The 288358-nt window shown below is 45.2% G+C and overlaps 2 protein-coding genes across 3 annotated transcripts; one reads left to right on the top strand and one right to left on the bottom strand.

The window, feature by feature from the left end:
* Positions 1 to 71523: 71523 nt before the first annotated feature.
* Positions 71524 to 180284, bottom strand: MYBBP1A (MYB binding protein 1a). The gene is made up of 27 exons (XM_069757458.1): positions 180047 to 180284; positions 177075 to 177170; positions 175481 to 175564; positions 165125 to 165199; positions 164755 to 164862; positions 163892 to 164082; positions 160507 to 160674; positions 159811 to 159928; positions 147255 to 147544; positions 146600 to 146710; positions 146393 to 146518; positions 145577 to 145783; positions 143078 to 143186; positions 140237 to 140318; positions 133456 to 133607; positions 132613 to 132699; positions 132244 to 132393; positions 131967 to 132131; positions 114290 to 114447; positions 101460 to 101594; positions 101179 to 101275; positions 99028 to 99159; positions 98628 to 98696; positions 96767 to 96880; positions 87913 to 88014; positions 74937 to 75061; positions 71524 to 72531 (listed from the first exon to the last, which is right to left on the bottom strand). The coding sequence occupies exons 1-27, from the start codon at positions 180242 to 180244 to the stop codon at positions 71886 to 71888; spliced, it is 4095 nt and encodes a 1364-aa protein (XP_069613559.1). The 5' UTR covers positions 180245 to 180284; the 3' UTR covers positions 71524 to 71885.
* A 9340-nt stretch (positions 180285 to 189624) lies between these two features.
* On the top strand, positions 189625 to 270134 carry EIF4H (eukaryotic translation initiation factor 4H). Of its 2 annotated transcripts, XM_069757455.1 has the most exons (8): positions 189625 to 189777; positions 200914 to 201101; positions 201346 to 201410; positions 207676 to 207775; positions 210416 to 210466; positions 260337 to 260387; positions 267038 to 267187; positions 268329 to 270134. In XM_069757455.1, exons 1-8 carry the CDS (start codon positions 189719 to 189721, stop codon positions 268469 to 268471), a joined length of 807 nt encoding a protein of 268 aa, XP_069613556.1. In that variant the 5' UTR covers positions 189625 to 189718; the 3' UTR covers positions 268472 to 270134. The 2 variants fall into 2 exon arrangements, with proteins under 2 accessions (XP_069613556.1, XP_069613557.1); XM_069757456.1 differs by lacking the exon at positions 260337 to 260387 and having other exon boundaries at positions 189627 to 189777.
* The last annotated feature ends 18224 nt before the right edge of the window (positions 270135 to 288358 follow it).

Genomic DNA, 288358 nt, shown 5'->3' with positions numbered 1-288358 from the left:
TGATGTATTTAAAAACCTGATCATCTGTATATAACCTGTGTGAACAGGGTTCAGAGAGGAAAAATCCATGTGTGCATACAGGGTAGAACAGCTTTTGTGCAGATAGCCCAAGAGGAGTGGTGGAACTCCCCAGTCTTGTAGACACAAGAGAACAATTATGGAAACAGGAACACATGGGCTACTTGCACAGTGAACAAGTCTGTATGATCATGTTCACACACCACCAAGAAACCTGAAGACACAAAAGAGAATAGTAAAACCAAAAACACTCAGTTTGAAAAAATGTTGCAGTAATCCGCAAGTGCTAGTAAAAGATGTAAAAAACAGGTCTTCAGGTTTCTTGGTGGTGTGTGAACATGATCATACAGACTTGTTCACTGTGCAAGTAGCCCATGTGTTCCTGTTTCCATAATTGTTCTCTTGTGTCTACAAGACTGGGGAGTTCCACCACTCCTCTTGGGCTATCTGCACAAAAGCTGTTCTACCCTGTATGCACACATGGATTTTTCCTCTCTGAACCCTGTTCACACAGGTTATATACAGATGATCAGGTTTTTAAATACATCAGATAGGGATTGCATACATTAGTTAGGACTGCTCTGATAAGGGTATACCGTGAAGATTGGTAGAGCAGCTTAGTATACATTTTTTGCAAAAAACGTATCAACCAAATACCCTGTTTTTTACATCTTTTACTAGCACTTGCGGATTACTGCAACATTTTTTCAAACTGAGTGTTTTTGGTTTTACTATTCTCTTTTGTGTCTTCAGGTTTCTTGGTGGTGTGTGAACATGATCATACAGACTTGTTCACTGTGCAAGTAGCCCATGTGTTCCTGTTTCCATAATTGTTCTCTTGTGTCTACAAGACTGGGGAGTCCCACCACTCCTCTTGGGCTATCTGCACAAAAGCTGTTCTACCCTGTATGCACACATGGATTTTTCCTCTCTGAACCCTGTTCACACAGGTTATATACAGATGATCAGGTTTTTAAATACATCAGATAGGGATTGCATACATTAGTTAGGACTGCTCTGATAAGGGTATACCGTGAAGATTGGTAGAGCAGCTTAGTATACATTTTTTGCAAAAAACGTATCAACCAAATACCCTGTTTTTTACATCTTTTACTAGCACTTGCGGATTACTGCAACATTTTTTCAAACTGAGTGTTTTTGGTTTTACTATTCTCTTTTGTGTCTCTTTAACTTCTGGTAGTTTTCCATTCATTCCTTTCTTCCTGTAGAAGGGGTATCATGTCCTGCTGTCTGCCACCAGTGTAACGGGGTCTACCAAGCTGGGGTACCTCTTTCAGTACCACCCCGTGTTTCAGGAGGTCCGCTCTGCTTTGGCTGGAGTCTGAATGAAGGACGCTGGCTGGAATTGCTTGGTTACATGGGCACATATAAAAGATCACTACTTCTCCACGTATTTCCAGTCTGACAACATTTTACTCACAGGACACAGAATATATCACGCAGATAGAGGGCAGGCCAATAGAAAAGCGGCAGGCCAGACATATATTACAATAGCCGCAGGTGGCCGGAGCCTGCCGATATTTACTGTGGGAATTAAAAAGGTGGATGGGGGTGGACAAAAGGGGAATATCGTGTCCCCTCTGCCCAGGGGCGCAGCCTGTGAGCTGATGTATTAGGGACATGCATCTCACATGGAACCTATTATACATACATATAACTGCACAACATATTCTGGGTGCCGAGTGGTTCCGTAACACGTAACAGACATATCCAAGACATGAGCTACAACTGTCGCATTCCTTCTGTCAAGCCACTCATGACCAATAGACAACGCCAGACTGTTGCTCAGTGGTCCAAGGTGTTGTTTTCAGATGAAAGTACATATTGCATTTCATTTGGAAATCAAGGTCCCAGAGTCTGGAGGAAGAGTGGAGAGGCACACAAACCAAGCTGCTTGATGTCTTCTGTGAAGTTTCCACAATCAGTGATGGTTTAGAGAGCGATGTTATCTGCTGGAGTAGATCCACTATGTTTTATCAAGATCAAAGTCAGCGCATCTGTCTACAGGGAAATTATAGAGCACTACAAGCTTTTAGGAGATGGAAATTTAATTCTCCAGCAGGACTTGGCACCTGTACACACTGCCAAAAGTACCAATACCTGGTTTAAATACAACAGTATCACAGTACTAGATTGGCCAGCAAACTCGCCTGACCTTAACCCCATAGAGAATCTATAGAGTGTTGTCAAGAGGAAGATGAGAGACACCAGAGCCAACAATGCAGACGAGCTGAAGGCTGCTATCAAAGCTTCAAAGCTATCTGGGCTTCCAGAACACCTCAACAGTGTCACAAGCTGATCACCTCCATGCCACGCCACATTGATTCAGTAATTGATGCAAAAGGAGCCCTGACCAAGTATTGAGTGTATTTACTGAACATACATTTCAGTAGGCCAACATTTCAGATTTTAAAATCATTTTTCAAGCTGGTGTTATAAAGTATTCTAATTTACTGAGATAATGACTTTTGGGTTTTAATTGGCTGTAAGCAATAATCATCAACATTAACAGAAATAAAAACTTGAAATAGATCACTCTGTTTGTAATGACTGTATAATATACGAGTTTCACTTTTTGTATTGAAGAACTGAAATATATTAACTCCGATTCAAAAAAGAAATGCACAAAATGCAGGTATGCCCGGCACTGAACAAGCTGCTATTCCTCAGAACAATTGTAAGTGTGATCTCCAAATGGCTAGGCGGGTTCCGTTCCCAATGAAGCTGAGGCGGTGCTATGCATACATAGATAGTGATCCAAACGCATAAAAAGAGAAAAAAATGCAGCACTCACCCAAATCTTCCAAAAATCAGAAGTCCTTTATTTAGGCATTACAAGCCATGTCGGACGTGGCGTGGCATAGACAACACTGCGGAGGGGAGCGGGAGTGAATGGAGACAAGACAGACGACGATCGTTTCGCGCTCCTGCGCTTCTACAGGTCAGGTGAATACTACTGGTGATGTCACTTCCTTATATAGGACAGGACTTACCATATACAACACATATAAACATATATAAACAATTATTTAAAACCAACCTGTCTCCTTCCATGGACTGCATTTTACCGGCGAACTAAATGAAAATAGCCATGTCCAATTTATCATTGAGCCCCCATGGTCCCTGAGCGTTAGTTTTAAGGATCCATTGAGCTTCCCTTTGCAGCAATACTTTATTGTGATTGCCCACCTCTCGTGTCTCCCCTTTTCCTCATAGTTTGTAAGCTTGTGAGCAGGGCCCCCATTCCTCCTGGTATCTGTTTTGAACTGTATTTTTGTTATGCTGTAATGTCTATTGTCTGTACAAGTCCCCTCTATAATTTGTAAAGCGCTGCGGAATATGTTGGCGCTATATAAATAAAAATTATTATTATTATTATTGCCCCCTTGCTGCGGAAACTTAACTATTTCCAAACCAGCAAAGCTTAGCAGGTTGGATCCCCGCCATGCATATCTTGCATATGTCTCACTAGGCGTACACGTCCCTTCCCTGTTAATACAGAGTTAAAATGTTCACGGAACCGGACCATAAGAGGCCTGATTGTTTTCCCGATATAAAATCGGTTACACGGACAAAAAATTGCGTAAACTACAAATTTAGTTTTACATGTTACAAAATCCATTACCTTATGGTGTACGGTGCCGACTTTTAAAGGGTTATCAGTCTTGTGCAGATGACACATGCTGCAACTACAAAATTTAAAGTTTCCCTGGGGCATTGATTTCTTAATTATTATTATTATTCATTTTTATAGCGCCATTTATTCCATGGCGCTTTACATGTGAATGGGGCAAATATAGACAAGTACAATAAACATGAGTAAAACAAGGCACACACAAGTACAGGAGGAGAGCGCACCCTGCCCGCGAGGGCTCACAGTCTACAGGGGATGGGTGAGGATACACTAGGTGAGGGTAGAGCTGGTCATGTGGCGCTTCAGTAGACTGGGGATCACTGCAGGTTCTAGGCTTGTCGGAAGAGGTGGGTCTTCAGGTTCCTTTTGAAGGTTTCCGTGGTAGGTGAGAGCCTGATGTGTTGGGGTAGAGAGTTCCAGAGTATGGGGGAAGCACGGGAAAAGTCTTGGATGCGGTTGTGGGAGGAAGAGATGAGAGAGGAGTAGAGTAGGAGATCATGAGATGATCGAAGGTTGCGTGTAGGTAGGTAGCGGGAGACCATGTAACAGATGTATGGAGGAGTCAGATTGTGAATGGCTTTGTATGTCATTGTTAGTGTTTTGAACTGTAGCCTCTGGGCAATAGGAAGCCAGTGAAGGGCCTGGCAGAGAGGGGAGGCTGGGGAATAACGGGGAGACAGGTGGATTAGTCGGGCAGCAGAGTTTAAGATGGATTGGAGTGGTGCCAGAGTGCTAGAAGGGAGGCCAGTGAGTAGGAGGTTGCAGTAGTCAAGGCGGGAGATGATAAGGGCATGCACTAGTGTTTTTGTGGTTTCATGGTCATGGTCAATCCACATGTTATCCACATTAGCGATCCGATTTTTAACCACTAGGTCTCCTATATTAACAGACCGTTTATATGCAAAAAGAGGGGAAAAAACTGATACATTTCTGAAATCCGTATCATTTTGCAGTACGTGCCAATTTTTACGCACTGCAGCACGAATATTGTTATCCAACGGACTATGTTTAAACGTAAACGTGAACTTGCGATTTTCGCCCCCATTAGTGATTAAGCTTTTTCCTTTATTTACTCTTTTGCTGCCCTTTTTTAATCAATTTGGGATAACTTGGCTGCCCTCAATTCTGCCTGATGTAAAATCGGCTCTGGGTAACCTCTATTTTTAAAACGCATTTTTAGTTCCTGAATTTGGCTCTTATATGTTTCGTCACAATTATTAATTTTTCTCAGCCTAACCATTTGGCTGTATGGAATGCTGTGTCTAGTATGGTTAGGATGGGCACTTTGGAAATGCAGAACATTGTTAGTGGCCGTAATTTTTCTATGGACACTTGTTTTAATTAACCCCTCTCTGATCTCAACTTTTACATCCAGAAACTCCAATTCTCTGTTGTTAAACACAGATGTGAACATCATGTTGTCCTCATTATTTTCGTTCAAGAATGCAACAAAGTCATTGAAAATTTGCTCCCCTCCGTCCCACACAATAAAAATATCATCAGCGAACCTCAAGTATAGATGAATATGCTTCAGATAAGGATTCAGGGGCCCGGTGACATGCTTCTCCTCAAACGCCGCCAAGAAGAGGTTTGCGAAGACGCATGCCACCGGAGTCCCCATCGCAGTGCCAACTCTTTGGCTATACCACTTGTCCAAAAATTTAAACGTGTTATTTGACAGGACAAACTCTAAACCATCCAAAACAAACGAAATAAAGTCCTGGTCTTTTTCCGTATTCGTGAGGATGCGGTGGATTGCCTCCAGCCCCTTATGCTGGGGTATTCTAGTGTACAGATTGACAATGTCAATGGACGCCAAAGCAAAAGTTGGCTGCCAACAAAAATCTCTCAACGCCAACAAAAAGTCGCCGGAGTCTTTAACAAACGAGGGGATTTTTAGGAGCAAAGGTTTCAATAACCAGTCTAAAAACTGGGAAAGCGGCTCAGTCACTGAATTTTTTCCTGAAATTATTGGGCGCCCTGGGGGTTTTTTCGCATTTTTATGGATCTTTGGGATGCTATACCAGTGCGGGAAGCATGGAAATTCCGGCAACAGCTTTTCAGCTCTCCCTTTAGTAATTGTCCCTTTCGCTGATTTTACATCAGGCAGAATTGAGGGCAGCCAAGTTATCCCAAATTGATTAAAAAGGGCAGCAAAAGAGTAAATAAAGGGAAAAGCTTAATCACTAATGGGGTCGAAAATCGCAAGTTCACGTTTACGATTAAACATAGTATGTTGGATAACGATATTCGTGCTGCAGTGCGTAAAAATTGGCACGTACTGCAAAATGATACGGATTTCAGAAATGTATCCGTTTTTTTCCCTCTTTTTGCATATAAACGGTCTGTTAATATAGGAGACCTAGTGGTTAAAAATCGGATCGCTAACGTGGATAACATGTGGATTAAGAAATCAATGCCCCAGGGAAACTTTAAATCTGGAAGTTGCAGCATGTGTCATCTGCACAAGACTGATAACCCTTTAAAAGTCGGCACCGTACAACAGAAGGTAATGGATTTTGTAACATGTAAAACTAAATTCGTAGTTTACGCAATTTTTTGTCCGTGTAACCGATTTTATATCGGGAAAACAATCAGGCCTCTTATGGTCCGGTTCCGTGAGCATTTTAACTCTGTATAAACAGGGAAGGGACGTGTACGCCTAGTGAGACATATGCAAGATATGCATGGCGGGGATCCCAACCTGCTAAGCTTTGCTGGTTTGGAAATAGTTAAGTTTCCACAGCAAGGGGGCAATCACAATAAAGTATTGCTGCAAAGGGAAGCTCGATGGATCCTTAAAACTAACGCTCAGGGGCCATGGGGGCTCAATGATAAATTGGACATGGCTATTTTCATTTAGTTCGCCGGTAAAATGCAGTCCATGGAAGGAGACAGGTTGGTTTTAAATAATTGTCTATATATGTTCATATGTGTTTTATATGGTAAGTCCTGTCCTATATAAGGAAGTGACATCACCAGTAGTATTCACCTGACCCGTAGAAGCGCAGGAGCGTGAAACAATCGTCGTCTGTCTTGTCTCTATTCACTCCCGCGCCCCTCCGCAGTGTTGTCTATGCCACGCCACGCCACGTCACGTCCGACATGGCTTGTAATGCCTAAATAAAGGACTTCTGATTTTTGGAAGATTTGGGTGAGTGCTGCATTTTTTTCTCTTTTCATGCGTTTGAAATATATTAACTTTTTGATGACATTCTAATTTTGTGATAAGCAGCTATAGGTCGTATCTTATGCAAATGAAGTTTTCCCACTGAATACATTTATCACCTTAGGAAAGAAGATAAATATCTGGGACCTTAGTGATTATACAATAACAAAAGGAAGGCCTAAAGTTCCCTGAGTGCATAGATCTGTAGTGCGCATGTGTGATCAGCGCTAAATTTACTTCCATTGAACTATAAGTCCCATAGAAATGAAAAAGGCAGTGATCACATATCCCCAATAACGCTTTGTTAACGCAGGAGTCTCTTGAACCATTCCTGTTGTGGTGAATTAGTTTGCCAGCAGTAAGACGCTCCTTGATTGTACATTTATCTTTCTTGTATTTAGTGGAAAAAAATAAAAAATTAAAGGTCACATTGACCAACTAAGCATATTTAGAACTTGGCATGTCAGTGCTTTAGGAAGCCGAATACTTGTTACTTAATAGGCAGGCCCCTTTAGTATGCTACATCTACACTCACTTTAAATGTAGAGTTGCAGCTGGCATCCGCTAGTCACAATTTCTGGACAGCAGATGGCTGGCACACAGTGAACAGCATGCATTTTCTCAATGAAGCTAAAAGTATGCAAAACTGCTCCCACCATGCGAGTGGGGGCACCAGGGACATCCAGCGCTAAACATGTGCTTTCTAGAAGTCAAAGTCCTCCCCGGTGGCATTTCCTAGCTGTCAATTGTGTATCTACATTAAAAGACAAGTCATGTAAGCAAACCTTATAGCACACACTATGGAAAAATCACAGTAATTTACATATTCATTAGTTATTTTATGAACATTTCCTAGAACCGCTTCATTTTGCTATGTTCATGCATAACGGGCAGCACGGTGGCGCAAAGTTAGCACTGAAGCCTTGCAGCGCTGGAGTCCGGGGTTCAAACCCCACCCAGGACAACATCTGCAAAGAGTTTGTATGTTCTCTCCGTGTTTGCGTGGGTTTCCTCCGGGTACTCTGGTTTCCTCCCACATTCCAAAGACATACTGATAGGGAATTTAGATTGTGAGCCCCAACGGGGACAGCGATGATAATGTGTGCAACCTGTAAAGCGCTGCGGAATATGTTAGTGCTATATAAAAAAATAAAGATTATTATTATTATAACGAATGCACCTTTAGGGCTCATGTCTGCGTTAACTCCATTTGCAGAGAGCCATTCAGTTTACAGGTCCACAGTAGTCCATTTAGTCCACATGCAAAACGTATGCATTGGCACATGCCACATATGTGAAGTTTGGGGACATGGGAACATCGAAAAAACATGGATGCATAGTAACCACTGACAAAAATTTCACATAGTCATGTTATTGCCACTTACTATACAACAACAAAAATGTACGGCCCAAAACTACACAAAAAGGAAACATGCGTTTTTGTTACCTTCATGTCAATTTTTTTTTTCTTTTTTTATAGACGGCTTCAATTTAAAATCTACCTATAAATATCACAACATAATTGCACATTGTCCAGACTGGTAATTATAGACAAATTGGTCAAACCTTTAATTATCGCTAGCTGATCAGCCTTATTTTTATGGTACACACTGTTTTATACCATGACTGCAGTGTAGACCTGAAGTGAACCAGAAAAGCATTGCTTGCAGATGGAAGAATGGAATAAAAGAAATACCTCCAACAAACCAACATGAACACAAGAATTAGGATGAGAAAAAGTCACTGCAGGATTCTAACAATTGGCAACCTTCCATTATATAGTTAGAGAAGTTTCTGTAGCACTATATGGACCTGAATATATTCAGAGATTCAAAAACTGATACATTAGAGAAGAATGTAGTTATTAAAAATTGCAGATAAATCTCCTTAAAGGGGTTGTCCCATGAACAAAAGTTCATTTAAAATCAATACATCTTGGAATAATAATAACTTCCACAATTGGATATGTTTAAATAAAATGTTCCTGTGCTGAGATAATCTATAACTGTGCCCCTGCTGTGTACTGTGTAATGGCTGTGTCTGCAGGGACATGGTCTGATCATACCACAGCTCCTGGGCAGGGGAGGATGCAAAAGAGTATACAGACATCACGGGATCACAGCGGATTCTGTTTGTGAGGTAAAACATTTCCCTGCCTGATTGTAAACAAAAAATCAGCTGTGACCCCCTGCTGTCCTGCCTGGATCCTCTCTTACGTCCCCCCCTGCCAAGGAGCTGTGGTATGATCAGACCATGTTCCTGCATGGTCAGACTCGGCCATTACACAGTACACAGCAGGGGCACATTTACAAGATTCTCTCAGCACAGGAACATTTTATTTACACACATCCAATTGTAGATATTATTCCAAGATCTATTGATTAAAATTAACTTTTGTTCATGGGAAAACCCCTTTAATCCTTCAATTTAAGCATCAATTGTTTGACACAATCCACAGTGCAATTTTTTTTTCTGTGGGCTTCCTGCAGTGAAATCCATAGGTAGATGCACTTTTTTTTTGCTGTGCACGTCATATTAGCATGCTTTCAAGGGTGATAACATTGATACCATCAACAGCATAAATTGACCAGTGCTGCAGATTTAAAGTCCGAAGAATGTAAACTTAGGCCTCAAACACATATGTGAATTATGGACGACTGAATATCTGTGATTTTCATGGATAAAACATCCCCATTAAAGTCTGTGATACTATTCGCATGTCCATGTATTTTTGGCTACCATGTCCTTAAAAAAAAAAACATCACGGAGACCTGTCCGTTTTGAGCAGAGTCATGGATCCAGATTACTGATACAAGTCTATGGTTATATGAAAATCATGGACAATATCAATGTGCAATCCATATGCTAACCATTTTTAACGCTGTGATGGTTGAGACTTTTTTTTAAAATCATCAATGGTAAAAACTAACACTAATAAAACTCAAATAAAATAAAAAAATCACAGATGATCAATAGTCCATGTTTTTACGTACAAGAAAAGTCATCTGAATGGAGCCTAATGGTTCTCTGCAGTACGCCCAAGAGCTTTATTAAAATGTCATTGTTTGGCCACGTTCACACGTTCAGTATTTGAGCAGTATTTTACATGAGTATTTGTAAGCCAAAATCAGGAAAGGAACAGTCAGAGAAAAAGTATAATAAAAACACGTCACCACTTCTCTATCACCCACTCCTGGTTTTGGCTTCTAAAGACCGATGTAAAATATTGACCAAATATGGAGTGTGGAATTACTGTAAAACACAGTAAATTACTGTAAAATCCAGCGAGTTTACACCCAATGGGAATGTACCCTAATAGATTATGGCATTTTTTATTTTTTTTTGGAAGCTACACTGGAGTTTAAATATGATTGCCAAAGAATGAGTTGCCGCATGTTTATATAGTACTAGATGGTGGCCCAATTCTAATGTATCGGGTATTCTAGAATATGTACGTAGTATACAGCACAGGCTACGTACTATATTGCACAGTGACGTAGTATATAACACAACCGACGTAGTATCTAACATAGCTACGTAGTATATAACAGAGCTACGTAGTATGTAACACAGCATACGTAGTATATAGCAGAGCTACGTAGTATTTAACACAGCCACGTAGTATATAACATAGCCACGTAGTGTATTGCACAGGTATGTAGTATATTGGTCAGCCACATAGTATATAGCAGAGCCACGTAGTACATAACATAGCTGTGTAGTATATAACAGAGCTACGTAGTATGTAACAGCATACGTAGTATATAGCAGAGCTACGTAGTATATAACACAGCCACGTAGTATATAACATAGCCACGTAGTGTATTGCACAGGTATGTAGTATATTGGTCAGCCACGTAGTATATAGCAGAGCCATGTAGTATATAACATAGCCACGTAGTATATTGTAGAGCCAAGTAGTATATTGCACAGGTACGTAGTATATTGCACAGCCACGTAGTATGTAACACAGTCACGTAGTGTATTGCACAGCTACGTAGTGTATTGCACAGCTATGTAGTATATTGGTCAGCGACTTCTTATATAGCAGAGCCACGTAGTATATAACATAGCCACGTAGTATATTGTAGAGGCACAAAGTATATAACAGAGCCACGTAGTATATTGCACAGTCGACGTAGTATATAACAGAACCGACACAGCCACATAGTATATTGCACAGCTACGTAGTATATAACACAGAGCACGTAGTATATTGCACAGCCACATATTGTAGAGCCACGTAGTATATTGCACAGCCACGTAGTATATAACACAGTCACGTAGTATATTGCACAGCTATGTGGTATATAGCAGAGCCACGTAGTATATAACATAGCCACATAGTATATTGTAGAGCCAAGTAGTATATTGCACAGGCACGTAGTATATTGCACAGCCACGTAGTATGTAACACAGTCACGTAGTGTATTGCACAGCTACGTAGTGTATTGCACAGCTATGTAGTATATTGGTCAGCGACTTCTTATATAGCAGAGCCACGTAGTATATAACATAGCCACGTAGTATATTGTAGAGGCACAAAGTATATAACAGAGCCACGTAGTATATTGCACAGTCGACGTAGTATATAACAGAACCGACACAGCCACATAGTATATTGCACAGCTACGTAGTATATAACACAGAGCACGTAGTATATTGCACAGCCACATTGTATATTGCACAGTCATGTTGTTTATTGCCCAGCTACATAGTATATAGCAGAGATGTAGTATATAACAGAGCCCACGCAGTATTTAACACAGCTCACGTAGTATATAGCAATGTGGGCACTATATGCGTGGTTAAAAAAAGACTTAAAATAAAAAATAATCATATACTCACCCTCCGAAGGCCCCTTGAAGTCCTGGCGCCTGTGTGCGGTGCACGTGGCAGCTTCCGGTCCCAGGGTTGGCATGAGCGCAGAACCTGTGATGACGTCACAGTCCCATGACGTCACGGCAGGTCCTTCTCGCATAGCATCCTTGGCACAGGACAGCACGCAACGTCGGAAGGTGAGAATAACCTTTTTTTTTTTTTTTTAAATTATTTGTAACATTAGATCGTTTTACTATTGATGCTGCATACGCAGCATCAATAGCAAAAAGTTGGTCACACAGGGTTAATAGCTGTGTTAACGGAGTGCATTACACCGCGGTCCGTTAACACTGGCATTAACCCTGTGTGAGCGCTCAGCGCTGACAGCAGGGCAGTAAAGCAGCGGCCATTTCGCTGCCAGACTATGGCCGTCGCTGGTTGGTCGTGGCAATGGTCGTGGGCGTTTTGCCACGACCAATCAGCCCCTGGGGAACCTGTAGCACAGCTCAATGGTTAGAGGCACAGAGCCGAGAAGGTAACCGCCCCAGGACTCTTCTTGTGCTTCACCTCCTTACACTATATGGGGCAAATATCTCTATTGAGCATCTTTTGGGGCCATAATCAACATTTGTGCAGTATTATATGGGGGAAAATCTCTCTGGAGCATCTTATGGGGCCATAATCAACATTTGTGCAGCATTATATGGGGCAAATATCTCTATGGAGCATCTTATGGGGCTCTTATTAACATTTATGCCGTACTGTATGGAGCAAATGTGTCTATGGAGCATCTTATGGGGCCATTATTAAACTTTGTGCAGCATTATATGGGACACACTTTAATATGGAGCATCTTATGGGGCCCATCATGAACTGTATGGAGCATCTTATGGGCCCATCATGAACTGTATGGAGAATTATATGGGGCTCCTGATTTAACCCCTTAATGACTGCCAATACGTCTTTTAACTGACCTGAGATATAAGAGAATAGCCTCCCCATACAGGAGACAATCCAGCAGCTGTCAGCTGTACACTATAGCTGACAACTTGCTGTATCAGCCAGGATCAGTGTTTGCACCGTCCAAATCTGTTTAACCCCTTAGATGCTGCTGTCAATAGTGACTACATCAGTATAAATGGATAACAGAGTATGGGGGCTTCCTCTTTATCCAAACTGGTGCCCTCAGATCATAATTTTGTGGTCCTGATGTTTGCCATGGCAATTCATGACCAAATAGCGGCCTTACAGTCTGACAGCTCTAGTAATCTGTTCAGAAGTTAGAGGCATTTAGGTGGTAAAAAGACACATTTTCATTTCTGTCATACCACTTTGCATTAATTCCTGTAAAGCACCAGAAGGGTTAATAAACTACCTGACAGCAGTTTTCAATATGTCTAGGGGTGTTGTTTTTAAAATGGTATCACGTTTGGGGGTTTCCCAATATATGGGATCCCTAAAGTCACTTCAAACATGGATAAGTCACTAAAAAAATAAATTTTGTAAATTTCCTTGAAAAAAAAATAAAAATTGCTGCTACATTTTTAAACCTCCTAAAATGCTAGGAAAATAACATTATAGAAATGGTGCTGATGTAAAGCCAACACGTGGGAAATGTTATTTATTAATGGTTTGCTGTGGTATGACCATCTGGATTAAAGGGATAATCATTCAAATTTTCAAAATTGCTAATTTTTTAACATATTTCTCAAATTTTTGATATTTTTTTATAAATAAACACAAAGCATATTGACCTAAATTTACCATTATCATAAAGTATAATGTGTCACGAAAAAAACTATTTAAAAATCACTGGGATTTGTTGAAGCATTGCCGAGTTATTACCACATAAAGTGACACTGGTCAGATTTCAAAAATTTGGCTCCGTCACTAAGGGGTTAATATGGATATTCAAAAACACTTTAACCTACTGATATCTCAATTAATTTTACTTTTATTGGTACCTATTTTTATTTTTGAAATTTACCGGTAGCTGCTGCATTTTCCACCCTAGGCTTATACTTGAGTCAATAAGTTTTCCCAGTTTTTTGTGGCAAAATTAGGGGGGTCGGCTTATACTCGGGTCGGCTTATACTAGAGTATATACCGCAATTGGAAATGGATGGATGTGGTTCTGAAGAAATTTGGTATCACAGGTATATTTAGGAACAATCTAATAGCTCTATATAAAAATCTTCAAGCCAGAATGTATACTCCAGGATTTATACCTCAACCATTCTCTTTAGAGAAGGGTACCAGACAAGGTTGCCCCCTCTCACCCTTATTATTTGACCCACCGGTAGAACCTTTGTCTCGACATCTTATTGCCTCTAACATGTTCAAAGGTATCAAAATTGGAGATGAAGAGGTTAAGTTAACATCCTTTGCGGATAACATGCTGCTCTTTCTTTCTGAATCAGAAAAGCAACTGGATACTGCAATACTTTGGTTCCTTTTCAGGATACAGGGTAAATATAGACAAATGTCAGCTATTGTTCTTGAGGCAGTCGGCTGTTAAAGTCAACTTGAGTATCAGAGTCAATGTGGCTGCCAAGATGGTGACCTATTTGGGTACCAAAATTGGCAAAGACCCAGAATCGCAGAATCCCAGTAGGTTAGGCTACTTTCACACATCAGATTTTTTCCTTCTGGCCCTTTTTGAAAAACCAGAATCGGCGAAATAAAAAACTGGATCCGTTTTTTTCCCGTTGACTTGTATTAGCGTCGGATTGCGCCACATGGCCCACCATTCCTTTCGTTTTTTTCCGGATCCGGCGAAAATTTCCATTCCAGCGTCTGGAAAAAACGTCTATAGTAACGTTTTTCTCTCTGGCGAAAAAGCCGGAAGTGCCGGATCCGACACTTCCGGCTTTTTGCTGCAATGCAAGTCTATGGGCGGAAAAAGACGGATCTGGAGCCGCATTCCGTTTTTTTAATCTTAGCATGCTCAGAACCAATTGGCCGGCCCCTAGGACACATATATAAACAATGCCAGTGAAGCCCTCCCTCATCCTTTTACCAGACAGCAAGACAGCCAGCAACAAAGCCTGGCAGCTGTTGTGAATTCTGTGGCTGAGTTCACTTCTGTGGTCACAAGTGGTATTGCAGTCTCTGGGCTTCCTCCCTCAGGTGTTTTGGTGAGCTCGTTGGCTGCCTTGCTATTTAGCTCCACCTGAGTCTGTCTTCCTTGCTCCTTGTCAATGTTCCAGTGTTGGATCTGAGCTACTGCATCTTTCCTTGGGCCTGCTGCTCTGCTAGATAAGTGCTTCTAGTTTGTTTTCTGTTTTTTTCTGTCCAGCTTGCTATTGTCTTTTGCTGGAAGCTCTGAGAAGCAGAGGGGTGCACCGCCGTGCTGTTAGTTCGGCACGGTGGGTCTTTTTGCCCCTTTGCGTGGTTTTCGTTTTAGGGTTTTTTGTAGACTGCATAGTTCTCTTTGCTATCCTCGCTCTGTCTAGAATATCGGGCCTCACTTTGCTGAATCTATTTCATTCCTACGTTTGTCTTTTCATCTTGCTAACAGTCATTATATGTGGGGGGCTGCCTATTCCTTTGGGGTATTTCTCTGAGGTAAGTCAGGCTTGTATTTCTATCTTCAGGCTAGTCAGCTCCTCAGGCAGTGCCGAGTTGCATAGGTAGTTGTTAGGCGCAATCCACTGCTGCTTATAGTTGTGTGAGGATAGATCAGGTACTGCAGTCTACAGAGATTCCACGTCTCAGAGCTCGTCCTATTGTTTTTGGTTATTGCCAGATCTCTGTATGTGCGCTGATTACTGCACGCTGTGTTGCCTGATTGCCAGCCATAACAGGCAGCCACTGAAATTGTTTCTGTCCGTTTCCTTAACGTACAACGTACTGGTCAAGAAAAATAAAAACCTTGAAGACATACTGATTAATTCAGATGTGGGCCCTATGAAAAAAACAAGACAAACAACATTAATGGGTAACAAAAGGAAGGGATGCTATCCCTGTTTGACATGCAGAAACTGTCCTTTAATGATTAAAGGTAGTTCCTTTGAACATCCCAACACAAATAAAAATACTCTATTGGACACTTCTTAACATGTAATTCAGATTTCGTGATCTATTTATTACAATGTCCATGTAATTTATGGTACATCGGGGAAACGACATGCGATTTTAAAACGCGCATAAATCACCATCAGTATACAATTACAAAAGGATGGACCTCCCAGTTCCAAAACACTTTGCTGAACTTGGACATACAGAAAAGGACTTAAGATTCAGACTGATTGACACAGTACCCATACAGAGGAGGGGAGGAAATAGGGAAAAGCTCCTGAAACAAAAAGAATTAAAATGAATCTCGGAACTAAACACTTTAAAACCAACGGGGTTAAATGTGGACTTTAAATTACATACTGTGTTTTAATTTCCTTCAATGTATTGTGGGTAGTAATAATTCTTTGGCTCCGCAATATAGCAAGATATAAGTGCCTTAAAATGGTAATTTAATTATTATTTGTTTTTAAATAATATCTATATAATGACACTAAATATTCTTTAGATTTTTCTCTTTCAGAAAAATAATTCACTCTGCACATGAAGTCACCAATATAAACCAACCCAGGGGGACACACCAGGATGTGGAGGATAAGTTTTTTGGATTCATGCCTTTAATATAAACTGTAATTTTTTTTTTTTGCTTAGGGGTCAATTCCCATTATTACGAAAGGGGGATAAAAAAAGGAAGGAAATACATGAAAAATAAGGGTAATAAACAGGAAAACACCTGAAGCTATGGGGCAACATATTAATACAATGTATCTAGAGTATATAGAAATAGCCCATAGTATATTATCGGACATGTACGGACACACTGAAGTCCATAGAACAAACACCACAAGAAAAAATCAGTGTAAAAACGTCCAGAAGCTAGTATTAACCCCTTCGCGACATGCGCCGTACTAGTACTGCGCTGCCGGCACTGCATTAGTGCCAGCAGCAGTACTAGTACGGCGCACCGATCACCGCGGTCTCGCGCTGAGCGCCGCGGTGATCGGGTGCGTGTGTCAGCTGTATACGACAGCTGACACCCCGCAGCAATGCCCACGATCGGCGCTATCGCCGATCACGGGCATTTAACCCTTCTGATGCCGCTGTCAGTAGTGACAGCGGCATAGAGGGGGATCGCGCAGGGACGGGGGCTCCCTGCGCTCTCCCACCGGAGCAACGCAATAAGATCGCGTTGCTCCGGTGACCCGGAAGGAGTCCCCGGATCCAAGATGGCCGCCGGACTCCTTCCGGGTCATGAAGTGACCTGGCTAGCCGGCGCCTGCTGAGAGCAGGCGCTGGAAGCCAGCTAAGCTGCCTGTCAGATCGTTGATCTGACAGTGTGCTATGCACACTGTCAGATCAACGATCTGATCTAATACAGAGATGTCCCACCCTAGGACAATGTTAGAAAGTAAAAAAAAAAAAAAATAGAATGTGTAAAAAAAAATTAAAAAAAATCCCCAAATAAAAAAAAAAAACATTTCCCAATAAAACCATTTATTTATGTAAAAAAAAAAAAAACAATAAATGTACACATATTTGGTATCGCCGCGTCCGTAACGACCCGCTCTATAAAACTATCCCACTAGTTAACCCCTTCAGTGAACACCGCAAAAAAAAAAAAAAAAAAACAAGGCAAAAAACAACGCTTTATTATCATACAGGCGAACAAAAAGTGGAATAACGCGCGATCAAAACGACAGATATAAATAACCATGGCACCGCTGAAAACGTCATCTTGTCCCGCAAAAAAAAAGCCGCCATACAGCATCATCAGCAGAAAAATAAAAAAGTTATAGCTCTCAGAATAATGTGATGCAAAAACAATTATTTTTTTATATAAAATAGTTTTTATTGTGTAAAAGCGCCAAAACATAAAAAAAATTACATAAATGAGGTATCGCTGTAATCGTACTGACCTGAAGAATAAAACTGCTTTATCCATTTTACCACACGTGGAACGGTATAAACGCCCCCCCTAAAAGAAATTCAGGAATTGCTGGTTTTTGTTCATTCCGCCTCCCAAAAATCAGAATAAAAAGCGATCAAAAAATGTCATCTGCCCGAAAATGTTACCAATAAAAACGTCAACTCGTCCCGCAAAAAACAAGACCTCATATGACTCTGTGGGCCAAAATATGGATAAATTATAGCTCTCAAAATGTGGTGATGCAAAAACTATTTTTTGCAATAAAAAGCGTCTTTTAGTGTGTGACAGCTGCCAATCATAAAAATCCGCCAAAAAAACGCTATAAAAGTAAATCAAACCCCCCTTCATCACCCCCTTAGTTAGGGAAAAATAATAAAATGTAAAAAAATGTATTTATTTCCATTTTCCCATTAGTGCTAGGGTTAGGGCTAGGGTTAGGGCTAGGGTTAGGGCTAGGGCTAGGGTTAGGGCTAGGGTTAGGGCTAGGGTTAGGGCTAGGGTTAGGGCTAGGGTTAGGGTTGGGGTTAGGGTTTCAGTTATAATTGGGGGTTTCCACTGTTTAGGCACATCAGGGGCTCTCCAAACGCGACATGGCGTCCGATCTCAATTCCAGCCAATTCTGCTTTGAAAAAGTAAAACAGGGCTCCTTCCCTTCCGAGTTCTCCTGTGTGCCCAAACAGTGGTTCCCCCCAACATATGGGGTATCAGCGTTCTCAGGACAAGTTGGACAACAACTTTTGGGGTCCAATTTGTCCTGTTACCCTTGGGAAAATAAAAACATAGGGGATAAAATATCATTTTTGTGGAAACAAAAATATTTTTTATTTTCACGGCTCTGCGTTATAAACTGCAGTGAAACACTTGTTGGTTCAAAGCTCTCACAACACATCTAGATAAGTTCCTTTGGGGGTCTAGTTTCCAATATGGGGTCACTTGTGGGGGGTTTCTACTGTTTAGGTACATCAGGGGCTCTGCAAATGCAACATGACGCCTGCAGACCAATCCATCTAAGTCTGCATTTCAAATGGCGCTCCTTCCCTTTCGAGCTCTGCCGTGCACCCAAACAGTGGTTCCCCCCAACATATGGGGTATCAGCGTTCTCAGGACAAGTTGGACAACAACTTTTGGGGTCCAATTTGTCCTGTTACCCTTGGGAAAATAAAAACATAGGGGATAAAATATCATTTTTGTGGAAACAAAAATATTTTTTATTTTCACGGCTCTGCGTTATAAACTGCAGTGAAACACTTGTTGGTTCAAAGCTCTCACAACACATCTAGATAAGTTCCTTGGGGGGTCTAGTTTCCAATATGGGGTCACTTGTGGTGGGTTTCTACTGTTTAGGTACATCAGGGGCTCTGCAAATGCAACATGACACCTGCAGTCCATTCCATCTAAGTCTGCATTTCAAACGGTGCTCCTTCCCTTCCGAGCTCTGCCATGCACTCAAACGGTGGTTCCCCCCCACATGTGGGGTATCAGCGTACTCAGGACAAATTGGACAATAACATTTGTGGTCCAAATTCTCCTGTTACCCTTGGGAAAAAAAAATTGCGGGCTAAAACATCATTTTGTGGAAAGAAAAAATGATTTTTTAATTTTCACAATGCTACATTCTAAACTTTAGTGAAACAATTGGGGGTTAAAAGTGCTCACCACACATCTAGATAAGTTCCTTAGGGGGTCTTCTTTCCAAAATGGGGTCACTTGTGGGGGGTTTCCACTGTTAAGGCACGTCAGGGGCTCTCCAAATGCGACATGGCGTCCGATCTCAATTCCAGCCAATTTTGCATTGAAAAGTCAAATGGCACTCCTTCCCTTCCGAGCTCTGCCATGCGCTCAAACAGTGGTTTATCCCCATATATGAAGTATCGACGTACTCAGGACAAATTGCACAACAACTTTTGGGGTCCAATTTATCCTTTTACCCTTGGGAATATAAAAAATTTGGGGCAAAAAGATCATTTTTCGTGAAAATTAATAAAAAATTTTTTTTTACGGCTCTACATTATAAACTTCTGTGAAGCACTTGGAGGTTCAAAGTGCTCACCACACATCTAGATTAGTTCCTTAGGGGGTCTACTTTCCAAAATGGTGTCACTTGTGGGGGTTTCCACTGTTTAGGCACATCAGGGGCTCTCCAATCGTGACATGGGCTCCGATCTCAATTCCAGCAAATCTTGCATTGAAAAGTCAAATGGCGCTCTTTCCCTTCCGAGCTCTGCCATGTGCCCAAACAGTGGTTTACCCCCACATATGGGTATCGGCGTACTCAGGACAAATTGTACAACGACTTTTGTGGTCCAATTTCTCCTGTTACCCTTGGTAAAATGAAACAAATTGGACCTGAAGTAAAAATTTTGTGAAAAAAAAGTTAAATGTTCAATTTTTTTAAACATTCAAAAAATTCCTGTGAAGCACCTGAAGGGTTAATAAACTTTTTGAATGTGGTTTTGAGTACCTTGAGGGGTGCAGTTTTTAGAATGGTGTCACTTTTGGGCATTTTCTGTCATATAGACCCCTCAAAGTCACTTCAAGTGTGAGGTGGTCCGTAAAAAAATGGTTTTGCAAATTTTGTTGCAAAAATGAGAAATCGCTGGTCAACTTTTAACCCTTATAACGTCCTAACAATAAAAAAATTATGTTTCCAAAATTGTGCTGATGTAAAGCAGACATGTGGGAAATGTTGTTTATTAACTATATTATGTGATATAACTCTCTAATTTAAGGGCATAAAAACTAAGTTTGAAAATTGCTAAATTCTCATAATTTCCGACAAATTTTTTTTTTTTTTCACAAATAAATGCAAGTCATATCGAAGAAGTTTTGCCACTATCATTAAGTACAATATGTCACGAGAAAACAGTGTCAGAATCACCAGGATCCGTTGAAGCGTTTCAGAGTTATGACCTCATAAAGTGACAGTGGTCAGAATTGTAAAAATTGGCCCTGTCACTTAGGTGAAAACAGGCTTTGGGGTGAAGGGGTTAAGGTCAAATACAAAAGTTTATTAAATAGACACAAACAGACCTACAGACAGGACAGATGATAAAAGGGTTACAGATCTTCCCACATAAAAGATAGGCGGAAGGGCCGTATGTGGAACAACCTGGGAGACAGAACATAATCATGCATGTAAATACAAGCAGGACATCCTGCACCGTGACCATGTCTCACATAACATACCTGTAAATACAGCAGGGTCACACACAGGCACTCCCGCCCTCCCCCCGCCAAAACATAAAAAAAAAAGATATAAATGAGGTATCGCTGTAATTGTACTGACCCGAAGAATAAAACTGCTTTATAAATTTTACCAAACGCGGAACGGTATAAACGCCTCCCCCCAAAATTTCATGAATAGCTAGTATTTGACCTTAATACTAGCTTCTGGACGTTTTTACACTGATTTTTTCTTGTGGTGTTTGTTTTATGAAAAATAAGGGTCAGTGGTAAACAGAGCTGAACATAACAATAACACCTACAGTTAGGTCCATATATATTTGGACAGAGACAACATTTTTCTAATTTTTGTTATAGACATTACCACAATGAATTTTAAACAAAACAATTCAGATGCAGTTGAAGTTCAGACTTTCAGCTTCCATTTGAGGATATCCACATTAAAATTGGATGAAGGGTTTAGGAGTTTCAGCTCCTTAACATGTGCCACCCTGTTTTTAAAGGGACCAAAAGTAATTGGACAATTGACTCCAAGGCTATTTCATGGACAGGTGTGGGCAATCCCTTCGTTATGTCATTCTCAATTAAGCAGATAAAAGGCCTGGAGTTGATTTGAGGTGTAGTGCTTGCATCTGGAAGGTTTTGCTGTGAAGTAAACATGGGGTCAAAGGAGCTCTCCATCCAGGTGAAACAAGCCATCCTTAAGCTGCAAAAACAGAAAAAAACCATCCGAGAAATTGCTACAATATTAGGAGTGGCAAAATCTACAGTTTGGTACATCCTGAGAAAGAAAGAAAGCACTGGTGAATTCATCAATGCAAAAAGACCTGGGCGCCCACGGAAGACAACAGTGGTGGATGATCGCAGAATAATCTCCATGGTGAAGAGAAACCCCTTCACAGCAGCCAACCAAGTGAACAACACTCTCCAGGAGGTAGGCATATCAATATCCAAATCTACCATAAAGAGAAAACTGCATGAAAGTAAATACAGAGGGATCACTGCAAGGTGTAAGCCACTCATAAGAATCAAGAATAAAAAGGCTAGACTGGACTTTGCTAAAAAAAACATCTAAAAAAGCCAGCACAGTTCTGGAAGAACATTCTTTGGACAGATGAAACCAAGATCAACCTCTGCCAGAATGATGGAAAGAGAAAAGTATGGCGAAGGCGTGGTACAGCTCATGGTCCAAAGCACACCACATCATCTGTAAAACACGGCGGAGGCAGTGTGATGGCTTGGGCATGCATGGCTGCCAGTGGCACTGGGTCACTAGTGTTTATTAATGATGTGACATAGGACAGAAGCAGCCGAATGAATTCTGAGGTATTCAGAGCCATACTGTGTGCTCAGATCCAGCCAAGTGCAGCCAAACTGATTGGTTGTCATTTCATACTACAGATGGACAATGACCCAAAACATAAAGCCAAAGCAACCCAGGAGTTTATTAAAGCAAAGAAGTGGAATATTCTTGAATGGCCAAGTCAGTCACCTGATCTCAACCCAATTGAGCATGCATTTCACTTGTTAAAGACTAAACTTCAGACAGAAAGGCCCACAAACAAACAGCAACTGAAAACCACTCCCATGAAGGTCTGTCAGAGGATCAAAAAGGAGGAAACACAGCGTCTGGTGATGTCCATGAGTTCAAGACTTCAGGCAGTCATTGCCAACAAAGGGTTTTCAACCAACTACTAAAAATGAACATTTTATTTAAAATTATTGAATCTGTCCAATTAATTTTGGTCCCTTTAAAAAACGGGTGGCACATGTGAAGGAGCTGAAACTCCTAAACCCTTCATCCAATTTTAATCTGGATACCCTCAAATGAAAGCTGAACGTCTGAACTTCAAGTGCATCTGAATTGTTTTGTTTAAAATTCATTGTGGTAATATCTATAACCAAAATTAGAAAAATGTTGTCTCTGTCCAATATATATATGGACCTAACTGTATATGGACTTTGGTCGAGACACTTTGACCTTAACAGGTTAAATGTCTCCCGAGGATACCATTGGTTGCAGGAGGTGGCCTGTATAAGGCACCATCAGATATACCAGGGTGCTTTACATAGTCCGTATGCTCATATGTTTAAACCCTATACCCATATAATATTTCCACATTATAAGTGGCGCTAACATGCTTTAAGTGATAGAATATATGTTACTGTAAAAGTCAGAAGGACGGTAAAACCTAGGATTTACCGGTCAATCTGGACATTCACCGAGGCAGTCGGTAAAAGCTCAAAATGAAAAGTAAAATTGGACTTTTACCGGTGAAGTCTTGGTAAATGTTAACATTTCTCAACAGCGTTGGTAAAAGTCAACAGCACCTCTCCACCCATGCGTCCAATCGTATCCAGTATTGGCTCTAACGAACTTATGGGACAATGGTTGGATTCTCTATTACAGCCTTTGGTTCTCAGAGTACCAGGCTATATTAAAGACACAAGAGACATTTTGAACATTTTGTCACAGAAAAAATGGTCATCTAATTTTTCCTGGCTCAGTTGTGACGTGGTTTCCCTTTATACTTGCATACCCCACAACATAGCATTAAAAGCCCTACGATTTCATTTGGAGAAATACAGCAGTTATTCCCAAGATTTAATTGAATATATTTTACAGGTTACATTTTTTTTGTTGACCCATCATTTTTTTTCTTTGAATCGGGATTTTTACTTACAGCACACGGGTGTGGCGATGGGTGCCAAGTTCTTGCCATCTTTAGCCAATTTAGTTATGGCTTTTTGGGAATTTCATTTTCTGTACAGTACATCTAACAAATTTGTTCCTTTCATTGCCTGGTACGGGAGATATATTGATGATACGCTTATAATTTGGAAGGGGGATGTATCAGTCATACAGGATTTTGTTGATTACATTAATCATAATGTATTTAACATCAGATTCACATATGTTCATGAAAATTCCAAAATTACTTTTCTAGATCTGGAACTCACGGAAGTAGACAAACATATAATTACCACCCGCACTTTCTCCAAACCACTGGCAGGGAACACCATTCTTCACGCACACAGCAGCCACCCAAAGCACACCGTTCAGCCAATTCCGGTAGGTAAATTTACCAGACTAAAACGCAACTGTAATGATGAGGTTGCTCTGCAACAGGATCTGGTCAAATCTTGCACCAGACTTTAAAAAACGCAGCTATCCGAATTGGATGTTGAACCTCGCTCTTGGTATTGTGTCAAAGAAAAATCTTAACGATCTAATAAAATCTCCTGCTGGCAATAATGCTCCAGTGAATATTAAAAAACAATATGCGGAAAAACCTTTTGTATGCCTGCAGTATAGCCCCCAATTCAATGCAATTAAAAAAATAATTCACAAGTCTCTACCAATTTTATTTGAGGACCCAATCCTTGCTAAAATCTTACACAATGGCTGTAATATCATTGCCAGAAAAGCACTTTGGGGAGCATTTTATCACCAAGTGTTTTTGTCTCAGATAGACCGCAATCTACATGGCTAAAATGCAAAGGCTGTTTCAAGTGCAACACAACTAATTGTTCGACATGCAAACACATGGTCACTATGAAGTTTTTTCAAAATTATAACCATACTAACTCATTCCAAATACAAGATTTTATAAATTGCAACACTCGGAATGTTGTTTATAAAATTGACTGTACCGCATGCGAGAAGTCCTATATAGGGTGTACTGGACGAAAATTAAAAAATTGCATTACAGAACATCTATATGACATTACAAAAAATACAAATCGCAACATTTCATCTGCGGCTAAACACTTTATTGATCATCACACACGGAATACTTCATTTTTTCGTGTATTGGGTCTGGAGAAAATAAAAAAACTTTACCGGGGTGGAGATATCCATAGAATGCTATTAACCCGGGAAGCTTATTGGATTTTTGTTTTGGGCACACGTTTTCCGGGTGGCTTGAATCGTAGAAATTAGATAATGTTTCATTACTGAAATCTGTCTAAAATCCAGTAATCAATATAATATTGTTTTAACCTCTTAGCGACCGCCGATACGCCTTTTAACGGCGGCCGCTAAGGGTACTTAAACCACAGCGCCGTTAATTAACGGCGCTGTGGAAGAAGTCCATAGCGCCCCCCAGAGGCCGATTTTCCCCGGGGTCTCAGCTGCCGAGGGTAGCCGAGACCCCAGAGAACATGATTCGGGGGGTTTTTAACCCACCCCGCATTTGCGATCGCCGGTAATTAACCGTTTACCGGCGATCGCAAAAAAAAAAAAAAGAAAAAAAAAGCGATCTCTTTTTAATTTCTCTGTCCTCCGATGTGATCGCACATCGGAGGACAGAGAAAAGGGGTCCCAGGTGGCCCCCCAATACTCACCTAGCTCCCCCGATGCTCCTCGTGTCTCCCGGTGGGCGCCGCCATCTTCAAAATGGCGGGCGCATGCGCAGTGCGCCCGCCGGCCGGCACCGGGAGAATCTTTGGGGTCTCGGCTGCTGGGGGTAGCCGAGACCCCAAAGAGCATGATCAGGGTCGGTATTACCGACCCCTGTTTTGCGATCGCCGGTAATTAACTGTTTAGGGTTAGGGCTAAATTTAGGGTTAGGGTTGGGGCTAAATTTAGGGTTAGGGTTGGGGCTAAACTTAGGGTTAGGCTTCTTTCACACTTACGTCGGTACGGGGCCGTCGCAATGCGTCGGCCCGACATACCGACGCACGTTGTGAAAATTGTGCACAACGTGGGCAGCAGCTGTAGTTTTTCAACACATCCGCTGCCCAATCTATGTCCTGGGGAGGAGGGGGCGGAGTTACGGCCACGCATGCGCGGTCAGAAATGGCGGATGCGACGTACAAAAAAACGTTTCATTGAACTTTTTTTGTGCAGACGCTCCGCCAAAACACAACTGATCCAGTGCACGACGGACGCGACGTGTGGCCATCCGTCACGATCCGTCGGCAATACAAGTCTATGGGCAAAAAACGCATCCTGCGGGCACATTTGCAGGATCCGTTTCTTGTCCAAAACGACGGATTGCGACAGAATGCCAAATGACGCAAGTGTGAAAGTAGCCCTAGGGCTAGGGTTAGGGTTGGGGCTAAAGTTAGGGCTAGGGTTGGGGCTAAAGTTAGGGTTAGAGCTGGGATTAGGGTTAGGGTTTGGATTAGGGTTGGTATTAGGGTTAGGGTTGGCATTAGGGTTACGCTTGGGATTAGGGTTAGGTTTGGGATTAGGATTAAGGTTAGGGTTGTGATTAGGGGTGTATTGGGATTAGGGTTAGGTTTGAGGTTAGGGTTGAGATTAGGATTAGGGGTGTGTTGGATTTAGGGTTTTGATTAGGGTTATGGTTAGGGTTGACATTAGGGTTGTTTTGGGGTAAGGGTTGTGATTATGGTTAGGGTTAGTGATTAGGATTATGGATGAGGTTGGGATTAGGGTTGTGTTGGGGTTAGGGTTGGAGCTAGAATTGGGGGGTTTCCACTGTTTAGGTACATCAGGGGGTCTCCAAACACGACAGCCAATTTTGCGTTCAAAAAGTCAAATGGTGCTCCCTCCCTTCTGAGCTCTGCCGTGCGCCCAAACAGTGGGTTACCCCCACATATGGGGCATCAGCGTACTCGGGATAAATTGGACAACAACTTCTGGGGTCCAATTTCTCTTGTTACCCTTGTGAAAATAAAAACTTGGGGGCTACAAAATCTTTTTTGTGAAAAAAAAAATATTTTCACGACTCTGCATTCTAAACTTCTGTGAAGCACTTGGGCATTCAAAGTTCTCACCACATATCTAGATAAGTTCCTTGGGGGGTCTAGTTTCCAAAATGGGGTCACTTGTGGGGGGTTACTACAGTTTAGGTACATCAGGGGCTCTGCAATCGCAACATAATGCCCACAGACCATTCTATCAAAGTCTGCATTCCAAAAAGGCGCTCCTTCCCTTCCGAGCTCTGCCGTGCGCCAAAACAGTGGTTTACCCCCACATATGGGGTACCATCATACTCAGGACAAATTGGACAACAACATTTGGGGTTAAGTTCCATGGGGGGTCTAGTTTCCAAAATGGGGTCACTTGTGGGGGATTTCTACTGTTTAGGCACATCAGGCGCTCCTTCCCTTCCGAGCTCTGCCGTGCGCCCAAACAGTGGTTTACCCCCACATATGGCGCATCAGCGTACTCGGGATAAATTGGACAACAACTATTGCAGTCCAATTTCTCCTGTTACCCTTGTGAAAATAAAAACTTGGGGGCTACAATATCTTTTTTGTGGAAAAAAAAATATTTTTTATTTTCACGACTCTGCATTCTAAACTTCTGTGAAGCACTTGGGCATTCAAAGTTCTCACCACACATCTAGATAAGTTCCTTGGGGGGTCTAGTTTCCAAAATGGGGTCACTTGTGGAGGGTTTCTACTGGTTAGGTACATCAGGGGCTCTGCAATCGCAACATAATGCCCACAGACCATTCTATCAAAGTCTGCATTCCAAAAAGGCGCTCCTTCCCTTCCGAGCTCTGCCGTGCGCCCAAACAGTGGTTTACCCCCACATATGGCGCATCAGCGTACTCGGGATAAATTGGACAACAACTATTGCAGTCCAATTTCTCCTGTTACCCTTGTGAAAATAAAAACTTGGGGGCTACAATATCTTTTTTGTGGAAAAAAAAATATTTTTTATTTTCACGACTCTGCATTCTAAACTTCTGTGAAGCACTTGGGCATTCAAAGTTCTCATCACACATCTAGATAAGTTCCTTGGGGGTCTAGTTTCCAAAATGGGGTCACTTGTGGGGGGTTACTACAGTTTAGGTACATCAGGGGCTCTGCAATCGCAACATAATGCCCTCAGACCATTCTATCAAAGTCTGCATTCCAAAAAGGCGCTCCTTCCTTTCCGAGCTCTGCCGTGCGCCAAAACAGTGGTTTACCCCCACATATGGGGTACCAGCATACTCAGGACAAATTGGACAACAACATTTGGGGTTAAGTTCCATGGGGGGTCTAGTTTCCAAAATGGGGTCACTTGTGGGGGATTTCTACTGTTTAGGCACATCAGGGGCTCTCCAAACGCGACATGGCGTCCGATCTCAATTCCAGCCAATTCTACATTGAAAAAGTATAACGGCACTCCTTCTCTTCCAAGCTCTGCGGTGCGCCCTAACAGTTGTTTACCCCCACATATTGGGTATCAGCGTACTCAGGAGAAATTGCACAACAACTATTGGGGTCTAATTTCTCCTGTTACCCTTGTGAAAATAAAAATGTGTGGGCAAAAAGATCATTTTTGTAGAAAAAATGCGATTTTTTTTTTTCACGGCTCTACGTTATAAACTTCTGTGAAGCACATGGGGGTTCAAAGTGCTCGCCACACATCTAGATAAATTCCTTAAGGGGTCTAGTTTCCAAAATGGTGTCACTTGTGGGGGGTTTCCACTGTTTAGGCACATCAGGGGCTCTCCAAACGCGACATGGCGTCTGATCTCAATTCCAGCCAATTCAACATTGAAAAAGTAAAACGGCGCTCCTTCACTTCCAAGCTCTGCGGTGCGCCCAAACAGTGGTTTACCCTCACATATGGGGTATCGACTTATTCAGGAGAAATCGCACAACAACTTTTGTGGTCTAATTTCTCCTGTTACCCTTGTGAAAATAAGAATTTGTGGGCGAAAAGATCATTTTTGTGTAAACAAAAGCGATTTTTTATTTTCACGGCTCTACGTTATAAACTTCTGTGAAGCACTTGGGGGTTCAAAGTGCTCACCACACATCTAGATAAGTTCCTTAAGGGGTCTAGTTTCCAAAATGGTGTCACTTGTGGGGAGTTTCCACTGTTTAGGCACATCAGGGGCTCTCTAAATGTGACATGGTGTCCGATCTCAATTCCAGCCAATTCTGCATTGAAAAAGTCAAACGGCGCTCCTTCACTTCTAAGTTCTGCGGTGCGCCCTAACAGTGGTTTACCCCCACATATGGGGTATTGGCGTATTCAGGAGAAATTGCATAACAAAATTTATGGTTACATTTCTGTTTTTACACTTGTGAAAATAAAAAAATGGTTCTGAATTAAGATGTTTGCAAAAAAAAGTTAAATGTTCATTTTTTTCCTTCCACATTGTTTCAGTTCCTGTGAAGCACGTAAAGGGTTAATAAACTTCTTGAATGTGGTTTTGAGAACCTTGAGGGGTGTAGTTTTTAGAATGGTGTCACACTTCATTATTTTCTATCATATAGACCCCTCAAAATGACTTCAAATGTGATGTGGTCCCTAAAAAAAAATGGTGTTGTAAAAATGAGAAATTGCTGGTCAACTTTTAACCCTTATAACTCCCTAACAAAAAAAAATTTTGTTTCCAAAATTGTGCTGATGTAAAGTAGACATGTGGGAAATGTTATTTATTAACTATTTTTCATGAGATATCTCTCTGATTTAAGGGCATAAAAATACAAAGTTTGAAAATTGCAAAATTTTAATAATTTTCGCCATATTTCCGTTTTTTTCATAAATAATCGCAAGTAATATCGAAGAAATGTTACCACTAACATGAAGTACAATATGTCACGAAAAAACAATCTCAGAATCAGCGGGATCCGTTGAAGCGTTCCAGAGTTATAACCTCATAAAGTGACAGTGGTCAAAATTGCAAAAATTGGCCTGGTCATTAAGTACCAAATTGGCTCTGTCACTAAGGGGTTAAAAGAATTTCTTTTTGTTGTTGTTTTTGTTTATGTGTTCATTTGTATGTAATTGCTACAGCCTTTCAGGACCTTTTAATCATGTGATGTGTTATTTCCTGTTGATTGGTGCATAGTACTATATATGTCCGCATGGGCTTTGGGATAGATCAGCTTGGATAAAGACTGCGGTTGCAGTCGAAACGCGTCGCTTTCCTCCCGGGGCTATTGTGAGATCCGTGGAGCATGCACTTTTTAAGAATTTTTCAATAAATCTGCTATTTTATTTCTAAGAAGCTGGAACATGTGTTTTTTTCTGCTGTGAAAAGTCAGATGTATTCCATATAAACGAACGATTTTGTACTTTTACCTGGGCGAATTGGTAAATCTTTACATTTACCAGCATGTGTTGGTAAAAGTAACTTTGAGTCACAGAATTCTAACTCTGACCAGCAGATGATGGTGGTAAAAGTTAACTAAACGCAATTATCCCTTTAAAGACCTTTCCCCCACCATTCATCAACGGACCTCCCGAGGGCCACGGACCGGGTCAGCCACCGTGACATCCCCATTGACTACAGAAAGGCCCGGTACCGAGTTCCCCATAGCCCTTGGGGATGCTCCTACTTTGGCATCATGAACAGGATCTACTTAAGCCTGAAAATTGGCTCATGTGCGCCTAAGAACTGTGCCAAAACTGTATTTGAACTGTGCTTTACTAAAGGACTGTGTGTTACCATTTCCCACCAAAATCCGCCATTGCCGCACAGCGTGGAGCGCAAGGAGGGGGAGCGATACCTTCGTGGGCGGAGCCAGCTGAAAAGAGCGCGAAGCAGGAAGACCGGTGCCGTGCTGCTGCCTGGAAAGCCGGAAGTGGGGACACCGTGCAGCAGAGCCACAAGAAGAGACGCTGTAAAGTTCCGATTCCGGAGAGGAGCCCCGACTTCCATCAGGTTAGCAGAGGGGAGGAACGGCCATGTCCGACCCGGGAGGGGAAGTAGCGGCGGTCGCAGCTGCAGACCTAGAAATACCCCCAGGCCCCGCAATAGGCATAGCCGCAGGCCTCATTCTGCCGCCAGGTTCCTCAGAGCTTGCCGCTTCTATCAGCCAGCCGCACTACGCCACGGCTACTACGACCATCATGCCCTTCTCCATGCCGTACATACCTGGAGCAGCCTGGCTCCCGTGATACTCTGGAAAATGACATACATTAACCCCTTTCTGACATCAGACGTACTATCCCGTCGAGGTGGGGTGGGCCCCTATGACCACCAACGGGATAGAACATCATACGCGATCATACTCTCCCCGTGAGCGCGGCCGATCGCGGCCGGGTGTCAGCTGCCTATCGCAGCTGACATCCGGCACTATGTGCCAGGAGCGGTCACGGACTGCTCCCGGCACATTAACCCCCGGCACACCGCGATCAAACATGATCGCGATGTGTCGGCGGTACAGTGAAGCATCGCGCAGGGAAGGGGCTCCCTCCGGGCTTCCCTGAGCCCCCCCGCAGCAACGCGATGTGATCGCGTTGCTGCGAGGGTCTCCATACCTCCCTCCCTGCTCCAGGCCCGGATCCAAGATGGCCGCGGCATCCAGGTCCTGCAGGGAGGGAGGTGGCTTCACAGAGCCTGCTCAGAGCAGGCACTGTGAAGCCTGCAGTGCTGTAAATCAGATCGGTGATCTGACAGAGTGCTGTGCAAACTGTCAGATCACCGATCTGTTATGTCCCCACCTGGGACAGAGTAAAAAAGTTTAAAAAAAAAAATTCCAAATGTGTAAATAAAAATAAAAAAAAATATTCCTAAATAATGAAAAAAAAAATATTATTCCCATAAATACATTTCTTTATCTAAATAAAAAAAAAAACAATAAAAGTACACATATTTAGTATCGCTGCGTCCCACTAGTTAACCCCTTCAGTAAACACCGTAAGAAAAAAAAAAAAATCGGGCAAAAAACAACGCTTTATTATCATACCGCCGAACAAAAAGTGGAATAACACGCGATCAAAAAGACAGATATAAATAACCATAGTACCGCTGAAAACGTCATCTTGTCCCACAAAAAACGAGCCACCATACAGCATCATCAGCAAAAAAATAAAAAAGTTATAGTCCTGAGAATAAAGCGATGCAAAAATAATTATTTTTTCTATAAAATCGTTTTTATCGTATAAAAGCGCCAAAACATAAAAAAAGATATAAATGAGGTATCGCTGTAATCGTACTGACCCGAAGAATAAAACTGCTTTATAAATTTTACCAAACGCGGAACGGTATAAACGCCTCCCCCAAAAAAAATTCATGAATAGCTGGTTTTTGGTCATTCTGCCTCACAAAAATCGGAATAAAAAGCGATCAAAAAATGTCACGAGCCCGAAAATGTTACCAATAAAAACGTCAACTCGACCCGCAAAAAACAAGACCTCACATAACTCTGTGGACCAAAACGTGGAAAAATTATAGCTCTCAAAATGTGGTAACGCAAAAAATATTTTTTGCAATAAAAAGCGTCTCTCAGTGTGTGACGGCTGCAAATCATAAAAATCCGCTAAAAAACCCACTATAAAAGTAAATCAAACCCCCCTTCATCACCCCCTTAGTTAGGGAAAAATTAAAAAATTTAAAAAATGTATTTATTTCCATTCTCCCATTAGGGTTAGGGTTAGGGCTAGGGTTAGGGCTAGAGTTAGGGTTAGGGCTAGGGTTAGGGCTAGGGTTAGGGCTAGGGTTAGGGCTAGGGTTAGGGCTAGGGCTAGGGTTAGGGCTAGGGTTAGGGCTAGGGTTAGGGCTAGGGCTACAGTTAGGGTTGGGGCTACAGTTAGGGTTGGGGCTACAGTTAGGGTTAGGGTTGGGGCTAAAGTTACGGTTAGGGTTTAGATTACATTTACAGTTGGGAATATGTTATGAACTGGTGGTTTAGGAGCAACATGGGACGAGCTCTGAAGGAGGTGGTACCTGTACTGACCGCAGTCCCTAAGCTCAACACAACACTAGAAGTAGCCGTGGGATGCTCCTGTCACTCTCTAGGCACCTCGTCACAGCCTGAGAACTAACTACCCCTAAAGATAGATAGAAACAGGAAAACTATCTTGCCTCAGAGAAAATCCTCAAAGGATAGATAGCCCCCCACAAGTAATGACTGTGAGTGGAGAGGGAAAAGACATACACAGAATGAAACCAGGATGTAGCACAGGAGGCCAGTCTAGCTAGATAGATAGGACAGGATAGAATACTGTGCGGTCAGTATTAAAAACTACAAAAATCCACACAGAGTTTACAAAAATCTCCACACCTGACTAAAGGTGTGGAGGGTAAATCTGCTTCCCAGAGCTTCCAGCTTAACTGAATATATCCATACTGACAAGCTGGACAAAACATAGAAAGCACAGAACGGATAAGTCCACAACCTGTGGACAGAAAAGAGCAAGCAAGGACTTAACTTTACTGAACTGGTCGGGATATCAGGGAAATCCAAGAGAGATGTGAATCCAACCAGGAACCATTGACAAGTGGCACTGGCTGAAGGGAAGAGCCAGGCATAAATAGCCGAGCAGAAAGACAATCAGTGGAAGCAGCTGCAGACTGCTAAATCCAAGGAGCAGCCATACCACTTAAAACCACCGGAGGGAGCCCAAGAGCAGAACTCACAAAAGTGCCACTTACAACCACCGGAGGGAGCCCAAGAGTGGAATTCACAACAGGAATAGGGTTGGGATTAGGGTTAGGGGTGTGGTTAGGGTTACTGTTGGGATTAGGGTTAGGGGTGTGTTTGGATTAGGGTTTCAGTTATAATTGGGGGGTTTCCACTGTTTAGGCACATCAGGGGCTCTCCAAACGCGACATGGCGTCCGATCTCAATTCCAACCAATTCTGCGTTGAAAAAGTAAAACAGTGCTTCTTCCCTTCCGAGCTCTCCCGTGCGCCCAAACAGGGGTTTACTCCAACATATGCAGTATCAGCGTACTCAGGACAAACAGGACAACAACTTTTGGGGTCGAATTTCTCCTCTTACCCCCGGGAAAATACAAAACTGGGGGCTAAAAAATAATTTTTGGGGGAAAGTTTTTTATTTTTTTTTATTTTCACAGCTCTGCGTTACAAACTGTAGTGAAACACTTGAGGGTTCAAAGCTCTCACAAAACATCTAGATAAGTTCCTTAGGTGGTCTAGTTTCCAAAATGGTGTCAATTGTTGGGGGTTTCTACTGTTTAGGTACATTAGGGGCTCTGCAAACGCAATGTGACACCTGCAGACCATTCCATCTAAGTCTGCATTCCAAATGGCACTCCTTCACTTCCGAGCCCTCCCATGCGCCCAAACAGTGGTTCCCCCCCACATATGGTGTATCATCGCACTCAGGACAAATTGGGCAACAAATTTTGGGGTCCAATTTCTCCTGTTCCCCTCGGGAAAATGCAAAACTGGGGGCTAAAAAAATAATTATTGTGGGAAAAAAATTTTGTTTTATTTTTACGGCTCTGCATTATTATAAACTTCTGTGAAGCCCTTGGTGGGTCAAAGTGCTCAAAACACATCTAGGTAAGTTCCTTAGGGGGTCTACTTTCCAAAATGGTGTCACTTGTGGGAGGGTTTCAATGTTTAGGCACATCAGTGGCTCTCCAAACGCAACATGGTGTCCCATCTCAATTCCAGTCAATTTTGCATTGAAAAGTCAAATGGCGCTCCTTCGCTTCCGAGCTCTGTCATGTGCCCAAACCGTTGTTTTCCCCCCACATATGGGGTATCGGTGTACTCAGGACAAATTGTACAACAACTTGTCGGGTCCATTTTCTCCTGTTACCCTTGGTAAAATAAAACAAATTGGAGCTGAAGTAAATTTTTTGTGAAAAAAAGTTAAATGTTCATTTTTATTTAAACATTCCAAAAATTCCTGTGAAGCACCAGAAGGGTTAATAAACTTCTTGAATATGGTTTTGAGCACCTTGAAGGGTGCAGTTTTTAGAATGGTGTCACACTTGGGTATTTTCTATCATATAGACCCCTCAAAATGACTTCAAATGAGATGTGGTCCCTAAAAAAAAATGGTGTTGTAAAAACGAGAAATTGCTGGTCAACTTTTAACCCTTATAACTCCCTAACAAAAAAAAATTTTGGTTCCAAAATTGTGCTGATGTAAAGTAGACATGTGGGAAATGTTACTTATTAAGTATTTTGTGTGACATATCTCTGTGATTTAAGGGCATAGAAATTCAAAGTTGGAAAATTGCGAAATTTTCGCCAAATTTCCGTTTTTTTCACAAATAAACGCAGGTACTATCAAAGAATTTTTACCACTATCATGAAGTATAGTATGTCATGAGAAAACAATGTCAGAATCACTGGAATCCGTTGAAGCGTTCCAGAGTTATAACCTCATAAAGGGACAGTGGTCAGAATTGTAAAAATTGGCCCGGCCATTAACGTGCAAACCACCCTTGGGGGTAAAGGGGTTGAAGAAGGAATCTGCAGCCTGCTGGAGTTTTATCCCCAGACAGAGCCTCAGAAGGTTCACATGGTAATGGGCCAACTGTTTGGAGCGGCTCAGAGAGGTGAAGTCATGGCCCGCTGCGGATAAAGGGACCGTGCAGCAGGTCTTTGCAAAGCTTAAAACCACCTTTGACACCCGCACCCCTACAGAAATCAAATTGAAGTTTTATGGGTGCAAGCAGAGGCCGCAGGATAGCCTACGGGACTATGCCCTTAATCTCCAGGAGGCACTGCGGGCAATCAAGCAGGTTGATCCTAACAGTGTGCAAGATGAAGATAAACTCTTATGCTACTTTCACACATCAGGCTTTTTGTTTCAGGCACAATCCGGCATTTTTTGGAAAAAAGGGATCCGTTTTTTTTTTACGCCGGAGGGCACCTGAGCAAGGTTTTTTTTTTTTTTTTACAGCTTGGTCACCTCCCGAACGACTCCGCCCCCCCGCCCCAACTGGCCGCCTACCCTCCCCTCCCGCCTCCGACCCGCCCTCCTTGAAGACAATACTCACCCTGCTGCTCCAGCGATGCCTGGTCTCGGCGTCTGGAGCTCGTCCTTAGTGAGCGGTCACGTGGTACCGCTAATTAAGGTCATGAATATGCGCATATTCATGACCTTAATGGGCAGAGCGGTATTACCTGACCGCTCACGCAGGAAGAAGGTGCAGCGCGCCGGGAGTCGGGACAGCCAGAGGGACGTCGCGGCCGCGCGGTGAGGAGCAGGTGAGTATGAGGGATGGGGGGACAGGGGAGGGGGGGAAGAAGGAGGACGGTAAGCCGCGCCATTCAAGATGGGGGGTGGAGGAATATGAGCCATGCATACAGGTGTGGGGGGTGGAGGAATATGAGCCATGCATACGGGGGGGGGTGGAATGTGAGCCATGCATACGGGGGGGGGGGGTGGAATGTGAGCCAATGCATAGGGGGGAGTGGAATATGAGCCATGCATACGGGGGGGGGGTGGAATATGAGCCATGCATAGAGGGGGGGGGTGGAATATGAGCCATGCATACAGGGGGGGGTGGAATATGAGCCATGCATACAGGGGGGGGTGGAATATGAGCCATTCATACAGGGGGGTGGGGAATATGAGCCATGCATACAAGAGGGGGGGTCATTATACAGTATGGAGAACTGTGTGTGGCCATAATACAGTATTGAGCATCATGTGTGGCCATTATACAGTATGGAGCATCATGTGGCCGTTATACAGTATGGAGCATCATGTGTGGCCATTATACAGTATGAAGCATCATGTGTGGCCGTTATACAGTATGGAGCATTGTGTGGCCATTATACAGTATTGAGCATCATGTGGAGCCATTATACAGTATGGAGCATTGTGTGGCCATTATACAGGATGGAGCATCATGTGTGGCCATTATACAGGATGGAGCATCATGTGTGGCCATTATACAGTATTGAGCATCATGTGGAGCCATTATACAGTATGGAGCATTGTGTGGCCATTATACAGGATGGAGCATCATGTGTGGCCATTATACAGTATGGAGCATCTTGTGCGGCCATTATAAAGTATGGAGCAGTGTGTGGCCATTATACAGTATGTAGCATCATGTGTGGCCATTATACAGTATGGAGCATCATGTGTGGCCGTTATACAGGATGGAGCATCATGTGTGGCCGTTATACAGTATGGAGCATCATGTGCTGCCAATATACAGTATGGAGCATCATGTGCGGTCATTATACAGTATTGAGCATCATGTGTGGTCATTATACAGTATGGAGCATTGTGTGGCCATTATACAGGATGGAGCATCATGTGTGGCCGTTATACAGGATGGAGCATCATGTGTGGCCGTTATACAGGATGGAGCATCATGTGTGGCCGTTATACAGGATGGAGCATCATGTGTGGCCGTTATACAGGATGGAGCATCATGTGTGGCCGTTATACAGGATGGAGCATCATGTGTGGCCGTTATACAGGATGGAGCATCATGTGTGGCCTTTATACAGGATGGAGCATCATGTGTGGCCGTTATACAGGATGGAGCATCATGTGTGGCCGTTATACAGGATGGAGCATCATGTGTGGCCGTTATACAGGATGGAGCATCATGTGTGGCCAATGGCCATTATACAGTATTGAGCATCATGTGTGGCCATTATACAGTATGGAGCACTGTGTGGCCATATTTTTTTTGTTTATAATTATTGGATATAAAACAGTGTGATCAGCAGTGCTAAATGGCTGTGGTTGGGACGTGGATATGGGTGTGACTAGTTGTGAAATGGGTGTGGTCAGAGGTGTGGCCTAAAATTTGCCGCGGCGCACTACGTGCGCCGCAAACTTCATGACTCCTTCCCTTTTTCAAAAGTTGGGAGGTATGGTACCGCATTTGCCAGATCATGGCAAATCCCATAGGGAATGAATGAGGTTGAACGCAGTGTTACCGTAAGTGATCCGGTACGCGGCAGATGCAGAAAAACTGCCGATCTGCTGCAAAAGGCGACTGCCGATAGTGTCTTACTCACCAAAGTGGGAGGCAGCACTAAAAGTGCCTAGGGCAGCAGAAACTCTCCATCAGGTAACTAAGCGCAGGGCCGCGCTTAGTAACCCGATGTTTACCCTGGTTACCATCCTAAAAGTAAAAAAAACCAAACACTACATACTTACCTACCGCTGTCTGTCCTCCAGCGCTGTGCTCTGCACTCCTCCTATACTGGCTGTGAGCGTCGGTCAGCCGGAAAGCAGAGCGGTGACGTCACCGCTCTGCTTTCCGGCTGCTGTGCTCACACAGCCAGTACAGGAGGAGTGCAGAGCACAGCGCTGGAGGACAGACAGCGGTAGGTAAGTATGTAGTGTTTGGTTTTTTTTTACTTTTAGGATGGTAACCAGGGTAAACATCGGGTTACTAAGCGCGGCGCTGCGCTTAGTTACCCGATGTTTACCCTGGTTACCGGCATCGTTGGTCGCTGGAGAGCTGTCTGTGTGACAGCTCTCCAGCGACCAAACAGCGACGCTGCAGCGATCCGGATCGTTGTCGGTATCGCTGCAGCGTCGCTAAGTGTGACGGTACCTTTAGACCCATGGTGAATCTGAGACCACGCAGATGCTTACCTAGTATACCTACACATAGTACATGCACTAGTGGGTATGCTACAACAGACACAGTAGCTCAGGAACTACGCAGGTCTACACGTAGCACCAAGAGTCAAATCCCAGCTCGTTACAAAGATTAAAAGTGTTAATAATTGCTGTTATATGTTTGAATTGTTTGCTTGGCTTTGTTACAGGTTTAACCCCTTAGCGACCGCCGATACGCCTTTTAACGGCGGCCGCTAAGGGTACTTAAACCACAGCGCCGTTAATTAACGGCGCTGTGGAAAAAGTGAATAGCGCCCCCCAGAGTTGGATTTTCTCCGGGGTCTCGGCTGCCGAGGGTAGCCGAGACCCCAGAGAACATGATTCGGGGGGTTTTTAACCCACCCCGCATTTGCGATCGCCGGTAATTAACCGTTTACCAGCGATCGCAAAAAAAAAAAAAACGCGATCTCTTTAATTTCTCTGTCCTCCGATGTGATCGCACATCGGAGGACAGAGAAAAGGGGTCCCAGGTGGCCCCCCAATACTTACCTATCTCCCCCGATGCTCCTCGTGTCTCCCGGTGGGCGCCGCCATCTTCAAAATGGTGGGCGCATGCGCAGTGCGCCCGCCGGCCAGCCCCGCGAGAATCTTTGGGGTCTCGGCTGCCGGGGGTAGCCGAGACCCCAAAGAGCATGATCGGGGTCGGTTTTAGCGACCCCTGTTTTGCGATCGCCGGTAATTAACTGTTTACCGGCGACCGCAAAAAAAAAAAAAAAGTAAAGTGTAATTCTCTGTCCTCTGATGTGATCGCACATCAGAGGACAGAGAAATAGGGGGATTCGGGGACCCTACAATACTCACCTGTGTCCCTGGATCCTCTTGCTGCTCCTCCTGGCCGCCGGCAGAAGAGAATGGCGGGCGCATGCGCAGTGCGCCCGCCATCTGTCTCCATCTGCCGGCCGGCAGGAGAACAGCAGTTGGGGCTAAAATTAGGGGTAGGGTTAGGGCTAGGGTTAGGGGTAGGGTGAGGGCTAGGGGTAGGGTTAGGGGTAGGGTTAGGGGTAGGGTTAGGATTAGGGTTAGGGGTAGGGATAGGGGTAGGGTTAGGGCTAAATTTAGGGTTAGGGCTAAATTTAGGGTTAGGCTTTTTTTCACACTTACGTCGGTACGGGGCCGTCGCAATGCGTCAGCCCGACATACCGACGCACGTTGTGAAAATTGTGCACAACGTGGGCAGCAGCTGTAGTTTTTCAACGCATCCGCTGCCCAATCTATGTCCTGGGGAGGAGGGGGCGGAGTTACGGCCACGCATGCGCGGTCAGAAATGGCGGATGCGACGTACAAAAAAACGTTTCATTGAACGTTTTTTGGTGCTGACGGTCCACCAAAACACAACTGATCCAGTGCACGACGGACGCGACGTGTGGCCATCCGTCACGATCCGTCGGCAATGCAAGTCTATGGGCAAAAAACGCATCCTGCGGGCACATTTGCAGGATCCGTTTCTTGTCCAAAACGACGGATTGCGACGGAATGCCAAACGACGCAAGTGTGAAAGTAGCCTTAGGGCTAGGGTTAGGGTTGGGGCTAAAGTTAGGGCTAGGGTTGGGGCTAAAGTTAGGGTTAGAGTTGGGATTAGGGTTAGGGTTTGGATTAGGGTTGGCATTAGGGTTACGCTTGGGATTAGGGTTAGGTTTGGGATTAGGATTAAGGTTAGGGTTGTGATTAGGGGTGTATTGGGATTAGGGTTAGGGTTGAGGTTAGGGTTGAGATTAGGATTAGGGGTGTGTTGGATTTAGGGTTATGGTTAGGGTTGACATTAGGGTTGTTTTGGGGTAAGGGTTGTGATTATGGTTAGGGTTAGTGATTAGGATTATGGATCAGGTTGGGATTAGGGTTAGGGGTGTGTTGGGGTTAGGGTTGGAGCTAGAATTGGGGGGTTTCCACTGTTTAGGTACATCAGGGGGTCTCCAAACACGACAGCCAATTTTGCGCTCAAAAAGTCAAATGGTGCTCCCTCCCTTCTGAGCTCTGCCGTGCGCCCAAACAGTGGGTTACCCCCACATATGGGGCATCAGCGTACTCGGGATAAATTGGACAACAACTTCTGGGGTCCAATTTCTCTTGTTACCCTTGTGAAAATAAAAACTTGGGGGCTACAAAATCTTTTTTGTGAAAAAAAAAATATTTTCACGACTCTGCATTCTAAACTTCTGTGAAGCACTTGGGCATTCAAAGTTCTCACCACATATCTAGATAAGTTCCTTGGGGGGTCTAGTTTCCAAAATGGGGTCACTTGTGGGGGGTTACTACAGTTTAGGTACATCAGGGGCTCTGCAATCGCAACATAATGCCCACAGACCATTCTATCAAAGTCTGCATTCCAAAAAGGCGCTCCTTCCCTTCCGAGCTCTGCCGTGCGCCCAAACAGTGGTTTACCCCCACATATGGCGCATCAGCGTACTCGGGATAAATTGGACAACAACTATTGCAGTCCAATTTCTCCTGTTACCCTTGTGAAAATAAAAACTTGGGGGCTACAATATCTTTTTTGTGGAAAAAAAAATATTTTTTATTTTCACGACTCTGCATTCTAAACGTCTGTGAAGCACTTAGGCATTCAAAGTTCTCACCACACATCTACATAAGTTCCTTGGGGGGGGGTCTAGTTTCCAAAATGGGGTCACTTGTGGAGGGTTTCTACTGGTTAGGTACATCAGGGGCTCTACAAACGCAACATAATACCCGCAGACCATTCTATCAAAGTCTGCATTCCAAAACGGCGCTCCTTCCTTCCGAGCTCTGCCGTGCGCCCAAACAGTGGTTGACCCCCACATATGGGGTACCAGCATACTCAGGACAAATTGGACAACAACTTTTGGGGTCCAATTTCTCTTGTTACCCTTGTGAAAATAAAAAGTTGGTGGCTAAAAAAAATCTTTTTTGTGGAAAAAAAAAATATTTTTTATTTTCACGACTCTGCATTATAAACTTCTGTGAAGCACTTGGGCATTCAAGGTTCTCACCACACATCTAGATAAGTTCCATGGGGGGTCTAGTTTCCAAAATGGGGTCACTTGTGGGGGATTTCTACTGTTTAGGCACATCAGGGGCTCTCCAAACGCGACATGGCATCTGATCTCAATTCCAGCCAATTCTACATTGAAAAAGTAAAACGGCACTCTTTCTCTTCCAAGCTCTGCGGTGCGCCCAAACAGTGGTTTACCCCCACATATTGGGTATCGACGTACTCAGGAGAAATTGCACAACAACTTTAGTGGTCTAATTTCTCCTGTTACCCTTGTGAAAATAAGAATTTGTGGGCGAAAAGATCATTTTTGTGTAAACAAAAGCGATTTTTTATTTTCACGGCTCTACGTTATAAACTTCTGTGAAGCACATGGGGGTTCAAAGTGCTCGCCACACATCTAGATAAGTTCCTTAAGGGGTCTACTTTCCAAAATGGTGTCACTTGTGGGGGGTTTCCACTGTTTAGGCACATCAGGGGCTCTCCAAACGCGACATGGCGTCCAATCTCAATTCCAGCCAATTCTACATTCAAAAAGTAAAACGGCACTCCTTCTCTTCCAAGCTCTGCGGTGCGCCCTAACAGTGATTTACCCCCACATATTGGGTATCAGCGTACTCAGGAGAAATTGCACAACATCTTTTGTGGTCTAATTTCTCCTGTTACCCTTGTGAAAATAAAAATTTGTGGGCAAAAAGATCATTTTTGTAGAAAAAATGCGATTTTTTTTTTCACAGCTCTACATTATAAACTTCTGTGAAGCACTTGGGGGTTCAAAGTGCTCACCACACATCTAGATAAGTTCCTTAAGGGGTCTAGTTTCCAAAATGGTGTAACTTGTGGGGAGTTTCCACTGTTTAGGCACATCAGGGGCTCTCTAAACGTGACATGGCGTCCGATCTCAATTCCAGCCAATTCTGCATTGAAAAAGTCAAACGGCGCTCCTTCACTTCTAAGTTCTGCGGTGCGCCCAAAAAGTGGTTTACCCCCACATATGGGGTATTGGCGTATTCAGGAGAAATTGCATAACAAAATTTATGGTTACATTTCTGTTTTTACACTTGTGAAAATAAAAAAAATGGTTCTGAATTAAGATGTTTGCAAAAAAAAGTTAAATGTTAATTTTTTCCTTCCACATTGTTTCAGTTCCTGTGAAGCACGTAAAGGGTTAATAACCTTCTTGAATGTGGTTTTGAGCACCTTGAGGGGTGCAGTTTTTAGAATGGTGTCACACTTCATTATTTTCTATCATATAGACCCCTCAAAATGACTTCAAATGTGATGTGGTCCCTAAAAAAAAATGGTGTTGTAAAAATGAGAAATTGCTGGTCAACTTTTAACCCTTATAACTCCCTAACAAAAAAAAATTTTGTTTCCAAAAATTGTCCTGATGTAAAGTAGACATGTGGGAAATGTTATTTATTAACTTTTTTTCGTGACATATCTCTCTGATTTAAGGACATAAAAATACAAAGTTTGAAAATTGCAAAATGTAAAAAAATTTCGCCATATTTCCATTTTTTTCATAAATAATCGCAAGTAATATCGAAGAAACGTTACCACTAACATGAAGTACAATATGTCACGAAAAAACAATCTCAGAATCAGCGGGATCCGTTGAAGCGTTCCAGAGTTCTAACCTCAAAGTGACAGTGGTCAGAATTGCAAAAATTGGCCTGGTCATTAAGTACCAAATTGGCTCTGTCACTAAGGGGTTAAAATTGGACATTGTGGTAATGGAAAATGCTTACCCAAAGACTTTATTTGTAAATAGTTTGGCACCTCCAAGGTGCACCCTGGTTCTGCCCACATGACTGATGTGGGTGGAGCCTTTCTTCACTTCATCTGACTAAAGACAGTAGCAGATGTACTTTTGTATAAATATGTTATTGTTTGCAACGTTCAAGTGTTGTCACCTCCCATAAAGGGAAGCATAGTTAAATTAACTTGTTTTATAGCATTTCAAAATTTTGCATGTCTTCTGCTGATGTATTGTTGTTTTCTTTTCCAAGTCCGGGAGTACTGGATGTAACGGGGGGGAGAGGGGGTGGGTTGGTTGCGCCCCCAGAGTCCTGGTTCGTTGCAGTAATGTTATTCTTTCACCAGAGGGAGTGATATTACGTCTGAAGGCAGTGAAGGAGATCTCATCAGGTAACACAATGCTTGCAACATGTTCACACTCTAGACCAGAAGGGGGAGCTCTAAGCCCGTTTAATGTGAACTCCCCGATATAACATCCTGATCTGGAGGGAAAGGGAGTTCAGAGTTCAGTTCCGGTCAGGAAGACAGAGGGACGGGACGGAGTCCTGGAGCCTGAAGTGCTGCAGCTCTTGAGGGAAGACATTAAGCGAACATATTGCAGAGAGTGTGCAGGAAAGCAGAGCACAGGAGAGGAATATCAGAGGGAGATCAGCTAGAAGAAGGCTGCCTCCTTCCGAAGCACAGCACCGGTAGCCAGAGCACCGAGGGAGTAAGGATCTCTATGCCGTTACTTCAGAGACTGGCAGGACAGTTAATTCCACGTCAGCTGCCCGACCATTTACCCAGGAGGCAGGGTGGCAACTTGTGGGGCCCGGGGAGTCTCTAGGGTCCCTATAAAAAGCCTCAGGCCACCAGTCATATGGGTTTGTCCTATCCGTAAGGGGGACAGAGAGGAAGAGACATTGCATACAATAGTTGTGAGGACCTCACCGAGAAGCTCAGCAGGGAGGAACTACAACGTCCAGGTGCAAGAGGAAGGCTACTGATTTCCACCTGGATAAGGGGGCTCTGGATTTGCCTTCAGACCGGCCAGACTCTGCCTACCCCATGGTCCCTACCCTGGACTGTGGATGCTGAAGCCTTCAGTAAAGGTAAAGAGACTGCAACCTTGTGTCCTCCTTATTCACTGCGCCTTACATCATCCACCCTCCACCATCTACACTCTGGGAAACCCTGGGGACATACTTCACCTGTGGGAAGGTACACCATCTAGCTGCCATAACATCACCCCAGCGGACCCCTAAGCAGCGTCGGTCACCCTGACCGAATACCACATGTGGCGTCACGAACATTATCCCTTTAAAGACCTTTCCCCCACCATTCATCAACGGACCTCCCGAGGGCCACGGACCGGGTCAGCCACCGTGACATCCCCATTGACTACAGAAGGGCCCGGTACCGAGTTCCCCGTAGCCCTTGGGGGTGCTCCATATACAGGGGGAGAGGTACTGTGCAGTGTATATATACAGGGGGAAAGGTACTGTGCAGTGTATATATACAGGGGGAGAGGTACTGTGCAGTGTATATACTTCAGCAGCTCAGCTGCAACCTGCAGCCGCCCAGCTCACCCAGAACCCCAGAATACACCGATATAATGGCACGCACTCAGGCGCGGGTTGGAGCTCCTCCGGAATCTGCCTGATACTTTCAACTTCAGCAATGCATCCAGGGGCGGGAGAGCAGAGCAGGAGAACGTGCTCTCTCCGCCCACAAACAATGTCAATGTCATGCTGGCTGTGTTCTTAACCCCTATGTGCCTGCCTGCCTGCACTGATTGAGTGAGAAGATGCTTGTGCCAGCTCCCGCTGTCTGCACCTGTAAAACCACTGTGCCCGCAGATTTAAAGGGTCGGTGGCAGGAAAATCAGCGGGCAAGCGGCCAGATGTATCTATGACAGCGTGAGTGGGCCCCCCACCTCGCCAGGGCCCTGGCACTTGCCCGGGTGCTGACGCCGGCCCTGCTGATAGACATATCGTATCCCCCTGGCCTGCCATTCTGGTAAACATCCCATTGCCATAAACTCCGGTAATTTGTTATTAAACCACAGCGGGGAGAACCTGGTAAGACAGGTGACTCCACGAATTTGTCTAACTCTTCCCCATAATTTATATATCAGGAATAGCGTTGGATAGATTTTCCCAAGTGCCCCAGAGACCCATCTTCCATGCACTCTACCGCAGGAGATCTTTTCGTCATCCTCTTTATCAGCTGTTGTACCACGCTGGAAGACGCCGCATGCTCCCAGCCCTTTAAGTGCTGGCACTGAGCCGCCAGGAAGTATATTTCAGTGTTAGGCAAAGCCAAACCTCCTTCATCCTTAGGTCTCTGAAGCGTCTCCAACCTAATACGGGGATTCTGCTTCCCCCACACCAAACTCCTAAATAAGAAGTTAATCAGCTTAAATTTCCCACGTGGTATCCAAATAGGTGAGTTATGGAGAACATACATTATCTTAGGCATGAGAATCATTTTAATAAAACAGGTGATTTATTCCAATTTATCCTCAACCCCGACAATGTTCCAAATCTTTCAATAAGCCGAATAGCATTTCCCAATGAGACATGTGGATCGCTCAAGAACAGCCGTATATCATCTGCGTATAACGCTATCTTTTCTTCAATTGACCCATACTTAAACCCAGATACTTCAGCAGACTGCCTAATCTTGGCGACCAACAGCTCAACAGCCAAAGCAAACAGAAGAGGGGAGAGTGGACACCCCTGTCTTATCCCTCTATGCAACTTAATAGTACGAGAAAACTCTCCATTCACCCTGACTCTAGCCAATGGTTATGCATACAGCAGTTTGACCCAAGACACAAATTGTGGACCAAAACCCAAATAGTGTAACAGCTGCCACAAATACCCCCATTCTACATTGTCGAAAGCCTTATGGGCGTCTAAGGATGCAATAACAATCTGGCCCCAGTTATCAGCATCCAGCTGTACATTTATAAAAAGCCTTCTCAAGTTAATTGCCGTAGACTTGTCGGGCATAAAGCCGGATTGATCCGGATGTATCAACTTAGAGATAACACCTGACAGTCTGGTTGCCAACACCCCGGCCAGAAGCTTGACATCCGTTGTAAACAAAGAAATTGGGCAGTATGACTCAGGGTATCGTAAGTCTTTATCCTCCTTCGGGATTACCTCTATTATGGCTTCTTTCATGGCTGTCAGGATTCCCAGAGAACCCTATAACGGACTACCATGAATCCTGCCTATCAGTGGAGGTTGGCACCCTAATTTACCGCGGTAGGCGCCCCCACTCCTCGACGGCTCACCCTATTCAATCCCTAGCTGAACCTGCAATGCAGGAAAACTGGTGAGCCCTAAAGCACAATCCTATACTGATAACTGCCTGACAGTGGAGGTAGACACCCTAATTTACTGCGGTAGGCGCCCCCACTCCTCGGCGGCTGACCCTAGGGTCCCTTACAATCCCTACAGTAAGGATAGACAAAAGATAATGTCCCAAATACACCTCCGATACCTGTGAGAAAAAAACAAAAAAAATGAAAAAATATAAAAAATTAATAAAAAGAAAAAAAATTGATTATGAGTGCAGTTCTATATGGCAATGTAGAGTGCAGCGTAATAATGTATAATACCATAGATATCCCCTCAAAAATAACCGGGTAAAACGGAGTGCAAAGATACGTTTTGTCCAAATCGGATTTTCCTGATACAGGAGCTGTATCTTTTGTGTGGCTGCCTAACCCCTGATGAACCCCTGTTATCCCCAATGGGGGGGAAAACGCGTCAGGCATTACCTGGGGATTTACTGATAGACTATGGTCAAGATGACATCCATTCTACTACATGGACTTCTGGGTTCACTTGGAAATGTCATGAAACACCTCAGCAAATAGATGAGTATAGCGGTGGCATTTTTTTGATTGTCTATATGGTCAAGACGATTGTGTCCTTGTACCCTGGAAACTGCTAAAGAGGTGTATTCATATTAAAATCATCTTTCTATCTTGGATATTTCTGCATTACCTGGTAGATCCATGTTTTTACATCTTCAATTCTTTGCCTTGTAACTACGGGATGTTCGAGTGCCATGTTGCTGTTTACTGGAGTATTAGTAATGCACATTAGTGTTTGTCTTTCCAGTGACATTTGAGAGGCTATTTGTTGACAGAGCACTCGCATGCTATTAGATATTCTGCTATAAAACAAGACGGGACGTCTTTCTGGGAGAGGGAGGAGTGTGTTTAAAAAAAATACATTTGTCATCATACAATATCTGTTCATTAGTGCACTCCGGTGCTGTTCAGGAAAATCCGATTTGGACAAAACGTATCTTTGCACTCCGTTTTACCCGGTTATTTTTGAGGGTATATCTATGGCATTATACATTATTACGCTGCACGCTACATTGCCATATAGAGCTGCACTCATAATCAATTTCTTTTTTTCTTTTTATTAATTTTTTATATTTATTTTTTCATTTTTTTGTGTTTTTTTCACGGGTATCGGAGGTGTATTTGGGACATTATCTTTTGTCTATCCTTAATGTAGGGATTGTAAGGGATCCTAGGGTCAGCCGCCGAGGAGTGGGGGCGCCTACCGCAGTAAATTAGGGTGTCTACCTCCACTGTCAGGCAGTTATTAGTATAGGATTGTGCTTTAGGGCTCACCAGTTTTCTTGTATTGCAGGTTCAGCTAGGGATTGAATAGGGTGAGCCGTCGAGGAGTGGGGGCGCCTACCGCGGTAAATTAGGGTGCCAACCTTCACTGATAGGCAGGATTCATGGTAGTCCATTATAGGGTTCTCTAGGTACATTATATACTTTTTTATTGTATTTGAAAAATAGAGTCTTTTTAATTGTTGTGATTAAAAGTTATTTTTTAGGGATCCTTGTTTTTTTTCTGGTTTGGTCTTCTATTGCTCTAGGGTTCCAACCTATTTATGTTTTTGGTTTCACCTGGCAGGATTCCCCCACTCTTAGCCTCCTCCAAGACCACTCTTAATCTGGGCATCAACACTTCCTCCATATCTTTGTAAATTTCGGCTGGTAGTCCATCTGCTCCTGGCGCCTTTCCCATTGACCTTAATGCCCGACTCAATTTCTCATCCGTAATAGGTGCCTCCAAACTTTCCCTGTCATCCTCACTCAGCTTAGGCAACTCAAGTCCCCCTAAAAATGCCCCAGTGTCTTCCATCAATGCATCCACACGCGAGGAGTACAAATCTGCATAGAAGTCCGTAAAGACCTCCAAGATCTCAGAAGTCTCCAGCACCTTCACGCCATTTGCTGAAACCAATGAATGCACAAATGATATACTCCTCTGAGCAGAGGCCACCAGCAACAGCATATGACCCACCGCCTCCCCTTCCTGATAAAAAGCTAGTCTCTGAAACTCTTTCTCTGCCCTCTCCAAAAGAATTTGATCCATTTTATTTTGAGCTTCTTTTAACCGTTTCCCAGCCTCAGGGGTACCCAGAGGAATTATTTCATCCTCCGCTACTCTCAGCCTCTCACTTGCCATTCTCTCCACCTGTTCTACCAGCCACTTACTTCTACTAATATCTCTAAACAGGAATCCCCTCAGATACACTTTCATAGTCTCCCAAATAGTGGGAATATCAGCACTCCCATCATTAAACTTAAAAAAAAACCCTCTATCTCCCGATGTATGTTGCCTATATCCAGGGGTGGATTAAGTGTAGCCAGGGCCCCGGGCTGTTCAGACACTGTGGGCCCCCGGTCATGTGACGGGGTCATGATATACCTGAACCAGATTATTCCAGAAAAATAGTTGCTGTGTGAAACTATAACCTGTCAAACATCCATTGATCTAGTCAATTTATCCTTCAGTTCAGTATATAGTATACAGTGTATCATACCGCTGCTGCCGCCTCCCCTACCCTGTCATACTTACCCATCTTCGACGTCCCAGCGCGCCTCTCCTTCTGCAGCGTCCTTCCCTCCGCGCTCGCTCCCGGCCTCTGCTTCCCGTGCGCATACCAGGTTCAGTGCTGCGCGCGCACTTCTGATCTTCTGTCGGCGCTCTTCTTCGTCTCCTCTTTGGTCCTGGAGGACTAGTACCTGGAAGTCGGTGCTCCTTATTATCCTCTCTATGGTTCTGGAGGACTGGTACCCGTAAGTGCTCCACTGCTTAGGTATTTAAACTGCTTCCTGCCATCCCTCTGTGCCTGGTTTGTTCCTTCATGTGCTCCTGGCCGCTCCTGGTCTCTGTGAGTTTGTCTCCCTCTGACTAAGGGTTAATCCTGTCTTTCCAGTACCTTGCCAGCCTCTGTGTTCCATCAGTGCCTCCGTCAGTCCCTGCACTGCTGCAGTTCTTCTCTCAGTCCCTGTGTCCCTGCAATTCCTCCGTCAGTCCCTGTTCTGCTGCAGTACACCCGTCAGTCCCTGTGTCTCTGCTTTACCTCCGTCAGTCCCTGTGTCTCTGCTTTACCTCCGTCAGTCCCTGTGTCTCTGCATTGCTTCGGCACAGTCTGTGTTTCTGCAGTGTTCCCGTTATACCCGCCAGTTCTGTCTCTCTGCAGTACTCTCCTGTGGTCCTACTATCGCCACCTCTTCTTGGTCTTCTCCCGTCCTGGTCCTCCAGCTGCCGTGGCGATAGTCCCTCACGGGCCTATCCCTAACTCTCCCTGTATAGGGGGAGGTCTACCTGGTCAGCTCGTCCGTAGGGGGTTCGTCATCGTGGACTAGAGGGTCCACTTCCTGTTTTCCCTCTTTGAATCGTCACAGTATAACCAGGCCATGGAACCCGCTGGTGTCTCCGCCACTCAAAAGGAGTTACTTTTTTTGCGGGAGAACCAGACTAGAATCATGCCTTTTCTCAAGAACATGGAGTCTCGTCTCGCGGCGTTACAGTCTACTGACCCAGGTAACGCTACTCAGTTGGCGTCTCTTCAGCAAGAGTTAAAGGGCCTCTGTCACCCCCCGCGCCCCTGAAGATTTGAGTGACAGCAGTGTGGCGTTTCCAGCAGGGGGGTTAAGACCGGCCTCCCTGCCTAAAGAAAGGTATTTTGGCGAAATGATAAAACGCTTTATTTTGGCAATAACTGCACCAAAAACTAAAAGAGCCACCTTGTTAGAATGCAGCATTACTGCTGCACAAGGTGGCTCTTTTAGCTTATAACGGCTGGAGGGAGTGACAGAGGCCCTTTAAGTCAACAACGAGACACTCAGTCCCATATTTTGAATTTTATGGCCTCTGTCAATAATCGGCTTCTCTCCCTTCAGACTGCCGCTTCTGCTCAGGCATCCGCTCCACAGCCCTCGCCTTGTCTTGCCAGGCCACCTCGGTATGCTGGGGATCCTAAATTATGTCGCGGGTTTCTCAACCAATGTCAATTACACTTTGAATTATCCCCGCTTCTGTACCCAACTGACCGAGCCAAGGAGGCTTTTGTGGTGTCCCATTTGGAGGGTGAGGCTTTGGCTTGGGTGAACCCTCTTTGGGAGCGAAAGGATCCCGTGGTTTCTCAACTTGCTCTCTTTTTAGTCACCTTTCGCAAGGTGTTTGATGAACCTGGTCGTCTGGTGTCGACTACTGAGTCCCTTTTCAACCTTAGTCAGGGGATCCTTTCTGTAGCTCAATATGCCATCCGTTTCCGGACGCTGTCCTCTGATTTAGGTTGGAATACTGAGACTTTGGTGGGAGCATTTTGGTGAGGTTTGTCTTCTCATATTAAGGATCAGCTGGCAGGGCGGGATACTCCTGTTTTAGATGACCTTATCTCTTTGGCGACTCCCATTGATTTGCGGTTCCAAGAGCGTTCTCGTGAGGTTGTCAGAGAGAGGAGATCTCCTCGTTTATCCTCCGTCACACATGGTACTTCTTTATCCCAAACCACTGCAGCTTCTTCCTCTTCTTCCCCTGAGCCTATGCAGGTTGATCGCCTCAAGCCCGCTGAACAACGCTGAAAGGAGAGACTTGCACAGGGCTTATGCTTTTATTGTGGCAGCGCTTCTCATCTTCTGCGTTCCTGTCCCCAGAAGCCGGGAAATGCCTCCGCCTAGGTCAGGTAAGAGAGGCCTCCCTAGGTAGCCATAATTCCTCTCCACCTTTGATTTTTTCTGTCATTTTACACATGGGTTCCAGTCGCTTCTCTCTTGAGGCTTATGTAGATTCTGGTGCGGCTGGGAATTTTGTTCAACTTGAGCTGGTCGAGAAGCTTGGGATTCCTGTCAAATCCTTGGAGGTTCCTAGACAAATAGTCAATGGTCAGCCTTTGCAGGAGGTCGTTTCTTCTGTCACCGAGGAGGTTGAGATCCAAATTGGAGCTCTACATCGAGAAAAGTTGGTATTTTATGTTTTACCGTCTTTATCCCATGCTTTTCTTTTAGGACTCCCCTGGCTAAGAAATCATGAACCTACTCTGTCCCCAGGATAGGACGTCCCCAGTACGCCAATTCAGTTTTGTCAAAACAGATGCCTGCTTCCCGTCAAGCCTGCTAGTCTTTCTCCTTCGGCTCCAGGACTAGGGAATCTACCTGCGGCTTATCACTCTTTTTCAGACGTTTTCAACAAAAAGGAAGCAGAAGTCTACCCTCCGCATCGCTCATACGACTGTCCGATAGATCTTGTATCTGGCTCTACTCCTCCTATAGGTTGTATTTATCCTCTGTCACCCTCCGAGACTCAATCCATGTCTGAATACGTTCAAGAGAATCTGGCCAGAGGCTTTATACGGAAGTCCTCCTCTCCTGCAGGCGCTGGTTTTTTCTTCGTCAAGAAGAAGGACGGTTCCCTTCGTCCCTGCATTGATTACCGTGGCCTCAATAACATCACCATTACGAACAAGTATCCACTTCCTCTCATCCCAGAACTTTTTGATCGTCTGCGTGGAACACGAGTCTTCACTAAACTGGATCTTAGAGGAGCTTACAACTTGATCGGAATTTGTTCAGGAGACGAATGGAAGACTGCGTTTAACACCAGAGATGGTCATTATAAGTATTTGGTGATGCCTTTCGGCTTATGTAATGCTCCTGCAGTTTTTCAAGAGTTAGTGAATGATGTTTTTTGGGACCTACTTTACACCTGTGTAGTTGTGTACTTGGACGACATCCTTGTGTTTTCACCGGATCTGCTTTCTCATAGGAGACATGTGTGGCAAGTTCTTCTCCGTCTGAGGGAGAATCGTCTGTATGCTAAACTTGAGAAGTGTGCCTTTGAACAGTCGTCCCTGCCATTCCTGGGTTTCATCACCTCCGATTCTGGTCTGTGTATGGATCCGGCTAATGTTTTTGCCGTACTCAACTGGCCACGTCCCCTTGGGGTTAAGGCGATTCAGCATTTTCTAGGATTCGCGAATTACTATCGACAATTTATTCCTCATTTCTCCTCTTTGTCTGCTTCCATCTCCTCTTTGAAGGAGGGCACCAATCCTCATCTTTGGCCAGCAGAGGCTGAAAAGGCTTTCCACTCTCTCAAAGATGCATTCGCCTCCGCTCCTTTACTCCATCGCCCTGAAGCTAATAAACCCTTCTTCCTAGAGGTTGACACCTCTGCAGTCGGTGCCGGAGCTGTGCTTTCTCAGAAGTCTTCTACTGGTCATCTTGTGCCCTGTGGTTTCTTCTCCAAGAGTTTCTCTTCTTCTGAAAGAAATTATTCCATTGGCAACAGAGAACTTTTGGCCATTAAATTGGCTTTAGAGGAATGGAGATATCTGTTGGAAGGAGCCTTACATCCCTTTGTCATCTTTACGGATCATAAGAATTTGGCATACATCCGTTCAGCGCACCAACTGAATCCACAACAAGCCAGGTGGGCCTTGTTCTTTGCCAGATTTGACTTTGAACTTCGCTTCCTGCCTGGAGAAAAGAACTATAAAGCTGACACTATCCAGGTCCTTCTTGTATGAGGATTCCTCCTCAGAGTCCGACATCTTTGATACCGCTAGAATCATCACACTTGCTCCAGTCTCTGACCACTTTAAGACTTTTGTTTCTGAGAGGAATAGAAGACGTGTGTTACTCTGGGGACATGCCTCCAAGCTAGCGGGACATGTCGGTTTCAAGGAAACTCTTGATCTCGCTACTACTGGTGGCCAACTCTTTTGAGGGATGTCCGAGCTTTTGTTGTGTCTTGTCCTTCCTGTGCCAAGAACAAAGTACCCAGGAAAAGCTATACGGCTTATTGAAAGATTTGGAGCATTGTCGGGGTTGAGGATAAATTGGAATAAATCACCTGTTATATTAAAATGATTCTCATGCCCAAGATAATGTATGTTCTCCATAACTCACCTATTTGAATACCACGTGGGAAATTTAAGCTGATTAACTCCTTATTTAGGAGTTAGGTGTGGGGAAGCAGAATCCCCGTATTAGGTTGGAGACGCTTCAGAGACCTAAGGATGAAGGAGGTTTGGCTTTGCCTAACACTGAAATATACTTCCTGACGGCTCAGTGCCAGCACTTAAAGGGCTGGGAGCATGCGGCGTCTTCCAGCGTGGTCCAACAGCTGATAAAGAGGATGACGAAAAGATCTCCTGCGGTACAGTGCTTGGAAGATGGGTCTCTGGGGGCACTTGGGAAAATCTATCCAACGCTATTCCTGATATATAAATTATGGGGAAGAGTTAGACAAATTCGTGGAGTCACCTGCCTTACCAGGTTCTCCCCGCTGTGGTTTAATAACAAATTACCGGAGTTTATGGCAATGGGATGTTTACCAGAATGGCAGGCCAGGGGGATACGATATGTCTATCAGCAGGGCCGGCGTCAGCACCCGGGCAAGTGACGGGGCCCTGGCGAGACGGGGGGTGGGGGCCACTCACGCTGTCATAGATACATCTGGCCGCTTGCCCGCTGATTTTCCTGCCGCCGACCCTTTAAATCTGCGGGCACAGTGGTTTTACAGGTGCGGACAGCGGGAGCTGGCACAAGCATCTTCTCAGTCAGTCAGTGCTTTCTGAGAGGAATAGAATACGTGTGTTACTCTGGGGACATGAAAACTCTTGATCTAATATCTCGCTACTACTGGTGGCTGACTCTTGAGGAATGTCCGAGCTTTTGTTGTCTCTTGTCCTTCCTGTGCCAAGAACAAAGTACCCAGGCGGCTTCCTTCTGGACTTCTTCCTCTTCCAGTGCCTACTGCTTTGTGGCAACATATTGCAATGGATTTCTTAACGGATCTGCCTCGTTCCTGTGGTTGTACCGTCATCCTCGTAGTTGTGGACCGTTTTTCTAAAATGGCACATTTCATTGCTCTTCCTGGTCTGCCTTCGGCTCCTGAATTGGTGAAGATTTTTGTTCAACATATTTTTCGCATTCATGGTCTTCCACAGCACATTGTTTCTGACCGTGGAGTTCAGTTCACCGCTCGATTCTGGAGGTCTCTCTGCAAGTCATTGAACATTTTGCTTGATTTTTCTTCGGCCTATCATCCACAGTCCAACGGCCAAGTAGAGTGTACCAATCAGATCCTGGTTTCTTATCTCCGGCATTTCTCAGAATGATTGGTCTGACTTACTACCATGGGCCGAGTTTTCTTATAATAACCACACCAGCGAAGCCTCTACCAAATCTCCATTTTTTGTCGTCTACGGACAACATCCTGGTCTCCCCCTACCGGTTCCTCCTGTCTCTTCTGTGCCGGTGGCAGATTTTCTGTCTAGAAAATTCTCCAGGGTCTGGCAGGAGACCAAGTCTGCTCTCGAACTAGCTCAGCAAAGGATGAAGAGGCATGCAGATAAAAGGCATCTCGATTCCCCTGTATTCCATCCTGGGGATAGAGTCTGGCTTTCTTCTAGATTTGTTCGCCTTAAAATCCCTTCACAAACTGGGTCCCCGTTATATTCGTCCTTTCGAGGTTTTGGCACCTATTAACAACGTTTCTTACAAACTTAAGTTACCTGCCTCTCTTCGTATCCCTAATTCCTTTCATGTTTCTCTCCTTAAGCCTGTAGTTTTTAAATCAGTTTCATTCCTCGACTCTTTCTTCACCTTCGCTAGTTTCCGCAGACAATGTTTTTGAGGTTAAGGACATTTTGGCCATGAAAAAAATTAGAGGTAGAACTTTGTTTTTGGTCGACTGGTAGGGTTTTGGTCCTAAGGAGAGATCCTGGTTGCCTCGAGAGAATATTCAGGCTCCTCGAATTTTAGCTAAGTTTCTTTCTGGCCTAAAGAGGAAGGAGGGGTGTAAAGATGGGGGTACTATCATACCGCTGCTGCCGCCTCCCCTGCCCTGTCAAACTTACCCATTTTCGGCGTCCCGGCGCGACTCTCCTTCTGCAGCGTCCTTCCCTCCGCGCTCGCTCCTGGCTCCCGTGCGCATACCAGGTTCAGTGCTGCACGCGCGCACTTCTGATCTTCTGTCGGCGCTCCTCTTCATCTCCTCTTTGGTCCTGGGGGACTAGTACCCGGAAGTCGGTGCTCCTTATTGTCCTCTCTATGGTTCTGGAGGACTGGCACCCGGAAGTGCTCTGCTGCTTTACCTCCGTCAGTCCCTGTCTCTCTGCATTGCTTCAGCGCGGTCTGTGTTTCTGCAGTGTTCCGGCTATACCCGCCAGTTCTGTCTCTCTGCAGTACTCTCCTGTGGTCCTACTATCTCCGCCTCTCCTTGGTCTTCTCCCGTCCTGCTCCTCCAGCTGCCGTGGCGATAGTCCCTCACGGGCCTGCCCCTAACTCTCCCTGTATAGGGGGAGGTCTATCTGGTCAGCTCATCCGTGGGGGGTTCGTCGACGCGGTCTAGAGGGTCCACTTCCCGTTTTCCCTCTTTGAATCGTTACATAGTGTATAGTGTCAGTGTATAGGTAACACTGACTCACCAGTGACGTCTCTAGGTGAAGTCCTTCATCTTTCATCGAGCACAGACTGCCATCACTTCATTCAGCCAGGACTCGTCTCTGCAGGAAATAACTCAGTTATCTCGAACTCCGCTTGCAGAGCACATTACTTAATTTTTCCCAACTTCTACATTACCACATGAAGAAAAAGAGGCGACATAGCGTCACTCTAAACAGTAACAGGACCGCGCCCCCATTTAAAACAGTCCTCAAAAAATAAAATAAATACATCACTGCAGTAATATCATCCCTTAATTAGCCCCTATGGTAATAATATCCCCCATCCTGGCCCCATGTATCTCATTCCTGGCTCCAGCCATATGTTCTCCCATCCTGCCCTCATGAGTATACAACCTGCCCCATATGATCTCCCCATCCTGCCCCATCAGTCTCCATCCTGCCCCATGATCCTGCACGATCTGTCTCCAATCCTGCCCCATGTCTTTCATTCTGCCCCGTGTCTCCAATCATGCCCCGTATCTACATTCTGCCCATGTCTCCAGCATCTCTGCTCCAGTGTCCAGCATATTGCACCCAGTGTGTCCAGCAATCTGCCCCAGTGCCTCCAGCATCCTGCCCCCAGTGTGTCCAGCATATTGCCCCCAGTGTCTCCAGCATATTGCCCCCAGTGTCTCCAGCATATTCTGCCCCCAGTGTCTCCAGCATTCTGCCCCCAGTGTGTCCAGCAATCTGCCCCATTGTCTCCAGTATATTGCCCCCAGTGTGTCCAGCAATCTGCCCGTGTCTCCAGCATCCTGCCCCCAGTGTCTCCAGCATATTGCCTCAGTGTGTCCAGCATCCTGCCCCCAGTGTGTCCAGCATTTTGCCCCCAGTGTCTCCAGCATTCTGCCCGTGTGTCCCCAGCATATTGCCCCAGTGTGTCCAGCTTTCTGCCCCAGTGTCCAGCATATTGCCCCCAGCTTGTCCAGCATTTCTGCCCCCAGTGTGTCCAGCATTCTGCCCTGGGATCGCTGCTCTAAAAAACAAAAAAACAAAAACAAAAAACGAGTTCTTACTTACCTAGCCGCACACGTGCAGCGGCTGGCGGGCGAAGCTTCCTCCCTCCACTCAGGTGAAGCGTGCACTCACCGGCGGCTAACAATGATGTCAGACGCCGCTACGTGCGCCCTGCGGCACACGTCAGCTGCCAGCCTCCGATTGGCTGGCGGCTGTTAACTATTGACGTGCGGGCCCGCACCCGCACGTCAATAGCCTTACTGCCGCAGCGCCTGTAAGGGGGGCCAGGTGAGCAGATGAGACGGGGCCTGATGTGGGCCCCCTCTGCCCACCAGGCCCGTACGCCCAGGGCCCCCCAGTGGGGCCTTGGGCTACCGCCCAGATTGACCTCATTATAATCCGCCACTGCCTATATCAATACTGCGCAACCAGTTAGGGTGAATTTTCCACTCTCTCATGCACCCGGCCGGTGTCCCCATCGGCCGCAGCTCCACGTCAATCGGATTATGATCCGAAAATGCCCGTGACAGGTATCTCACGTCTCCCACCATGGTAGCTAACATTTCATTTCCAAGAGCCATATCTATTCTAGATAAGGTATCATTGGCCGGGGAGTAGTAAGGATATCCCCTCACCCCATCTTGTCGCACCCTCCACAGATCCATCATGCCAATTTCCTTAACATATGTACCAAGTGCAGTAGCATGACCTTCAGACCTATTCTGCACATTTTTGTTCCTATCCCAGAAGTCATCACATATTATTGAGGTCTCCAATAATTAGAAGTGGCATCGAGTCTCCTCGCTCCACCAGCTCCAACACTTCTCTAATTTTCATACTGGAATAGGGAGGTGGAATATACATAGCCATTACACATAGCAATACCCCAAGCAGTTTACATTTCACCACCACATATTGACTATCCATATCAACATACACCTTCATCTCCTCAAATCGCACCCCTGCAGGAATCAGTACTGACACTCCCCTTGAGTACGTAGAGAAAGTAGAGTGAAACACTTTCTGCATCCAGCACCTAGACAAGACATCAACACTCTCACGCACTAAATGTGTTTCAAACAGACATATCAATGAGGCCCTTTGATCACGAGCATACTGTAAAACCGCTGCCCGCCTGGTTTTATCCGCTAGGCCTCTTATTTTACATCTCAATGTTTTAATACGGTCCCCCATCATACCTCTCATCAACCTTCAGAGTAACCTTATTTCTTGGCCTGAGCTGTCTAACCCCGTCTATGGGGTGCATATGAATTAGTAGCAGGGCAGGCCTTGAATTCAATGCAACACTTTTTCAGGAGTCCCCCCTGGACATCTTATGTAAGGGGTATTGTGGTGCATTGTAATTCTTGGCAGACCATCCACTCACAGCATAGGCTACAACAGTTTAGGAGACCCATAGTTTAATAATGGCCCTTTAAGAAGATTAATGCCGCCTGATGCACCAGTAAAAATAGGCTCTGTGACTTTAAGAGTCCCTCCTTCATAAATGAAACAAGATGGGTCTGCTTATGTGTCACACCAAATACTCGAGTATTCCAATCTGCTCGACCCGAGCAACGAGCACCAGAGCATTTTAGTGCTGGCTCATTACTAATAAATAATCTAAAAACTCTAGTGGTATATGGCAAGCTAGTCTTAGAGACAAAAGGAAAAGTAAACAATTACATTATTCCACAAATGGAGATCCTTTATGAACATAGCTGTTTCTTAATTTGGTTTCAATTTGGCACTTAATGACCAAGCCACTTTTTACAATCCTGTCCACTGTCATTTTATTAAGTTATAGCTCTGGAACACTTCCATGTATCCCACTGATTCCGAGATTGTTTTTTTTCATAACATATTGTACTTTATGTTACTGGTAAAATCTCTTGCTTTTATTTATGAAAAAAATGGAAATTTTGCAATTTTCAAACTTTTAATTTTTGTACACTTCAATCAGAGTTATGTCAAAATAGTGAATAAATAATATTTCACACATATCTACTTTACATCAGCACAAATTAAGAAACATTTTTTGTTAGGACGTTATAAGGGTTAAAATCCTGCTGATACCACAATGCTGAGCCACTGCTTCCCTATGTGTCCATATTTTTGCACATACTGTTTGATACTGTGTGCCCTCTAGTATTCCTCCTATCATTGCACTCAAAGTATGATATCAACAAAAGCGCCCCACAGACACTAAGATACCATCACATTGAACTGTGACCCTCACACAAGCATACATACAGTATAATGCACTGCATGGTCCTCAACATAGTATAATACACTCCATAGTCCTGTGTATAGTATAATGCACCCCAAGCTCTATATAGGATAATGCATCCCATAGTCCTCTGTGGAGTATAATACACCCTATACTTCATACATTATAATGCACCCAATAGTCCTCTGTATAATATAACGTATCCCATAGTCTATACAGTATAATGCACTACATACAACAATGTAATACATGGTCCATACAGCATAATGCTCCCCATAGTTTAAACAGTATAATGCATCCATAGTCCTCTGTATAGTATAATGCACCCCATTGTCCTCTGTATAGTATAATGCACCCCATAGTCTATACACATCTAGTAAACATGTTACACATCACACTTCTCTTATCACGACTTTAGTGTCATCATTATTACATGCGGCTTTCACTGCTGCCATTTCCCAACCATCAGTTAATGAATGGAATAACATGATAACTTCCTCAAATAACACTAATTGGAATAAACAGGAAAACTACAAATATAGATATACAAGTAATACACTATCTCATTCATTATTAGAATGCGCTTTCCCTTTAAATATAGCACCGCATGCCTCAACCATCAACCAATAGCATCGCGGGATTTGAACTCAAAGAAAAAAAACGTCAGTTAGTGCCAGTCTGTGATAGCTCTATTAGAGATAATAGTATAGACTAACACGGCACTCTATAGTAAAAGTGTTGTTGGTGCTCAAGTCCGGTATCCAACCCGTCAAAATATAATAATAAACTTGGCACTCAGTATTTGAACAAAAAAGAGCTTCCTTTTATTTGTGCATCCAGACGAAAATGGTTGTGAACGTTTTCGGTCCGTCACAGGACCTTCATCAGAACATTCTTTAACATGAACTGGATGCGACGTGGTGCTCTGTAAGTGGTCATAAGCGTCCAAATTATAGGGACCTGCTGCAGCGGGTATGTACTGTAGACCAGCTGGGCATCATAAGCCAAGGACAGCGCAAGAGGTAAAGGCAAAACTATTGCAAAAAGAACCACGCTGTATCCCAGTGTGCAAGTGCGCCGTGCAGCAGGGAGGAACGCTTATTATATCTATTACAGATAAGACAGGCTCCTTATTGATTCCCAGAAGCGACACTTTTTGGATTTGTACCCGCATCGTTACCTGCTGATTGGGAGACAACCGCCACCGGCCGCTCTACAGAGGTGAGAATCATTGTGTGATGAATAAACTGCCGATTTATGTCATTCCTGATACTGACAGTTGGGATCTATACTGAAAGCAATCACATATAAAAAAGCAAATGATTTCACCATAAATCCCAAATCTAGATAACGGGGTGATTATGGATAAACGGGATAAAATTTGGTGACCTTGAATAAATATTTAAAATGTGGATAATGTGTAAATATTAATCTGAAAAGCACGGGGCCACATATTTCTCCTAGAAATTTCCAGATCCAATATTTAGAAGTGCATGGCCATTATTAGCCTGTATATAATAGTTATATCATACATGTAGTGGAGATATGAAGAATATTGTACTGGATCATCAGTCACTATACAGGGAGGTAGCGGATATATGCAGAGGTTTATATGGCGGGTCACAGTGCAGTCAGTATAATGTAGATAGGTGTTGTCTTTCCTTATCATAGGACATGAAATCAATCAGGGTAGGCATCAATGACAGATTATATATTTTTTGTTTTTTTAAAGCACCACTGCAGCGGGTTTTTATACTGCACCGCGGGAGTGGTGCTTTTTATGTAATTCTCCTGGCCCCTGTCTCACACTCACCTGCCGCTTCTTCATCCTTTTCCAGTGTTGGGCCTATCAGTCTCCACTCTCCAGTGATTTGTGACCGGCCATCAGCTCCAGTGATTCATGGAGCGGCACAGACGTTACTTTTCAATACCTCTCTATGAGAGCCTCGTTCTGGCTCTCTCAGATTTGCATTAAACTCTTGTTACGTAACTTCTCACTTGCGGCTAGTCAGAAGCTAAAGGCACAAGATGGCACCAAGTATAAGAATGTGGGCAGGGGGCTTACATTAAAAGTGCCACTCCAGCAGTACAAACAAAACAAAATGCTGGAGTGGTGCTTTAAGCAGAAAATAGGGTTTGTTTTGTGGTAGTTTGGTTTTGGGTTACACATTAGGTTGGTAGTATTGCTCTTCTAGAGATCCTATAGACAGAGCCATGCTCTGCATATTCAGGTTTTTCCTTTTTCTGTATATTAGTTTCCAGGAAGAAGAGTAAAGATGGCCATGAGGAAGCGGAAGAGAGAACTGATCGCCCAGTATGAAGAGGAGTGGTAGATAGATGAGGTTACATCACTGCAGTCATCACAATCCATACACTTACACCGGCAAATCCATAGTGACCATTACACATCACCACTACACATATTTACACCATTTACAGCACAAAACTAATGTCAGATCCCCATGAGGAGAACACCCAGCAGGATGTAAGTGAATTATGTGTAGCCACAGTACGATCATGTGCATGAGGCCTAATACTATATTATCTACCTCTTCTACCACAGTTCACAGTCTGCCACCCAGGAAGTGGCCAAGAGGAGGAAGACAGAAGATGACATCCCCCAGCCAGAAGAGCAGGCAGCTTTCGCCGCACTCCTTGGTAAGACTCATTGCACCTTCCAACGTTTCCAGATATAAAGCATTAGATTCAGTGTCGGACTGGGGAGCCAAGGGCCCACCAGTAACATTGACTTTGGGGGGCCCACTTTTCACCTGCATACAAATATTACACTACCCGTGTCACAAATTTACTTCCATCTCTATTTATTAATAAACTGGATAGTTTGGTTAATAAATGATGAAATGCTGTTTTTTTGTACAGAGTAAATCAAGTGAATTATGCTAAGTACTGTCCATACAGTGAGGTTGGGGCCCAGGTCTGCACAGGGGCCCACCGGGGGATTCCCCTGTGGGCCAGTCCGAGCCAGGGTGGAATCCATGGAGTGGATTTTGCTAAATTTGACAGACACAGCAGCCTTGCAGAATGGAGCAGCAGAGGCCTGATGCCTGAACCACTCAGGAAGCCCCAACTACCTGATGGAATGAGCAGTAACCCAAGGGGGTGAAGATTTGCCATTGTACATGTAGGCTTCCACAATAGCCAACCAGATTTATTGAGCAATAATCGTTTTGGAGGCTGATATGATCCCTGATGGACCACGGAAGGGCCTAAAAAGAAAATTGAATTGTTGAAAAGTTTCAGTAACTGAAAGATAGGACCTGATGGCTCAAACCAAATCCAGACAATGAAGAGAACGCTCCAAGGGATGAGTACAGATGGACAAAATAAGGAAAGGACAATGTCCACAATAATATGGAAGGAAAGCTGGCACTCCGTGAAGGACCGCCTTGTCCCAATGAAGAAGCCCTGCAGGATAGTGCAGACAAATCAAGATGCCCTGCAAATGGAGGTTAGAACGGAGGTTATGAGGAGATGCTGCAAAGAGGCTCAAAGAGAGACTTATGAAGCACAGACAAAACCAGACTAAGGTCCCAAAACATCATTGGATTCCTGGAACAAGAAAAGCAATGAGCCACTCACTGGAGTAAGATCTTAACCTGTGTATTAGAGACCTGTGTGCGCTCACAGGGAATGGACAAGCAGAACCCGGTCCCTTCAAGGAGAGTGAGGTCTTCGTCCAGACCAGAATGAGGAAAAAGAATCCTGGTTAAGGTAAAAAAACAAAACCATGAAATGCAAGTCTCACTATTCACAATAAAGAAAGTAATATCTTCAGGTACGATGGTAAACCTTGATGGATTGCGAGCCTTCAGCAAAGTCTGAACAATATAGTCTGACCATTGGATCTCAGACCCTTGGCTTCAACAGCCACATTATCAAAAAAGCTGAGGTAAAATGAGGAGGAATAGGGGGCCTTGTGAAAGGTCTGGATGAAAGGCAAGGAGTCTGTGACAAGCTACATAAGGTTGGATACGATGCCTGGCAAGGGCAATGCAGAGTTATGAGCATTGCCAAAAATACCTTCAGCTTTGACACGATTGAGAACATGGAGCATATATGAGAGAAAGATATCTCTGCTCATGGCGTGATTAGAGCATCTAGAACAAAGGTGGTTGGGGGCTGGGACCTGATGAAATAGGTTAGAACCTTGTGATTGAGATCACATACCATGGGAGAGAGGCAGGACGAAGGCACAGCTGTATGACCTCAGGTTAATGAAGCTGCACACATACCAGGGATTACGGGTGACGCTTCCAAAGAAAGAGAATCTGTATGTCCATAACGAAGAAAGCGAATTGGCACATACCGTTCCGTGTAACAAAATCTTTTATTGTGGCATCATCATACCAACAGCAGGCAGATAAAACAGTGGAGCAAATACAGACGACGATCGTTTCACACTAACATTGCTCTTCAACAAGTCATGACCTGAAAAATTCTGGTGGCTTAATAGGCTGAGGGGCGCCTTGCTGTCCAAATGACTCAGGTTGGCAACTAGTTTCGGAGTTGTTTGTCTGTACTTGAAGCAGATGGTCTTTCAAAAGGCAGAACCAGCGGGAGAGAGACAGAAAGATGGCCCTCAGTTCTAGCAAGGTTGACCTGGAAAAGGGATTCCTCCAGAACCTGGGGAGAGAGGTTTAAAAAACAAACAAAAAAAAAAATAACGCTCCCCAGTCCAAAAGACTGGCATCGGTCATCAGCACCTACCATTGAAAATCATGGTAGTTAATCGGGAAGACTGATGCGTCAATCCAGGATGCTAACTTGTTACAAAAGTACAAAATGTAACACTAAACTGGCCCGATGTGAAACAAGCATGCCCCAAATACTCATGCAGAAACAGATGGAACAGACTCCAACCGCAAATAAGGCACTTCAGATTGAAGACAAGAGCTTGTTCTGTGGGAAAAGCACACAACCATTATGCCCAGAAATTCGAAGTGCTCCAATAGCGTCAGCCAACACTTGAGTGTTCCTAATTCAACCAACAGACTACCAAGGGACCCAAGGAAATCTGGAGGCTGGACAAGAATTCATTGTTGGATAGGGTATTCATTAAGACACTGTCAGGATATGGGATGACATCCACCCATGTGGCATGAAAGATCACCTCTGTGAAGACTTTGGATGCTGTCCCTAGTCCAAAGGATAGAGCAAAACACTGAAAATGAAGAGAATGTACAGCAAAGAAAATGTTAGTGGGACTCTGCAAAGGGGATGTGAAGATACATATCTCATAAGTCCAAAGAAGAAAAATATCCCAGCTCCAGTGATGCAACAATGGATCAGAGGAATTCCATGCACAATCTTCACATCTGCGCAAACTGGTTGAGACTCTTGAGATCCAGGGTTGATCTGACCAGACCATTTTTTTTGGTACTATGACCAGGTTAGAATAATACCCCTGGAACCATTCCGTGTCATCAACCAGTACCTTGACTCCTTAAAGCTGAAGGCCGTTGATGGCTTGGAAGAAAGCACACGTACGGTTAAAGTGAAGGAGATAAAAGAGAACTTGTGTGGGAGCAGAGAGGTGAATTCAATTTTGCAACCTGGGGGATCAGGCAGGCTTCTTGTCGCTGAAAGAAAATTTGCAGAAGAAACAAAACCTTTGGGTGCCTAAAAGAATTAGTATGATTCTGGGGAGGCAGAGCACTCGTCCTCAGTAGCATCCTTGATTAGGTCATCTAGACACTTACCAGAGAGGCCATCTCCAGACAAAAGAAGCCTTATAAAGGTATTTTTGAACACCAGGTCAGTTGACCAGGATCTGAGCCAAATGGATAAACAGCTACCAAGTTGGCTGTGGCATGGCAGCCAATTGTGCAGAGAGGGAAGCCTCGCAAAGGCATTTTGATGTGCATAGTAATACAGGAGAGATTGAGAAGGTTCCCGAGGGCCCCCTTGCTGACCCAAGGCACTGCACAAGTTGGATGAAAGGAGGAGCATGTGGCCAAAAAAAAAACCACCCGAGAGGGATTAAATCTTATCCAGCGAAGATATTGGAAGGATGTAATTTTTATACTAGAGAGGATACTTGGGATACCTGTTGAATGTAGTCCAGAGCTGTGGGTGTTGTGGATGACAAAATATGGACTCATTATGACAGAATATTTCTCAGAGAGGCTCTATTCATGGCTAGGAAAGTGATAGCGCTGAGGTGGATGGGGGGAAAGTCTCCTTCAGTCAGTGGAAAAAATTAGTGAACAATATAATTCCATATGAGAACATATTATGCATGAACAGAGGCTGTCCCCAGAAATTTCATAGAATTTGGTTAAAGTGGTGTGACTCACCCTTAACACACCTAGCCCCTGATGCTGTGATTTCCTCAACCGCGAGATATAATCCCTAAGGCTTTTTTTTCAGTGCATGAACGTGATGCTCTACGTGGACTCAGGAATATTTGCTTATTATAACCTGAAATATTACATAATCAGAACCTTAATATAGAACTTCTTGGTTAATGGTGTAATGCTGCTGAGAATACGTTATGTTTAATGTTTTATTTTACTTATTTTGTTAGTTTTGTCATTGAAAGTATGATTTTATTATTGATATTGTGGATGATGATTTGATGAATTACTCTGATTTTACACTCCAATGTCACATGCCTGTTATATTATTTTGTGGAATCTTTCAATAAAGAGTTAAAAAAAAATCTTATCCAGCGGATCAATGAAGAATGCCATGTCAGACTCAGGCAACGTACTGGTCTTGGAAAGGTGGGCTACGCTGTGGGTCCACAGAAGTGGGTGTAGACCATTTGGCAACTAATTCCTCTGCAAAGTGGAAGAGGGTCTTAAACCTCAGAATAAGTTAAAGGGAACCGGTCATGTAAAATAAATGCTACTAACCTGCAGATATGGGTTTAATCTGATAGTTGCATTCTGAAGCTGCACAGTGCCTGCACTGAAAGCCCCGCTGCTAGGAGGAAATAAACTTTATTCCTCCTGGCAGCCTCGGGCTTTCAGTTATAGGGATCGCCTTCACTGCTTCAGGCACCTCCAAGTACAAAGTGAGCGATGGAAGTAACAATGCCACTGGTACGGACTCACAACCTGCTCTAATGCGGAGCCGGCTCTCGGAGTGCCTGGAGCGCAATTCAAGCAACTGCTCACTATGCAATGAGCGGTGACTGAATCCACGCCTGCCCACCCCTATGACTGCAAGTCCAAGGCTGCTAGGAGGGATAAAGTTTATTTTCTCCTGGCAGAGGGGCTCTCAATGTGGGCACTAGGCAACTTCAGCATGCTATTAACCTGCAAATTATCCCCATATATGCAGGTTAATAGTATATTTTTTTAAAGACAGGTTTATTTAGTTTTTTTTAAGTGCCTATCCAATAGCATCCATTCTTTAGTTAAAAGCTTGTCAAAGTCTTCATGGTTCCGAAGACTGAGTTGACGGTGCCAGCAGAAACCGCTCCCGCCGAAGTTGTGATGGACTCTTCCTCAACCTGGAGGGTGTTCATCTATGCCCCAAATAATGTATTGCATGGCTGAAACAGGTTTTGAAAAAAAGGCAAACAGCTCACCCTTGGTGGAAACACATCCCTGCAAGTTTCAGGGTTGAAAGCACAGGATCACGTCTCTGCCAAATGTCAATGCATACTTCCAAGGAAGGTAACGAAGCATTGCATGGCTGAAACCAGCTCAGAATCATGCTTGGACTCCGTTTCCCAGGAGATTCAGACTGGGCATGAGGATAGGCAGTGCCATCCACTGTGGCTCTATCCCAGAGTGATTCGATGAGGTGCTCAGTTTCTTAAAGGGACACCAGGGGCCCACAAAAGACAGGGTAATAAGGTTCTGGGTGCAGAGACAATCCAGCTGACCACATGGTAAGCGTTTACCGCAGTGCAAACAAACAAAATAGGGGACCAATGCCACAGGGTGTTGCCATGGCATCCACGAAATCTCGGTGAAGAGGACATGATGCCTAGGGAAATCGCAAAAAAAAGGGCCCCGGGACCCACAGCACACCCAGGAGTCATACGTCACAGGGGAGTGAACTTTTTTTTTTTTCACCTATTGTCATAGTGGCAGAGCGCGTACCCGTGGTTCTGTGCCCCCTAATGCTATTAATGAGAAAAGTGAATGCGAATAAAGCAATCGTTAAGCTACTATGAACAACAAGATGCAAAACATTCACACCTGCTGGATTTCTTTAGTTTTCCATAAACACATTAACTTAAGGCTTAAGAGGCTACACTTTCCTTATGTAGCAGCACCATTCGGCTGTTGTCGGTAAAGTAATGTAGCCCTAGCCTTACGGCAATGGTTTGGTGGACATGGTTATACCCTAAACACAAGCTTTCATGGATCTATAATGTCAGCTATGCTATCCCATTTGTACCTGCTGTCAAGGCTTAGAAAGAGAGCCAATGAACCTTTAAAGGAAATCTGTCACCGCGAGACGTATATGACCTATTGATATGGGCATACAGGTAATAGAAATGTTACACTAGTCCTACCTGTATGCCTTATTTTAATGGCATACAGGTAATAGAAATGTTACACTAGTCCTACCTGTATGCCTTATTTTAACGGCGGTCTTGTTGTTGAGAAATTTTATATTCTTTCTGTATGCTAATGTCCCCCCCGTCCTCATTACAATACTACACCCCTCACACGCCAATCAGTTAAGGCCCCAGAATCCTCCGCCCTGCAGTACCTCAAAAGTACATACCTCTCTTCTGCGCAGACGAGTAACTAACCTCCAAAGTGCACCCCGATAATATGCTCTCCCCACTTCCTCTCTGCACAGTCACCACTAGGAACCATGTGTACATAGCAATGACTATGGAGGGAGGAAGTGGGGAGAGCATCTTATCGTCAAGCACACCGTAGGTCACTGGAGTGGAAGTCACTCGCGCCTGCACAAAAGATCCCTGAATGCAGTGCCCAGAGAAGGGACGAAGAGGTATGGATATTTGAGAGAGTGCAGCAGTTTCCAGGGTCGCAACTGATGTGCATGGGAGATGGGGTGGGTAGTATTACAATGAAGATGCCCATATTAATAGGTCACATACGTCAGTGGAAGAGGGGCAACAGATTCCCTTTAATGCTCATGTAAATGTATAAAGTTATTTTCTGAATGTTAGGTCCAGTAAATTGGTAAATGGGAACAGAAGCTGTTGAAGCAGATTGGATCATGCTTTGTGGTTGAGCATGTGCGCCTTCCTTATATCATTTCCCATCTTACCACTAGCTTTGTATAATTGTACACAAAGGCTCAGTCTCCTTAGTTTGTGGATCAAGCAGTTTAAAAACATCACAAAATTTGCAGTTGTGCAAAAATGTTTTCACACCAGGTCTGACAGCCTTTTTAAAAGTGGGCAGAAATTATTGGGAGAGGACACATCCAGACTGCCTACAGTTGCCAGTAGAAAGGAAATGTATTCAGGTGCCATTAAATATACCGTATATACTCAAGTATAAGCCGAGATTTTTTTGGGGGGGCTGAAAGTCCCCCTCTCGGCTTATACTCGAGTCATACTGGGAGGTCAGCAGGGGAGGTGGAGCGGGGGCTGTGTAATTATACTTACATGCTCCCGGTGCAGTCCCTGGCGCTGCAGATTCTCCCTGTACTGAGTGGTCACATGGCTCCGCTCATTACAGAAATGAATATGTGGCTCCACCTCCCATAGGGGTGGAGCCGCATATTCATTGCTGTAAATGAGCGGTAACTGTGACCGCTCAATACAGGAAGATGCAGCGCCAGGGACCGCGCCGGGAGCAGGTAAGTAAACGGGGAGGGGAGCGCTGCGCGATATTTACCTGCTCCTCGCTCCGGTGCGGCTCCGTCTGCAGCGTCTCCTGGCTGTGACGCTCAGGTTAGAGGGCGCGGTGCGTAGTCAGTGCGCGCCCTCTGCTGAGCGTCAGTGCTGGAGATGGAGCCGCACGAGGAGCAGGTAAATATTGAAAGCGCCGACACCCTGAGCGAAGAGAGGTGAGTGTGATTTTTTTATTTATTGCAGCAGCAGCATTCTATGGCACAGCTTTATATGGAGCATCTATGGGGCCATAATCAACAGTGCAGAGCATTATATATGGGGCGCAGCTTTATAAGGAGCATCTATGGGGCCATAATGAATGGTGCAGAGCATTATATGTTGCACAGCTTTATATGGAGCATCTATGGGGCCATAATAAACGGTGCAGAGCATTATATGTGGCACAGCTTTATATGGAGCATCTATGGGGCAACAATGAACGAAATGGAGAATTATATGGGGCACAGCGTTATATGGAGCATCTTATGGGGCAATAATGAACGGTATGGAGCATCTATTTTTATAATTCACCAGTAGATGCTGCATTTCCTACCCTAGGCTTATACTCGAGTCAATAAGTTTTCCCAGTTTTTGTGGCAAAATTAGGGGGGTCGGCTTATACTCGGGTCGGCTTATACTCGAGTATATACGGTAATCATAGATCTCCAATTAGTGCCCCTACACATGATACAGAAGCAGGTTTCTTTATAAAAAAAAAAAAAAAACATTACGCAGAAACACTTGACAAAAAAATCTTTTGTACCATAATCAGCTTTGGAAGCATAGACTTGAGTCTATATCTGCTCCCCCAGGTTGAGGGCTGTAACTGAGCATGATTTTAAAACGATTTCCCCTTATGGAACAGTACAGAGCATGTACATTCTGTACAGCTCTCCCATGACCGGCTTGGAGCTCCTGCACATGCATAGTGGGTTTAATTGCTATACAAAACTGACAGCTGTGGTTCAAGTGTTTGTAATAGGAAGAAGTAGAACTTGTTTCTGAGCATGTGCAGAACTGCACATTCCTGTTGATAGCATATTTTGTATTAGACAAAGTGAAAGCCTACTGACAGTTCACAATGGGACCGACATCTCGGACCAGGATCATAAGTGTACAAGAGTCAAGACATCAATGCCATTGGCTCCTGCACCTTATGGCCATGGTCTTTTATTATATATAAAAACAAACAAAACTAGAAATGGAACAATTATAAAGCTACTTGAACATCTAGTAGAAAATCTAGTTCAGACAAAAAAATGGAGCCATAAATAACCATTTCCTTATTTTTGCTACACAAAGACTAGATTACATCACAAAATATGTTTTAGTGTTTCTACATATGAGAAAAATACAGTCCTAATTCCTAAGCCCTATGACCATGTGTCCAGGTATTTATAACCGATGAAAAGACAGAAAAAAAAAAAATCACATGATCTGAAGCTGAAGAACGGCGAAAGACCAAATTGTGAATGAGATTAACGACAACTCCCAAGGCTTTCAGGCATGCCCAAGGAGCCACAGTTAATACTTATTTTCCCCGGATAACCCCTTTAACCACTCCATGACCGGAGGTATTTTTGGTTTTGAGTTTTCGTTTTTTGCTCCCCTTCTTCCCAGAGCCATAACTTTTTTTATTTTTCCGTCAATATGGCCAATTGAGAGCTTGTTTTTAGTGGGAAGAGTTGTACTTTTGAACGACAGCATTGGTTTTAGCATATCATGTCCTGGAAAATGGGAAAAAAATTCTAAGTGTGGTGAAATTGCAAAAAAGTGTGCAATTCCACAGTTTTTTGCTTTGCTTTTTTACTAGGTGCATTAAATACTAAAACTGCCATTATGATTCACCACGTCACTACTAGGGTTGAGCGACCTTGACTTTTTTAGGGTCGAGCCGGGTTTCGCGAAACCCGACTATCTCAAAAATCGAGTCGAGTGAAATCGGCCGATTATGGCGAAAAGTCGAGGATCGACCGAAACACGAAACCCAATGCAAAGCCAATGGGAATTATTTTTTTTTTTTTCTCTCTCTCTTCCGTCCATCCCTGAACTGAAAAGCTGGTGTTACACAGTGCAAATCGCTACAGCGCACAAGCGACAACATGGCGATAGGCGTCCACGCCCCTAAGACCTATGTCATCACTCTGCCCACGCCCCTTCATTGGCTGAAAAAAATGGCGCCAAGCGCGTCATACGAAACGCGACTTTGGCGCGAAAGTCGCGTACCGCATGGCCGACCCCACACAGGGATCGGGTCGGGTTTCATGAAACCCGACTTTGCCAAAAGTCGGCGACTTTTGAAAATGAACGATCCGTTTCGCTCAACCCTAGTCACTACGAGTTCATACACCAAACACGTCTTTTTTATCCAAGTGGTGAAAAAAATTTCACAACTGTTTAAAAATCAAATTGCTGATATTTTATTATTGTTTTATTTTGAATGGGACAAAAGGGGGGTGATTTTAACTTTTATATTTTTAATGTTTTTAAAAACTTTTTTTTTCACTTTTGGCGTGCTTCAATAGTCTCCATGGGAGACTAGAAGCTGCCATAACCCGAATGGCTCTGCTACATGCAGGCGATGATCAGATTGTCTGTGTGTAGCAGAATACCTCACTTGCTATGATCGCCGACCACCGGGTGGCAATCATAGCAATCAATCAGGACAACCATAGAAGTCTCCAGATCATCTCTGGTTGCCATGATGACCCATCGGTGCCCTGCAATCACGTGACGGAGGTCACCGATGGGTGAATTTCCGGCGCGATTGTTGGATATGCATGTTAAATGCCGCTGTCAGGGTTAACAGCTGTGGGTGGAATCAAAACAGCTGACATGTGCCGGGAAAGATGTGGAGCCCACATCAAAGGGAGGGAGTCCGACGTGGGCGTACTGTTGCACCCAACGTCGGAAAGGGGTTAACTAGTGTATATATTGTACTGTAGAAAATTGGAGGTAAAATTTCTACTTAACACTGACACTAAATAAAAGACCAAAATTGGACACATCTATAGTTAAGAAATCTTTATGGTGAAATGTCTGAATTTAAACATAACATATAAAAGTAATAACATTCATTCAATGTAAAAATACAGTTTGAATCTTGTATGGCATGTTATTTCTGATGAGGCTCAGATTATTAACATACTGGAAGCCGGCTCACTGACTTCAGCTTCACCCATTCCCAGAATTTTGGGTGACTATGGGCATCTTTTGGATGCACAGCTGCCAAATACTGGACAAACTCTCTCCTTGTTCAATCTTTTGTTTGTTTTTTTATAAGTTAGAGTTTTAAAAACAAACACATAATATTGTACAAGATCTGCATGAACGTCTGCTCATCGAGTGCACGTAATGCAGGGGGATGGACCTTAGCTTTGTACTATGCCCTTTCCCTTTTTCTTCTTGATTTTCTCTGGTGGTGTAGGTTTATGAGCCTCATTCTTGCCTTCTGCATTAGGTTTGTTTTTCTTATTTATTGGTGCCCCTGCTAAGGTCTCCTGAGTTTTACCCTGTAGTCCGAGCTTCTTTTTTTTCTTAGCTTTTGCCAGTGTTGCAGGTTCCTCATTCTTGCCTTTGCCTTCTGAATTAAGTTTGGCTTTTTTGCCTGTTGGAGCCTCTTTAGAGTTCTCCTGGACTACACCTTTCTTTTGTTTTAACTTTTTCTTCTTGGTCTTCTCTAGTGCTGCAGGTTCCCCGCTTTTGCCCTTGCATTCAGAGCCAAGTTTGGCTTTCTTACTTGTTGGAGCCTCTGCAGAGTTCTCTCGAGCTCCACCTTCCTGTTCTAATTTCCGTTTCTTCTTGTTCTTCTTTTTCTTAGATTTACTACTTCCTTGCTGTGCTGAGACCTCCATTTTGTCTTCACCACCACTCACTTTCTGCTCTTCAGCAGGTGTGGCCTTCTTTCTATTCTTCCGTTTTTTGGTTTCTGGTAAGAATCCTTTTTTCTTCGAAGTATTATTTTGCATTTCTGGAGCAACTTCAGGGACAACTTTTGTTTTTTCTTTTTTTGGACGTCTAGAATCAAATAAAAAAAACAAAAAAAATATTTTAATTTCTAACTAACAAACCAGATTCAACTGTCTTCATATTATCTTTTTCTTTTCATTTACTAATATCTTTAGAAAAAGTAATTTTTTTTACCCTGTGGTGGGCAGTCCACTACCAGTAAAAAAAAAAAAAAAAAAAAAAAAAGAAAGAGTGCAGTAGAAGTAATAACTAACTGTAAGGTCACACTATACTGGGCTTATTTGTAATTATAGGACTTTAGGGGAGCGGTCTACAAAAAAACCCACTACGATATTTTATTTACTAAGACAAGTTTGCTTCATTTTTTTGAATATTAGATGAAGAACAATTAAAAATGTAGAAGGTGTTTAACCGAGCTCCTTACAACACAAGCCATACTTGGAAACACAAACATTTTTTTTTTTAAAGAGAATCAGTCAGCAGCTTTATTTGCTATATAAATTGAAAACAGCATAGCATAATATGGAACAATAAAGCCTGAATCCAGCGGTGTAAATACAGCATTTTTCGGACTATAAAAGATGCCGTTTTTCCTCAAAAAATGTGGAAGAAAATGGGGGGTGCGTGTTATAATCCGGATGTACCTGCTGTGGATGGGGAGGTGGGGGAGCGGCTGCGGTGGAGCAGCGGATCACAGGAGGCAGGAGCTCTCTGTGGCTAACTCCTGTGCCCGCTGCTAAAGAGAAATTAATATTCACTGCTCTCCATGCCCATGGGCGTGGAGAGCAGCGAATATTCATTTCTCTTTAATAGCAGACACGCTGTTAGCCGCAGCTGACTGCTTTCTTCAGCTGCCGGGCATTCAAGTGTGCCCATTACTTAAGGGAATGAATATTCACTGCTCTCCACTCTCATAGGCGTGGAGAGCAGTGAATATTCATTGATCTTTAATTGGCGTGCACAGTAGCAGCAGCCTCTGACTTCCAGCAGCTGCTGGGCGATCACGAGTGCCTGCTACTAAAGGGAATGAAAATTCACTGCTCTCCACTCCCATGCGCATGGAGAGCAGGGAATATTCATTCCCTTTAGTAGCGGGCACACATGAACGCCCGACAGCTGCTGGAAGCTGGTGGCTGCGGCTAACACTGTGCCAGCTATTAACCCCTTCACAACATGTGCCGTACTAGTACTGCGCATGTCATGTCCCTACCACTTCGATGTGGGCTCTGGCGCTGAGCCCACATCTTTCACGGCACATGTCAGCTGTTATGAACAGCTGACATGTGCACGGAACAGCCGCGGGTGGAATCGCGATCCACCTACGGCTATTAACCCATTACATGCCACTGCCAACCGCTGACAGCAGCATTTAACGCGCACTTCCCATAGTCCCAACATGGGCAGAAGCGAGTATTCTGACAGCTGTCCTCAGCTTTTAAGCAAGACATGACTTTACTGCCATGCGCTGCTTACAAGCATAAATCAGATGCTGGCATCAAAACAGGATGCTGTGAGAGAGCACAGGGAAGGTAAGTATAATGGCTTATGTTTTTTTTTCTAATGTTTTTGTGATGGGGCCATGCATACCAGGATACTAAGATGGAGATTGGGGCCATCGATAGCAGGAAAGGGGACGAGGGGGGACCATGTATACCTGGATTGGGGAGATATATATACCAGGATACGGGATATTAGTACAGAATTGACCACATTTTTTGCTTCCTCTAAAACCTAGGTGTGTTTTACAGTCCGAAAAATACGGTACATGTGTGGTTAATACAAGGGACTGGCACATGACTTATACCCTCCAAAGACCTTACAAAGAACCACAGGGATGTAAGAAAAGTGATTCCAGCAGGTAATTCGGAAATGATTCTTTACAGTTAGACCTGTCAGACTATGGAATGCCCTACCACAAAAAGCAGTAATGGCAGACACTATAACAGCTTTAAATAATGGTCACTGTGGAATATGTATAATTTAGTGACACAAAATGTATAACTGGTGGAGAAATGTTGAGCTTGATGGACCAAAGACTTTTTTCAACCTATGTAACTATAATTTACTGGGCTACTTGGTGCAGTTTTGATAAAATGCCTGTTTTTGTCTGAAGATGTAGGACAGCTAAATCATCTGCCGTGTATAATCCGCTCCAACACCCCTGATTACCAGCTTCCTGCGTTCACTGTGCATTGTAAGCAAGATGATAATCAGTGGTGGGGGTGGGGTTACCCCGATCTGCCTGTCTGCCTGGTACAAGAGATGTAGTCATGTAGTGTTAATCTCCTGATGATAAAATACTGATTGTATTGAAACTACAGCAAGCTGCTGAGCAATTGACACATCCTTGTAATCAGATGCTCAGTGACTACATTATGTTGTTCTCAGACAAAACAGCAAAAGCTTGCTAACAGATTCCCTTTAATACAGGCAAGGGAAAAAAAAAGACATACGTAAATCCTAGTAACTTCATGACATTCCAGTACATATCCTCCAGACGCACAGATTTCCCAAATCCCTCTTTCTGGCTTAATGACTGGAGGACTGTGGGGAGCTCTTTGAGACCGATATCCAGTTTCTGCAATGAGATTGTAGTGTGTGTCAGATACAAGAGAAAAGATTTATCACATTATAATAAATATTACATCCATTTGACTACATTTTTCAATAAATCAAATGATTTACTCCAAGCTGCAGTTCATTAGTCTTCCCACAAACTCTGCTCAAACCTTGTGGATAATGTGAATGACCTCATTTACTTACAGTCGTGGCCAAAAGTATTGACACCCCTGCAATTCTGTCAGATAAAACTCATTTTCTTCCTGAAAATGTTTGCAAACACAAATTATTTGGTATTATCTTCATTTAATTTGTCTTAAATAAAAAAACACAAAAAAAGAGAATGAAGCAAAACGCAAAACATTGATCATTTCACACAAAACTCCAAAAATGGACCAGACAAAAGTATTGGCACCCTCAGCCTAATACTTGGTTGCACAACTTTTAGCCAAAATAACTGCGACCAACCGCTTTCAGTAACCATCAATGAGTTTCTTACAATGCTCTGCTGGAAATTTAGACCATTGTTCTTTGGCAAACTGCTCCAGGTCCCTGATATTTGAAGGGTGCCTTCTCCAAACTACCATTTTGAGATCTCTCCACAGGTGTTCTATGGGATTCAGGTCTGGACTCATTGCTGGTCACCTTAGAAGTCTCCAGTGCTTTCTCTCAAACCATTTTCTAGTGCTTTTTGAAGTGTGTTTTGGGTCATTGTCCTGCTGGAAGACCCATGACCTCTGAGGGAGACCCAGCTTTCTCACACTGGGCCCTACATTATGCTGCAAAATTTGTTGGTAGTCTTCAGACTTCATAATGCCATGCACAAGCATTCCAGTGCCAGAGGCAGCAAAGCAACCCCAAAACATCAGGGAACCTCCGCCATGTTTGACTGTAGGGACAGTGTTCTTTTATTTGAATGCCTCTTTTTTTCTCCTGTAAACTCTATGTTGATACCTTTGCCCAAAAAGCTCTACTTTTGTCTCATCTGACCAGAGAACATTCTTCCAAAACGTTTTAGGCTTTTTCGGGTAAGTTTTGGCAAACTCCAGCCTGGCTTTTTTATGTCTCGGGGTAAGAAGTGGGGTCTTCCTGGGTCTCCTACAATACAGCCCCTTTTCATTCAGATGCCGACGGATAGTACAGGTTGACACTGTTGTACCCTCGGACTGTAGGGCAGCTTGAACTTGTTTGTATGTTAGTCGAGGTTCTTTATCCAACATCCGCACAATCTTGCGTTGAAATCTCTTGTCAATTTTTCTTTTCCGTCCACATCTAGGGAGGTTAGCCACAGTGTCATGGGCTTTAGACGTCTTGATGACACTGCGCATGGTAGACACAGGAACATTCAGATCTTTGGAGATGGACTTGTAGCCTTGAGATTGCTCATGCTTCCTCACAATTTGGTTTCTCAAGTCCTCAGACAGTTCTTTGGACTTCTTTCTTTTCTCCATGCTCAATGTGGTGCACACAAGGACACAGGACAGAGGTTGAGTCAACTTTAATCCATGTCAACTGGCTGCAAGTGTGATTTAGTTATTGCCAACACCTGTTCGATGCCACAGGTAAGTTACAGGTGCTGTTAATTACACAAATTAGAGAAGCATCACATGATTTTTCGAACAGTGCCAATACTTTTGTCCACCCCCTTTTTTATGTTTGGTGTGGAACTATATCCAATTTGGCTTTAGAACAATTCGTTTTGTGTTTTTTCATTTAAGACAAATTAAATGAAGATAATAATACCAAATAATTTGTGTTTGCAATCATTTTCAGGAAGAAAATGAGTATTATCTGACAGAATTACAGGGGTGTCAATACTTTTGGCCATGACTGTATATGCACACAAAAAGTATCAATATATTGCAGACTTTAATGTAGCCCACATAGTAGAAAAGAAATACAACTTTAGATAACTTAAAGGGGTATTCCCATCTCAAAGATCCTATCCCAATATGTAGTAGGTGTAATAATAATGGTAGCAAATACGTCCAATTAGAAATGTAGTATAGTATTTCTGATTCGCTAGGTCTCTTTCCTCACGTGCAGGCATTGCAGGACCTTAGGTATCCATGGTTACGACCACTAGTAACTAGCTAACTGTCACTATGTCAGTGGTCGTAACTAGGGTTGATCGAAGAGCTTAGGATAAGTGGTTATCCGAATAGCTATTACGCTTACCGAATAAGCTGGCAACAAACAGGCTCTCCATGCATGTGTTGTGCCTATCACACAGCTGCGACACATGCGCCAATTATCGGGAGCCCTCCAGGTCCTCATGCAGCTATTCGGATAAGCACTTATCCGAAGCTATTTGATCAACACTAGTCGTAACCATGGATAACTAAGGTCTTGCAATACCTGCACATGAGGAAAGACATAGTGAATCAGAAGAACTATACTACATTTCTAATTTGAGGTATTTGCTAATATTATTACATCCATTACACATTGGGATATGATCTTGGCGATGGGAATACCCCTTTCATGATCTGTATGGGTTGTCTATGTAGAGAAAATGTTTTTTACCTTTTTGACCAATTCAACATTTTAGAATCTGACATGTGTCACATGTGGTAATAACCGTAGAATGTTTCTACGTGTCACAGCGATATTGAGATGATTGTTCTTTAATGTAGCATAGTACTTTGTTAGTGGTACATTTAGGATATGATTTTTGCATTTATTTAGATCTAACATTTCACAACGTATTAGAATTTTTTTTTGCAATAACTAATATTTACCACATCTACTTTACTTTTTCACACAACTTTTCTTTTGTAAGAAGTTTTAAAAGTAAAGCAAGTTCTTTTAATTTTCAATGAAAATAACCAAATCTGCTTTTTAGGGACCACTTCACGTTTGAAGTGACTTTAAGGGGGGGCTATATTATCTAAAATGTTGATTGGGCCCCTAATGTTTTAATTTTCACAAGTGTAAAAGGCAAAAATGGACCACGCAATTTTTGTGCAATTTCTCCTGAGTGCGCCAATACCCAACATATGGTTGGAAACGGTTTGGCGTACTGTAGAGCTTGAAAAGGAAGGAAAGACATTTGATTTTTGGAGTGCAAATTTGGTTGGAATAGATTGCAGGCACGATGTCACATTCGCAGAGTTCATGAAGTGTCCAAACAGCAGAAATCCCTATAACCCCTTAGTGACAGAGCCAAATTGATACTTCATGACCGAGCCAATTTTTACAATTCTGACCACTGTCACTTTTATGAGGTTATAACTCTGGAACGCTTCAACGGATCTCACTGATTTTGAGATGGTTTTTCATGACATATTGTACTTCATGTTAGTGGTAAAATATCTTTGCTATAACTTGCGTTTATTTATGAAAAAAATGGAAATTTGGCAAAAATTTGGAAAAGTTTGCAATTTTAAAATTTTTAATTTTTGTACCCTTAAATCAGAGAGTGGCATCACAAAATAGTTAAATATTTCCCACATGTCAACTTTACATCAGAACAATTTAGGAAACTATTTTTTTTGTTAGGACATTATAGGGGTTAAAAGTTGACCAGCGATTTCTCTTTTTTCCAATAAAATGATTTGAAGTGAGTTGGGGTGTCAATATGAAAGAAAATACCCAAACGTGACACCATTCTAACAACTGCACCCCTTAAGGTGCGCAAAACATTCAATAAGTTTATTAACCCTTCAGGTGCTTCACAAGAACTAAAGCAATGTGGAAGGAAAAAAAAAACAAACATTTTACTTTATTCACAAAAAAATTACTTTGGAACCAATTTTTTTTTAGGGATTTTTGTGTTCTCACCGTAAAATCCTTTTCTCTGAGCCATTCATTGGGGGACACAGATCGTGGGTGTATGCTGCTGCCACTAGGAGGCTGACACTAAGTGATACAAAGAAAGTTGGCTCTTCCCCTTCAGTATACACCCTCCTGCTGGCTCTCAGCTAACCAGTTCGGTGCAAAAGCAGTAGGAGATCAGTAACAACATATGAGCATATAGCATGTCACATTATGAGAGTATAGCATGTTAAATTAGAAAACAAGCACAAGCTAATAATAGGGTGGGAGTGGTGTCCCCCTATGAATGGCTAGGAGAAAAGGATTTTACGGTGAGCACACAAAAATCCCTATTTCTCCTACACCTCATTGGGGGACACAGACCGTGGGATTTCCCAAAGCAGTCCCTGGGTGGGGACAACATCAGATCAGGCCCTGTGTAACCGCTACTTACAAGTGAGACACCACGGCCTGCTGAGTCCGCCACTCCAGACTCACATCTGTGGAAGTCTGGGAATTATAGTGCTTCAAGAATGCATGCGGACTGGACGACCTCGGAAGATTGCAGGTGTGCTGTGCCGATGCCTGGTGCCTAGAATCCAAGAAACCTCGATAGACAGGGAGATAGGCTGACATTAACACGGAAGGACTCCTGGATGGTGTAACAAATCCACCAAGCTAACATGGCCGATGAAACGGCTAAACCCTTCCTGTAACCGTCAGGAAGCCGTCCTCTTACAGTGAGGTAGCCCAAATCAAGTGTCCAACCTTCGTCAGGACGCCGTTCTCGAGACGTACTTACTCAGAGCACTCACCACGTTCAGAAAATGGGGAACCCATTCCGTTATGTGGACTGGTGCGGAAAGAGATGAGGGAAGAACAATGCCCTCATAACTGTGGGAATACAACACCACCTTGGTAACAAGGGACGGGGACGGCCTGAGGGCAACCTTGCCTTGATGGTACTAAGGGAAAAAGGGCTGAAAGAACAGAGCGGCTAGCTCCGAAGACTCGTCAGGATGAGATCGCAGAGAAAAAAAGGGGCGACCCTCCCTGATAGTAAAGTCTGTTAGGATCAAAAGGAGTCTACTGTAGGACTCCCAGGATCATTAAGGTCACAAAGATCTAACAGTATGCGATAGGGAAGAACCACATGTGAAAACTCCCTGCGAGGAAGTCCATATTTGCAGTTTCGTTGCAATAAGACGGAAAAATACTAGTTCCACAAACGAGAAAAACCTGACATGGTCAGTGCGGATCACCCTGGATCACTGGGGCTCTTCCTGCTTCCGAAAAGATCTCGGAAGTGGTGGAAGAGGGGTGAAGGAAACTGGTACCATGGAAGGACAAGAGCATGCACTGCGATGGCTTTTGGACTAGGAGGCCGAACCATGAACTTAGGAGTACATTGGCGTTCAGTCTGGACGCCATCCGACCTACATCTGGAGTGCTCCAGAGAAGACAGATCTGATGGAAGACTTCTGGGTGAATTCCCACTCACATGAGGCAGGACCCTGACGGCGTCCGCCGCCCAGAGTTCTACTCCTGAGATGTTTAGTGCTGAGATCACCAAATGATAGATCGTGGCACAACAGAGAATGTGAGATACCTCGGCCATGACGCCTGACCGTGGGTACCTGCTAGATGATTGACGTATGGCACAGACGTGAGATTGTCCGATTGAAACGGATGGGGTGACCCGCCAAAAGGCAGTGGACCTGCTGTAGAACTAGCCGTACCGTTCGGATCCCCAGAACAATGATCAGGAGAAGAGGACTGGTATCCACAGTCACTAATAACCATTGAACCGGGAGAAAGAATCTCCCCTGGATGAGGAAGGAGCTCAGAGACTACCCTCTGAAAGCCTGATTGACCTGCAGAAAATGAGAGGAGCGAAGGAAAACGCTTCCATTGTCATCACCATTTTTCCTCAGAACCCTCCTAGCAAATCAAATGGAATGAGGGGGGTGAGTGATCAAGTGTGCAAGCTCCCTGATGAAGGGCCACGGCCTTGTCTCAAGGGAGCATCACCAACCTTCTGGAAGATTCCAGGATCATCCTCAAAAAAGGGATATCTGCTGGGCTGGAAATGAGGAAAAAACTTGTCTAGGTTTAGCTGCCAGCCCAGGAGAGAGGGGGTATAGCAAGAGATATAAACGACTCAACCCAGGGCTGGAAGAGCGGCTAGAATGTCGACCAGATAAGGCAAGACGACCACGCCTCTAGGGTGCAAGAGGAACGTGACAGCCGCCATAACCCCTGCGAACTCTGGGTGTGGTAGCAAGACCGAAGGATAAGGTCGTGATTTTAAAATGCTGTTCGCGAAAGGGAAAGCGAAGGAATTTTTGAAGAGGGGGAAAACATAGGAATGTGAAGGTAAGCATCCCGAATGTTGGTGGATGCCAGAAACTCCACCATTTTCCGTTGAAGTAATGGCTGAGCGGAGGAACTCCATCCGAAGAAGGGGGACCTTGTCAAGCTTGGTAGAAGTTTGAGGTTCTAGACCGTCCTGGACAACTGATCCACTGCTGGTTGAGTCTATAGGAATCAAAATAGTTAAGGTCTCTGACCAAGAGACCATTGCTCTAGCAACACATGCGGCGGCTAAGGAAGGGTAGAGCGCTGAACTGGAAGCCGCAAGACGAAACTAACTAGATTTGCTATCTGAAAGTCCATTGTATTTTTAATTGATGACCCATCGGGTAGTGATACTGGTAGGTATACCACAGGAGATTCTACCCGGTTAATATGCCAAGTGGCAGAATGCGCGGCTAAGTGCAGGTGGTTAGGAAAAACCTCTCTTACTATCGCCGCTCTCTTTTGACGGTCTAGAGATAAAATGATGAACCCTCGATCCACCATCCTCTTAACAGGGAAGTGGAGAGGGATCGTCCGCCTTCTTGCATCATCTGCTAAATAGTGGAGATGCAGAGGGTGTGTTTGGATGCCACAAAGGGAGCCTCTGTACATCCACAGAGTTAAGGTCCCTGGGTGGACAGGGCTGGTTGTCCAGCATTAGGCCTGGCTGTAGAAGAGGATACATGGAGGCGACACTCCATGTGCTCGTCTATCGATGGTGTGGGGAGATCGGTGCCCTTTAAAAGGATCCTTCGCCCTTAAGAATCAGACCAACCATGGCATCTCACGTCTTAGGTGGGTATACGTGGAGTGGACACCCCGCGTGTTTGCATATTGGCTGAAAAAAGAATACCACGCTTGCAGAGGTTTCTGTCCAGTGGATCGCTTATCCGGACGCTCCCTGTCCAGGTGAATTGCAAATGCTCTGCTGGGAGTTTAGTCTCCTCACGAGGGACGCTGCATGATCTAGAGTAGAACCAAAGTCCTCGTCAATTTGCAGAGATTGGTTAATGATATAAATAGGCGAATCCATCCTTTTCTGAAGTTCTGGTGAGTCCAGAACCAAGGCAATATCCGATCCATATTCAGAGACTTGTTCTCAGCAAATCATTGGTGAGGGATCAGGAAATGAAACTTCCGTTTTCTAGGCGCGTGTACGTTTCTAGAAAACTTGCGGCTCCTGCTTGCCCACGGCTCGCGTGAAGGAAAGGGACATCTATATTGGTCCTGTGAGCACTCCGAGCCACAGAGGGTTCACAGAGGGATTCAATCTCGTCAGACAATCCGTGGGTTGCGGCAGTGACGAAGCCCACTCAGGGAACTGGGTACTCTGGGATAAGCTGGGATCGGCGGTGGAGGGCTCCTGAGCTCATTTAGGGTGACCGGCTTCGGACTGGTCATGTGCCCTTAAGACCAAGGAATACTGGTCATATGCCTTTAAGACAAGGGAATATGGGTCCTGTGCCTTTAAGACTTGGGAATACTGGTCATGTACCTTTATGCAGTACTTCCTTACTTGGTTGCAGAGTCGTTGTGCCCCTTTAATGCAAAACCATAGCCCCTGCGTGTGTGCTGGCAGGGTGGACCAAGATGGCCACCGGGAGTTGCAGAGGTGGTAAAGTCTCACAGAAAGCGAGAGGCAACAATTTGGGGGTGGAGCCACATACGCTATGTGGGCGGAGCCTCGTGACTTCCATGAATAGGCCAAAGCCGGGGACTAAATTTCTGCAGCTGGCGTGAGCAATACCAGCGTTGCCGAGGGAAGCGATCGCCCCCGTGCCAGGGAAGAAGCGCCAGAAAAGGTGGGCGGAGCCACCGTAGCATGCCATAGCGCGGGTGCGGCTTCCGGGATGCGGCCTACACATCGGCCAAAGCCAGGTGCTACATTTTTGCAGCCGGCCGGAGCGTTACCTAATGGAGGTGGGCCACAGAGAAGCTGAGGCTGCCAGTCAGCATGTGAATATCCCACTGCAGAGGCCCATTGCTGACTGGATCCACTCACCATCGGTGCGCGCTCCGGCATCAAGCCGCCGAGATTACTGGGTTTCAGCGCCGAGGAAAGCACACGCACTCTATTGTTCTGCTGCAGGTGTAGGGATAGAGGGATAAACCTCAATCCACCATCCCTTTGTTAGGGAGGTGAAGAGGAACCGTCCGCCTCCTTGTGCCATCCACTTTAACAGTGGTGGGACAGTAGGGGCTGCTCGGATGCTGAAGAGAGGGGCCTCTGTACATCCACGGAGTTCAAGCACTCGGCTGGACATGGCCAGTTGTTCGGCTATAGGCCTGGCTCCAGGAGAGGGTACATGGAGGTGACACTCCATGTGGTCGTCTGCTGCTGGTGTGGGGAGATCGGGACTCGAAGGAACCGTCGCCCCTGAAGTGAGCTCAGGCATGGCTTCCCACGTCGCAGGAGAGGGTACGGGGAGGAACTCTCCGCGTTCTCGCCTGTTGATGATTCGGGTGAGATCGGAACCTTGAAAGGATCCATCGCCCCCTTCACTCCGTTAATTAAAAAATAAAAATTTACAGAAAAGTAAAAAATAAAATAAAAACGTTGGGGTCTGAACCAGACCCAAGTGCCTCCTACAGACACTAAGCAAGAACTGGTTAGCTGAGAGCCAGCAGGAGGGTGTATACTGCAGGGGGGAGAAGATCACTTTCTTTGTATCACTTAGCGTCAGGCTCCTAGTGGCAGTAGCATACACCCACGGTCTGTGTCCCCCAATGAGGTGTAGGAGAAATTTGTTGTGCAATTTCTTTTGAGTACACAGATACCCCACATGTGGGGGAAAGCCACTGTTTTGGTGCATAGCAGGGCTCAGAAGGGAGGGAGAACCGTTTGACTTTTTGACTGCAAAATTGGCTGGAATCACTTGTGGGCGCCATGTCGTGTTTGGAGATCCCCTGATGTACCTAAGCAGTAGAAACCCCCAATTGTAACTCCAACCCTAACCCCAACACACCCATTACCCTAATCCCAACCCTAACACTCCTAACCATAATTCCAACCCCCTAGCCCCAACCCCCTAATTTTTGCAAAGGTAACAGGACACATTACACCACACAACTTGTACAATTTCTCATGAGTGGACTAATACCTCACAAATGACAGGAAACTGCCGTTTGGGCACATAACAGGACTCGCAAGTAAAGGAGCGCCATTTCACTTTTGATTCACAATTTTTGCTGGAATAGATAGATGCTATAACGAAATTGAAGAGTCCCTGAGGTGCCAATACAGCAGAAACCTCCACAAGTGATCCGCATTTGGAAATTAAAACCCTTGAGGAATTCTTCTAAAGCTGTAGTGTAGTGCATTTTGATCCCACAGATGATTCACTTGTTTTATATAATTGAACTGTGAAAATGAAAAATTACTTTTTTTCCCCACCACTAAAATAATGCTTTACTCCTAATGTTTTAGTGTTCACAACAGGTAATGGTAGGAATTGTGTAACAAATTACGTGTTCCTGGTTTCTCCTAAATATGCAGTTGCTCCCTCCATACGTGGTCATAAACTACTGTTTAGGAACACTACAAAACTCAAGAGGGAAGGAGCACCATACTGGGAGTGTAGAATTTTCTGGAATGGTATGTGGTCATGTCACATTTGCAAAGCCAATGAGGTGCCAGAAAAGCCCCCCCCCCCACTTGTCTAATACCCTGAAATACATTATGTATAGGAGGCCTATTAGACTCTTCTTATAGCAGGACCTAAAAGGCCCCCAAACCTTATCAATGCCATGTAAACCACAGCACCTCACGATCATGTTGGCTGGGGGTTGGGTGAAGGGCGATAGGATGAGAAATCGCCATTGACTGACATCTAGAGGGTTAAACATCCAGAGATGGGCTGTTGCTACAGGAACTGTGTTGTCAGTAAAGTCAAGCTCCTGTTGTGCTGATACTGTGTCCGCATGATCACCCGGACGTAATGGTAAATCCATTTACAGGAAGTACTCAGAAAACATGTCCAATGCTGTGAAGTGGTTTTAAATGGTTGAGAGCTATCACCTATCAACAGGACACGTATTAACTTATTGACTGGTCAGGGTCCGACTGCCAAGACCCGCACTGATTAGCAAAGCGGAGAACTTTCATCCCAGTAAGGCTACGTTCACATTAGCGTCTTTGGGCACAGCGTCGTTGACGGATAACGACGCATGCGTCATGCGCCCCTATCTTTAACATGGGGGGCACATGGACATGCGCCGGTATGCGTTGTCAAGCGCTGTACGGCGCATGCATCATTTGGGCGCACCAGACAGGGCATGGCCGACGCTACATGTTGCATTTTTCCTGCGCCAAATTTGCGGTAAACAACGCATGCAACGCACTTGCGTCGTAAGTGCGCCAAAAAAACACATTATTGTCTATGTAAAACGCATAGAGTGCAGATGCCTGCGTTGACCCGCGTTGTTCGACGCATACGCCTTTTGAGTATAAAACAAGTGATGAAGTGTCTAGACAGTGACAAGAGCATAAGCATTATAGCCAAGGCAAAATCCAACTTCATATTCATGTAGATACTCTCCATGGGACGCTCCATCTTGATGCTGGAAACACAAGCAAAATGGGAGGAATTCATCTCTGCAAGGGTATATATACACAAATTCCATTGGTGGTCTTTCTCTTTATAGTGTCTAGACACTTTTTTGGGCGTTTTTTATCGTCAATTGTGACAAGCATAATAACATTTTAGGAAAACGCATGCGTCAAAAAACGCTGCGTTGTGTATGCGGTTAGACATGCGTTTTGGGTTGCGTCGACGACGCTGCGCTTAAAGACGCTATTGTGAACGTAGCTTTAGAATGATGCGTCATTGTGCATGTTTGACTGCTGGTCCATTTGTTCCCTATAGATTGCTGAGCGCTGCGTTTGGCTAATTCCAGCAACCCCATAAAGAACAAGTAGAGCAGCAGTCAGGTGTCTCACTTACCGCTCCATTTTGTAATAATAAAAAAAAATTCCGAAGGGGATACAAATTCCCCATTCTGCCCATCAGTGCGGATCCCAGCCGTTGGACACTAATCGATCGGCAATTTATTTCCTATCCTGCAGATTGGTCACAACTTGTTTTAACCGGACAACTCTTTTCAAGTTGTTAAAACATAACCCCATAAAACAGAAAATAAACCCAACAAAGAAACGGAAGTATAGAGTGAACACATGCAATAGAAAAAACATATTTTATTGAAAGAATTACAAAAAAAAAAAAATAGTTGAAAAATTAGGAGAAAAGTCATGAAATCTAACATGACCAGGAACACACAGGGTCTTACAGGGCAGCACGGTGGCGCAGTGGATAGCACAGCAGCCTTGCAGCGCTGGAGTCCTGAGTTCTAATCCCACCTTGGACAACATCTGCAAAGAGTTTGTATGTTCTCTCCGTGTTTGCGTGGGTTTCCTCCGGGCACTCCGGTTTCCTCCCACATTCCAAAGACATACTGATAGGGAATTAAGATTGTGAGCCCCATCGGGGACAGCGATGATAATGTGTGCAAACTGTAAAGCGCTGCGTAATATGTTAGCGCTATATAAAAATAAAGATTATTATTATTATTACAGGCATAATACATATTAAACAAGTGTCCAAGATGGGAAAACTGATGGCAATCAAGAAAAAAAACGGAGGATTATGTATTGCAAGCAATATGGTATAGTACTGTACAAGAATAAAATAGTCAAGCAGTTAGGAGACAAGTAAGGGTTTGCTGCACCTCGTTTCCAGCAACGATGCACTTTGCCTTTATATGCTTATGGGTCTTCTAACAGTGTACATTACAACTGAAATCTGGTGGGCTGGTTAGGTTTCTACTACAGTGCCTTTACTCTGTTTAGGATTATCTCTTGTGATATTTAGCATTCTCCATGTAGCCCTTTATGGATACCACCATTACTGGTCTCCTAACTGCTTGATTATTTTACTCTTGTACTATACCATATCGCTTGCAATACATTGTTATCCTCTGTTTTTTCATGAGTGCCAACAGTTTTCCCTTCTCGGACACTTGTTTAATATGTATTATGCGTGTAGACCCTATGTGTTCCTGGGTCATGTAACATTCCATAACTCCTCATTTTTAAACTATTTTTGTAATTTATTCTTTCTATAGAATATACATTTTTTCTTGCATGTGTTAGTTCGCTCTTTACTTCCTTTTCTTTGTTGGGTTTATTGTCCTATACGAAGTGCAATTTATTTATGACAAACTTTCTTTGGTTAACCATAAAACAGAAGTAGAGATTCCAAAAATCTAATTCTATTCATACAATCCAGTTAGAAAATTCAGTACCAGCCACAGACTTCTCAAAGGCCTGCCAAGGATAAGCAGAAGGAACTACCCAAGCAGAGCGCAGGCAGAGCTCATCAAATCAGGACAGGCACACTCCTGAGAAACCCATTTCTGCTTAGAGATGCCTAAAATTTTAGCATCGACGACAAAAAGGTAAAGATAGAGAAACCGGTTGCACAAGATACTCATGATAAGTGTTTTTAGTATCTCGGCTACATACGGGCGGGGTGGTTCACCACCACCAGGAAAAAGTTTCTTTTAACTTATAGTGGACAGTTCTCATGGGAATCAAGACTTCTAAACAGCATAGTGCAAACTTAACCGCTTGAAGACACAGCTAGCCATGTGTTAGTATTCAGAAAGTTTGTATTTCTAATTTACATTCATAAATAGGAGGCGTGTGTGTTATTTGTGCAAGAAATGGAGGGAAAACAGTTGTCTTCCATTCATACATACCTGTTGGGTTATGATTTTAATAAGAAAATTCAGCAACTCAAAGCATTTTATGAGCTTCTCTTGGTCAACTTTCACTTTAATCTCCCCAATGGTCTGTAGTGTCTGCAGAAAGAGGACATCATTATAATTTAATGTGAAGATCATAGCATCAAATAACATTAAATATTTAACGTCATAAAAAGATTTTGTCAGCTATGGTGGAATTTACAAAGTGTCCCCCCATGGTGGTACCATATGCAACCAGCTAGAATCTGTGGGGAATCCTTGCAGTCTGTATTCAATTTTAATTCAGTGCCACCATAGGTCAAATTAGACATCACACAGTCCCCACTTCTATACAGAGGCATGTAAAAATCTCATACCTACTTAAAAACGATACCAATAAAAACGTCAACATGCCAAGCAAAAGCAGGTGCATAAAAGAATACATTGTGGGTCTCAGACAATAGCATCACGTTTTTTTGTTTTGTTTTCTTACACGTTTTTCAAATTTGGTATTGCCGTAGTCTCACTGAACTACAAATGCACGATGCAAGGTAATTTTTGCCGGCAAACACAAAAACAAAACCCAAAAGGCAGAAATGCATTTTTGTCACCGTTTCAGAGCACTGATCACTAGACGCACAAAAATCAAGCACTCATATGGTTATGTGATCGGTAAATTTAAAAAAAAAAAAAAAAAAAAAAAAAATTATGGCTCTTAGTAGGGGACAAGGGGAAAAGTGCAAAATGGCCCAGTCAGAAAGGAGTTAAAACTGAATAAATCGACAGATCTAAGAAAACCATGAAAGATTCATGTTATGGCCCACAAGTGATTCTATATAGGTTTCCCTATAAGCAGGAATGTTGAGTCTGTAAGCCAAAACCAATGACTGACTCTTCAATGTCCCTGACTCCGACTCCCCAGCCCTGGTCACTACTGAGCATGTACATAAAGTGCAACACAGATTCATCTCACCTAAACCTCCGACTCCCAGCACTGGTCACTACTGAGCATGTACATAAAGTGCAGCACAGATTCATCTCAGCTAAACCTCCGACCCCACAGCACTATCTCACTACTGAGCATGTACATAAAGTGCAGCACAGATTCATCTCAGCTAAACCTCCGACCCCACAGCACTATCTCACTACTGAGCATGTGCATAAAGTGCAGCACAGATTCATCTCACCTAAACCTCCGACTCCCCAGCACTGTCACTACTGAGCATGTACATAAAGTGCAGCACAGATTCATCTCACCTAAACCTCCGACTCTCCAGCACTGGTCACTACTGAGCATGTACATATAGTGCAGCACAGATTCATCTCACCTAAACCTCCGACTCTCCAGCACTGTCTCACTACTGAGCATGTACATAAAGTGCAGCACAGATTCATCTCACCTAAACCTCCGACTCTCCAGCACTGTCTCACTACTGAGCATGTACATAAAGTGCAGCACAGATTCATCTCACCTCCGACCCCACAGCACTATCTCACTACTGAGCATGTACATAAAGTGCAGCACAGATTCATCTCACCTAAACCTCCGACCCCACAGCACTGTCTTACTACTTAGCATGTACATAAAGTGCAGCACAGATTCATCTCCCCTAAAAGCCGAGATACATTTATGAGATATTTCATAACTTTCCCAAATTCTTATGAAAACATTTACAGCACATCTTCGACTACACTACTGTACCCAATTTATTATATACGGTATTTTAGGAGTGGGCATCGGTCCAATTTATATCGATGCCACCAAAATGGACCCAGACTCCACAGCCTTGCCAATAAGGGCATGTGCATACCGAGTCTTTCACATGGAATCTCAAAGTCTTTAAGGAGTTGTTTTTAGGAGGATTGGGAGTTTCCGCTAGGTTTTTGCTCCCCATTAAAAAAAGAAGAAAAAAAAATCAGTGTGAACACACTCTTATGCAGATGTGTGCAAATTTCATGCTGATTTTCGTCTGCAGCAGTTTCGCAATAAAATCTACCTGTACTATATTGGATTTTGAGAACTTTAGAGTATGCATTGCAAAGAGTCCACAATGAATTCCACACAAAAAAAAATCTACATACCGCAGAATGAAATGGAATTTTTTTTTAACTGGTCTATGATTCTGATTTTGTACCAGTTGACACAAAAATTGTGAAAATGTGGAATGAGAGCTATTGTGCAAAGTGGTTGTAGGATAGGGCAAACTACACATCCATGTTCAGCCTATGGAGCCTGTCATTATTACAAGGGGCCAGGAAAAGTGTTCTCAGCGTTCTCGTTATCCACTTTCAATTAGTGTTCCGCTCACTTTAGTATGTCACCACCACCCAGCGAAGATTGCGTTCTGAATCAGTGAAGGAAATCCTCTCTGCATTCCAGCCAGACACTTGTGAGCTGAGCAGACGACACTTCTTGCAGTGGGCACGTAAGCAGCCCAATGGAAGGGAAGAGCTTGCCTTAGAAATTTTTAAGAATACTGTGCTGGGCAGGAATCTCAAATCTGATGTCATTAGAGCTGACACAAAGAAAGGCTAGGCAACTTACATACACACGTACGTGCAGATAGGCGAGCAAAAAATAAATGCACATCTTGAAGAAAAATATGGCACCATTTAACTTTCCTTAAAAGGGGTATTTTCCCAGCTTCAAGATCATATTGCAATATTTAAAAATTGAGAGTATAGTGGCACACCACTGAAGAAAAAATGGAAAAAAGCCTAGGCTTTTCATGTTTTTAATATGGCTTGCTATTCCTGAATAAAGTTTTTTCCAGTTTTTCATCAGTGGTGTGCCGCTATCCTCTCAATTTTTCCTGTTTGGCTGTGCTCACTAGACTTGCGAGCACCCACCTGCCTTCTGATTTGGCTCTACCCATTTGGTAGAGCAAAAAAATTAAACATTCCCATCCTGAGGTATAATGCACAGCAATTTATAGGGGTTGGAGGTGACGTGTTTTTTTTCTACATCAATTGAGTGCCAAGTTCTTTATAGATATTACACTACAGATTGGGCTCCTACTTGTGCACCTCCTGCCAGGTGTACCGTGCTCTACTACTGCACATTCACCTTCTGACCTTACTGATCCATCTGAATCAGATAGGAACATTCCGGTTTTCTTCTTCCTCTTTCTTTATGGATTATGATCTTAGGGAAGTCTTTAACTTCAGCCCTAATAGTCAATTTTAAATCCATGGTGAAATTCGGGGATTGCTCACAAATAGTCTTCTAGATACATTCTGAGCAGAGTTTCTACTGCCATGAGAGGAGTAACGTTTCCCCGCAAAGTGAACATTATTTACTTTTAAGCTTTGTGCTACATATCTTACACCTTTCCTAGTAAAAAAAAAAAAAGAAAAAAGAAAAAAAGTACCCAATTACCATGGTGAACTTTCATGATCACTCACCACTCAGTCGTTAAGTATGAGTATCGGATTTTGAGGCTGGATCAAATTACACGACTGTTCTCCCCTTGAGTCAGTGATCTATGATCCACTCTGCTCCTCTGGCTGGCCTTACTGTCATTTCCTCTGTCACTTGTACGACTGCCACTGCTGCACTTACTACGGCACTGCCATTGTGGCTGCTACTCCACAACCACAGGGAAATGTAGAGCAGGAGCAAACTCTTTGATGTTCAAAGCCCACTTTCCAATGAGGGACCGGACAACAGCATCTCTACTCATGTGGATGCCTCCTCCAGACCCTGCGGAAGTGAGGTTACCACTTTCGGGTCAGAAGTCACTAGCGCGCAGGTACTACGCACGGAAAGTCTATGCTGCTCAATTCAGCATGGACCTGCGGCGGCGCTTCCAAGACTTGACATCAGCACTACAAGCAAGGAGCTGTTTTTCCTGGTAACCGGGCCTAGATAAGTGTTCTTCCGTTTCTTTCCACAACGGATTCTTGAGATATAGATTCCCTCAGGGACAGGAAACCAACCGATACCGGGGAGATGCTCTGCCCTTTTACAAAGAAGGTTCAAGTCCTTGATGAGCAGATCCCCTCTTTCGTGTGGAGCAGACATGGGGGAAAAAAAAGAATAGTTCCATGACTATATTAGAACAGATGTGTATACAGCAAAGAGTACCTTAAAACATAACCTTTAATTAAATCAAATATAAACCCCAATTAGGTATTTGATCAGTTAAAAGCAGACAATACATATACACGGTTTCAGATACGACGTAACCAGTGCAAATAAAAAAATGGAGGGAGCTCTTGTCCTGTGTATGACTGAGGTGTACATAATATATATATATAATTTTTTTTTTGCATAGTGCCACTGCATGGCCACTTATGTATCTTGCTACCAGTCTTATACTTGCCCCAAACTATTGGGCACTTTACATGTTACATCTGCGTGAAACCATGTAGGTTAAATGTATTGTCCACCTTTACCTAATCTAATACCCAATTGGGGTTTTATTTGGTTTAATTAAAAGGTTATGTTTTAAGATCATCTTTGCTGTATATACATTAACCCCTTCCTGACCTGTGACGCCACGTAGGAGTCATGAAAGTCCGTGCCAATCCGACCTGTGACGCCTATGTGGCGTCATGGCAGGATCGTGTTCCTGCAGATCGGGTGAAAGAGTTAACTAAAATTTCACCAGACCTGCAGGGATAGGAGGAGTAGTACTTCAGCCCGGGGGGGGGGGGGGGGGGATTGCCCCCACGTGGCTACGATCGCTCTGATTGGCTGTTGAAAGTGCCAATCAGAGCAATTTGTAATATTTCCCTTATGAAACTTGGTGAAATATTACAATCCAGCCATGGCCGATGCTGCAATATCATCGGCCATGGCTGGAGACCGTGATCTGCCCCTGCTTGACAGCGGCGATCTGCCGCCGCTGTCAGTCTTTCCTCCCGTCCGTCCTCCGCTGCCCTCCTATTCCCTCCACCTGCCTCCGGCCTCCCCTCCGCCCCCACATACTTACCGAGTCCCGGTGTCCCTCCTGGTGTCAGCCTGTCTTCAGCGATGGGCGCCGCCATCTCCTAAAATGGCGGGCGCATGTGCAGTGCACCCGCCGAATCTGCCGTCCGGCAGATTCATTCCAGGCACATTTTGATCATTGTGATAGAACCTATCACAGTGATCAAAATAAAAAAAAATTTGTAAATAAAGCCCTCCCCCCTTATCTCCCCCATAGGTAGAGAAATTAATGAAATAAAGAAAATATTTTTATATTTGTTTTACCGTTAGGGTTAGAATTAGGGTTGCAATTAGGGTTAGAATTAGGCTTAGGGTTGCAATTAGGGTTAGAATTAGGCTATGTGCACAAGGTGCAGGGATTGGCCGCTGCGGATTCGTGGCAGTTTTCCATCACGTTTACAGTACCATGTAAACCTATGGAAAACCAAATTCGCTGTGCCCATGGTGCGGAAAATACAGTGCAGAAACGCTGCATTGTATGTTCGACAGCATGTCAATTCTTTGTGCGAATTCCGCAGCGTTTTACACCTGTTCCTCAATAGGAATCCGCAGGTGAAATACGCACAAAAAACACTGGAAATCCGCTGTAAATCTGCAAGTAAAACGCAGTGCGTTTTACCTGCTAAATTTTTCAAAAACGGTGTGGAAAAATCCACACACGAATTCGCAGGGTTAGGGTTGTGATTACGGTTATGGTTAGAGTTGGGATTAGGGTTAGGGGTGTGTTGGGGTTCGTGCTGGAGTTAGAATTGGGGGATTTCCACTGTTTAGGCACAGCAGAGGGTCTCCAATCGCGACATGGCGCCACCATTGATTCCAGCCAATCTTGCATTCAAAAAGTCAAATGGTGCTCCCTCCCTTCCGAGCCTCTACGTGCGCCCAAATAGTGGTTTACCCAAACATATGGAGCATAAGCGTACTCAGGAAAAATTGCACAACAACTTTGGGGGTCTAATGTCTTCTGTTACCCTTGGAAAAATAAAAAAAATGGGGGCTAAAAAATTATTTTTGTGGGATAAAAAATGATTTTTTATTTTCACGGCTCTGCGTTATAAAATTCTGTGAAGCACTTGGGGCTTCAAAGTGCTCACCACACATCTAGGTAAGTTCCTTGAGGGGTCTAGTTTCCAAAATGGGGTCACTTGTAGTGGGTTTCTACTGTTTAGGTATATGGGTTTCTACTGTTTAGGTATATCAGGGGCTCTGCAAACGCAACGTGACACCTGCAGACCATTCCATCAAAGTCTGCATTTCAAAAGGTCACTACTTCCCTTCCGAGCCCCGACGTGTGCCCAAACAGTGGTTTACCCCCACATATGGGATATCAGCGTACTCAGGACAAACTGGAAAACAACTTTTCGGTCCAATTATTCCTGTTACCCTTGTGAAAATAAAAAATTGCGGGCTAAAAAAAAAATCATTTGAGGAAAAAAAATGATTTTTTATTTTCACGGCTCTGCGTTATAAACTTCTGATAAGCACTTGGGGGTTCAAAGTGCTCACTTAACATCTAGTTAAGTTCCTTGGGGGCTCTAGTTTCCAAAATGGGGTCAATTGTGGGGGGTTTCTACTGTTTAGGCACATCAGGGGCTCTGCAAACATAACATGACGCCAGCAGACCATTCCATCAAAGTCTACATTCCAAAACATCACTACTTCCCTTCCGAGCTCTGACATGCGTCCAAACGGTTGTTTACTCCCACATATGGGGTATCAGCATACTCAGGACAAAATGGTCAACTTTTGGGGTCCAATTTCTGTTACCCTTGTGAAAATAAAAAATTGCGGGCTAAAAAATAATTTTTGAGGGAAGAAAAATGATATTTTATTTTCATGGCTCTGTGTTATAAACTTCTGTGAAGCACTTGGGGGTTCAAAGTGCTCACTATGCATCTAAATAAGCTCCTTGGGTGGTCTAGTTTCCAAAATGGGGTCACTTGTGGGGGAACTCCAATGTTTAGGCACACAGGGGCTCTCCAAACGCGACATGGTGTCCGCTAACGATTGGAGCTAATTTTTCATTCAAAAAGTCAAATGGCGCTCCTTCCCTTCCGAGCCTTGCTGTGTGCCCAAACAGTGGTTTACCCCCACATGTGAGGCATCGGTGTACTCAGGAGAAACTGCCCAACAAACTTTAATATCCATTTTATCCTGTTAGGCTACGTTCACACTAGCGTTGCGCCGCCCTGCGTCGGCGATGCAACGCGCGACGCACGAAAAAACGCGCACAAACGCACGCAAAAACGCGCGCGTTTTGCGACGCGTGCGTCGTTTTTTTGACGAGAATCGGACGCACAGAAAATGCAACTTGTTGCATTTTCTTGCGTCCGACGCTAGCGTCGTAAACGACGCAAGTGTCAAAAAACGCCACCCAAAAAACGCACGCGTCCCCTATGTTAAACATAGGGGCGCGTCGCCGGCGCAACAGCGACGCACATTGGCGGAACGCCAATGTGAACGTAGCCTTACCCATGTGAAAACAAAAAAAAAAATTGAGGCTAAAAGAATTTTGTGAAAAAAAAAAGTACTTTTTTATTTTTACGGATCAATTTGTGAAGCACCTGGGGGTTGAAAGTGCTTACTATGCATCTAAATAAGCTCCTTGGGGTGGGGGTCTAGTTTCGAAAATGGGTTCACTTGTTGGGGAGCTCCAATGTTTAGGCACACGGGGGCTCTCCAAACTCGACATGGTGTCCGCTATAGATTGGAGCCAATTTTTCATTCAAAAAGTCAAATGGCGCTCCTTTCGTTCCGAGCCCTGTCATGCGCCCAAACATGTGGGGTATCGGCGTACTCAGAACAAATTGTACAATAACTTTTGGTGTCCAGTTTCTCCTTTAACCCTTGGGGAAAAAAAAAAAAAATGTTGCTAAAAGTTCATTTTTGTGACTAAAGTTAAATGTTCATTTTTTCCTTCCATATTGCTTCTGCTGCTGTGAAACCACCTGAAGGGTTAATAAACTTCTAAACTTCTTGAATGTAGTTTTGAGCACCTTGAAGGGTGCAGTTTTTAGAATAGTGTCACTTTTGGGTATTTTCAGCCATATAGACCCCCCAAACTGACTTCAAATGTGAGGTGGTCCATAAAAAAAAAGGTTTTGTAAATTTTGTTGTAAAAATGAGAAATCGCTGGCCAAATTTTAACCCTTATAACTCCCTAGCAAAAAAAAAATTTTTTTCCACAATTGTGCTGATGTAAAGTAGACATGTGGGAAATGTTATTTATTAACTATTTTGTGTCACATAACTCTCTGGTTTAACAGAATAAAATCTCAAAATTTGAAAATTTTTTAACATTTTTGACAAATTATGGTTTTTTTCACAAATAAAATAAACAAAAATTATCAACCTAAATTTACTACTAACATGAAGCTCAATATGTCACGAAAAAAAAACAAAAAATGATCTCAATCGCTAGTATCCGTTGAAGCGTTCTTGAGTTATTACCTCAAAGGGACATTGGTCAGAATTGCAAAAAATGGCCAGGTCATGGAGGGGTTAAATTACCAATAGAATTTTGGGTGACTTTTTACCTTTTGTATGCCCTTGCTGTTATTATATTCGAACAGATACCTAATCATCCTCTAAATAGACTAAAAAAAACTAATTAATCGTGAATCCTACTGGCTTTTTTTAATTGCCCAACCTGGCACCTGAGGTGTTAAAAGGAACCTAGCAGGTGGTACATGTTGCCCCAGCTGTGGGCAGAATGTATCAACCCCTGGCTGTACGATCACGCTGTGGCGTTCCAGAGATAAACATACTTTTAATATCTGCCGGGGACCGAGCCGTGACATGGTCATATAAGCGGGTTCCCGGCAGCTTCTCCCCACCCGATGACAGTGACTGACAAGTCTCTCTCAGTACACATTTACAAGTGAACACACACTGTTACAGAATACATAAACGACAGCCTTGTATTTTAAAATACCTTACCTCTGTAACCTGAGTCAGTCCCTCTTTGATGAGATCTTGCCTCTCTGAAGGCAATAGGGTCTGCTTTAGACTGGGGTTCTGCAGGGCTTTTAGAAGAAGGCTGCATGCTTGTGCCTATGGTTAAAAGGTATCGGTTTAAGGTCGGACGTTTACCCCAAACAAAATGAAAAAGCAGTGACTTATTATTAGGCATTGAATGAGAACACAAGATTGCCCTATTTGCATAGAGAGAACACACTAGCAGCGCGGATACCGCTGCAGAACACACAGGAAGCCATCTATGGAAATTTTAGGGGAAGGAATGTAGTGCGGCTGCAGCTTATACAAAGTCTCAGGAATAACTTCCACCTGTGGTCTACAAATTACACCTACCGCAAACAGCACAGCCAGCTTGTGTAAGATGGATTTATCCATTTATACATCAAAAATGGACAGAAGTTTAGCCTAGTAAGAAATATGTAAATCACATACATGTGATCACATGACCGCCCAACCACATGGGAAATACATGGGAGCCAGGTACGGACTGGGGCTGAAATTCAGCCCTGGCATTTGAAATCACACAGGCCCATGCTGTCCCCATCCCCAAGCACCAGATGTAATATATTACGAATATTCCCCTGGATGGTGGAAAGTAAGATTTACTACAAGACCAATATACTAATGATACCCGTGACCTGCTGGGGTAAGTGATGGGGTCAGCGACTTTGTGCTCCTTCACAATTCTTAGCAGTATGGGTGTCTTGAGAACACTAATTCTGTTAACAATGTAGGAGACAAGGCAGCCCACAACCAGACAGGCTCTTCTGGCATTTGCCAGAATTGCCAAATGGCCAGTCCGGCCCTGATGTGAGCCATGACAGGGTGACAATTGCAGACCGTGACAACAGACTTTCATTTCATATAGTAAACCTGCACAATTATTGTTGTGTGCAGCAGCTTCTCTCTGCACCTCGGGGTCAGACCAGGAGAAAGAAGCTCTATGAATCTACCAACAGAATACTAAGTATCAGCTGCTAAATTACAACACCTACCAATATTATGCTTCGATGCCTCATATTTCTATTTGTGTGCATATCCAAATTACCATTTACTTCAAAGCGCGTTAAGACAGTATACACGTTATTGCCAATATTTACCGTAATTTAAAAAGGGTATTCCCATCTCCAAGATCCTACCCCAAGATGCAGTAGGTGTGATAATAATATTAGCAAATACCTCCAATTAGAAATGTAGTTTAGTTTTTTCTGATTCTCTACGTCTCTTTCCTCATGTGCAGGCATTGCAGGACCTTAGGTATCCATGGTTATGGTTGCTAACAACTAGCTGTCAGTTCATCAGTGGTCGTAGCCATGGATACTCAAGGTCATGCACATGAGGAAAGAGACATAGAGAATAAAGAAAAAACTATTCATCATTTATAATTGGAGATATTCACTAATTTTATTTTTATTACACCTACTACATTTGGAATAGGATCTTGGAGATGGGAATACCCCTTTAAGGCTAACCTGCAGCCATTGATGTAATTAGTCATTTCCATAACATCCCTAAGACAACACTGATCCTGTCAGCCATCGAAACCGGAATTGTTATTATGGGTCACAGCACAGCAGCTTTGCTCCTGTAACTTCTAACACTAAAACCTCAGCAGAGTAATAACTAAGAGTTATCACAAATGAAACTGGAAATTTTGCATAATTCCTCTTATGTGTCACTATAAAACAGGGTCGGAAATCTTCACTTTGCAGTCTCGTTGTAAAAACCTGTGCAGAAAACACTGTTAGGCCACTAAAGTGTCCTACATGACAGGGCATATTGTAAATTTAAAAGAAAAATTGGTCTCCAAAAATATGCTTACCTGCTGATGCTGCCGGGCGCCATCTTTAACGGACTTCATTATGATGCCCAAGAGTGGCTTGCAAATAAACTAACAGGAAAAACAGATACATCATGAAGAAAAACAAACAAACAAGTTTTCCAGTATTAATAGCAAACAACTGAAAATATGTTTAAGGACCACCCTCTATACACCAGGGTAGTGAGCTGATCACCATGAATGGTTCCAACTCTGGAGGACCAGGCAGAAGATGGCCAAGACAGATTGACATGGCAAGATAAGCATGATAAATGCAGCACAGCCCATCAAAGACTACAGGAATGATCATTATCTTATAATTCTAATATAGTACATGTACTGTATAAGACTGACAAGAAATCATAATATACTGCAATTCTACCCGGAATCTGCAAGTACTCACAGGAAAGCGACTGAACAGATCTACAAACATTGCAGAGGTCAGAGGGCTATTTCTCTTGGTCATGAACCCCTGCAAAGCTTCTTTATAGAGGGAGGTGACTCTTTCAAGATCCAGGTAGCCCAGACAGACAGCCTGGGGAAGAGAAGAGCAATGAGAATATTAGAGTATGTGAGGCAATGCCCGGGAGTGCTTCAGTCACAATTCATTAGGCTGAGAAGGCCGAGCTTTTATGGTGAATAAACATCCTTCTTATTAAGGCAGACTAGAATACTGCAGTGTCATTGATGAGCCCCTGAAATACTCCCCTATTCCACACATTCATTAATAAGGCATTATTAAAGGTTTAAAGAGATGCCATCCTCTAAACAAAGAAAATATGCACCCTTCACAACAAAATAAATAGACAGTGAAATAAAGGGGGACACTATACCTAGCGGCAAGGTTACCCAAACCTGCGGTGAAGCTGCATACAACCTAGTATACAATCTTTCACATGGTTTAGCTGAAAAGACAGCTTATAGCAAACAAATGCCTGCAGCAGGTTACTCCTCCTACTGTTCCCCCGAGTGCAGAACACAATAAATTGGCAAGTCATTCCCTCCTTATTAAAGGGGTTTGACTTCAGCTTTCCATCAAAGTTAGAAGCGATCATCAGGAGAGATACCCCCTCTACTCTTCAGGATTTCTACAGGACTGACTGGTTTAGAATCATGTAAAAAAAAAAAAAATTGATAGCATCTATATTCGTTGCGAAGTTTGCTCATTCATTTCTAGGTTTAGTGCTCCTTTTACATTTTATCTCACATCCCAGTGAACATTTAACTAAATTACAGGCTGTCGACTTGATATTTACTACACCTTTAGTAAACTGGCACACTACTTTCCCAAGATGCCCAGCTTAGGGGGCTAAGGCACTGGTGCAGCTTCCTTTGGTCAATATCAACAGCTCTATCAAGTTACCAAACACACTTTTTAGATATCTGCAACTGAGGCATGCTTTAAAGACCCAGTTCCCAGATATTGGAAAGTCTCTCATATCCCAATACCCCCTGATAGGTATTCCAAGGAGCCAGGAACCCAAGGCAAGTTATCTCCTTTTTATACACCCAATTACTAAGCAGTAGATGATCCACATCGCCATTGTTGGCAGAGGCCAAATGGAGGACAGCAATACTCTCCCTATCAGAGGAAGGCAGGAGAAAGGTCTTGACCTCCCCACAATGTTTCACCAGAAACTAATAACAAGATAGTCCAAATGTATATAGTTCATCAGTGCTACCTGCCACCTAGCAGGTTATATTAAATGGGAAGATCTACCACTGCAGATTGCCATAGGTGTGAGGAAAAGGACGCAGATTTTATACACCTGATGTGGTATCACCCTCCTATTGCAGACTGTTGGAAAGCGGTCACAGCTATCCTCATCGCCATCATACCCTCTGCCCTAAGGTGTATGTATTACTCTATATTACTCTGCCCTAAGGTGTATGTATTACTCTATATTACTCTGCCCTAAGGTGTATGTATTACTCTATATTACTCTGCCCTAAGGTGTATGTATTACTCTATATTACTCTGCCCTAAGGTGTATGTATTACTCTATATTACTCTGCCCTAAGGTGTGTACATTAGGAATAACAGATGAGGAGACCCGGCCTCACTAACACCACACTCTTCTCAGGAAAACTTAACTTTTAGCTTGCAAGGCTACAGCCATGAGATGGATGACTACAAGACCCCACAGATTTCACACTGGGTCAATATGGTAAACACTGCAGCTTCCTATGAGAGGGTGGTATAGAAAAATAGACACTGTCCTAAAACTGTGATAACGTATAGAAGCCTTGGTTGTATTTCCCTTAGTGCCCAGGCGATGAGGAGTATACTCTCGTGATAAAGGATGTGATATTTGGTGCCTGACATGTGTGTCTTATGGTTTTGGTTAAGATTTTAGACCCATGGTATGTTAAGGACAAGGTTAACTTCGTCACACAGTATTAATGAGCAATATGAAATATTGTTTGTTCCTTTGTTCTATGATGTAACCTTATTTTACTGTATAATCTTCAATAAAACAAGTTATAAAAAGGTAAACTGGTGCAGTGACTCTTGCCATTGATTACACCCAGTTTTGAGCGAGGACACTAGTACCTGAGCACATGGCTCTGTCTTCTTGCCCTTCTTCTTTTCCACCTCTGGTTGCTCGGTACTGGCCCCTTTCAATACCTTGAACAGGTACAGTGATGCGCTGTTAAGGAAGCAAATGATCCATTAAAATTGAATCTAATGTACTGCCTACTATACAATCACAAGCCACACTCCGTCGTTCCATCATCCAGAACATTCAATAGGTAGCACACTCCATTCCATCACTATCAATCTGTCTGCCGGCAGCAGCAACAGAGTCCAGGCAAATTGTGTTCTCATCTTACCTGAAACAATACAAGGCTACGGAAGAGTCGCTTTGTTTACTGGCCCTTTGCAGCAATCGCTCCATCATATCATGCAAGTCATCCTTGAGCTCGGATACATCTTTGCAGTACCGCTTGTTCTTGCACAAACCGTTCCTGTGTAAGTAGAGAAGACAGGTAAATGATCACATTGTAATAGAGCACATCTTACTTTGTGCAGACGGGGAGAGAGTAACCTATAATACTCCAAAATTTGTAAAACTATAACCCCCAGCATGCCTTGACACCTGCAGACCAACTAGTTTCAGAAGGTGCCTCTGTTGGAGGAACAATAATTTTATTACACCGTAAATCTACAGCAAACTGGGCAACGCACATCCAGAGCTTCATGGGTCCATGCTTTACCCTACATCAATGCGTCATTTGCCTCCACTGTGCATCAGTATACACAGAGAATGCCAATCCTCAGCCATTCCATAGCCATTCCAAGCTGAAACAAAACAGGACTTTTGGTTGCTTACCGTAAAACAGGGATTTTTGTGTTACTCACCGTAAAATCCTTTTCTCCGAGTCGTTCATTGGGGGACACAGGACTGTGGGTGTATGCTACTGCCGCCAGGAGGCTGACACTAAGTAGGTATAAAAAAAAAAAAGTTAGCTCCTCCTCCATAGTATACACCTTGACACTGGCCCTGACAGCTCCAGTTTGGTGCACAAGCAGTAGGAGATAGAGAAAACAAAACAGCATTAGAGCAAAGACAACATGTCTAGAATAATACTATAGTCTGAACAACTCCATAGACAAATAAAATGAATAGGGAGGGAGCTGTGTCCCCCAATGAACGACTCGGAGAAAAGGATTTTACGGTGAGTAACACAAAAATCCCTGTTTCTCCATCGTCTCATTGGGGGACACAGGACTGTGGGATGTCCCAAAGCAGTCCCAGGGTGGGAAGAAGACTCACTGGAAGAAAACCCCTAGGCACTTACCGCCTATAGGTGTGATACCGCAGCCTGAAGAATTTTCCTTCCCAAACTTGCATCAGCAGAGGCCTGAGTGTGGATATTATAATGTTTAGAGAAAGTGTGCAGGCTGGACCAAGTGGCCGCTTTGCAAACCTGCTCTGCTGAAGCTTGGTGCCGAAGCGCCCAGGAAGCCCCTACCGCCCGAGTAGAGTGTGCCCTGATCCCAGCCGGGATGGCTGCACCCTTGATACGGTAGGCCTACTGAATAGTGGTTCTTATCCATCTGGCTAAGGTCGATCTAGAGGCTGCGAGTCCCTTTTTATGACCCGCAGGAAGAACGAACAGAACATCCGTCTTTCGAAAAGAAGCGGTCCGAGAAACGTATCTTCTCAGAGCTCTCACCAAATCTAGAGTATGGAGAGCTTTTTCCACCCGGTGTGTAGGCGCAGGACAAAAAGAAGGCAAGACAATGTCCTCATTAATGTGGAATGAGGAGACTACTTTTGTCAAAAAGGAAGGTGCTGGTCTCAGCACCACCTTATCCTGATGAAATAGTAGAAACGGCGCCTGACAGGACAAGGCCGCTAACTCCGATACCCGCCTAATGGATGTTATAGCTACCAGAAACAAAACCTTCCAAGAAAGGTACCTTAAAGGAACGTCTTGGAGGGGCTCAAATGGAGGTTCCTGAAGAACACTCAAGACCAAATTAAGGTCCCAAGCTTCTATCGGAGCTTTGTAAGGAGGGACTATATGAGAGACTCCCTGCAAAAAAGTTTTTACTTGCAGATTGGTAGCGATCCTGCGCTGGAAAAGAACAGATAAGGCGGATATTTGCCTCCTAAGGGTACTTGGAGCGAGACCTGAGTCTAGACCAGATTGGAGAAAAGCTAGGACATTAGGAATGGAAAACCGAAGAGGAGGAAGACCCTTCTTCCTGCACCATGAGAGAAAGACTTTCCAGGTGTGGTGGTAAATGCGTGCTGAAGCTGTCTTTCGAGCATTAACCATAGTTGAGGCTACTTCTGAGAAAAACCGGCCTGGGTCAGAATCCAAGATTCAACGGCCAAGCCGTCAAACGCAGGGCCTCTAAGTTCTGGTGGAATATCGGCCCCTGCGACAGAAGATCTGGCTGCATTGGTAGCTGCCAAGGAACCCCGACGATCAGCTGATCTAGGTCTGCGTACCATGACCTCCGAGGCCAATCTGGGGCGACTAGAATTGTCGGAACTCCCTCTAACTTGATCTTCCTGACGACCTTTGGAAGCAGCGCCAGAGGGGGAAACAGATATGGAAGATGAAATTGGTTCCAAGATAGGACTAGTGCGTCTACGGCAATTGCTCCTGGATCTCGAAACCGTGCAACGAACCTGGGTACTTTGGTATTCGACCCGGTGGCCATTAGATCCACGTCCGGGATTCCCCAACCGTAGACATATCTGCCGAAAAACATCGGGGTGAAGAGACCATTCCCCGGGCGCAAGCCCCTGTCGGCTCAGAAAGTCCGCTGCCCAGTTCTCCTTGCCCGGGATGTAAACTGCCGAGATCAAAGAGTGATTGTTCTCGGCCCAGCGGAGGACTTGTCCTACCTCGCGCATGGCTGATCTGCTGCGAGTGCCCCCCTGATGATTTACGTAGGCCACGGCCGTGGCATTGTCCGATTGGATCCGCACCGGGCGACCCGCCAGAAGATGGTGAAAGTGCTGCAAAGCCAGCCAAATTGCCCTTATTTCCAACAGATTGATTGGAAGGGTTGATTCCCTTGGGGACCAACGACCCTGAGCCGTGTGCTGGAGAAACACTGCTCCCCAACCGAGAAGGCTGGCGTCTGTAGTGACTACCAGCCAATGAACTGGAGGAAAGGCTTTCCCCTGAAGTAGGGAGGAACTCCTCATCCACCATATCAGGGATTGCCTGACCCCAGGAGCCAGACGACACCTGAGGTTGAGAGACAAAGGACTCCTGTCCCAGGCTGACAGAAGTGCCTGTTGGAGTGGACGAAGATGGAATTGGGCGAATGGAACTGCTTCTATAGCTGCTACCATCCTGCCCAAGACCTTCATGCAGAACCGGATTGAATGGAAACTTGGCTGCCGAAGAATTTTTACCTCCTGCCGGAGACAAAGCACCTTGTCCTGGGGTAAAATAGTTAGCCCCCGAGAGGTGTTGAAGATCATCCCTAAAAAAGAGATCTTCCGAGATGGTACTAGAGATGACTTCTTTAAATTGACCAGCCACCCTAGACGAGCTAGGGTGTCCAAAGAGATGTTGACGTTGTCCCTGCATGCCTGAAAAGTTGGTCCTTTGACTAAGAGATCGTCTAAGTAAGGCAGAATGACTATGCCTCGAGAGTGCAGGATTGACACCACTGTTGCCATCACCTTCGTGAACACCCTGGGAGCAGTGGCGAGCCCGAAAGGTAATGCAGTGAATTGGAAGTGTCGCTCGCCTATGGAAATCCGTAGAAATTTTTGATGAGGAGGAAATATAGGAACGTGCAGATAGGCGTCTTGAATATCTATGGAAGCCAGGAATTCTCCCCTTTCCATAGCCGCAATGACCGAGCGGAGAGATTCCATACGGAAGCGACGAGTGCTGATGAATTTGTTTAGACACTTTAGGTCCAGAATGGGTCTCACGGTCCCATTCTTTTTGAGAACCGTAAACAGATTTGAATAAAACCCCTTGAACCTTTCTTCCTTTGGAACAGGGACAATGACCCCGTTGGACTGAAGAGACTCGACTGCTCTGAATAAAGCTCTTAGACGGGTTTTTGAACTGGGAAGACTGGACGGAAAAAACCGGCCTGGAGGGAGACAGGAAAACTCTATTTTGTACCCTGAAACCACCAGGTCTCTTACCCATCTGTCGTGAACAACTGACAGCCAGGACTGATGGAACAGTAGTAGGCGACCGCCTACTCTGTTGGAAGCGACGAGAGGCTGCCTCCAGTCATTTAGTCGAAGATCGAGGATATCTAGATCCCCTAGATCTTGACGGTTGATACCGCATTCTTGCCAATGGATTGGCCCTATAGGAGACCTGGTGCTCCCGGTCTTGGACAGGCCGACTTGGGGGACCTGCGCTTGGTGCCGCAGACCACCGGGAGTAACGAAAGGATTTAAATCTTGCTTGAAATTGGCGACGAAAAGGTTGCTTAACCTTTTGTTGAGGAAGGAAATTACTTTTACCTCCCGTGGAATCAGATATAAGCTGATCCAATTTTTCGCCAAAAAGACGGACACCTTGATAAGGAAGGGATGTAAAGGACTTCTTTGAAGTAGAGTCCGCCCGCCAATTTCTTAGCCATAGGGCCCTTCTGATAGCAATAGCCAATGCTGAACAATTTGCCGCATCCAAGGATGCATTAATCAGATAATTTCCTGCTAAAGATATCTGATCTGACATCTCTATCACCTTATCCTGAAGAGCCTTAGTTACAGACTCTGACCAAGCCATCATAGCTTTGGCAACCCATGTGGCCGCAAAAGACGGTGCGAGGGCTGACCCTGAAGCCTCAAACAGAGACCGAGCTAGACTCTCTAGGAGCCGATCAGTCGGATCCTTAATAGACGACCCATTAGGAAGAGACAGCAACGTACTAGAGGCCAAACGGGATACGGGAGGATCCACTGAAGGGGATTCTGCCCACTTTTTACAAAGCTCTGGAGCGAACGGATACCTTGCACCTAGGGCCTTCTGGCCTAAGAAACGTTTATCCGGTCGCTCCATGTGACGTTGGACTAAATCCTCAAACTCAGGATGAGTAGAAAACACCTTATGAGGTTGCTTGAATTTCTTAAAGGACACCTTATGACCAGAAGGTAAGGTGGCCACATCCTCTACTCCCAAGGTCTGGTTAACGGCCTCAATGAGACTGTCAACAGATTCCTGATAACCAGGAGCTTCTAAATCAAAAGACCCCTCTGAGTCATAGTCCGAACCGTGCTCACTCAATTCCGCAGGAGAGGGAGATCGAGAGACAGGATTCAAAGATGCTGATGCACCTGACGGACCGGGAGACGCTGTGTGGGATCGTTTCCCCTGTGTCTGCCTAGAGGGAGTACGGCCCCTGCAGGCCGGAGGATCCTGAAAATCAGAGGATCTTTCCAAAAACAGGCGGATGAATGTCCCTGACAGGGGCTTGAAGGGACTCAACCGCCTTTGTTAGAGACGCCATAGACTGCGTTAATGATATGACCCACTCAGGGGGAGACACTGCCGACCCAGGTACAGGCACACCCGGCAGGCTAGCCGGCGGGGAAGCAGACAGGGTAGCAGACGAGGGCTCCTGCACGCGCTCGGAATCACAAGCCTCACAGAAATGGTTACTTTGCGCATGCGGAAAAGTAGACTGACAGGTAATGCATGAGGTATACAGAACTGAGTGAGTCTTAGTCTTTCTAGACATGACTCTATTGCTGCTGCTGCTGCTATGCTCCGTATCTCCTTATGAGCTACTAGGTCTAGAACAAATACTGTTGTCAGGCTGAGGGAAGTAGCACTTACCCCAGTCCTGAGTCCCCGTATGCTCTCAAACACTGAACCATGTCTCCTGACCGCACATGGACTCGGTTTAGGCCGAAGCAGGGATCTAGATTTTACTCTTTCCCCTGCTCTCCCGGGAAAGCTGGGTGCTTGAAACCGGAAGTAAACCGTCGCCATGGAGGCGGGACTTCCCCCAGACTACAAGACCCATAATGCCACAGGCTGTACAGAGAAAACAGGAAGCCGACGAAAAAGGGGCGGGACTTCCGCCCATGCTCAGACTACAAGATCCATAATGCCTCAGCGAACAGGAAACCGCCTTAAAAAAAGGGGCGGGACTTCCGCCCATGCCTCTGCTGAAGTTTGCTTGTGGGGAAAAACGCTGGAAACCAGCACAGCGCCGGATATAGTCGCCAGCAGAACGCGCGATGAAGCAGGAGCCCCCCCCCTGTGCAGCCCTCTGACAGCGCATAAGGTTAGACATAAAAAATCCACATATAAATATATATATACATATATAAATATTAAAAGACGGTGCAGGCACCCTAACTCCTTACACCCTTCAGAAGGCGAGGAGAGGGACAGTCTGCCTCCTTTAAACACCGTAGTCGTGCATTGGTGATGAAGTGGAGGCTGCACGGACAAGGAATGAATGCCTATACAACCTAGGGTTCCGTTACCTCAGGGTGGTCAGGTTCTTAGTCCGGCAAAAAAATCCCACGTCGCGGAAGAGGATACGTGGAGGCGACACTCCACGTGCTCGCCCGTTGTTGGTTTGGGGAGATCGGACCCCTTCAAAAGGGTCCGTCGCCCCTGTCTTATCTTCAGAGAAAAAAGCATCTGGGAAAACCCAGAGATGTGCCTCCTACGGACACTAAGCATAAACTGGAGCTGTCAGGGCCAGTGGCAAGGTGTATACTATGGAGGAGGAGCTAACTTTTTTTTTTTTATACCTACTTAGTGTCAGCCTCCTGGCGGCAGTAGCATACACCCACAGTCCTGTGTCCCCCAATGAGACGATGGAGAAATCTGTTTCTCGGAGCCTTCATTGGGGGACACAGGAACCATGGGTGTATGCTGCTGCCACTAGGAGGCTGACACTATGCAAATAAAGTTAGCTCCTCCTCTGCAGTGTACACCCTACCGACAGGAAGTAGGATATTCAGTTAGTGAGAAAGCAGTAGGAGAAGCAACGTGTAAACGAGAAAGAATAATAATATAATATAATCTTCATTTATACAGCGCCAAACTGTAAAGCGCTGCTTAGGTTTGTTAACAGTTTCAAACACTCAAAGAGCGTTCAAAGAACACAAACGTTAACAGTATAACACAATAAACAGAGCTGTTCAACTTGGGAGGGTGCTGTGTCCCCCAATGAAGGCTACGAGAAACAGATTTTACGGTAAGCAACCAAAAATCCTGTTTTCTCTATCGCCTCTCATTGGGGGACACAGGAACCATGGGACGTCCCAAAGCAGTCCCTGGGGTGGGAACAGCAGAAAAACTCCATTCAGGTCGGAGGAATCACCACTGCCGCCTGCAAGATCCTTCCGCCTAGGCTGGCAACTGCCGAAGCGCAGGTATGGAGCTTATAACCATTGGCAAAAGAGTGAACGGAACACCAAGTTGCCACCCAGCAAAGATGTAGGGCGGATGCCCCATGGTGTACCGCCCAGGAGGCGCCCACTGCCCAGGGCAGAGTGAGTCTTAATACCAGGAGGAGTCACTCTGTTCTTGACCCGGTGAGCCTTCAGAATGGCAGGTCTGATCCAGAGAACAATCGTAACCTTGGAGGCCGGCAGGCCTCTTGGCGTACCATCTGGAATGACAAAAGGACAGTCCATCTTCCTAAAGAAGGCGGTCCTAGACAAATAGATCCTCACCGCCCTGACCAGGTCTAGCCTGTTCAGCGAACGCCCCAGAGAATCGATCGGAGAAGGACAAAGGTGGGAAGGACGATCTTATTCAAGTAAAAGGAGGACACCACCCTGGGAAGAAAAGGCCTTAAAACTACCCTATCCTGGTGAAAAACCAAGAAATGGGGCGACAGGAGAGAGCCACCAACTCCGAGACGCGTGGAGATGGCCACCAGAAAAGCCACCTTGCAGGACAGAACAGACAGTGAGGCTCATGGGGAGGCTCAAGGGGGAAACTCCACTGAGCCTCCAGAACAAGATTGAGGTCCCAGGGATCCACGGGAGTGTGGTACGGGAGAGCCGCATACGCCACTTGAAGAAAAGTTCTGATCTGATAACGGGATGGATATAAATCTTCGTATTGTGATAGCCAGTAGCTAAGGACCTCTGAAAGGGACTTCAGAAAAAGGATAGAAAGGGTTGCTATCTGACCCTTCATAGAACTAAGGGCAAGGCCAGCATCAAGTCCCGCCTAGAGAGAACGGCCAAAATGGAAGGTTTCAACAGCAAAGCTGTTAACTTGTGCCACCAAGAACTCTGCGGCAGATGGGTCCCCGATACACAAGATCTGACCTGACTGGGGGCCTCCAGTGGGAGTCCGCGAGGAGATGGACGATCTCAGCGAACCAGAACCTTCTGGGCCAATCTGGTGTGGTCCGAATGACCGGCACCCCCTCCGCATTGATCTTCAACAGCCTGTGAAGAAAGGGAAGGGAGGAACAGAAAGGAAAGTACAAATAGCGACCCAGGAATGGTCAAAGTATCGGTATCCACAACAAGAGGATCGTGGACTTGGAAACAAACGGTGGAACCTTCCTAAGCAGTCGGGCCGCCAGGAGATCAGTGTCCAAAGTTCCTCATCAAGGCAAATTTGAAGGAAGACCTCCTGAAGCAGGGACCCCTGTCCTGCCGCAAGGCCCTCGTGGCAGAGAAAACACTGCGGCCTAGTTGTCCACGCCAGGGATATGCACTGCGGATAGTGCCAAAACCATCGCCTCTGCCCAGAGGAGGATCTTGGATACCTCCGCCATTGCCAAGACTGAGACCAAAGGAAAGCCCACCCAGGGATAGGGGTCTCGGTCTCACCTGGGGGTAGTGACTCCTGGACAGAGAGTTGCTGCAGCTGACAAGAGGAAGCAGGAGGACGGAAACGATCTCCTTATAGGATTAGGCCTGGGAGCAGACCCACTAAATGATGCCCGAAGGTTAGGGGAACAGGAGAGGGGAGTAATAGACTGCATAGCAGAGCTACTCACAGTAATAGTAGAGTCCTGTAGACTGCTCCCGGCTGTAGCTGCGACCGGCATCATGGCACAGGTCCAGGGCACCAGCGATGAAACAGCAACCTAAGGAGGATGCAGGGGACCCCGCCAAAGAAAGCGTGTGCTGGGGAAAAAAGGACCTGGCTGCAGTTTGGATGAACCGCAGAAGGTGACCGCTGAAAGGGCGCTGGAACGTGCGCCCTGCTGCAATGTGGCGCCAAGCAGCGGCGTAGAAGTCATGGGCCCAGGAACACCAAGATGGCGCCGGTGGGCGGGGAGTAAAGAGATTGTCGGGCGGGAGAAAGCCCGCCCGATGAAAGCGAAAGTGGACGGAGCGCGGCACCGGAAGTAGGCCCGGGCAGAAGCTGGGGCCTAAATTACAGGCCAGCGACCGCCGGAGGAGAGAGCCGCGATGCCGGAGCAGTGCACCAGTTAGGAAAACGGCGCGGCAGCCTGCCAAGGCTGTCACGCTGGAGAAGGAAGTGCGGCCCCATTAAAACCGCAGCGCCGGAGGATCGCGCCGCAGAAAGTACGGCAGGACAGCCTGTCAGGGCTGTCTCACTGGGGAGAGTGGTGCGGCGTAGGAAGCGGCGCGGCAGCCTGAAAAGGCCCCGCCCCGGAATAGAAGGCAGAGGGGCCGCAGATGCCGCATGGGAACAGTAATCCCGGGCCATGCTGCGCAATCTGGGTGCAAGCGACGACCAGGTAATCTGGGAGCCCTAGCAAGACCCCCCTTGAAAGATTTGGGATGGGAAATACCTCAACTTCCCACGCTGACACTAACCTGAAGAGGAATGAGATGTCCAAGCTGATGGACGTCCTCGTCTCCTCCAACCGACAGGCTCTGGTAGGCGAGTGGGTGGGGGACGGAGCCAGGACCGGACTTCTGAGCACGCTTGTGTGCTAGGATCATGGTCCTGCTGAGGGATCTATGAGGATACGGGGTGGCAGTACATGCCGTACTCATAGTCCGTATTGTGGGACTACAGGTGCGACTGTTCACCCTGTATCCCTCCGGAAACCTAAAAAGAAACTACGCACATTGAGGTAGATAAGGGTCTAATGAAAGACCCGTGTCCACCTCCTACTGACACTAAAGGTACCTTCACACATAACGATATTGTTAACGATATCGTTGCTATTTGTGACGTAGCAACGATATCGTTAATGAAATCGTTATGTGTGACAGCGACCAACGATCAGGCCCCTGCTGGGAGATCGTTGGTCGCTGAAGAAAGTCCAGAACTTTATTTCGTCGCTGGACTCCTGCTGACATCGCTGGATCGGCGTGTGTGACACCGATCCAGCGATGTCTTCACTGGTAACCAGGGTAAACATCGGGTAACTAAGCGCAGGGCCGCGCTTAGTAACCCGATGTTTACCCTGGTTACCATGCTAAAAGTAAAAAAAAACAAACACTAGATACTTACCTACAGCCGTCTGTCCTCCAGCGCTGTGCTCTGCACTCCTCCTGTACTGGCTGTGAGCCGGAAAGCAGAGCGGTGACGTCACCGCTCTGCTTTCCGGCTCACAGCCAGTACAGGAGGAGAGCAGAGAAGCAGAGCGCAGCGCTGGAGGACAGACAGCGGTAGGTAAGTATCTAGTGTTTTTTTTTTACTTTTAGCATGGTAACCAGGGTAAACATCGGGTTACTAAGCGCGGCCCTGCGCTTAGTTACCCGATGTTTACCCTGGTTACCGGCATCGTTGGTCGCTGGAGAGCGGTCTGTGTGACAGCTCTCCAGCGACCAAACAGCGACGCTGCAGCGATCCGGATCGTTGTCGGTATCGCTGCAGCGTCGCTTAATGTGAAGGGGCCTTAAGCTAAACTGAATATCCTACTTCCAGTCGGTGGGGTGTACACTGCAGAGGAGGAGCTAACTTTTTTATTTGCATAGTGTCAGCCTCCTAGTAGCAGCAGCATACACCCATGGTTTTTGTGTCCCCCAATGAGAGGCGATAGAGAAAACCCAATTGCTAAGAATCTAAGGCACGGCAGTCATTTCAATGAAGAAAATGACACATAAAAACAATATTACTGTATATATACAGGCAAATGGGCAATAAAGAGATAACTCAGCCAGATTTGCATACACGGCACTAACAAAATGTAGCCTCTAATAAGGAAAGCCTGCACTACAGAAATGCCCTTCACGGAACAGTTCGTTATCATTCCTAGCACTAATGACCTTATAGCAATTTAATTACCACTGTAGTGAAGACGTGCAAACTCGGCAGAAGATATTACCATGCTAGTAACGTAATGCAATCAATAAGAAATGATGCTCACTACATTGCCGATGGACTGTTGCAAACAGAAAAATGTAGTCACATTTCAGTATGCACGTTACCTGTCCTGACAATTTAAGAAATCGATAATGACTTGCTAAAGATGATTCTGTATTAGCCAGCTTCCCCACATCGGGGTCTTGAAATCTGCATGCACAGACAACCCGTGCGTTTCCTGACCTGAACGCTACATCCCTATAAGAATACATGAGCCTGTCGAGTTATTGTCTGGAATTAAACCGGTTTTATCAGCAATGTTTCAGTCGGACTCCATGAATTTCCCACAGGTAGCGATCGTGGGTGTCCTGAAGAAGAACTATGTATGCTTCGAAACGTCTTGACAGATTTACCACCTACACTCCGATTAGCATGCTTCGTCTTTTCCACATGGCACATCCACATATAAACTATAATAGCATCCTGTTAACAGATACTTTTATTTCCCGCCTACCCTATTGTGTCTATACATTAGTGTGGTCTACAGACTCATTTCTTCTCATCTCCTTAGGGTTAAGGTAACTCTAAAGACATGTTTAGCTCGGATGTCAAGAACTTTCCTGGTGTACATGATAAAAGTGATTTGAATGGGACCCTATATTAGTGACATGACCGATCAGGTCTTTTAACTGACGATCCAGAGATTCTCTAACATTGTCCCTCACACTTACTGTATCTGTAATCGGCAAGACTCAGCGATGCTACATTACTCACTTTCACTTATTTGACCAGGGACAACAACATTTTAAAGCAGCACTTCAGTGGGATTTTTATTTTAGCACTGTAGTGATGCCACCAATGTACGTTCCCTCACCCTAGGATTATACGTACAAGCCGCCATCTACAACTGTTTCCGGCATCAATCCTATGCGCCATCTTGTGACCACAACTTCTGACTGACAAAGTTAGAGGCAACAGTCACAAGTGCTCAAAGTAAGGCTATTTTCACACTTGCGCTTTTCAGCTTCCATCACAATCCGTCCTTTTTTGAGAATGCAGGATCCTGCATTTTCCATTGACTTGTATTAGCGACGGATTGTCAACAGTCGCGTCCCTCGTGTACTGTATGCGTCATGTTTTGGCGGAACGTCGGCACGAAATAACGTTCAAGGGAACGTTTTTTTTTCGTACGTCAGGTCCGCCATTTCCTACCGCGCATGCGCAGCTGGAACTCCGCCCCTCCTCCCCGGGACTTTACAATGGGCAGCCGATGCATTGAACGAATGCATCCGCTGCCCATGTTGTGCCAAATTTTCACAACGTGCGTCGGTACGTCGCGCCGACTCTTAGCGACAAACCCGTACCGACGCAAGTGTGAAAGCAGCCTAAGTCTACAAGAGCATCGTTCTGGCTCTCAGACTTATACTGATCAGTGACCTGTGGCTCGCCCAGCAAATACTGGAGCAATCTGGCAGGTTACAAACTGCTGGAGACCGTGATTCCAGACATCCCAGTACGTATTTATTTTTCCTTTTGAACCATATTTGACTTGAGTAAGCGACAGTTGTCCTGGTTCTATTTGAGTAAGCTACAGTATGTTAAAGTGTGGAAGTCCTGTATTTTCTTCCCCCTTTATTTCCCTATTATCCCATGTATCCTATTTTTCCCGCACCCTTTACCCTTACTTTTGTTAAATTTATAAAACCAATAAAAATTTGTTGGAAAAACAAACTGCTGGAGACCGATCAGTGACACCGATAACAGAAAAAGATGATGACTGGTAAGTAGGAGACCGGAGACAGGGAAATTAAATTAGTAGCACTAGTCCAGCACTGTGATAAAAAGAAAATCACACAGCTGGAGTGGCGATTTAAGAATCTAGTGATAAAATATCCTGATGAAATTCTTTGGGCCAATAGTGCACCCTAACCACAAAATTAGATTTCTACAGAATATCGTTTGTCACTGAAATTTTTCAACAAGCATACACTTACATGAAAATGTCAGCGGTTTTCCGGAGGAAATCTTGCTCCTGCTGGCTGGACTCAGAGTTCATACTCTGTTCTATTACAGAAATCATAGGCTCAATGATACTGAATACCATCGGACTATCAGGCTGCTTGGTCACAAAGACTTCAATCAAGTCCAGAACCTGGAGATAAGAAAAAACACAACAAAATAATTATGTAATATAACCATGGTCTTAAACCAAGGCAGCCCCTATTTGTAGTTGACACCATGGGACAAGAGCTCTTACAGCCACAGAAGAAGTAACAGTAATTAGAGGCTTCCAGAATAGAGAAACCCAGTGCTGATCACTAAAGGCCCCGTCACACATAGCGAGATCGCTAGCGAGATCGCTGCTGAGTCACAAGTTTTGTGACGCAACAGCGATCTCAGTAGCGATCTCGCTATGTGTGACACGTACCAGCGATCAGGCCCCTGCTATGAGATCGCTGGTCGTGTCGGAATGGCCTGGGCCATTTTTTGATCGTTGAGGTCCCGCTGACATCGCTGAATCGGCGTGTGACGCCGATTCAGCGACGTCTTCGCTGGTAACCAGGGTAAACATCGAGTAACTAAGCGCAGGGCCGCGCTTAGTAACCCGATGTTTACCCTGGTTACCATCGTTAAAGTAAAAAAAACAAACGCTACATACTTACCTACCGCTGTCTGTCCTCGGCGCTCTGCTTCTCTGGTCTGGCTGTGAGCGCCGGTCAGCCGGAAAGCAGAGCTGTGACGTCACCGCTCTGCTTTCCGGCCGCTGTGCTCACAGCCAGACCAGAGAAGCTGAGCGCCGGGGACAGACAGCGGTAGGTAAGTATGTAGCGTTTGTTTTTTTTTACTTTAACGATGGTAACCAGGGTGAACATCGGGTTACTAAGCGCGGCCCTGCGCTTAGTTACCCGATGTTTACCCTGGTTACCGGGGACCTCGGGATCGTTGGTCGCTGGAGAGCTGTCTGTGTGACAGCTCTCCAGCGACCAAACAGCGACGCTGCAGCGATCCGGATCGTTGTCGGTATCGCTGCAGCGTCGCTATGTGTGACGGGGCCTTTAGAGTCCAGGACTAAATTAAGTAACACCTTATTTAATGCTCAGAAAATAAGTGAAAATTAAAGGTGGATAAAATCATACTATTAAAATTCTATCTGGGCAGAACGCACTAGTGACGCTTTCACTTACAAGAAGAAATACATGTTAGTCAGGTCAACCTGAAAAGCTGTATCTTGCTGCCACCTACTGGACATCCATTGGAGTGCAGATGAAGACCATGGACAAAATTTCTCATTTTAAACTAAACACACGATGTAATAGTGGCTCTCTCTGTTGCAGAGATGTTAGCAATCAAATATTTGGCACCTAACGAGTTAACTTTTATCAAGTCCAAGTGGGAGCTATAAGATAGCAACTCATACATGTACACTTCCAGTGACAAGTACCTAACAACACCCACTTCGACTTAACCCCTTCAGACCTAGCCAGTTTTCAGTTTTTTTTGGTAAAATTTTTCCTCCCCTCCTTCCCAGAGCCATAACTTTATTTTTTCCGTCAATATGGCCTACTAGATGGTGGCCCGATTCTAACGCATCGGGTGTTCTAGAATATGCATGTCCACGTAGTATATTGCCCAGCCACGTAGTATATTACCCAGCCACGTAGTATATTGCCCAGCCACGTAGTATATTGCCCAGCCACGTAGTTCATTGCCAAGCCACGTAGTATATTGCCCAGCCACGTAGTATATTGCCCAGCCACGTAGTACATTGCCCAGCCACGTAGTACATTGCCCAGCCACGTAGTATATTGCCCAGCCACGTAGTATATTGCCCAGCCACGTAGTATATTGCCCAGCCACGTAGTATATTGCCCAGAAACGTAGTATATTGCCCAGAAACGTAGTATATTGCCCCAGCCACGTAGTATATTGCCCCAGCCACGTAGTATATTGCCCCAGCCACGTAGTATATTGCCCAGTCACGTAGTATATTGCCCAGCCACGTAGTACATTGCCCAGCCACGTAGTTCATTGCCCAGCCACGTAGTATATTGCCCAGCAACGTAGTATATTGCCCCAGCCACGTAGTATATTGCCCAGTCACGTAGTATATTGCCCAGCAACGTAGTATATTGCCCAGCAACGTAGTATATTGCCCAGCAACGTAATATATTGCCCAGTCACGTAATATATTGCCCAGCCACATAGTATATTGCCCAGCCACGAAGTATATTGCACAGCGACGGAGTATACAGCATAGAGCCATGTAGTATACAGACTTAAAATAAAAAATAAACATATACTCACCCTCCGTTGAAGTCCTGGTCCTGTGTGCGGTGCACACAGCAGCTTCCGGTCCCAGGGTTGGTATGGGCACAGGACCTGTGATGACGTCGCGGTCACATGACCGTGACGTCATGGCAGGTCCTTGTCGCATACCATCCTTGCCACCGGAACCTGCCGCTTGCATGGAGCGGTTACCGGAGCGTCACGAGGAGCGGGAAAGGCGCCGGAATGTTGTGAATATATGATGATTTTTTAAAATTATTTTTAACATTCGATCTTTTTACTATTGAGGCTGCATAGGCAGCCTCAATAGTAAAAGAGTTGGTCACACAGGGTTAAATAGCAGCGTTAATGGAGTGCGTTACACCGCGGTCCATTAGCGCTGCCATTAACCCTGTGTGAGCGCTGACTGGAAGGGAGTACGGAGCGGGCTCTGACTGCAGGGAGGAAGGAGCGGCCATGTTGCCGCCGGACTGCGCCCGTCGCTGATTGGTCGTGGCAATGGTCGTGGGCGTTTTGCCACGACCAATCAGCGACTTTGATTTCATGACAGACAGAGGCCGCAACCAATGAATATCCGTGACAGACAGAAAGACAGAAGGACAGACGGAAGTGACCCTTAGACAATTATATAGTAGATGAGGGCTTGGAGTTGTACTTTTTTTTATTTTTAACTGTAAATTTGTAGTACAGTTTTAACAATTTTGACAAAAAGGAGAGTCAGGTCAAGCTTTCTCCTTCGCCACGTTCGGGGACACAGAACCATGGGTGTTATGCTGCTGTCGCTAGGAGGCCGACACTAAGTTGAGACAAAAAAAGTTAGCTCCTCCCCTGCAGTATACACCCTCGTGCTGGCTTCCAGAGACCCAGTTCAAGCTTAGTGTCCCGTAGGAGGCACACTGGGTCTGCTATTCAGACAAGAACTTTAACCTTTTGGATTTAACCTTTCTACCCGAACGAAGGGGCGACGGAACCTTTCAAGGCTCCGATCTCTCCGAACCTACAACAGGCGAGCACGGGAGTGTTACCTCTCCGATTCCTCTCCTGTGACATGGGATGCCACTGCCTGAGCTGATTCTAGGGGCAACGGGCCCCTTCAAGGGCACTGATCTCCCCCCCTCTTAACAGATGAGCACTGGAGTGTCACCTCCACGTATCCTCTTCTGCAGCCAGGCCTATTGCCGGACATCTCGCCCTGCCCACCAGGTCTGACCCTTGGATGTTCAGAGGCACCTTACATTGTGGCATCCGTGCAGCCCCCCACTGCATCACCACTGAAAAGAGCGGATGATGGAAGGAGGCGGATGGTTCCTCTCACCCCCCTTTCAAGGGGATGGTGGATGGAGGCTCCCCCAACCCTGCACCGTCCTATCTACCCCGGGCACAGCTCTGACCTGTGGCATTTGCCATACCCTTCATATCGGGGTAAGTGCCACCCAGGAGGGGTCGTTTTCCGGCAGGCTTAAGAGGGCTCCATAGCGGCACGGTCCCCACAGGGCTCCGTGGCTCTCTCGGCGGTCCGCGGGTGCACGCCGGCCGCAGCCAGAAATTTAGTCCCTGCGTTCGGCCTTTGTGTAGGCCACATCCAGATAGCCCCCCCCGATCGCATCATTCCAGCGGCTCCGCCCACAGACCTGGTGCTTCTCGCTCTATGCGAGACTACCCCCCCAAATCTCGGTGGCCATCTTCCCTGCAGCACCGCTGTTCGGGCCGCCCTTAGTCTGCACGTGTCAAGCCCTGGAAGCCGGTCTTCTCCCCTACTCAGCGCACCGCCTGATCTGATTGCGGGACACAGGACCTGGGTAAAGAAACTGCACTAGGTGCTACCCTGCAGCTTTAACCCTCATAGCTTCCACTAGCAGCGTTTTTACTTATATTGGGGTATATCATGTTGCAGTCAAGGGCTAAAAAGGCTACAAAAGGTTCAAACCACCTTTTTCACTACATGTACCACCTGCCAGGCTCCTCTTCCTCGGCCTCAAAGCTCTCCTCTCTGCCGAGCCTGTGATGCCCAATGTGCCAAGGAGCCCTCCGACGCTACCAACCCCAGTATATCTAGCCCCCCTGAGTGGGCCGCGTCACTGTCACAATCCATGGCTTCGCTGGCCAAAGAGACTGAATCCCTTCATGACCCCTCTGGGGAGCGGGGCACTTATTTATCTGGGTTAAGAGACCCCTCCCTTACAGGGGAATCATCGGCCAGCAGGTGCCGCTCTCACCTGAAGGAGGTACGGTCATCCAAAAAAACGGATCCGCACTACCTCTCCTGAGCATTCACCACTCCATTCAGCCTCTGGTAGCTCCACTTCTCGCTCACCCTCTCCAGGGGTTCGCAGCGATCATGACTGAGTATGAGTCTGAGGCGTCTTTGGACCCGGATTCTCTGGAGTTTCAATCGACTGTGGATTCCCTCATGGAATCGGTCAATCATGCGCTTAAGGTTGATGATGACCCTAATTCGGCTCCGGATCATGCGGTATCTTTTACAATAACCAAGCGATCCCATAGGGTGTTCGCCTCTCATCCGGATTTCTTAGACATAGTCCGGCGACACAGGGAGCGACCGGATAAGCGCTTTACGGGCAAAAAGGCCCTGGGTTTGAAGTATCCCTTTTCCGCAAATCTTGTCAAAGATTGGACGGAACCTCCAACAGTAGATCCTCCGGTATCGCGTTTGGCTGCCAAAACGCTTTTATCTGTACCTGATGGGGCTTCAATTAAAAATCCCACAGAACACCAGTTAGATTCCCAGGCTCGCTCAGTATATGAAGCCTCACGCTCCTCTTTATCCCCTTCCTTTGCGGGGGCATGCGTCGCAAAAGCAATGGTTTTCTGGGCAGATGCCCTTGCAAAATCTATTCAGGACCAAGCTCTTCCGTCTGAGGCGGCGGATCTCGACAAACAAATCACTATGGCTGGAGACTATGTGATGTATGCGTCTTTAGACGCAGCAGACTGTGCGGCTGTTGCTGCCTCAAACGCCGTCACCATTAGGAGAGCATTTTGGCTTAGAGAGTGGCGCGCGGAGTCCTCCTCTAAAAAATCTCCGATTTCTCTGCCTTTTCAGAGCGGATGTCTGTTTGGAGAAAAATTAGACCAGCTTATTCCCGATGCTACAGGAGGGAAAAGCAAATTCCTCCTGCAGCACAGGCCAAAAACTGCTTTTCAGCGTCAGCAACAGTTTTGCTTTCGGCCCTTTTGCAATAGCCCATTCTGGTCCTCCTCCACGGCTTCGTCCAGATCAGAACGATCTCCATGTACATAGAGAGACCCTCGGCCCTCATACAGGCAGAATCAGTCCTGGTGAGGTAAGCCTAGGCAACCCAGAACCAGGGGATCCAGGCCCTCCAGATTTCCTTCACAATGACTCGGGGAGTTTTCTGGTCGACACCACCAGAGTAGGCGGACGCCTGCTTCTCTTTCAACATGTCTGGCTTTCAGTCATCCACGACTAATGGGTCAGACACCTGGTGTCTTCTGGTTACAAAATAGATTTCTCCGCCTCCCCTCCGGCACGGTTTTTTCCCTCTTGTCTCCCAAGTTCAGGAGCTCAGTCTCGCGCACTTCTCCGCGCCATCGAATCTCTCCGCCGAAACGGAGTCATTGTTCCGGTTCCAGAACACGAGAGATTCAGAGGTTTTTACTCAAACGGGACGGTGCGCCCTATTTGGGATTTAAAGCTCCTAAACAAGTATGTAAAAGTCCGGCACTTCAGGATGGAATCCCTCCGGTCGGTCATCTCCTCATTGGAGAGAGGAGAGTTTCTAGCATCAATAGACATCAAAGATGCTTATCTCCATATCCCAGTCTTTCCGCCACATCAAAGGTTCCTGCGTTTTGCCATCCAGGAGGACCATTATCAATTCACGGCCTTACCCTTCGGCCTTGCCACCGCGCCCAGAGTATTCACAAAGGTCATGGCAGTGGTCATGGCCATTCTTCACTCCCGAAGAGTGGTCGTGTTGCCATACTTAGACGACCTCCTGATCAAAGGTCCGTCCTATCACGCCTGCGAAGCAAGTGTCCGCATTACCTTGGATACCTTTTCACGCCTGGGCTGCCTGATCAACTTGGACAAGTCCTCCCCGTTCCAGCCCGATGGATCTCCTTCCAAGGCATGATCCTGGACACATCCAAGGGGCTGGTCCTGCTTCCTCAGTCCAAGGTCCAAGCGCTTCAGCAGGGAACCCGGACGCTTTGTTGTCCCTTTCCTCATTCCATTCGATTTGCCATGAGGATCCTGGGAAAAATGGTGGCCGCAATGGAAGCGGTTCACTTCGCTCAACTGCATCTCCGCCCCTTATAACATGCTCTGCTGGACAACTGGGACAGAAGTTCCTTATCCCTCGATCGGCCATGTCCTCTGCACCCGCGGATCAGGCAAGAGCTCAAATGGTGGACTTTTGGAATCATCCCTCAGCCAGGTGAGGTCCTTTCTCCCAACCCACTGGCTGGTGGTGACTACTGACGCCAGCCTCCTCGGTTGGGGAGCGGTATTTCTCCACCACACTGCCCAGGGGCGTTGGACCATTCGGGAGTCGAGACTTCTGATAAACATCTTGGAGATTCGAGCGATCAGATTTGCCCTGAGAAGTTTCCACTTCCTCCTCACGGGTCACCCAATTCGGATTCAATCAGACGTCACAGCGGTGGCGTACATAAACCATCAGGGGGAACCCGCAGCAGAGCGGCGATTCGGGAGGTCTCCCACATTCTCCATTGGGCCGAGAACAACCGCTCCATCATTTCCGCAGTGCACATTCCAGGCGTCGAAAACTGGGCGGCGAACTTTCTCAGCCATCAGGGTCTCACCATGGGTGAGTGGGAACTCCATCTGGAGGTCTTCCAGCAGATTTGCCTTCGCTGGGGGACTCCGGACGTGGATCTGATGGCGTCCAGACTGAACACCAAAGTTCCCAACTTCATAGCACGTTCTCGGGATCCCCAGGCCATTGGAGTGGACGCGCTGATATCCCCATGGCACCGGTTCCACTTCCTGTACGTGTTTCCTCCGCTTCCCTTACTACCGAAGGTAATCCGAAAAATCAAGATGGAAGGGGTTCCTTTTATTCTAGTCGCCCCGGATTGGTCTCGTCGCGCGTGGTACGCGGAGCTCATTCAACTCGTAGCAGACGTTCCCTGGCGGTTACCAGACCGCCCAGATCTTCTTCGCCAAGGGCCGATCTACCACCAGAGCTCAAGGGCCCTACGTTTAATGGCTTGGCTGTTGAAACCTGGATCCTAGCTCGAGCTGGTTTCTCCCAGCAAGTCATTGCCACCATGATAAGCGCTCGCAAGACGGCTTCAGCTCGCATCGATCACCGCACCTGGAAAGCCTCACCCCCTTTTGAACCTCTGCAGGATGTCTCGCTGATTGTTCTCTCCTGGAAGGTCTCCTTCCTTGTGGTAATAACCTCTATCAGGCGAGTCTCAGAGTTGGCCTCACTGTCCTGCCGGGCACCCTTCCTTTCCTTCCACCAGGACAAGGTAGTCCTACGTCCAACTCCAGCCTTTCTTCCCAAGGTGGTTTCATCCTTCCACCTTAATGAAGATATCGTTCTTCCCTCCTTCTGCGCAATTCCACAATTGTTTCTTTATTTACCATGCTCAGTATATGTTAAAACGGACCTGGCAATATGATTCCCCAGTTAATTACGAGTACACAGATAAATAAAAAATAAACTATACTTCTTTGTTAAGTGGTGAAAAAAAATGCTTCAAATACTTGTATGAGAAAGTTTTGTGTTTGTCACCATTTTTAAAATCCCATAAAATTTCCATTTTCCAGGATCTGGGGCTGGGTGAAGGCTTATTTTTTGTATCTCGAGATGATGTTTTTAATAATTTATTTTGAGGTAAATAAGAGGTTTTGATCGCCTCTTGCATTTTATTTCAATGTTGTGGCAGCCAAAAAAAACGAAACGTAATTCTAACATTTCGATCTTTTTCTCGTTGCGCCATTTACAGATTGATTCTACAATATTTTGATAGATCAGACATTTCTGAAAAGAGCGCTACCAAGTGGTGTTTTTTTTTATAGATTTATTTTCAATGGGACCAAATGGGGGGATGATTTGAACTTTATTTTTTTCTTATTTTTAAAAACTATTTTCACTGTCTTCAAGTCTCCTGGACTTGAAGCTGCAATCATCCAATTGCCTGTACTACGAAGTATAGCTATGTATTGCAGAAATCAGGATCAATGAACGTCGGCCACGAGCTGGCGTTCACAGGAGTGTCATAATGACAGGAATGGGGGTCTTGTGCAGATCCCCGGCTGCCACGACAACCCATTGGAACCCCACAATCACATGAAAGGGGCACAAATGGGTGGGAATTGCAACACGTTTCCAGCTGTGAAATGTTAAATTCCATTGTCCGAGAATGACAACAGAATTTGCTTTTCACTGGCTTCCTATCGTCCAGAGACTCCAGTTCAAAACCCTGAGGGTATGTGCGCACGTTGCAGATTCTATTGCAGATTTTTCGGCACGGATTCTGCAGATTTTGTGCGGATTTCGCCTGCGTTTTTACACCTGCGGATTCCTATAAAGGAATAGGTGTAAAACGCTGCGGAATCCGCACAAAGAATTGACATGCTGCGGAAAATAAACAGCTGGGTTTCTGGATGGAATTTTCCGCAGCATGTGCACTGCGGATTTGGTTTTGCATAGGTTTACATGGTACTGTACACCGCATGGAAAACGAATGTGGATCTGCAGGGCCAAATCCACTGAGAATCCGCAGCCAAATCCGCAACGTGTGCACACACCCTTACTATGACATACAAAGCCATCCACAACCTGTCTCCTCCATACATCTGTGACATGGTCGCCTGGTACTTGCCTATATGCAACCTTCGATCCTCACAAGATCTCCTTCTCTACTCCCCCTCTTATCTCTTCTTCCCACAACCGCATACAAGACTTCTCCCGTGCTTCCCCCATACTCTGGAACTGTACTCCAACACATCAGACTCTCGCCTACCACGGAAACCTTTAAAAAGAACCTGAAGACCTACCTCTTCCGACAAGCCTACAGTGATCCTGAACCTACTGAACAGCCGCACAACCAGCTCTACCCTCTCCTAGTGTATCCTCACCCATCCCCTGCACACTGTGAGCCCTCGCGGGCAGGGTCCTCCCTCCTTATGTACCTGTGTGCCTTGTTTTTGCTCATGTTTATTGTATTTGTCTATATTTGCCCCCTTTTCACATGTAAAGTGCCACGGAATAAATGGCACTATAAAAAATGTATAATAAAAAAATGTTTACCCGGTTAACATCAGCGAATATTAGGCTGGGTGAACACGCTCCGGAAGTGGCAGCGCTTTGGACATAGCGCATGTTCGCTGCTTCCAAAGAGCTGCCATCTATTGAACACAGATTAAATTTATCTGCGTAGATTAGAGCCTCCGCAAGAGAGATTGACATGCTGCGGTCCGGAAAGACATGCCGCATGTCAGTCTCCGCAGGTGAGCTGCAGGCGTCTGTGAATGTAGAGTGGACATGGGAATTCTTGAAATCCCATCCACTACGTTGTAACATCTGGCTGCTGCGGGTTTGACGCTGCTTAAAGGGACTCGGTCACCTGAATTTGGAGGGAACAATCTTCAGCCATAGGGGCGGGATTTTCAGGTGTTTGATTCACCCTTTCCTTACCCGCTGGCTGCATGCTGGCTGCAATATTGGATTGAAGTTCATTCTCTGTCCTCTGTAGTACATGCCTGCACAAGGCAATCTTGTGCAAAATAGGAGATCAGAGCAATGGGTTGGCACTCCATGTTATGCCGTGGTGCTAGTGGAGGAAACAATGAATGGAAAGAAAAGCAGGTAATGGCACTCACATGTTGAATGAACAGTTGTTGTTTAAACAACGGAAATAAACAACTGTTCATTAAAAACGTGAGTGCCGGGACCGTTTCTTTCTTTATCTCATGGGAGACACCAGAGGCCATTAGGATAACAATCCTAAGGTAAGGTAAACGCTCTAGCACCTGTACCAAGTAGCGTGACACCTTGATTAGGTTAGTTACCGATTGAGAAATAGCAACAGCCCACTGAGGGGAAGGTGGTGTGCTTTCATTCCAGGCAGCAGGGGGCTCCTGTGAGGCCTGCATGGTGGAGGAAAAGATTAATAACACACAAAGTAACCCAAGCGAGAAATGGGTCTGGGATCAGATCTGGGTCTGCTTCCTACTGACACGAAGCTAAATCCTCTGAGCTTTGTGCTACTCGGTGGGTGTACCCTGCTGAGGAGGAGCTAACCTTTTTTGCCTAATGTCAGCCTCCTAGCGACAGCAGCATACACTCATGGTTACCATAGTTTTTTTTTTTTACATGACAAAAACCTGACATTTTAAGAAGAGTTTGTAGACTTTTTATATCCACTGCAGTACTCAGTATGCTGCCTAATGTACCATAAAGTCTCTATCTAATCAAAATAGTTTTGCTTTAACATGGCAGAGGATTGCCTCCTTTTCATTTTGAAGATTGGACATACAGCTGGGGGATTAGGACTTATTCTTCACTCTCCTCGAATGGATTATACACAGGGAGACATACCAGGAGCTGTGGTATGATCAGACCATGGTCCTGCATAGTCAGACACGGCCATTACACAGTACACAGCAGGGGCACATTTATAAGATTATCTCAGCACAGGGACATTTTACCAAATTGTGGAAATTATTATTTCAAGTTGTATTGATTAAAATCAACTTTGCTCGTGAGAAAACAGGATTTTTGGTTGCTTACCGTAAAATCTGTTTCTTGGAGCCTCCATTGGGGGACACAGGAACCATGGGGTGTATGCTGCTGCCACTAGGAGGCTGACACTATGCACAAAAAAAGTTAGCGCCTCCTCTGCAGTGTACACCCCACCGAATGGCATTATGCACTTCAGTTAGTGAGAAAGCAGTAGGAGAAAAACAACAAGATTGAAACTTAACCACAAACATGAGTACTGTATACGTGAGAACAGTCATAAAACTTAAAACAACAGAAACTGAGAAACATTGGGAGGGTGCTGTGTCCCCCAATGGAGGCTCCAAGAAACAGATTTTACGGTAAGCAACCAAAAATCCTGTTTTCTCTATCGCCTCTCATTGGGGACACAGGAATCATGGGACGTCCAAAAGCAGTCCCTGGGGTGGGAAAAACGGACTTCCATCAGGTCAGAGGACTCACCACTGCCGCCTGCAAGATCCTTCTGCCTAGGCTGGCGTCCGCCGAAGCGTAGGTATGGACCTTGTAAAATTTGGCGAACGTGTGGATGGAAGACCAGGTTGCCGCTTTGCAAAGCTGTAGGGCGGAAGCCCTGTGGTGCACCGCCCAGGAGGCGCCGACTGCCCGGGTAGAGTGAGCCTTTATCCCAGGAGGGGGCACTCTGTTCTTGACCCGGTAAGCCTCCAGAATTGCCGTTCTGATCCAGCAAGCAATAGTCGCTTTAGAAGTCGGTAGATCTTTACGTGTGCCATCAGGAATGACGAAAAGAGAATCCGTCTTCTGGAAAGCGGCCGTTCTAGCCAGGAAAATCCTCACCGTCCTGACGAGGTCCAGCTTGTTCAACCATCGCTCCAGAGGATGAGTCGGAGCTGGACAAAAGGAAGGAAGCACGATGTTCTCGTTGAGGTGGAAAGTAGAAACCACCTTAGGAAGGAAGGCTGAAGCCTGAGGACCACCTTGTCTTGGTGAATGACAAGAACGGAGGTCGGCAAGAGAGCCGCCCGCTTGGAGACGCGGCGGATAGAAGTAATGGCCACAAGAAAGGCCACCTACGATAGAACTGACAGGGGAATCTCCCCGAGAGGCTCAAAGGGGGAAACCCTCAGAACGTCCAGTACCAGATTTAGATCTCATGAATCCACCTGGGCCCTATACGGAGGGACAGCATGGGCTGCTCCTTGAAGGAAGGTCTTAACCTGTGGCCGAGAAGATAAAGTCTTCTGAAAAAGGATGGAGAGCGCAGAAACCTGGCTCTTTAGGGAACTAAGAGCAAGACCCGAATCCAGTCATGCCTGAAGGAAGGCCAATATGGAAGGCAGGGAAAAGGACATAGATGGAACGCGGTTGGACTCGCACCAACGGAAGTAAGCCTTCCAGGTACGATAGTAGATCCTGGAAGACAAAGGCTTAATATCCTGGATCATGGTGTGAATCACCCGGTCAGAAAGGCCGGACGCTCTTAGAATTGCGGTCTCAACAGCCACGCCGTTAAACTGAGCGACCGAGAATTCAGGTGACAGATCGGACCCTGAGACAGCAGATCGGGCCTATCTGGAAGGCTTGACAAAGACCTTTCCGGTCGAAACGCGTAGCCAAACTAACGCAGGTCATGGTGTTGTCTTCATGGAGCTCATGATTTTTCATGTTTTTATATTTTCCCAATAAAGTTTGTTTATTTTACCTTTTGGAGCTGGAACATCGTGGTTTTTTTTTTTCCATTGGTTCGCATCGTGTCAGGACTTGGTTCCGTGCTCTGCTGGATATGGTGAGCTGGCTTTTTTTCTTTGCCTATCTGGAAGGCGCCAGGGGCGTCCACGAGAAGGTTGACGATCTCCGCGAACCAAGCTCTCCTGGGCCAATCCGGGGCGATCAGAATGACTGGCACCCCTTCCGCTTTGATCTTTTTCAACAGCTTGGGAAGCAAGGGAACGGGTGGGAACAGGTAGGGCAGCACGAACCGTGACCAAGGAATGGCCAGAGCGTCGACGCCCACTGCAAGAGGATCACGAGACCTGGATACGAACTGAGGAACCTTCTGTTCGTACGAGACGCCGTGAGGTCCACATCCGGAGTCCCCATCGAAGACAAATCTGATGGAAAACTTCCTGGTGCAAGGACCATTCTCCTGCCGCGAGACCCTCGCAGCTGAGGAAGTTGGCGGCCCAATTGTCCACGCCGCGGATATGCACTGCGGATATCACCGTAACCGTTGCCTCTGCCCAGAGGAGGATCTTGGATACCTCGGCAAGGGTCAAGGAGCTCAGAGTTCCCCCCTGATGGTTGACATAAGTCACAGCCGTGGCGTTGTCCGCCTGGATTCGGATTGGTAGGCCCTTGAGAATCCTTTCCCAGTGACGGAGAGACAAAAAAATGGCCCGAATCTCGAGGACATTGATCGGCAGAGATGACTCCTGCGCCGACCAACAGCCCTGAACAGTCAGGTGGCGAAACACCACACCCCAGCCGAGCAGGCTGGCGTCCGTTGTCACCACCTGCCATTGAACTGGAAGGAAGAACCTGCCCTGGGAGATGAGAGGTGACGTTAGCCACCAGTTGAGAAACAGTTTGACCCGGAGAGAGAGTCGGATCGGACGATCCAGGGAGAAGACTGTCCTGTCCCACTGAGACAGATTGGCTTGTTGAAGAGGTCGCAAATGAAATTGTGCGAAGGGAATCGCTTCCAATGTTGCTACCATCCTCCCCAGAACCTTCATGGCCGAACGGAAGGAGGGAGGCCGAGGACCCTGGAGCAAGCGTATATATCCCAACTGAGGATGGATCTCTTGTCTTCGTGAAGAAAGACTTTGGTCTGACGAGTGTCGAAGAACATGCCCAGAAAGATGATGCGCTGAGAAGGAATAAGGCAGGACTTCTTCCGATTGACCAGCCACCCGAAATGGGCTAGGGTGTCGAGAACGATGGACAGGCTTTCGAAGCATGAGAAAAGGACAGAGCCTTGATGAGGAGGTCATCGAGGTATGGAAACAGAACCAGGCCTCTGACCCTCAAGATGGGCATCAGCTCTGCCATGATCTTCGTGAAAACCCTTGGGGTGATTGCCAGACCGAACGGCAGGGAGACGAACTGAAAATGTTCCTGGAGCACTGCAAAGCGCAGGAATCGGTGATGTCCCAGGAATATCGGGACAAGGAGGTAGGCGTCCTGAATATCTATGGAACACAGAAATTCCTGAGCCTCCATGGAAACAATTACCGAACGAAGGGATTACATCCTGAAGTGTCTCAGGCGAACCCTCTTGTTCAGCAATTTGAGATCCAGAATGGGACGAACCTTGCCGTCTTTTTTCGGTACCACAAACAGGTTTGAATAGAAACCTGTAAACCGTTCTTTTTCTGGGACGGGAACGATTACCCCGGCTTTGAGGAGAGAAGCGATGGATGCGAAGAAACCCTGAACTAGAGCGGGGTCTCTTGGAGGTCGGGATTCGAAGAAGCGATCGTGAAACGAACTCTATCTTGTATCCCGCGGATACAACTTCCCTGACCCATGCGTCCTCTACTGAGGAGATCCAGACGTCCCTGAAGATGAGACGGCCGCCCAGCCTGGGAGATTGGTTGGGGTCTTGCCGAGAGTCATGCAGAGGTGGATCTTCCAGTCCTGGGCCTGGATGATCTACCCTGGGAGTAGCGAGGACGCCAGGAAGGATACGGTCTTCTCCTGACGTGCCTGTGACCTCTGTTGCTGCTGGGGAAAAGAGTTTAACGCCGCGAAGCGATGAAAAGGCTGAAAGGACCGAAATTGACGTCTAGGGGGAGGACGATGAGGTTTGGCCTGGGGAAGAAGAGAGCTTGTGCCCCCGGTGGCGACCAAAGGGACGAGACCCCTGACAGGGCAGGCTGGTAAGGGACTTTTTTGAAGAGAAATCCGCCTGCCAGGCCTTAAGCCAAACGGTCCGGCGGATGGCAACTGCGTTGCTGGACGCCTGAGCCGCACAAGACGCAACAACCAGGGAGGCCGAGACCAGATATTCACCCGTGTGAGAAATCTGGTTGGCAAGTTCCGCCAGCTGTCCGGGTGGAGCCCCGTCCAGAATGCCCTGACGGAGTTGTTTGGCCCACTTGGATATGGATTTTGAAACCCAGGTGGAAGCAAAGGCCGGGCAAAGACTAGCTGAGGCCGCTTCAAAGGCTGACTTCGCAAAAGATTCTATGACTATCGTTCGAATCCTTCAGAGGTGCTCCGCCGGACAGTGGAAGGACCGTGTTGGTGGACAGTCTGGAAACCGGAGGATCCACCGAAGGGGAAGCAGTCCAATTAGCAGTGAGCTCCGTAGAAAAGGGATATAAAACGCCAACTCGCTTTCCTCTCTGAAAGTGTCTGGTCGAGTTCGCTCTTTCCCTGGACATAATCTCCTCGAATTCCGATGCGAAAAACTTGGAAGGTGGTTTAACCCGTCTAAAGGAAACCGCCTGATCTGCGGGTTCTGTAGAGGACTCCTTGATGCCACAGGTTTGATTTATCGCTCCAATAAGATTCTGAACCATATCCCTCATGGTAGCGATTTCGTTCGAATCCAGCTCCGAAATATCCTCCGCATCAGAGAACGCCTTGCCTGACTCAGGGGAGGAGGACCGGGGGGTGGGTTGGGGGGGAGTCGACCGCAGAGAAGGACCGTGTGGTGAGATGGACCGAGAAGAGGACTCAGACCGGCGTTCCTGTCTGGACCTTTTGCGGTTTGCAATGGAGGGCTCGGACGGAGCTTCCTGCGACCCGCGGGGGTCTGCAGGGGTAATCGGTCTAGCACTGACACCAGAGTTTGGGACACCCGTGTCAGATCCGCCACTGATTGTGAGAGAGAGGAAACCTAGCCTGGGGTGGGGGTATCGCTCTCGAGCGGAGCAGCCGGGGGATCCTGGGCGGTGGGCACAATCGGGTTGCTGCAGGCCTGACTGAGTGGAGAGGACTGACCTGAGAGAAGTTTGCAGTTACAAGACGAACATGCAAAGTATTTGACTAAGGCAGAGGAATTAGAGGAAGAAGTAGGAGGGCTAGAGCAGCCCCCTTTAGAGGTAGACATTGTGAAAAATGTCCCTGAAGAAAATGTCAGAGGGTTAGGGGACAGAGGAGTGTCAGTCTGCAGTGCAGAGCTACTCACGGCAGACGAAAAACGAATTCCGGAGGAAGCTTTTTGACTTGATGGTATGGACCTCCGGCGAGAAGTAGTCCCTTAGGCAGGAGGGTGGTATGGCCTCCTGCCGCAATTTGGACCGATCTGCGGATGTGACCGCTGAGATTTGGCGACAAACGTCTGTGGAGGAGAGGACTCGTGGTTCAGGAGTCCCAAGATGGCGCCGGTGGGCGGAGAAAAGGCAGTGCCTCCGTGAAATTGTCGGTCGGGAGAAAAGCCCGCCCAATGAATGAGGGAAAGGGGCGGAGTCCAGCACCGGAAGTAGGCCTGGGCAGAAGCCGGGGCCTAAATTAGAGATCGGTGACCGGCAGAGAAGGGCCGCGGCGTCGGAACAGTGCGCCGCAGTGGAGGAAGCGACGCGGCAGGTGAGCGGCCGCATACAGCGGCCGGAGCAGCGCAGCCCCAAAGCGGTGTGGCGGCCTGGCAAGCCGCCACGCTGAAGGAGGATGAACGGCCGCTTACAGCGGCCGGAGCAGCGCAGCCGCCTGAGGCGATGCGGCGGCTGACAAAGCCGCCGCACTGAAGAAGGAATGAACGGCCGCTTAAGCGGCCGGAGCAGCGATGCCGCAGGGGTCCGAAGCGGTGTGTGGCAAGGCCGCGCTGGTAGTAAGGTGGCCGCTAAGAGCGGCCGTAACAGCGCGGTCACGGATAAAAAGCGGCGCGGTAGTCCGTAAAGGGAAGAGATGTGACCCGCATCAGAAACCCCTTAAATCAGGCACCCCCTTTTGAGGATAAAGGGAAGCCGCAGGGTGGGAAGGGAAAATACTCATCCCACGCCGGTACTAACCTGGAAGGAATGAGACGTCCAGGGAGCTGATGGACGTCCTCGTCTCTGCAACCGACAGGCTCTGGTGGGCGAGTGGGTGGGGGACGGAGGCAGGACCGGACATCTAAGCACGCTGGTGTGCTAGGCTCTTGGTCCTGCTGAAGGATCTATGAGGATACGGGGTGGCAGTACACACCGTACTCATAGTCCGCATTGTGGGAGTACAGGTGTGACTGTTCACCCTGTATCCCTCCGGAAAACCTGAAAGAAAACGACGCACATTGAGCTAGATAAGGGTCTAATGAAAGACCCATGTCCACCTCCTACTGACACTAAGCTAAACTGAAGTGCATAATGCCAGTCGGTGGCGTGTACACTGCAGAGAAGCAGCTAACTTTTTTTGCGCATAGTGACAGCCTCCTAGTGGCAGCAGCATACACCCATGGTTCCTGTGTCCCCCAATGAGAGGCGATAGAGAAAATCCCTTTACGTAGGAGGCACTAACAGGGTTTTTGCCTAGTTTCTACCTCTCAGTGGCAAGGTTATCATCTGTGTCCTCTAATAACAAAGAAAAGAACCAAGGGCTGAATCAAAGGATTCCTTCAGGTACCTCACAATGCATTAACCTGTTGAAAGCATGCGACAATTACTATAACATTGGCGATTTCTTTAAAAGTAATTTCATTATACAGTAGGTAAACTGCCTTAATGGGAAAATTTATATAGATGTATATTTTTTTACTTACCTTAATCTTAAAGTCCTTACGCAAGATCTTCTCTTCACGAATTTTGGCTTTCTCATCCTTCTTTGCCTGGATACGCTTTTGCTGTTCTGCAAATAATGCCGCCAGATTGTTATCCAGGGCCATCATGGTCTCATCATCCACATCACCATCACTATCTTCTCCATCCTGGCAAGAAAATATCAAATCTAGTTATTCACAGCACACTACAATTGCCTTAGTCTACAACCTCCAAATCTTGGGTACACTAGAAATGAATCATAGAAAATGGATCATTTACCGCAGCTTTGCCACCTTGTAAGACTAACACCAGCTGCTTGCGGAACAGCTCATTTACATCTTCATCCACCGACTCCTCATCACTCTCTTTTGCTTCATCTTCATCGCCATCTTCCTCGTCTGTACTGTCCTCAGACATGCTCTCTTCTTCCTTATACGATATATAAAAACATTATAGTTAAGAAGCATACATCATTGTTGAGCGATGCCATTTTCTATCCCAATAAAGTTATATATTGGTTTGTAAAGCAAATGCCTTAATATAACCTGTTTTAGCTTAACAGAGTTATCCACAGAAGTAAGTAAAGATTTAGCACAGCTACATAGACAACACTGATATTTAAATGAGGTGGATTAAAGAAAACTCCACCTGATCTTCAAGAGCTTTTTTCTGCTCCTTATCGTCTGTTATCACAATTGCACTTTCCTCACTCTGCTCTTCTTCTGGATCAAAAACCTGAAAATAACAGGACAATGGAGAAATTACCGTTAGATGACACTACACAACTGGAAAATTAACATGATAATACACGCATGTTATCGCATATACTTCTGCTCCTTTTCATAGATCCCATAGGAGGTCTCTTCACATATAATGCCTCTAAAATTAAAGTGACTATTGCAATCAGTTGATACATTTAAATGGCAGTCACTCGGATCAACAGTTGTCTTTGTAAAACATTGATGGCGGACTATGACAGTAGTTCTCCACCGAGAGGTCTCATGGTAGGGAAGCTACATTTGCAACTAACAAGTTCTAAAGTCACTGCCCACTTTTGTTTTTTGTTTAACTAATGTATTGGATGTGATTTTGTGGCACTTACTAAAATATAACTATTACAGGTTCTCCTCCTACAGTTAAGTCCAGCCTTCCTCACTGGTTGCGCACAGCTCGATGTCCACAAAATGGCTGCTAGTGGAGGGTTAAGTAACCAGACCTGTCCTTCAGCATCATCCAATAGAAAAACAATTTACATATGAAAGCAGTTTTACAATTGGTGGCTGATGGGCAGATTTGGTCAAATGATCCTCCATCAGCAGCCCTTTTAATGAAGGGAATAGTTGTGTGGTCTGTGAGGGAGGTTTCACTGGGAGCAGAATGAGGAGAACCTGAAATACTATATATTAGAATGTGCCACGAAATCATGGTAATCTAAAGATAAGGTGGGCAACCCACCTAATTTACAAAGTAGTCCACGCAAACAATACGTACATTTAGGATCAGTTGCAGGGCATCCTTGGTCAAGTGTGGGCAAATCTTCTTAAAGACGTTCCTAGAGACCACTCGAAAAAGTCTGCTTGGTTGAGAGAAGAGCGACAGGAGGATTTCAACCATCACCTCCACCCACTCTGGTTCATCTGAAGCTGACAAAAGGTACGGATAAACAGGTTTAGGCTTTGGCATGCGTAAAGCTTTTTAAATCGTATTACATTATGGCAGCATTATAAAACATTCACAAATAGACATACTGATTAGTTATAAGGTGGTATAAAGTCCACATCCATGGCAACACACTGTAGTGTCACTATAAGCCGAGATTTTCAGCCCAAAAAATGGGCTGAAAGTGCCCATCTCGGCTTATACTCGAGTCACGGAAGGCGGGGGGGACAGGCGGGTGAGCAACGCCTGTCAAATACTCACCTGCTCCCAGCGCTCCTGACACGGACCCTGCATGTCCCACGGTCTTCGGGTGCCTGCGGCTTCTTCCCCTGTTCAGCGGTCACTGGTACCGTTCATTAAAGTTATGAATATGGACTCCACTCCCATAGGGGTGGAGACACACATTCTCATTACTGTAATGAGCGGTACCATGTGACCGCTCACTACAGGTAGAAGTTACCCCTCCCAAAGACTGTGGGACATGCAGGGACCGCGTCAGGAGCGCCGGGAGCAGGTAAGTATGTCATTCACCTTTCCGCGTTCCACCGCCGCCTCGTCTTTCCGTTCTTTTGCTGTGACTGTTCAGGTCAGAGGGCGCGATGACGTATTAGTGTGTGCGCCGCCCTCTGCCTGAACACTCAGTGCGGAGAGACGGGACGCTGAGGAGCAGCGACGAGAGGTGAGTATGTCATTTTTTTTTTTTTTAGTGTAGCAGCTGCATTACGTGGCACAATGCATGGCAAGAACTGCATGGAGCATTATATGGGGCATCTATGGGGCCATAACTGCATGGAGCATTACATAGGGCATCTATGGGGCCATAACTGCATGGAGCATTAGATGGGGCATCTATGGGGCCATAACTGCATGGAGCATTATATGGGGCCATAACTGCATGGAGCATTATATGGGCCATAACTGCATAGAGCATTAGATGGGGCATCTATGGGGCCATAACTGCATGGAGCATTATATGGGGCACCTATGGGGCCATAACTGCAAGGAGCATTATATGGGGCACCTATGGGGCCATAACTGCATGGAGCATTATATGGGGCATCTATGGGGCCATAACTGCATGGAGCATTATATGGGGCATCTATGGGGCCATAAAGAACTGAATGTAGCATTATATGGGGCATCTTATGGGGCCATAAAGAACTTAATGTAGCATTATATGGGGCATCTTATGGGGCCATAAAGAACTGCATGGAGCATTATATGGGGCCATAACTGCATGGAGCATTATATGGGGCACCTATGGGGCCATAACTGCATGGAGCATTATATGGGGCATCTATGGGGCCATAACTGCATGGAGCATTATATGGGGCCATAACTGCATGGAGCATTATATGGGGCATATTTTGTATCGAGCATCTTATGGGGCCATAATGAACTGTATGGAGCATTATATGGGGCCTATTTTGTATGGAGCATCTTATGGGGCCATAAAGAACTGCATGGAGCATTATATGGGGCATATTTGTATATGGAGCATCTTAAGGGCCATAATGAACTGTATGGAGCATTATATGGGGCTCTTGATTTAATATGGATATTCAAAAACACAGCCTACTGATGTCTCAATTTTACTTTTATTGGTATCTATTTTTATTTTTAACATTTACCCGTAGCTGCTGCATTTTCCACCCTAGGCTTATACTCGAGTCAATTAGTTTTCCCAGTTTTTTGTTGCAAAATTAATGGGGTCGGCTTATACTCTAGTATATACGGTAGTTTTAATAAAATAGTTTTGTTTCAAATGATGAGTAAAGAGAACCTGTCAGATTCACGAATCATATTCTGTTCGTGTAATTGCAGCCACTTGCGTGTTTTGGCAGACTAGCTGTCCAATTTGGTTCCTGCGCAGAGTCTCCCCATCCGGATCGAGTTGGCTGACCGGTACCTCCTTATGTTTATTAATTTACGGTTGCCACTCCAAGCTAAATATAGACACGTGCACGTGGAAGAGGGGAGGAAATCCCAAAATATGACCTTTGCTTACCTATTTTTTCTCCTCTTTTCTTTTGTAACTTATGTTTTATTGTTTTGTTATCTTCTCGCCTTATATTCAAGAAGTTTACACATTAAAACCGGAGTCCATATTAGCCCACCCAGCAAACGTTACATTACGTGTATGTGTAGATAATTACCCTGGTTATTAACCATATACAGTGGACATGAAAAGTCAACAAACCCGTTAAAATGGTAGATTTTTGACAATTTTTTTTTTTTTTTTTTTTTACTAAGAATTACTTCAGATTTTTTTCCACCTTTAATGTCAACATAAATAGTACAATTCAATTAATGGGGGGGGGGGGGGGGGGAAATGAAATCTTTTCGGGTTGAAAAGTCAAAGCCTAAAATGTGGTTGCCCAAATATGAACACCCTTAAACTAATACTTTGATAAAGTATCCTTAGAACTTATGACAGCATTAGTCACTTTGGGTAGGAGTCTATCAGAATGGCACATTTAGAATTGTTCATCTTTGCTTAATCTTCCTTGCAGTAATGCTCCAAGTCTGTCAGATTGCGAGGGCATCTCCTGTGTACAGCCAACTTCAGATCAACCTACAGATTTTCAGTTAGATTCAGGTCTAGGCTCTGGCTGAGCCATTCCAAGACTCTGATCATTTTCTAGCAAAACGACTTTTTTTTGTTGATTTGGAGGTATGCTATGGTCGTTGTGCTTAAAAGTGAAATTTTCTTCATTTTCAAATTTTTAATAGAGGCCTGAAATAGACTGATATTTGGAACTGTTCATAATTCTCTCCAACTTGACTGAACCCCCCACATTTCTAGACACCGAAAAACAGCCCCAATGCATAATGCGGCCTCCAGCATGCTACACTACAGGTGTGGGGTTCTTTTGATGATGTGCAGTGTTGGCTTTGAGAAAAAAATACATTTTGGAGTTATGGCCAAAAAGTTCAACCTTGGTCTGTCTCATCAGACCAGAACATGTTTTCTCACATACTTTTGGCAGACTTGATGTAGGATTTGGATGTTTTTCTTAGAAAAAGAAGAAAATGGCTTCAGTTTTGGCACCGTGCACCACAGGCTAGACATACGAAAAATATGGAAGATTCTTGTCACAAGCAATACAGAACTAGTACCTGACAAATTCTTGCAGCTCCTTTAACGCTGCTGTAGGCCTTTTGGCAGCCTCCCAAGCTGATTTTTTTCTGGTCTTTATTTTTGAGGGACATCTAGTTCTAGTAACATCACTGCTGTGCCAAATTTAAGCCACTTTTTGATAACCACTTTCAACAGTGCTCCACGTTACAGTTGTGCTCAAAAATTTACATACCCCGGGCAAAATGTTTGCTTTCCTGGCCTTTTTTCAGAGAATATGAGTGATAACACCAAAACATTTTCTCCACTCATGGCTAGAGGTTTTGGGAAGCCATTTATTGCCAAACTACTGTGTTTTCGCTAAATCATAATGACAACCTAAAACATTCAAATGACCATGATCAAAAGTTCACATTCCCTGGTGATCTTGGCCTGATAACATGCACAGAAGTTGACACAAATGGGTTTGAATGGCTACTAAAGGTAACAATCTCACTTGTGACCTGTTGGCTTTTATGCACACACACTGATTGATTACAAGCAGAGTGTGTTTCTGGCCACTGACGTTTCTGGATTGCAAGTCATTGAGAAAGCAAAAGAATTGTCAATGGATCTACGGGAAAAGGTAGTTGAACTGTATAAAACAGGAAAGGGATACAAAAAGATATCCAAGGAATTGATAATGCCAGTCAGCAGCGTTCAAACTGTGATTAACAAGTGGAAAATCAGGGGCTCTGTAAAAACAAAACCACAGTCAGGTAGACCAAGAAAAATGTTGTCCACAACTGCCAGGAAAATTGTTCAGGATGCAAACTAGAAGCTTGGGCTGATAAATGGCAAATGAGCTTTAATGGGGATAAATGTAAGGCCATGCACTTGGGTAGAAGTAATAAGATGTATAACTATGCGCTTAATTCTAAATCTCTGGGCAAAACCGTCAATGAAAAAGACCTGGGTGTATGGGTGGATGACAAACTCCTGTTCAGTGGCCAGTGTCAGGCAGCTGCTACAAAGGCAAATAAAATAATGGGATGCATTAAAAGAGGCATAGATGCTCATGAGGAGAACATAATTTTACCTCTATACAAGTCACTAGTTTGACCACACTTAGAATACTGTGCACAGTTCTCGTCTCCAGTGTATAAGAAAGACATAGCTGAACTGGAGCGGGTGCAGAGAAGAGCGACCAAGGTTATTAGAGGACTGGGGGGTCTGTAATACCAAGACAGGTTATTACACTTGGGGCTATTTAGTTTGGAAAAACGAAGACTAAGGGGTGATCTTATTTTAATGAACAAATATATGAGGGGACAGTAAAAAAACCTTTCTGATGATCTTTTTAATCATAGACCTAAGACAGGGACAAGGGGGCATCCTCTACATCTGGAGGAAAGAAGGTTTAGGCATAATAACAGACGCGGGTTCTTTACTATAAGAGCAGTGAGACTATGGAACGCTCTGCCGTATGATGTTGCAATGAGTGATTCATTACTTACATTTAAGAGGGGACTGGATGCCTTTCTTGAAAAGTATAATGTTGCAGGGTATATATACTAGATTCCTTGATAGGGCGTTGATCCAGGGAACTAGTCTGATTGCCGTATGTGGAGTCTGGAAGGAATTTTTTTCCCCAATGTGGAGCTTACTATTTGCCACATGGGTTTTTTTTTGCCTTCCTCTGGATCAACATGTTAGGGCATGTTAGGTTAGGCTATGGGTTGAACTAGATGGACTTATAATCTTCCTTCGACCTTAATAACTATGTTACTATGTTACCAGGGCCGGACTGGCAATCTGGCAATTCTGGCAAATGCCAGAAGGGCCTGTCTGGTCATGGGCTGCCTTGTCTGCTACGATGTTTACAGAATCGGTGTTCTCAAGACACCCATACTGTTAACAGTTGTGATGGAGCACAAAGTTGCTAACTCTGTCATTTACCCCAGCAGGCCACGGGTATCATTAGAAATATTGGTCTTGTAGTAAAATCTTCCTTTCCTCCATTCAAGGTAATATTAGTAATATATCCCATCTGGTGCTTGCGGATGGGGACCGCATGGGTCTGTGTGATTTCAAATGCCCGGGCTAAATTTCATCCCCAGTCCGTACCTGTATGTTACTGTAAAGCACGGAGGTGGATCGCTCATGTTTTGGGGATGTGTGAGCTACAAAGGCACAGGAAGCGTAGTCAAAGTTGAAGGAAAGATGAATGCAGCACCTTATCTGCAAATACTGGAGGTAAATTTGCACTCATCAGCCCAGAAGCTGTGCATGGGACGTACATGGAAGTTCCAACATGACAACGATCCAAAACACAAGGCCAAATCGACCTGTCATTGGCTAGAGCAGAACAAAGTAAAAGTTCTCAAGTGGCCATCTCAGTCTCCTGACCTCAAATTCTGCCAGGGTATGTAAACTTTTGAGCACAACTGTACATCTAATGCCTTGGAAAAAAAAATAGTTAGTTAATCTTCTCCTGACTGATAACTTACAACCTGATGTTTAACAGTGTAGTGGTGTGTAAACTTTTTATATTCATTGTAGCAACCGGTATGCTGCATAATCTACCACAGATTCTCTATATGATTTAACTTGAACTACCCTTTTCGGCTTTAATGTGACTGATTATTTTTATATACATTTTATGTGCTTGCTTTTATTTTTGGAGCAAAGGCAAACAGCAGTGGATTTAGGAATCACTCCACCCACTTCAAATGGGTTATAAAAGGGAGATATAGTCATAGCCTCAGCAGGAGGCGTATAAGCATGTGGAGCTAACAGTGCTTTTCCTAGTTTCTACCTCCCAGTGGTAAGGTCATCATCTGTGTCCTCCAATAACACGGACAAGATATAAGAGCCAAATCAAAGGTTTTGCCTTTGTGTTGTTAATTAATATGACTGAAAACTTTTATATATGTGTTTTATGTTATATCTCTCCATATGTTTACTGGCAACAGTTCCTCATATATGATTTTTGCCTTATTTAATTCAAGACACGTTTTCAGCTCCATATTGATTGGTGTATGCTACATCTGGTTTCCTGTATTGATACATTTTTGTCTTTTTAGAAAACCTTGGCGTAATCAAGGTACGGGAGAAATGAAACGTTGGTGGTTTATTAAAATATTCTGACACTGTATATCTGTAAAACATTTTGGATTCATAAAAACACAATGTATTGCTGGATTAGTCAATGATTTCTTAATGAAAGCCATCTGATTAGCATCATAAGTGGCTAGGTTCTCTATGTGCACACAAAGGGAGAGAAAGGATTCATGGAAGAGGGAAGCCGCCCAAGCACATCAACCTAGTCTGCCAGAACACATACCGGGCCGTAATGGTAGAGCAAGAGACAGATTCACACTGACTACTTGGGCAGCATTTTTCTGATGACAGGTCCCCTTTGATAATAGCTTATAGGTATATATTACATAGTAAATGACAGCAGAATGGCTCTGTCCTTGCATATTATAATAATTATAATTTTGTTTGACAGTTCTTACTTTACATGCAGACATATGTTAATGCTTAACAAACCTTTTTTCTTTGATTTTTTGCTCAGCGCTTTTTCCAGACAGTTGTGGATATCATTTAACAATTCCACACTCTCATCAGCAGTCTAAATAAATAATGAGAAAATCAATTTATGAAAGAAGAGGAAGATTAAAACATTGTCTTATATGTTTCTATCAAACATAACTAGATAGATCAATAAGAAATTTCTCACGGTGCTAGCGGTGATCGCACCGAGGGATATTGTGTTTTTTTTTATTTTTTTTTACAGGAGACCAAAGCTTCAATAACATGGGCCTTAAGGTACCGTCACACTAGACGATATCGCTAGCGATCCGTGACGTTGCAGCGTCCTTGCTAGCGATATCGTCCAGTGTGACAGGCAGCAGCGATCAGGCCCCTGCTGTGCTGTCGCTGGTCGGGGAAGAAAGTCCAGAACTTTATTTGGTCGCTGGATCTCCCGCTGACATCGCTGAATCGGCGTGTGTGACACCGATTCAGCAATGTCTTCACTGGTAACCAGGGTAAACATCGGGTAACTAAGCGCAGGGCCGCGCTTAGTAACCCGATGTTTACCCTGGTTACCATCCTAAAAGTAAAAAAAAAACAAACACTACATACTTACCTACAGCCATCTGTCTTCCAGCGCTGTGCTCTGCACTCCTCCTGCTCTGGCTGTGAGCGTCGGTCAGCCGGAAAGCAGAGCGGTGACGTCACCGCTCTGCTTTCCGGCCGCTGTGCTCACAGCCAGTACAGGAGGAGTGCAGAGCACAGCGCTGGAGGACAGACGGCTGTAGGTAAGTATGTAGTGTTTGTTTTATTTTACTTTTAGGATGGTAACCAGGGTAAACATCGGGTTACTAAGCGCGGCCCTGCGCTTAGTTACCCGATGTTTACCCTGGTTACCAGCATCGTTGGTCGCTGGAGAGCTGTCTGTGTGACAGCTCTCCAGCGACCAAACAGCGACGCTGCAGCGATCCGGATCGTTGTCGGTATCGCTGCAGCGATCCGGATCGTTGTCGGTATCGCTGCAGCGTCGCTAAGTGTGACGGTACCTTTAGGAGTGTTATTTTATGCTTTTTCTTTTTTTTTTGTTTAGCTACCGGAGCCCTCCTGCTGACTGACCTGCAGTGCCCAGGAGATAAAGACCATCCCCGTCTGGAACGCTTTGCAAAGAGGTGCTACTGCATGGATTGTGCAGGAACCCTCCATCTACCATCCCTTTGTTAGGGAGGTGGAGAGGGACTGTCCGCCTCCTTCCATCGCTGCTGTTTGTCAGTGGTGATGCAGTGGGGGCCGCACGGACGCCATAGATGCCCCTGTACATCCTAGGGGTTAACTTCCCCAGGATGGAACAGGGCTGTTGGTCCAGCTGTACTACGCCTGGCTGCAGAAGGGGGACATGGAGGCGACACTCCATATTCTCATCTGTTGCTGGTGTGGGGAGACCGATGCCCTGAAGGGACACGTTGCCACTAAAAGAAATCTCAGGCATACCTTGTTGCAGGAGGGGGTACGTGGAGGGGACACTCCACGTTCCTGCCTGTTGTTGGTTTGGGGAGATCGGAACCCTGAAGGGATCCGTCACCCCCTGTAATTATTAAAAAAAAACTAATAAAAAGTTTTAAAAAATGAAACGTAGATTGTGGTCTGAATATCAGACCCATGTGCCTCCTACAGACACTAAACATGAACTGGTTCGGCTGGAGCCAGTGGGCGGTGTATACTGCAGAGGAGGAGCTAATCTATATGTATGACTTAGTGTCAGCCTCCTAGTGGCAGCAGCATGCACTCACGGTCTGTGTCCACCAATGAGGCGAAGGAGAAAAAATGATTGCTACACTAAAGGTTAAGTCCCCAATGTGACCATATTCTTAGTTTAATATGTGTATTGGAGGTGACAGACACCTTTAATTGAGGCCAAACCACACAACAAAAATATAAACTAGGTATTTGATTGGGGTATTCTAATTATTTTAAATTATGGCATCAATGAATCTGCCCCCTAACTGATCACGATAAGCGAAGTGCCACAGACTCATGGGTCAGCCTGACGCTTACCAAGTGGAGCCATAAAAGTGTAGAGTTCTCAACACAGCAGGCATAGAAAGTTCAGTGTCTGGACTCACAACAGTCATACATTTATCATCCATCTCTGAAATATGACACAAATGACTATGTAGGAGTTAAAACCTTTACATTTGTGACTGGGCCTAAATTGTCACTCTTTTTGTGTTTTTTTGGCGCTGCAGTGTGCTGCCCTATTTATTTAACTATATACGAGTTGGCGACTCTGGGTTCAGCACCTGTTCACACTCAGTCTATGTTTGGATGTGCAGGTCAGGTTTTTGAAATGTATTCTCTAGCCTTCTGATCGTGCACTCCCCGCCTCCTAGCTTCAGGTGTTTTAATTATAGTAGGTCCAATACCCCTCCACATAGAGAGAGAATTTGAGTCCAAGAAGAGGTTTTTACATGTACCCATTCAGATGGAGACGTTTATTCTCAGTGAGGTAGGTCAAGCGTAGGACCTCGTATAAGAGAGATGCCTTAACGTGGCTACGAGGTACACATAAAATTGGCCATTTTTGTGCGCTAAAAGCTCTCATTTTTCATATTTCTAGTGCAGTAATGCAGTTCAAATTTCGTTTTTTCAAGTTTGCATGTTTTGGCGCTGCAGTGTGCTGCCCTATTTATTTAAATTGTCACTCTTGACCTACAGTAAATGGCATATTTATGGCTACACACGAATAAAGGACCCCAATTACAAAGGATGAATTAACCCAATATCCTAACATCCAAAGAAGCTACATGATGCATTCAGTAAATTGGTGTACAACATATATAGTACGTTTAAAAAGTTTACCTTCAAAAGATGAATTCCAACAAGTAATAGCAGCTGCTGATAGGACGATAACTCCATACTATTTGACTTCTTGGCTTTCTTCTGAAGAGCTTCCACTTGTTGTATCATTCTTAAAGAAAGACATTCTTACAACTAATCCTTTTGTAGAAACAACGCAACCAGTAAAATCTTATACAGTACAGAAGCAAAGAAAAGATTTATCGATTTATTGTAACCACTGTGGTAAGGGATATAAGTCTTCACATTGTGAAACACAGCTGTGAGCAGAATGCTGCAGACTTTTTGGAGAGACTATTGCAGTCCTGAGGAATACATTCAGTTGCATGGAATGAGTGGGGTCACACAACAATAGGACTGTTGCCCCAGGCTTCAAAAGATCCGGTTATGATCTATAAGGTCTATTTAAAAAAAAAAAAAAAAAAAAAAAAACTTTCTGACTTGATCCAATACTGAATGGTCAACAGGCACCGTGTGATCACATTACATGGACACTGATCATTCACCCAATTTATACTTCGGATACTGTAAATGTTTGAGTACAGGGGGTCTGGTTGCTGAGATCTAAAGTCCCTTGTGTGAATGGAGTGATATAAAGAATGTGTGACTACCATTTCTATAGATCGGAGTTGACATGTGTGACAAATGCTCAATTTACTATTTCTTTCTCACTGGACACTTTAGGACTAGTGATGAGCGAATATACTCGTTACTCGAGATTTCTCGAGCATGCTCGGGGGACCTCCGAGTAATCTTGAGTAGCGAGTATATTTGCTCATCACTATTTAGGACCCCTTTTCCTTGTCACTGATGAAGGACATAAAAGATTGATCAACAACAGCAATCGTATATTTATTACATATCCTATGTTGTTTGTCGGACAATGCCCTCAAATGAAGAAAATTACCCTTGCAAAATTACATTTTGTCAACAGATTATATTTTTTATGTTAAAGTGAATCGGATACCAGTTTTTGCCACCTAATCTGAGAGCATAATAGAGACCAAGACCCCGACTCCAGAGATGTGTTACTTACCGAGCTGCTTGCTGTAGTTTTCAACAGCTTTATCTGTAGGTGATCATCATTACAGCACTAGTAAACATGCTGCCATGTCGTCCTCCATATTAATGAGCTCTGTATAACCCCAGCCCCCAACACTGATTGGCAGTTTTCTGTCTATGCACAGTGTACACAGAAATCTGTGAAAGTGGTGTGGGCGGGTTATACAGAGCTCTGCATTCAGAGAACTAGTAGATCTGCAGCAGACAAAATAGAGTTTTAATCAAAGTTACAGCAATCATACCAGGACGTGAGAATGTTGGAAACAAGGTCTGTGCCCCTACATCATGCTGCTCTCAAATGGGGTAGCAAAGACCTGGTGACAGATTCCATTTAAAGGGAACATATCAGACAATTCATGCTGTCAAAACTATGGGCAACATGAATTGCAGACCAGTATATTGTTAGGTTAAACATTACAGCGTTTAAAGGTCAAGCCAGGGCCCATAGCTGGAGACTAGACCCTGTCAGCCTCTGGCCGACTGTTCCCATTTCAGCTGCAGGAAACAGATCAGTATCACCTTATGTACATTGACTTTTAAATTATATGTTCTCTGATACAATGCAAACCACCCAGGCTGGGAGCTATGCTGATCAAAGTTTGGGTAACATGAATCATCTGACAGTTCCCTTGTAGTCCAAATTTAGAAGAGGTGGATTTGCAACAGACAAGTACTAATGGGGATGTATGGTTTTTAGGTTTATTTGACAGTTCGTTCTATCATTCTCAAATATAAATGCATGACGAGTTATCATCATGGAGCCCTGCCCCCAAACAACAATTATCACCTATTCCCAGGAAAGATATCAGTATGATCACTGCTTTCTGCTGTATTTAGCCACTCAGACAATGAATGCATGGAAGTGCACATGACCACAGTTCTATTTGAGGAACACAAGATCCAGTTCTCCTAATCACATCAACCGGCAATTTCTTCCCATATATACACCTGTGCGGACATGGCACAAGGCACTACCCTTTTGAGACAGCATCTAAGCGAAACGAGCATCAAGGGGGGTCAGCAAGGAGACGCAAGGACTGTGCCAGTCACTATGGGTGAGCAGGATTAATGGACTAATTATATGTATACATTTGGGGTGACCCATTGATTGACTCTGTTGATACTATGGTTTCCCTATATGAGGTTTGATTTGCTCTACCCTGGATACCTTCGAGTCCTTTTCTATCTCCTTTGCTGTACCAGTGTGTCTCCACACCTATTCCCCTCCCTGTTGCCAATATGTATGTATGGCCATTATTGTTTGTACTAACTTAATATACTGGATTTTTATTTACGTTGTGGTGGTTCATGCACTCCAATTTCTCTGGTGTTCCTCTCCTAATTGGTGGGTATGCCAGAGATAATACATTCCCTTTTAAATGGCTAGGTGATAAATGTTGTTTGTAGGCCAAAGCATTTAACTAACTGCTGTCTCCTTACCGGGCCCAGGCGTCTTTTTGTTCTTCACTGAGTGGTTTAACAGGTTTGACTACCTTTCCCTCCGAAAGTAACATATCAGCATAGCGGACCATGCAATGAATCCACAAGCTGCCATCGGCAGTAACACCAACCACGTGCTTCTCCTTTAACGCATCAACGTGAGGACCTTCTCCTAACACAGGCATGCCGTTCAGATTCAACAACAAGCTGGAAAAGAATGGGAACATGAACTGCAATTTTCAGGGTACACTGCTTCAATTTATTGTACTTTCACGCAAAAGTCGGATAACCCGCTGAATTACTGAAAGATACAAATATTTAATAATTACTGACTCAAATTCCTAATAATTCTAAAAAAAAATATCCAGTCCAGAAGGCAAATGAAAAAATAAGTATGCGGCCTTAAGTATGGGGCATTACTCTCTTGTGGACTGCAAAGATGGGAATTGGGGGGGCAGGGGGGGGGGCATGTCTTGTTTTTTAAGATTGTCTCATAGCTACAGGTAAAGCAGGCTAAACCAGTTCCATGTGCTAAGCTTCCATACTTACGGTATGTTCTGCTGCTAAATGGGCGAGGGATTTGGGAATTTTGGAGAGGGGAAATATGGAAGTGTCACCCAGGTAGACTGACTCCCAACAAAGCATGTAACCAATGCGTTCCTGCCCTGGAGACATTGTAGTGGATGCTCTATGACCACTTACGCTGACATTAGAGAGTCTTCTTTAAAGTGGCTTGAATTGATTGAATACATTCTCTGTGTATAGCTGGCACAAAAGGTTGGTAATGTGCAAGAACAATAAAATAAAATCACTCACCTAAAAAAGGCATCAGCTACACTGGACCGTGTTTTGTCATCCAAAGGCAAAGACAGACGAGCTTCGGTTTCTGGAATTTTGGAGACTGATTTTTTGGCATCAAAAAATGCATGGAATAATATAAACCTGCAGAAAATAAAATATGAATCAGCAAGACATGTACTCATCCACAACAACACAGGTACTACACCAGTGTAATCGACTTACCGTGCAATGTACATCACTAGGTGCTCATCTGTCTTCACCTGGGGATTGTCAATGATGCTGACAAGTCGAGGGATAATCCACTTCCTCAGTCTAAACACAAAATGGTCATTTCTGGGGATGGAAGGGATGAAAACAGAGATTAAATCAATACTAGAAGAAAATCCAGTAAAAAAAAAAAAAAAAAAAATCTAATAAAATAAATGGGCTACATTGGCATCCATTAAGTGATCGATCTGGTTTTGCTGCTATTTTTTGTTTTACAGTTTCTAGAAATATGAACACAAATGTAGCATTACCAAACAATCATAGAATTCATAGAACACCAGTTTTGCACATCTTTGTGCCACAATTTGAGTATGGATGGTTATGCATAGGCTGGCCATGGCTCTCGTGTCCCAAACTGCATCGACTGCATATGCCAGTGAGGCTGCTGAATTCGAGTTAGGAGACCTGAGACCAGTCGGTACATCATGGATGTGTCATATCTAAAGTTACAATAATCACTATGTCAAATACTTCCACAACATCCGAATCTTTCACTTCATGTATGTGTTATGATGGGCCAACGCACTTGACACCCCAGAACTTTTTCGGATCAGAAAAGCCTAACTATCTCACAAAAAAAAAAACAAAAAAAAAAAACAACACCACTCACTTGTTTGGATGCTCTTGGTTTTCCCTCTGTCTCTTGGTCGTGAAATTCAGACAGGAATCAATGTCTGGCACAAGAAACATGCTCTTCAGCCAGTCTATATATTTCTGCAGAGCAGCTGGTTGTACATGTCTCATCACCTTCCATGTGCTGGGCACTACTGGGCACCCTTGGTTCGTTAGTGAGGAGAAGCCAATAAGAACTGTCAATTGCCTTTCAGCATCATCACAGCTTTCCAAAAAAGCGTCAACATAAGTTTCCATCTCTGGTGCAAACTTAAAGCGATCTGCAGGCTACATATATGGGGGGGAAAAAAACACAAGGTACACTAAATTATACACATTTAACTGGACGACAGTCAACTGGGACATCTTATTTTGTAACCACATTGCATTGGGTTTTGCATTACACTGTGGTTTCACCTAACCTCATCAAAATTTGTAATGGCAGTTTGCATGCCAATACCCAGAGGCCACAAACAGTTCAATACTGAGGAGGGGCACAGGAGGCCTTGACATTCATGCTCATAAGCCACTTTAGACCTCTAGCCCATGAGAGAGCCGATGTATGGCATTATGGCGCAAGCTGCAGACCAGAAGACCATATTTGTTACCTGCACTGATGTATTCAATATAGGAACAAGAGTTAGGCAAGTAAGGAGGTCTTTTCTACACTCTAAAATAGGGATTTTTGTGTGCTCACCATAAAATCCTTTTTTCCGAGCCATTCATTGTGGGACACGTGGGTGTATGCTGCTGCCACTAGGAGGCTAACACTAAGGCTACGTTCACATTAGCGTTGCGCCGCCCTGCGTCGGCGACGCAACGCGCGACGCATGTTAAAACGCGCAAAAACGCGCGCGTTTTGCGACGCGTGCGTCGTTTTTGACGAAAATCGGACGCACAGAAAATGCAACTTGTTGCATTTTCTTGCGTCCGACGCTAGCGTCGGAAACGACGCACGTGGCGAAAAACGCCACCCAAAAAACGCACGCGTCCCCTATGTTAAACATAGGGGCGCGTCGCCGCTGCTGCGTCGCCGACGCAACAGCGGCGCAACGCTAATGTGAACGTAGCCTAAGTTATACAAAGAAAGTTAGCTCCTCCCCTTCAGTATACACCCTCCTGCTGGCTCTCAGCTAACCAGTTCGGTGCAAAAGCAGTAGGAGATGAATAACAACATACAGTTATATGGAAAAGTTTGGGCACCCCTATTAATCTTAAGGTTTTATAAAAATTGTTTTCTTTGCAACAGCTATTTCAATTTCATATATCTAATAACTGTTGGACATAGTAATGTTTCTGCCTTGAAATGAGATTTATTGTACTAACAGAAAATGTGCAATCTGCATTTGACAGGTGCATAAGTATGGGCACCCCACCAGAAAAGTGACATTAATATTTAGTAGATCCTCCTTTTGCAAAAATAACAGCCTCTAGTCGCTTCCTGTAGCTTTTAATGAGCTCCTGGATCCTGGATCCAGGTATTTTTGACCATTCCTCTTTACAAAACAATTCCAGTTCAGTTAAGTTTGATGGTCGCCGAGCATGGACAGCCCTCTTCAAATGATCCCACAGATGTTCAATGATATTCAGGTCTGGGGACTGGGATGGCCATTCCAGGACAGTGTAATTGTTCCTCTGCATGAACGCCTGAGTAGATTTGGAGCGGTGTTTTGGATCATTGTCTTGCTGAAAGATCCATCCCCTGCGTAACTTTAACTTTGTCACTGATTCATGAACATTATTGTCAAGAATCTGCTGATCCTGAGAGGAATGCATGCGTCCCTTAACTTTAACAAGATTCCCAATGCCGGCATTGGCCACACAGCCCCAAAGCATGATGGAACCTCCACCAAATTTTACTGTGGGTAGGTAGCAAGTGTTTTTCTTTGAATGCTGTGTTTTTTGGCCGCCATGCATAACACCTTTTTGTGTGACCAAACAACTCAATCTTGGTTTCATCAGTCCACAGGACCTTCTTCCAAAAAGAAATTGGCTTCTCCAAATGTGCTTTTGCATACCTCAGCCAACTCTGTTTGTGGCGTGCTTGCAGAAACGGCTTCTTTCTCATCACTCTCCCATACAGCTTCTCCTTGTGCAAAGTGCGTTGTATAGTTGACCGATGCACAGTGACACCATCTGCAGCAAGTTGATGCTGCAGCTCTCTGGAGGTGGTCTGAGGATTTTCCTTGACTGATCTCACCATTCTTCTTCTCTGCCTTTCTGATGTTTTTCTTGGCCTGCCACTTCTGGCCTTAGCAAGAACTGTACCTGGGTTCTTCCATTTCCTTACTATGTTCCTCACAGTGGAAATTGACAGGTTAAATCTCTGAGACAGCTTTTTGTATCCTTCCCCTGAACAACTATGTTGAATAATCTTTGTTTTCAGATTATTAGACAGTTGTTTTGAGGAGCCCATGATGCCACTCTTCAGAGGAGATTCAAACAGGAGAACAACTTGCAAGTGGCCAATTTAAGTAGCTTTTCTCATGATTACATACACCTGGCTATGAAGTTCAAAGCTCAATGAGGTTAGAAAACCAAAAAAATTGCTTTAGTAAGTCAGTAAAAAGTAGGTAGGAGTATTTAAAGCAAGAAAATGGTAAGGGTGCCCATACTTATGCACCTGTCAAATTTTATTTGAATGCAGATTACACTTTTTCTGTTAGTACAATAAACCTCATTTCAAGGGAGAAACATTACTGTGTCCAACAGTTATTAGATATATGAAACTAAAATAGCTGTCGCAAAAAAAAACAATTTTTATAAAACATTAAGCTTAAGATTAATAGGGGTGCCCAAACTTTTTCATATAACTGTATGAGCGTATAGCATGTCATTTTATATATGAGAGTATAGCATGTCAGATTATAAAAACAAGCATAAGCTAATAACAGGGTGGGAGCTGTGTCCCCAATGAATGGCTGAGAAAAGGATTTTACGGTGAGTACACAAAAATCCCTATTTCTCCTTCGCTTCACTGGGGGACACAGACCGTGGGACGTCCCAAAGCAGTCCCTGGGTGGGGAATAACAACCCAACAGTGTAAACTTATGGCACCTGCTGTCTACAGGTGCGCAACCGCTGCCTGCTGAATACGCCTGCCCAGGATTGCATCTGAGGATGCCAGAGTATGGACATTGTAATGTTTTGAAAAGGTGTGCAGGCTAGACCAGGTTGCAGCTTTGCAAACCTGCTCTACAGACGCTGGATTTCGAATGGCCCAGGAAGCACCCACCGACCGAGTGGAGTGTGCCCTGAGGCCCGCAGGGATAGACTTGCCTCTGACGCGGTAAGCCTCTTGAATGGTCGACCGAATCCATCTGGCAATTGTCGACTTAGAAGCGGCCAGTCCCTTCCGGTGTCCCGCCGCGAGCACGAACAGAGCATCTGTCTGACGAAAGGATGCCGTCCTGGACACGTACTTCCTGAGAGCTCTGACAAGATCCAAGGAGTGAAGAGCCTTCTCCACGCGGTGCGTTGGAGTAGGGCAAAGTGACGGAAGTACGATATCTTCATTGAGGTGGAAGGAAGACACCACCTTCGGGAGGAAAGTAGGGGACGGTCTGAGGACCACCTTGTCTCGGTGGAACGTAAGGAATGGCTTCCAACAGGAAAGAGCAGCCAACTCCGAGACTCGTCTGATCGAGGTAATAGCGACGAGGAAGGTCATTTTCCATGAAAGAAGAAATAGAGGGATGTCCTGCAACGGCTCGAAGGGAGATTCCTGCAGGACACCTAGGACCAGATTAAGGTCCCAAGCCTGTAGAGGCGCTCTGTGGGAAGGCACCACGTGAGAGACTCCCTGAAAAAAAGTTCTGACCTGAGGCTTGGAAGCGATTTTCCGTTGAAAAAGGACTGACAAGGCCGAGACCTGCCCTTTAAGGGAATTCGCGAAAGCCCCAAGCCCAGACCGGATTGGAGGAAATCCAGGATGGTAGGGATGTTGAAAACCATCAGAGGGCGACCTCTGCCTCTGCACCAATCGAAGATCTTCCAGATCCGATGGTAGGTGCGCGATGACACCGGCTTTCGGGCATTGATCAAGGTGCAAACTACCTCACAGGAGAAACCCGCTTGAGTCAGAACCCAGGATTCAACAGCCATGCCGTCAAACACAGGGCCCCTGAGTTCTGGTGGTAAATCGGGCCCTGAGAAAAGTAGATCTGGACGATCTGGTAGGCGCCAAGGCACGTCTGCGGGGAGCTGGATCAGCTCTGCATACCATGCCCTGCGAGGCCAATCCGGGGCGATGAGAATCACCGGGACACCCTCTGCCTTGATCTTCCTGATTACTCTGTCTGGGAAGCAGGGGCAGGGGGGGAAACAGGTAAGGGAGGCGAAACTGACTCCAAGGAAGGACTAGCGCGTCCTCCCCGATTGCTCTGGGGTCCCAGGACCAGGCTACAAATTGAGGTACCTTGGCATTGAACCCGGAAGCCATCAAGTCTACGTCCGGAGTACCCCAACGATGGCACATCTGTTGGAATATGTCCTGATGGAGAGACCACTCTCCTGAAGTGAGACCTTGCCGGCTGAAGAAATCCGCGGCCCAATTCTCCACTCCTGGAATGTGATCTGCTGATATGACCGAGAGGTTGTTTTCGGCCCAGCGAAGGATGTGCTCTACCTCGTGCATTGCAGCTCTGCTGCGGGTTCCCCCTTGATAGTTTATATAAGCCACAGCCGTGGCATTGTCTGACTGGATACGGATGGGGCGACCTGCTAGGAGATGATGGAACCGCTTTAGGGATAGCCGAATCGCACGTATCTCCAGGATATTGATGGGAAGGCGAGACTCGTGATGAGTTCAAGTTCCCTGCGCAGTGTGATGGCGAAAAACCGCACCCCAGCCTAGGAGGCTGGCGTCGGTAGTGACTACCAGCCAATGGACTGGAAGGAAAGACCTCCCTTGGAGGAGAGAGGATCGGAGCATCTACCATTGGAGTGACTGCTTGAGCCGAGGAGAGAGGACACAGTCGGTCGAGGGAAAAGGGACTCCCGTCCCATGCGTCCAGCAGAGCATGCTGTAGGGGACGGAGGTGCAGTTGTGTAAATGGAATTGCCTCCATTGCGGTCACCATCTTCCTGAGAATCCTCATGCCGAAACGGATTGATCAAGGGGACGGCTGAAGAAGCTTCCAGACCCCTGTTGAAGAGCCAGGACCTTGTCCCGAGGAAGAAGCACCAACCTTAGGGAGATGTCCAGGGTCATGCCCAGAAAGGAGATCTGATGAGCTGGAACAGGAGATTACTTTTTTAGGTTGATCAACCAGCCCAACCGAGAAAGAGTATCCAAGGAAATGTGGATGCACTCCTCGCAGGCTCGGAAAGATGGGCCTTTGACCAGTAAGTCGTCTAGGTAAGGAAGCACGACTAGACCCTGAGAATGCAGAATGGCCATGACAGCCGCCACGACCTTTGTGAAAACTCTGGGGGCGGTGGCAAGGCCGTGAACTGAAAATGTTCTTCTCCGACGGCAAAGCGAAGGAACCTTTGATGAGGTGGGAAGATTCCATCCTGAAATGACGGACTTTGACAAATCTGTTCAAAAGCATTAGGTCCAGGATGGGCCTTACCGTTCCATCATTTTTGGGGACCATCAACAGATTTGAATAAAAGCCGCGGAACCTTTCGTCATCTGGGACAGGGACAATCACTCCGTTTTGTCAGAGCGACTGAATGGCCTTGGAAAAAGCCCGAGCGCATATTCCCGCTTCGGGAGGGCGGGAAGCGAAAAAGCATGTTGGAGGGGGGATGGAAAAATCGATTTTGTAACCGGAGGACACCAGATCCCTGACCCACTCGTTGTGAACGACAGAGCCAGACATGACGAAACAAGAGAAGGCATCCACCTACTTTGCTGGTGTTGTCCGGAAGAGACTGCGAGTCATTTAGAGGAAGACTGTTGGGGTCTGGATCCCCTGGACCTAGAATGTGTGGAGCGGCCCCTCCAGGAATTGTTGGGCCTGTATGGAGCCTGAAGGCTTTTGTCTCTGCCGGCGCGGCGCCCCGAGCCAGGGGAATTGGCTGAGGAATGCCATGCATAAGATCCACGAAAGGGACGAAAATGAGCCAGCGGCTGTCGTCAGAACGGTTGTCTGAACCTCTGCTGGGGAAGGGAAGTACTTTTTCCCCCCGTAGTGTCTGAAATCAGTTTGTCCAGCTTTTCGCCAAATAGACGGCCCATGATATACGGAGTCCGCTCGCCAATTCCTCAGGCATAGCGCTCTTCTAATCGCCACAGCGTTTGAAGCCGTAAGTGCAGAGCAGTTCGCCGCGTCCAGGGAAGCATTTACTAAGTAATCGCCCGCCAGGGAAATTTGATTTGCTAGCTCCGCTAAGTCAGAAGGAAGATCACTGCTTTGTAAGGCCTTGTGCAGGGAGTCTTCCCAAGAAGTCACGGCTTTGGCCACCCACGTAGCAGCAAAGGAGGGAAAGAGTGCCGAGCCTGAAGCCTCAAAAGCTGAACAGGCGAGACTGTCAACTAGGCGGTCTGTGGGATCTTTGATAGAAGATCCGTCCGGCACGGATAGGACAGTTTTAGAGGACAAGCGTGAGACAGGAGGATCCACAGGAGGGGATTCTGTCCATTGTCTGCGGAGATCAGGAGAAAAAGGTTATTTGGACTCCAGAGATCTCTGGCCCTGAAAGTGTTTGTCTGGATGCTCCCTATGACGCTGGACTATGCCCTGGAACTCCGGGTGATTGTCAAAGAACCTGTGAGTACGTTTGGTCCTTTTAAAAGATACCGAATTTTGCGTACTGGAGGTCGCTGATTCCTCATCAACCTGAATGGACTGGTTGACGGCCTCGATGAGACTATCTATAGTGCTCTGATAACCTGGCGACTCCAGATCTAGAGGCCCATCAGACTCAGGATCAGAGTCCTGGTCGGAAAAGGTGCCAGGGGAGCGAGAGAGGGAAGTGGAGCTAACGGACGCTGAGGCACCAGGGGGCCTGGGGACGAGCTACGGACGCGCTTCCTAGATGGCCACTTGTGCCCAGAGTGTGAGCGGCCCCTGCAGGCTGAAGATCCGCAGCTGTAGGGGAAGCTTCTTGAATAGGCGGATTAGTGGTCCTGCTCCTGGTTGGATTCTGGGAGGGACTCGATAGCTTTAGTCAAAGAAGCCATAGATTGCAAAAGTGACAAAGCCCACTCAGGGGGATTGGTCACTGCGGGCTCGTTTGCAGCGGGGGGCTCCTGAGCGCATTTAGGGTCACAAGTGTTACAGAGCGGAGCAGTATGCCCGCTTGGTAGCGCAGCCTGACAGGAGGTGCAAGAAGTGAAGAACACTGTATGTGTTTTTGCAGACTTTTTGGGTTTATGTAGAGACATGTTGTCAGCTAACCTCCGTGCAGGGCTGTGTGGCACCCGTGCAGCTAGTGAGTGGAGCACTGTGTGCAGGAGTAGGAGGGCCTGTGTCCGTTAGCAGCGCACCTACCCAGGTCCTGTGTCTGGATGCCGCACTGAGACCGGAGAGGGACGCACTCCTTGATTTGGTGGCGTTCTGGGGCTCCTGAGAGACACCGATAGCTCTCTCTTCCGTCCAAGACGGCCGTCAAGAGTTGAGAGGCGCTTCTTGCAATGTGCGAGAAGTGCTGAAGCGGTGGGCGGGGCCTCACGCGTGACGCGCACAGTGGGCGGAACGCGGCCTAGCTAAGGCCGAAGCCCGGGACTAAATTAGCGGTGCCCGGTCACGAAATGCGGCCGAGCCCACAGTGCGCTTGGGAGCCCCCCTACCCTATCAGACTCACCGCTTGTGTCCTCTTCAGGTGAGGTACGAGGGAAGGTGCAGTCAACCTCAATCCACCGCCCTCTTGATGAGGGGGTGGAGAGGGACTGAGGAGCTCCATGCAGCATCGCTGTTCCACAGTGGTGGTGCAGAGGGAGGTCGGCCGGTGTGCTCAGTGAAAGTGCCTCTGTATCCTAAGGGTTCGCTCCCCTAGGATTTCACAGGGCTAGGTCAAACATTCCACGTCGCAGGAAAGGATACAGGGAGTAAACTCGCCGTGCTCGCCTGTTGGTGTTTCGGGGGAGATCGGTCCCTTTAAAAGGGTCCGTCGCCCCCTTCGTCCTCTTGCGCAAAGATAAAAATTAAAATGCGAAACGTCTGGAAAAATTCAGACGCAGTGTGCCTCCTACGGACACTAAGCAAGAACTGGTATTATCTGGAGCCAGTGGGCGGTGTATACTGCAGAGGAGGAGCTAACCTTTTTTGTATTTACTTAGTGTCAGCCTCCTAGTGGCAGCAGCATACACCTACGGTCCTGTGTCCCCCAATGTGGCGATAGAGAAAAAGGTGTCTTGCTACCAATGTGCCACATAAGAAACATCTCATGATGGATAAAACCAGTGAGCAGTTTCAAGACATTCGCAACATTATGGTTGCATAATAGTGATTGCATTGCTTACAGAAGTTAACAGTGAACACTGTTGGGGCCATAATCTGGGAGTGGGAAGAACATCATTTCACCATAAAAAGGCCACGACCAGGTGCTCCCCACAAGATTTCAGACAGAGGAGTGAAAAGAATTATCACAAGAGTTGTCCAAGAGCCACCAGTGAAAGCTATAAAAAGACCTGGAATCAGCTGGTACAATTGTTTCAAAGAAAGTCATAAGTAATGCACTCAACATTAATGACCTCACCACGCAAGACTCCAATGCTGAACAAAACTTGTGTTCACGAGTGTTTAAAGTTTGCTCAACAACATTTAGAGAAGCCTGTGAAATACAGGGAGAACATAGTCTGGTCAGATGAGACTAAACTTCAACTCCTTGGATGCCACAATGCACACCATGTTGGGAGGCCAAAAGGTACTGCACATCACCCCAAAAATCCCATGCTGACAGTGAAGTTTAGAGGTGGGAACATTATGGTGTGGGGATGTTTTTCAGTATAGGGCACTGACAAAGTTCATATTATTGAATTTAGATTGGACAAATGTACAGAGAAATTTGCCATCTACCATGATAATGAAGATGAAATGAAGGTGGACATTTTATCAAGACAATTATCCCACACACAGTCAAGGAAACTCTCTAGTGGTTTCAGAGAAAGAAAAGAAAGCTGTAGGAATGGTCCAGCCAATCAACTGACCTGAATCCGAAAAGATTTTTATGGAAGGAACTAAAGCTTAAAGTTAATAAAAAGGAGCCCACCGAACCTTTAGGGTATATGCACATGTTGCGGATTTGTCTACGGATCCGCAACAGTTTTTCATGCGGTGAACAGTACCATTTAAACCTATGGAAAACCAAATCCGCTGTGCACATGCTGCGGAAAATTCTGGCAGAAACACAGTGGTTTATTTTCCGCAGCATGTCAATTGTTTGTGCGGATTTCACAGCGTTTAACACCTATTCCAGAATAGGAATCCGCAGGTGTAAAAACACAGGCGAAATCTGCACAAAATCCGCAGAAAACCAGCATGGAATCCGCAGGTAATTTTACCTGCGAATCCTGTAGAATCCGCAACATGTGCACATACCCTTAGGATTTGAAGAGTGTTTGTTTAGAAGAATGGGCCAAAATCAAACCTGAGCAATGCACCTGGCTATTTTTTCCATACAAAAGGCATCTTCAAGCTGTCATCACCAACAAAGGCTTTTGTGCAAAGTATTAAACTTTGTTAGGCGTGTTCAATAATTTTTCCCGGTGTCATTTCACATTATTAAAAGAACATAATTTATGGACATCTATGGTTTGATTTCTTTGCCTGTGTGGATTGGATGGGTTATTACCGACGTCTGGTGAGAATTTCTTGTCAATAGCATCTTTAGAAATATTTTTACTTAGAAAATTGGTGACGTGTTCAATACTTACAGCATTTCGTGGACTATAAGATGCCCCCAAATTTTGTGGAGGAAAATAGGAAAAAAAAAAAAATGTTTTAACGTGTTAAATGGAGGTCTGTCTTATAGTCCAAATATAGCTCACCGTGGGTTGGGGGGGTGGCGACGGTGGTCACCGCTGCAGGAAGTCCTGTGCTGGGAGGTGGGGGTGTCTCGGCAGTAGGCTTCAAGAACATGTCGACCATGCAGGCAGGACCACGCACATTGCTCTCCAAGCGGTGGTCTTCAGCAAAATGGCCGCCAGAGGCGCTCACGCGCAGATTGAAATCTCGGCTTAACACTGCGCTCCTCCAACCCCCTATTCGCGGTAAGCTACGACAGACTACAAGACCCCCCCCCCCCCCCCATTTTCCTCCCAAATCAGGAGGGGGGGGGGGGTTGGCGGGGGAATACGGTAGTTACTTACCGATAACGGTATTTCTCAGAGCCCATGACAGCACTACCAGAGAGAGAGAGAGGGAATCCGCCCTTCAGGACAGGAAACCTACAGGATAAAAAGGGCGGTACCTCTCTCCTGCGTCAGTTTGGTTTACATAGCATCAGAGGTCCTCCAGGTTAGTGACAACAGGAAAATATACAATTTTAACAAAATACTTATCAGGATTACACCGTGTCTAAATTAGAAACACACATTTTATATAATAAGGTGCTCACCGCACACGTGATAGGGTGGGAATAAGCAGGTGCTGTCATGGGCTCTGAGAAATACCGTTATCGGTAAGTAACTACCGTATTCTCAGTCGCCCATGACAGCACTACCAGAGAGAATTACAGAGATCATTGCTTTAGGGAGGGACCACAGCCTGCAAGACCCTTCTTCCGAAGGTTAAGTCAGACGAAGAGGCCAGGTCTAAGCGGTAGTGCCTAAAGAAGGTTGAAGGTGATGACCAGGTGGCCGCCTTGCAGATTTTGTCTATTGGTACCTCCGACCTTTCGGCCCAGGAGGTCGCCATGGCTCTTGTAGAATGCGCCTTGAGCCCTTCAGGAACTGCGTTTCCCGTGGATGAGTATGCCAAGGCTATCGCATCAGTTACCCAGCGAGCTATAGTGCTTTTGGAGGCTTTGAGTCCTTTCCTAGGTCCCTGAAAACAGATAAAGAGAGACCCTTCCTTCCTATACTGTCGGGAGGATTCTAAGTAGTGTATTAAGCACCTTCTCACATCTAAAGTGTGGAACTTTTCCTCTTTTTTATTTTTAGGGTTTGGACAAAAGGACGGAAGGATTATTTCTTGGGACCTGTGGAAATTGGAAGCAACCTTGGGTAGATAAGCGGGATCTGTTTTTAGTATTACCCTATCATCCATGATTTGTGTGAATGGAGGGTTCGCAGATAGACCCTGGAGGTCACTAATTCTACGGGCAGATGTCAAAGCTGTGAGAAGGGCCGTTTTGAAAGATAAGATTTTAAGTGGTAATGAATCTATGGGCTCGAATGGAGGTTCTGTCAGAGCTGATAGGACTAAATTTAAGTCCCAGGTCGGAAGGCTTCTGATTTTTAAAGGTTTAGACCGTATCGCAGCTTTAATAAACCTTGTTACCCATGGGTTAGAGGCAATACTCTCACTGTATAATGCACCTAAGGCTGCTATTTGCACTTTTAAGGTGCTCACCGAGAGGCCCATATCTAAGCCTTTTTGCAAAAATTCCAATATTTTGACCACTTGGACCCCGTCTTGTAATTTTACCCCAGAGGTGGACAAAAACTTTTTCCAGGTCTTACTGTAGATTTTAGTTGTTACTGATTTTCTACTTTTTAATAGTGTAGACACTAAATTATCTGAAAAGCCCCTTGCCCTTAGTAGTGACCTTTCAAGTTCCACGCTGTCAAGTGGAGGTTTGCTGACTGAGGGTGGAACACCGGTCCCTGGTATAAGAGATCCGGAAGATCCGGGAGAACCCAGGGATCGGAGACCGATAGAATTCTCAGCCAGGAAAACCAGGCCCTTTTGGGCCAGCACCTGCTGGAGCTGCTGGTCGCTGTCCTCCATTATTAGGACTGCATGCAGCCAAGAGCGATCCACAGTGGTGTTTAAATACTCAATCTTTGGCGCCGATTCACCCCCTCCTCCAGGGCTGCGTTCCAGGAAAGCGCTGATCCCCCTTGGATCACTGAGCATGCGCGCTCTGCCCGGGACCCGGAAGTAGTGTTTTCTATATCCGATGCGGCGGCCATCTTGGTGCTCTCACACACACCATGCCACCGCTCCGAATCAGGAAGTGCCTCTGCCGCCGAGGCACACCGGGTCCCCGAAGCCCCTACCCCAATCCGGGGAGGCGGCCGCGCTTCCCTCCGCGCACTCTGCAGCCCCATCGGACCCAGCAGTGGCGGCGTCGGACACCGCGCCAGCCGTGACAGGGGCCTCCCCGCCGTCATAGGTCGACTGGTCAGCTCCGGATCTCAGGTACCATCCTAGAGGGTTCCCTGTCAGGACAGGAAACCAAAACTGACGCAGGAGAGAGGTACCGCCCTTTTTATCCTGTAGGTTTCCTGTCCTGAAGGGCGGATTCCCTCTCTCTCTGGTAGTGCTGTCATGGGCGACTGAGAAAGTATGTCTTACAGGCCTGCAAAATACAGTACTTCACCAGCTGTATGTGTTGAGGCTTGTGCGTTGGTACACAGGAGTGACAACATTGTAATGGCTAGATGTATAAGCTGTGTTCACACATACCTATTCTACATAAAGCATGCTCTCGCTTACCTGGGTTGAGACCACATGTTCCCCATAACGTAACATGACATTTCCATGAAGTATCATCTGCAACTGATTTTTATCCAGTAAAGGCAAAGCCGCACCAAGAAGCCTGTAACAAAGGTAACTAAAAGAAACAACCCAAATTACTCAGCTGTATCAATGGCATATGCAAGACAAGCACCAATGATAAAAAAATAAGATGTATGATTTATATTAACTTATTACAGTGTTAAAAGAGGTTGTCTCTTTTCTTTAAAATAGAAAGATGTGGAATCAGATTCTATGTATCCAGCTGTTAAGTTTGGGTAAATTTGCATTTATAGCTTTCTGAAAGTGGCTAATTGAGAAAATATTGAATTAGATGCCAGCCACAAGATATGGGGCAAATATATAACACAGAAACAGGAGGAGCCCATTAGAACTGCATTGTCTAAGCAGCTCTCAATTTAGGAGAATTAAGAGAGGCCTCAACCAAGGGGGTCCCCTGGTCTGGTGTTCGAATGCATTAATAGGGCATAAGAAAGGATTGTACTATGTATTTGTCATCAGATGAAGTCATATTTTTTTATATTAATTAAATGACACAAGGGCACCTTCTTGGCAGCTATGGCCATCTAAGAAGTTGAGGGCAGAGCAGTCAATGCATCATTTCAAAGCTGGTTAAATATAACAAGTGGCAAAAAAAGAGCACTGAAAACATACATGCATGGCGCATTATCTTCCTCCATCAAACCAAGCTCCACGACTTCATTCCAAAATAATTCAAAAGCCTTTTCCTTCACAGCAATTCTCAGAACATCAAGAGCTACTCCTGGCAGGCACTTATCTTTCTTTACAGACTTAGCAGCCATTTTTAGCAAATCAACCAATCTGGAAGCAGAGATAAAAGGACAATTTATTTATTCATGCAAATCATTTATCCATTGTAAAATTTTGAGGACAGCCTTAAAGGGATTGTCTAAAATTTAGATGTTGTCCCCTACCCTTGAGATATGGGATTTCTCCCCAATCACTGGTACCCCCATTGACCCTGATAATTGGGGCTCCAAAGTACCCCATGTCAATGAATGGAGCGGTGGTCGATAAAGCATACAGCTGGTCAGTTCATTCTTAATGGACCTGTGGGGGGTGGCAAAGCGATGTGGTAGGCTGGCATTTGGGCAGCCCATAAAAGTCAATGAAGCAGCAATGCATATTACTGACTTTTACTCCATGGACGCATTTTTTGGGGATTGGTAGGGTTCCAAGCGGTCAGACCGTCAGAGACCAGGATTCCGGAAGTGATCACCAAACCATTCAGAAGGGATAACAACAAAACTTAAGAATACGCTTTTAAGGTGGGTTTATATGCCCCGACTTGCAATACTAACCCCTTAGTGACCAAGCCAATTTTAACAATTCTGACCGCTGACACTTTGAGGTTATAGCTCTGGAACGCATCAACAGATCCCACAGACTCTGAGAATGATTTTTTCATGACATATTGGGCTTCATGTCAGTGGTAAAATTTTTCGATATGACTTACGTTTATGGAAATTTGGCAAAAATATTGAAAATTTAGCAAATTTAAAACATTTAATTTTTGTGTCCTGAAATCAGTCGTGACACACAAAATAGTTAATAAATAACATTTCCCGTATGTCAACTTTACATCAGCACAATCTTGGAAACATTTTTTGTTAGTAAGTTATAAGGGTTAAAAGTTAACCAGCAATTTCTCATTTATCCAACAAAATTGACAAAACAATTTTATCTTATTTTTTTAGGGACCACCTCCCATTTGAAGCGACTTTGGGGGGGGTCTATATGAAAGAAAATTCCCAAAAGTGACACCATTTTAAAAATAGCACCCTTTATTGTGCACAAAGCCATATTCAAGAAGTTTATTAAGCCTTCAGATGCTTCACGAGAACTAAAGCTATATGGAAGGAAAAAAAGATAGCATTCAACTTTTTTCACAAAAAATTTACTTTAGACCAAAACTTTTTTATTTTCACAAGGGTATCAGGAGAAAATGGACCACAAAATATGTTGTGCAATTGCTTCTGAGGACGCCGATACCCCGTACTTGGAGAAAATCCACTGGGCGCATAGCAGGGCTCAGAAGGGAGGGAGCACCGTTTGACTTTTTGAACGCAAAATTGGCTGTAATCGATGGAGGGCACCATGCCGCGTTTGGAGACCCCCTGATGTACCTAAACAGTGGAAACCCCCCAATTCTATCACAGTGATCAAAATGAACCAATAGGAAAAATCTATTGTTGCCGGGTACCGGCTGGCAGATCTCAACGAGCGTACTGCGCATGTGCCCTCCATTTTCTTCCAGGAAGTTGACGCAGAGGGCCAGGGGACGGAGCAAAAGGGTCCGGGGGCCTCATATCTCCTTTCCCATTTCTGCAAAAAAAAAAATCTGATTTTCAATTAATTTTTCTCTCCTCTGATATGATCTAGCATACCAGAAAAGAGAAATGAATTTAAAATCAGATTTTTTTTTTTTTTTTGTCGATCGCCGTTATTCGGTGAAAAACAGCAATTACAAGACTGGGGACGGTAAAAACCCACCCGAATCATGTTCTCAGCTACCCCAGAGAGCTGAGACCCTGGAGATTTTCCAATGCTGGGGGAAAATATCAATTATTTCTCAGCGCCGTTAACCCCTTAACCCCCGGAGCCTTTTTCGGTTTTGTGTTTTTGTTTTTCACTCCCCTCCTTCCCAAAGCCATAACTTTTTTATTTTTCCGTCAATATGGCCATGTGAGGGCTTAATTTTTGCAGGACGAGTTGTACTTTTGAATGCCATGATTGGTTTTACCATGTCATGTACTACAAAACGGGAAAAAAAATTCCAAGTGCGGTGAAACTGCAAAAAAAAAGTGCAATCCCACACTTGTTTTTTGTTTGGCTGTTTTGCTAGGTTCCCTAAATGTTAAAACCGACCTGCCATTATGATTCTCCAGGTCATTGCGAGTTCATAGACACTAAACAAGTCTAGGTTATTTTTAGTGCAAGTGGTGAAAAAAATTCCAAACTTTCCTATAAAAAAACAAACAAAATGTTTTTAAAAATGCGCGATTTTCCGAGACCCATAGTGTCCATTTTTCAGGATCTTGGGTCGGGTTGACGGCTTATTTTCTGCGCGCTGAGCTGATGTTTTTAATTATACCATTTTGGTGCAGATGTGTTCTTTTTAATCGCCCGTAAAAAACATAATTCTGGCGTTTATAATTTTTTCTCTCGCTACGCCGTTTAGCGATCAGGTTAATCCTTTTTTTAATTGACAGATCAGGAGATTCTAAACGCGGCCATACCAAATATGTGTATGTTTGATTTTTTTTTATTGTTTTACTTTAAATGAAGTTTTGAACTTTTATATTATTTTTTTCAAAACATTTTTTTTTTTACTTTTGTCATGCTTCAATAGCCTCCATGGGAAACTGGCATAGCCTGATCGGCTCAGCTACATAGGAGCGATGCTCAGATCGCTTCTATGTAGCAGATTTACTGCATTGCTATGAGCGCCGACCACAGGGTGGCGCTCACAGCAATCTGGCATCAATAACCATAGAGGTCTTCAGGAGACCTCTGGTTGTTATGCCAACGCACCGATGACCCCCAATCACGTGATGGGGGGGTCACCGATGCGATCATTTATGGCTGGAAGCGCTTGTTAAATGCCGCTGTCAGCGTTTTGACAGCGGCATTTAACTAGTTAATAGCGCCAGGTGGATCGCGATTCCACCAAGGCATATCGGCGGTCGTTAAGGGGTTAAATGACAGCAATCAGGTAAATATTGACTGATTGGCGGTTTTTTTTCAACATTTCACTGATTATCCTAGGAATGCTTGTTCACGACAATCTTGCAGTGTAAAAGGACCCTTAGAGAAAATATTACTACGCCATAAAAGGTCTGCAAATTCAAGTAGTAGTCATCTTCTGTTTTCAACTTACAGAAACAGAACTACCAAAATCCCAATGGTTTAGTTATAAGCAGCAAAGACAAACCCACAAAATAGTTGAAAACAACTGGATTTGGAGCCTATCAATTAAGAATAAGTATCTCTATGCAGCCAGCACGTTTCCTCTTACTTTGGTATGTTCTCTTGGGCAACAATTGAAGAAGAACCGATCAACTGCTTTAATTTCTTAGGCTTGAGAGCGCCTGGAAATTTCTGTAGTCCAACAAGAAGTAAATGCAACTGTTCTGGGGTGCTGAATGCTGACTTTAGATCTGACTTCAGAACACCGAAGAGTACTTCTTCAAAGCTGGATTCCGGAATCTGAAGATGTGAAAATCTTTTATTGTTTTAAGATATACAATTTGGTGAACCTCCAACAGGACTATTATTTTACATTTAAAATTAAAGGTGTTGTTACACGAATACAATACATTTTAGTTAATGGATATTGAAATGATAAGTTCGCAAAACTGGTTAAAAAAAAGTTCATGTACTGAGATAATCTTATAAATGTGCCTGTTAAGTAGTACGGTCGTGTTTGCGATGTTCTACAATGCAGAGTTGCTCCAGGTCATGGTAGAGACATACTACAGTTCCTGACCAGCAGAGGAGGCATACACAGTATACAGACTAGGCAGCAGGGACTTGCAGCTGCTTCTTTCTGCGAGGCAACACATTTCCCTGCCTGTTTTATCACAGGAGCATGTGGAGCAGCAGTGGTGGAGGAGCGCGTCACAGGAGGCAGGAGCCAGCTGCTGCAGCTAACACGTGTGCCTGCTGTTAAAGAAAAAGAATATTCACTGCTCTTCACGCCCATAGTCCCTCCCACCTCTCACCACTGAAGTCGGCGCTGAGAGGTGGAAGGGAATATGGGAGTGGAGAGCAGTAAATATTCATTTTTTTTTGTTGTAAAAGCCGGTAAATTTCCTCACTACTTTATAGTGTAAAACGATATCATACAGTGAGGAATGTGAGAAGAACATAGAAACTAACCTCTGACAGAATATCCACCAAAGTCTTCCGTGGTAAATCCTTCAGGTGTTCCCGGTAGTAGGACAAACTCTGCAGCAACTGGACACACTGCAGCAGTACTTCTGAATCCTGACAAAAAAAAAAATGTTAATTAAAATAATTATAAAAAAAACAACATTTAATTCTAGGATAGTGCATACGAGTAACTTTACGTATCTATAAATCTGCAACATAAAAGTTCAAAGGAGCAATAAACAATTAAGTCGTCATACGTAGATGAGTATATCTCTACACAAAGACGCAAGTCTGGAAATTAGTGAAAAGCATCTACAGATGAAAGTATTTTAAAAAAGCTTTCTACACACGGAATATTACTTATTTGAAGTTTTACCTTAGCAAGACGACCTGACTGGAACAGGGCCAGAACTCCAAAAAAATTACCAAAGGCGGCATTCCTCACCAATTTCTGAAGAAAGGAATAGCGATAATGAAAAGGCTTTCTTTCATATACAATAATTTATACTGGAACTGTAACCTTTAGATACATCACCCTACAGACAATTCACACACTTTAGCTACAATTAATTCATTTTAGTGATTTATTTGCAGAATGACTACAAAAGGGCATGAGTTCAATGTGAATATATTTCCACTATTAAACCACAGCACTTGTGACGCATAAAGCTTCTATTATCCACATGTGAATGTACGTTTAGTACGGATGACAACTTGTAGAAGATGTACTGTAATTTACGGGCTTTAAGACACTTTTTTTTTTTAACAAGAAAAACTCATGTTAAAAAAGTGATTGCGTCTTAAAAGTCCAGGGGCAGCTTCCAGTGATGGAGGAGAATGCTTACACCATGTCCTCGCAGATCACAGAGCACTGCGGTCTCTCCTCCTGCCTGACACTCACCTATGATCGTAGCAGAGCAAGAGAGGGAGCTGCCGGAACTGAGGCTGCAGGAGCTGAGCAGCGGCAGGACCTTCTGTACGAGTAATGCCAGGACCTTTCAGGTCATGTAACTGATCATATGACTTGAAAGGTGCTTAACTTAGTCAAGTGGAAGGTCATGCACATGCTCCCCTGCTGCAGCTACCGTATAGGTCGTGATAAGGAACTGAAGGATGTGGTTATGTATAGTGTGTATGTGAGCGAGTGTCCGAGTGTGTCCATATGTGCATGCATCAGAGCTGTGCCTATGTATACGCAGCAAAGGTGTGGGTGTGTGTTAAAGGGAACCCATCACCTTCAAAATCGAAGGTGAGCTAAGCCCACCGGCATCAGGGGCTTATCTACAGCATTCTGTAATGCTGTATATAAGCCCCCGATATATATCCTGAAAGATGAGAAAAAGAGGTTCGATTATACTCACCCAGGGGCGGTCCCGCTGCGGATCGGCGCCGGGAAAGGTCAGAGAGGCCCGGCGCCTGCGCACTGCAGTACTTTGCCCTGCCCTCAACAAGGCAGACAAAGTACGCCTGCGCAGGAGCCGCGGCGTGAATGCAAGAAGAGGACGTCATCGTAAGAAGATGGGAGGCCCCGGACCACGACGACCAGCGGACCAGAACCAGACTGGGATCGCCCCTGGGTGAGAATAATCTCACCTCTTTTTCTCATCTTTCAGGATACATCGGGGGTTATCTACAGCATTCCAGAATGCTGTAGATAAGCCCCTGATGCCGGTGGGCTTAGCTCACCTTCGATTTTGGGGGTGACAGGTTCCCTTTAAACAGTGCAGAGAAACACTAACAAAAGGGTTATTACCTCACTAGTCTACAATTTATAATTAGTGATAATGACTCCTACTTAACGCCACCAGGGAAGTTTTAATAGGAAAAAGGAGATTTTTGTGTACTCACCGTAAAATCTTTCTCTTAGCCTCTAATTGGGGGACACAGGACCATGGGTGTTATGCTGCTGTCCACTAGGATGCAACACTATGCATAATCTGAAAAAGATTAACCGTGGCTCCTCCTCTGCAGTATACACCCCTGGTCGGCATCAGCCTTCTCCAGTTTTGTGCAAAAGCAGTAGGAAGAATGTAACATGAATAACATAACCATGCCTATAAGAAGGCAACAAAGTACGAGCTCAAGACAATAATATGAGAACTCGACAGTAACAACGGCCCAGAAGGGCAACAGGGTGGGAGCTATGTCCCCCAATTAGAGGCTAAGAGAAAGAGATTATACGGTGAGTACACAAAAATCTCCTTTACTCTGTCGCCTCATTGGGGGACACAGGACCATGGGGCGTCCCAAAGCAGTCCCTGGGTGGGAAGCAATGGACAAATATTGTGCAGACAGGCCCCTACACTTGGGGCACCGCCGCCTGCAGAACACATCTACCCAGGCTCGCGTCCGCTGAGGACTGGGTATGAACCCTGTAGTGTTTAGTAAACTTGTGTAGGCTAGTCCAAGTGGCCCCTTACACACTTGTTGTGCCGAAGCCTGGTGCCGAATGGCCCAGGAGGCCCCTACCGCCCGTGTAGAGTGTGCCGTAATACCGGCTGGACAAGGAGAATTCTTAAGGCGGTAGGCGTCTTGTATGGTTGATTTGATCCACCTGGCAAGGGTAGCTTTGGAAGCTGGCCGACCCTTGCGGCCACCTTCCGGAAGAAGGAAAAGAGAATCAGACCTCCGGAAGGACACAGTCCTAGACACATAGATATACGCAATGCCCTGACAAGGTCAAGCGTATGCAGAGCCTTCTCCACTCTATGAACCGGAACAAGAGATGGCAGTGAAATTTCCTCATTGAGGTGGAAGTTGGACACAACCTTCGGAAGGAAGGATGGGACCGTACGGAGAACTACCTTGTCCTGGTGAAAAAGCCAGGAAGGGACGTCTACAAGGAGAGTGCTGTCAGTTCAGACACCCTGCATAGCGAGGTGATGGCCACCAGGAAAACCACCTTCTGGGAGAGAAGGCGGAGCGGGACCTCCTTAAGGGGTTCGAAGGGTGGTGCCTGCAATGCTGTCAGGACCAGGTTGAGGTCCCACGTTTCTAGTGGTAGTCTGTAGGTAGGAATCAATCAGGAAAACCCCAAGTCCTTACTTGCGGCTTGGTAGCAATGCGCCTTTGAAAAAGCACTGAGAGGGCTGACACCTGGCTCTTAAGCGAGCCCAGGGACAGCCTGGCCTCCAGACCCCATTGGAGAAAACCAAGTACTTTGGGGAGGGAATAAGGGAGTGGGGTCTGGCCACGAGATTCGCACCAGGTAAAGAAAGCTTTCCAGGTACAGTAATAGATCTTGGCAGAGGCTGTCTTCCGTGCCCTGATCTTGGTTCCAATGACGTCCGGCGAGAGCCCTGCCTGGGTTAGAACCCAGGTCTCAAGGGCTACACCGTCAAATTAATAGCCCCTGAGTTCTGGTGGTAGAACGGGCCTTGTGATAGAAGATCGGGGCCGTCGGGGAGACGCCAGGGGGCGCCTGCTGTAAGTTGTACGATGTCGGCGTACCAGTCTGGGCCAGTCCGGTGCGATTAGGATGGTTGGAACTCCATCCTGCTTGATCTTCCTCACCACCCTGGATATCAGGGATAGAGGTGGAAAAATGTACAGAAGCTGGAACGGGGTCCAGTCCTGAACCAGAGCGTTTGCTCCGAGCGACGGTGGATCGTGTGTTCTGGCCATGAAGTTGGAGACCTTGGCATTGAAGTGGGATGCCATTAGGTCCACATCCGGGGTGCCCCAGCGATGGCAGATCTAACGAATAATTTTGGGATGGAGAGACCACTCTCCCGAGTCTATTCGTTGTCGGCTGAGGAAGTCTGTTTCCCAGTTGTCCACACCTGGAATGTGGACAGTCGAGAGAACCGACCCTGTGCCCTCCCCCCAGCGGAGGATATGTGACACTTCTCGCATCGCCTGGGTACTGCAGGTCCCCCCTTGATGATTCACATATGCCACAGCCATGGCATTGTCCAACTGTATTCTGATGTGAGAGGCTGCCAGTAACTGATGGAAAGCCCTCAATGACAGGAGGATGGCACAAATTTCCAGGATGTTGATGGGCATGGTCGCTTCCACTGGGGACCACTTGCCCTGTGGTGTAGGTGCACTGCACCCCAACCCGTCAGGCTCGCATCGGTGGTCAGAACCTTCCATTGACCTGTGAGGAAGGATTTCCCCTTTGCTAGCGAGGTTGGCTTGAGCCACCAGTGCAGGAACCTCTTGGTTGACGACGTTAGCCGGAACTCCCTGTCGAGAGAGAAAGGGTTCTTGTCCCAGGACTTGAGGATGGCTAGTTGGAGAGGCTTGAGGCGAAACTGGCCAAATGGGATGGCTTCTTTTGCTGCCCCCATCCTGCCGAGGACTCTTATGGCAAACCGGAGAGATCGAGGGGGTTTGCGGAGGAGGGTGCGAACTCCTAGGCGGAGAGCCTTTGGGGAAGGAGCACTAGACCCCTGGAGGTGTTGAATAGCATTCACAGGAAGGTCAGACTGACTCGGGGTTGGTGATGACTTTTGTAGGTTGACTAACCGGCCCATGCGAGTGTCGATTGTGATTGAGACGCTGAGCTTGCAGTCCTTGAAGGTGGGAGCCTTGATGAGTAGATCGTCCAAGTATGGAATGACTACTATGCCTCTGGAGTGCAAGATGTCCATGATGGCTGCCATGACTTTGGTAAACACTCTGGGAGCCGTGGAGAGTCTGAACGGGAGAGCCACAAACTGGTAGTGGTCCTGGTCGATTGCGAACCTGAGAAATCTCTGATGGGCAGGTGCAATCAGTATATGCAGGTATGCATCTTGTATGTCTATGGAGGAGAGATATTCTCCCTTCTCCATGGACACAATGATGGACCGAAGGGACTCCATGCGGAAGTGACGGACCCGTACATATTTGTTGAGTTGTTTTAGGTGCAGTATGGGCCGCACACGGCCTCCTTTCTTGGGGACTACGAAGAGATTGGAGTAGAACCCTCGGAAGCGATCGACCGTTGGGACCGGTACTATGACTCTTGCTTGAAAAAGCGAGGAGACCGCTTGTCGGAAGGCACGAGCCTTGGCTGGTGGTTTTGGGGGGACAGAAAGGAAGAATCGGTCCGGTGGGTTGGAGGTGAACTTTATCTTGTATCCGGAAGACACTAGTTCCCTGACCCACCCATCTTCTGTAATAGGCAGCCAGACTTGATGAAAGAGCAAAAGTCGGCCGCCTACGGGTGTGGTGTCTTCCGGAGTCCGTGAGTCATGATGAGGAGAAAGTCTGAGATTTTCCTCCCTGGGCTTAGACTGGCCTGCTTTTGACTGCCAGGTCTTGCCCGACCTTTGCATCGATAGTGAGTTGTCCCTGCGTGGGAAACGTTTACGATTTTGTGCTAGACGTGAGACGGACCAGCCCGAAGAATTCCGAAAGGATCGGAATAGAGTTTGGTTACGCTTCTTGTAAGTGCGTTTAGGTTTCAGTTGGGGAAGAGAGGTACTCTTACCCCCGGTGGCGTTGAATATCATCGTGTCCAACTGTTCACCGAAAAGTCGCCCACTGAGGTAGGGGAGGTGCGTGAGGGACTTCTTTGAGGCTGCGTCTGCTTTCCATTCCCGCAGCCAGAGGATATGCCGAATTGTGATGGCATTTGATGCTATCCCCGCTACGCCCCTTGCTGAATCCAGAGCTGCATGAAGCATGTAATCTGCTACGACTGCTATTTGAACCGCTTGGTCCGACAGCTCAGGAGCGGATGCTTGGAGGCCAGCTTGTAAATTTTTTTTTTTTTTTTGGCCCAGGCCAGAATGGCATTGGCAGTCTAAACTGAAGCCAACGCAGGAGCCAGGGATGCCCCTGTGGCCTCGAAAATTGAACGAGCCATGCGTTCTACCTGCCGGTCTGCTGCGCCCCTGAGGGTTGAGCTATCTGGCAGTGAAAGGAGGGTCTGTGCTGCTAGTCTAGAGACTGGGAGATTCACTTCGGGTGGGTCTGTCCATTCCTTGGTATCCTTCTGCGGGAAGGGGTACCTCGCCTCCAGATATTTGCGATTAGCGAATTTCTCCGGCTGTGAGAGCTGCTTTTTAAGGATTGCCTTAAACTCTGGGTGGTTAGAGAAATCTTAGGCAGCTTCAGAGGTCCTTCAGAGGAAATCTTGTGTTCTGGGTCCTCTGGTGGCGGATCAGAAATATCCAGCACCCGATGGATGTCCTCAACTAGCGCTGTATTGCTAGGGGGGATTGGGATCAGGGACCCCTCCATTTCCTTGTCTGAGTCGGAGTCACAGATGCCTTCCGAATCCTGTGTATCACTGAGGCGTCCCCTGCTGGTTAGCTTGGGCAGAGGCCTTCTCTGGTCGGGGATTGCGGAGATCTGTGTCTGCCCCTGGAAGGGGACAGTCTAGATGACCTGGAACTTCGGTGTCTCTCTTTAAAAGGGGATGACCGTGTGCTATGGGATGACGCAGATGGACTTGACCTATGGGTCCCGCTTGCGTCCTGACCTAGACGTGGATGTGCCAGGGTCGTCCAGTCCCTGAGTCAAGCTCTCCCTTTGCTGGGTAACGGTCAAAGCCGAGCCATGACTCTGCAGAGCCTGAAGCAATGTGGAGGTTAGGTTATCTATAGACTGTGTCATATATTACGACATCTGAGAGACCCATTCAGGCGTGGCATTAGACACCGAAGCATTGGCAGGGGCTTCTTGGGGCTCTGACACAGAAGTCTGAGTGCAGTCCTGGCAGTGCGGGTACGTGCTGCCACTGGGGAGAGCGGTCCCACAGTCTGTGCAGAAAGCATAACAGCAGTCCTGCCTGGTTCTCTTCAACCTTGAGCCCGGCAGAGTGCAGAAGGGCTGGCTATGCAGGGGACCCTACAGGGGTAGCTATGCGGAGGAATCCATAAGGGAGCCTTATATGGAATATAGATTCACAGTCGAGTAAAACAACCCAGCTGTGATCTTATCCCACCAGTTTGCCCCTAGGTCCAGCGCCGAAGAACCACAGTCCTGTGCCCCCCAGAGACTTGCTGGCCTGGTCCTGCTGACCGGGAAATGCAGGGTTAATCCTTGCTGCAGTAGAAATGGCCGCTGAGGAGACGAAGAGGCAGGGGGAGAAGTGGGCGGAGAGCTGTGGAAAAAGACGGCAAAGCTGTGTAAAAAACGTGCCCTTTCTGTCTCGATCCGCCCCCTCTATGACACTGTAGAGTGTCATATTTGTCATCCAGGGGGCGGAAAGGAGGCGGCGGCTTCAGCTAGGCTAAAGCTGTGGCCTAAATTAGATGCCTGATGCCCAGAAAGGCTCCAGGCCGGCGGGAAGCCCGGAAGGGGGATGGATCTGAACCGGACCACTCCCCCCTCCCGGATTTAAAAGCAGGATAGAAGTGGGGCTATAAGCGGAAGGGGGGGCCCTATAAAGGGGTCCCCCAGAGGCAGTATAGAGCCGGTGCTGCCGCAGATACAGGGGCGCAGGGAGCCCTGTGTCTGTATGTGCCATGCCTGCCTGCACTCCCCGGCCCCGAGAGGAGCCCGCAGCTGGGCTGGGGTCCCTGGATGCAGGCGCAGTGTGCTAGCCCATTGCTGGGAGCTGCCGAGTGCTGCCTGTACAGGCCCTACCTGAAGCGTCTCAACCTAATGCCCCCAGAGGGAGATTAGGGAGGGTGCTGGTGTACCTTCAGGGGGCTTTATCCTCGCCTCGACCTCAACCCAGAAACCAAAAGGAATTGGGGAAGGAGGGGGGTCTCGACTTCGAACCAGCACCCGAGGGACTGGGGAAGGAGCGACATGGGGAAAAAAAGCCATCTCGACTTCAACTGGGCACCCCGTAATAGGGGGCCGAGGAAGGAGCCATGCCGGGAGTCTCACAGGAGACCCACTTTTCTTCATCTGCACAAAAACAAGAAAGAGCAGAGGCCATACAAAAAGGGGATCACCAAACAGCATGGATTTGTACAAAAAACAACACAGCTTTATTAAGGTGCAAATACAGGACAGATCATTTTAAAAACCATCTAAAAACACTTAGAACAATGCCTATAATATGGTAAATGCCTGTACACAAGGTGAAAGGGGGAAAACAGGAACACATACAGATATATATCTCAGTGACCTATATGGACAGCATATTAATAAAGTGCAAAAAACATGATAACACAAATAAGGCCTAAATAGCTAATAGAGCTGCACATGAAAAAATATACTGTGGTACAGGAAATGTGCTAAAATATGCAACATATGACAGTACTAAACATGGGATCCTGAGATCACTAGTAAGGCCCCATAGATAGATGGCATGTAATGCAGTACACATAAATAAACAACACTATCTGAGTATATAAACTGCTAAGATATACATGTTATCTGAGGGCCATTTGCCCGGAGGTGTTATGGGTTTTTTTTTTGCTTATAATGCGTACTTAGGTACATGGTTTAATGATAGTACTATACTGCTACTTGCTTATTTTTAGGTGTACATTACTGAGTACCATGGGACATAGGGCTTCTATGCTTGTTCTACTTCATACACCCATTATGCATAGTTGGATTCATTCTCCTGTTTGAATTTAGGTACTGTTACCAATGTGTGCGTACTGCACTATGTGCCATATATCTATAGGGCCTTACCACTGAGTTCAGGATCCCATGTTGGCACTCTGTATGCCTTCAGCACATTTTGTATATCTTAGCAGTTTATATACTCAGATAGTGTTGTTTATTTGTGTACTGCGTTACATGCCATCTATCTATGGGGCCTTACTAGTGATCTCAGGATCCCATGTTTAGTACTGTCATATGTTGCATATTTTAGCACATTTCCTGTACCACAGTATATTTTTTCATGTGCAGCTCTATTAGCTATTTAGGCCTTGTGTTATGTTTTTTGCACTTTATTAATATGCTGTCCATACAGGTCACTGAGTTATATATCTGTATGTGTTCCGGTTTTCCCCCTTTCACCTTGTTTACAGGCACTTGCCATGTTATAGGCGTTGTTCTAAGTGTTTTTAGATGGTTTTTAAAATGATCTGTCCTGTATTTGCACCTTAATAAAGCTGTGTTGTTTTTTTTGTACAAATCCATGCTGTTTGGTGATCCCCTTTTTGTATGGCCTCTGCTTTTTCTTGTTTTTGTGCAGATTCGTTTTTCTGAGGTCAGGGTTGAATCCCAATTGTTCATGTTCTGTGGTGCCCCCACAAAGTAATTAGTATCCACTTTTCTTCATCTGTAATCCGTCGGAAAAAAAACAGAGTAAAAAAAACTTAGGTGTGCCTTCCATGCGACACTAAGCAAAAACTGGAGAAGGCTGACGCCGTCCAGGGGTGTATAATGCAGAGGAGGAGCCACAGTTAATCTTTTTCAGATTATACATAGCATATACACCCATGGTGCTGTGTCCCCCAATGAGGCGACAGAGTAAAATGGTTTTCCCATTTTCTGCTGTCTATACCTGGGTTGTGTCTTATTGTAAGGTGTGTTTTATAGTTTGAAAAATATAGTAGTTGGCCTTAATTCAAGGGAATTTCCTTGTAATTCTGCTCATATAATAAAGGTGGGTTCATATACACCAGTCGGAGTTTGTTCAACAGACTGTTTTCACATTGGCCAACCCCTCTTCAGATGCGCATTGAACAATGAGCAATAGATTGCCAGCCTATGTGCGCTGAACACTGTACTCGGCAGCGTGGGTCCTGTATACACAGGACAATGTGCTGCCAAGAACGATGATCTTTCCAGCATCCTTTCACCTGAAGAACAAGTGTTCTGCTCAGTTACCGGGTGATCAGCTGCCTGCTTACAATGCACAATTACCTGGAAATGAGTGTTCCTAGAAACGCTTGCTCACAATAACCTTGCAGTGTAAATGGATGCAAACGTAATAGTTGGATAGCAACTTTATGTATTCAGTGTGGTTACACAAATAGTTACTCCACAATTACACCAACATGTCGTTGTCTTTCAAGAATTCTATTATACATTCTTTTGCTTTAGTTAATTAACAACTACATCCTTTATAAATTGTGTCAGAAATACATGAACGTGTGAATAAAACATTTATGCATCACAACTGCTTTACAAATACATAATTGGGTTTATCATTTACCAATGTGCCCTAGATTTATCTAGCGTGCCAAACATACTTTTTCTGTTTACTCTAAATGTATTGTCATGCTACATAAGGTCTTATTTTTTCGTTATTATGCTTGCTGATATAGCACTTACACATTGCACAATACTTTACATACATTAACATCACTGTCCCTATAGGGGAATGTAGGAGAAATCCAGAGTACCTGGATCAAATTTGAAAAATAGAGTGAATGGTGATACCTTCGTTTGGGAACACACGGATTAACGTTTATATTGAATATTGACATTCTTGCACAGTGAAAGGGTTCGAGATATGCACCTAAAACTTGAAACACTCAACTATAGCGATTCTCGTCACAGTAAGTGATGGCACACAAAACCAACAGATTCTTTCTACTGCACGTGAACTCTTCAGATGGGTAAGGGTGCCAGAGAACTGACACCACTGATCATAATATAATGCCAAGAGATGGAAATGCAGTCTGGTGTGTCAGGAATTCACTTCCCTTGAATGATAGGCTAGTGTAGTCAGATATGCTACCTACTTGCCCTGGTAGAAATATAACCCCCTCACCCCCAAAAAAAAATTGAGAGAAATTTGAGGCCATGACAAAGCACAGAGCTATATAATAAACAAAAATTTTTTTTAAAGTGGAGCCGTTATTCTAAAGTTAAAAATTTAACAATCTTTTTGAGCTTTCTGAACAAAGATTTTATTAGAACACAAACAAACCTCTTTAACAGTTTGCAAGTTATACTTCTCGTGGATATGTTCCAAAATTGTGGATAGTGGGACGTCTTCAAAGCATTGCAGAACCTTCAAGGTAATCAGATTGAAAAACATTTAGCAAGTCATAAACAATGCTTAATCATCAAATAATGACATATGTAAACGGATGGTCTGAAGGTCAAAAATATTACTTTAAATCCCTACCTATTTAGTGCCGTAATGTAAACTAATTTTTAAGATGCGTGCATTAAAAATTCACTTTTCTTCCCTAACTACACTTTCTAAAAGCTATTGCATTTTTTTTTATTATGTCCTGTGTAACGACTCTTCCTTTGAGTATCACAGTGCATCCTGGGATACTCAAGTGAAGAGTCATTGGGGAGAGAGGCTGCGGTCACTGCCGCAGCCCCTGCCCCTCCCTGAAACAAAGCATCATCAGTGGCCTTATTTGACCTTCAACCACACCTTTAAAAAAAGTTGCGCTGACCTTCGAACTTACAGTGCAGGCGCCGGGGACGCTAATGAAGCAAGAGAGGACGGCGCCCAGCGCGCAGAGGCCGTGAGTGACGGCTGTGCTGCGTCTGATTAGGGGGAAAGACCCGCCCCCGGGACGATTTCACGGTATGAGGGGGCACATTTTATAAATGTTTATTTTAGCGTGTGCAGGGAGTATAACTAAAAGACTTCTATTGTAAGGTACAGAGTGTCTTCCGAGCAGAGGACGCCAGAAGAATGGACATGTGCACTTCTTTTAACAGATTGGTGTTTTTACGAGCCTGAAGCTGTTAAAAGGACATTAAAAAGAATGAGCATATGAACAGCATCTCTTTATATAGAAATGCACAGATTACATCTGCCAAAGGAGAGGAGTGCAGAGAGATTGTCCTGTTAGTTTAACTGTTTTATCTCAACCCAGAGCTGGATTCACATCTACAATGCTGAGTACTGCTGCATAATGTCTTCCATGTAGTTGCTGCCAAACATACGCGACAAGGACGGGAACAGGAATGCCTCATGTGTGACTACTGTATATTGGAGACATTATAGTAGCTATCTGCTACCCTATAGCTCTGGGCAAAAGAAAATTAGTGATTGGACCTGAAGGGTATGTGCACACGTTGCAGATTTCCTGCGGATCCGCAGGGTTTTTTTCTGAGCAGAAACGCTGCAGATCCACAAGTGATTTACAGTACAATGAAAATCAATGGCAAAAAAAATGCTGTGCTAACGGTGAGGAAAAATCCGCATGGAAAACGCAGCAGATTCAAAAAAGGAGCATGTCACTTCTTTTTGCAGATCTGCTGCGTTTCTGCACCCATTCCATAATAGAAATCCGCAGGGGTTATAAATGGAAGAAATCCGCACAAAAATCTGCAAAGTGTGCACATATCAAAAAAAGGTGCAGATTCTGACCTGCGTTTCCTGCCAAGAAATGCAGAATCTGCACAGAAAATTCCACAGTCAAATCTGCAACGTGTGCACATAGCCGAAGAAAGGGAAAGTGGAGAAAAATGCCAGATACAAGTCATATAATGACAAGAAATGGTAGTTGTGTCTTATAAAGAGTTATATATAAATGCAACACTAAACTACAAACCTGGGCTAAGGCCAAACTAAATCCCGGTCTTGCTGCCTCTCGACTGGCTGCCAATCCTTCCACTAACCTTTTTAAGGTGTACTTCAATTCATCCGGCTGTGGAAAAAAAAAAAGAATAGGAAAACATAAGCCGCTTTTAAAAAGTAACTAACATAGTGACATACCAAAAGTTTTGTTAGGCCCTGAGACCTCCAACAATTTACATTTGCTCGACCAAGTCCAGTTCACATTCAGCTGCAACTGGTTCTCATAGATGTCAGCACAGAAGTGAATAGAAAGACAAAGCAATTCACAGCTCAGTGTTTCTGCTCCTCTGTTTCATGGATCAGCTAGGATATCAAACCTCAGAAGAAGCCCACGCGAAACGCGGGTTGGGGGCATACACCATCACTATGAGTAAGGAATTCCTGGCTATTTAATACTGTTATGATGATTCTCATACCTTGAGATTGGGTATTACATTTGCATCTTTTTTCCCTGTATACCATACTATGCTAGTGATTTTCATTGTACTACCTATATATATTTTTTTGTTTAATAATTGGTGTATTCCTATTTTGAGCCTTCAATGTGAGAGAGATATATCTTTTTTCAAATCCAAATAATAAAGTATGGTCATAAAATACAGACAGATGGACATGTAATGGATGCCCATTCTATCATCTGCAGATATTTAAAAATGATAGTTTTTTTCTTTACAAAGATGTAAGCAAAACCCAAGTAAGGCTATGTTCGCATAGCCTTTTAGCACACGTTCAGTGGCTCCGTCAGGACTTACATCCGAATCCACTAAACAAGAATTCAGGCATATGCATGACTGGGCCATTGACTATAATCATGCAGCCTGCGCCTTGGTGGTCTCCTCCAGTAGGCATATACGGTAAAAAATTATGTCCAAAAGAGCACATTGCGACTCCGCCTGCATCATTATAATGGCCCCATCAGCGCATATGGCCAAATCCTGTTAAATGGAGCTATTGAATGTATGTTAAAGGGAACCTGTCACCAGAATTAGCGCTGTTAATCTGCAGGTTAATGGCGTTATGATGCTGCCAGCATTGGGTATTCAGTCATGAGGGTGGCGCTGGTTTAGTTACCGCTCTGAGAATACTGAGCAGCCACCGTTACCGTGCCCCCGACCCTGACTGGCAGCTGACCACAATGTAGAGCAGGTGTCAGTCATGGCTGCGGGTGGGGTTACAGCGGCCACTCAGTATACTGGTGGTGTCAATAAGATCATGTTCTCCCCGCTCCGTGCAGGCGCCAGACAGCATCATAACATTGTTCACCTGCAGATTAGCTGCATATCTGCAGGTAACAGCGTTATTTCTGGTGACAGGTTCCCTTTACAAAGCTATGTGAACATAGCCTAAATCTATGTTCCGAAGCTGAGTATTTCATGTTGCCGATTTTCTGCACCTATTAGGTAAATTAGGTTACTTGTGCTTTCCTCTTTGCAATTTTTTCTCCCATACGTCTTTAGCACTGTGTGTTTTGTCTCTTGTTGGTATGTCATCTTTTAAAGGGAACCTGTCACCCCCAAAATCGAGGGCGAGCTAAGCCCACCAGCATCAGGGGCTTATCTACAGCATTCTGGAATGCTGTAGATAAGCCCCCGATGTATCCTAAAAGATGAGAAAAAGAGGTTATATTATACTCATCTGGGCGGGCGGTCCGATAGGCGTCGCGATCCGGTCCAGGGCCTCCCATCTTCATAGGATGACGTCCTCTCCTGGTCTTCACGCTGCGGCTCTGGCGCAGGCGTACTTTGTCTGGCCTGTTGAGGGCAAAGCAAAGTACTGCAGTGCGCAGGCGCTGGGATAGGTCAGAGAGGCCCAGCGCCTGCGCACTGCAGTACTTCGCTCTGCCCTCAACAGGTCAGACAAAGTACGCCTGTGCCGGAGCCACAGCGTGAAGACAAGAGGGCGTCATCTGATGAAGATGGGAGGCACCGGACTGCGACACCCATCGGACCGCCCCTGGGTGAGTATAATCTAACCTCTTTTTCTCATCTTTCAGGATACATCGGGGGTTATCTACAGCATTCCAGAATGCTGTAGATAAGCCCCTGATGCCGGTGGGCTTAGCTCATCTTCGATTTTGGGGGTGACAGGTTCCCTTTAAATAACGTTGCTTTGTTTTTGATACTTCTTGGTATTTGGCTCTGACAAAACTGTATTGATAGTCGTGTGCGGATTTTCCGCAATTCTAGGGGCAGATCCTCACATAACTCCCCGTACTCACAAGAGAAGTTGACATGTTGCAGATATGAAACACGCGCCACAGGTCAGATTACACAGCACAAAACAAGCTGCTTTTCACAGCAAGGCACCCCGGAATTCTGGCATAACAGCCTTGATTGATCGGGGCCGCAGACTTGTAGAAGTGATTTCCACCTGTGACCCTAAGGCCAGGACTTAGGCTATGTTCACACTAGCGTTCGGCTAGTGTGCGTCGCGCTAGCGTCGGGCGACGCACGCGTCATGCGCCCCTATGTTTAACATGGGGGACGCATGCGTTTTTGCTTGTTGCGTTTTCCGACACGTGCGTCTTTTTTGACGCTAGCGTCGGACCAAGAAAACGCAACAAGTTGCATTTTTCTTGCGTCCGATTTTCGTCAAAAAAACGCCGCACGCGTCGAAATACGCGTTTTTGCGTGCGTTTGCACGCGTTTTTCGGTGCGTTGCGTCGCCGACGCAGCGGCGCACAACGCTAGTGTGAACGTAGCCTTATTCCTTTGTGTGGAGCACTCAGCCCCCCAAATACCATGATGAGGTAGCACAACATACTGGGGTGGACGTGTGCTATGCAGGAGAAGCACAGGCCTCGCACGTGAAGAGGGACGTGTCACTGGGGCCTCGGGCTATGTGCACACTTGTCACTGCTCCACGGAATCTTACCATTAGAAGCACAGCAGTGTACATGGGGTCTAATGGGGAAGGAGCCAGGACTCGCGTGCAGCACACACTTACCTTGTCGCTGGACTGCAGGTACTGGAGCAGGTTCTCAGTGGCCGCCAGTCTGACCTCCTGCTCGGGCTTCGCAATGTCCCAGAAGAAATCCAGGAACTGTCTGTTTTGCTGCAGCACACCACGCACAGCGGCGGCGCCATCTTTCCTCTTAGTTGTGGCTTCCCCGGTGTCCATGCCTGAGACACACTGCGCAGCCATGCTCCTGTGTACCGCACGTGTCTGCACAGGCACTTCCGGTGTCACCGCACATGCGCGGTAGCTGCTGGGGTGCTAGTTTCGGGTCCTGGCGGCCATGTGTATGGGTTGTATAACATAACATAGGCTATTAGGCCGGCAGCATAACATGGCAGTGTGTGTGCAGGGCGAGTATCATGCAGTAGGCCGAGGTTCTTCACCTACAGCCGTCCATATTGTAGCAGGAGGGGGTAGAATATGGCAGCTCTAGTGTCTAGTCATGTAACAGACTGGATATAAGCCATCCTCACCTGCACCATTCAGTGTGGGGCAGAGCGCAGCACTGGGCTCTCCGCGCCAGTCCCATAGAGATGGATGGAGTGTGGGACCAGCAGTCTCATGGGTCAGGCCACGTTCGCATGATCAGTATTTTACCTCAGTGTGTGTAAGCCAAAATTAGGAGTGGGTGATAAATACAGAAGTTATTATGTATACCCCTCCTCACATGTAAAGCGCCATGGAATAAATGGCGCTATAACAATAAATAATAAAAAGTGGTGCATATGTTTCTATTATACTTTTCCTCTGATTGTTCCTCTCCTGGTTTTGGCTACAAATACTGAGGTAAAATACTGACCCAATACTGACTGTGTGAACGTGGCCTTACTGTGAATTATTGCCTATCCATAGTAAAGGTGATAACGTGCAGCTTGCGGGGACTCGACTACTGGAGCAGCAGTTCAGCACACGCACCACCTCTCCAGTCACTGAGAGAGCTACTATTGGGCTGGAGTCACACTACCGTGGAATACGGACGAGTGCTATGCGCTAAAAAATCGCCCAACACTCAGACCAGTATTAATGTATGGGCACTCGCATCACCATTTTTTTCCTCAGGCGTATTCAGCGTGCTGCGATTTTACGCGTATATCTGCTGAGTCTCGCCAATGCAAGTCTATGGGTGCCAGAAAAAAAATCGGACGCAATACGGACCATCCGCGTGACTTACGAGAAATACGCACACATTTTTCTCATTTCAGCCCACTGAGCCATTAAATTCTATGGGGAAAAGCAGTGAGAAATGTAAAGCCATACGCATGTCATACGGATGCCATACGGATCCTTAGATGCGAGAAAATCGCATCCTCACATTGAAAACGTATTTCACACGGAGAACATTTGTGCAATTCTCCGCAGACAAAATCGGATCTTTTTTTATATGGTGTGTCCGATCTGTGATTTGTCACAGGGATCTATGACGGCCCCATGGACAATGAATGGTGCACATGCTCACCCCTCCATTTATGTGGGTTCTGCTTCTTCTTCTCAGGATTGATGGAGCCTAACGATGAGCGGTTATCACCTATCCTGCTGTAATAATGTTCTTATTTCATACAAACACCCATTAAATGGGTTGTCCACTACCTGAGGAACCTTTTTTCCAAAGAAGATAACAAAAAAAAACCACACATCCTCTCCTCACACACAGGCGCTGTGCAAGCGATGTTGGCACCATATCTCCTGTTCGTTGGAAACAAATTGATTATTAGCAGCCATTGGAAGAAAAATGTTCAACAATAAATATCTTTCTGGAGTAGGATTTGTGTCGAGGCACACGCCTGGTTTATTAAGAGGAGCATACTCCTTAGGCTATGTGCCCACGTATAATGGTCCACTGCGGATGTTTCCACAGCGGATTTGATAAATCTGCAGGGCAAAAACGCTGTGTTTTGCTGCAGATTTATCGCAGATTTACAGCGTTTTTTCTGCGGTTTTACAACTGCGGTTTTCTATAGGAGCAGCTGTAAAACCACTGGGAAATCCGCAGAAAGAAGTGACATGCTGTGGAATGTAAACTGCTGCGTTTCCACGCGTTTTTTTCCTCAGCAATGTGCACAGCATTTTTTGTTTCCTATAGATAAACTCATGGGAAATTGCTGCGGACCCGCAGCTGCGGAAACACTGCGGATCCACAGCGTTTTCCGCATTGTGTGCACATACCTTTAACCCCTTTCTGACATCGGACGTACTATCCCGTCGAGGTGGGGTGGGCCCCTATGACCACGGACGGGATAGTACGTCCAGCGCGATCGCCGGCGCTCACGGGGGGAGCGCGGCCGGGTGTCAGCTGCCTATCGCAGCTGACATCCGGCACTATGTGCCAGGAGCAGTCACGGACCGCCCCCGGCACATTAACCCCCTGCACATCGCGATCAAACATGATCGCGATGTGCCGGTGGTGCAGGGAAGCATCGCGCAGGGAGGGGGCTCCCTGCGGGCTTCCCTGAGCCCCCCGCAGCAACGCGATGTGATCGCGTTGCTGTGAGGGTCTTACCTCCCTCCCTGCCTGCTCCAGACCCGCATCCAAGATGGCCGCGGATCCGGGTCCTGCAGGGAGGGAGGTGGCTTCACAGAGCCTGCTCAGAGCAGGCACTGTGAAGCAGCCTGGAGTGCTATCAGATCGGTGATCTGACAGAGTGCTGTGCAAACTGTCAGATCATCGATCTGTGATGTCCCCCCCTGGGACAAAGTTAAAAAAAAAATTTCCAAATGTGTAAAATAAAAAAAATAAAAATATTCCTAAATAATGAAAAAAAAAAAAAATATTATTCCCATAAATACATTTCTTTATCTAAATAAATAAAAAAAAACAATAAAAGTACATATATTTAGTATCGCCGCGTCCGTAACGGCCCGACCTATAAAACTGGCCCACTAGTTAACCCCTTCAGTAAACACCGTAAGAAAAAAAAAAAAAAACGAGGCAAAAAACAACGCTTTATTATCATACCGCCGAACAAATAGTGGAATAACACGTGATCAAAAGGACAGATATAAATAACCATGGTACCGCTGAAAGCGTCATCTTGTCCCGCAAAAAACGAGCTGCCATACAGCATCATCAGCAAAAAAATAAAAAAGTTATAGTCCTGAGAATAAAGTGATGCAAAAATAATTATTTTTTCTATAAAATAGTTTTTATCGTATAAAAGCGCCAAAACATAAAAAAATGATATAAATGGGGTGTCGCTATAATCGTACTGACCCGAAGAATAAAACGGCTTTATCAATTTTACCAAACGTGGAACGGTATAAACGCCTCCCCCAAAAGAAATTCATGAATAGCTGGTTTTTGGTCATTCTGCCTCACAAAAATTGGAATAAAAAGCGATCAAAAAATGTCACATGCCCGAAAATGTTACCAATAAAAACGTCAACTCGTCCCGCAAAAATCAAGACCTCACATGACTCTGTGGACCAAAATATGGAAAAATTATAGCTCTCAAAATGTGGTAACGCAAAAAATATTTTTTGCAATAAAAAGCGTCTTTCAGTGTGTGACAGCTGCCAATGATAAAAATCCGCTAAAAAACCCACTATAAAAGTAAATCAAACCCCCCTTCATCACCCCCTTAGTTAGGGAAAAGTTAAAAAAATGTATTTATTTCCATTTTCCCATTAGAGCTAGGGCTAGGGTTAGGGCTAGGGTTAGGGCTAGGGTTAGGGCTAGGGTTATGGTTAGGGTTAGGGCTAGGGCTACAGTTTGGGTTGGGGCTAAAGTTACAGTTAGGGTTTAGATTACATTTACAGTTGGGAATAGGGTTGGGATTAGGGTTAGGGGTGTGTCAGGGTTAGAGGTGTGGTTAGGGTTACCGTTGGAATTAGGGTTAGGGGAGTGTTTGGATTAGGGTTTCAGTTATAATTGGGGGGTTTCCACTGTTTAGGCACATCAGGGGCTCTCCAAAAGCGACATAGCGTCCAATCTCAATTCCAGCCAATTCTGCGTTGAAAAAGTAAAACAGTGCTTCTTCCCTTCCGAGCTCTCCCGTGTGCCCAAACAGGGGTTTACCCCAACATATGCGGTATCAGCGTACTCAGGACAAATAGGACAACAACTGTTGGGGTCCAATTTCTCCTGTTACCCTTGGGAAAATATAAAACTGGGGGCTAAAAAATAATTTTTGTGGGAAAAAAAAGATTTTTTATTTTTACGGCTCTGCGTTATAAACTGTAGTGAAACACTTGGGGGTTCAAAGTTCTCACAACACATCTAGATAAGTTCCCTGGGGGGTCTAGTTTCCAATATGGGGTCACTTGTGGGGGGTTTCTACTGTTTAGGTACATTAGGGGTTCTGCAAACGCAATGTGACGCCTGCAGACCATTCCATCTAAGTCTGCATTCCAAATGGCACTCCTTCCCTTCCGAGCCCTCCCATGCGCCCAAACGGTGGTTCCCCCCAACATATGGGGTATCAGTGTACTCAGGACAAATTGGACAACAACTTTTGGGGTCCAATTTCTCCTGTTACCCTTGGGAAAATACAAAACTGGGGGCTAAAAAATAATTTTTGTGGGAAAAAATTTTTGTTTTATTTTTACGGCTCTCCATTATAAACTTCTGTGAAGCCCTTGGTGGGTCAAAGCGCTCACCACACATCTAGATAAGTTCCTTAGGGGGTCTACTTTCCAAAATGGTGTCACTTGTGGGGGGTTTCAATGTTTAGGCACATCAGTGGCTCTCCAAACGCAACATGGCGTCTCATCTCAATTCCTGTCAATTTTGCATTGAAAAGTCAAACGGCGCTCCTTCCTTTCCGAGCTCTCCCATCCGCCCAAACAGTGGTTTACCCCCACATATGGGGTATCAGCGTACTCAGGACAAATTGTACAACAACTTTTGGGGTCCAATTTCTTCTCTTACCCTTGGAAAAATAAAAAATTGGGGGCGAAAAGATAATTTTTGTGAAAAAATATGATTTTTTATTTTTACGGTTCTGCATTATAAACTTCTGTGAAGCACTGGGTGGGTCAAAGTGCTCACCACACCTCTAGATAAGTTCCTTAGGGGGTCTACTTTCCAAAATGGTGTCACTTGTGGGGGGTTTCAATGTTTAGGCACGTCAGTGGCTCTCCAAACGGAACATGGCGTCCCATCTCAATTCCTGTCAATTTTGCATTGAAAAGTCAAACGGCGCTCCTTCTCTTCCGAGCTCTCCCATCCGCCCAAACAGTGGTTTACCCCCACATATGGGGTATTGGCGTACTTAGGACAAATTGCACAACAATGTTTGGTGTCCATTTTCTCCTGTTACCCTTGGTAAAATAAAACAAATTGGAGCTGAATTAAATTTTTTGTGAAAAAAAGTTAAATGTTCATTTTTATTTAAACATTCAAAAAATTCCTGTGAAGCACCAGAAGGGTTAATAAACTTCTTGAATGTGGTTTTGAGCACCTTGAGGGGTGTAGTTTTCAGAATGGTGTCACACTTGGGTATTTTCTATCATATAGACCCCTCAAAATGACTTCAAATGAGATGTGGTCCCTAAAAAAAAATGGTGTTGTAGAAATGAGAAATTGCTGGTCAACTTTTCACCCTTATAACTCCCTAACAAAAAAAAATTTGGTTCCAAAATTGTGCTGATGTAAAGTAGACATGTGGGAAATGTTACTTATTAAGTATTTTGTGTGACATATCTCTGTGATTTAATTGCATAAAAATTCAAAGTTGGAAAATTGCGAAATTTTCATAATTTTCGCCAAATTTCCGTTTTTTTCACAAATAAACGCAGGTAATATCAAAGAATTTTTACCATTGTCATGAAGTACAATATGTCACGAGAAAACAATGTCAGATTCACTGGGATCCGTTGAAGCGTTCCAGAGTTATAACCTCATAAAGGGACAGTGGTCAGAATTGTAAAAATTGGCCCGGTCATTAACGTGCAAACCACCCTTGGGGGTAAAGGGGTTAATGAATCGGGCATCTCGCACAGGTACCACTACAGCACGTTGGGCCCCCATAAAGTCAGTTTGGTCAGAAACATGCAGAAAAGTAGCCCAGAGTTAATCATTTTGTAGGGTTCTGGCAGTGCGCCTCCTCACATAAAGGAGCAGGTTGATGTTTTTCTACAGCTCTCTCGTGTCCTCATGTCCTGGTACCTGCTCCAGGCTCTTGTCACTGTACTGGGAGACAAAAGAAACCTTGCAATGGCAAGTATGGATGTGCTATTGTGGTGGAGCTGGACTACAAATGCAACCTGAATGGGATGCAAGTACCGCGTCATACTACCAGTAGGGTCAGGACACTAGCCCACCTAGAGATAAGTCAGAAAGGATAAGGGAAGAGTAATTGCCATCATCCCCAAAACCATTCTGACCCCCAAAACGAAGTGGACTGAGGGGGCATCTGTGACAAACTCCAGCAAAATTAGTAAAGGATGGAGCTCTATTCCCTACCCAAAAGCAGAAGTTGGGACTAGGCAAGGAATAAAGCCAGGTAGGCAGATACTTGGGAAGTGCTTTCACATGCTCAGAGCACTCAAGCCTCACTTGCATATGAATTAAAATAATATTTTTTCAGTCAGGGAGCCATAAATACCATAAGTCAAGCTAGCGGTGAAATTATCCTTCAGTGAGCAACATGGACATCTATGCAGTTTGGGGGGGGGGGGGGCAGACCATGATGACAGATTCCATTTAAGACCCACAGGCCTAAAATATACAAATATTACAGATATGTCTATTTTCTCTAGTGGACTGAAAAAAAATAGTCTAGTTTTTTGACTGTACAGGAATTTATTGACAGTTGGCAACTTCACCTTTAAAGGGGTTTTGCACATGTTGAAACTATCAAAAAAGAGCCGATGCACACCCTTCCTGGGTCCAGCGCTGCCTATCGCCTCTGCCCTGGTGATTACTGGCCGCAGCAGTGATATCATAACTACAATGCACATTACCACTGGGGCTTATTACTGAGCTCAGTGGATCGTATGGAATAATCCCCCTTCTCTGCATTATGACAGTCAAAGTTCCCCCACCTTGATAACACCAAGACAAGTGTATGGAGCGAGGACGCGCACACAAGTGGGGTTCTGGCCAGTATACATATCGCACATGGAACGCCCGCAAGGCTGTGGGGTAGTCGGTACCGGGTCCGCTACATAAAGGGAACCTCTCAACCCCAAAATCGATGGTGAGGTAAGCTCACCGTCATCAGGGGCTTATCTACAGCATTCTGTAATGCTGTAGCTAAGCCCCTGATGTTACCTAAAAGAGGAGAAAAAGAGGTTAGATTATACTCACCCTGCTGCGGTCTGGGTCCGATGGGTGTCTCAGGTCCGGTCCGGAGCCTCCCATCTTCATTCCATGACGTCCTCTTCTGGTCTTCACACCACGGCGCAGGCGTACTTTGTCTGCCCTGTTGTGGGCAGAGCAAAGTACTGCAGTGTGCAGGCGCCGGGCCTCTTTGACCTGTCCCGGAGCCTGCGCACTTCAGTACTTTTATTTTCCGATGCTGCTTAAAGGGGTCCTCTGGGGTGATGTTATGGCAACAGGGATAGTATGGCTTCCCACAGGTGAAGCTGGGTCCCCAGGGTTCCTGATGTGGATTGCAAAGACGGTGTAGTGCCAGAAAATAAACGGAGGACACATGGTTGCAGTCTCTTTACCTGGTTTGCTGATGTAGACAGTCACAGTCCAGGGTACCAGCAACAAGTGTTGTGTGGTCTGGCCGGCCTGGAGGCAATGGTAAATCCCTCTCCCAGGTAAGGTTTGTAAGCCTTCCTTCTCGTGCTCTTATGCGAGGTCCTTGCTGCCGGTGGCTCCCTTACAAGGTCCTCTCTCTCCTGTCCTGGGACAGTAGCCGTATGGTGGGCAATGTGGGCAATGCAAGTCTTTTTACAGGGTCTCTATCACGACCCGGGCGCTGTGTACTGCTGCTTCGGGTGTGGGTCCGGACAGACTACATAAAGTCTTCTGCCCTTCGGTTCTGCTGTGGGACGTGGAGTACTACAGAGCCTCGGGCTCCTGGTACCCGGTTTCTGCGCTTCAGCTCAGATGGTGCCAGTCACAGTTCCCCTCCGAACTCCTTTGTTCTCCTTTGCTTCTCCCCTCTCACACTTGCTATGGCTGCAACCTGTCTGGTTCTCTTCTGTCCTGGAGCTGCAGCACCACACGTGTCTGCATGGCCAAACTCTCTGCTCACACCCCTCTCTCTTCTATTGTGTCTCAACTCCTCTCAACAACTCACTAACTCCTCCTCCAGACCAGAATACATATATCTGGGGGAAGCTCCCCTGAATCCGGATTCAGAGCTCCCCCTTCTTGCCTGGATTCAGAATGTGTTGCATGTAGGTGTATTACCTGTTAAAGGGAATCCTCCTCGCCTCCAAGCATGACATCACCCTCCCTGACAGGAAGGCAACATCACTGTAACAACCGGTTACCTGGGGTGTTACACATGCATCACCGTCGTGCTCGGCTCAGAAACTGGCTAATTCCTGCCTCGCACAGTGCGTCCACTGGGGGAATTCATAAGTCTGCAGTCACACCGAGTGATCATGTTGGACCAGACAACCCCTTAAAGGTCCGCAATTGGATCGTGAATGGCAGATGTATGAAACCAGCCTAAAGATTCCCATTCCCCAAACAAGTTCAATGGATTTTCTGGTTTTGGAAAGCCCCTGTACCCAAACAAACTGTGGTAGATCACCCTCCCTGGGTCCAACGCTGAGTCTTTGTTGCCATTGTAGTGTCTAAAATTGTCTGCAGCGCTGAGATCATGTTGATAGCTCTGCAGACAATCACTGAACTCAGCAGCTCTGCCCGAATTAATAGCATAAGCATCAAAGGGCTAGTGTGTTCACCGATTGGCTGCAGCCTTATTATCGTGATGTCAGTGCTGCTGACAATGACAGACGCCAGGAGCAGCTCGTCCTGACATCAGGTGCCCGGACTCTATGACGGCATCGCAGGGGGCAGGAAGCGGCGGTACGTCCAGCACTCAGGTAGGGAGAGAATATTTACTGGTTATTCTCCATGGTCTCCAACCAAAGCAGTTGTTCCCATCCACCTCTCGTGTCTCACCTTTTCCTCATAGTTTGTAAGCTTGCGAGCAGGGCCCTCATTCCTCCTGGTATCTGTTTTGAACTGTGATTATTGTTATGCTGTAATGTCTATTGTTTGTACAAGTCCCCTCTAAAATGTAAAGTGCTGTGGAATATGTTGGCGCTATATAAATAAAATTATTATTATGGTGAAAATTCAAAGCAAACATGGATAAAAGTTCCCCTGTCGCGCTTCGAAGTCTCGGTGTTGGTATTCGTAGGTCGAAAGAGGTTGAAGCGCGTCAGGGGAACTTTCATCCATGTTTGTTTGGCATTTTCACCATGGAGAATAATAACCTGTAACTATTCTAGTCCTACCTCAGTGCTGGGCACACTGCCGCTTCCTGCTTTTAGTTTTAAGTGTGAACAGTGGCGCTGATATGTGATTGGTTGCCATCACCAGACCTGCACAGTTCTCTGCACTTTTTTAGTTTGTTGTTTTAATAAAATAATGAAGTGAGCTGAATTCTGTGATGTGTGCAGTGAGCTCCCCCTGAGGTGAAAAGCCATGGTGCAGTCTGCTGCAGGCATCTGCTCGGACAGCCCTGCCTGCGCTATATTGTGGGGTCCTAGCAGCCTGGCCGCTTCGGCTGCGAAGAGGGAAGAGCAGCAATGGCGGATTACGATACCTACGACGATCGGGCCTACAGCAGCTTCGGCGGCGGCAGAGGGTGAGATGCCGGTTCTCCACAGATACTACACACAGCACATGGGATGGTCCGAGGCTGCAAATGGGAAGGCGGGTGATATGCGAGGAAACGGGATGAGGAGAGGCCGGGGAGCCGGAGACGGCGCCGCCATGCAGCCGCAGGATTCCGGGCTGTCGTGTGTGGCACACGTGTGAACAGCGCAGCTCCTGCTCAGAGGAGGCCTGGTCACAGCGTCATGGAGGCCGGCGTGTACAGGAGAAATGCCCGCCAACCCTCTCCCTGCGGTACATGGCGTGTGTGGGCACCCTGCTGTGCGGACACGTGTGTGGGCACCCTGCTGTGCGGACACGTGTGGGGGCACCCTGCTCTTGCACCCTGCTCGTGCGGACACGTGTGGGGGCGCCCTGCTCGTGCGGACACGTGTGGGGGCGCCCTGCTCGTGCGGACACGTGTGGGGGCGCCCTGCTCGTGCGGACACGTGTGGGGGCGCCCTGCTCGTGCGGACACGTGTGGGGGCGCCCTGCTCGTGCGGACACGTGTGGGGGCGCCCTGCTCGTGCGGACACGTGTGGGGGCGCCCTGCTCGTGCGGACACGTGTGGGGGCGCCCTGCTCGTGCGGGGGGCGCCCTGCTCGTGCGGGGGGCGCCCTGCTCGTGCGGGGGGCGCCCTGCTCGTGCGGGGGGCGCCCTGCTCGTGCGGGGGGCGCCCTGCTCGTGCGGACGCGTGTGGGGTGCGCCCTGCTCGTGCGGACGCGTGTGGGGTGCGCCCTGCTCGTGCGGACGCGTGTGGGGGCACCCTGCTCGTGCGGACGCGTGTGGGGGCACCCTGCTCGTGCGGGGGCACCCTGCTCGTGCGGGGGCACCCTGCTCTTGCGGACACGTGTGGGGGGCACCCTGCTCGTGTGGGGGGCACCCTGCTCGTGTGGGGGGCACCCTGCTCGTGTGGGGGGCACCCTGCTCGTGCGGACGCGTGTGGGGGGCACCCTGCTCGTGCGGACGCGTGTGGGGGCACCCTGCACGTGCGGGCGCACCCTGCTCGTGTGGGGGCACCTGAGGGCACTCCGATCTTGCACCCTGCGGCGTGGGCACCCCGGTCTCAGTATACCCTGATGGGGTATGAGACTGGCAGTGCCCCACAGTTATGTGCTCAGTGATGATCCATTTACACAAGTCCCTTTCATTTTGCTGGTGGTCACACTGACTCCCTAGTTCCTGGAGCCGGTGGGTGACACCTGCCCTCCATCCATAGTCGGATGGTGCAGTTGCCTTTTACACATTGTAATTCCTTTGGCACGCTGGTGATTGTGGAGGGCAGTTTCTGGGACCCCCATCTAGCAGTGTTGGGTATCATAAGCACAGTTTGGCTTAAAGGGAACCTGTCACCCCGTTTTTTCAGTAGGAGATAAAAATACCGTTAAATAGGGCCTGAGCTGTGCTTTACAATAGGGTATTTTTTGTCCCCTGATTCCCTACCTATGCTGCCGAAATACCTTACAAAAGTGTCCTTTTTCGCCTGTCAATCAGGCTGGTCAGGTCAGATGGGCGTGGAGGAAACAAAGTGCGTCTTATAATCTGAAAAATACGGTACTCTCCTCCCGTGCTGGCACTTTTCCAGTGATGTCGGCACTCGCATTCCCAGTGCTGATTGGGCGCAGGGCTCTCGTGACGCAACACCGTAAAGTAAGTCCCGAAAATGCAAGTGCGGCCACCGCTGGAACTGCATTAGCGCAGGATTCAAGTTTAGTTGTTCTTATTTTAACGGGGGGCAAACATTCAGAGTAAAAGGAGTTTCAGCCTCATATGTTTCTCGGAAGTGCTGCGGCATCTGAGGAAAAAAATAAGTTTAGTATCAGCTGAGAACCGAACGTAGCACAGGACTCTTCTCTCCAGTCCCAGAGGAGTCTGGGTCCAGCATGTGTACTGCTGCTTCAGTCAGCTGTTCTGGCAGTCACACCCCACCACAGCAAAAGTCAACTATCCAGAGGATGGAGGAAAACATCTTGTTAGGCTACGTTCACATTTGCGGCTTTGGACGCAGCGGCGTCGCCGCAAAACAACGCACGCGTCATGCTTCCCTATCTTTAACATTGGGGACGCATGTGCGTTCGTTTTCATGCGTATCGGTGCGTTTTGCGACGCATGCGTCCTTTCGACGCACCTGGCAGTGCGTTGCAAACGCAACATGTTGCATTTTTTTCTGCGTCCAAAATTTTTAAAAAACGCTTGCGTCGCCCTTGCGTTGTATTTGCGTCGTTGAAACTTCAAAACCTCCATTGAAGTGTATTGGCAACGCAGAAGACGCAAGTACTTGCGTTGTAGGACGCATGCGTTCTTTACTTTAAAAATAGAGACTAAAAAGACCCTATATATTAAAAAAGGGTTGAACGCATGCGTCAAAAATGCATGCGTTCTACTTGCGTCTTTCGTGCGTTGCGTCCACGACGCTGCGTCCAAAGCCGCAAGTGTGAACGTAGCCTTAACCCCTTTACCCCAAAGCCTGTTTTCACCTAAGTGACAGGGCCAATTTTTACAATTCTGACCACTGTCACTTTATGAGGTCATAACTCTGAAACGCTTCAACGGATCCTGGTGATTCTGACACTGTTTTCTCGTGACATATTGTACTTCATGATAGTGGTAAAACTTCTTCGATATGACTTGCATTTATTTGTGAAAAAAACAAAAATTTGTCGGAAATTATGAAAATTTAGCAATTTTCAAACTCTTAGTTTTTATGCCCTTAAATTAGAGAGTTATATCACATAATATAGTTAATAAACAACATTTCCCACATGTCTGCTTTACATCAGCACAATTTTGGAAACATAATTTTTTTTTGTTAGGACGTTATAAGGGTTAAAAGTTGACCAGCGATTTCTCATTTTTGCAACAAAATTTGCAAAACCATTTTTTTACGGACCACCTCACACTTGAAGTGAGTTTAAGGGGTCTATATGACAGAAAATGCCCAAAAGTGACACCATTCTAAAAACTGCACCCCTCAAGGTACTCAAAACCACATTCAAAAAGTTTATTAACCCTTCAGGTGCTTCACAGGAATTTTTTGAATGTTTAAAAAAATTGAACATTTAACTTTTTTTTCACAAAATTTTTACTTCAGGTCCAATTTGTTTAATTTTACCAAGGGTAACAGGAGAAATTGGACACAAAAGTCGTTGTACAATTTGTCCTGAGTACGCCGATACCCCATATGTGGGGGTAAACCACTGTTTGGGCACATGGCAGAGCTCGGAAGGGAAGGAGCGCCATTTGACTTTTCAATGCAAGATTTGCTGGAATTGAGATCGGAGCCCATGTCACGATTGGAGAGCCCCTGATGTGCCTAAACAGTGGAAACCCCCACAAGTGACACCATTTTGGAAAGTAGACCCCCTAAGGAACTAATCTAGATGTGTGGTGAGCACTTTGAACCTCCAAGTGCTTCACAGAAGTTTATAATGTAGAGCCGTAAAAAATTTTTTATTAATTTTCACAAAAAATGATCTTTTTGCCCCAAATTTTTTATTTTCCCAAGGGTAAAAGGATAAATTGGACCCCAAAAGTTGTTGTGCAATTTGTCCTGAGTACGTCGATACTTCATATATGGGGATAAACCACTGTTTGAGCGCATGGCAGAGCTCGGAAGGGAAGGAGTGCCATTTGACTTTTCAATGCAAAATTGGCTGGAATTGAGATCGGACGCCATGTCGCATTTGGAGAGCCCCTGACGTGCCTTAACAGTGGAAACCCCCCACAAGTGACCCCATTTTGGAAAGAAGACCCCTAAGGAACTTATCTAGATGTGTGGTGAGCACTTTTAACCCCCAATTGTTTCACTAAAGTTTAGAATGTAGCATTGTGAAAATTAAAAAATCATTTTTTCTTTCCACAAAATGATATTTTAGCCCGCAATTTTTTTTTCCCAATGGTAACAGGACAAATTGGACCCCAAAAGTTGTTGTCCAACTTGTCCTGAGAACGCTGATACCCCATATGTTGGGGGGAACCACTGTTTGGGTGCACGGCAGAGCTCGAAAGGGAAGGAGCGCCATTTGAAATGCAGACTTAGATGGATTGGTCTGCAGGCGTCATGTTGCATTTGCAGAGCCCCTGATGTACCTAAACAGTAGAAACCCCCCACAAGTGACCCCATATTGGAAACTAGACCCCCAAAGGAACTTATCTAGATGTGTTGTGAGAGCTTTGAACCAACAAGTGTTTCACTGCAGTTTATAACGCAGAGCCGTGAAAATAAAAAATATTTTTTTTTCCACGAAAATGATATTTTATCCCCTATGTTTTTATTTTCCCAAGGGTAACAGGACAAATTGGACCCCAAAAGTTGTTGTCCAACTTGTCCTGAGAACGCTGATACCCCATATGTTGGGGGGAACCACTGTTTGGGCACACAGGAGAACTCGGAAGGGAAGGAGCACTGTTTTACTTTTTCAAAGCAGAATTGGCTGGAATTGAGATCGGACGCCATGTCGCGTTTGGAGAGCCCCTGATGTGCCTAAACAGTGGAAACCCCCAATTATAACTGAAACCCTAGCCCTAACCCTAGCCCTAATGGGAAAATGGAAATAAATACATTTTTTTACATTTTATTATTTTTCCCTAACTAAGGGGGTGATGAAGGGGGGTTTGATTTACTTTTATAGCGTTTTTTTGGTGGATTTTTATGATTGGCAGCTGTCACACACTAAAAGACGCTTTTTATTGCAAAAAATAGTTTTTGCATCACCACATTTTGAGAGCTATAATTTATCCATATTTTGGCCCACAGAGTCATATGAGGTCTTGTTTTTTGCGGGACGAGTTGACGTTTTTATTGGTAACATTTTCGGGCAGATGACATTTTTTGATCGCTTTTTATTCCGATTTTTGGGAGGCGGAATGAACAAAAACCAGCAATTCCTGAATTTCTTTTAGGGGGGGCGTTTATACCGTTCCACGTGTGGTAAAATGGATAAAGCAGTTTTATTCTTCGGGTCAGTACGATTACAGCGATACCTCATTTATGTAATTTTTTTTATGTTTTGGCGCTTTTACACAATAAAAACTATTTTATATAAAAAAATAATTGTTTTTGCATCGCATTATTCTGAGAGCTATAACTTTTTTATTTTTCTGCTGATGATGCTGTATGGCGGCTTTTTTTTTGCGGGACAAGATGACGTTTTCAGCGGTACCATGGTTATTTATATCCGTCGTTTTGATCGCGTGTTATTCCACTTTTTGTTCGCCTGTATGATAATAAAGCGTTGTTTTTTTTTTTTTTTTTGCGGTGTTCACTGAAGGGGTTAACTAGTGGGATAGTTTTATAGAGCGGGACGTTACGGACGCGGCGATACCAAATATGTGTACATTTATTGGTTTGTGTTTTTTTTTACATAAATAAATGGATTTATTGGGAAATGTTTTTTTTTTTTTATTTGGGGATTTTTTTTAATTTTTTTTTTACACATTCTATTTTTTTTTTTTTTACTTTCTAACATTGTCCGAGGGTGGGACTTCTCTGTATTAGACCAGATCGTTGATCTGACACTGTGCATAGCACACTGTCAGATCAACGATCTGACAGGCAGCTTAGCTGGCTTCCAGCGCCTGCTCTCAGCAGGCGCCGGCTAGCCAGGTCACTTCATGACCCGGAAGGAGTCCGGCGGCCATCTTGGATCTGGGGACTCCTTCCGGGTCACCGGAGCAACGCGATCTTACTGCGTTGCTCCGGTGGGAGAGCGCAGGGAGCCCCCGTCCCTGCGCGATCCCCCTCTATGCCGCTGTCACTACTGACAGCGGCATCAGAGGGGTTAAATGCCCGTGATCGGCGATAGCGCCGATCGTGGGCATTGCTGCGGGGTGTCAGCTGTCGTATACAGCTGACACCCGCACCCGATCACCGCGGCGCTCAGCGCGAGACCGCGGTGATCGGTGCGCCGTACTAGTACTGCTGCTGGCACTAATGCAGTGCCGGCAGCGCAGTACTAGTACGGCGCATGTCGCGAAGGGGTTAAAGGAACCCCACTTTAAGACAGCTCAGCAGTATAAAGCAGTCTCATGGGTTAGTGTCAGGCCACATTCACACGGTCAGTATTTGAATGTATTTCCCCGCCCGCTAACGTACTGGGAAATACTTGTCGTTTCAGAGTTAAACAAATATTCTTTAAATCATACAGCCAGTGTCTGATGCCAGTGTCTATTAGCTGTCGCTTTCCCTTTAAGGGAACCTGACAACAGTTTTTAGCATCCCAAACTAATATAACCTGTTTTGTTGTAACGCCTGAATAAATCAATACCTTCAATTTACCAATCGGTGTTCTCGTTTCCGAGCAATTGTCCAATTTTTATGCTAATGAGCCTGAAGTGCAGGTGGCTAGGCACTGCCCTTACAGCTCTCTAGCCTCTTTCACTATTCTTCTCCCATCACTGCCTGGCAGGTCAGTCTTCTCTGTGACCTGCTCCGCAGCCTGAGATCTTCTGCAAGCGCTGAGATTGGCCCTCGCAATGTCTATCAGTCTGATCATGCGGAGCCCCCTGGAAGGACTGCACACGCTTGAGATTCCAGGTAGGGAGCAGGTCACTGAGAAGTGTGACGGGAGGCTGCCGAGGAAAGATGGATAGCTGTATGTACAGCTTTAAAGATGCCTAACCTATGCCAAATCCATGTCTTGGGTAATTGGGAGGCCTATGGTTGAGCGTATATGCATTGAGCTTTCCCTGCTCATTCCCTGTAGGTGAGGCTAGAAAATGATGTGGAAATAGCAACTATTTATATTGGCTACTGCTTCTAGGTCTGGCAGCTGGTGATCTACTCTTCCACCACTATTTATTTACTGTCTTTGTAAAGGACTGTGTAAAATTATTTATTATAGCGCCATTTATTCCATGGCGCTTTACATGTGAGGAGGGGTATACATAAAAACAAGTACAATAATCTTCATACAAGTCACGACTGGTACATAAGGAGAGAGGACCCTGCCCGCGAAGGCTCACAATCTACAAGGGATGGGTGACAATACAGTAGGCGAGGGTAGAGCTGGTCGTGTAGCGGTTTGGTCGATCGGTGATTACTGCAGGTTGTAGGCTTGTCGGAAGAGGTCGGTCTTCAGGTTCTTTTTGAAGGTTTCCTTGGTAGGCAAGAGTCTGATGTGTTGGGGTAGAGCGTTCCAGAGTATGGGGGATGCACGGGAGAAATCTTGTATACGATTGTGGGAAGAGAGGAGTAGAGAAGGAGATCTTGTGAGGATCGGAGGTTGCGTGCAGGAAAGTACCGGGAGACGAGGTCACAGATGTATGGAGGAGACAGGTTGTGGATGGCCTTGTATGTCATCATGGTTAGGGTTTTGAACTGGAGTCGTTGGGTGATGGGGAGCCAGTGAAGGGATTGACAGAGGGGAGAGGCTGGGGAATAGCGGGGGGACAGGTGGATTAGTCGGGAAGCAGAGTGTAGAATAGATTGGAGGGGTGCGAGAGTGTTAGAGAGGAGGCCACAGAGCAGGAGGTTGCAGTATTGATACTATGAATCCATTATTGGCCTCTTATTGGCATTGTCTGGTAGAAACAAGTGATCAGTGGGGATCTTACTTTTGGGATCTGCATCAACACTTTTATACCCTTTAGGATGAAGTGCCCATGGCAGTGCGCATGGGCAACCGCTACTCCATTTTCCATTGAGTTCTCGAGAGCTGCGCTCCGCTTTTTTGGCAAACTCCTAGAGAATGAATAGAGCAGCAATGGACCCCATGTTCTGGAACTAGCAGCGCTTTGGCCACAGCACATGTTCACTGCGTCCAAAGCGCTGCTGTCTATTGAAGGCAGGGGAATCCGTATGTGTTCACTGAACGTGCGGATTCACCGCGTCCAATACATATACAGGTATAGGTGAAATTTTACATGCTGCTGTCTGGAAAGACGTGCCGCATGTCAGTCTCCGCCGGTGTCTGTGTGAACATGGGATTTTTTTGAATTCCCATCCACTATGCTGTAACATCAGGATTCTGCGGGTTTGACTCTACATAAGTACGCTGCTTCAAACCTGCAGCAACTCCAGATCGTGAGCACGTGCCCTAAAAGTTGTCCTTTCTGCTGATCTGTATGGAATCCAGCAGTGGGCCACCCACCAAATCAATAAGTTATCATTTATCCCATGTGTAGATGATGACTTTTCACTGGATAATCTTTGTGTTAATAAGCCATACGTTGCCGCTGCAGTATAGTTGTGTTTCAAATGTCTGTAAGCCAGTTCTGAACGGACTTCACTCCAGGTAGTGCAGTGTAGTCAGCGTGTCTTATTACATGTGATGTGTTTCATGTTAAAGCGACAGTATGAATAGAACACACGGTTCTAGTAGACAAGCAAATACGCCTTCAGATAAAGATGTGTGTAATGACTATTCGGAATGGTGAAGGTTATTGGGGCGTTTATATTCTTGGAGCCATTTGCCTCCTATAAAGTAGTGTAATAGTACTGTAAACTGCTAATGGAACTGAGTGTAGGTATAAGAGTTTGCTCACATCTGTGTTTGTAAAGTAGCTGAGATTCTCAGCCAGAAAAGTTGGAGACTATCATGTGTGGTTGGTTGGTTGGTTGTTTGTTTTTTTTCTTTTTTCTTCTTCTCACCTAGCATTCATATGTCACGCATATGCAATGCATTTTTAATATCCTCTTTTACATACAGTAATTCTCATTTCAATCTAGTTTAAGTAATAAAACAATCATATATATGGATAGAAAATATATCAGGGAGATATATAATCAGTGCCTTGCGTGTGTGGTTTTCTGTACTTCAACTAATGAAAGAAGAAAAATGGTGTGGAATCCCCCTTATTTTTGTTAAACAGCTGAGAGCTGGTCTTAAGGTACCGTCACACTCAGCAACTTTGCAAAGAGAACGACAACAATCCGTGACGTTGCAGCGTCCTGGATAGCGATCTCGTTGTGTTTGACACGCAGCAGCGATCTGGATCCCGCTGTGCCATCGCTGATCCAAGCTAGAAGTCCAGAACTTTATTTCGTCGCCAGATCGGTGTGTATCGTCCATCAAAAGCAGCGACGCCAGCAACGAGCATAGGGCCCCTAGATGTGTGTCGGATCGGTACACTCCGGCTGTTTGACATGGAGCTAACAACCAGTGAGAACGAGAAGTGAGTCGCCGTTACGTCACTGGATCGCTCCTGCATCGTTCTGGAGTTGCTGTGTTTGACGTCTCTACAGCGACCTAAACAGCGACGCTCCAGCGATCTAGTTTAGGTCGGCTCGTTGTCTATATCGCTGCAGCGTCGCTGAGTGTGACGGTACCTTTAGTCTGGGAAGGGGGGCAATAAACATGGAGCCTCCCAGGCTATTAATATCAGCTCACAGCTGTCTACTTGGCCTTCACTGGTTATTAATAAGGGGGAACCCCAAAAAAAGACTTGGGGTCCCCTCTATTTTTAATAAAAAGGAGCAGCTAAGCAGACAGCTGCAGGTTGATATTAATAGACTGGGAAGGGGCCATGGATATTGGCCACCTCCCAGACTAATACCACCAGCCCTCAGTGCCCCAGAAATGGCACATCTATTAGATGCTCAAATTCTGGCGCATAGCCTCACGCTTCTTGCTTGTCCTAGTGTGTTGGAAAGTGGGGTAATGGTTTTGGGGTTGATGTCAGCTGTGTTATGTCGGATGACCTCAAGCCCAGGGGTTAGTAATGGAGAGGTTTTTATCAGCCAACCCCATTACTAGCCCCATAGTCAAGAAATAAAAAGGCACAGAGAAAAGTCATTTTAATTGTAAAAAACAAAACAAAAAAAAACAAACACAACTCCCCAACATTCTTATACCCATTTATTACCGTTTAAAAATTAAATATTTCAAAGTGGCTCTCCATAAATCCTTCCACGCTGATCCCCAACTCTTCCACATCCGGATGCTGTGTTGAGCAGCGATATGAGCAATATGACCGCTTGGCACATCAGCCGGAACACACTAAGGCTATGTGCACACGTTCCAGATTATTTGCGGTTTTTTAGCGTTTTTGTGCTATAAAAACGCTATAAAACCGCAAATAATCTGCATACATTAAGCATCCCATCTTTTATAATGGAATCCGCAATTTCTGTGCACATGATGTGCATTTTTCCACATGAAAAGCGCATTGCGGAAAAATAATGAACCTGTTCATTAATTTTGCGTTTTTTTTGCGGATTTCCCACTGTCTAATGCAGTGGTCCCAACCTTTATGACCTTGAGAGCCACATTCAGCTTAGAGAGATCGTCGCGAGCCACATTTAGCACTGAGAGGGTCGCGAGCCACATACAGCTCCCACCTCCTTCAAAAGTAGTGTCAACCAAAGCCCCCATTACAGGTATAATGATAACCAAAGCTTTGCCACAGAAATCACTCCAGAGGAGTACACTGAGATCCAGGGGTTCCCACAATACCCCCATTCAGTATTCTCCCAACACACTGTCACATCCAGCTTTGAGCACCTCCTCTAACAGGTAGTTCAAACCTCCAGCGTATCATACCTAAAACATCTCTAAACGCCTAAGACTAGTAAATGTGCATCCATATCTGCAATTCTGTGCAGGGCTACTCACAAAATTCACCATTTTGAGATGCGGTCTTCATACCTGTTTGCTAGACCTGGACCTAATGCATCAAGCTGGCAGACAGTCGCAAGCCACAATTCAAGGGGCCGCGAGCCACATGTGGCTCCCGAGCTACAGGTTGGTGAGCCCTGGTCTAATGCATTGGGAAATGTCTGGGAAAAACCACGCAAAAAACGCGTCAAAACGCGCAAAAAAGCATGCGGATTTCATGCGGAAATCTGGCAGAAATGTCCGGATTCCCACAGGAATTTTCTGCATGAATTCCTGAACGTGTGCACATAGCCTAACGGTAGAACGTTCTCCTGGTGAGAGCGGTGACGTCAGTAAGATTTCTGCAGTTCATTGGCTATGAACTGTGATAACCTTAGTGACGTCTGCACTCGTCACAGCAGCCGGATTCACACGCTACTGCAATGCGTCTTTTTTTTTTTTTTTTTCTTCCTTCACATTGCACTCACTGATTTTATATGCAAATGTGAGCATACCCTAAGAAGTTTCTATATATGAGATTTCCGACAAACTTGTACTGTGATAGTATTCAAGCTTTGTATTATTCCTCTCAGGCCCCGACGAGGTGATTCTGGCCCTGGTCCACGCAAACAAAAAGAGCTTCCCACAGACCCACCATTCACAGCATATGTGGGTAATCTTCCATTCAATACTGTACAAGGAGACATAGATTCAATCTTTAAAGAATTGAACGTGAGGAGTGTGCGGTTAGTCAGAGACAAGGAGACGGACAAATTTAAAGGTAAGACGACCATTGCTTCCTCATTCCTATATTTCAACATGGGAAGGCTCTGTTAACATCTGCTTTTTAATTTCTGTTCTTCTGCTCAAACTTAAAAGCAGAGCAACAAAAAATGGCAGTAGTACCAGATCTGTCTCATGATGGCTGCGAGTGGCCCCTGACAATATTTGTATATGACTTTTTAGTATTGTGCAACTAGAAAACTGTGTGTGTATAGGATTCATTGGGCTTTCCAACATTTCAGGTTTCTGCTATGTAGAATTTGATGATCTGGAGTCTCTTAAGGAAGCTTTGACATATGATGGTGCAGTAAGTTTATATTACCTTTTTTTTATTTATTTTGTAAGTTAATGGGTTGTCTTGGAATTGAAAAAAGAAAGATAATGGCATATAAATATTTACACACACGATACTTTGGAAGAATTGCTGCCAAGTAAGAGAGCCTCCAAAATGAGTGTTAGCTTTTTTTTTATCAATTAGCAGAAAGCAAAGTGAATGAACTAAAGAGAAATTTAAATCAAATGAATATATGGTGTGACCACCATTTCGCTTCAAAACAGCATCCATTCTTCTAGGTATACTTACACAAAGTCAAGGATTTTGTAATACTATAGTCAGGTATATGAGTAATTATACCAAACCAATGATAATTCAAGATAAAATACGGTAGTTAACTGAAACTGCTGTGTAGGAGGGTTAGAATCTGGTGAGGAACGGCTAAACTCTGCTACAAAAGTGAGGTTGTGGAGGACCATTTCATGTCGGTAACAATGTACTGATACTGCATCAGCATTGTCTGAGGCAAAAAAAGAAATCAACAGACTGGAGTTTCAAGCTGTCCTGTTCAAGCGTTTTTGAAAAAGGTCCAAAAAATGGGCAATGTTAAGGGCTAGACGTAGTGGTCAGTCAAGGATACTTGGTGCAGCAGATGACACATCATACTTCCCTTTGAAACGAAAAATGTTCAGCAGTTCCATCAGCACAGAATTGGAAGCGACCAGTGGGATTCGGCTACTTCCATCTAGTGTTCGGAGGTCTTCATAAACTAGTTGCAGCCAAAAAGACATAGCGCCAACAAATCAATTTTGTGCAAGACTGGGTTGCAGGAAGGTGGCAGCAGCTGCTCTGGACTAATAAGTGAAAATGTGAACTATTTGGCTGCAACAGAAGACAATTTGTTCACCAAAGGGCTGGAGAAGCGGTACAGTAATATGTTCAGGCAACAGTGATGCATGATGGAGGTTTCATGCAAGTTTGAAGCTGCATTTTAGCAAATGGAAGTTGGCGATTTGATCAAGATTAACGGTGTCCTCAATTGTGAGAAATACAGGCAGATAATTACACATCATGCAGTTCTATCAGGGTCTCCTCTGGGTCCAAACTTATTCTGCGACAAGACAACGACCCCAAACATGTGGCCTGTGTCGCCTAGAGCCATCATCGGAGTAAAGAAGGACAAGGAGTCCTTTAAGATTTGGGAGGCCAATCTAGTTTTTGTGGGATTACATCAAGAGACAGATTTGCACAGTTCCACGTCCACAGAAGATCTGCGGTTAGTTCTCCAAGATGTTTAGAACAATCTCCCTCCGGAGTTCCTTCAATAATTGTGTGCAAGTGTGCCAAGAAGAGTTAATGCTGTTTTAAAGGATAACTGTGGTCACACCTAAGATTTATTGATTTTATTTATATTTTTGTTCTTTCACTTTGCTTTTAGTTAATTTTTTTTTTTTTTTTTTTATTATCAATTACCACTTCTATTTTTTGAAAGCACTGTTACTTTGCAGCCTCTTTGCACAGTGCTTAGTATTTATACAGTGGATATAAAAAGTCAACACACCCCTGTTAAAATATCAGTTTTAGAATATCAGGTTCTAAAATGATTTTTTACATATCGTTCCGCCTTGTTAATTTATACAAATACATTAAGAAACAAACAGAAATCAATTTGAGGGTAAAATTTACAAAACTAAACTAGTAAGTCTGCATAAGTGTGAACACACTCTTATAATTGTGGATGTGGTTGTGTTCACATTTAGCCAATCACATTTAACCTTGTGTTAAATAGTAGTTGGTACACAACTGCCATCATGTAAAGTGATTCAAATTTAACTCCAGATAAAGTGTAGCTGTTTTGTTAGCATTTTCCTGACATTTTCTTAATTGCATGTTACATCACAAGCCATGGTCAATAAACTACTTGCAACACCGCAAAGGAATCTTTATTGTTGAAAGTTATCAATCTGGAGAAAGGCACCGAAAATATCTCATTGCATTAAAGTTAAACTCCTTCATGACATTTGACGTAAGTTTACGTTATGGTCGAAAAGGGGTTCCTTCAAAATGACGTAAACGTGCATCATAGTGAGCATGCGGACTCAGGAGCAGTGCCCGCACGATTGCTGCCGGGTGCTCAGCTTAACATGTATAACGTGGCCCAACTAATCTGTTGGTGCTCAAGTAGGGTCCCAGACTTTTTATACATTAACTGAATTAAACTTGGCACACAAACGGATGAAATTAAAGTAATTTTAATTTGGTCCTAAGAGTGCTACAACTCCTCAGCTCAGTACAAATGATTAAGACGTTTCGTTCGTACAACAGCAACCTTCATCATTGTACCAACTGCTTTAGTGTTCATATGTATCTGATATAAGAAAATGTAGGCCCGTCGGCGTCCTGGGGCTAGTAATTCTAGGAGTCGGTGATGCTTATCAAATAAGCCGTTATGATAAGTCGGCATGTGGTGAAGAATCTCTTACAGGTCATGGTAGCCACCATTTGTCAGCTTAAGTGAAAGTCGAGCCCCAGGTGTTATGGCCAGGAGTGGTGCCCGCACCGCCCTGGGTCATTTAATCCCCTAAATGCTGCGATCAATAGCGATCGTAGCATTTAGAAAGTTTGGAGTGGGATGGGTCTCCCTTTTCCTTCCAACCAGCGCCCCCCTCGATGTCATCACTAGGGCTGATCGTTGCTATGGCATGACAAGCTCTGGGTCTGCCAGCTACGGTGGCCTGTTAAGACCATGTTAGCTGCATGGTCTAAGAGGTTTCTCTCAGGGTAGCACTGACCGCAGGTATAATACATTGCTTTACACTGCTGGTGCATTGTAATACATTATACCAGTGATCAGAGTAATAAGTTGTTTTTTTAAATGTGAAAATAATTTTTTAAAAATATCACAAAATACAAAAAAATGAAGAAAACAATTTACACCAATAAATGGGTATATTTATGTAAAAGTTAATAAAGTAAATTTTTTATTACCGCTGCCTGATCTGTAAGACTCGCATTTAACCCTTTTCAGTGAACCTCGTTGAAAAATAAACATGGTAAACTGTTTTTTCATCATACCACCAAAAAAAGTGGAGTGAAACACATCAAAACATCAAATGAAAATGGTATAGCTAAAAACATTATTGCCCCCCCCCAAAAAAAATTCCTAAATTGCTTTTTTATTCTGCCTCCCAAAAATCAAAATAGAAAGCGATCAAAAAATTTCATGTGCCCGAAAATGGTACCAATAAAAGGTCATCTTGTCCCGCAAAAAAACAAGCTGTCACGTGACTGTCAGCAGAACTATAGAAAGAAGTATAGCTCTCAAAATATCGTGATGCAAAAACTCGTTTTTACAACAAAAAAAATCTGTTTGACAGTAGCCAAACATAATAAATCAGTATCTGTATAATCACACAAACCCGAAGAATAAAGTTGTCTAATTACTTTTACCGCACGAGGAACAGTGTAAAAAATAAAAACCGTTCTTGACCTGCTGATTTGTTCATTCGGACTCCTGAAAATCATAGTAAGGCTTGGCTCACGTTTTATTTAGTGCTAAGTGCTTACACTTAAAATGCATCAGGCTTGTTTAGATGTTTTCGCATACTTATGACGCTGAATTTTATGATGCGGAAGCAGGAGGGAGAGGTTTTCTTCTGATGACTCTTCCATGATGGCCATATTTGTGCAGGTGTCTCTGAAGTGTAGAACAATGGACTATGTACCACAACTCTAGTCTTCTAAAGATTTCTGAAGGTCTTTTGCTGTCAAGCGGGAGTTCTGATTTGCCTCTCTAGCAATACTACGAGCAGCTTTCACTGAAATTTTTCTTGGTCTTCCAGACCTTATCTTGATCTCCTGTTGCTGTTAACTGCCATTTCTTAATTGCCTTATTTTTCAGACTATAAGACGCACCGGACCATAAGACGCACCTAGGTTTTAGAGGAGGATATTTGGAGAAAAAAATTGAAGCAAAAAATGTGGTCAATTCTGTACTTAATATCCCCTATCTTGGTATGCATGGCCCTCTCATCCCTAACCTGGTATGCATGGCCCCCCTCATCCCTAACCTGGTATGCATGGCCCCCCTCATCCCTAACCTGGTATGCATGGCCCCCCTCATCCCTAACCTGGTATGCATGGCCCCCCTCATCCCTAACCTGGTATGCATGGCCCCCCTCATCCCTAACCTGGTATGCATGACCCCCCTCATCCCTATCTGTGCGTGCATGGCCCTCTCATCCCTATCCTTGCATGCTTGGCCCCCTCAACTCTAGCCTGGTAGGTATGGTCCCCTTTATTCCCATCCTGTTTTGCAGGGCCCCCATCTTGTCCTAGTATGCATGGCTCCCTCCTTATCCTGGTATGCATGGCCCCGTCATAAACCTTTAAAAAAACAAACAAACCATTACACTTGCCTTCCCGGCGCTCCCTCGCAGCATCTTGTTCCAATGCCAGCAACTGCTTTATGCCTGTAATCAGCGCATGACAGATACCCCATGCGCTACTTGCAAGCCGAAGGGCCGCTGCCAAAATACTCACTGCTCTGCACGCCGGGACTGTGTGCATGGAGAGCAGTGAGTATTCATTGCTGTTCATTAGCCCGCGCAGTGTCAGCCGCCGGCTTCCTGCAGCTGCCAGTGGGTGGTCACGTGTGCCGCTACTTAAGTACTTGAGAGAAATGAATATTCACCGCATTCCACTCCCATGGGCATGGAATGCGGTGAATGTTCATTTCTTTTAGTAGCGGCACGTGGCAGCTGCAGGAAGGCTTCGGCTGACACTGCGCGCCATTGAAGAGTATTGAATACTCACTGTTCTCTACGCACACAGTCCCGGCATGCGTAGCAATGAGTATTCCGGCAGCTGCCCTTAGACTTTGAAGCAGCGCATGATGTCCCTGCCATGTGCTGCTTACAAGTATAAAGCAGCTGCTGGAAACGGAGCAGGACTCTGCAAGGGAGCGCCGGAAAGGTAAGTGTAATGAATTTTTTTATTTCTGATTGGGCCATGCATACCAGGATGGGGCTGGGGACCATGCATACCAGGATGCTTAAGAGAAATTAATATTCTTTGCACTCCACACCCATGGGCGTGAAATGCAGTGAATATTTCTCTTTAGCAGCGAGCACAGGATATAGCCGCAACAGCGGGCTCCGGCCCCGTGACCAGCTGCTTCTTGCGCTCCCCCACCACAGCTGGTACTTCCAGACTTTAAAACGCGTCCCCCATTTTCTTCCACATTTTTGGAGGAAAAAAATGCATCGTATAGTCTGAAAAATACCCTCCATTTTGAACTGAGGAAAGCGCAAAGCGTTTTCAAGTTGGTCTACTTGCAGCTTTCTCCTGCTTTGTGGGCCTCCACCATTTTCAGAGTGTTAGGCAGCTGCTTAGAAGAACCAATTGCTGCTGTTTTTGGCACAAGGATAGAGGAGGCTGGGTTTTTATGAAGCTGGGAAACTTCCATCACCTGGCCCCTTCCTAACTTTGATTGTGAACAATCCATAACCCCAACAGTCTTATTACGGTGTGAAACCGTGGTCAGAGTTGTCTGAGCACACAAATCTCCAATGGTGCCCAAATGGAGGTAGTTATGAACAGTTCCAAATTTCGGTCAATTTTGTCAGACGGTCAAAGTATTTGAATGGCCCAACCGGAGGCCAGGTCTGAATCTATTGGAAAATCTGCAGATTGACCTGAAGATGGCTGCTCACAGGAGATGTCCTCACAATCTGACATCTGGAGCGCTACTGCAACGAGATATGGGCAAAGATTGCTATTTCTAGATGTGCCATGCTGATGGACTATTACCCAAAAAGATTGACATTGGCTGTGGAAAAGTTTTGAAATGTCCTTTTTTTAATTAATTTATTTTTTTACATGACAAGAACCTGCCATTTTAACAGGGGTATTTATATTTGTTATATGTGTGCTGTTTGTATGTGTGTGTGTATATATAATCTATTTCTCATTAGCTCCACTGCCAATTTAGCAGCAAGCCTCTGGTAGCCACCACTGGTCATTATTCACTTCCATGCTCATCACTGGACTGCTGTTGCCAATCGCTGATCTCAGCAGTCTCATGCCTTATTTTCTAACAGTACTGCTATGGGGAAGACTTGTTAGGAAATTGCTATTGTTACTGTACAGGATTCAACAGGTATTAGTTTCTCTTTGTTTTTGCGCAATAATATATTTGTAGCTATTGCAATTGTTTTATTCTTTTTAAATCCCAGAACGCACGTTTTAAGGTTCATAAGAGTCTTACATTTGTCACTTTTCGCTCTTTTTTTATTAGCTTTTAGGGGAACGTTCTTTACGAGTGGATATAGCAGAAGGCAGAAAACAAGACAAAGGTGGCTTTGGGTTCAGGAAAGGTGGATCTGATGACAGAGGAGGTAATTTTGGCAAATGTCTTTTTGCTTATGGCCTATATGTTCTATGTGTCAGGAACTGCTGCTTTAGCATTTGGTGTTTTAAAGGGGTTGTCCAGCCTTATAATATTGATGACCTATCATTACAATAGGCCAGAATATGATCGTTGAGAATCTGGTATCTCACTTTCCCCACCACAGATCAGCTTGTTTCATCTACTGCTAGATGTAAACTGTGATTGGAGCCATAGCCGCTCTCCTCTATTGGCTGTATAGAGGCCGTTGAAGAGAAATCCCATTCGATTAAATAGAACCTGAGCTGCATTTCTCTGCAATGGCCTCTACAGTGTGAACATGGCTTCTACTCTATTCCCTGTTTACATTAGACTGAGGCTGAAAATTGGTAATCGAGTGCCTGACACCCCAATCTGATTTTAACTACTTGCAGACCTCCCTTAGACTTTTACATATCTGGAGGTCCACATCCTACATTATAAAATTTGCTGCATATGATTGTGCAGAAGCAGGGAGTCCGCTGTTTAAGGTAGCAAACCTCCTCTTAGAAAAAGAAGGGACTGTTTGTTAGTCTTTATTTTCTTGATCGCTGTATACACAACTCTGAACAAGTAATGGGAAGCACTTCCTTCTTTCTTTCCTTCTTTCTTTTTCTTCCTTTCTTTTTCTTCCTTCTTTCTTTTTCTTCCTTCATTTGTTTTTTTCTTTTTCTTTCTTTCTTTCTTTTTCTTTCTTTCTTTTTCTTTCTTTCTTTTTCTTTCTTTCTTTTTCTTTCTTTCTTTTTCTTTCTTTCTTTCTTGTTCTTTCTTTCTCTTTCTTTCTTTCTTTTTCTTTCTTTCGCTTCTTTCCCTTCCTTCCTCTCTCATCACTGGGTGGAGGAAGGGAGCAGGAGATGCAGTGTCCTAGAAGACCCCCACCCCTCCAGCTCTCCTATGCTGCCAGGAGACTGCATTTCCACTGTGACTATGACTAATATACCATCCCCAGGTTCAGGGGAAAATCAGAATTTTAAAGCAAATATATTTCCATTTTGCCTTGCCCCCTTTACCCCCCCCCCCCCCCCCCCAAGCTATTTTATAACTTTATGGAGGCACAATATGTTAAATAAATGAAAAGTAGGGAAAAAAAAGCCACTGTCAATCCAAACTGCTAGCCCTGTTAACTCCTTGGGAAAATAAAGATCCATGTCATATCCGTAAGGCTGGTTTCAGACTTGCGTACGGGAGTACTGCAGGCAGCGTACTTCCTCTCTTCTTCCTCCCTGAAACCAAGCCTATGCTCCGCCTACACGTCCTGCAGTGCCTGCATACCTATCTTTAACCTTGGGTACGCAGGGACATACGCTGCATGCGGATGCTTCCGCATGCGCCGTTTTGGCGCTGCGCCAGATGTAACATGTTGCGTTTTGTTGCGGTCGGCGCAGTGCCAAAACTGCGCATGCGGAGGCATCCGCATACAGCGTACGTCCCTGTTAAAGATAGGTATGCAGGCACTGCAGGACGCAAGGAGGCGTAGGTGTGGTTTCAGGGAGGAAGTACGCTGCCATCCGCATCACTCCCATTCGCAAGTCTGAAACCAGCCTAAAAAAATCATTGAACACCTTTTAAAATTTGTTTTTAGACCTTCGTTATGGTCATAAAAATGTGAAGAATTTTTTTTCCTTTTTTTTTTTTTTTTCCTCCACTGATATCCTTAAAAAAAAAAAAAAAATCACATTTAAAAAAAAAAAAAAAAAGTTATTTGACTGAGTGATTAAAAAAAGAATGTTATTTTTTTAAACCGCATGTATGAATGACTGAAAATGCGCCTGGTCAGGAATGAGGGTAATTGGCCCGATCCTGAATTGGCTTGTGACCTATCCTAAGGAAAGTTCATCAATATCAATATACGGTCAGACTTCCCCTTTAATGGTGATTAGTTTTTAATTCTAGTGTTATGATGGTTTTTCACTGTAACATTACTACAGCGTATAGATGAATCCTTAGGCTGTGACGCAGAACTGTCTTTCAGTGCCCACAGTCTATACATCCATACTGTGCCTCTGATCTCCTGCCGATCCATGAGAATAAAAATCCCATGTATATTTCATGGCGTGTAATGTCTGTGTACTTCGCCTAAGGGACAGTACATTGCTTACCCATTGCAGCTTTTTAGTGAAACCATTGACCATTTTTATTTTGTTTATTTACCCAGTCATGTTTTCCAAATGGCAATATAATACACAATGCATTTTTATATTTTTATTTTTTTTTTGTCACTGGTGAATAGTTACTACATGCAATCACTAGTTGAATAGATGGAATGTTAAGAAATGAATTGGATTATTAATCCTGTTCTTCCTGCAATGTGGAAATGTGTACTTTGGGGAGGAATTTCTGTGATGTTGTGGTCTACCGGCAGAAGCATGTAGTGATTTTCTGTTCCCGTTAATGGAATAAAATGACTGCATTCATCACTGGTCGCTGCTGGCGAAGAATAATTTGTAGGTGTTTGGGTGTAGGTGGCTCTTGACTACTCCTCTTAGTGGAGAATTGTATTTTTATGGACGCTTTGTTGCTGTTGTGGATGGGTATCGGGTTTCCCACCTCATCCTGTAATGTTTGGTTTGCTCAGTTTTCGATTTCATGTTGCTGTTACCTTATTTTTCAGGAAACGATAGTTACGGCTCTAGAGGAGGTTCACGAGATGACTTCAATTCTGGTAAAGGTTATGTTTATTTTTCCTTAGGGCTTTCACTAGTTTTTCATGGTGCGGGGGTCGTCCAGCTGATATTTTTTATTTTTCTTCTTTCTTTTTACATTAACGCCAACTACTTTTGAAGAATTGACTTTCTTACCTTCTCGTTTTTTCATAAGTAATTGTTTTGTGCACACTTTTGTTGTCTCTTTTGTTCTCTGCTACTTCTACTTTAAACGATTACTTTAGTCTCTGCTTTAATAAAAAAAAAAAAAATATGAAAATGACGTGTACAGTGCCTTGAAAAACTATTCCTACCCTGTGAAATTTGCCACATTTGTTTTTTCAAGTGATACCACAAACCAAGTGAACCTGTCAGCAGGATTGTGCACAGTAACCTACAGACAGTGTCAGGTCGGCACCGTTATACTGATTAAAATGATACTTGGGATGATGAAATCCATCTTGTGATTGTTTCTTAATCTTTATTTCAGTGCTTTGTTGATATGCTCGTGGTTCAGAGCGGCCTGTGGGGGTCTTCATGTGGTGCTCTGCTTAGGTATTCATAATGTAGACTGCTGACAGGTGACTGATCCCTCACTGACCTGCCCCCTAGTTTACATCTACTATATAATTGTCTAAGGGTCACTTCCGTCTGTCTGTCTGTCACGGTTATTCATTCGCTGATTGGTCTCGGCAGCTGCCTGTCATGGCTGCCGCGACCAATCAGCGACGGGCACAGTCCGGAAGAAAATGGCCGCTCCTTACTCCCCGCAGTCAGTGCTTGTTGCCCGCATACTCCCCTCCGGTCACCGCTAACACAGAGTTAATGCCGGCGGTAACGGACCGCGTTATGCCGCGGTTAACGCACTCGTTACTGCCGCTATTAACCCTATGTGTCCCCAACTTTTTACTATTGATGCTGCGTATGCAGCATCAATAGTAAAATGATCTAATGTTAAAAATAACTAAAAAAAACACCTTATTCTCACCTTCCGCCGTCGCGTCCTCTCCTCGGCACTGCCAGCGGCAGGTTCCGCTTCCAAAGATGCTATGGGAGAAGGACCTTCCATGACGTCACGGTCATGTGACCGCGACGTCACGGTAGGTCCTGCGCTCATACCAATCCTGGAACCGGACACCGCACACAAGCGCCGGAACTACAACGGGCTCTTCGGATGGTGAGTGTTTATTTTTTATTTTTTAACCTGTTACATACGTGACTGGGCAACATACTACATGTCTGTGCTGTATACTACGTGACTGGGCAATATACTACATGGCTCTGTGCTGTATACTACGTCGCTGTTCAATATACTACGTGGCTGTGCAATATAGTACGCGGCTGGGCAATATAGTACGAGGATATGCATATTCTAGAATACCCGATGCGTTAGAATCGGGCCACCATCTAGTAATGAATAAATGTACATATAAAAAAAAAAGAAACCCTTCTGCAGCCGGCTGCGCTGCAGCATACGGGTAAGTTCACACAGGGCGTTTTTGCTGCTTTTTTTTAATGCTAATTTTCAGCTGCTTTTAACAATACCAGCAAAGCCTAGGAGATTTCAGAAATCTCATGCACACACATTGGTTTTTTGTGATCAGTATTTTGTGCTTTGCTGCGTTTTTTGGACGTAGAGCATGTCACTTCTTTCAGTGTTTTTGCTGCGTTTTTCACCCATTGACTTGAATGGGTGTTGAGAAAACGCAGGTATCATTATTTGCTGTGTTTTTACTGCTTAAAATTCAAGGCCATTAACATGGACAAAGAGAAAAAAACGCACCTAAACCTGCGGTTTTTACGCATCTTTCCTGCCAAGAAGATCAGGTTTCTTTATCGCCTCTCATTGGGGGACACAGGAACCATGGGGTGTATGCTGCTGCCACTAGGAGGCTGACACTATGCAAATAAAAAGTTAGCTCCTCCTCTGCAGTGTACACCCCACCGACTGGCATTATACTCTTCAGTTTTAGCTTAGTGTCAGTAGGAGGTGGACACGGGTCTTTCATTAGACCCATATCTACCTCAATGTGCGTCGTTTCTTTTCAGGTTTCCGGAGGGATACAGGGTGAATAGTCACACCTGTAATCCCACAATGCGGACTATGAGTACGGTGTGTACTGCCACCCCGTATCCTCATAGATCCCCCCACCAGGACCAAGAGCCTAGCACACAAGCGTGCTCAGAAGTCCGGTCCTGGCTCCGTCCCCCACCCACTCGCCCACCAGAGCCTGTCTGTTGAGGAGACGAGGACGTCCATCAGCTCCCTGGACGTCTCAACCCTTTTCAAGGTGGCCGCAAAGCTGCAGCAGTATGCCAGAGTGGAGGCTGCTGAGGAGGCAGAACCAGGATCTGGAGCTGGAGCTGACCAGGAGGAGGAGGAAGCAAGCACAGCCGAGCAGCATGAGGTACAGAGGGGGAAGGAGAGAGGCAGCATGGCTGGGGCTAGTGGGGGACCTGAAGCCATATCACAGGGAGAGGAGCCGACTCTTAGAGATGTTATCACACTGATCTCTTCATGTCAGCAATCCCTGAACTCCTTGGCCCAGCAGATGCAGGAAGTTAAAGGGGACACGGCACAGATTAATGCGGCTCTGCAGAAAATGGACAAACGTATAGGAGTGGTGGAGGAGAGGGTGAGCACGGCAGAAGATCACATAGTTAAGCTACAAAAAGCTGAAAATAAGTTCGCCCAAGCAATAGCCGAGCTCGCTGCCAAAAATGAGGATCTGGAAAATAGATCCAGAAGAAATAATATACGTATAGTGGGGCTGCCTGAAAAGACTGAGGGGAGAAATCCCACTGAGTTTGTGGAGAACTGGCTGCTGGAGAAGATTGGGAACACAGTGTTGACAAAAGTCTTTGCTGTTTAACGGGCTCATAGGGTCCCGCCGCAGCCCCCTGCCCCAGGAGCAAATCCCCGTACCATGCTTGCTAAAATACTGAACTACAGGGACAGAGACATTATCCTTAGAAAGGCTAGAGAGATGGAGGATCTGACGGCTGGAGGTCAGAAAATCGCCATTTATCCGGATTATTCCGCTGCGGTTCAGAAACAGCGGATGAAGTTTACTGGAGTCAAGCGGCGACTGAGGGAGCTGGGAGTGCAGTACTCAGTGATGTTTCCCGCCAAGCTGAGACTGGTGGCTTTTAATAAGACCCACTTTTTCTTGACACCGGAGGACGCTACCCAGTGGCTTGATACTCATGAGAAAAAACTTAAGGGAATGGGTGACTGACATTTCGGCAAGATCCAGTTGGGATTTGTTTTCTCTGTCGATGGAGGAGAGTTCTGCGCTCGTTAGCAATGGTTAAAGAGTTGAGCAACTGTTGAGGGTTTTGCTGGGCCATATTGAAGGAATGGCCGGAGGGGACAGTACCAACTACTAAGTACGGGGGAGGAGGGTTATGCTGGGTACTGTGAACTGGTTTGGTACTTTTTCTATATGTTAATATAAGTTGAAATGTTAAGATACAATAAAGTGAAAGTTGGGGGGGAAATTGTGATTGCTATGGCAGCGGGACGCGAATGGAGAGGGTTAAGTAAGGGAGTGTTCGCAGTGGGCAGTGGAGCCCCACTCTTGATGAGAGGAAGAATGCGTTATATTGGGGGAGTTAGGGGGGTAAGTTGGGAGGGGGCAGGGGGGTGGGAGGGTTGGGGCAGCTCATACTTGGGAAATTGGATACTTTAAGAAAAGATGAGCCACATGATGGGAGATTGTATTAAAATATTGAGTTGGAATGTGAGAGGTCTGGCGGATAAAACACGGCGGGCGGCAAGTCTGCAGTATGTCCGAGAACAGAAAGTCTCAATGATATGCCTGCTGGAGACACATTTAGTGCGGGAGAGGGTGAACATATTGAATAGGCGCTGGATACAGAGGGCGTATCATTCTACTTTCTCGACGTATTCTAGGGGTGTGTCTGTGTTAATACCTGCGGGGGTGCAGTATGAGGAGGTAATGGTAAAAGAGGATGTCGATGGTCAGTATGTGGTGGTGAAATGTAAAATGAATGGAGTATTGATGTGTATAGTGGCAATGTATATTCCGCCCCCATACTCAAGCAAGAAGATAAGAGAGGTGCTGGAGAGGGTAGAGCGCTGGGGACCGTTACCATTACTAATTATCGGCGACCTTAATATATGTGATGACTTTTGGGATAAGAACAAAAACCCCCAGAATAGGACGGCGGGACATACCACTACGTTTGGGACTTATGTCGGGGAAGTGGGCATGGTTGATTTATGGAGAGTTAGGCATATCGGGGAAAGGGCGTATTCATGCTACTCACCAGCTCATGGTACGCTGTCTAGGATTGATCTGGCACTGGGTAACCGATTACTAGATACGATGGTAAGGGACGTGAGATATTTACCTAGGGCTCTCAGACCATAGTCCAGTTGAAGTGGAATTTCGATCAGTGGGGACACGGAACGGGAGCAGAAGGGAGTGGAAAATTCACCCTAATTGGCTACACAGTATAGACTTGGAGAAGATTAAGAAGGAATTGGTGGAATTTTTTGAGATAAATGAGGGTAGCGTAGATGTGCTTACTGTGTGGGAAACCATGAAAGCGTACTTGAGAGGGCTGTTGTTTAGGGATATTAGCAGGTGTAAGCGGAAATCGAGAGAGGCAGAGAGGCTGGTGATAGATGGGCTGAGGGTGGCTGAAGATGAGATGGTAATAATGGGTACTTTGGAGGCTGGGAGGAGGTTAAAGGCAGCTCAAAGCCAGCTAGAGGCGGTCTTGCTGAGTAAGGCTGAAAGGAAGAGGGAATTCATGAATTTGGCCTATTACCAGGAGGGTGAATCAGTGGGTCATTTGCTGTCGCTGGTGGCATCTGCCCAGAGAAATACTTCCTTTGTTCACTCTTTGGTGACTGGGAGTGGTGTTGCTGTTTCTGAGACTTCAGAGATTTTGGAGACTTTTGCAGATTTTTACGCAGACTTATACTCCTCTCGGTTAGATGGGTCAATGGAGGACACGGTGGCGTTCCTTGAGGAGTTGGAGCTCCCGAGGCTGAGTGACACAGCTAGGGAGGATTTGGAGGCTCCCATTACGGAGGAGGAACTGGGACGGGCATTGCAGTCGATGATTAATGGGAAGGCGCATGGCGTAGACGGATTTCCTGCCGAAATTTATAAAAGCTTGGGGGAAGTGTTGATCCCTAAATTGAAGGCGGTCTTGGAAGAGGCTACGAATGGTGGAAGGCTACCGGCATCTATGCGGGAGGCCACAATAGTGGTGATTCCAAAGGAGGGGAAAGACCCGACACAGCCGGATTCATATCGGCCAATTTCTTTGCTTACTATCGACGTTAAACTCCTGGCTAAGGTGTTGGCGATGAGGTTGACAAGTGTTATTTCTGGCCTGATACACTCAGACCAGTCTGGCTTTATGCCTGATAGGTCAACTGCGATTAATCTACGAAGGCTGTATATGAACTTGCAACTCAAAGCCGATAACTGTGGCCAGAGAGTTATTGCATCTTTAGACGCTCACAAGGCGTTCGATAGTGTGGAGTGGGGGTAGCTCTGGCAGGTGTTGCGAAGAATGGGGTTTGGACCGCAGTTCATATCATGGATTCAATTAATGTACTCGATGCCGATGGCCAGGGTTAGGGTAAACGGGGAGTTGTCACGGACCATACAATTGGCTAGAGGGACGAGACAGGGGTGTCCGCTTTCCCCCCTTTTGTTTGCTCTGGCGGTGGAACCACTGGCCGCTACGCTTCGACAGTCTGATGAGATGACGGGGTTTAAATATGGGGTGATTGAAGAAAGGGTGGCGTTGTATGCGGATGATATTTTGTTGTTTCTTGCTGACCCAGTTGCATCCTTGGAGGGAGCCATTGGGATTATTGAACGATTCGGATCAGTGTCGGGACTTAGGATAAATTGGAGTAAGTCTATCTTGTTTAAGGTGGACGATGTGGATGGGGAGCCTTTGGAGGACGGGCGACTGGAGGTGACGAGTAAATTTAAGTACCTGGGAATATGGGTATCTATGCCGGTCACTGACTATATACATGAGAATCTGACTCCAATCTTGGGTGCCCTCAAGGCAAAAGCGGATGCATGGCTTAAGCTACATTTGTCTGTGGTAGGCAGGGTGAATCTTATCAAAATGATTCTGATGCCGAAAATATTGTATATTCTTCACAATGCGCCGGTTTGGATACCACGTGGGAAATTTAGACAGATCAACTCTGTTTAGGAATCTGATTTGGGGGGGGCGTGGCCTGAGAGTCCATGTGAGCGGACGTGCGGCTGTGAGCTCCCGCCGCTGTATATTGTAAAATCCTGCAGAGCCGCTGCTGTTTGGTCCCTGCGGGGGCTTACTGGCTGCGGGGAGACTTGGAGAGGCCGGCGGTGCTGTTCGGTAGCGCTGGAACCGACGAACATGACCAGGAGACGGCAGAAGGACGCGGGAGCCGGGGATGCAGGCGCAATCCAAGATGGCGCCGACTTGAGGGAAAAGGCAGACAAGGAGAACGCCGCATGCAGAAAGCGCATGGAGGTAGCGGCAAAGCTCCAGCAGTTTGCGAGAGCGGAGGCCGCAGAGGAGGGAGCCGGAGCTGATACCGAAGAGGAGGAGGAGGAGGAGAGCCCAGCAGGAGAACATGAGGTACAACAGGGGAGAAAGGAGAGTAAAATGGCGGTGGCAGAAGGGGGACCCGAGGAAATGGCGCCAGAAGCTGAGCCTACCCTAAGAGACGTTTTTGCGCTAGTCTCTTCATGTAAACAATCTCTGACCATACAGATACAGGAGGTTAAGGGGGACACAGCCCAGATAAACGCAGCCATGCAGAAGATTGACAAACGTGTGGGGGAGGTAGAGGAGAGAGTGAGCACTGCAGAAGACCATATAGTGCAGCTGCAAAAAGCAGAGAAAAAGTTCACTCAAGCAATAGCTGAATTGGCTGCGAAAAATGAGGACCTTGAGAACAGGTCCAGAAGAAATAATATTCGTATAGTGGGCATCCCTGAAAAAGCTGAAGGGAGGAATCCAACGGAATATATTGAAAAATGGCTGTTAGAAACATTTGGAGATATGGCGCTAACAAAAGTGTTCGCGGTAGAAAGAGCGCATAGGGTCCCGCCGAAACCACCTGTCCCTGGAGCGAATCCCCGTACCATGCTCGCCAAAATTCTAAACTATAGAGACAGAGACATTATCCTGAGGAAGGCCAGAGACATGACGGATCTGACAGTTGAAGGTCAAAAGATTGCTATATACCCAGACTATTCTACTCTGGTGCAGAAACAACGGATGATGTTCATGGGTATCAAGAGACGGCTGAGGGAATTGGGTGTGCAGTATTCCATGATGTTCCCAGCAAGAATGAGGGTGGTGGCGTTTGATAAAATTCATTTTTTCCAGAAGCCGGAGGACGCTACCCAGTGGATCGATATTAATGCTAAAAAGCTTAAAGGAAAAGGAGACTGAAACTGTGGGAAGAGTCTGAAGTTGTTTACTTATCTGTCAGTTGGAAAAGAGTCATGTGATTGACAAGCCAAGGGGTATGGGGGGGGAAGAAGGGAGCTGGATTATATCCAGTTAAAGTTAAAGGGATGGTGTAATGGCTGCTGGGAAAGGGGGAGGAAGGGTTTGCGACATATTTTAAGTTTATGCAGGCTTCTTGTGTGTGCAAATAATTCTAAGTTAAAATGTTTTGAGAACGTTATTTTTCAAAATGTCTGAAATCCTGTTATGTACAGTGGTGGGAGGAGGGTTGGGAAGGTAATGCCAAACGGAGTGTTCGCTATGGGCGATGATGCCCCACTCTTGGAAAGAGGTGGAATGGTTAGATGTGAGGGGGGAAGGGTGGGAGGGGGAGTTGGGAGGGGGGGGGGGGGGAGGGTAGTTAGACAGCCTGAGCTCAAAATTGATGATACTTATAGTGAAGATGAGCCAAGTGATGGGGACCCGTTTTAAGATTTTGTGCTGGAATGTGAGAGGCCTAGGGGAGAAATCTAGACGTGCTGCGTGTTTGCAATATGCAAGAGACCAAAGGGCCTCAATGATATGCTTGCTGGAGACGCATTTGGTAAGGGAAAAAGTGGATGTTTTGAATAGACGATGGATCCAGAGGGGATATCATTCTACCTTCTCCACGTATGCAAGAGGAGTCTCAGTCTTGGTTCCAGCGGGAGTTCAGTATGAGGAGGTGAAGGTATATGTGGACGTGGAGGGACAGTATGTACTATTACGGTGTATACTGTATGGAGTGATGCTGTGTGTTGCCGCGATGTATATTCCGCCTCCCTACTCTAGCAGGAAGATTAGAGAAGTAATGGAGCGAGTGGAAAAATGGGGACCGACACCGTTAATAATTATCGGAGATCTAAATAACATCTGTGATGAATATTGGGATAAAAATAAAAATACTCAGAATAGGTCGGAGGGACACATAACAACATTTGGCACCTATATACAGGAGATAGGTTTGATTGATCTGTGGAGGGTTAGACTTCTGGGGGAGAGAGGGTACTCATGTTATTCACCGGCACATGCCACACTCTCTAGGATTGATATGGCTCTGGGTAACAGGATTTTGGACACATTGGTTGGGGAGGTGAGATATCTGCCAAGGGCCTTGTCGGACCATAGTCCAATTGAAGTAGAGGTTAGATTGGAGGGGGCTCGCTCGCTAAGTGGGAGAGAATGGAAGATTCATCCTAATTGGTTACAGAGTATTGAGTTGGAAAGTATAGGACGGGAGGTGGCGGAATTCTTTCTCTTAAATGATGGAAGCGCCGACGCTCTTACAATTTGGGATGCAATGAAGGCGTACCTGAGGGGACTACTGTTTAGGGACATTAGTAGGTGTAAGCGGAGGACGAGAGAGGTAGAAAAAGCGGCAGTTGAGGAGTTGAAGGAAGCAGAGGATGGGATGGCCACACTGGGAACCCCTGAGGCAGAGAGAAGAATGAAAAACGCACAAAATCATTTGGAAAAAATTCTGCTAGGCAAAGCTGAGAGGAAACGAGATTTCCAAAGGGTATTGTTCTATCAGGAGGGAGAAACAGTGGGACATATGCTGTCGGTAGTGGCTGCTGCTCAGAGAGGTTCTTCATATATACACTCTTTGGATTCTGCTAGTGGAGGTAAAATAACGGAAACACCTGAAATTTTGAGAGCCTTTGCGGACTTCTATGCAGATTTGTATTCCTCTCGGGTTGGTGAATCGGTCGAGGATGCACTGACTTTCTTGGAAGGTCTGGATTTGCCGAGACTGAGTGAGGCAGATAGGGAGAGCCTTGAGGCCCCTATCACTGAGGAGGAATTGAGTCGGGCATTGATGTCTATGGCCAATGGGAAGGCGCCTGGGGTCGATGGGTTACCCGCTGAGATCTATAAAGGGTTGGCAGAAGTGTTGATTCCTAGATTAAAAATGGTATTGGAGGAAGCTAGGTCTTGTGGGCGCTTGCCAGCCTCTATGAGAGAGGCCATAATAGTGGTCATTCCAAAGGAGGATAAGGACTTGGGGAAACCGGAGTCGTACCGCCCAATTTCTTTACTAACAATTGATGTCAAGCTTCTGGCCAAGGTGTTGGCTCTCCGCCTCTCTAGTGTTATTGCGAGTCTGGTGCATTCGGACCAATCTGGCTTTATGCCGGATAGATCAACGGCGATCAATTTGCGGAGGTTATATGTAAATTTGCAGGTAGAGTCTGATAACTGTGGTCGAAGAGTGATTGTATCGCTAGATGCACACAAGGCGTTTGACAGCGTCGAATGGGGGTACCTCTGGCAGGTGCTGGAATGTATGGGGTTTGGCCCGCAGTTTGTGGCCTGGATACAGCTGTTGTACTCATTACCATCCGCCAGAATTAGAGTAAATGGGGAGCTATCTCGTCCTATAGGGCTGGCTAGGGGTACTAGGCAGGGATGCCCGCTTTCACCCCTCCTGTTCGCGTTGGCTGTAGAACCTCTTGCTGCTAAGATTCGGCAGTCGGATGGGGTCCCTGGGTTTAGGTATGGCAAAGTAGAGGAAAAAATAGCGTTATATGCGGATGATGTTTTGCTGTTCCTGGAGGATCCAGACAATTCACTAAGAGGGGCCGTTGAAATTGTTGAGAGATTTGGTACTGTGTCGGGACTAACAATTAATTGGGATAAGACGGTTCTTTTTAGAGTGGATGACGTAGGAGAGAATGTGAGTGAGGATGTTGGGGATGAGAGGCTGAAGGTGGTTTCCCAATTTAAATATCTTGGAATATGGATTTCGGTGCCGGTGGCGGAGTTTCTGCAAAGAAATTTGACTGCTGTTATGGGGGTACTCAAGGCAAAGGTAGACGCCTGGAATAAGCTACATCTATCGGTCGTCGGTAGGGTAAACCTTATTAAAATGGTCCTTATGCCCAAAATTCTTTATGTTCTGCATAACGCACCAATTTGGATCCCTTGGGGGAAGTTCAGGCAGATTAATGCCCTCTTTAGAAGTTTGATATGGGGTAGACAATATCCACGTATTAGCTTGGAGACGCTTCAACGACCCAAGGAAGATGGTGGTTTGGCTTTGCCCAACCCGGAAATATACTTCCTTGCGGCCCAGAGCCAGCATTTGAAGGGCTGGGCGCGAGGGGCGTCATCCAGTGCAGTACAACAGCTATTGGAAGAGGTGACGGACCGACGACCGATGGCCAGGTGTTTGGAGGATGGCTCATTGGGCGCGCTGGGGAAAATATACCCAACCCTGTTCCTGATTCGTAAATTATGGAATAGATTAAGGCAGATTCGTGGGGTTACAGGGTTGACTAAATTCACACCGATATGGTCTAACCACAACTTAAAGGATTTTGAGGCCCTGGGAGGATTGATGGAATGGCAGAATAAGGGAATTTGCTTTGTTCACCAGATAATCGAGCAGCAGGAGCTGAAGTCCTTTTCCCAATTGCAGGAAGAATTTGGTTTGCGATCCACAGGGGAATATCAGTATGCGCAGATGAGACATGCCTTTAGAGCTCAGAATAAGAAGGCTGATATCAGGGTTCAAGATGATATAGTGTTGGAGTATGTGTGTGGTGAGGGTACTACAAGGGGAGTTATTTCCACTCTGTATAAGGACCTTATGCACACATTTCTGCTAGATTTCCCTATAAAGGCGAGAGCTAAGTGGGAGAGAGAAGTGGGGCCGATGGAAAATGAAACCTGGGAATCGGTGATGGAGTGGGTTCCGCGACTATCCTTGAGTGAACCATATAGGCTCTCGCAGCTATACATTTTGCATAGGGTATATAAATCTCCGGAAGTGTTATACAAAGCGGGATTGCGTGCCAATTCTGGGTGTCCGAGGTGTGCGAGTGAGAAGGCAGGAATATATCACATGATGTGGACGTGTCCGAGACTGGCTGCCTTTTGGGTGGTGGTTTTGAGCCGAGTTGAAGCAGCGTATAAGTGCAGAGTTGTTAGAGACCCGATAGTATGTGTGCTGGGATATGTGGAAGAAATTGGAGTTGACAATACTTGGAAGATTGCAATTGCTAGGCTACTCTACATGGCCAGGAAAGTAATAGCACGAAACTGGATAAACGCGGAACCACCTGTGAGAAGGGAATTTCTCCAATATGTTCAACATGGTCTAAAATTGGAAAAGGGGGTGTACAGTAAAAGGGGGAAAATAGAACTCTTTAATAAAATATGGTCTCCTTGGCTTGATTTGGATTGAGGAGTATAGGCGTCGTGTTTCCTAAGACCTGGAAGAGGATAAATTACAAGAGGCAGATAATGCCTCGGTGGGGTGGAGATTGAGACTGAGCTGTCTTATGGGGGAGGGGGGTAGTTGGGGTAATGTTGGGGTTTATTAAAGTAAGAAAATGTGTATCTGATATAATGCAATGTAAATGGCATTCTGTTGTTCTCCTTTTTTTATATTGTTAATAAAAATCTATTTAAATCAAAAAAAGGAATCTGATTTGGGGGAGGCAGCATCCGCGTATCAAACTGGAGACACTTCAGCGACCCAAGGATGATGGGGGTCTGGCATTGCCTAACCCTGAGTTGTACTTTCTTGCAGCCCAGAGTCAGCATTTAAGGTGCTGGGCGCATGGGGGGTCATCTGGGGCAGTACAGCGGTTGATGGAGGTGGTGACAAAAAGAAGGCCAGTGGTGCAATGTTTGGAGGATGGATCCTTGGAGAGTTTGGGGAAGCTATATCCGACTTTGCTGTTGATACGCAAGCTGTGGAGTAGATTGAGGCACATACGTGGGATCACGGACTTGACTAGATACTCGCCGCTATGGCATAATAACAATCTGAAAGAATTTGAGGCATTGGGGGTACTGATAGAGTGGTTGGGCAAAGGGATTCAGTATGTGTATCAAATAATTGAACAAGGTGAACTGAAATCATTTTCCCAATTGGAGGCGGAATTTGGTCTTGGGTCTGCAGGGGAGTATCAATATTTGCGGATGAGGCATGCCTTTGGAGCTCAGAGTAGGAACGGAGGTATTAGGATTCAAAGGGATATAGTACTGGAGTATGTGTGTAATGATGGGACGACTGGAGGAGTCATATCCACTCTGTACAGGGATCTGTTGCACACTTTTCTATTGGGGTTTCCAATAATGGCAAGAGCTAAATGGGAAAGGGATTTGGGCCCAATAGATAACGAGACTTGGGAGTCGGTGTTGGAATGGATCCCAAGACTGTCGCTGAGTGAACCGTATAGACTGTCACAGCTCTATGTGATACACAGAGTTTATAGGTCTCCGATGGTGCTATATAAGGCAGGATTGCGTAATTACTCTGAATGTCCGAGGTGTAAGTCTACGGATGCAGACATTTTCCATATGATGTGGACATGTCCGAGGTTGGCTGCCTTCTGGGTGGTAGTTTTGAGTCGTATGGAAGGTGCGTATGGATGCACGGTGCCAAGGGATCCAGTTGTCTGTTTGTTGGGATGCGTGGATGAGATTGGAGTGGATAAACACCTAAAGATAGCTATAGCCAGATTGTTGTATATGGCTAGGAAGGTGATAGCTAGAAACTGGATTAGGGAAGAGCCGCCGTCAAGAGGAGAGTTCCTCCAGTATGTGAAACAGGGCCTGACACTAGAAAAAGGGATTTATAAGAAGAAAGGGAAAACTGAAACGTTCAATAAAATGTGGTCTCCATGGATTGCTATGGGATAGTAATGTGAAGTGTGGCTTATACGAATGGTTGAGGGATTAGATACTCTATTGTTTTAATGATGGTAGTAATTAACAAGATGAGCTGCTTTGTGGGGTGGGGGTGGGGGGCTTTGGGATCGAAGGGAGCTGTTTGAAGGGGGAGGGGGGGAAATACTCTATATTGAAAATGTAAATGTAACATGTTAATTGCCTTGTTATTCTTAATAAAAATTTATTTGAATAAAAAAAAAAAGATATCCAGGACGCCTACCTCCATGTCCTGATATTTCCCGGACATCACCGTTTCCTGCGCTTCGCAGTGCAACGGGAACACTTTCAATTCGTCGCCCTGCCGTTCGGTCTCGCAACCGCTCCAAGGGTGTTCACGAAGATCATGGCAGCGCTGATGGCCATCTTGAGTCAGAGGCCTGGTCCTTTTTCCATATCTCGACGACATCCTCATCAAGGCACCCTCCTTTTCTCAGGCTCACGAAAGCCTGTCCATTGTTCTCGACACCTTAGCCCGTTTCGGGTGGCTGGTCAACCGAAAGAAGTCCTGCCTTATTCCTTCTCAGCGCATCATCTTTCTGGGCATGCTATTCGACACTCGTCAGACCAGAGTCTTCCTTCCCAAGGACAAGAGATCCACTCTTTGCCGGGACTTACGCTTGCTCCAGGGTCCTCGGCCTCCCTCCCTCCGATCGGCCATGAAGGTTCTGGGGAGGATGGTGGCTACCTTGGAAGCGATTCCCTTCGCCCAATTCCATTCACGACCCCTTCAGCAAGCCATTCTGTCTCAGTGGGACAGGTCTGTCTTCTCCCTGGATCGGCCGATCAGACTCTCTTCTCGGTTCAAGCGGTCTCTCAACTGGTGGCTGATGTCACCTCTCATCTCCCAGGGCAGGTCCTTTCTTCCAGTTCACTGGCAGGTGGTGACAACGGACGCCAACCTGCTCGGCTGGGGTGCAGTTTTCCGTCACCTGACGGTTCAGGGCCGTTGGTCGTCGCAGGAGTCAGCTCTGCCAATCAATGTTCTCGAAATTCGGGCCATCTTTCTGTCCCTCCGCCACTGGGAAAGGATTCTCAGGGGCCTGCCAGTCCAGATCCAGACGGACAATGCCACGGCGGTGGCATATGTCAACCATCAGGGGGGACCCGGAGCTCCTTGGCCCTTGCCGAGGTATCCAAGATTCTCCTTTGGTCAGAGGCAACGGTTTCGGTGATATTCGCGGTGCATATCCCCGGCGTGGACAACTGGGCCGCCGACTTCCTCAGCCGCGAAGGCCTCGCGGCAGGGGAATGGTCCTTGCATCCGGAGGTCTTCCTTCAGATTTGTCTTCGATGGGGGACTCCGGACGTGGATCTCACGGCGTCCCGAATGAACAGGAAGGTTCCGCAGTTCGTCTCCAGGTCTCGCGATCCTCTCGCAGTGGGCGTCGACGCTCTGGCCATTCCTTGGTCACAGTTCGGGCTGCCCTACCTGTTCCCACCCCTTCCATTACTTCCCAAACTGTTGAAGAAGATCAAAGCGGAAGGGGTGCCGGTCATCCTGATCGCCCCGGATTGGCCTAGGAGAGCTTGGTTCGCGGAGCTCGTCAACCTTCTCGCGGACGCTCCATGGCGCCTTCCAGACAGGTCCGATCTGCTGTCTCCGGGTCCGATCTGCCACCCGAATTCTCGGTCGCTCAGTTTATCGGCGTGACTGTTGAGACCGCGGTTCTAAGAGCGTCCGGCCTTTCGGACCGGGTAATTCACACCATGATTCAGGCTCGGAAGCCTTCGTCTTCCAGGATCTACTACCGTACCTGGAAGGCTTACTTCCGTTGGTGCGAGTCCAATTGCGTTCCATCCATGTCCTTTTCTCTGCCTTCTCTTTTGGCCTTCCTTCAGGCAGGACTGGATTCGGGCCTGGCTCTTGGCTCCCTGAAGGGCCAGGTCTCTGCGCTTTCCATCCTCTTTCAGAAGACCTTAGCTTCTCGGCCACAGGTTAAGACCTTCCTTCAAGGAGTAGCCCACGCTGTCCCGCCGTACAGGGCCCCTGTGGACGCATGGGACTTAAACCTGGTTCTGGACGTTCTGAGGGTTTCTCCCTTTGAGCCTCTTAGGGAGATTCCTCTATCAGTTCTTTCTTGGAAGGTGACCTTTCTTGTGGCCATCACGTCTATTCGCCGCGTTTCCGAGTTGGCGGCCCTGTCTTGCCGTCCTCCGTTTTTGGTCATTCACCAGGACAAGGTGGTCTTCCGGCTCCCACCTTCCTTTCTTCCGAAGGTGGTTTCCACCTCAATGAGGACATCGTTCTACCTTCCTTTTGTCCAGCTCCGACTCATCCTCTGGAGCGATAGTTGAACAAGCTGGACCTCGTCAGGGCAGTGAGGATCTATCTGGATAGAATGTCCTCTTTCCGGAAGACGGATTCTTTTTTGTCATTCCTGATGGCACGCGCAGAGGCCAGCTGGCTTCCAAAGCGACTATTGCTCGCTGGATCAGAATGGCAATTTTGGAGGCTTACCGGGTCAAGAACAGAGTGCCCCCTCCTGGGATTAAGGCTCACTCTACCCGGGCAGTCGGCGCCTCCTGGGCGGTGCACCACAGGGCTTCCACCCTACAGCTTTGCAAAGCGGCAACTTGGTCTTCCATCCACACGTTCGCCAAATTTTACAAGGTCCATACCTACGCTTCGGCGGACGCCAGCCTAGGCAGAAGGATCTTGCAGGCGGCAGTGGCGAGTCTTCTGACCTGATGGAAGTCTGTTTTTTCCCGCCCGTGGGACTGCTTTGGGACGTCCCATGGTTCCTGTGTCCCCCAATGAGAGGCGATAAAGAAAACAGGATTTTTGGTTGCTTACCGTAAAATCTGTTTCTTGGAGCCTCCATTGGGGGACACAGCTCCCTCCCAATGTTTCTGTTATATGTTCTATGACTGTTCTCACGTTTACAGTTCTCAAGTTTGTGTTTATGGTTTTCAACCTTGTTCATTATCTCCTACTGCTTTCTCACTAACTGAAGAGTATAATGCCTGTCGGTGGGGTGTACACTGCAGAGGAGGAGCTAACTTTTTATTTGCATAGTGTCAGCCTCCTAGTGGCAGCAGCATACACCCCATGGTTCCTGTGTCCCCCAATGGAGGCTCCAAGAAACAGATTTTACGGTAAGCAACCAAAAATCCTGTTTTTGCTGCAGCAAAAACGCCCTGTGTGAACTTGCCCTAATCGCATGTTGAGGGTAAGTTCACACAGGGCGTCAAAAACGCAGGTTTAGGTGCGTTTTTTTGGTGCGTTTTTCCCCCCACCTCCCCCCTCTTTGTCCATGCTAATGTCCTTGAACTTTCAGCAGCAAATAATACCTGCATTTTTGTAGCGTTTTTTCAACACCCATTCAAGTGAATGGGTGAGAAACGCTGAAAAAATCCAGCAAAAACGCTGAAAGTGACATGCCCTATGTCTGAAAAACACAGCAAAGCACAAAATACTGATCACAAAAAAACCAATGTGTGTGCATGAAAATTCTGAAATCTCGTAGGCTTTGCTGGTATTGTAAAAAGCAGCTGAATATAGCATAAAAACGCAGCAAAAAAGTGCCCTGTGTGAACTTATCCTTACTGTGTTACTAAAATTAAGTGTTCTTGAGGTTATCCTGAGAGTATTTAAAAAAAATATATATATATATCCATTTGAAAATGCGCCTGTTCAATAGCCGCTGTCATATTATCTCTATTTACACTGATAGCTGCTACTCTAAAGGCATGGTGGGCGCCATTTCAATTTTTTTTATGTCTGTATATATAATTATATTATACTCATGGTAGCCTCAAGAAAATTTTATTACCACAGTAAACATACAAATATGGCATGGCCAGAGCCTCCCTGCAGAAGGGTGTATTTTGTTGTTTGTTTTTTGTTTGTTTTTTGCAGTATGTACATATATTCATAATGTAAACTAGGGGGCAGGTCAGGGAGGGGTCAGAGCACCACATGCAGACCTCCCCGCGCGCACGCAGGCCGCCACAGGGCGCAAGCTCAAAATGTTCTTCTTAGGCGTCATCTGACAGTGCAGACTTGCAGTTTGCATAAAGCATTCTTATGGTTTGCTTTTAAAAATGACTTTCTGACTTTCTTCTTGCAACGCTTCCCTAAAAGCCAAATTTGATGATTGGAAGACTAATAGTTGTCATGAGGACAGATTCTCCCACCTGAGCTATGGATCTCTGGAGCTCCTCCAGAGAAACTGACCCTCTTTATTCCATCTCTAACTAATGCTCTCCTTGCTTGGGATGTCAGTTTAGGTGGATGGCCATGTATTTCTTGATAGGCTTGCAGTTGTGCCATTTTCCTTCCATTTTTGGATGGTGGATTGAACAATGCTCAGTGAGATGTTCAGAGCTTGGGCTATTTTTTTATAACCTAAACCTGCTTTACATTTCTCCACAACTTTATCCCAGACCTGTCTGGTGTGTTCCTTGGTTTCTATGATGCTGTTATACTGAGAATGTTACACACAGGTTGGACTCAATTTACTTATGTGGCTTCTAAAGGCAATTGGTCACTCAGGGTTTTATGTAGGGGGCTCAGTACAAATATACATCACATTTTTCTGAAGATTTATATCTTAAAATTAAAAAAAAGCCACGTTTCTAAATCTCTCCATTGGGGAACACAGGAAACCATGGGTATATGCTACTGCAACTAGGAGGCTGACGCTATGCACAAAAACGTCAGCTCCTGCTCAGCAGTGTACACCCCACCGACTAGCACCAAGTTAATCCGTTTACCTTTTTTCAATTAGGAGGTGGACACGGGTCTTTCACAATACCCATATCTACCTCGTTTTTAGCGTTTTTATGAGGGTTTCCTCTATACTTTGGAGGGATAGAGTATGAACAGTCGCACTGTAAAAAAAAAAAAAACGTAGACAGAGTACGGCGTGGACTGATACACCATATCTTCATCTGTCTATCCAGCAGAACCCCAGCCCCTAGCACATAAAGAGTGTTCAGGTGATCTGAACACTGGTCCTGGCCCCCCGCTCTCCCACCAGATCCTGTCTGCATCAGGAGTTAGACATTCTACAATTCGGTTAGGTTTGGACGTCTGTTATTGCATCTGAGACCTCTTCAGGGACAAGAGGTTTCTTTTTTTTTTTTTTTTCTCTCCACAGTTATCCAGTCTGTACAGTGGAGTGTCTGGCCCACTCCCTTACGGAGGATATTTTATAGGAGCTCTTAGCAAGGATCAGGGAGGAACTGCTGATGTATCGCATAGACTGGGGTGGTTCTTTTGTGGTGGGGTTTGTTTTTATTGTGGTTTTTATGTGCATTCCGTGTTTGGTTTTTTTTTTTAACTGTTCATAGCCACTAAGGCCTCTTTTTGTCACCATTTAAGGCCTCTGTGCCGCACTCCTCTCACTTGAGACCCCAGCTTCAGTGCAACCTAACCGTGTTTGGCCCACACCCTCTTTCTCCTGAACACGCACCCTCTTCTCCTTCTGTGGCGCCTGTTGCCGCACCCTTTTCTCTCAGGGAGCCTGCGTCGTCCTCCCCATGCTCGTCATTTTCCGGCTCTGCAGCATAGTAGCCCCTCCCGCCAGTGATCGGCACAGGAACCTCTCCAGCCAGCGATTCTGACCCCTCATCTCTGCAGAAACCTGTGATCCGCTTGTGTGACCTCAGCTTTCCTGTGGGATAACCTCTGCTTTGCTAACTGACATTCACCTCAACAGTCCTTTTTCTTCTGTCCCCTAACCGCTGACATTTGTTGGTGAGCCTGCCTCTCTTCCATCATGCCTAACTCAAAAAGAGCGCGTTCTCATCGTGGAATCTTTTTCCCTTATGAAAAGCTGTGTTCTTCCTTTAAATGCAGACTTCGTTCTGGTCAGATTTTTTTCCCCTCTGTCAAGATTGCAGCAATATCAGTTCTTCTGCTATTACTGCCCAGGAGTCATCCATTGCTCACGGAGAGAGTGCCCCCCTGGTCCCAGATTAACTGTCTTCTTTCTCAATCCGTTGCGGATCTAACCAAAGTGTCCCAGACCCTTGTACTTGCCACATTTCCCATCTCTCCCTCCCCCCTTGCTGGAGGATCCCATAGCCCTTCCCTACATCCTCTTAAGGATACCAGCAATGGTCGTAAGAGGGCAAGGCAGGAGAGTCGATCCAGTTCCTCTTCTAGCTCCTCTCCATCCCAGCCCCCCAGTTCCTCTGGACGGGTAGCTTTTTCCTAGTCCTCTTCTCCAGAGACGCCAGTGTTCCCGGAGTCTGACTCTTTCTGAATCTGAGTCGGACCTGGTCCCTGACTAAGCTTCTTACATGAGACACAGTGGAGAGTGTTATTGTAATTGTTAATCAGACTCTTTGTGTTATGGGCACCTTTTCGGACAGGGCATCTCTTAAAGACCCCAATGACAGACTCATGGAGTCATTTGCCAAGTTAACCTTTTGAAGCTGCAGGTTCTTCCGTATTCTCTGCCTATGCCACCACATTGGTGTCAGTCTATTTCTGCAACTCCGTCAGGGCATCCTTGCAGGAGCTGCACCTGACGAGTTAGCCGACTTAGCGGACCAGATCTTGCAAGCGGGAAAATATGTATTGGCCACCTCTCTGGATGCTGCCTTCTGTGCAGGTCAAGCATCTAGTAACATAGTGGCCAACTGCAGAACCAGAAGAGTTCTAATCTCCCTCAAGCTAAATCTCTGCGCCCTCCCCACAAACGCAGATTTCGTCTACAGAGGTTTCCTCCCGTCCGGAGAGGCTGCAGGCACAGCAGAAAAGGAGAAGGCCTTCCTTCAAGCTGACTTTCATGGCGCCCCGCAAGGCGTAAGGTAGACTCTCTAGGAGCAGACCTAGCAGATATAACTCCGCATGACATTTCTTTTCTGCCCAGGGAGTCCCTCGGTGGGCGGTTGTCTTTTTTTCAGTGATGCCTGGCTCGCCTCTGACAAGGATGACTGGGTCAGGAGGGGACAAGATAGAGTTCACTTTGCTGCCCAGAGACCCGTTTTTTTCAAATCCCGAAAACCCCCTCACTCCCCAAAGGTATCCCTCCCCTGTTTTCGAGATCTATGCAGCCATATCGTGGTTCCTCTAATCAGGCACCTCAGGAACTTTTTTACAGGTTTCTATTCAAACCTCTTTGTAGTTCCATATTAGGACGGGATGGTTCGACCCATCCTGGATCTCCAAGCTACGGAGTGAAATGGTCCATCTTCGCAATTTCAGAATGGAATCTCACGGTCCAGGGTAGCTGGTCGCCAGAGGAGTCTTCAATGCCAATCAACATTCTCGAGATCAGAGCAATTCTATTGTCCTTTTTCCACTGGCAGGATCTTTTCAGGGGCCTACCAGTTCGTGTCCAGACCGACGGTGCTACAGCAGCGAGGTATGTCAACCACCAGTCCTGTGGCCATGGCTGAAGTCTTCAAGATACTTCACTGGGCAGAAAACAAGGTATCTGCATTATCGACAGTGCACATCACTGGCGTAGACAATTTGGCCACCTACTTTCTCAGTTGAGTAGGAGACTGGTCGCTACATCAGGACATCTTCCAGCAGATTTGTCTCCTGTGGAGCACTCCCGACGTGGACCTCATGGCGTCCTGGATGAACATAGTAGAGGTCTCACAGTTCGCCTTCAGATCCTGCGACTCTCTCGTGGAGGACATTGACGCTCTGGTGATACCCTGATCTTAGTTTGTGCTTCCTTACCTGTTACCGCCGCTTCCTCTTCTTGCCAGGCTATTGAAGAAAATCAAAGCAGTATGGGTGCCGGTCATCCTAATAGCAACATATTGGTCCAAGAGGGCGTGGTATGCAGAGGTTGTCCATGTACTCGCAGACTCCCGGACAGACTAGATCTCCTTATTCAGAGTTTCATCTGCCACCAGAATTTTCGGTCGCTCGATATGATCGCATGGTTGTTGAAAGCGTGGTTCTAAGACAGTCTGGATTCTTGAGCCATGTGATTCAGATGATAGTCCAAGGTCTGAGGCCTACACCATCTCAAGTCTACGATCGGACATGGAAAGCATTCTTTCGTTGGTGTTAGACTGTGCCTATGGCCTTCTCTTTTTTTTTTTTTTTTTTTTTTTTTTTTTTTTTAATTCTTCTTTTCTGGCCTTACTTCATGCAGGATTAGATGCAGGACTTGCTCTCGACTCACTGAAGGGCCAAGTTTCGGCGTTGTGTATTCTTTTCCAAAAGTACTTGGATTCAGGGAGTGGCTCATGCGATTGCCCTGGGACCTTTAACCTGGTTCAAGACGCTCTCAAGTGTTCCCCCATTTTGAACCGCTTGGAGAAGTCTCTGTTCTTCCCATCATGGATGGTGTTTTCTCTCGTGCCCATTACTTCCATCAGGTGGGTGTCAGAGCTGACAGCACTTTCTTGTCTCTTTTCCTTCCTTATTCTACATCAGGATAATGTAGTTTTGCGGCCAGTGCTCGTTTTTTTTTTTCTTTCCCAAGGTAGTTTCCACCTTTCATCTTAGGCCGGTTTCACACGTCAGTGGCTCCGGTACGTGAGGTGAGTTTCCTCACGTACTGGAGCCACTGACACACGTAGACACATTCAAATCAATACATCTGTGCAGATGTCATTGATTTTTTGCGGACCGTGTCTCCATGTGCCAAACACGGAGACATGTCAGTGTTCGTGGGAGCGCACGGATTACACGGACCCATTAAAGTCAGTGGGTCCGTGTAAAATACGTACCGCACACGGATGTTGTCCGTGTGCCGTGCAGGAGACAGCGCTACTGTAAGCGCTGTCCCCCCCACATGGTGCTGAAGCCGCGATTCATATCTTCTCTGCAGCAGCGTTTGCTGTAGAGAAGATATGAATAATGCTTTTTTTTTGTTTCTCGTGTTTAACATAAAGATCCATGTCCCCACCCCCTGTGCGCCCGCCCGCTGTTATTAAAATACTCACCCGGCTCCCTCGCTGGCTGGCGCTGCTTCCTGTCCTGGCCGCACCTTCTACTGTATGAGCGGTCACGTGGAGCCGCTCATTTACAGTAATGAATATGCGGCTCCACCCCTATGGGAGGTGGAGCCGCATATTCATGACTGTAATCGGCGGCCCCACGTGACCGCTCATACAGTAGAAGGTGCGGCCAGGACAGGAAGCAGCACCAGCCAGCGAGAGAGCCGGGTGAGTATTTTAATAACAGCGGGCGGGCGCACAGGGGGTGGGAGGGGGGTGGGGACATGGATCATTATGTTAAACACGAGAAACAAAAAAAAAGCATTATTCATATCTTCTCTACAGCAAACGCTGCTGCAGAGAAGATATGAATCGCGGCTTCAGCACCATGTGGTGGGGACAGCGCTTATCTCTAGCGCTGTCTCCTGCACGGTGCGTGTGGTACCCAGTAAGCACACGGGCGGCACACGTGTGCCACACTGATGTGCCATAGAAACGCACGGGCACACGGACACGGATAATTCCGGTACCGGAATTATCTGAACGTGTGAGACTGGCCTTAAGGAGGAAATCGTCCTCCTATCCTTCTCCAGTGAATTCCCTGGATTTCTCTCTGACCAGATTGGACCTGTTCAGGATGATTTGCATTTACCTTTGTTTGCTGCTTTGTTGTGAAAAGTTCAAGTGGTATGAATACTTTTTCAAGGCACTGTTTCAATATGGTTCAAATACAATTGAAAGAAAAGTGCATATTGAATTAAGACACTTTTCCACTTATGGAGCTCACAGTTCTTGTTTTGTACAGCTCACTTCTTAGTTTTGCTGTGTGTACTAGGACAGAATCTGTACGAATCTAGGCAAACAAGGCAATCCTCATAAAATGGCCCTTTGTTTAAGCCAGGCTCTCGTTTTATATAGTTTGAAAAAAAAAAAATGGCGCTGTTTGTAGACTCCTAAGCCCCAGTTTATCAAGACAGACTCTTATTGGAGTAAAATTTGGGGCAAAAATTAAGACTGATGTTTCATGCACCATTCTTAATGAAGGGCGTGCAAAAATTAAAATGCAACAAATTCATTAACTACTTCAATTATGTTCAGTTACATCATATGTCGAGTCCATCTTTTCCTGCAGATGATGGTAATCAGCCATTATTTGCCTCTAACAGCCACTGGTGGAGTGGAGCTCCGCCAGCGTCTGTTAACCTGGTAAATGCTGCTGTCAATGTCTGCTGGTGCATGTTAAATGCTGCAGTCGGAGGGGTGCGTCATTTTTTTGTGCCAGTGACGTTATTGCGGCACACAAATGAGTTGGCAAGACGGCCGGAGGTCAGCTGAAGACCCCTGTGCTTGTCATGACCATTCCCTGTGAAACCCAACCTGTAGCGGCCGTTCATAGGAGACTGTGATTTTCATTTCATAGGGCAGCACGGTGGCGCAGTGGTTAGCACTGCAGCCTTGCAGCGCTGGGGTCCTGGGTTCTAATCCCACCCAGGACAACATCTGCAAAGAGTTTGTATGTTCTCTCCGTGTTTGCGTGGGTTTCCTCCGGGCACTCCGGTTTCCTCCCACATTCCAAAGACATACTGATAGGAATTCTAGATTGTGAGCCCAATCGGGGACAGTGATGATAATGTGTGCAAAACTGTAAAGCGCTGCGGAATATGTTAGCGCTATATAAAAATAAAGATTATTATTAAAAATAAAGATTATTATTGTACTTAGCAGTGCTGAGTTCAAATCACCCCACCCCACTTTTGCCCCGTTAAAAATAAGACTATTAAAAAACCACACATTTGGTATCGCTGCGTTCATAAATGTCCGATCTATCAAAGTATAAAATGATTTCATCCAATCTGTAAACAGCATAATGAGAAAAAAAAAATCAAAATTCCATAATTAAATTTTTTTTTGGCCATCGCAACATTGCAATAAAATGTATTAAGAGGCAATCATAACATCGGCTCTACCCTATAATGGGATCAATAAAAACGTCTGCTCTGGGTGCAAAACGTAATCTCTCACACAGCCTCCTATCCTGACAATGACACTGGTCTGGGAAACTGGCAGCACAAGTAAAAAAAAAAAAAAATTTATTTTTTACAGATTTCTGATTTAATTTTTTTAAATTTATTTTACCACTTTGATACCAAACATGTAGGTTTTTTTTTTTGTGTGTGTACTCGCACTGACCTGGAGAATCATATACCATATAGTGAACATGATGAATAAAAAACAAATTGCGAATTGTACTTGACATTTTCAACGTGCTTGGAATTTTGTTCCCCGCTTTCCAGTGCATCACATGATAAAATGAATGGTGTCTTTCAAAAGTACATCTTGTCCCGCAAAAAACAAGCCCTTATACGGCTATGTGGATGGAAAAATAAACACATCATGGCTCTTGGAAGAAGGGGAGGTAAAAAAAAAATGGAAAATCACCAGGTGATGAAGGGTTGAAGAGGTGCAGTCCACTTAATGAATTTTGCACATCTTATTAGTGCTATGCACCTGGGCGGAAATGTCAGTGTAGTGAGTGAGTTACTGGAGTTACGTTTCTGGTGTAAAAAAAAAAAAAAGAAACACCTTTTTTCATGAGTTTATTCGATGTGCATGGCCATGCCTGATCCTGCACCTGCTGGTCGACCGCTTTAGCAGAGCTGCTTGAATCTGGCATGAAATGGCAAAATATGCTTTAGAATAGTCACACTTGCATCCGAGGCTTCGTCTCCATAAAGAAGCACTCTCTTGTATGTAGTGTCAGTGTATTTATACTTCCCTATCAGTCTCTTTCCAGTGTCCAGCGTCAATCTCTACTTCGCTGTGATGTCACGGCCCTGCAGACTCCCTGGGTCACGCTGCGCTCTGTCCCCAAAGTGGCTTTTACAGTGTTGGCCTATGGGGCATCAGATGGCATCTCCGTAGGCTTACGTTATGAGACTTCCGGCTCACACAGAGATCCTGCATAGGAGGTGACGGCAGTGATATAGATCCTCTGTAGGGCTGTGGAGACAGTAAGCCACACCACCGACTCTGACTCCTCAATTTCCCTGACCTCGACTCCCCAGCACTGGTCACTACTGAGCATGTACATAAAGTGCAGCACAGATTCATCTTACCTAAACCTCCGACTCCCCAGCACTGGTCACTACTGAGCATGTACATAAAGTGCAGCACAGATTCATCTCAGCTGAAAGCTGAGATGAGGAATAGAACAGATATGTACAGTTCTTATGGGAACATTTACAGCACATCCTGCATTGTACGACTGAACACAATGTATTATATATTTTAGGAGTCGGTCCAACTTGACCACAATGGACTCTGACTACATAGCCCAGTCCTCTCCTCTGTGGAAGTGCAGCACCAATCACATCCATAGTGCTAATAGGGTTGATGCATGTCCCGTACATTACCCCCAGATAGACATGAATGCTGTGTAATGAAACTATAAATGGCACCTAGTTTGTTTGCCTGTAGTAGAGATGTGTACTGTGTGAGTATATTGTGTAATAGTGTATACATTTGTGTATCAAGTTTGTTTTTTAAGACCTGTAAATGCCGTACTTTTTGCACTATAGCACAGCGCAAGTTTAAATAGAATACATACTAAATATAACCTCTCGTGTTTTTAAAGAGGTGCAATTCCACTAATGCTGAGGAATCCATAGCAAGGTCTACACTTGCGTGACTCTCTTAAAGGGGTTTTCCCACGAACAAATCTTATTTTAATCAATAGATCGTGGAATAATAACTTCCACAATTGGATGTTAAATTGGATAAAATGTTCCTGTGCTGAGATAATCTTATAAATGTGCCCCTGCTGTGTACTGTGTAATGTCTGTCTCTGACCCTGCAGGGACATGGTCTGATCATATCACAGCTGCTGAACAGGAGAGGATACAGACAGGACAGCATGGGCTACAGCTGATTTATTTATTTGAGGTAAAACCTATTTTAAAACCAGGCAGGAAATGCTTTACCTCACAAAAAGAATCCGCTGTTAACCCTGCTGTACTCTCTGTATACTCTCTTTTGCATCCTCCCCTTCCCAGGTGCTGTGGTATGATCAGACCATGTTCCTGTACGGTCAGACACGGCCATTACACAGTACACAGCAGGGGCACATTTATAAGATTATCTCAGCACAGGAACGTTTTATTTAAACACATCTAATTGTGGAAATTATTACTCCAAGATGTATTGATTAAAATCCACTTTAAATTAACTGTGAGGAAAAACCCCTTTTAACCCTTACAGTACCATGACTTTTTCATTTATACGCTTTTTTTTCCCCTTATTCCAAGAGCCATAACTTTATTTTTATTTTTCTATTGATGTAGCTGTTTGAGGGCTTGTTATTTTATGGGATGAGTTGTAATTTTTGACACCATTTATTTTACTTTATCATGCAATGATGAGGTGGGGGAGGGATTCCAATTGGGATGAATTTGTGAAACATTTCAATTGTACCATTTGTTTTTTGGATTTTGTTTGCTCGAAGCCCATTTTGCAGTAAAAACTAATTGAGATTATGATTACAACAATGCCAAACATATTTATTTTCTTTAAGTACAGTTGGGAAAATAAAATGCAGAAATTTGTAGCTGTTAGAAGAGAAAAAATTGTCAACAGTTTGAGATCCATAGTTTTTTTTTTTTGTTTTGTTTTAATCTATGGAAAAAACAGTATGACAGCTAATTATTTTTTTTTTTTACCATTTTGGGATGCATAAAACATTGATGACATTGAGATTTAGAGGAGTCCTAAGATGATGAGGAGCCTCTAGTAGGCCCCCACCTGCCATGGAAACAGGATTGCATTGTGGGGGGCATTAAGTAGGTGCTTCAATGATTGACAGCAGCATTTAAATAGTTAAATGGCAGTGGTCTCATAGTAGCTGCTTTTATGGGCAGTTGCTGTCTATGTATGATCGGCATCTGCCCTATTTGGATAAGGCACAGCTCTTGTGCCCTTAACATACCCAGTGGAGTGCACGTGTTAGATATTTTCCTATTTAAAGGGAATCTGTCACCCCCAAAATCGAAGATGAGCTAAGGCAAGGCATCAGGGGCTTATCTACAGCATTCTGTAATGCTGTAGATAAGCCCCCCTATGTATCCTGAAAGATAAGAAAAAGAGGTTAGATTATACTCACCCAGGGGCAGTCCCGCTGCGAGGGGCGTCGCAGTCCGGTCCGGGGCCTCCCATCTTACGATGACATCCTCTTCTTGTCTTCACACCGCAGCTCCGGCACAGGCATACTTTTGTCTGCCCAGTTGAGGGCAGAGCAAAGTACTGCAGTGCACAGGCGCCGGGCCTCTGACCTTTCCCAGTGCCTGCGCACTGCAGTACTTTGCTCTGCCCTCAACGGGCAGTGTGATCCGTCAGAATAGAATAGATATATACATTAAATACATGTCAACGACCTATATAATAAGGTGTGTAGTTTAATGTTCATGTATTTAGCTAATAATTCAATATCCGAAAGAAAAAAAGTCATGGGGTCCCCCTATCTTTCTTAACCAACTGAGGGAAAGCAGACAGCTGGGGACTGATGTTTATAGTCTGAGAAGGGGGTGATAAACATGGAGCTGCCAAGGCCGCTATTTCACACCTGTCTACTTAGCCTTTACTAGTTATGAAAAAAAGTCCCTCATACAATTTAATAACCAGCAAAGGCTAGGCAGACAACTGTGGACTGATATTAATAGGCTAGGAAGGGCCATGGATATTGGCCCTTAGCTGCCCCAGTAATGGCGCAACCATAAGATGCTCCAAACCTGGTGCTTAGCCTTGCTTTTTCCACCGCACCAGGGCAAGTGGGGTAATAGTGTTGGGATTGATGTTAGCCTTGTATTGTTTGGATTAGCAGCTAAATACATAAACACTAAACTACATACACCCTGCACTGATTACCGTATATACTCGAGTATAAGCCGAGATTTTCAGCCCATTTTTTTGGGCTGAAAGTCCCCCTCTCGGCTTATACTCGAGTCATATACCCGGGTGTCAGCAGGGGAGGGGGAGCGGGGGCTGTGTGGTCATACTTACCTGCTCCCAGCGCGGTCCCTGCAGTCCCTGGCTTCTCCGGCGCTGCAGATTCTTCCTGTACTGAGCGGTCACATGGCACCGCTCATTACAGAAATGAATAGGCAGCTCCACCCCCATAGGGGAGGAGCCGCATATTCATTGCTGTAAATGATCGGTGCCATGTGACCGCTCAATTACAGGAAGAAGCTGCAGCGCCGGAGAAGCCAGGGACTGGGCCAGGAGCAGGTAAGGGGAGCGCAGCGCTATAATTACCGGCTCCTCGCTCCGGTGCGACTCCGTCTGCAGCGTCCTCTAGCAATGACGCTCAGGTTAGAGGGCGCTGTGACGTAGTCAGTGCGCGCCCTCTGCTGAGCGTCAGTGCTGGAGACGGAGCCGCACGAGGAGCAGGTAATTATTGAAAGCGCCGGCGTCCTGAGAAGAGAGGTGAGTATGTGATTTTTTTTTTTTTTTATGGCAGCACCAGCAGCATTCTAAGGAGCACCTATGGGGCCATAAAGGTGCAGAGCATATAAGGGGCACAGCATTATAAGGAGCACCTATGGGGCCATAAAGGTGCAGAGCATATAAGGGGCACAGCATTATAAGGAGCACCTATGGGGCCATAAAGGTGCAGAGCATAGAAGGGGCACAGCATTATAAGGAGCATCTATGGGGCCATAAAGGTGCAGAGCATATAAGGGGCACAGCATTATAAGGAGCACCTATGGGGCCATAAAGGTGCAGAGCATATAAGGGGCACAGCATTATAAGGAGCACCTATGGGGCCATAAAGGTGCAGAGCATATAAGGGGCACAGCATTATAAGGAGCACCTATGGGGCCATAAAGGTGCAGAGCATATAAGGGGCACAGCATTATAAGGAGCACCTATGGGGCCAGAAAGGTGCAGAGCATATATGGGGCACAGCATTATAAGGAGCACCTATGGGGCCATAAAGGTGCAGAGCATATAAGGGGCACAGCATTATAAGGAGCACCTATGGGGCCATAAAGGTGCAGAGCATATAAGGGGCACAGCATTATAAGGAGCACCTATGGGGCCATAAAGGTGCAGAGCATATAAGGGGCACAGCATTATAGGGAGCACCTATGGGGCCAGAAAGGTGCAGAGCATATATGGGGCACAGCATTATAAGGAGCACCTATGGGGCCATAAAGGTGCAGAGCATATAAGGGGCACAGCATTATAAGGAGCACCTATGGGGCCATAAAGGTGCAGAGCATATAAGGGGCACAGCATTATAAGGAGCACCTATGGGGCCATAAAGGTGCAGAGCATATAAGGGGCACAGCATTATAAGGAGCACCTATGGGGCCATAAAGGTGCAGAGCATATAAGGGGCACAGCATTATAAGGAGCACCTATGGGGCCATAAAGGTGCAGAGCATATAAGGGGCACAGCATTATAGGGAGCACCTATGGGGCCATAAAGGTGCAGAGCATATATGGGGCACAGCATTATAAGGAGCACCTATGGGGCCATAAAGGTGCAGAGCATATAAGGGGCACAGCATTATAAGGAGCACCTATGGGGCCATAAAGGTGCAGAGCATATAAGGGGCACAGCATTATAAGGAGCACCTATGGGGCCATAAAGGTGCAGAGCATATAAGGGGCACAGCATTATAAGGAGCACCTATGGGGCCAGAAAGGTGCAGAGCATATATGGGGCACAGCATTATAAGGAGCACCTATGGGGCCATAATCAAAGGTGCAGAGCATATATGGGGCACAGCATTATAAGGAGCACCTATGGGGCCATAAAGGTGCAGAGCATATAAGGGGCACAGCATTATAAGGAGCACCTATGGGGCCATAAAGGTGCAGAGCATATATGGGGCACAGCATTATAAGGAGCATCTATGGGGCCATAATCTAAGGTGCAGAGCATATATGGCACAGCATTATAAGGATCATCTATGGGGCCATAATCAACGGTGCAGAGCATTCTATATAGCACAGTTGTATATGGAGCATCTATGGGGCAATAATGAACGGTGCAGAGCATCTATTTTTATTTTTGAAATTCACCGGTAAATGCTGCATTTTCTACCCTAGGCTTATACTCGAGTCAATAAGTTTTCCCAGTTTTTTGTGGCAAAATTAGGGGGGTCGGCTTATACTCGGGTCGGCTTATACTCGAGTATATACGGTATATATCTCAGTAACCTCTATCTACCTACTGTGGTGTGAAAGTGTTTGCCCCCTTCCTGATTTCCTATTCTTTTGCATGTTTGTCACACTTGCATCACTAAACAAATTTAAATTGACACAGATAACCTAATCACAAAATGCTGTTTTGAAATTCAGTTCTTTCTTCATTAAGGGATAAAGAAATCCATACCTACACGGCCATGTGTGAAAAAGTGATTGCCCCCTAAATCTAATAACTGGTTGGGCCACACTTAGCAGCAACAACTGTAATAAAGTGTTTGTGATAACTGGCAATGAGTCTTACAACGCTATAGAGGAATTTTGGCTCGCTCATCTTTGCAGAATTGTAATTCAGCCACGTTGATGTGTTTTCGAGCATGAACAGCCTTTTTAAGGTCATGTCACAGCATCTCAATCAGATTAAGTTCAGGACTTTGACTAGGCCACTCCAAATTCTTAGTTTTGTTTTTAAGCCATTCAGAGGTGGACTTGCTGGTGCGGTTTCCATCAGTGTCCTGCTGCATAGCACAAGTGCGCTTCAGCTTGAGGTCACAAGCAGCTGGATATTCTCCTTCATGATTTTTGGTAAACATCAGAATTCATGGTTCCTTTTACCACAGAAAGTCTTCCAGGTCCTGATGCAGCAAAACAGCCCCAGATCATCACACTACCACCATATTTTACTGTTGGTATGATGTTCCTTTTTTGAAATGCTGTTACTTTTACGCCAGATGTAATGGAACATCCACCTTCCAAAAAGTTCAACTTTTCTCATCAGTTCACAAAGTATTTTCCCAAAAGTCTTGTGTATCATCACTTTGTTTTTTGCAAAACTGCGACGAGCCTTTTATGTTCTTATTACTCAGCAGTGGTTTTTGTCTTGGAACTTTGCAATGCTAGTCATTTTTGCTCAGTTTCTTATAATGGATCTATGAACACTGTCCTTAACTGAGGCAAGTGGTTCCTGCAGTACTTTGGTTGTTGTGGGGTCTTTTTGTGACCTTGGATGAGTCGTCTCTGCGTTCTTGGGGTAAATTTGGTTGGTCAGCTGGCCACTACTGGGAAGTTTAACCACTGTTCAATTTTTTGGCCATTTGTGTATAATGACTCACTGTGGATCACTGGAGTCCCACACCTTTAGAATGGCTTTATAACCTTTTCCAGACTGATAGATCGCAATTACTTTTTCTCATTAGTTCACTTTTTCTCATTAGTTCACTTTTTCAGGCAGGTCCTATTTAAGTGCTTTCTTAATTGAGAACAGGTGTGGCACTAATCAGCCCTGGGTGTGGCTAGGGAATCACTTTTTCACAAATGGCCCTATAGGTTTGCAGTTTTTTCCCTTAATTTAAAAATTGCATTTTGTGTTTACTTATGCTATCTTTGTCCAATATTTAAATTTGTTTGGTGATCTGAAACATGCAAGTGTGCCAACATGCAAAAGAATAGGAAATCTGGAAGGGGCTAACCCTTTTTCACACCACTGTATATCTGTATCTAAGATTTTTTTTTTATTAGTAAACTAGCTTGAAATTACCGTATATACTCGAGTATAAGCCGACCCGAGTATAAGCCGAACCACCCCCCCCCCCCCCACCCTACCCCCTTCCTAATTTTGCCACAAAAAACTGGGAAAACTAAATGACTTGAGTATAAGCCTAGGGTGGGAAATGCAGCAGCTACTGGTAAATGTCAAAAGTAAAAATAGATACCAATAAAAGTAAAATTGAGACATCAGTAGGTTGTGTTTTTGAATGTCCATATTGAATCAGGAGCCCCATATAATGCTCCATAAAGTTTGATGGCCCCATAAGATGCTCCATATTAAAATATGCCCCATATAATCCTGCATAGAGGTTAATAATGGCCCCATAAGAAGCTCCATAGACACATTTGCCCAATATAATGCTGCACAAATGTTGATTATGGCCCCATAAGATGCTCCATAAAGATATTTGCCCCATATAGTGCTGCATAAACGTTATGGCCCCATAAGATACTCCACACAGACATTTGCCCCATATAGTGCTGCACAAATGTTATGGCCCCATATGATGCTCCATACAGACACTTGCCCCATTTGCTGTTGCTGCGATTAAAAAAAAAAAATCACATACTCGCCTCTCCGTCGCTCAGGCCCCCGGCACTTTCAATATTCACCTGACTTCGTTCCGGCGCCACTCCATCTTCAGCGTCTTCTGCACTGACGTTCAGGCAGAGGGCGCGGACTAACCACGTCACCGCGCCCTCTGACCTGAGCGTCACTGCAGAAGACAGCGGCGCAGGAACGAGGAGCTGGTGAATATCGCGCAGAGCTCCCCCACCCCACTATACTCACCTGCTCCTGGCGCGGTCCCTTCTTCCCGGCGCCGCAGCTTCTTCCTGTACTGAGCAGAGCAGGCAGATAGTTACTACCTGCTTTTAAATTCTTAGTCCCATACAAAAAAACTACAAACGGCCCAGATGACTCCTTTTATTGTTCCAGAGTTTGCCACACACCACAAATGGCATCCAAGTAATTTTTGGCGCATCTTGGTTCAGCGGTTTCGTTTTAGGACTGGCTTCTTTTGAATATGTAGATACTCAAGGACGACCGAATGAAGTGGGGGAAAAAAAATTTACACAATCATTTACAATAAAATTTGAGATTTCATACAAACTTGTGTGGTGTTTTTGTGAACGATGATAGCTGACGTTTAAGGTTAATTATTGGTAATGATTTAAATTAACACTTGTTTTTTTTTGTTTTTTTTCTTTTGGTTTCAGGCTTAAAATCTGATCTTATAAGCAATACAGTATGTGAAATAATTGAAAACCATAAATATAAAGTAGAGAAAAAATATAAAAAGCCTCTGCCCATTAAATAATTACTAGCCTCACGCCATGGAAAGTGTCCGATTATACAAAAATAGCAGAAACGGGAACGCTTTAAAATGTATTTCTCCTATACCTCATTGGGCGACACAGGACCATGGGTGTTATGCTGCTGCCACTAGGAGGACACTAAGTGAACACAGAAACGATTAACTCCTCCTCTGCAGTATACACCCTCTCTCTGGCTAAGATTGAACCAGTTCTTGCTTAGTGTCTGTAGGAGGCACTTGGGTCTGGTTTTCAGACCCCAATGTTTTTTTTATTTTTACTTTTCTGTAAATTTTTATTTTTTAACTAACGGAGTGAATCTGGCGACTGATTCCTTTCAAGGAACCGTTCTCCCCTGAACCATCAACAGGCGAGAACACAGAGTATACCTCCCTGTACCCTCTGCTACAACTACCACCTTAACTCCTTTGGGGCGACACTTCCTTCATGGTCCCGATCTCCCCACCCCTGAAAGACGGCGAGCACATGTAGGTTTCCCCCTTCATGTTCCTCTCCGGGGCCGAGAAACCACACAGCTGGATGCATAGAGGCCTTCATCTTATGGCATTACAACAGCCCCACGATCGCAGGTGGACGGATTGTCCTCTCAATCCCCCGCACTAGGGAGGATGAATTGAGCTCATACCCTCAGGATTACAAAGGCGTACATCAGTGGCAGTGGCCTCCATGAGTAGGAGTTCCCTGCAAAGGATGGTGCGGGTCCCGGTCCCTGGGGAGAGGAGCCGCTGGCTTGATGCCAGCTGCGGTCGACCGGTGATTCATCGCGGCCCCCTCCCTTATCAGCCGGCACGCATCGCCGGTAGGCCCCAAAAATTTAGTCACCGGCTTTTAGCTGGACTAGGCCGCAATTAACATGGTGCCGCCCACCGCTGGAGCTCCGCCCAAGTGCCTGGCGTTTCTCGTCCTGAACAAGAGGTGCCGCTTATAGTCTCGGGTGCCATGGTTTTCTGGCATCTGCGGTGGGATCATGCTGACTGACAGCTTCTCAACGCGACAGGACCACCGAACTTCCTTCTGCGGTCTCCAGACACCGATTCCTTCCGTAGGGACACAGGACCCTGGGTAAGCTGCTTCAGTCTCTGGCAGAAAGCTTAACCCCTTCTCTGCACCTATAGCGCACACTCTGCTTCTAGCTCTAAGACACACACTATATCTCAATCTAAGGAGACCAAACAGGTTAATAAAAAAAAAAAACACCATATTTTTTACCTCGTGCCACTTGCAATACTACTTTGCCACGTGCCCACAACACTCCCTTATGTACGAATTGTGACCCGGCCTGTGTGCAGCTGCCAATGTTGCCATTGACTCTGCTGAGCCTAGCTCTCCTGAGCAGGCTGCTTCCCTCTCACTAGCTATGGCTTCCCTGGCCAAGGCAATAGACTCTCTCCGGGGACTCTCCCTAAGTCAGAACGTCTTTCTGCTGACCGCGGTGGACTCTGGCAACAGTACAAAACCGTCCACCTACAGGGGGCTTACTCAGTCACGAGGGGCTCAGGGTTCCACAAAAAAGTCATGTCGCGTCCCCCGATCACGCTCGTGCTTCGGCATCTGCAAGCTCAATTTCTTGCTCCCCTTCTGAGGGTCACAGCGCACACGACTCCGAATACCAGTCTGCTGCGTCTTTAATCCAGGACTCCTCGACCTGTCAAGAGACACTTGATTCCCTCATTGAGGCGGTCAACAAGACCCTGATGGTGGACGAGGAATCCATATCCACTCAGGAACACGTGGTGTCTTTTGAAGAAGACTAAACGCGTCCAAAAAATATTTGCTAATCATCCTGAGTTTAAGGACATTGTCCAGAAACGCAGGGACTGCCCAGATAAACAGTTCACGGGTCAAAAGCCTATTGAGTCCAAATATCCTTTTGCTCCGGATCTAATGAAAGATTTGCTACTCTCCTTCAGTGGATCCTGCTGTATCACGTCTCGCATCCAAAACACTCCTATCTTTGTCCGACGGTTCTTCAGTCAAAAACCCCACTGACCGTCAAATTGACTACCTGGCTCGCTCAGTCTTTGAGGCTTCAGGAGCAGCACTCTTTCCATCCTTCGCCTTGACTTGGGTGGTCAAGGCAATGGTCGCTTGGGAAGAGGTGTTAACCACAACCTCCATGAAAGCAATCTTGCCCCGGAGGCAGCCAAACGCGCTAGTGAGATAGCTCAAGCCGGGGACTTCGTAGTTGGCTCATCTATCTCTATAGATGCTGCCAATTGCACTGCAAAAATTGGCCGCATCTATAGAGGCATTAACTACGACGTCCCCGCAAACGCAGTCTCCATCAGAAGGGCCCTCTGGCTCCGAGATTGGCGAGCAGATTCTGTTTCCAAAAAATCGTTGACCTCTCTTCCGTACCAAGCTGGTCGATATTATTATTTTTTTTATTTTTTTTTTTATTTTTTTTTTTTTACTAGACCAAATTATTTTGGACACTACCGAAGGAAAGAGTAAATTTCTTCCTCAGCAAAGACCTCCCCGGCCTTTTAGGAATCAACAACCACCTCGGTTCCGGCCCTTTCGCAACAACTCCAGTTGGTCCTCTACAACATTCTCTTCTAGTTCAGGACGAGCTCCCTGTGGAGACAGGTTCCCAGGTCTCATACGGACCTTACCATACCTGGAAATCCAGACCGAGGTCATCTGGCTCTAAGGGATCCAGATCTCTTAGGCCTTCTACACAATGACTCGTCGCAACATCCGGCAGACACTGACAAAATAGGCAGTTGCTTACTTTCGTTCCATCAAGCCTGGCTCTCGGTCGTTCACGACGAGTGGGTCAGAGAGCTGGTGTCCTCCGGATACAAAATCGAGTTTTCTTCCCCTCCCCCGACACGTTTTTTCCAGTCTTCTCCTCCCAAAACAAGGACATCAGCTTTTCTTCAGGTTGTACAGGCGCTACGAAGGGACCAGAGAAGGATGTATCACTGCGACCCATACTAAACCTAAAGCTGTTAAATAACTTTGTCAAGGTTTGACACTTCAGAGTGGGCTCTCTCCGTTCTGTTGTCGCGTCCATGGAAAAAGGAGAGTTCCTAGACATCAAGGATGCTTACCTTCACATCCCAATTTTTCCCTTTCATCAACAGTTCCTACGTTTCGCATTCCGCGACGAACACTTCCAGTTTGTGGCCTTGCCCTTCAGCCTTGCCACCGCCCCCAGAGTTTTCACCAAGGTTATGGCTGCGGTCATGGCCATTCTTCACACTCAGGGAGTGGTGGTACTTCCGTATCTGGACGACCTACTGATCAAAGGTCCGTCTCATCCAGCCTGTGAGGAGTCCGTCGGTATCACGGTGGATACTCTTTCTCACCTGGGCTGAAAAATAAACTTCGAAAAGTAATCTCCGGTACCGGCTCAGCGAATTTACTTCTTGGGAATGATCCTGGACTCTTCCTGCTGGTTAGTCATTCTCCCTCCAGAAAAGGTCTTGGCCTTACAACAGGGAGCACGCGGTCTTTCCCGCCCAGTACCTCACTTCATTCGTTTCTGCATGCGCATCCTCGGTAAAATGTAGCAATGGAAGCGGTTCCGTTCGCACAGTTCCATCTCTGTCCTTTGCAACATGCATTGCTGTTGGCCTGGGATAGGAGCCCGTTCTCTCTCAACCGTTGCTTCCGTCTGTCTCCGCCGGTCAGGCAGACCCTCAGGTGGTGGACGCTGAAGTTCTCTCTGAACCAAGGGAAGTCCTTTCTCCCGGTACGCTGGTTAGAAGTGAGTCACATCCTCTGTTGGGCCGAGAGCAACCATTCGCCCATCTCTGCAATCCACATCCTGGGTGTGGAGAATTGGGTGACGGACTTTCTCAGTCGCCAGGGCCTGGCCTCGGGAGAGTGGTCTATTCTTCCGGAAGTCTTTCAGCAGATTTGTCGTCGATGGGGGACTCCGGATGTGGACCTCATGGCCTCAAGGCTAAACATGGTTCCCCAGTTCATTGCCCGATCACTCGATACACGCGCCGTTGGAGCAGATGGTTTGGTTTTGCCGTGGCATCAGTTTCGGCTCCCGTACAGCTTTCCCCCTCTCCCTTTGCTCCCAAGGGTCATTCAGAAAATCAGAGCAGAGGGGTTACCAGTGATCCTAGTCACGCCGGACTGGCCGCGCCGGGCATGGTACTCGGAACTCGTCCAACTGGTTGCTGACGTCCCCTGGCGGCTACCAGATCGCATGGATCTACTCACAGGGCCTGATTTACCACCAGAACTCTGGGGCCCGGTCTTTGACGGCGTGGCTGTAGAATCCTGGATTTTAGCCTAAGCTGGATTCTCTCCTGAGGTGTCCTCCACCATGATTAGTGCTAGGAAGCCCGTATCCATGCGCATTTATCATCGCACCTGGCAAATTTTCTTTTCATGGTTCAACGCCCATGGACGTTCTCCTCTGGTGTTCTCCATTCCTTCCATATTGGAATTTCTCCAATCAGGATTAGTCGGGTCTCACACCAAGTTCACTCAAAGGACAAGTGTCAGCATTGTCCGTTCTATTTCAATGCAAAATTGCCACCAGACTACCAGGTAAGACGTTCATTCAGGGAGTTTCCCATGTGGCGCCTCCCTATAAAATGCCGCTGGATTCATCGGATCTTAATTTGGTTTTCGGAGTTCAAGAGGCTCCTTTCGAACCACTGCAGGACGTCTTGCTAACATTTCTTTCCTGGAAAGTGGTCTTTATAGTGGCGATTACGTCAATCAGACAAGTCTTTGAGTTGGCAGCTCTATCCTGCCGACCCCCGTTCCTGATCTTTCATCCAGATAAGGCAGTCTTGAGGACTTTCCTCCCTCTCCCCCCTTCCCCCTTTCCTATCCAAAGTTGTTTCCTCTTTTCACCTCACCTTCATTCTGTCCGGCACCAGTCCATCGTATCGAGAAAGCTCTCCACACTCTTGATGTGGTTAGATCCTGCCGTACATTTCTCGGATGGCTCACTTCCGCATGTCAGATGTCCTGTTCGTGCTTCCAGAGGGACATAGGAAGGGTCTAGCCGCTTCGAAGGCCACACTAGCCAAGTGGATTCGCTTGGCTATTCAGGAATCCTACTGTGTCAGGAACACGCCTGTCCCAGCAGGGATTAAGACGCATTCAACTCGGTCAGTGGGCGCCTCCTGGGCCATTTGGCACCAGGCGTCAGCACAACAGGTCTGCAAAACTGCGACTTGGTCCAGTTTGCATACTTTTACAAAACACTACCACATTCATTGTCAATATTCAACAGACGCTGCCCTTGGCAGGCACATTCTGTCATTGGCAGTACCTCAGCTGTAAGCCAGTGGTACATGGGGTGTTAGCAGTTGCGTTACTCCCCACCCAGGGACTGCTTTAGGACATCCCATGGTCCTGTGTCCCCCAATGAGGTATAGGAGAAATGGGGATTTTTGTGTACTCACCGTAAAATCCTTTTCTCCGAGCCAATCATTGGGACACAGCACCCACCCTGTTAGCCTATTGGCTTGTGAGTTTTTCGGTTTTGACTAGTTTATTGTCTTTTGTTTAATGCTCCTACTGCTTTGCTACCGAACTGGTTCAATCTTAGCCAGAGAGAGGGTGTATACTGCAGAGGAGGAGTTAATTTTTTCTGTCTTCACTTAGTGTCCTCCTAGTGGCAGCAGCATAACACTCATGGTCCTATGTCCTCCAATGATTGGCTCGGAGAAAAGGATTTTACGGTGAGTACACAAAAATCCCTATTTTAGTGGCCCTTTGTTTTTATGAAAAAAAAATGCAAAAAACACACACTTACTTTATTTTCTCACTGATATTAACAAAAAAGCAGTATGAAAATAGTGTAATTCCCGCTTATCACAGGTAGAAAAAATGCAAAAAAATTATTTGACTAGCTGAACAAAAAGTTTTGCAGCTCTTTAAACTGTATGCATATGGGGGAAAAACACACAAAAACACTGAATGTGCGTGATCAGGAATGCGAGTAAGTGGCCTTATTCTGAACTGGTTAATGACCTATCCTAAGGAAAAGGTCATCAATATCACTAGACCAGACATCTCCTTTAACCCCTTCCCGACCTTTGACGCATACGCTGCGTCATGAAAGTCGGTGCCATTCCGACCCATGACGCAGCATATGCGTCATGGAAAGATCGCGTCCCTGTAGGCCGGGTGAAAGGGTTAACTCCCATTTCACCCGATCTGCAGGGACAGGGGGAGTGGTAGTTTAGCCCAGGGGGGGTGGCTTCACCCCCTCGTGGCTACGATCGCTCTGATTGGCTGTTGAAAGTGAAACTGCCAATCAGAGCGATTTGTAATATTTCACCTAAAAAACTGGTGAAATATTACAATCCAGCCATGGCCGATGCTGCAATATCATCGGCCATGGCTGGAAACACTTATGTGCACCCACCCCACCCCTCCGATCGCCCCCCCAGCCCCCCGATCTGTGGTCCGCTCCCCTCCGTCTTGTGCTCCGCTCCCCCGTCCTCCTGTCCGCTTCCCCGTGCACCAATCACACCCCCTGTGCTGCAATCAAACCCCCCGCACTCCGATCCCCCCCCCGCACACAGCGACCCCCCCCCCCCCCCGTGCTCCGATCCACCCCCCCCCGCACAGCGATCCCTCACCCCGTGCTCCAATCCTTCCCCGTGCTCCAATCCTCCCTCCCGTGTTCCGATCCACCCCCCCCATGATCCGATCCACCCCCCCGTGCTCCGACGCCCCCCCCCCCCGTGCCCTGATCTCCCCCCCTTATACTTACCTGGCCGCCCGAGGTCCGTCCGTCTTCTTTCCTGGGCGCCGCCATCTTCCAAAATGGCGGGCGCATGTGCAGTGCGCCCGCCGAATCTGCCGGCCGGCAGATTCGTTCCAGAGTGAATTTTGATCACTGAGATATATCCTATCTCAGTGATCAAAATAAAAAAAATAGTAAATGACCCCCCCCTTTGTCACCCCCATAGATAGGGACAATAAAAAAAATAAAGAATTTTTTTTTTTTCACTAAGGTTGGGGTAAGGGGTAGGGTTAGGGCTAGGGGTAGGGTTAGGGGTAGGGTTAGGGCTAGGGTTAGGGTTTCGGTATGTGCACACGTATTCTGGTCCTATGCGGATTTTTCCGCAGCGGATTTGAAAAATCCACAGTGCTAAACCGCTGCCGATTTATCGTGGATTTACCGCGGTTTTTCTGCGCATTTCACTGCGGTTTTACAACTGCGATTTTCTATTGGAGCAGTTCTAAAACCGCTGCGGAATCCGCAGAAAGAAGTGACATGCTGCGGAATGTAAACCGCTGCGTTTCCGTGCAGTTTTTCCGCAGCATGTGTACAGCGATTTTTGGTTCCCATAGGTTCACATTGAACTGTAAACTCATGGGAAACTGCTGCGGATCCGCAGCGTTTTCCGCAGCGTGTGCACATACCTTTAGAATTAGGCTATGTGCACACGGTGCGGATTGGCCGCTGCGGATCCGCAGCAGTGTTCCATCGGGTTTACAGTACCATGTAAACATATGGAAAACCAAATCCGCTGTGCCCATGGTGCAGAAAATACCGCGCGGGAACGCTGCGTTGTATTTTCCGCAGCATGCCAATTCTTTGTGCGGATTCCGCAGCGTTTTACACCTGTTCCTCAATAGGAATCCACAGGTGAAATCCGCACAAAAAACACTGGAAATCCACGGTAAATCCACAGGTAAAACGCAGTGCCTTTTACCCGCGGATTTTTCAAAAATGATGCTGAAAAATCTCATACGAATCCGCAACGTTGGCACATAGCCTTAGAGTTGGGTTGGAATTAGGGTTGTGGTTAGGGTTAGGGGTGTGTTGGGGTTAGGGTTGTGGTTAGGGGTGTGTTGGGGTTAGGGTTGTGATTAGGGTTACGGCTACAGTTGGGATAAGGGTTAGGGGTGTGTTGGAGGTAGAATTGAGGGGTTTCCACTGTTTAGGCACTTCAGGGGGTCTCCAAACGCAACATGGCGCCACCATTGATTCCAGCCAATCTTGTATTCAAAAATTCAAATGGTGCTCCCTCACTTCCGAACCCCGACGTGTGCCCAAACAGTGGTTTACCCCCACATATGGGGTACCAGCATACTCAGGACAAACTGCGCAACAATTACTGGGGTCCAATTTCTCCTGTTACCCTTGAGAAAATAAAAAATTGCTTGCTAAAACATCATTTTTGAGGAAAGAAAAATGATTTTTTATTTTCACGGCTCTGCGTTGTAAACGTCTGTGAAGCACTTGGGGGTTCAAAGTGCTCACCACATATCTAGATAAGTTCCTTGGGGGGTCTAGTTTCCAAAATGGGGTCACTTGTGGGGGGTTTCTACTGTTTAGGCACACCAGGGGCTCTGCAAACGCAACGTGACGCCCGCAGACCATTCCATCAAAGTCTGCATTTCAAAAGTCACTACTTCCCTTCTGAGCCCCCACGTGTGCCCAAACAGTGGTTTACCCCCACACATGGGGCATCAGCGTACTCAGGAGAAACTGGACAACAACTTTTGTGGTCCAATTTCTCCTGTAACCCTTGGGAAAATAAAAAATTCTGGGCTAAAAAATTATTTTTGAGGAAAGAAAACGTATTTATTATTTTCACGGCTCTGCGTTATAAACTTCTGTAAAGCACTTGGGGGTTGAAAGTGCTCACCACACATCTAGATAAGTTCCTTTGGGGGTCTAGTTTCCAAAATGGGGTCACTTGTGGGGGGTTTCTACTGTTTAGCCACATCAGGGGCTCTGCAAACGCAACGTGACGCCCGCAGAGCATTCCATCAAAGTCTGCATTTCAAAACGTCACTACTTCACTTCCGAGCCCCAGCATGTGCCTAAACAGTGGTTTACCCCCACATATGGGGTATCAGCGTACTCAGGAGAAACTGGACAACAACTTTTGGGGTCAAATTTCTCCTGTTACCCTTGGGAAAATAAAAAATTGCGGGCTAAAATTCATTTTTGAGAAAATAATTTTTTTTTTTTATTTTCATGGCTCTGCGTTATAAACTTCTGTGAAGCACTTGAGGGTTCAAAGTGCTCACTACACATCTAGATTAGTTCCTTTGGGGGTCTAGTTTCCAAAATGGGGTAATTTGTGGGGGATCTCCAATGTTTAGGCACACAGGGGCTCTCCAAACGCGACATGGTGTCCGCTAATGATTGGAGATAATTTTCCATTTAAAAAGCCAAATGGCGTACCTTCCCTTCTGAGCCCTGCCGTGCGCCCAAACAGTGGTTTACCCCCACATATGGGGTATCTGCATACTCAGGACAAACTGGACAACAACATTTGTGGTCCAATTTCTCCTATTACCATTGGCAAAATAGGAAATTCCAGGCTAAAAAATCATTTTTGAGAAAAGAAAAATTATTTTTTATTTTCATGGCTCTGCATTATAAACTTCTGTGAAGCACCTGGGGGTTTAAAGTGCTCAGTATGCATCTAGATAAGTTCCTTGGGGGGTCTAGTTTCCAAAATGGGGTCACTTGTGGGGGAGCTCCATTGCATAGGCACACAGGGGCTCTCCAAATGCGACATGGTGTCCGCTAACAATTGGAGCTAATTTTCCATTCAAAAAGTTAAAAGGCGCGCCTTCCCTTCCGAGCCCTGACGTGTGCCCAAACAGTGGTTTACCCCCACATATGAGGTATCGGCGTACTCGGGAGAAATTGCTCAACAAATTTTAGGATCCATTTTATCCTATTGCCCATGTGAAAATGAAAAAATTGAGGCGAAAATAAATTTTTTGTGAAAAAAAAGTACTTTTTCATTTTTACGGATTAATTTGTGAAGCACCTGAGGGTTTAAAGTGCTCACTAGGCATCTAGATAAGTTCCTTGGGGGGTCCAGTTTCCAAAATGGGGTCACTTGTGGGGGAGCTCCAATGTTTAAGCACACAGGGTCTCTCCAAACGCGACATGGTGTCCGCTATCGATGGAGATAATTTTTCATTCAAAAAGTCAAATGGCGCTCCTTCCCTTCCGAGCCTTACCATGTGCCCAAACAGTGGTTTACCCCCACATGTGAAGTATCGGTGTACTCAGGAGAAATTGCCAAACAAATTTTAGGATCCATTTTATCCTGTTGTCCATGTGAAAATGAAAAAATTGAGGCTAAAAGAATTTTTTTGTGAAAAAAAAGTACTTTTTCATTTTTACGGATCAATTTGTGAAGCACCTGGGGGTTTAAAGGGCTCACTATGCATCTAGATAAGTTCCTTGGGGCGTCTAGTTTCCAAAATGGGGTCACTTGTGGGGGAGCTCCAATTTTTAGGCACACGGGGGCTCTCCAAATGTGACATGGTGTCCGCTAAAGAGTGCAGCCAATTTTTCATTCAAAAAGTCAAATGGCGCTCCTTCCCTTCCAAGCCCTGCCGTGCGCCCAAACAGTGGTTTACCCCCACATATGAGGTATCAGCGTACTCAGGACAAATTGGACAACAACGTACGTGGTTCAGTTTCTCCTTTTACCATTGGGAAAATAAAAAAATTGTTGCTGAAAAATCATTTTTGTGACTAAAAAGTTAAATGTTCATTTTTTCCTTCCATGTTGCTTCTGCTGCTGTGAAGCACCTGAAGGGTTAATAAACTTCTTGAATGTGGTTTTGTGCACCTTGAGGGGTGCAGTTTTTAGAATGGTGTCACTTTTGGGTATTTTCAGCCATATAGACCCCTCAAACTGACTTCAAATGTGAGGTGGTCCCTAAAAAAAATGGTTTTGTAAATTTCGTTGTAAAAATGAGAAATCGCTGGTCAAATTTTAACCCTTATAACTTCCTAGCAAAAAAAAATTTTGTTTCCAAAATTGTGCTGATGTAAAGTAGACGTGTGGGAAATGTTATTTATTAACTATTTTGTGTCACATAACTCTCTGGTTTAACAGAATAAAAATTCAAAATGTGAAAATTGCGAAATTTTCAAAATTTTCGCCAAATTTCCGTTTTTATCACAAATAAACACAGAATTTATTGACCTAAATTTACCACTAACATGAAGCCCAATATGTCACGAAAAAACAATCTCAGAACCGCTAGGATCCATTGAAGCGTTCCTGAGTTATTACCTCATGAAGGGACACTGTTCAGAATTGCAAAAAACGGCAAGGTCTTTAAGGTCAAAATAGGCTGGGTCATGAAGGGGTTAATGGTGGTAGTTTTTTAATTCTAGTTTAAATTCTAGTGTTATGATGGTTTCTCACTGTAACATTACTACAGCGTATAAATGAATCCCTTAGGCTTTTTTTTTTTTTATCAATTAGTGTTTATTGAAGATTTCCAAAACAATACAGTGCAGTCAAACAGTAATAACAGTAACAGAGGTCAACTAAAAATGGTTTGGTTTTTCTCCTTATTTCTGGTCAATCAGAAAGGAAGAAGTAGGGGAGAGAGGCGGGGGGAGGGATAGGTACAGTAGGGGGAATAGGGGGGTGGGGGAGGAAAGGAGTATAGGCATTCACAAGACATTATCTAGCAATTCAGTTATAGACAAGGGGTCCTGGCAAACTATGGCAGAATAAGAATATTACAAACACAATAACAGACATGTCAATTATGCTTACTTATTCCCACTCAAGTAAACGATCAAACAAGGTGGTGCGGGTCAATAGAGGAATGACCACCATGTAACCAAGGGTGCCAAATATTTTGTCTTTTGGTTTGGGCAGTCATGGAGTGAGCCAAAGCGAGTTCATATTGGCAGTGGACATTAAGTTTATTAATTAATTCACTAATATTGGGAGGATTAGTGTCTTTCCATCTTGAGGCGACTAATAACCTGGCAGCTATTAGAATATGTGATAGTGTACCTCGAAGTATGTGTGGAATGTCCTCCAGGCCGATGTGAAGAATGGCCTGCCTAGTAGGTGACAGTCAGCTGGATCCCCAATACCTGTGCAATTAAAAGGTCAATAACTCTCCACCAGGGCTGAAGAATTGGACACGACCACCAGGTGTGTTCCAGAGTTCCCCTGTGACCGCACCCCCTCCAGCATTTGTCCGACCCGGCAGGGTCCTAGTGAGCCACCTGAACCGGATATTGATACCATCTAAGGTGTACTTTTTTCAATTGTTCGAGATGATTGACGCAGGCAGATACCCGTAAGGCCGGCTTCACACTCAGCGTATGAAAATACGGTCCGTATATTACGGCCGTAATACGCTGAAAAGTCCCGAAAATAGTGGTCCGTAGCTCCTCCGTAGGCAGGGTGTTTCAGCGTTTTTTTGCGCATGGCATCCTCCGTATGGCAGCCGTAATGCGTGTTTTTATCGCAGGCTTGCAAAACCGACATACGGCTATACAAGGGATCCATGTGAGATATATATATATATATATTCATCCAGCGCGATATAGCAGAAAGACGGTAATTCAATTACCGGCTTTTGCTTTCTCCTTCCTAAACCCGACATATGAGACCTGGTTTACGTACAGTAAACCATCTCATATCACCATTTTTTTGCATATTCCACACTACTAATGTCAGTAGTGTGTCTATGCAAAATTTGGCCGTTCTAGCTAGTAAAATAAGGGGTTAAATGGCGGAAAAAATTGGTGTGGGCTCCCACACAATTTTCTCCGCCAGAGTAGTAAAGCCAGTGACTGAGGGCAGATATTAATAGCCTGGATAGGGTCCATGGTTATTGGCCCCCCCCCCCGGCTAAAAACATCTGCCCCCAGCCACCCCAGAACAGGCACATCTGGAAGATGCGCCTATTCTGGCACTTGGCCACTCTCTTCCCATTCCCGTGTAGCGGTGGGATATGGGGTAATGAAGGGTTAATGCCACCTTGCTATTGTAAGGTGACATTAAGCCTAATTAATAATGGAGAGGCGTCAATTCTGACACCTATCCATTATTAATCCAATACTAGTAAAGGGTTAAAAAAAAACACATTATTAAAAATTAATTTATTGAAAAAATCGCAAAGGCTGTTGTATTAATTTATTCTACTCTCAATCCACTCACTGAAGACCCTCGATCTGTAAATAAAAAAAAAAATAATAAAACAACAATATCCTTACCTTCCGAGGATCTGTAAGGTCCAACGATGTAGATCCATCTGAAGGGGTTAAAATATTTTGCAGACACGAGCTCCGCTAATGTAGGCTGCTCATTTCTGCAAAACCCCGGCGAATGAAGCTAAATATAGGTCAATGGCCTATATTTAGCTTCATTTGCGGTGAGGCGCCCTCTGCTGGCTGTTCCTAGATCGTGGGAACTTTCCTAGAAAGCTCCCTTGCTCGAGTTCATATGAGGACAACCAGCAGAGGGCGCCCTCTTATGATCTCGAGCAAGGGAGCTTTCTAGGAAAGTTCCCACGATCTAGGAACAGCCAGCAGAGGGCGCCTCATCGCAAATGAAGCTAAATATAGGTCATTGACCTACTTTACCTTCATTCGCTGGGGTTTTGCAGGCAGGAGTAGCGCTGCATTAGCAGAACTCCTGCCTGCAAAATATTTTAACCCCTTCAGATGGATCTACATCGTTGGACCTTACAGATCCTCGGAAGGTATGGATATTTTTGGTTTATTTTTTTTTTTAATTTACAGATCGAGGGTCTTCAGTGAGTGGATTGAGAGTAGAATAAATTAATACAACAGCCTTTTGTGATTTTTTTTCAATAAATTTTTAATAATGTGTTGTTGTTTTTTAACCCTTTACTAGTATTGGATTAATAATGGATAGGTGTCATAATTGACGCCTCTCCATTATTAATTAGGCTTAATGTCACCTTACAATAGCAAGGTGGCATTAACCCTTCATTACCCCATATCCCACCGCTACACGGGAATGGGAAGAGAGTGGCCAAGTGCCAGAATAGGCGCATCTTCCAGATGTGCCTTTTCTGGGGTGGCTGGGGGCAGATGTTTTTAGCCGGGGGGGGGGGGGGGGGCAATAACTGTGGACCCTCTCCAGGCTATTAATATCTGCCCTCAGTCACTGGCTTTACTACTCTGGCGGAGAAAATTGTGCGGGAGCCCACGCCCGTTTTTTCCGCCATTTAACCCCTTATTTTACTAGCTAGAACGGCCAAATTTTGCATAGACACACTACTGACATTAGTAGTGTGGAATATGCAAAAAAAAATGGTTATATGAGATGGTTTACTGTATGTAAACCATGTCTCATATCATGTCGGGTTTAGGAAGGAGAAAGCAAAAGCCGGTAATTGAATTACCGGCTTTTCTCTCTAACAGCGCTGCGTATTCCTCGCAAGTCACACTGCTGGTCCGTGTGTAATCCGTATTTTTGGGGCTTCCATAGACTTTCATTGACGTTTTATTTGCGCAATACGGTGACAAACGCAGCATGCTGCGATTTTCTATGGCCGTAGAAAGCAGTATAATACGGATCAGTTTAATACGGCAGATAGGAGCAGGGGCATAGAGCATAATTGTGCCGTATTTTTTGCGAGTTTTACGGACGTAGTTTCTGCGCTCTTACGTCCGTAAAACTCGCAAGTGTGAAGCCGGCCTGATACTTGACCCAGTCCCTCCTCCCAATCTATCGGGTCCGATAGAATCCCTAAGGCTAGGGTCACATTGCGTTAGTGCAATCCGTTTAGCGCTAGCGGATTGCGCTAACGCAATGTTTTTAAAGGGTCTCGTTTCGGGGTCGCGTTAACGTCCCCGCTCTCGCAGATCCCCGATCTGCGAGAGCGGGGAACGGACCTCGGGCGCGCCGCGGACGCTGCAAGCAGCGTCCGAGGCGCGCTACAAAAGACCGGCGCGTCGCTAGCGCGTGCCGAAAATGACACGCGCTAGCAATGCGCTGGTACATTGCGGGCAATGGGAACGCTAACGGACGCGTTGCATGGCGTTAATTTCGCCGTGCAACGCTGTCCGTTAGCGCTCTGACCAAAACGCAATGTGACCCCAGCCTTAGGCTTTAATGCAGAAATGTCTTTCAGTGCCCACAGTCTATACATCCATACTGTGCCTCTGTATAATTCATGCCATGTAATATCAGTTAATTTTCCCAGAGACATTTCTTCTAGGCGACACTACAGTGCTAGTATTCATATTTGAGTGCATACCCATTGCTGCATCCTGTGTAGTAAAACAATTAACTTTTTATTTATTTTTTTTTATTTAAAGGAACCTTGACAGCTGATCCATGCTGCTTGATCCATGAGCAACATATATCAGACACTGGCTGTTATTGTTAACCATGAATGTTTGAGGACTATCTCACACGTCCAGATAATTCCAGTACCGGAAAAATCGGTACCGGAGTTGTCCGTGTGCTCACGTGGCACAGCAGTGTGGCACACGTGCGGCAGCCGTGTGCCGACTGGGTACCACACGCACCGTGCAGGAGACAGCGCTACAGTAAGCGCTGTCCCCTGCTTTGGTTGCTGAATCCAGAATTCATTCCTTCTTCCCAGCAGCGTTTGCTGGAGAGAAGGAATGAAAAATCAGGGTGTTTTTTTTTGTGTGTGTGTGTTTTATAATTAAGTTCCCGGTCAGCTCCCGCCTCCCTCCCCCTGTGCGCCTGCCTGCTGGCATTAAAATACTTACCCAGCTCCCTCGATGTTTCCTCTCAGCATCGTTGCTTGTCCTGTATGAGCGGTCACGTGGTGCCGCACATTACAGTGATGAATATTTTTCTTACACGTTGCTTTAGTTCTGAAGGGTTAATAAACTTCTTGAAAGTGGTTTTGCACACCTTAAGGGGTGCAGTTTTTAGAATGGTGTCACTTTGGGTATTTTCTGTTATATTAACCCCCTAAATTTACTTCAGATGTGATTTGTTCCCTAAAAAACAAAGAAAGTTTTGTAAATTTTGTTGAAAAAATGAGAAATCGATGGTCAACTTAACCCTTATAATATCCTAACCAAAAAAAGTGTTTACAAAATTGTGCTGATGTAAAGTAGACACATGGGAAATGTTATTTATTATCTCTTTTGTGTAACATATCTCTGATTTAAGGGCAGAAAAATTAAATTGCAAAATTTTTAACATTTTGCCAAATGTTCATTTTTTTTTTCCATAAATAAACCCAAGTCATATCGAAGAACTTTTACCACTAACATGACATACAATGTCACAAAAAAAAAATCTCAGAATCTGTGGGATTCAGAGCTATAACCTCAAAGTGACCGTGATCAGAATTCTAAAAATTGGCTTGGTCATAAAGTACAAAATTGGCTCTGTCACTAAGGGGTTTAACTAGTCTTGGCTCGGTGCACAACAGCTTTTAAAGGGAATCTGTCAGCAGGTTTTTGCGGAGTAATCTAAGGACAGCATAAGGTAGGGGCTGAGACCCAGATTTCAGGGGTGTCACTTATTAGCCTGTGGGCTGTTTTAAAGTGATGAATGTTTTATTACCAGGAGGTTATCACTGCCTAGACATGTATCAGGGAGCATGTATCTGCTGTCAGGTTCCCTTTTTAAATTTATTTACTTTTTATCTTGTTTTACTCCATCTTGTGTTATGCAGTATAAATCACTGGCGATTGGACACTACATGCAATCACTGGCTGAATAGATGGGATATTAAGAATATTATTAATCCTGTTCTTCCTGCAATGTGGAAATGTGCACTTTGGGGAGGAATTTCTGTGATGTTGTGGTCTACCGGCAGAAGCATGTAGTGATTTTCTGTTCCCGTTAATGGAATAAAATGACTGCATTCATCACTGGTCGCTACTGGCGAAGAATAATTTGTAGGTGTTTGGGTGTAGGTGGCTCTTGACTACTCCTCTTATTGGAGAATTGTATTTTTATGGAGGTTTTGTCGCTGTTGTGGATGGGTATCGGGTTTCCCACCTCATCCTGTAATGTTTGGTTTTCTCAGTTTTCGATTTCATGTTGCTGTTACCTTATTTTTCAGGAAACGATAGTTACGGCTCTAGAGGAGGTTCACAAGATGACTTCAATTCTGGTAAAGGTTATGTTTTATTTTTTCTGAGGGCTTTCATTGGTTTTTCTTGGTGTGGGGGTCGTCCAGCTGTTATTTCTTTTACACTAACACCAATTACTTCTGAAGAATTTACTTTCTCCCCCTTTTTTTTATACACTTGAAGTAATCTTTTTGTGCACGCCTTTATGTTGTCTCTTCTGGTCTTTGCTGCTTAAAACTATTATCTATTCTTTTTTTTTCTTTTTTTTTCATAAAAGCAAAAAACTGAAAATAACACTGGTTTCAATTTTAGAATGCTCTTTTTGATTGTACTAAAATACACCATGTCCACTGATGGAGCTTAGGTTCTGTTTTGTGCAGCTCGCATCTCAATTTTGCTCTGTAGACAAGGGCAGAATCTGTAGTAATTTCTTAAGGTTGGGGCTACGTTGCAGCCTAATACAAGTGAATGGAGTCACAATGAGATCAAATTCATTTTTATTCTAGTGAACCTTGGCTGTATGCAATATTGCAATTTTCACACTGGCCCCTGGGGCTTTTTTAGACTCATACTTCATGTCCTCTGAGGAAGAGTTTAAAGCAAGTTGGTTATCATCAGAGGCAGGATTACAATGACTCATAACACCTGTATACATGGCTGATAACAATGAAGCCATCAATCACCATAAGTGATTTCACTCCTGAACATGCTTCCCATCTCTCCTCAATGAACTTTGCACAGAATCATTAAAGTGGATGTCCGGTGAGACAGTTTGTGTTGACAACATACAATGCTGAGTGGGGCTCCTTCACTGGAGCCATATTGCAGCGTGGAAGAGAAGCCTGGCAGTCTAATTCCATATTATGCCAAGAAACCGTGATGGCTAGTACAGCTGATGGAATTCAATCTTGTGCGAAGATGCACTCTTCGGTCGGAAGGCACTCGACAAGCTACTGGGAAAGAGCAGATGGTTGACCGGAGTATGATCTGAGCTCATGACATGCCAGGATCAAAACCGCAATGTGTTCTTTGTGCTGTTATCATTTGGTCAAAAGGGAAGATCAAAAACTGCTGAAATATACTGAAGTTGAGAACTTGGAACGTATGAACCAAGGCAAACTCCACATAGTCTAAGCCGAAATGGACAAAACAGGACTCTACTTATTCGGGATTAGCGAATGAAGATGGACTCAATCTGAACATTTCCAGTCAGTTCTTCTATTCTGGCAACGATAACTGAAGAAGAAACTGTCGAAGTTGTTCTCAATTGAAGATTAGCCACCACTGTCCTAAAGTACAATGCAGTCAGTGATGGTCATCTTCGATATGCCTACAATTAGCGCAAATCAATGTCACTTACGCAAGTCTACTTGCCAACAACAGTTGCAGATGAGGAGGACATTGAACTATTGTACCATCAAGTTCAAGATGAAATCGACAATATGCCAAAACAAGACTTACTCATTATCATTGGAGACTTGAATGCTAAAGTAGGCTGTGGCAAACATGGAACTGTTGCTATAAACTTTGGAATTGGTGCACGAAACGAGACTTCCTCACACTAAGAAGGGATGTCTCACTTTCAATCATGATGATGCAAGGTGGTGGCGCACAGTTGTGATTTAAAGGGACTCTTGTCCGTACATAATGACTGGTTCAAACCAACTGCAGGTTCTCAATGCAAAAAGGCATGGCCAAACCTATAAATACACCTTCCCACCTGCTTGTTTTTTTGTCAGTACCCACCCCTCTTCATTAATAGCTCTGGCTTCATAGAGCCAGAGAATTGGGAAATAGATGGAAATCGAGCAAGTAGGAAGGTGCAGTTAAATGTTTGGCCTCGTCATGATGCACCAAGTGCCTGTTCATGGTTTGAACACTCATTCTGTGCAGACAGTTCCTTTAATGGCTGCACCCCCACGTGCTGTACACTTAGTATTACAACTCTCTGTTTCCATCAGGAGCGGAGGGGGATGAGGGTGACAGTTGGCATAAATAAAAATAAGTCACAACATTATATACATGAATGGTACAGTAACTAGCGTGTCGTGTCAAAAAAAAACCTCTGCAATGGTTTTACGGGACTCTTTGGGGTCTTAAGACCGTGCTGACCGAATACAATCAAGTGTATGCTACTTAAAGGGAATCTGTCACCTAATTTTGGCCCTATAAGCTGCGACCGCCGCCATCAGGAGCTTATCTACAGCATTCTGTAATGCTGTAGATATGCCCCCGATGTAACCTGAAAGATAAGAAAAACAAGTTAGATTATATTTACCCGGGGGCGGTCCGGTCCGATGGGCGTCGCAGGTCCGGGTCCGGCACCTCTCATCTTCATATGATGTCGTCATCCTCCTTCTATTGCGGCACCGGCGCAGGTGTACTTATTTGCCATGTTGAGGGCAGTGTAAAGTACTGCAGTGTGCAGGCACTGGGCCTCTCTGACCTTTCCCGACGCCTGCGCACTGCAGTACTTTGCTCTGCCTAATGTGACACATTAGTATATGGGATGGGGAAAACTTCTCAAGATGGGTGGTGACCATGGCGGCCATTTTGAAGTCAGCCATTTTGGATCCAACTTTTTTTTCCAATGGGTAAAGGGTCATGTGACACATCAAACTTATTGAGAATTTAACAAGAAATATAATGGTTTTAATGTAACTTTATTCTTTCATGAGTTATTTACATGTTTATGACCACTTATAAAATGTGTTCAAAGTGCTGCCCGTTGTGTTGGATTCAGTGCAACCCTCTTCTCCCACTCTTGACACAGATAGCAAATCCGCAGAAGAAATGCTAGCACAGGCTTCCAGTATCCATTGTTTCAAATGCTGCACATCTCATATCTTCACAGCATAGACAATTGCCTTCAGATGACCTCAGCATCTGAAACAGATACTGGAAGCCTGATGTAGATGTGTGTTGTCGGCATAGAGATGATACTGAAAGCCATGGGACTCTATGAGCTGTCTGAGGCCAAAGGTATAGATGGAGAAGAGCAGAGGCCCTAGGACTGAGCCTTGTGTGGACGAGTTGGTGTGGGAGACACTGAATGTCCGGTCTGCTAGGTACATCGAAATCCAAGATGGGGCCAAGTCAGTGATGCCAAGAGATGAGAGGGTCTGTAATAGTAGGGAATGGTCCACTGTGTCAAAGGCAGAGGACAGGTCTAGGAGGAGGACAGAGTAGTGTCGCTTGGCTTTGCCATTTTGGACTTCTTGTACAGACAAGTGTCTCACTACTAATATTGTATACATATCGTAAGTAACTTTTCACATTGACTTACTTGAGTCTCATTATATTGTTACCAGGTATATCTTAAATACTTTTATATGTCCATACTATATACAGTTGTGCTCGAACGTTTTCCTACCCCGGCAGAATTTTTGCTTTCTTGGCCTTTTTTCAGAGAATATGAAAGAGAACACCAAAACTTTTTCTCCACTCATGGTTTGTGGTTGGGTGAAGCCATTTATTGTCAAACTACTGTGTTTTCCCTTTTTAAATCCTAATGACAACCCAAAACAGCCAAATGACCTTGATCCAAAGTTCACATATCCTGGTGATTTTGGCCTGATAACATGAACAGAAGTTGACACAAATGGGTTTGAATGGCTACTAAAGGTAACATCCTCACCTGTGGCCTTTTGGCTTGTAATCAATGTGTGTGCATAAAAGCTGAGCGAATTTCTGGGATACAGACACTCTTGCATCTTTCATCCAGCCACTGATGGTTCTGGGTTATAAGTCATGGGGCAAGCAAAAGAATTGTCAACGGATCTACGGGAAAAGGTAGTTGAACTGTATAAAACAGGAAAGGGTTAGAAAAAGATATCCAAGGAATTGATAATGCCAGTCAGCAGTGCTCAAACTGTGATTAACAAATTGAAAATTAGGGGCTCTGTAAAATCAAAACCACGGTCAGGTAGACCAACAAAAATGTCGTCCACAACTGCCAGGAAAATTGTTTGGGATGCAAAGAAAAACCCACAAATAACATCAGCTGAAATACATGACTCTCGTATCGCGCCTACAATACGCAAAACAGCACAGAGACAAGCCTCAAAACTTCTGGGACAAGGTAATTTGGAGTCATGAGACCAAAATTGAACTTTCTGGCCACAACCATAAACATTACATTTGAAAAGAGGTCAACAAGGCCTATGATGAAAGGAACCTCAGTCCTACTGTAAAGCAGGGAGGTGGATCGCTGATGTTGTGGGGGTGTGTGAGCTACAAAGGCACAGAAAACTTGGTGAAAGTTGAAGGACAGATGAATGCAGCACGTTATCAGCAAATACTGGAGGCAAATTTGTGCTTATCAGCCCAGAAGCTGCACATGGGACGTATTTGGACGTTGCAGCATGACAAAAATCCAAAACACAAGGCCAAGTCACCGGTTATTGGCTACAACAGAACAAAGTGAAGGTTCTGGAGTGGCCAACTCCGTCTCCTGGCCTCCATATCATTGAGCCACTCTGGGGAGATCTCAAGTGTGCAGCTCATGCTAGACAGCCGAGGAATTTACAGGAACTGGAGGCTTTTTGGCAAGAAGAGTGGGCAGCTTTACCATCTGAGAAAATACAGAACCTCACCCACAACTACCACAAAAGACTTCAAGCTGTCATTGATGTTAGAGGGGGCAATACACTGTATTAAGAAATGGGGTATGTGAACTTTTAATTAGGGTCATTTGGATGTTTTGGGTTGTCATAATTTATAAAGATTTGAAAACACAGTAGTTTGACAATAAATGGCTTCACCCAACCACTAACCATGAGTGCAGAAAAAGTTTTGGTGTTACCATTCGTATTCTCTGAAAAAAGGCAAGAAAGCAAAAATTCTGCCGGGGTATGTAAACTTTTGAGCACAACTGTATACATAGTCATACTTCACATTTTAACTGCAAAAAGAAATATTATACTTTTTTGCCTTTTGGAAGGAGATGAAAATATATATACATTGGGTATGGAAATAATTCAGACCCCTTTAAATTTTTCACTCTGTTTCATTGCAGCCATTTGGTAAATTCAAAAAAGTTCTTTTTCTCTCATTAATGTACACTTTTTTTTTTATTAAATTTGCAACAAATTTCTTTGTTTTTTTTCAGTCAAGATGGGGTGCAGTGTACATTAATGAGGAAAAAATGAACTTTTTTGAATTTACCAAATGGCTGCAAGGAAAGTGAAAAATTTAAGGGGGTCTGAATACTTTCTGTACCCACTGTATATTTTGCCTAAAATACAAAGGAGATGTCATCTTTACCTTTAGCCATTTTAGAGATCATTTTATCTTCAACTTTAACTGTTAATAACAGTAATTTTGACCAGGGCTGCACAAACCTTTGCATGCCACTGTGTCTGAGGGCTTATTTTTTTGCTGGGTGTGTTGTAAGGTTTTGAATGACCCTAATCATTTTGCCACTCTTAAGTACTGGAAAATGGGGACAAAAATCCAAGTGCTGTTAATTTGCCGAGAAAGGAAAAAAAAAAAAGGAATTCCACAACTGTTCATTGTGTGGTAAGAATGACCTGTCATCCTGATCCTCGGGGCCAGAAATTGGCAAAATCAAGCTTGTCAAGATTTTTTGTATTTTTTATTTTAGTGGTGAAAATATTGAGGGGGGAGATTTGTAAAAATTAAAAGAATAAACCAGTGATGATGGAACGTGACTTTATATTATCCTTCAGCCTGTACAAGTTAAATACATACAAGCCAGGTGGTGAATATAATTGTATCCAATCTGTACCAATGTCTGTGGGCTAAATGCAGCAGACTTGTCCATGTGCGGTATCTGTCTGGAGTCCGTGCTGTTAAGCTCATAGATGATTGTCCTGGGTACTTGTGTGCTGTAAAGAATAACCTGTAATGTTACGGCACTGTAACAGTGTATTACAGTGGTAGAACTTCTCATCATTGCAGTGATTACAGGGGTTGTACAGTGAAAACAAGTTCTCTACCCACTGGTTATGCAATAACTTTGTTTGATTGGTGTCCCCATTGCTGGGACATACGTGAAACAGATGGGGGAATTTTTATCCCTGTTACCATTTGGAGTTCTCTGTTCTGCTGATTGGTGCGGGTCCCAGCAGTCTGACTCCCTCCAATCAACAAGTTATCGCCTTTCCAATGGACTGGTGACCCATTTTCACTGGGCAACCCCCTTAAAAGGAACCGGTAATGACAAAAATCGCAATTAACATTCAGATATGGAGTTAATGTGCAGGTTAATATGGTTCTGAAGTTGTGTGGCCACTGCACTGAGACCCCTGCTGGTGGAAAGAGATTAACGTTCTTCCTCTGTCGTGCAGGCGCTGCTTCAGTCATGGCTCTGTACACAGTGAGCTGCTGCTTGAACCACGCCCCTGGCACTGACTGACAGCCAGCTCAGCAGTGCATCAGTGCCTAGCCGACTGTCGGTCAGTTCCACGGGTGTGGTTACCAGCAGCCGCCGCTCATTATACTGAGCCGTGACGGGAGCTGTGCTGTTATGACTGAAGGCCAAGTCTGTGAGGAGGAATAAAGTTAATTTCCTCCCAGCAGCGGGGCGCTCAGTGCAGCTGTCGCATGGCTTCAGAACTATTAATCTGCAAGCTAATAGCGTTTTTTTACTTGATAGGTTCCCTTTAAGTACAATGATAGAGTAATGTTTTCATGTTAAATATTGATTTATTTAATTTTTTTAATTTAGGATTTAGAGATGACGACTTTTTAGGAGGCAGAGGAGGTAGGGGAGGTCGTGGTGGACCTAGTGATCGACGAGGACCGCCAGCTCCAGGTCCTGGACGCTATAGAGAAGGACCACGTGGAGGTTCTGCGGACTTCAGAGAACCTTCAGAAGGTTGGGAAGATATTTGATAGGATTAGTATAAATTTGTGTTAGGGAAAAAAAATAATCACTTAAATTTTTGTAGATTTTAATAAGTGGCCAGACTGAGGCATTGGACATGCTCTGTTACCTTGTTGGCTCACTGATCGCCTGTGCCATTGGGTTCATACATGTACATAAACTTTATAGCCTGCCACTTACATTTTTACATTGACCAGTATAATACAAAGTGGTACAAAGTTATTGCAGTGTATGTTAAGAATATTGGATGATTGCATGTGTCCACCATCTGGTGCGAACCCCCTGATTGTATGCACCTTGCCTAAATTTACCAGAAATCTGGCTTGTATGACCTGCACCACATTAATCAGTTATATTTTTTTTAGATACTTTGTGCCTAGCGTCACCTATTAGCACCAAATGTTTATGCAAATTTGTCTGAAAGTAGATAAGTTTACATTACTTTACATTTACGTATCCTCAATCAATAGTACACATGGAAGTAAGCAATTTTGTAATATATCCTATCCAAGAAATCCGCCTCTACGTGGACTGATCTTTCATTTACAAAATTCTCACTTCCAGAGTAAAATCTGTAGTCAGTGAAGACAGATTTTGCCATTACTGAGAAGATGAAGGCTGCTAATTATGATTTTCAGTTTGGAACGGGGAGGTGCTTTGACTAGCGCCTTCTTCTTCAACCACTCCCTTCTACATATCATGATATGAGCAGCAACAGCCATCTCTCGGTAAGGTAATAATCTGTCTTCACGGAATACAGACTTTACCTGTGAATTGAGAATTTTGAACATGGATGATCAGTCCAGAAGGAGTGAAGCTTACTTCTGTCATAAGATATTTTACACAGTTGCTTATTTTCTATTGATTTATGCAATAAAAACTACCTGTTTTTAGTTTGTGTGGAAAGATGAGCCTAGTTTATCATTCAGAAAAAAAATAAAAACTAGCCACAAAACCTGCCACCTTCTTGAAAAAAATAAGTAAAATCAATCTGTAGAACCTGAGACATCACTATGTGGAAAATATCTGCTGTGTATACGGTCTTAATCTTCTGTATAGCAGGAAATATACTTATGCTTTTAACTTTTTTTTTTTTTTTTTTTTTTTTCCCTCCCGTTCCTCTCTACTACAGAGGAAAGAGCACAGAGACCACGACTTCAGCTTAAACCCCGGACAGTTGGAACCCCTCTCAATCAAGTAGCCAATCCTCATTCTGCTATCTTTGGCGGGGCCAAACCCAGAGAGGAAAGTGGCGGAACAAAAGAGAAGGAATGAGCTGATCATTGGGAGGGATGGAGGAGAGTTAAGCTGGTCACTCCGGAACATCAACCTTGCAGTTTCCATTCCTGCCTCTTGGCATTCACTCCTCATCTCCCTCCTGTCTGAAACTGAACACTGAGCTTGTGAATGCATGTCAGCTGTTAACAAGTGGTTTTTAGTACGTTCTCTGCTTTTCTGTATCTTGTACCTGCATTGTGCTGTTTCCACCTCTATCTCTCCTGCCTAGCTGCAGGGCAATGTCCTGCACAAAAAGCCCCTTCTAAAAATGGAGTTCATTTTGGACATTGGAGGAGAATTGCATTTTTGTCCATAATTTTTTGTTTTTTTTTGTTTTGTTTTTTCATTTTGAATTAAGGGTCAATTGTGTTAATATTCTGTTAACACTTAGTTTCCCTTGGGTTATTTAGTGTTTTGCCTCACCTCTTCCCTTGCATGTTTTGTTCTGTATTGCCAAGACTCTGAGATGGTAGTACCTGGCATATGTGTGTTCCGTGCCATGGATTAAAGTGACAGGCAAGCGCTAACCTGTAAATTTGACCAGGTTTTTTGGCTTTAGGCCTGTTCCACAAACTCCTCCCTGTATTTGTACAGAATGCTCAATATACTTCTCAACTCTGCAAAGATTTAACTAAATAACTTGTTAAATTTTTGTTTACCTTGGCTTATATATATATCGATATGACTTATCCTATCACGTGTCTAGTTTACTCTATAACGTGCTTCACAACAGGTTAGACGCGCTCTACTGTGCAATTAATGTACAATATGGAGACGCCAAGTCATGAAATGGTAGCAGTTCCTCCAAAAGGAAAGATGTGCGAAGTAGAATTTTCTTAGTACAGTTTTGTTGCCTAATTATTTTTTAACATAAATACAATAAAAGACGATTTTTTTTTTTTTTTTGTTTGTTTTAAAGCTCTTCATCCTGGAAAATTGAGCCTTAAATATACTACGATGTCTATAGACAGAGCATTGACGTGCACAAAATGAATTTTGTAGGTTATGGGGTTTTTTTTTTATCTCCCTTTTTTTGCCCTTTTCCCCCCAATCTACTTTTTTGTTATTGGTGCTGGCTCCACTTGTATAGCTCTCAACAGAGGGTATTCACTAGTCTTATTGTTAAATCCGTTAAGTGGTCTATGACAAATCTACTCCTAAAATTAGGACATTTAATATTTGAAATGTTGCAATTAATTAAGCTGTGTTAATGAATAAATACCTGTTTTCCTGTCACTGATGGCTGTAACATTGTTGCAGGCGGCTATGGCTGAAGGATCTAGAACCAGTATTATGATAACAGATGAGGGCAGAGATTTTTACCTCCGGTGTCTCAGCATATCAATTACTTTCACACTCTCCTTTCTCTACATGCATTCTCTGCATTAAGAACCATTTGTCTAACACTAGCATCTAAAACAAGACATGCTTTGTGGTAATACACAAGAAGAAACATCATACCTTCAGATTTACTCTAGATTTATCTACATCTGCAGTTTGGGGTAAGCTTAAAGACAGAACAATGAGCTTCACGGCTGCTCTATACATTTGACTTTAAAGTGGGAACTCCAAATACTCAACACGTTCTGCTTCACGACAGTAAATATATGGACATGGTATTTTGTGGAAAATCTTTTAAATAAAAGAAAAATGTAATGAAGTGGCTTCTCGTTTGTGGTTTAATTGTTTTTCTTAGCCTTAACTGATCCTGCGGTCATTCGTTCGGCCTATGCAAGTGAAAGAAAATGATATGGCATGTTTAATTTCTTTTCCTCAAGCAGAGGTGAGAACTCCTTTTTTTTCTTTTTTTTTTTTCTTTTTTTTTTACTTTTTTTTAACTTTTTTTAACTTTTTTTTTACTACCTATTCAAAAATTTCAAATTCAACTTTTTTAGGACAAATTATAAAAATTGAGTTTGAAGACTTGGCATACACCTATACAACAAAAACGGACAAATATATCTATTTTCTTAACGCACACAAAATAAGTTTAGGTTCACAGATGTACAGTGCTTTCTCATTTATCCATGCATCTCGGTTTCTACCAAAAGTCCAACAGACCTCCATTGAAGCGATTCACTATTACGAGGCCAACAGTCACTTTGGACACTGGCAACATTCATTTTTTTCTGATGTGCACAAAAGAGTGATCTGTCAGATAACCTGAAAACACTAACTCTGTTAGAACAAAGGTAAGACTATTTTAAAGTGACTATCAGCCACTTAATAGTGGATGGATTAGGATTTTGCAGAAACTGACAGTGTATATGAGTGTTGATAGCTGTAACATTTTTTTTTAATGAATGGGTTCATGATGTGGACTGTTGCCAATTTGCAACACCAACTTGTACATTTAACCTCAAGTTCAGAATACGAACTGTTACATTAGCAGAATTTTACCTGTAAAATGGTAGTTACCATCTCTAAGCTTCACCATCTCCATCAAAATAAGACCACAACATTTTTGTTTGGTTATCAACTCTACATCGGAGGTATTAACAACTCACTCCCTGTCCCCAGTTAAGCTATTAAATGTTGCCTTAAGGCTCTGCTCAGAGTGCTTTGTTATTATATCAGAAGTGTATTGTACCTGTAGGTGTCTCTTGTGGAGGAATGTGCTTTTTGGCCAAATACGATTACATGTATCCATTTTTTTTTTTTTTTTTTAACCACTGAAAAGTGTAATGCATTTGTGTAGAGGCCCTAAAAAGTATGTCCTAATGCTGGTGCAAACAAAGCGTGACCAACATTCATAGTATGGGGTGACACACATTGATTTAGAATATAGTTGGTCAATGTCTATAATACTTTTATTTTCTTATTAATCATTGCTGGACACAGGAACGTGGTTATGCACTCTGCCTCTTGCTGGCTTTACATTAGGGAAAAGTTGGTTCTACTTGGAAGGCTATAACGTCTTCAGGCACTAGGCTTCTCCGTTTTTGCCTAGTATCTATGCAGCAGACACAACCAGTTTCAGGTCTGCTTGATGTCCTTAGGTTTTATTTTCAAGATTTTCTTGATGCTACGAGTATCATCTGCCTCCCTTTGTTAATCATTCCAAGGAGGGCACACTGCACTCCGTAGCAGTGTAGTTCCCCGTGGATGCTACTTCACCACTTGTCCCCCACACCTGTTGCTGCATTGGAGGAGGAGTGTTGGTGTCCTCATTTTTGCACAAGAGCACCAAAGTGGCTGTCTGAATATGTCAGATGAATATACTCTATCCCATGGATTCTGAATGGGGACTCTTTTTATTTACCCTCTTGCAGTTCTGTAGTGTAATTCTTTGGGGTTTTTTTCTCTTTCCTATCGTTAATGTTTTTGACTGTTGGAGATGATCTTTTGAAGTCTGAGGTTTGCTGCCGTTCATATTTCCCATGTTTTAGAAAGCAGATAAATTGCCTCTTCACTTGTGGGCAGAGATTTAAGTGCATCATCTACATACAGTAGTGTTCAAAATAATAGCGGTCCAATATGACCTGATTAATCACTGTTTTTGGTATAAATTATATTACCACGTGTCAATTTACCAGTTTGTGCGGTAGATTCCAAGAAAACTAACAGTCTCTGCATTCATGATCTGCATGTTTTAAAATAATTGAAAGGTCAATCATTCTATGAAGAAACAGGTGTGACTCAGGTGGCCCTTACTTAAAGATGAAACCAGGACATGCTGTACATGCATTTCTCCTTGAAAGCCTGAGAAATATAGGTTGTTCGAGACATTGTTCAGAACACCTTAGTTTGATTAAAAAGTTGATTGGAGAGGGTAAAACTTATAATGAAGTGCAGACAGTGATGGGTGTTCAGCTAAAATGATCACCAATGCTTTAAAATGGAAAGCCAAACCAGAGAGATGTGGACTAAACCGGAAGACTACCATTTGAATAGATGGAAGAATAGCCAGAATGGCAAAGGCCCAGCCAATGATCAGCTCCAGGATGATCAGACAGTCTAAAGTTACGTATGAGAACTGTGACCGTTTGATGCCTATGTGAAGCTAATCTCTTGGCAAGAAGTCCCTGCAAATTCCCACTGTAAAAAATAAAAAAAAACCTTTACTGAAGCAGATACAATTTTCCAATGAACACATCAACTGGCCTAAAGAGAAATAGAGAAACATTTTCTGGACCGATGAAAGTAAAATTGTTCTTTATGGGTCCAAAGGCCACCGACAATTCATCAGGCGACTCCAAACTATGCATTCAAGCAACAGTACACTCTGAAGACAGTGAAGCATGGTGGTGCAAGCACCATGATATGGGCATGTTTCTCTTACTATGGTGCTGGACCTGTTTACTGCATACCAGAAATCATAGTTCAGTTTGCATATACAACCTGTGGCAAAATTATGGAATCATCGGCCTGGGAGGGTGTTTATTCAGTTGTTTAATTTTGTAGAAAAAAAGCAGATCACAGACATGGCACAAAACTAAAGTCATTTCAAATGGCAACTCTCTGGCTTTAAGAAACAGCAAAAAAAAATCTAGAACAAAAAAATGTGATGGTCAGTAATGGTTACTTTTTTTTAACCAAGCATAGGGGAAAAATTATGGAATCTTGAAAAACAAAACAAAAAAACACTCCAAAACATCACTAGTATTTTGTTGCACCACCTCTGGCTTTTAGAACAGCTAGCAGTCTCTGAGCCATGGACTTAATGAGTGTCAAACGGCACTCTTCATCAATCTGGCTCCAACTTTCTCTGATTCCTGTTGCCAGATCAGCTTTGCAGATTGGAGCCTTGTCGTGGACCATTTTCTAAAACTTCCACCAAAGATTTTCAATTGGATTGAGATCCGGACTATTTGCTGGCCATGACATTGACCTTATGTGTCTTTTTTCAAGGAATGTTTCACAGTTTTTGCTCTATGGCAGGATTCATTATAATCTTGATAAATGATTTAATCATCCCCAAACATCCTTTCAATTGATGGGATAAGAAAAGTGTCCAAAATATCAACATAAACTTGTGCATTTATTGAAGATGTAATGACAGCCATCTCCCCAGTGCCTTTACCTGACTTGCAGCCCCATATCATCATTGACTATGGAAATTTGCATGTACTCTTCAGGCAGTCATCATTAATTATTAATCTCATTGGAATGGCACCAAACAAAAGTTCCAGCATCATCACCTTGCCCAATGAAGATTCGTCATTCATCACTGACTGACTTTCATCCAGTCATCCACAATCCACGATTGCTTTTTCGTAGCCCATTGTATCCCTGTTTTTTTTTCTGTTTAGGTGTTAATGATGTCTTTCGTTTAGCTTTTCTGTATGTAAATCCCATTTCCTTTATGCGGTTTCTTACAGTTCAGTTACAGACGTTGACTCCAGTTTCCACCCATTCGTTTCTCATTTGTTTTGTTGTGCATTTCCTGTTTTGGAGACATTGCTTTGTTTCCGGTCTTGACGCTTTGATGTCTTCCTTGGTCTACCAGTATGTTTGCTTTTAACAACCTTCCCCTTTTGTTTGTATTTGGTCCAAATTTTAGACACAGCTGACTGTGAACAACCAACATCTTTTGCAGCATTGCATGATGATTTACCCTCTTAAGAGTTTGATAATCCTCTCCTTTGTTTCAATTGATATCTCTTGTGTTGGAGCCATGATTCATGTCAGTCCACTTGGTGCAACAGCTCTCCAAGGTGTGATCACTCCTTTTTAGATGCAGACTAACAAGCAGATCTAACTTGGTGCACGTGTTAATTTTGGGAATGAAAATTTACAGGGTGATTCCATAATTTTTTTTACTCAGAATTGAGTGATTCCACAATTTTTCCCCTATGCTTGGTTAAAAAACTAACCATTACTGACTACCACATTTTATTTTCTTGATTTCTTTTAGTGTTTGTTAATGCCAGAAAGTTGCAATTTGAAATTACTTTTAGTTTTCCTATCGCCACGACAGCACCCCTACGAGAGAGGAGATCCGCCCACCATCTGGACAGGAACCTACAGGATTTAAAGGGGCGGTCCCCCTCACCACTCCAGTTTGGGTTCCTGTCCGGACGGCGGGAGCCTGCAGGATGGACTTACCTGGGTCCACCATGCCTCGGTGCGGTATCTGTTTGGGAACGGCAGAATCGGGGGCCCGGAAGCAGCGTTGGGGGTGTCCTGCGTGCAGACCCCCCCTCGTCTGGCCATGCGGAGTGCATCCCAGGAGTCGGGTAGTGCCGTCCTGGTCCACAGTTCGAGCGCACGGTTCAGCGTTCTCACCGGCGCTGGTGAACCCGGAAGTAGTTGTAACACTTCCGGGGGAGGAGCGCTGCTGCGATATGAAAGAGTGGCGGCTATGGAATGAAGTGTGCAGCAAAATGTCCTCAGTAGGGGACGCCGAGCACCCTCAGGGAGAGGGTCCGGAGCAGCGCAGCAAGAGCGCTAGCGGCCGCTCAAGAAGTAGCAGAGTGGTACGGGGGCAGCAGCATGCGGGCGCCCCAGCGTCACAGAGGGATTCTTCTCCTCCAAAGCCGGTATTCACAGAATCAGCTTTATGGTGAGTGGTAACAATACACCTGGTGCTGATATGGTCCGTTATTTTGTGCTTTGTTTTAGGGAAAAAATACATCTAAATTTAAACATAAGCAATGTGCTTTATGCACGACTCCAATGCCTGACAGTTATACTAAAAGGCTTTGCCAGGCTTGCATCTGTCAGACCTTAGAAGAGGAAGCTCCCCTTCGTTCATCAGACCTTAGAGCGGTCATCAGGGAGGAAATAAGCTATTCCCTTAGAGGCAGCCGCCATGAAAGGTCGGTCAGGGACATATCTCCTGGATCCAGCCTGTCCCTGCAAGAAGTTGAATGTTCCCGCTCCTCATCTCCATCCTCCTCAGATGAAGAGGGAAGGCCATGTTTTTCGGTTGATAACATGGATATGTTAAAGGAGTCCGAGCAACCATGGGCGTTGCAGAGAACAGGGAACCAAGATCTGCGCAAGACATAATGTTTGCGGGCTTGTGCCAGAAGAGTCGTAAGTCATTCCTGGTAGTGGATACAGTTAAGACCCTTATTAAACGGGAATGGGATAAACAGGACAAAGGTTTCCTGCTGTCATCGGCAAAGAGAAGGTATCCCTTTGACGATAATGACCTGGCGGAATGGATGAAAGTCCCAAAAGTGGACGCGGCGGTGGCTTCTACATCTAAAGCTGGTACCTTGCCTCTGGAGGATGTAGGCCTGCTGAAAGATCTGTCAGATAGAAAGGCGGATATGTTTTTGAAGAAAGTGTGGGAGTCATCTGCTGGAGCATTCAAACCGGCGATCTCTAGTACTTGTACAGCTAGATCCGTCATGGTCTGGATAACCCAGCTGGAGGAACAGCTAAAATCCAAAGTGCCTAGAGACAAGATACTGAACTCCCTATCACAAATACGTGAGGGCGTGGCGTATTTGGCGGATGCATCAGTGGATTCTCTAAAATTAGCAGCCAGATCAGCAGGTCTCTCGAACGCTGCTCGCCAAGCTCTATGGCTTAAGACCTGGAAAGGGGATGCTCAGGCAAGAGCTAAACTGTGTACAATTCCGTGTAGGGGTGAGTACCTGTTTGGCCCGGTATTGGATGACATCCTAGCTAAAGCTGAGGATAGGAAAAAGGGTTTTCCTGAAGTATTCAATCCTACCTTTAGGAATACCTTCAGGAGACGCTTCCCATACCGAAGACCTTACCAAAACCGAGACTGGGAGTCAACGGAGCCGAAAAAGAAAGGTTCGGACTTTAATGCCTCATCATCTTCCTCAAGACGCAGAAGAAATTATCGTTAATAAAGATCTCCCAGTAGGGGGCAGGTTAAAGCACTTATATGCTCAGTGGGCCAGAATAACTTTGCGCAATTGGGTTCTGGGTACAGTTAAGTCGGGTTTAAGATTAGAATTCCGGGAAAGACCTTCTAATTTTTATATCTTGACTGCCCCTGATTCCTTAGACCAACAAAAGGCCCTGGAAAAAGAGGTTCAGATGTTAAGACAGAAGGAGGTTATAGTAGAGGTTCCAAAACATCAGCAGGGGGAAGGGTTCTGTTCCCCTTTATTTTTTGATCTCCAAACCAGATGGATCTTTCCGAACCATCATAAATTTACGGAGATTGAACAAGTATCTACAATACCATGCCTTTTAAAATGGAATCTATTAAAACGGCGACTAAACTTCTTTTTCTCAGATGTTATATGACAGTCCTGGATTTAAAGGATGCGTATTACCATCTGCCCATTCACAAGGATCATCAACAATTCCTCAGAATGGCGGTGCGCCTAAACGACCAGGTCAGACACTTTCAGTTTACTGCAATGCCATTTGGTCTATCTATGGCGCCGAGGGTGTTTACTAAGGTCATTGTGGAAGTAATGGCCTATGTCAGAGAACAAGATACATTAATTATACCCTACTTGGATGACTTCCTGGTAGTGGGAAATTCGTTTTTTCAGTGTAGGAGTCGCCTAAAGCATGTAATATCTTCCTTACACGACTTGGGTTGGCTAGTCAATATGGAAAAATCAAGATTGGAACCATCAACGACTCAGACTTTCCTGGGTATTCTGCTAAGTTCGGAAGAGCAACTATGTTTCCTTCCGGAAGAAAAGAAGCGGAGGATTGTGCACAAAGTCAGTACTGTAACAAAAAAAACAGATCTGACTTTGAGAGACGCTATGTCCCTTCTGGGATCCCTAACATCTTGCATACCGGCCGCCCAGTGTGCTCAATTCGAGTATTGCAGGCCCAGGTCTTGGATGCAGAGAGGAGTTTTCAAGGGCAATTAGGCGGAAGACTCAGGCTATCCACCACCAATTTACACAGTCTGAGATGGTGGCTAAATATGGAACATTTAGGAAAAGGGGTACGCTGGAGTATAGTACCAGACAACACGGTCACAACCGATGCCAGTCCGATAGGATGGGGAGCTCATATAGGAGATATTTGGACTCAAGGGCAATGGTCTCTCTTAGAGGCTCGAGTCCTCGAATTGGAAAGAGCTTACGGCAGTGAAAAAAGCCCTACTCCGGTGGCTACCCTCTCTGCGGGATTCACATGTAAGGGTCCAGTCAGACAACACAACAGTAGTAGCATATCTCAACCATCAAGGAGGGACAAGGTCAAGATCTCTAATGAACACCACTACAGACATACTCGACATAGCCGAAGCTCATTTTTGCTCTTTCAGCCGTTCACATTCAGGGAGAGCTCAACACGGAGGCAGATTACCTCAGCCGTCATTCTCTACGTCAGGGAGAATGGGTTCTAAGTCGACGGGTGTTCAAACAGATAGTAGACCTATGGGGGTTGCCCGTTATAGACCTATTTGCAACGAGAGAGAACAGACAAACCAGGAAGTTTGCTTCTCTTCAGGTGGCGGACAAGCCCTGTATAATAGACTCCCTTCAAATTCACTGGGATTTCCCTCTGGCATATGCGTTTCCCCCAATGTGTCTGATCCCTATAGTCCTCAGAAAGATCAGAGAGGAGAGGGCGAGAGTGATCCTGATAGCCCCTTTTTGGCCCAGGAGGGCATGGTTCTCGTTACTCAGGGCAATGTCTGTGACCGACCCCTGGGTATTGCCGGTCAGTCCGGAGCTTCTTTCTCAGGGTCCATTCCGTTACCCCAATGTGGAATCCCTGCATCTGACGGCGTGGAATTTGAGAGGGAGTTATTGAGGAGAAAAGGGTTTTCAGAGGCTCTGATATCTACCCTTTTAAATAGCCGGAAAGAAGTTACCACTAAGATCTATTCTAAAACTTGGAAAAAGTTCCTTGCCTTCTACCAACATCCCTTTTCAGGCAAGGTTCCAATTCCGGCTATTCTGGAGTTCCTACAGAAAGGCCGAGAATTGGGCTTGGTGGTAAATACCCTTAGAGTCCAAGTATCAGCTTTGGGGGCATTATATAACAGCGACGTGGCGGGAAATATATGGGTATCCAGATTTAGTAAGGCCACCAAACGTAGTAACCCAGTGTATGTTCCTAAATTACCACCATGGGATTTAAATTTGGTTTTAGATGCTTTAACAGAACCCCCTTTGAGCCATTAGATTCTGTCTCCATTAAAAATTTAACTTTAAAAAAGTGGCCCTGACTTCCGCTAAGAGAGTGAGTGATTTACAAGCATTGTCGATAGACCCCCCCCCCCCTTACTTAATGGTCTTTCAGGATAGGGTAGTGTTAAAACCAGATCCAGCATACCTACCAAAAGTAGCTTCCAAATTTCATAGAAGTCAGGAAATAATTTTCCCATCATTCTGTGACAATCCGGTTTCAGCTGAAGAGCAGAAATATCATATGCTAGATGTTAGAAGAACACTGTTAGAGCACCTGCACAAAACAGAACCATGGAGGCCCAAGGAAAGGGGCGAGTGTAACAAAAGCGTCTATCGCCAGATGAATAAGAGATGCCATATATCTTGCTTATACTGCTAAAGGCCAGACACCACTCCACTCGAGCCATGGCCTCATCCTGGGCGGAAAAAGCGGATGTCTCCATAGACGTAATATGTAAGGCGGCAACGTGGTCATCTCCTTCCACCTTTTATAGACATTGCCGTCTTGATTTATCATCAAAGGCCAATTTAGTTTTTGGCCGTACAGTACTTAGTGCTGTAGTCCCTCCCAGGTGATTGATCTTTGAAAATCTCTCGTAGGGGTGCTGTTGTGATAGGAGAACTGATTATTACGTACCGGTAATAGGATTTTACAGAGTCCACGACATCACCCGCACATTACCCCCCCCTCCTAGCCCCCCCCCCCCCCCCCGTAGTTAATCACTGGTTTCTGCACCCTTTGGAAAGTATGCTTTTAAATATCACTCTTTAGAAGGTGATGGTATTTAGTAATGTTTAAGTGTATATGTTTATGTACTAACTCAATGGCGGTGTCCCTTATACTCTGAAACACAAACGAGTGGTGAGGGGGACCGCCCCTTTAAATCCTGTAGGTTCCTGTCCAGATGGTGGGCGGAACCCCTCTCTCGTAGGGGTGCTGTCGTGGACTCTGTAAAATCCTATTACCGTTACGTAAAAACCGGTTTGGTGCCATGTCTGTGATCTGCTTTTTTTTTTTCTACAAAATTAAACAAAATGAACATCCTCCAAGGCCAGTGATTCCATAATTTTTGCCAGGGGTTGTATTACAATACTTGAATAGGTCATGTTGCCGAATGGGTGTTTCAACCAGACAAAATTGAGGTTATGGAGTGGCCAGCCCAATCCCCAGATCTTAATCCTATAGAACACATGTGGGGTGACATTAAAAATGCCGTTTCCGAGTCAAAGCCAACAAATGCCATAAAATTGTGGGATTTGGTCCAAGCATCCTGTGCTGGAATAACAGTTGATGGGTGCCAGATGTTGGTTGACTCTTTGCACATATAAGGATGTGGATTTTCCCATTTAGGAGATGATAAACCAGGCCCACTAGGCTCTCAGTAGGATAAGCTTGCGTCAGTCTTACACTGCAATATTTTTGATAAACTCACAGAAGCAGGAAAATGGAGGAAAGGAGACTTGGGGTTTTTTTTGGACCGTGACCCAGTTGGGGGAGGATCTAAAGTGACCCTTCACGGTTGACCAAGTGATTTCCAAATTCATCGACAGGGCGTTGCCAGCAACTGAGAATGACCAGACGGAGACGTGTCTCTGTTTGGGAGGATCAAAGCAGATCTCTAACCCCATTTATTATGTCACACTTTATATAGTACCAACAGGTGAACACGCTTATAGTACTTAACCTATGAGAATGGAGTAAAATGTAACCTATAATAATGCAGAAAAACCGGAAACTACATATATGTCCGTGGCATAAAAGAAGCATAACAGCACAATCTTCAGAGTCTTACACAATAATACACCCCCGGGTCTCATATCTTGTTCACACTGGAAAAATCTGGCTTTATAACAGCCATGAACTATAGCCTAGTTAAGTAACAGAATTTATCTCATAAACAACAAGATGGAGTCACAAGCACAAAATGGAGCATTTGGTTTTGATCTTAGTTTAACCCTTCACAACCCAATTGTGGCCCACTTTTCTTGAATATTGTATGGTGGCTAAGAAACAATTGGGTTTACCCCACGAGCAGTGTCCAGGAGGCTGAGGCCAGGTAGGAGCATGTCTGCTTCGGCTATCTAGAGACAGGAAGTCACAGCTCTTGGAATTTTAAACTGACCTTACTGGATATTTTGTGAAAATACTGTAGTCACTTCAACAGTGCATTTTCTATGGCTTCAGTACTATTATAGCTTTGTTCTAGTATCTGCCAAGCAGCCATGAGACCAATTGTTGGATTACTAATGTGGGCAGATCAAAGTCTCTTGATTCTTGACTCGTTCTATGGATTGTGGTCCACGCCACCTGATCAGTAGATCTAGCTCTTCAGCAGCAGTGATGCCGAGGTTACTTTTTAGGGTTCTAAAAGCACATTTCCAACCTATGTAGTTTTCAGGTTGATAATTGAAACTTGTGAGACCAGTCTTTGTAAGATCACGGCGAACCATGTTTCTTGCAAATGTCAATTTTCTTCGATATTGGAAAGACTTTGCTGGTTGTGTAGTGTTATTCATATCGTCTGTGGCGTTTTAACCTAGGAACACAGGAAAGTATGATGCATGATAGACATTTAGTCCAGTAACTAGTTTAATGTGCATAGTTTCTGCAACATATAGAGCTGGAACTGTGTGGCTGACCGGAACGTGATGACTTGTTATATTGCATATTGGTTTGCACGTGCACTTCTGTGTATAGGGTTTGAAGGGTTGGCAGCATGTTGTACTGACAACCTGACATCCTGAATGCAGGATGCTGGTGACCAATCTGCATCTTGTTGCCTTAGGGTATGTTTCCACGTTCAGGAAACGCTGCGTTTTTGACGCTGTGTTGAGCCGCAGCGTCAAAAACGCAGCGTCCAGATGTTACAGCATAGTGGAGGGGATTTAATGAAATCCCGTCTCCACTATGCAGTAAAAAACGCATGCGGCGCATCTTTTCAGAACGCAGCATGTCGTTACAATGAGCAAAACATGCAAGAACACCTCAGGTGACCTGCCAGTGACCTCAGGTGCAGATTTGGTCAGGATTTTACCTGCATAAAATCCTGACCAAATCCTGAAGCAAGCCTGAATGTGGACACATACCCTAAGAGGATTGTATGAGCCACAAGGAATGATTGTTGGACTCAGGGATGCACTCTTTTAGCTTTGTACATAGTCTCTTGTACGCTTAAGAAGGTCTTCAGTATCAAAATAACAAACTGATGCTGTCTCTTTGTTTCCCACTGATAGCTTGTTTCAGGACCTTTAACCTGGCCATGGCTGTAGTGTGTTCACATTCCTTTTCTAGGGCCTCTACTTCTGCCTTTTTGCGTGCTGCGCTTGCTTCCATTTCTGCCTTCTTGCATGCTGCGCTGGCTTCCATTTCAGCCTTTTTGTGTGCTACTTCGGCTGCTTCCACTTCCATCTCGGTTTTCTTTTGTGCCAAAGCAATGTGTACCTTATTGGCCTCGGCTTCTGCACATGCTCTTGTAAGCCATTTGCTGAGCGCTGAAGATTTTGAAGAACGTGACTTAGATGATTGATTTGACCGCATGGCAGACCCAGCAATGTGAGATGACATCTCGGTTATTTGTGCAGTTCTTGCCTCTGTCTTGTCTTTAATATCAAATACTATTTTTTCTCTCGGAGTTAACTTGTTGGATAACATGCAGTTCTACAAGAGAAAGATGTATTAAGTCTTTGCAGAACCGTAATATATTTGTTTGTCTTTCTGGCATAGGTTTCATAAGCTGAGTACAGTTGCCCTTCGGCTCCATCGAGTGGTAGTTCAAGAGAAGCAGGCTGGGACTGTTAACCCCTTCATGACCTTGGGTTTTTCCATGTTCGTTTTTCGCTCCCCTGCTTCCCAGAGCTATAACTTTTTTATTTTTCCGGCAATGTGAGGGCTTATTTTTAGCAAAAGAAGTTGTACTTTTGAAAGACATCATTGGTTTTAGCATGTCGTGTACTAGAAAACGAGAAAAAAAATCCAAGTGCGGTGAAATTGCAAAAAAAAGTGCAATCCCACACTTGTTTTTTGTTTGGCTTTTTTGCTAGGTTCACTAAATGCTAAAACTGACCTGCCATTATGATTCTCCAGGTCATTACGAGTACATAGACACTCGAGGTAACTACAGGTCATTCACCTATATTCCATTCATTCGCCGGGTTTTTACAGGCAGGGGCAGCTGCATTAGCAGGCTTCTGCTTGTAAAATTAGTTAACCCTTTCAGATGGATTTACAGCATGGGACGTGACTGATCGTCGGAAGGTATGGAATATTGTTTTTTTTTGTTTTTTTTTACATTTGTTCCAGGTGACAAGGGTCTTCAGGTGGATTACCAGTATAATAAAATATTACAACAACCTGTGTATTTATGTTGTTAAAATACTTTGTAATGTGTAATGGATAGGTGTCATAATTGACGCCTCTCCATTATTAATCTGGCTTAATGTCACCTTACAATAGCAAGGTGACATTAACCCTTCATTACCCCATATCCCACCACTACACAGGAATGGGAAGAGAGTGGCCAAGTGCCAGAATAGGCGCATCTTCCAGATGTGCCTTTTCTGGGGTGGCTGGGGGCAGATGTTTTTAGCCGGGGGGGGCAATAACCATGGACCCTCTCCAGGCTTTAATATCTGCCCTCAGTCACTGGCTTTACCACTCTGGCGCAGAATTTTTTTTCCACGATTTAACCCTTTAATAGCTAGAGCGCCCAAATTTTGCACATACACACTACTAACATTAGTAATGTGGAATATGCAAAAAAAAGGGATATGAGATGGTTTACTGTATGTAAACCATGTCTCATCATGTCGGGGTTGAGAAGGAGATAGGATAAGTCGGCAATTGAATTACCGGCTTTTAAGCTATCTAGCGCTGTATGATTATATATATATATATATATATATATATATATATATATGTCTCTCACTAACATATATATGACAGTATATATGTTTTTACGATTATTTGAGCCCATGGGTCCATTGTATGTCCGTATGTCGGTTTTGCAAGCCTGCGAGAAAATCTCGCAGTACGGATGCCATACGGATTATATACGGAGGATGCCATGCGCAAAATACGCTGACACACCCTGCCTATGGATGACATACGGATCACTATTTTGGGGACTTTTCTGCATATTACGGGCGTAAATAATGGACCGTATTTTTATACGCTGAGTGTGAGGCCGGCCTTACTGGAATCGCATAGAGACTATACAAAATAGTAACTGGCTTACTGCGAGTACCCCTAAAGGGAATTATAGATGTGAAAGCTGCAATTTTTGTAGATATTTAATTGGGACATCTATAAGAGTGGGACATATCCAACACAGGGTTCTTGATTTGATTACTTGCAGGACTAAATTTGTGGTTTATATTATTTTCTGCCCATGTTTATTTTTTTACATTGGGAAAACCATAAGATCTATGTTCATAAGATTTTGGGAACACTTTAACTCCATCTCCACAGGGAAAGGCTCGCCGCGATTTATAAAACATATCTAGGAGGCTCATGATTCCGATCCCCATTGCCTACAATTTGCAGGGTTAGAAGTGGTTAAACCTCCAAAAAATGGGGGTAACCATAACAAAATTCTTCTACATCAGGAAGCTAAATGGATTATTAGGGTATGTTCACACGTTGCGGATTCTCTGCGGATCCGCAGCGTTTTTTGCGGTGCAGAAACGCTGCAGATCTGCAATTGATTTACAGTATAATGTAAATCAATTAGAAAAAAAATGCTGTGCACACTTTGCGGAAAATCCGCAAAAATTCTTTTTTGTGAATCTGCAGCGTTTTTATACCCATTCCAGAAAACCGCAGGGGTAAAAAACGCAGCCAATCCGCAAAAAAACCGCAGCAAAAACGCACAAAAAACGCGACAAATCCGCAGGTGCGTTTTCTGCCAGGAGAGGCAGAATCTGCACCAGAAATTCCTAAGCCTAATCCGCAACGTGTGCACATAGCCTTAAAGCTAACACGCAGGGCCCCTTAGGTCTTAATGAAAGGTTGAATTTTTCCTGTTTCTTATACAGTGGGGCAAAAAAGTATTTAGTCAGTCAGCAATAGTGCAAGTTCCACCACTTAAAAAGATGAGAGGCGTCTGTAATTTACATCATAGGTAGACCTCAACTATGGGAGACAAACTGAAAAAAAAATCCAGAAAATCACATTGTCTGTTTTTTTAACAATTTATTTGCATATTATGGTGGAAAATAAGTATTTGGTCAGAAACAAACAATCAAGATTTCTGGCTCTCACAGACCTGTAACTTCTTCTTTAAGAGTCTCCTCTTTCCTCCACTCATTACCTGTAGTAATGGCACCTGTTTAAACTTGTTATCAGTATAAAAAGACACCTGTGCACACCCTCAAACAGTCTGACTCCAAACTCCACTATGGTGAAGACCAAAGAGCTGTCAAAGGACACCAGAAACAAAATTGTAGCCCTGCACCAGGCTGGGAAGACTGAATCTGCAATAGCCAACCAGCTTGGAGTGAAGAAATCAACAGTGGGAGCAATAATTAGAAAATGGAAGACATACAAGACCACTGATAATCTCCCTCGATCTGGGGCTCCACGCAAAATCCCACCCCGTGGGGTCAGGATGATCACAAGAACGGTGAGCAAAAATCCCAGAACCACGCGGGGGGACCTAGTGAATGAACTGCAGAGAGCTGGGACCAATGTAACAAGGCCTACCATAAGTAACACACTACGCCACCATGGACTCAGATCCTGCAGTGCCAGACGTGTCCCACTGCTTAAGCCAGTACATGTCCGGGCCCGTCTGAAGTTTGCTAGAGAGCATTTGGATGATCCAGAGGAGTTTTGGGAGAATGTCCTATGGTCTGATGAAACCAAACTGGAACTGTTTGGCAGAAACACAACTTGTCGTGTTTGGAGGAAAAAGAATACTGAGTTGCATCCATCAAACACCATACCTACTGTAAAGCATGGTGGTGGAAACATCATGCTTTGGAGCTGTTTCTCTGCAAAGGGGCAGGACGACTGATCCGGGTACATGAAAGAATGAATGGGGCCATGTATCTTGAGATTTTGAGTGCAAACCTCCTTCCATCAGCAAGGGCATTGAAGATGAAACGTGGCTGGGTCTTTCAACATGACAATGATCCAAAGCACACCGCCAGGGCAACGAAGGAGTGGCTTCGTAAGAAGCATTTCAAGGTCCTGGAGTGGCCTAGCCAGTCTCCAGATCTCAACCCTATAGAAAACCTTTGGAGGGAGTTGAAAGTCTGTGTTGCCAAGCGAAAAGCCAAAAACATCACTGCTCTAGAGGAGATCTGCATGGAGGAATGGGCCAACATACCAACAACAGTGTGTGGCAACCTTGTGAAGACTTACAGAAAACGTTTGACCTCTGTCATTGCCAACAAAGGATATATTACAAAGTATTGAGATGAAATTTTGTTTCTGACCAAATACTTATTTTCCACCATAATATGCAAATAAATTGTTAAAAAAACAGACAATGTGATTTTCTGGATTTTTTTTTTCTCAGTTTGTCTCCCATAGTTGAGGTCTACCTATGATGTAAATTACAGACGCCTCTCATCTTTTTAAGTGGTGGAACTTGCACTATTGCTGACTGACTAAATACTTTTTTGCCCCACTGTAGCTTTCTACTTCTTGTTTCTATGCCTTGTTTAATATGTCTTAGAAAAGAAATGTACAAATATGCTTTTGATATGAATTGGTGATATTATCAATGAAATACAATGTTAGGTGGTTGTTTTTAGATGTTTTGTTCATGTGTTACACGTTTTAATTATTTTAAAAAAAAATTTGAGGTCATGTGTTGACGGTTAAAAGGAAATGACTCACCTTCCATTCTATCTGGACCCGTTGAAGCGTATACCACGTGAAACAGCCGTAGTCCATTAACCTAACCAGTTCGTCTTGCAATTATCCTGCCCTCTGCAGTACTTTGCTCTGCCCTCAACAGGGCAGATATGCCGGAGCGTGAAGACAAGAGGACGTCATCGTATGAAGATGGGAGGCCCAGGATTGCAAAGCCCATCGTACTGGGACCGCCCCTGGGTAAGTATAATCTAACCTCTTTTTCTCATCTTTCAGGCTACATCGGGGGCTTATCTACAGCATTCCAGAATGCTGTAGATAAGCCCCTGATGCTGGTGGGCTTAGCTCACCTTCGGTTTTGGGGGTGACAGGTTCCCTTTAATGTGACTCAGCAATTTTTGCAATTGGTCTGCTATAGCACAAGAAATGCCATGTTTAATGGATTGAAAGTACTCTTACTTTCCATGTAGGTTTTGTAGAACGTTTACATTTCGCACTGGACTGAGGATTAAACTTTATACATTCTTTAACAGTGGATCTGGTAGAGAACGTGTAGTCTTTTCCTTCAGTCATTGCAATTCACAGGCAGAACTAAGTTGTGATGAGAGCTGCTAGTTTCTGGAAGCTGGCGGAGAGGCTGAGCGATTATGCTTACACGCACTGGATGATTTCCTTTATGCTGAGACCAGATGCTCTGAAAAGTGTTCTGTAGCTTTATAGAAGCTGTAGAATGACTTTACAAATGTATCTGGCAAAAGTTTTTTTTACTATTCTGACTCTATGACTAAGCTGCAAGCGTAGGGAGCTGTTAGACAAAGTTTTCAGGCTGCGTCTTTTAAACCGTACTCGCACGTAGTTATGTCCTCAGTTTTAACTCAACTGTAGGAGGCACGTATGAAAATTCCAGAAGGTTTATTTTCCAGCTCAAGATATCCACACACAGCAGATAAAAAAGACTTTTCAGAAAGAGCGCTGCAGCCCATGAGCTTCTATGAGGGCTGATAGATGGTGAATGAGGAAGAAAGAAGGGGTTACTGACATCAGAGCTACATCGGAGAGAGAGGAAAGACAAACTTCAAAAGAAAGCAAACCTTATGTATGATTCCCAAATCATGGGACATGATAGGTATCACTGTAATCATACTGACCCAAAGAATAAATCTGTCTTTACTTTTACCGCACAAAAAATTATGCATAAAAACCATGTGAATTGCTGACTTTTGTTCATTCGGTTTCTGAAAAATCTGAATAAAAAGCGATGAAAAATTGTTATATAACCCAAATCGCTATTTTAATCTGGTATTGCTGTAATCTTACTAATACCGCACGATAAACTGTACAAAAACAAAAATGAGAACTATTCTTGTATTACTTGTCTATTTGTTCATTCTGCTTCCCAAAAATGGGAATAAAGCTCGGTTTACATTTATACTGTGCTCTACGCTGAACGCTTATGTTGGGGTTTCTGTGTAAATCCTCAAAATTGGGAATTCCTACAAAACAACCTCGCCTGAACCACTCACTACAATGAAGTATATTGAATTGAGACTAGTGATGAGCGAGTATACTCGTTACTCGAGATTTCTCGAGCACGCTCAGGGGTCCTCCGAGTATTTTTTAGTGCTCAGTGATTTAGTTTTCTTCACCGCAGCTGGATGATTTACAGCTACTAGCTTGCTTGATTACATGTGGGAATTCCCTAGCAACCAGGCAACCGCCACATGTACTTATGCTGGCTAACCGATGTAAATCATTCAGCTGGGGCGATGAAAACTAAATCTCCGAGCACTAAAGAATATTCGGAGGACACCCGAGCGTGCTCGAGAAAACCCGAGTAACGAGTATACTCGCTCATCACTAATGGAGACACTTTGGACTTCGTCTGGTTTCTATTCCAGCGGTGTCCCATCATTTTATACGTCTTTTTAGTGCACAGATGTGGTCGTCCACAGTGCTGTGAATACCTAAAAAGATGGAAACCACCCGAAAAGATGCCAAACGGAGTCCAAAGTGTCTCTATATGCCTCA

Source organism: Ranitomeya imitator, chromosome 3 (assembly GCF_032444005.1).
Source record: "Ranitomeya imitator isolate aRanImi1 chromosome 3, aRanImi1.pri, whole genome shotgun sequence".
In the NCBI taxonomy this organism is placed as follows: Eukaryota; Metazoa; Chordata; class Amphibia; order Anura; family Dendrobatidae; genus Ranitomeya; species Ranitomeya imitator.
This window is presented reverse-complemented; position numbering and strand designations above follow the sequence as displayed.

Coding starts and splice junctions, on each gene's coding strand:
- EIF4H (XM_069757455.1), top strand. CDS start 189,719: ATGGCGGATTACGATACCTACGACGATCGGGCCTACAGCAGCTTCGGC. Junction 201,411..207,675: donor CTTTGACATATGATGGTGCA/GTAAGTTTATAT, acceptor TTTTTTTATTAG/CTTTTAGGGGAACGTTCTTT. Junction 210,467..260,336: donor ACGAGATGACTTCAATTCTG/GTAAAGGTTATG, acceptor CTTATTTTTCAG/GAAACGATAGTTACGGCTCT.
- MYBBP1A (XM_069757458.1), bottom strand. CDS start 180,244: ATGGCTGCGCAGTGTGTCTCAGGCATGGACACCGGGGAAGCCACAACT. Junction 175,565..177,074: donor TTAGTTTGGCCTTAGCCCAG/GTTTGTAGTTTA, acceptor ATTACCTTGAAG/GTTCTGCAATGCTTTGAAGA. Junction 146,519..146,599: donor CTAGTGATGTACATTGCACG/GTAAGTCGATTA, acceptor TATTTTCTGCAG/GTTTATATTATTCCATGCAT.